Source organism: Anomalospiza imberbis, chromosome Z, assembly GCF_031753505.1.
Source record: "Anomalospiza imberbis isolate Cuckoo-Finch-1a 21T00152 chromosome Z, ASM3175350v1, whole genome shotgun sequence".
Taxonomy (NCBI): Eukaryota; Metazoa; Chordata; class Aves; order Passeriformes; family Viduidae; genus Anomalospiza; species Anomalospiza imberbis.
In genome coordinates, this window is record NC_089721.1 from 16,366,597 (window position 1) to 16,630,168 (window position 263,572).

Consider the following 263,572-nt stretch of genomic DNA (forward strand, 5'->3'; position numbering starts at 1 on the left):
GGTTGGATTCCTTCCATGTTTGCTAATATAATTAAAATATACATTACATTATTGTTCAGAGTTAGGATGTTTTTCCTTTAGGTTAAGACAAGCTACTAACATTTCACATAATAGACTGATAAGAAAATTTTGTTCTTTTAAATAAATTGTACTGTCCTTTGTCATGTTTCTATTGGAAGGAAGATACATATTTTGAATTATTGAATGGGCTGAATACATTAATCATTGGCTTTCAAGGAAAAAAGTCACAATAATGAGCTCAAATAACTGTAATTAAATGGGTTTATTGCTGTGCATGCTCTCCCCAGATCCATATTGTTTTCACAGACAAGACGTCCCATCCTCTGCAACAAAAAAGAACCTACTCAGATCTGAGCTCAGGGTTATATGCAAGATTCTCCCTTTGTGACCTATAAAATAAAACATGTACAAAAGAAAAGGAAAGATACATCAGAATTCTACACTGATTATGCCAGTCATCTTCGCCACCCACACTATGGCTTATTCCACTTTACTGCAGCAGAGAAACATGCTGCATAGCATCATCTATCATCTGACAAGCTATCATCCTCTATTGACTGTTTTTGTATTAATAAGGAGATGAAGGAAATATATTCTTAATAGGGAGTAGGCTTTAACTGTCTGCACACTTTGAGGAGATACTTCTGTCAAAGGAACACATTGAACCTGAACTATTGTTCTCCATGCATTCACAACATCAGTCTCATCTGTGTTTGGTAATGTCTTTCACTGCTGAGCTTTCCTGTCTGGCTGCATAGGCCTTGCAGACAGTTTGCAGCAGCTGATCCAACAATAATGAGATACTGTGTCCAGCTGCTCACTTATTTCTGTTAAAGAGAGCTTTTAACCGTGACTCCACTAAGCCATTTAGTGGAATTGTGTTTTGAGTTTGTCTGCAGTTGTAGTACATCTTGGGAGCTATACACAGAAAGCAGAAAGCTACCCAGTCCAGCAGCACAAAGAATATACCAAACTCATTAATGTGGTTGTACAAAAATCTCACCCACAAGCAGACACTGAATTTGAACTGAAGGTAGAATGAGTCTGGAACTAAATTGAGACTCCTGAGAGTTGCATTTACCTCATTGCTCTGCCATAGACTTCTTGTATCTTCTAGAGCTATGCCAATGCCAGGAAAACACTTGAGGTTTTTAGGCACATGGCAACAAGAGAAATTTGAAGCCTTTTCCTTGAAGTTACTGGACTTTGTCTTTTCTGGCTGGGTGAGTTACTGACAATCACACTGGTAAGCTAAACCCCCAAGAGAAAAAAATCTTCTGAGTAATAGTTTCTAAAGCAGATCAGATAAACCACATCCTAAAAGGAAGCATGAAAGTAAGAAGTCATGTGTGACCAGCTAAAATGAATGTGAGCAACCTGTGTCCTCCCACTTGTACCCAAGTTCTCCATGAACACAAGAGAATGGCACTCCTCTAGCTCAAGATACTGTAAGGATAAACTTGTGAGGAACTGTAAAGCCCTCTGAAACAGTGGTACATGATGAAGGCCCACAGGACTGTTGCCAATGCAAAGTTTGCCCTTAATTTGTGAAGCTGATAGAGTGGTTCTCTGGAAATACTATGACTAAATGCAAATACCTGCTGTCCTGGTACTGAGCTACATGAGTTCCTGCTAAACTTTTTTACTTGAATTTCAACACCACTAAATTATTTCAGCAGAGATCAATTTTCTAGCTTTGCTTCTTCTCAAGTTATTGAAATGTACATAGTCTTTATCAATATTTAGCACTGAGATTTTAAAACTCAGTGAATTCTTTATGCTGTTGCCTGTTCAGTGTCTGTAATGACTTTGAAGGAGGATATTGAGTTGTAATCTTTGGAGGCACCCAAAGTTACCCACAACACTGATTGAAATTTTATTAATATTTTAAGTCAAAAAGCAATGGAGGGCAATAGGGAGAAATCAGACAAGTTGAAATTATTCATTTACACGGGTTTTGAGTGGAGTTTTCTGGGTTTCTTTCATTGTTTCAATACCATGTTCAGGCCAGGTAATTTTCAAAGCAATTACATATTTTGCTTGCTGGTATGTTCTCATTGATCTACAACTTTCCTAAGGAGAGGACATTACCTCCAAAATTATTCTTTTTCTTTTTTTTTCTTTTCTAGTAAATTGCTCTCATAGTTCTATCAGAAGTATCTCAAAAACTGGTTCAGGGCTATTAAAAGGTCACTATCTTTCAGTTGTCATTCTGTTCTGAATATGCTAAGTGACAGTCAACCTTAATTAAATGTGATCAACTGGTGCTGATAGGTCTTCATTCTTAGCTGGGGTCTTCAGCATTTGCAAGAGGCTTAAAAAATGACATTCAGTTACAGTTTGTCAGATCATTTCCGTGGGTGTAAAACTTATGTGGTTAAAAGTGTCTGAGGTTGTCTTAGAACCATCTAAGTCAAAATCATCCATCACAGTATTTATTCTGACCATGTTTTGATGCATCCACAATTTTTTACAATATTCATTTGCTTATAGTAAGTTATTCGGAGGCTTCAAAGGCAGGAATATGTCTGTGTAGCAATGATCTGGTCTTTTCTGTTTGTGAATAAAACCAGAGACAAGGAGACTTAATAATAGCAAGAAACAGCTTCTGCATATGGTGTAGCCCTACAGCACCATAGAACAATACAGAACTATAAGGAAACTCCACTTTCTCTGACAGGGTGCAAGGGAAACATGCTGCACCACATTTCTTTACAGCAAAATCTTTCGTTGAAGTACAGACATGTCTAAATAACACATGGAGATTTGGTTTAGACATCTTTTGAAAGCTGGTTCAGTATCCTTACATCGTAAGATGCAAAAGCAATCACATTTGGTTTGTATTGCCTAGAAGGTCATCAGCCAGAACACAATGGAAGCCACCTGACATTAACACATTCAACCCTGGCCTAGTCAGCCTTAGAAAGAAGTGGAAATACATATCCTGGACCTGGCATGGCCTTAGGAATTATAGGAAAGAATCCCATAATTAAAAACAAGTAATTTTCCAGAAGTCATTTATACCACAATCTTATTAAGTCAGTCTTTACAATCCCACAAATCAGGATTGTGCACATGAACACAAATGTGTAGGTGACTGCTCTTTATTGGGTTTTTTACATAAGGTATGTACTTGCAAAACCAGATTTCATTTGACAGATAAATAATGGAAGTACTGGCCATAGAGTTCTAATGAATTGACAAGCATGTGATACTTCCATATTTTCATCTGATTTCCAGGAAGGCCTTGTCCCATCGTCAGTTCACTGGGTAACCAGATCAAGGAAGAAATGCAATTTAAAATTCTGCTTTAGTTTTCAGAAGGGCTTAACATACATCATTCAGAGATTTGAAATTTAATCTACAATGTTTAAAAAAGCTACTGAGAAATAGTCCCAGCAGAGTATTTATTTATTTAGAAGGGTCATTTAATTATTTTCAATTCTTCAAAGTACAATTGCTTTATTGTCCATCTAAACATGGTAACAACCTATTAGTATAAAAAAGCCCTCAAAACACATCCTCATTTAGGTTGTAATAGCTCCAGCAAACCAAGTTATGCTGCTTTACTACAGCTGAGAACCTGTTCGTCTGTCTCCTAATATTCAAACTCCAGAAACAGATGTTTTCTCTCTGACTCTTACACGTCTCCTCACCCCAGTGCTCTGGGAATTTTTCTTCCCCTTCAGCATTCTCTCCGCACTTAGAGTTTTGGCCAAAACTATTATTGCCAGCAAGGAAAGATGATGAAAAGTGTCTGCTTCTATACTATCTCCTCTTCAATCACTTCTGCATGGAGACAGAAGTGGTGAATGAGAAACAAACTGCTTCTGAGTCAATCACACATGGTGGTGCTGAATGCAGCACAATTGCACATCCAGAGAAAATCCTGCTGTTCCTCTCATTGCAGAACCACCCTCAAAGTCAGTGGGAGTTTGCCAAATGAGCACAGCTATACAAAAAGAGCATAGCCTAAGTATGCAGACATTTCATCATTTCACCTGCAAATCTGTAATTGCACTTTGGATGATTTTCTCACAATCCATGTGCCAGACACACAAAATCCCATCTTTCATTCCACCTTCTGTAACAAGGACTTTTGACTGCCAAGGACACCAGGTCATAGCCTAAAAAATAAAAAGAAAATAGATGCAAGAATAGATTAGGAGGTCAGATGGAAGAACAAAGGCATTTTAGCTTAGAGTCTAGCTGTTAAAATGAACTACAACAAGCACCTGGAATGTATATTCAGGACAGTGTAGGATCCCTGAACTCCAAATGCTGCTTCCCTTGCCCTTGTTTCATAGCCTACTCTGTCCTACATACCCTCATAAAACTCCAGCTTTTCTGCTTGCCTTTCAGAGGCCACAGACTCACACATCAGTACCAGATGAATTGAGCAGGATAGAGTCTTACTGCCTAAGCCAAGCCATCACAGAAGTCTAAGCAAAGTGGCCTACAAGGCTTACAAGAGACCTGGTTTCTCCCAGCGTATTTCCAGGATATGTCTAAGGCCCAGAATCTACCTAAAGAAAAGATTCTCAGAACTCAATTCCACATGTTTCAATAAATTTCCCTGACCCTTTAACCCCAGCACTACAGTCCAGCCTCAGATACTTTTGGGAGAACAAACAGCTTATAAATACTGGACTCTCCTGCCTTTTATTACTGTTATCTGACCTATCTTCTGCACAGACAGGGACTACATAAAGAAACTTAAACAATTTCATTTAAAATTTCCTTCTTCAGATTATTTGTCACCAACAATGGCATGAAAATATGGTCAGGAGGGCAAAAGGTACCTCATATATCAAATTAATTGCAGCAGAAGTAGTTTTCCAAAACTCCAACAATCAAAATATCTTTTGCAGACTCGTAAGTATTGCACCACCAAACTTTTCTGTGAAGCTACATAGATAGAAGAAAATGTGATAAACATTATTTCTGTTTGGAAATATATTTACAAAGGCCTACTAATACAGTATCAAGGCCCTAGCAAGCTTATCTATGAAGAGAACTGGTTTTAAAATTAATAGCATCACAGACAGAAGAAACTAATAGACAGTAAGATAATTTGAAAAATTGTCTGAGCAATATGCCTTCTTCATATACTTTAACTGCTAAGAAAGGAAGTATGGTTTTCAGTGTCTGTGACTGCAATTTCACCCCAGGGTTGTTAGGCCAGATATTCAATGTACCACCTCTAGACCAAATTGCCAGCAACAGGTTGGCTAGTGACAATTACAGGTTGCAAATGCTTTGTTTGCTTTGACAACATGGTTCTGAGCAACCTGAACTTCACGGTGATGGACAAATCCTCACGGTGAACCACTGCAGATGAGAAAAGGTAGCATGTGTTTAATGTTAATGAAACATTAAAAGCAGCTTCATCGCACCAATGTTTCTTCAGAAGAAAACCACATCAGAGTGAAACATGTCAGCAGAACAACAGTGTTTCAGTAAGAGGAAACACAAAACAACTATCAAAGCACACCCTGACAACAGGAAGGAGCCAAGCAGCCACACCATTACAGCTGGGCAGAATACCTGCTGTCTCTCAAGTTTCTTTTCCATGAGCACGGTCTATGCCACTAATCTACACTCAGTTCAGCTGCTGAGCCATTTAATGTAAACTATCTCCTGCTCTTCATGAAAAATCCTTTCACAAGGTAGTTTTTGCCAAAGCCAGATATGACTCCACGACCAACAGAGAGGCAGTGTAAAACTGCATCGTACTGCTAAGGGGCTTTCTGGCAAGTTACTACATATTCTTTGGTTCTGTCCCTTCCCTTGTTCCATTTCTCTCTCCCACTCCAAGCTTTAGGAAAATCTGCACAGCTTGACACTGTTGCACCAGTTGCTTGTTAGGAACTGGATTCACTGTTCTACAGTATCATCAGTCTACCAATGGCAGAAAGGAATACACTGTCTGGAAGCACAGCTACTGTTAAAGTTTGGGTCCTAGATATGGCTTTTGCACATTAATATGGGAGTTGAAGTGAAAAGACTGAAAATACCTTACAATGTATTTTACCATTTTTTATGGATATTACTTACATTAATCCTATGACAAATTAGAGGAGACTCCTGCTGAAATTCACACTTACAACTAGTATGATGAAATAAAATCAGCAAGTTAAATACAATCCTTCTGGGTATCTGAGAAACAGGTATCTGACATTACTGCAATAGATTTATTTAAGGATTTTAATTATGTTAATAAGGTTTGATAACTGGAGACTTTCCCACAAAGGCTCTTAAAGATTTTTCAGATACATGTTGAGATACTTGGAAGCACTAAAAATGCACACACAAACCTGACTTACTGCAAGAAATGTCATTGTGTTGTGCTTGTGTAGTGGACTTTATGGTACTGAAATTTATTTATGGATTCATGATGATGTGCAGTTGAACTATTTTTAACCACAACAATTACAGTGTAATTCCAAAGCCAATTGATACTTTGGAAACTTCCATAGCGAAGTTTAGTGTAAGAATGCTGCTCTAATGTTAGTAACAATTAATATTAACTCCATGTAATTTTTTTCTCCTTGTGCAGTTATTTTAACTCTGCCCTAATATTAGAATTATCAGATTAATTTCAAACCTAGAAAAAGAAATAAATGTTACCTCAACCTAATGTAGTTCACAGGTTGACACTGAATTTTGTCATTAATTTCTGCTCCAATGTTCCTGTTGTTTTCACTGCTTTGGCCAAGAGGAAATGTGAACCAAAACTATTTCTTACTGCAGTGAGGTTATGCCACTTGGCACTGGCAGGATGTTACACCTGCATCCTTGTAACCTAACCCACACAGTATAATTGCATCTGCATTTTATTAACTGTTTGTTCATCTGGTATGCCTGTACCTCCTTGTACCTCCACCTTGCAGACCTCATACAATCACAACCAGAGCACCTTGTGAAGCCAAAAATAAATCGAACACTGCTGCTCTTGTCAAGAGATACCAGTTTCATTGTGAGTTAACAGTAAAGTCAGCCTACCCTTGCTATTATCTTTCCATTTAAGTAAAACATAACACTAACATATGATTTTAAAATCACAGAAGCATTCATCATGCACAAGTCTCTCCTCAGCCCCTTCATGTGTGAGTCAAAGATCTGAAACAGAAAGTGGGATGAAAAAAAACAGAAGAGTACTTTTTGATCTTTGTCATCTGAGCCCACATACTGAAATGATACCTAAATGCAAAATATTCACCTACTGCTAAAAAATACATCTTTGACAATGCAAAGGTCAACCACTCCATCCCTTCTTGGGCTATAGATAGCAATGAGCTGGCCTTTCCTTGCAGAAAATAAGGAATACACAGCTAGAGAGGTGTGTAGCTCTTAACAGCTGTGCTTTGCTGTGCATTTGGAAAGACAAATGGAGTCTTGATATCAGTGGAGGGGCCATCTAAATTACATACTGTTTCCCCAGCACAGGCCAGGTCATGATATTTGAAGTTCAGACCCACTGGAGACAAAATTATTTCAAGCTCAGGCTTTGCACAAAACCAGAGTCACAGTCTCCAAGGCATAGTGAAATTCTGCAAGTGGTGACAGTTTTTTGGAATGAGAGTAAGAAACAGAGACTGCAGAAACAGGTTAAATCTTCTTTGGCTGCTCTCCTGCCATACAATAAATCTAATGATTTCTTAGATGGGTGAGAGATGGGGGAAGAGGTAAATCACATTTGAACAAAGCCAAGAAAATCAGCTAAAATGAATGGGACATTTGCCTGAGTAAAAGCAGCAAGGCTCTTTCTGGGAATAGACTTTACTACTCACCTGCTCAGAATACAATGATTCCAGCTCCAGTTACAGACAGGTGGCCAAACATATTTCTTAGCCTCTTTCTAGTTTCAATGTTCCACAACTGCCAATCCAAAACAAACAAGAAATAAAAAATTGACAGCAGGAAGAAAGAAAAATTTGTTCCCTTCATTTGTTTACAATTTGGCCATTCCCCTGTTCTGAATTGACATAAGGAAAACTTCAAGCTCATTTATTTCACAAGTAAGACAGTGAGTATTTCCAATTTTCAACACCTTTATCAGTGACGCAGAAATCAGACTTAATTGAATGGGTACATACCTGTGAGTTTAAAGCTATTTATTTACATGCCAGTCTTTATGAGTTCATACATGGAAGCACTGTACTTCAGTACCTTCAGATTGCTGACTCATGACTGCAGCAAGTAAGCCCAGCTCTTATCTAGCACCTCAGCTATCATCACATACAATCTTCTTGTTACTAGTAGTGTCACATAACAACAGGCACACATATATGTGTGTAATCAGACTGAAGCCAAATTCTCAAATGTGAACCTATGAGTGTTTTGAATTGAACTCTAAAGACATTGACAGCTAGAGTGATCTTAGCAAAAGACATACATAACCTGTTCTGAATAAAATAATTTAATATAAAATAAAATATGAATAAAATAATTATCTGAATAAAATAATTTAATGAGAGTTCCTCTTACTGATGGAAAAATAATCTGATTGTCATTAGAAAACTGAATCATTTATTCAGTCATCAGCTTTTTTTGTTTTGGAAGCTCTATTACATGCAGCTAATTCTGGATGTCACTAGGTCTGGAAGTTTAGTAAGGTAGAATATGATACAGGGAAGTGTTACATATGTTTTCAGCAGAGTTCTTCTGTCAACCTTTTCCATTTATTTCCATTAAAAAAAAAAATCAGTATCAAATAGTTTGGTAGCCATTTTAGCTAAAAATGGAGAAAGACCAAAAAAAGTAAGCTATCTAGTATTTGCACTTTTCCATCACTGATCCAGCATATTCCTTTTTTATCCAAGCCAGACATGAAATGTGTCTGGAACTGGAATTCAAATCAATGCCTTCAACGGCTTGAAGAGTTCATCCATTCCAGATGTGTGCAGCAGGTCCTACAGTGACAGCAGAGATTCTCAAGGCTCCAGCATGTTTAGCTCTAGAAGAAAGCTACTAAAAATTACTGGGAAAAAAAAACCAGTAGATAATAAGCTGGGGAAAGGGGCAGTATAGTTTGGGGGAGAGAGAGTATGGAAAAAGATCTAGGGAATACTTCTATGAAACCTTTACTGGCAAGCATTCCACTTATATGAAGGAGAATATCTCTGACAAGCCAAGGTCTTTGTAAGTCTAATCTCCTGAAATGTGTATGTTTGCACAGCAGCATCTGAGTTACAGTTTACCCACTAGAATTTTTTAATCTCTCACACGGGATTTTACATTGCCACATCAGTCACCCTAATTTCTTCCACCAGAAATGAGGCTCCTTCTCCAACAGATACAGACCCAAAAACATCCTTGTTCCAAGATGATTCTCGTGACTGAGAAAGACATAGGACAGTTTGACAGAAAGACATATGGTGCAGTTTGTCCACCATCTTTGAGTTAATGGTAACATTTACCCTGCAGATGGTAGGGGAAAATGCAAAAAGTTATTAAGGAAACTCTGTTCCTCATCTTCAGGGCTTGCTCAGTAAATGTATGATGGGAGTACTGTTTCCATTGTCCCTGATGCTGGGCACATTGCACTTGCAAAACAAATCATTGTAATAATTAGCTTCAGAACACCCTGTTATGTCATGTAGGTCAGCAGCAGGTGGTGTGCAACATTTAATACCAAACCAGGACATTCTCATTTTGCATGACCCCTGAGGCACAGAATGTGCTACTATAATCCAAGGTCTGGCATCATTTTTTTTTAACTGAAATTTCTCTGGAGAACAGTTGAATCCATCAGCCTATTTAATTATAGACCTGACTGTTGCAGCAGAAATCATTTCCATAGACCACTGTTGTTAATGTTGTCAATCTTGGGACATACCTTGTGCATTATCAGTGCATTATCAGTGTATATCATACCAACAAACTTTTATCCTGTTCATCTATATACATGAACGCTCACAAAGGTATGTTGGAAAAATCTTCCCAGGGACAATTATAAACACATATACATAAATAGTTTGTTAGATCTTATCAAGTGCTCAAAATCTTCAGACCTGAGATTTATGTGTGTTCCTATGTAACTTTTGAGTGTTTGAGTGTTTTGCCTCCCCTCCAAAAAGACATAAGTGAGAATTTAGAAGGTGTCACCTAAATCACAAACGATGTCACTGCTGTCTTCTAAAAAAGGATATTTCAAAGTCTACTCAATGAAACTGCCACTGTGGTTACTGGCTACTAGATAGCCAAGGCTGATTACTGAAACATTTAACTCAATTTTAAGTGGAGGTAGATCTATTTGATTTGAAAGTTGTATTGAGATCTATAGCTGAAGGAATCTGTATGAGAGTTATGTCCTGCAGCATTTCCATTTTATGTGAAGCAGACATATCACCACCATCTTTCTTGAAACACACAGAAGAATTCACAGTCTGTGAAAAAACAACACATTGGAGGAATTAACTTAGAGTAATCATTGCACCAGCAAGTAGTATGAAGCCTCACTTCTTGCTCCAAAGGTGTGGATGGCTTCATGGTGGTAACACTCCAAAGCTCATTTTGGGTCCTCTCTTGACGTCCTGTATTTAGAAATTCATCACACACAAATCAGTAATACAAAAGAGCACTATTTTTTCTGAGTCCTGAGCCTTTCACATTCTCATTATATTTGCCTCTACACAGTTCAGAGGAGGCTTGAAGGGCCTAATCAATCCTGGGTAGGCTCAAAACACTAGACACACTGGACTAGGTAGAAGCTACATTTCACCAGCTTTTTGAAACCTCCGTGCATTCAGCCGGGTAGAACTGCGAATAGGCTCCACTATATCTTGTTTAATGATTAACATAAAATATGGTGTTTTTTCTCTTTTTTTGCCTTGTTTTTGTCAGAATTTGCTGTAGCAGAATTGTTCCTTTGTGCTCTCCTACTCCAAAACCCCCTTATACAGTAATTAATTCTTTTACTCTCTGGGGTTTATTTTCCCCCAAATGTCTGCCCCACTGACACCTAACCACAGGAAAAGGTTTTTAAAACAAACGCTCTTCGATCACACCACACTAAGCTCATGACAGCACAGTAACGAGAAACAAAAGCCAATACAGGTGTGAGAAATAAGAGTCACCGTTTGTGGTCACTGTCCACATTAGGCTACAAAGACTCCTCAGCACTATGAAAAAAGCCAGATCATTAGTATTTTGAATAATTTAATGCTAGATTTTTATATATAAGAAATTATATTGCTATAGTGTATAGAGCAGAATGCTGAAGACCCATATTTTTGCAATTTTCTCTGTGTTTTAATTTCCTTCTTCAAATTACTCCTCAGAGAGTAGTAATTACAATGAGTCTTAAAAGTTTCAAGGGCAGAATTGAGATATTTATCTCCAATAAATAGAGATATTTACCTCTACAACTAACCTCTCTGGTTTAAAAAAGAATTCAACACTGATAAAGTACTTGTACTCTGTAAATATACACATACACATCCTATGTAAAATTGCAATGACAGTTGTGGAAAACTTACATCAGGCATCTCTTCCATATTCTGTCCTTAGCCTTATCCCCTATCCCAAAATTCAATTGCACAGAAAGCAAAAGTTTCTCCTCTCAGTTGTGGTATTCCTTCTTGCTGAAGATGAGCAGGTAGATTACAGCAATTTTCTCCTGTGTCTAAAATTTTGTGGAGTTAATTAAGAAGGTTAGCAGGAATGACCTCAGATCTGCACAATGGGATTTGTAACACTGTATTCTAACCCTAAAAAGGTCTAACATTACTGAAATGAAACTTTGCACAACGGAAAAAGATGTGTTTCTAATATCTAGATTTTTTATTACTTTTGAAAAATTTTCAAAGACTTTCTGAGTCCCACCAACAAAAATAATTCAAGAAATTTAGGGCAATTAATAGTAATGTTCAATGAATGGTAATACTTCTGAAACTCTGTATATAATTTTCTTCTTTAATGCCGGTAGCTGGTAATACACAATGAGACAGTAACAGATGAAATCATCCCTAACTCATTTCAGGATTCTCTTCTCTTGTAAGTAATTCATCTACCCCAGATTATACTGCTTATCCCTTCAGCTCTATTCACCTACTTCATGTGTACATGAATATGCATAACAGGTATGTTAATATGCAACAGGCATATGTTAACAGGCATTTCTAAGTGTAAATTAAATTTCATTGTGCCATTTTGTTATTTTGCCTGGGTAGTAGTGAATATCACTGACTTTTGATAAGATTTGGCACTCACATGCCTGAGTCAATTCTCAAAATGAGACTCAGGAAGTGCTAATTAGTCAGTACTGTCCCATCAAACTACTCAATTAACAAGTAGGTGGGTGGCATCAAACCTGGTATTCTTAAAGCCTATATTAATTTGTCATCAAGGGAAAAAAACACTGGGATTTATCCCTATACTGTTGCTATTAACTGCTCTGAAACAAGGTTTATTTGCACTGAGGAAAGCAGCGAAAGAAAATACAAATCTATCACACAAACCCCAATTTCTTCTACAAGGGGTGAAATCCAGATTCATAAAGAGAAGTAGCCAGAGCACCAAAACAAATCATCTGTCCAAGACAGAAGACACCAAAATATTAGTCTGATAATTAATGAACTGTCTCACACTCAAATAAGTATGGGAATGCCTGTATAATTTCACAGGTTATATCTTCAGAGTCCCCCTGTTTTCAAATCACTTGGTCACTCATACCCCCTAATGCCCAGTCATTCATAGGATATTTTACATGGTAAATTAATCAACTCCCCCACAGATGAAACCAGCAACAGTGCTAAGAAAAGTTTGACCTTTCCCTACATGCAAGTGCAACAAAACTCCACTATCTCCGCATGCCCTGCACTCTCATGTACCCAACAGTCCATGGAACATATATCCCCTGCCCCTTCCACAGCACAACCCTCTACTGGTTGTAGCATTCTGAAACAGAAAAGGTGAAAGGAAATTAATGTTTTAGGACCACCAGTCTATCAGATGGGGGCCAAAGGAGAGCCAGGTAAAATGCTAGGAGTTAACCACACTGAAAAAGCTGGAATACTGTGTGTTCAGAGGTTGTGAGAACTCTAGAAATAGCTGTAGGCAGGTAGCATTCAGCCACTTTGTATTGTTCTGTAACACTTACTGGAAGAGGCAGATGCACTTGCTTTTCCAGTGCAGATGTAGACCGTACTATTTTATTGTACAGTGTGCCTGAAAATTGGAACATACCTTTCCAGATGCAATTAGTATTTTCCCAGACCTTCACATCACCACTTTCTGTAATGCTATATCCAACCTCCGAGACCACTGGAAGCTAAGCCGAAGGTGAAATTATGACTGAATTAAGAAGTCAGTTGAGAAACATATTTAAATATTGTGGATAACACCAATCCCATCAAAGGATTCAACAGTCATTACATAAAAGCCTCAAAGCATCCTATCTCTGGGTTGAGAAATGAATAACAAATACAGAATATCAAATCATGTTCAAATCATATTGCTCTAACCTGAGAGACTTGAGACATTTTTCCTTCCATAAAACATGGTTTCACTGCTAATGATCATGAACACTTTAACAAAGCTGTTTGAACAAGGCCACCTTAGCAATGGAAGAAGGTCCAAACCTGTACATCTGGAGTTACTGCCTGGGTCACCTGTCAAACCTTACTGACCTCTTGTCCTCTTCTGAATTGGCATTTGGACTAATGTTATGAGCTTGCAATGATGTTTCCTGGATGCTGTCAATAAATCTGTCTGTGAGGGAAGAGCAGTTCTGTGGTGCATACACAGCAGGGCCATTGCTTACAGCATGACACCCCTGGATGTCAGAGTCCTCCTTCAAACCAGGCTCACAGACACTCAACTCCATGATCCCATTCCCTAAACCAGTGCTACAATGTAAAGTGGAAAATAGCTACAAGGTATCTCTGAGTAATATGATCTTAAAAATTACATTAGCATTTCCTTGGATATCAAGGAAAGAGATGGTGCAGCAAAAATAAGGAAAGGGAGAACTGAATCGTGAGGTCTTGAACCAAAATTCAAAGACTCAGATCAGCTCACACAGGACAGGAATTATCTTCATCAATTCCTAGTAATATGCATTTCTTCACAATGGTCACTGAGATGAATGTTCTGATGCAAATTTTCTGTTTGTTCTCTAATTCTTTATATACACTAATGTGGAAATGCAGCATATATTTTTATCAGTAATTCAAGATTAGTGAATAGTTTCTGTCCAATGATTGTGAAATCTGCCCTTCCATGAACAATCTGTGTTACAGAACAATCTTCTTCAAAACCCTGCTGCAATCATGACAAGAAAGGTCTTAAAAAAACATAACTGGAAAATAGAAGTGTTTCTCCTTTATATATTCCAGCTGTTTTACAGCAGGTCTTCAGCTTTGAGAGACATTTTCTGTATGATTTATACAGACAACTTGGCAGAAAGCTAATCACATTTCTTGGATATGTGTCCCTCTAAAATTAGTGCAGACATTTCTGTGGAAAATTGATTGTGTATGCAAGGAAGTAATATTCTGTCCCACAGAGAGACCACACACACTCACTGGTATGTGAGAAGATTCTATTTTCTACAGACTATTCTCAACAGATCCCATTCCTTTATACTAACAGGCTGCACAAAGTATATAATAATTTATTACTATATCTGAGAAGATAAGTATATTTTCATATGGGTTTAGCCAAGACTGACTTTCAAATGGTTTTAGGAAGCACTTACATTTTGGTCACACCACAATGTATTGCAAAGATGTCCACAGCACAATTTAGGAATTGGTTGTAGTCCTGGATCTACAACTCTGAACATATCTGCTGTAACTCAATTTCTACTTGTAAGTTACAGTATAAATCTAGGTTTACATAGAATCCACATGAACCTCATGAGGTTCAGTAAGGCAAAGTTCAAGGTGCTGCTGATGGCTCAGGGCAACCTCCAGTATCAACATAGCCTGGGGGATGAACAGATTGAGAGCAGCCCTGCCCAGAAGGATTTGAGGGCACAGATGGATTAAAAGCTGAACATGAGCTGGAAATGGGCAGTTATAGCCCAGAAAACCAATTGTATCCTGGGCTGCACAAAAACCCTGTGGCCAGCAAATTAAGGGAGGTGATTCTGCTTCTCTGTTCCACTCTGGTGAGATCCCACCTGGAATGCTGTGTCCAGCTCTGAGGCCTTCAACACAAGAAAGACCTGTTGGAATGGGTCCAGAACAGACCCACAAAAGTGGTCAGAGAGCTGGAGCCCTCTTCTCTGAGGACAGGCTGAGAGAGATGTGGTTGTTCAGCCTGAAGGAGGGAAGTAATAAGAACTCTGGGGAGTTCTTATTGCAGCCTTTCAATACTTACAGGGAGCTGATAAGAAAGAGAAGTACAGGTCTTTTAACAGGGCTTGCTGTGATGGGACAAGAGGTAATGGTTTTAAATTAAAGGAGGGGAGATTGACACTAGGTATAAGGAAGAGATTTTTTACAGTGAGAGTGGTGAAGTAGTGCAATAAGTTGCCTGAAGAGGTGGTGGATGCCCCATCACTGAAAACATTCAAGGCCCGGTTAGAGAGGGCTCTCAGCATCTTGATCAAGCCGAAAATGTCCCTCATCATTGCAGGTGGTTTGGACTAGATTATATTTAAATGTCCCATCCCACCCAAATAATTCTATTACTCCATTTGAACAGAACAACACGTACTCATATTCTAAGAGATGTTCCATTATTTAAAAAAAAATGTTTTCCATACATTATTTCATGGAAAGAGTTTATCATCTCATCAAAAAAGAGCACTTACATTCAATTTCTCTGTTGGCTAGGTTGACCTAAGACTATTAAAACAATTGAGTTGTTTATTTTAAGAGTTCTAAAATTTACTGTCTCTCCAATCAGTTGATGGAGGGGAGCGAGAGGAAAGAAAGCACGGTTTCCTATGCTGAAGAATTTCAAGACTAGTTCATTTATTAAGGAAATTAAATGGCTGTTCCAAGAATCAGGTTTCCCAGAATGGTATAAAATCATGGTCTCTTTCCAACATCCAGAGATGTTCAAGAGTACCACTATTACAAAGCATCAGACAACAATCCTAATTAGTCCATCAATGCTGACATCACCTCCTTTTGTTAGAAGTTCAGCTTAATACCCTCACAGAAACTTCTCAATGATATGAATTAAGGATTATAAAATGCTATAAAAAGACATTAGGTATGCATTTCTGAAGCAAGCTTACTCAATAGTTATGGTCAAAAGAGTAATTATGTGAAAACAGCTAATAACATTTTCATATCAACTTTGGAACTGGTGCAATCCAGGGAAGGAAAGAACAGAAGAAATTGTAATCACTGCCTAAAAAGTTCCATCTTAACATTTGAACAGTCACAAGGAGATAGCAGTAAAGCAGAGAAGAAGTTTTGAGTGTCATATTATGGTAATAGATTTTTCTAATGTACGTACCAATGCTTCACACAAGAAGTCAATTTTCTAGTGAAGAGAAGCTTCTTCACTGATGAAAGTGGGTAGTGAAACATAGATTTATGGTTCAAAAAGGCACAGGTACTGCCTAAAAAAGAAAAAAAAAAATGTGTGCCAGTGTTCATTACAAAGAATAAACTGATAAAATGTGCAGCAATAGAAAATAACACTTAAACAGGAAGTGTTCTGAAGTCTTTGTTTCACATGTTAAGCAGATTACTTGTGTTCTTTCAATCTTGACCAAAATCTGATCACCTATTTTCACAACAATATTCTCAGAAAGGTAGTTTTTGGTAACTTTTTGGTAATTTTTTCGTAGCACCTCATTCTGTCTGCGTGACAAAATCAACAGCTACATCCTGAAGAACTGAAGCAGTTATCTTCTTCACACACAGTGCTTGTTAAAGCAAGTGGAAAACTGAGTCATTCATGTTCTTCATACATTTTTCTTACAATATATGCTTTCTCTCAGAGGTAACAAATCCATCTTGGGGGCTTCATTAGTTTAGTTTTGATTTTAGTTTACATAACAGTAGCCTAGAGAAAAAGAAGAAAAGCTAAATCAAATAAATTACAAAAAAGTTACTCCTAACTTTTGTCCAGCAGATATTTCCTAAATGGACCTTCTCGTGTTACTGTTATCCATGTCAATAAGGTAGTATCCTCATAACTGATTCCAAGCCAAAGACAAAGTAAAAAAACACATCAGAAAAGCAAATATCCTGTCTGTGAAGTTGAATATGGCATAACTCACCTATTACTTTTCTGTTTCAGCTCTCCTGTTATTCCTTCCTTCCAAACCTGTTGCAGCAGGACTGCTAGGTAGAGTAGTTTTTGTGATAGAGAGTTTCTTAAGCATCTGAGTTGTTACTGGAAAAACAGTTTTAATGGAAAAAATCATTTTAAATATATGCATAGGAATATATGTTAAGCACTTTTTAGAATAGCGGTGATTGCATAAAAGCAGTATTCAGAAAGCAGATGTGTACACTAAGTGGGACAGTGCAAATACTGACATTTGGAGCAGTCACCCTGCTTTCCTTTTGTCAGTGAGAAAAAGAGATATTTCTACAGCACTATTCATCTTATCCTAAAAGAGATGTCTAAACAAGACCAGATTGATCATTCCCTTTATAAAGAATGCCTGTTTACTACTGCAGCTCATGTCCAGCCTTAGGTTTATTGACTAGTTACAGAAAATCCTGCTTATTAGATAATTAACATCTAATTTCCCAGGATCACACAGGCTTTCACCACTGCTTGTAGAGGCAGCATGCAGAACTTTCTGTTCTAGAAGACAGAAGGACTTCAGACTGTGTAAGTGCCAGAGTTTCCTAGACCTGAGTATGCATTACTAAAAAGGTCTGGTATTCTCCTTAGTAGAAAATAGAATTAAACTTTGTGACCATAATCATAGGAACATATCCAGAACACTTAGGATCATCTTTTATTCGTTTTCTAAATATTTCAATTATTAATCAAGAAGTCAACCGTGTGAAGTTCCCTACATCTTCCAGGAAGCCTTTTGTGAACATGCAGCATGCAAACCCTTCCCCACTTTCCCGTAGCACTACTGGAAGCAGGAGTGAGCACTCTCAAAGCTCATTCGACGTTCCATCAGCTCCCTCTGTTGCTGACGGAGAGAAACAGCCTCCCCTAGAATCATCTCTCCTCCAGACGGACTCAGAGTACTGGAAGTTTGATCTGTGCTCTGAATGGCCCTCCAGCAGATCTCTTCTAAGGTGGGTAGAGTGTGGGTGCCCCCTGGGCGGTGTCCCTTTGTTGATTCATGAAGTCCTAGGCATTTGAGAAGAAACAACCACACAAGGCAAGCTCCTTCTCCCGTGGGTGCACACCAGACCAAATCCAGGCCTCCAGACTGTTCTGCAGTTATGGCTGGGTCTGCAGGAGCTGCACATACCGTAAAGGAGAAGCAGAAGGGAGCAAACGAGAGGCCTCTATGAGCTCTCCTGCCCTTCTGTCAGTTGCTGATAACTTTTCCAGATGTGAAGGTGCTGGTGAAGACCCTATGGCCTCTTGCAGTCCAATGGAACTTAAAACCATACCTGTGTGTCCCACATTGCAACAAAAAAAGGTTAGTCTGCCAAAGACACTTCTTGGCTAAGAATGAGACCCATTTTTCCCTCTTTCCTTTCACCCCACTCAGTCTCAGCTGTGTATACGGCCTGCTGCCCTAAAATGTCTGCACACTGGGAAGGGGAACCATGGGCACAGTTTTCACGACAGCTGCATGCTCCTGTGAGAAAATCACAGAATCAATTAGGTTGGAAAAATCCTCTGAGATCATCAAGTCCAGCATATAACCTAACACCAGCATGTTAACTAGACCAGGACACTAAGTGCCATGCCCAGTCTTTCTTTAAACACCTCCAGGGATAGTGCCTCCACCACCTCCTTGGGCAGCCCATTCCAATGTCTAATCACCCTTTCTGTGAAGAAATTCCTTCTAATGTCCAACTTAAACCTAACGGCTTGAGGCTATTTCCTCTTGTCCTGATACTGGTTGCCTGGAAGAAGAGACCGACCTCCACCTGGCCACAGCCTCCTCTCAGGCGGTTGTAGAGAGTGATAAGGTCTCCCCTGAGCCTCCTTTTCTCCAGAATAAACACCCCCAGATCCCTCAGCTGCTCCTCACAGGACTTGTGCGGCAGACGCATTTCCAGCTCTGTTGCCCTCCTCTGGACTTGCTCCAGTACTTCAGTGTAAATTTCAAAAATGAGAGGATGCTGTCCTGGAGCTTGCTCTGCCTGGGGAGCCTGCGCAGCTGGCTGCAGGTCTGCACTGCCGGACCCCCGGCGGCGGGAGAAGGGAAATAGCGACACTCACCTCGCACAAATTCCCTGCCGCAGGTTCTTTCCGAAATCCCTCCCGGAGGCCATCCTACCTCCACGCGGACGTGTTTCTCTGCGCGCTGACCTGGCCGGCCGTGGCGCTGCCCCGGGGCTCCGCGGCGGCCGCTGCCATCGTGTGTCGGCAGCGCCGCGCTCCCGCCGCACAGAGCGCTTCCACCTGGAGCGCCCTGTCCGCTCCCAGCCTGCCACCTGCACGCGCGACAGGACACCGAAAACCCAGATTAGCCAAGGCTTAATGTCAGCCTGGTTTTAGTTCGCGCTCGTTTTAGTTCTGCCGTGCCTCCGCCTAAGAGCAACAGCCCCGGATGCTGGGTTGAGCACGGCTCCGGCAGGCGATCAAACGCACCAAGAGTGAGCAGACGGAGGAAAACAGTGCAAAACAAACGTTTCTGTTCAGATATGTATAGCTGAATCAACGCTGGCACAGAAGGCCTGTGGCAGGGAAGAAAAAAAAAACCCACATTAAAAAACCAAAACCAAACCAAAACAAAAAACCTACATTTGTGTCACTCATGCACTAAATCACTACATCACTGGCCTTTCGCAGCCCAAGGCACCTTCAGCCACATTGCAATGTAGGTTTAGGGGTCTGGTGGTTCCTGAGAGAGGAACTGGTTTTCTGCCTGGAACCAGGCAGGTTCTCTGATCTCCACCCGTAAAAAAGGACTTAGATCTCTTCTGATTTCTGAACCTTCTTACCACTACTGCAATTACTCACGTCATTATTTTAATGTTATTTTGTACTTTTTAATATTTTAAGGGATACTAAGTAAAGATTAAATTATTCTTTTTATTTGCATTTGTTCAAATTCATTCATACAGCAATTTGTGTCAGAAAACCATAAAACCTGAAAAACTATCACAACTTAAAATGTAAGAGCCCAGACAATATTAAACAACATATTTTGGTTTCCAGACAGATTTTCAACAAGGTTTTACTTGAGAGTAACAAAAGGAGACGCAGTTAATACAATGGGCTTCTGGGTAATTATTAGGTACACCAGTATTATAATATATTAAGTTTTGTTCATTTGTTTTATTTTGTTCTGAAATAATATTAGATGCAAATTGCAAACACTTGAGATGTAGCTTAAACATCAGGATGTTGCATGGATTTTCTGTAACCAAACACATTTGTTCTTGCCTTTAAGGTCAGCATTTGTCACCTGTGCTTGGTTGTTGAGTACAGCTTTGTTCATTTCAGCACAGAAGTCTGTGTGTTTTCTTCCCTGCCATCAAAACACCATGCTCACAGGCCTCACTGCCAGGCAGAGATGAAGCCTAACATGTCCTCATATACAAAAACAGAAATTTCACGGTGTCTCCCAAGCATCTCTCTGTTTTGTAGAACAGTGTGAAACTGTTCCTACAGTCTTGTTAAACAAAATGAATATAGATTTTAGCTACTTAGAGATTATAGAAAGAGTTGAACATACCACTATGATTGTACAAATCAATGATACTGGTAGTAATATTGAACTCACTAAAAAGGAAGAAACAACCAGATTCCAGGTTTTACATTCAGAAAAGCCCCTTTTATTTCAATCCTTTAAAATGCATCATCTAAGTGCAGCAAAAAATCAGGGTGACAAAGAAAACCAACTGAGACAGAAATGACTCTTCAATGGTGGTTTGCACTGGGATGGAAAGAGGTTAAGCAGTGACTCACAAGCAGCAAAACACCACTGGAGCTTGGCTTAGACCTGAGACTTTCAGCTAACTCTTCTCTCATGCAGACCTTCAATCTTACCATCTCAGTACAGCTTGTTGCCAGGTAGCCAGTAGCAATTAAGATAGAAGCCCATTTTCCATTATCATCCCCACTCTCAATGCAAAAAAAAAAAAAAAAAAAAAAAAAAACCACAAACCACATTATATTATCTTCCTTTATGACAGCCTATTACCAAGGAGTTTTTCTCTGCTCCGTGTGCTGAAGAGAATTTTACACAGCTATCTGTGATCCCACAGCAGCTGATAAGATGCAGTGCTGAGTTTGTAAACAGGGTGCTTTCAGCCATCCTGCCTTTTTTCTACCTGAACAGCTGTCCCCCGAAATGCTTCTCCAAGTCTGCCTGATAGCACAGCTGCCTCCTGCAGAGCAGCTCCACTAGAGGCCCGGATGTGCTGGAGCTGCACTACAAACTCACTTTTGTCGCCAGCAGCTCTCACGACAGTGCAGACACACACTGGAGTATCCCACACAGGTCAGTTAGATAGAGCAATCAGCCTCCTTAGGTGATAGTTAGACCCTTTTCATTCATTTCTTCTCCCCCCTTTCATCCCTTTGCCCCGCAAAAAGATCTCGATACTTCACACAAGTGATCAGAAGCCCAGCAGGCACTGTGATATGTAACAGCTCTTTTGCAACAGGGACAAAAATGAGCAGCTTGTTCTTTCCGGTCTGAGCTGAGAGTCTCATGTTTCAGCTCCTCCTCCACATTCCAGGCCTGCCCAGGCTCCTCTCCAAAGATTTCAAAAATGGAGCCTCTCACAACTAGTTATCCTCTGAAATACTCAGTGCACAAAGCCAGGATCTTTGTTGTCTTCCTGTCAATGGTTTTGTGCACCACCATTCTCTGCCTGCTGCAACTCAGGTTTTTTAAACCTAAAATCAAAGATTTTTATTCTTTTGAAGTCAAGGATTCACGAGGAAGAATTATTTCCTTGGAGAAGTACAGAGGGAAAGTAAGTTATTATTTCACTTTTTCTGTCTTGAATCCATACTGACAAAAATGTGTACGTTTCTAGGTAAATAAAAGACTTGGTTATGGGAGTTTTTGGCAGAGATTTCTACTAAATTCCTGTTCTTCATACAGGAAGAACAGGAACCAAGTATTACATCTAGCAAATCAAGAAAAGAAATTATATTATTTAGCACAAGTCAATACAACCTAACAGGCAAATTGATGGATTTTAATCTTAGTTAAGAATGTTGGTTTTGGATTTTGGAAATTTATCTAGTAAATATGATTTTAGTGTATGTCCTAAATATCTGCTTTTTTAAATGCTTATATATAAACAAAGCTGTAAGATGAAGTTTATGAGTTTACTATATTTTTAAAGCAGATTGCCTGAAAGTAAATATCTTCATCTGCTTTCATCTTTATTTGTTTAATGAAATGGTGATCAGAGACATTATGTTTGGCCTTCCAGCAGGAACCATCATGATAATGAGAAATGTCGTTTTAATATTTAATTGTGATCTCTACAACATCTATAGGCTTTTCCTTACTAAACTATATAATAGCTAATAACTAAAAATCTAATAACTAATAACTAAATTATTGTAACTTTATTTTTCTGAAGGCAACTTTGGTTGTAAACGTGGCCAGTTACTGCCAATACACAGACACAAATTACATCGCGCTGCAAAAGCTGCACAGAGAGTTTGGTCCCTCCCACTTCACTGTGCTGGCGTTTCCCTGCAACCAGTTTGGAGAATCAGAGCCTAGTTCAAGCCAGGAAATAGAATCTTTTGCCAAAGGAAACTATGGAGTAACATTCCCTGTTTTCCACAAAATCAAGATCCTAGGATCAGAAGCAGATCCCGCCTTTAAATTTCTAATAGGTAACTGTTTTCTTTTATGTATCAAGATGCCTGTAACCATGGTACTCTCATTGAATCCAGGCTGGATGTTTTTGTCAGGAAACACTGAAGTCTTCATAAACTATGGAGAGAAACAGGCATTTAGCATACAATTACATTTCAATTTGGATTTCAACAATGTGGGCTAAAGAATTGTATCCTGAAAGCATCAGTTTTTCCTCATAAAAACTGCTCATAAAAACAGTCTGCTCTGACCAGCCCAGCTAGAAACATCCTTTTTGTTAGAAATACTAGAGCTAGCGACTCCCACCTACAAAGTCCCATTCCAAAGTATGTGATCTTTATTTTAAAATATACTTTTCTTATGGACAAAAATGTAGTTAGGGGGTCATAAAATTACCACAAAATTTTACATAAACACATGCAGATGAGATTTTTAGCTGGGTCCTATGTCCACCTTTATGTAAGCTGTATTGTACAGCAGGTTTATATGTACTAGATATATATAACCACTGATTTGTATAATTTGTCATTTCATCTTCAGGACCCAGCCTGCAAAATCCTGCATGAATACAGGGAGCATTTACAGACTTAGAACCTCATATTCTCATAAGCAAAATGAAATTCTCTCTCCCTTCAGTTGACCAAAGAGCTCATAGACTCAAAGCCAACTTGAAAAGCCTTTCTGAATTTTCCTGAGCTTTGATCAGGTTTTGAACCATATTGATATGTGAAAGAAAAAAACAGCTTCAACATAACCCATTTCTAACACACCATTTTACCCACAAAATAAAGTAGCAGAGAGCCCAAACCTGTATTCCATCTCCCTGCCTTCAATTTCACTTTCTCATAGTGCCTCTTGTCAGAAAACTATTTCAATACCTAAATTAAATCTTTCCGAGAATTCTTATGTGCTTTATCCCCCATGATACTTCCTATGTACTTGAAAATTGTTTTTATTGAGGAATCCTTTAAGTGGCCACCAGTGTCATTGTAACTGTGTTTGTTCCTACCTCCTCTTAGGCATGCAAGTAAAAACCTCAGGTAACTTTGTTGCTCTGAGTTGCCAGATGTCCAGAGGAATTATTGAAGGTTTTCTCTCAGTTCTTTATAGAAAAGACTAGAGCACAAAGGCACCCGCTCTCTGTGATGAATCTAGACTCTAAATATCAATGCCATCAGTGTTAAACATTGATACCTATAAAGAAAAATGTTTTACTCAAATTTTCTTATTTGACATGCTGTTCACCCACAAGAAGGAGAAAGATCCTTTGGTACTTCAATATTCTGAAATAGTTTTTCTCTTCCTGCATTCCTGTGTTTCAGATTAAATTCCTGTGCATTTTGAATTGAAGTACCTGTTTTATTTATGTTGCTGTTTTGACAATCAGAAGGCTGAACATCATGCTATACCACCCTTTTGTGCCTGTGACTACTAGCAACAGGATGGCAACAACACTGTCCAATAATCTACTGCAAAATTAGTCCATTTGCAGCACAAGTGTGGTGCCAAACTTCAATCCATTGTTTCAAAAAATCAGTTTAGGGTTCAGCACCATTCCCAAGCAAACACTTATTCTCCAGTCAAAATCTACTGGAGCTTTTTGTGAAAGCAGCCTAATTAAGCCATCACCAGTACAACTTCCTGCTCCCATCTCACTTCCCAAAACTGATATAAAACTAGGGATTCCCTGAATAAATATGCAGCCCTTGTATCCTCTTCCCTGGGAAATATAGCATAGCAAAAGTAAGAACTCTTTAACAGTTTCACAGGAAAGGGGGAGCATCACTGACTTCCAGCTTTTCAGATCATTAGCAGCAATCAGTTAATCCATGCTCAGACTATTAGCAAAGAATATGGTGGGATTACTTCCATATAAATAGTCAAAGAATCAATGCGGGGCCTGGAGACAATTCCAGATGTAAGTCACTAAAATCATCTGATTTCATCCTTACAGATTCTTCAAAGAAAGAGCCTCGATGGAATTTCTGGAAGTACCTTGTCAGCCCTGAGGGTAAAGTTCTGAAATTCTGGAGACCCGAAGAACCAATAGAAACTATCAAACCAGAAGTAACATCATTAATCAGGCAGATTATCATGAAGAAAAGAGAAGACCTTTGAAAGGGCCATTCAACACCATGGGTATACAGCCTTTCTCCATTCCTGAGAAATGTTGCTAGAAGCTAAACCGTCAGGTGATCTTGCTACTCTCTAACTTTGGTGTTTGCAATTTGTCTGTTGTTTCTGGATTGGCTCCTGCAGTGGCCTCAAGAACGGCTGAGGTTACTGACACAGAGAGGCACTCACTATTTTGCAGGCAGGGACCACCAATTTGCATAAGGGGTTTATGATTTCTTTTTCTAAATTGCTGACAATAGCTAATTAAAGTTATCACCAACAGGTAGATAGTTAAAAAAAGTTTTATTAATAATTTACTCATATTTACACAGATTTTTCCCCATCTACCAGTAACACAGATATTCCATTTCACACGTAATTGCCCTGTCATGAAACACATGGGACTCAGAGACATCCATAGCAGGGTTTCTAGACACATATGTAACTGAAGATACCAGCTTTGCAATATCTTCTCAAAGAAGACTACTGAATTGCAAAGCTGCCAGTTGCAAAAAAAAAAAAAAAAAAAAAAAAAAAAAAAAAAAAAAAAAAAAAAAAAAAAAAAAAAAAAGTACATAGAATATAAAATTATTAAAAGAAGAAAAAAAATTAAATAAAGTTTCTTGCTGCTTCATATTTTGATTATCTTACATTTGAGTTTTCCAACACATTTAAAGTCTTCAACCTTCCCCATACATTTGTGCTGCAGTACAGTGCCTCAGATGTGAGCTCCTCTTCTACTGGATTCTTTCTCTTCTGACCTGGATGAAGGCAGGGCCTGTGTAAATATTCATGGTTGCTTACAGAAGGATTCAAGGGGCAACAAAAGTCAAGAGCCTGGCACTCTAGCAGACATCTTTCTGAGACAATCCAAAACAATGCTCCCCAGCCACCCCTTTATCTCTCATCTCTAGAATAAAATGTCAGTCTTCAAGTAGATAGAAGGAGATGCAGGCTCATGGCTTAAGCCCCAGTCTTCTCTCCTTTCAATCTCCTCAGTCCTGCATGCAACTGCTAACCCATTTCCAGTTCTGGTCCACTCTTCCATTACAAGCTACCAAGTGTTTTGATTTGTCTGTTTGAATGAAGGGAGATAGAAAACTTGAGTAAGAAACCTCACTCCTGCTGTCCATGCCTTGAAGAAGGGCTGAGATAACAGGAATGAGAAAAACCGGTGTCTCAGTAGGATTTTCTATATGAAAAGGATGGGTAGAATTAGTGCTGCTCTCTTGTAAGACTAACGCTGATTGAAAATACCTAAAGTGCTTCAAAACTTTGTCCAGTAAAGACAGCCACAAAACTGTATAAAAAAGGTGAGAAAATCAAGAGCAAATTTTTAATAGGGTTTTTTTCATTCACTTATTGAATTAACTGAGAATTTGACAAAAAATCTATGAAGATTGAGAGCAATGATACTGATGTGAAAGATTAAACAAAGTCACTCTCAATAATGACAAATATCTTTTTGGAAAGGAATTCAAACTTAATGCATGAAAATTTTATCCACTCAAAATTTCAAAACCCAGTTAAGGACTGTGTAAATGTCTCATTAGGCCAAATGAGCCTGCTGCTGGTGTTTTAGACCAGCCTCTGCACTGTTTGCCGTTGTCCTGCAAGATTCCACATCAAATCTGTCAAGACAGTTCCTGTTTTTATGCTGAGGTCCTGCATTTTATGCCTGTCTCCTCCTGCCTGTACAATGTGAGAACACATAGTGGGACATGTCAGGTGATTTTTGTCACATGTCTCTTTGATGGAGCAGGAAGGGAACTGAAATATGGACCCTCTCCACTCACTGGGAGCAGTCAATGGTCCATGGAATTAAGTGTCAGGACACTGTGTTTTGCCTATAAAAGGTGGATATTTTAACTTGAAAATGTACAAGTCTAAAACATGCATGTCCATTCATGTGAACTACCAAAGCTCCCTGATTTTTGTATCACTGAATAAAAAAGGGTAGGTATAAAGAAATGTTGGGTGCTGTTAGTGGAAGACCAAAAAATATGCCTGTTTTAGTCCTGGTGCTGCCTGAGAGTTATTCAGCATATGGGAAATGTCACCTGGGTCCTTAAAACACTCAAGATAAACAGTGAGGTATGATTTTCTTGTTTGAAAGGGATCAGGAGGGAGGGAAATATGCACACCTTGTTTGTGACTCACTCACTAAAGCTCATATTGTTTTCCAGAGGACACTGTAATCTTGAATATCTTGATGCCAGCATTAAGATCAAGTGTCTTTCCTGGTATTCAGAAATAGCATGTGATATTAGCAAACAAGTGGACAGAATTACTTAACTCACGGCTTCCTGAATCATATTTACTCCAGAGTGCTAGAGAAAGAAGATTTTGTCTGAGAAAACAGTTTTGGAACTTCTCATTCCACTCTTTAGTCACAATACATTACAACCATCTTCTGAAGAAATTTCAGTATAGGTACAATCAGTCCTGATTCTACACAGTTTAAGTTTTTCAAAATTTACTGCTAATTAACATTCTTCCTTAACAAAAACTCGCTGTGTTGGTATTACTTATATATCATGAGACATGACAATTCTTGCAATATTATATTTAGGGCAGATCATTAATAAATGAATCACTTCTTTCTTAAAAGTATGTTACCAGTTATCTGGTAAAAATGAAGAATCTTTCATGACCAAATCTGCACAAACTTGGAAAGGCAAAAAAATAAAATGAAAGTCAGAATACTGTTATAAAAACAAACATTTATCTATAGTCAAAAGCCAAGAAAGTAGTGTGAATGCATGTCTGTATAAATATCCACTTAGTGTTAATTAAAAATATAGCATATAAAAATATAAACTTCAATATTTTAAACAGATTGAAACCTATTTCTTGGATTGTTGAATAATCCCCCACTTTAAGATTAAACTTCCCTCCTATGAGGCTTAACAAAGGTCAATCCATGAGTGTTAAAGTTATTTTATTTCCATTTGAGCATAACCTATTGCATCTTTTATCCTAACCCTTCATTCCCATCTCAAGCTTCCTTTACTCCTTAGGTCTGACATATCCTTATTTTCTCAAACAAATACCATTGAACTGTGAGCTTCTCTTTCCAAAAAGCTGCATGGGAGTGAAAATATTCTAAATCCATTTCAGTCACCAGTAGTATATGTTCCTGTAAATTCAAGTAAAATACTTGTTTGCTTAGACAACACATCAATGTTCCTTCAGTATTTAGTAGTGTAAGAGAAACATGCTCACATAGGGTTCAAACCTGAATCTGTTATTTAATATTTACATAATCCAGTAGGTTGTTTATAAAGCAGTTGGGGTAGCTGCATAACTGGGTGAAATACACCTGCATTTACTTCTATGCTCTCAGTTACACCTTATTTTAAACCCTGCATTCACTCAGTCTGCATAACCTAGTGCATCCTCCTTCAGTCAGGGGAACCAGGCAGTAACTGGACCAGATAGGGACAAGGACATATTTAAACAGCAGTATTTATATTCTTGTCTGGACTGCAATGTGCTAATCTGACAGTGTAGTCAGTTGCTGGTGTGGGAAGAACAGCTAACTAACAATACACTGCCTAATCTCCACACGCAGCAGTGGGATGGCTGTGACTCTGCACACCTTCACCAGCACCGGTGCTCTTTCTCTTCATGGTCCAAGGCAGGTACACAGCAGCACGTAGATACAACAAGTAACAACAAAGAGTGTCTTCAGCACTCTGTAGATGACAAAAGGGCCAAGAGGAAGATAAAATTAACACTGTTGGCTGTGGCAGCAGGGTTGGAAAAGCTCACAGTATAACATGAATCAAAAAGATCAAAGTGCTTCCAGCCTTTATCCTTCCACATATAGTGCTATGTCCTGTGCACACTGTGTGGTTGGTGAGACTATGCACAGTTGTTTTAATGCATTGATGTTAACAAATTAAGTTATCTGGAGAAGCAATGAGAGAGGAAAAACTCTAAAACTGACTTTTTAAATCACATGCAATGGAAAGGTAATTATTTTTCAGCTATAGTATTTAGGAAGTTAGTGAAAGCGACTTAAAGCCATTGAGGACTCTAATTAGTCAATTAAAAGCAAACAAACAAATAAAAACACCTCTCAAAGAAATCACATTGCATTTGCCAAATATTACTATTAAAAAATTAAAGTCAAACTTAAAACGCCTGTGAAGTTTTTAGGTGTGCTGCTTTTGCTTTAAATAAACTCCCAAGAGCTTAAAAGTTTTTTTAAATATTTGAATTATTTACCTGGTTCAGTTATTTTAAAACTTCCTGTTATCTTGGTATCTAAAAGTAGATGAACACCAGAGTCTAAATAAAGAAAAAATTCTTACTGTTGGTAGAATAATGGAAAGATACAAGATACCACTTGTATTTGCCTGCCAGTCAAAGAAAGCAATAATCAGGAGAAACAAAAAGATTTCTTATACAAAAGTAGTAGCCCTCCATTTTGATGACCAAGGTATGTGGGAAGAGAGAGCAGCTGCATGTTAGCTGCTGTCAGAACTTCAAGCAGCCAACATACACTGCCATCCCATCACACACAGTTGCACCACCTGCATAAATTCCTGCATGAATCCCAGCACCTTCTGAAGGAATTGCCTTAAAACAGCAGTGAGTCAGCCCTGCAGCTGGTGACAGTGTAGCAGTGACTGCTGCATTAGGTACAGCAGTCAACTAGCAATACACTGCCTTCCAGACACAGAGTCTTTATGAGGGAGATGCCTCCTGAAATAATACGCCTGGAAATATTCCTTATTTTTTTCCTAAATTCAGCATTACTCACCTGTTTTAAGCTTCATGTTTCATATGTGTATATATACAAGTTCAAACAATATATAGTGTCAAGAGATAAATGTCACAGGTAGGTGTCTGATTCAAAGTAACAGCAATAGTATAAACCCTGTGTGGGTTTATCCTAAGCTGCCCAAAAGGAACTGGATAGTGTTGCAAACAGTTTCTCGTCTCAGCTGTAGGAATACCTGTATATTATGTTACTTCTACTGGTTAATTTGCATAATATACACTTACTCCAGTCCTTTTCTCTGTGGGACATTTGCTTATGGCCGCTATTGCAGCCCTGCCCTTACTCTAGATGAGCCCAGAGTCAAACCCGGAGTAGTCAATTTCATTTTGAAATTAGAATTATCATTGGTTACTACATAGTCCAGTTTACCTGTAGGTTACAAGCCACAGCATACCTCTCTTTACAGCCACCTAATGGAGAACGAACAAAAGTTTCAGGACTGAAGGTTATGAATGTAGTCTAGATAGAGGTAAAATTTTACCTCCAACACCCATTTTTATTGAAAGTCCTTTGAAGTCGCTCTGGAAAGGAGGTACTGAGTTAGACACTTTGTATGAAAGCCAATTAATATTGTATTTGAAGCCTTCACTTTGTTTCTTCAGAATTGGTCTTAAATCACTCAAAATAAATCTTAACTTGATACAAAACGAAACATGAAGCATTTACTTCCTTGAGTGCTGCTGCTGTTCACAGCCCGCAGAAAGTACTGGCTAATTGAGTTCTTCTTGTACTTTAGCAAAAAGGCAGCCACCTCTGAGTTTTCCATGATGCTTTTGAATCAAACAATATGGAGTGCAGCTAGCAGCTGTGAATACATCAGGGACAACAGCCAGCTAACAGGCACTGCCAGACTGTTACATTCTCTTCAGTTTTGGCCATTAGTTCCCCTTCGCCACCAAACCCAAAATTTTGACTCCCAGAGCTCAGTCGTTGCTCACTTCAGCAACATGGCTTTTCTCTAAGGGGTCGCTTACATAAAATACATATGTTGAAGCAACATTCTCAGCATGCTAGGGATTACATTTCTACACTGTCATCTCTAATGGCACACTGCTCATCTCCTGCCTCGGTGTTTTTCAGTATGGTCAGTCTCAAGGACACCTTCACTTCCCACTCCATCAGTTTGCATGTTACAATCTTACCTGGTTTCGTGATTTATGTCAACTGCTTGAGACACAAGCTGCCTGTATTTTACCTATTGATTACTGTTCAGCAATTATTTTTGTGATTAATAAGTTTGCTACCTAGGTTCCTACTGTACTTGTGAGTTTTTTGTTGTGTCCTTTATCATATACCACCCTCTAAATGTAGGTAACTGAGTTTGCAGTGCCAATGAAAAGAGAGTTCTATGAATTTATACAACCCCTTCAACCAGGTCAAGTAACTTTTGCTTTTAAAGAGTAAGCAGTCCCTCTAGTGCAACAGGAGAGAAGCCCAGAGGTGTTTTTGTTTCCTCCTCTGAACAGATGTCAATTGACCAGAACTTGTGTTTTTTGACATTGCAGATGCTATACTTGAGAAAGTGTCATAAAGATTAATAGAAAAGAATAAAAATTACATGTCTTGGGGTTTTGTTCAAAATCATCTATTTTCCGTAGTTTCCTTCCCTCCTTCCTTCCTCACTCCCTCTGTCCCCCAGAAATGCACAGTGGAGCTCTCAGTTTAGTGCGTACAAAGGAGTGCAAATGTCTGTGCCTATCCTTACCTTCGATGCTCTCTGTGGGCTTTCCTTTCTGCTCCACTTCAGGTCTTTTCCAATCCTTCTCTTCGCGTCATGCTTGGGAAAAAACACAGAGACACAACACTTAGCAACCGCGCAGCTCAGTTTATTCACTCTAAATCACCCTCCATCCAGCCTTGCTGCTGGCGAGGCTTCCCTGGGAGCCACGGCCCCGGGGACACGGCAGAGACGCCGAGAAGGACCGGTTCTCCGCAAGACACCGGCAGCCCCTGCACCCCCACGGGAAACTGTTACCAAAGCAAGTTCTCATCCCTCCTGTCGTCCTCCGGGCGGGTTTTTCTGAATTCCGCTCCGTCTCTGCTGGGGCTGACTGAAGCCGCTGCCGCCACCTCAGGAGAGGTACCCTGGAGCAGGATCCCTCCCAGGGGGTCGGCTCCGGGCAGGTGCGTGGAAAGCAGCCCACTCTCACGGCAACCTGTGCGGAGGAAAACTTATAGCCCGGCCAACCCTCGGGCCGCCGGTCCCCGCTGGGAGGCGGTGCCAGCTGCTCCGCCGCCCACCGCACCGTTCCCTGGCGCCGCACGCTGGCCTTTAAGCATCCCGCAGGCGCGCCCACCGAGGCGGGAAGCCCTGTCCCGTCCCGCCGGCGGGACCGGGCTGCGCGGTGGCGGTCCCGGCTGGCGGCAAAGCACCCGGCTCGGCGGGTCCCGCGGCTCCGCGGGCAGGGCGGCGGCGGCGGCCGGTGCCAAAGAGCCCTGGCTCGGCATCGGACACGGGCAGCCCGCCAGACCGACACCCCGGGCGGCCGACACTTCGCCGAGGCCGCTGTGTCACCGCCCCAGCCGTGCCCCCTGGGGCTGCCCCGTGGCCGTGCCACGGTCTGGGGCTGCCATCATTCGGCTCCTTCTCCCTGCCTCGGTAGTGGGGCTAGGGCAACTTCACAGAATCACAGCTTCACAGCTTCACAGAATCACAGAATCAGTTAGGTTGGAAAAGATCTCTGAGATCATCAAGTCCAGCATATAACCTAACACCAGCATGTTAACTAGACCAGGACACTAAGTGCCAAAGCATCCAATCCATTCTTAAACGCCGCCAGGGATGATGACTCCACCACCTCCTTGAGCAGCCCATTCCAATGTCTAATCACCCTTTCTGTGAAGAAATTCCTTCTAATGTCCAACCTAAACCTAATGGCTTGAGGCTATTTCCTCTTGTCCTGATACTGGTTGCCTGGAAGAAGAGACCGACCCCCACCTGGCCACAGCCTCCTTTCAGGCGGTTGTAGAGAGTGATAAGGTCTCCCCTGAGCCTCCTTTTCTCCAAAATAAACCCCTCCAGGTCCCTCAGCTGCTCCTCACAGGATTTGTGCTGCAGGCCCTTCACCAGCTTTGCTGTCATTCTCTGCCTGTCTCTTCAGCAGATGCTACACAAACCCCCTCACCTCTCACATCAGCTGTTCCCCACTGCCATTTCGCCTGCTGTGAGGTGAGGAGCCGGCACAGAGAGCAAGGTGTGGGGGACAGTGCCATTCTGAGGCACCTAATGGGTTGAATGCAGTGCCGTTTTGTCAGACAAAACTGAACAAATGGCATCGCAGCCACACTCTCCTCCAATGCAGGTCCCCAAACCCAAAAGTGAACAAAACCTCACCACTTTGCCACCATCTTACACTACCAAACTCCAAAAATAACCTGCTATCATTTGCTTTTACGTGATAAGCAAAGGGAGAAGTTGCAGGAGAAAGTGTGACGGATCGCTTAATGCCAGCAGATGAGTTGTTTGTGAATGTGTTTTATGAATTTCGCATGCCGGAGGGACAGTACGCATACTTAGGCACTCACTTCATCTGAGAAAACCTGAGCACAAGTTTGATAGGAGAAAGGTGAAACATGTTTTTTTTGAAAGATAGAGTTTAGTTAAATCGAAAGACATAAAAAGAGAAGAGTTACTGGAACATGTAACTTGTCCTTTTTTCAATGTAAATTCATAATCATTCTTTTTCAGTCCTTGTCATAGTGTCAAAATTCGGGGTGACACCACCTAGATTTTCAAGACAGATCCAGGCAGACACACAGCATGTAAAAGAGTACACTTTTCCTATTTCTAGCTTTTGGATGTTAGAAACAGCATTAAAAGTGTTCTTTTCTCAGACTAAGAAACAGAGTACCACATTTTTAAATATGCTGAAAGTATTCTTCACTTTCTTACTGTTTCTGAAAACCAGGAGCGACTTTTCTAAATTTTCTGTTGGAAAATAATTATTTGAATCAATAAAAAAAGAAAATCTGCAAAAAGATTCTCATATAATTTCTTATTTCCTACCTAATTCTATTTTGCAGCTGCACACTTCACATCTGCAGAAAAAAATACCGTGTCAACAAGATGACGAAGGACTATATTTTTATTGATGCATGTGTAGTAAGCAATAACTAAATATCAGTTGACGGAGCTGTTTTGCCAAAACAAAGTAAAATTATTTCAAAAAAACTGTCACCTTATTACCTCCCTTTGTGCTGGTAAGGACACAACTAAGCACACCCAGCATACAAAGCGGCTGGGTCACTCAGCACCTTCTTAATGCTTTCTCTAAAACAAACAGCACACAAGGCACTGCTAGCATAGCTTCACAAAAGATTGCTTGCAATGCTTCATTTGCTCGTTTAACTGAATGTGAGTTTTTTTCCCTACAAGACTTAACGTTTAACGAGCACGGCCAAATATCGTCACCCTGCCTAACAGCAGACTCTGGCATGCGCTGCAAAGCCAGCTCGCTTGAACACTCAATAAATCAGCAACACTCAAGTGAAGTGTATTGAACTGTTACCTATCAGACCAGTGTTTGAGGCTCTTAACAAACCTTTTTCTCACACTGAAAAGTTTCTTTCAGATGAGAAAACCTGTGACCGTGCAGTTTATATGATTGTGGGAGGAAAGAGGTTGCAGTTGAGAAGGTTATGGCTGTAAACTAGAATAAAAGTCAAAAGTCTTTCAAAGTCAACAAGGTTTTGTTCGAGTGACTTAGGATTAATTAATGCTGAGCAAATCAGTAAATATTAAATAATATGACCCGCTGCAACTTGTGTTACAAGCAATGATTCCTACCTGTGAACCTTCAACTCATACATGCACACATGCACCATGAGTGGATTACAATAAAATATCTGGATAAAATTTCTACTGTACACTGATTAGCAATGGGATATATGCCAAGATATTATGTTTGGTAACAGCCTTAATGTAAGTAGCTCTCTAGGTGAAATCAGTGGTAAATAAAAATAAGCAGGAGTGACATGGGGAAGTCTGAACTTCATTGTGTTTGTGGATGAGGATATGTTGGATTGTCAGGAAGGTATTATAACACCAGGGATATCCTTGATACATTCTTCTTCATTTGAAACACATGATATTCCGGAAATTATGTGCTAGATAAGAGCTTTGTTGTCACTTTGAGATTGCAACTGAAATTTAAACAGAGATTTGTTTTAGAAAAGTTGTACACAGCTAGGTGTATCACTTCTATAATGCTTCCAGCATCTCACTGATATGTCTACAATGTGAAATGAAGTAATCTGAGTTAAGTGTCCTTATTTCTTTCTCACCATGGATTCATTTTAGGTTCCTCATTATGGAACCTATACAGCCAACTGCTCAGTTATTTCACTTAAGTACTAGAAACATGGCTAAAATTTTGTAGTTCGCTGCAAAAATATTCCAAAACTGATATGTAAGAAACCATGTAGTTTGTCCTCACTGGCAGCAGATGGTGCTGATATGTTGTGCCTGGTACTTCTTTGAAAGCTGGTATTCAGGTTATCAATACCATGGTAACGTTGCTTTTTCTCATCCACTATTCCTAAGGTCTTTTACTATAAAATTGTTGTCATCATCATGTGTCAGAATTTATCAAGATAAAATACAAGTTTGTAGTTTGAAGGTGAGGTCTAGACATCAGCAGCAATACTCACAACAATTATGCACTGACTGAAACAACATGTTTTAGGAAAAGTTGGATTCATCATATCCAGGCTGCTGGACAAGGACCACTAACATTTTTAGGACCCAAGCATTTAATGATATGAAAGAGAGGGTGTTCCTTGCCAAATGATTGCTGACAAGGTGTGATGGTAGCTTACACCAGGTCCTGGCAAGTAGGGAGATCTAAAGGACTGGTCATAGAACATTGCCTTCAAAGCAATAGATGGCAGATTGTCTCCATGACAAAGAAAGAGAGAAGTGAACAAAACTAATCTTTAGGTAAGTTTTTTGGAAACTTTTGCTTAAATAAAAGCCTGCTTTGAGAAACCTGGCTAGCTAAGGGGCACAGGGACTTAGATATTAAGGGCATATTGGATACTTATCCAGAGATGATGTTGTCACTGCCTGAGACACCCAGGATAAACCAAGAAAGGTGTAACAAATTGTGTTAAGAAAAAGATTACCATTTAACAGTTTGAGGAGTCTGATTAAGATTTACCACCAGTATGAGTTTTGAAATAGGTGGGAAAAATTGTTGAATATACAGAGGTGAAAATTTGTTTTAATTTTACAGTTGCAATCAAGAGAGACTTCTGGGAACCAAGGCCTTCAACTTCCTGCCAGAGCAAAAAATTATGTCCCAGCTTTGTTAAGTGCTCACTGAACAGAGATCCTGAGATATGGGAACAACTTAATTTTTCTTCCTGTATTTCTTCACTGTTCTCTCTAGATTTTCAGCCAGTATACCAGAAAGATCTCAGTCTTGTTGCCTGCTCAGTGCTTAAGTTCTTCTGAGTGGGTTAGAGGAACAGTTCTCACAGCAGTACAGACAAAGCACTGGGCCTTTCTAAGTGGCTGACAGTTGTAGTAGACAGTGGTTCTCACTTATTAAAGGGGGGTTTGACCCTCAAGTATTTCTACCTGCAACAGAAAGCAAAGCAAGAAAGGGGAAGGAAGGAATCAGGAAAGAAATAGGGACTCAATTCATGTGGATGTTCTCATCACATAATTTCACACTGCTGTGAGCAGCTGTTGTTTAGATTCCAGAATGAAATATTGTTGACCAGGTAACTGGAATATTCTGGCAATGAACTCAAAGCTTCCTTCTAGCTGTAAAATGAACTCAAAGCTTCATTTTAGCTGTACAAAGGAGAGATAATTAAGAGGATAAGAGGAGGAAATAGTTCCTGCTTCTTTGCTGAGGCTTACATTAAAACCAACAATTAACATCTCAGTCCAGTACTCTGCTCATTAGAAATCTCCCATTACATTTATCTTTGCCTGCACAGTAAAAGTGATTGCGAACATGAAGGGAGTGAGCTCTAGAAATAACTACCCACTATTATTCTTCAGATGAACCCCAACACTCAAACATTAAGGAAAATTACATCTCCTATGCAAACAAGTGAGAAAAAAAAGAAAAAATCATGTAACTGTTACTTGTGTGCTGCATTCTGTCACAGCAAGAATGCATTATGCGCATAGACTGGCATATAAAAGATTGAAAACTATCTATATACAAATTTTTCTGACTTTTGCTCATTTGTGCCACACTTTTAGCTTTGTATCTAAACCTCTTTTATTTTCAACACTAAATTTAGCAATAGCGATCCTAGTTGGCAAGCATATGAGAGTAGATCAAAGCTCTATTTGGCTCAGGGAGGAATTTGTGTCACCTGTTACTTTCTGGCTTTATTGGTTTAAAAAGAGAGAGGTGGAAATAAAAAATGCCAAGAAAACCAGGGCACCAAGGGATAAGTGCATTTTGATAAATTATGTTCATTTTCATGTAACACACAGTTGACTCCCAGGATTTTCAGTTTTAATGTGACCTTCAGCTTTCATAAAACAATAGTCTATTTCTACATCAGCACACTACAGTAATCTCCTTGTTTTGCTTTTCCATGGACAGATCAAAAGCTGTCCTGCTAAGCCATCCATCCCAGGCCTTTCTGCTGAGTTTCACTCTTCAACATGTTCTCCCTTTTTTTGTGCACACTACTAATTCATTTCAGCACACCTCTGCTACAGTCTAAGTCAAGGCTTCCAACATATGGGATCCTGTACTGGCATTAGAGAGTGCATACAAGGTAAAACTACATTTTGCTTAGCTTTGGATAAACTCCAAGTGAACAAAAGAACCTCTGGGTTCATTGCCAGCTGCCAACAGTGTGGCTAAGTAATATTTCATCCTGGAATCCCGAGAATCTGGATTAATAAACTGCCAAAATAGCACTCAGACATGGTTCTTTCCAAACCTTCTCTAGCAGCTTCTATTGATAGCACAATGCTTGTTTCTATATTACTAATACCAAAATTCTGTATGTTATTGTACAGTTAAATATTGCAAAAAGTAATTACTGCTCTGAATAATTATGAATTGCAACCATATTCAAGGCTTTAGGCACCTGCTGTAGGTGATTCCTCTCATGTTGTCTTGGACACAGGGCAAGGTTTCTAACATTCTTTCCTGGAAAAGGGTAATTAACTATACAGCTTAAAAAGCACTGTCATCTCTCAATGCAAGCATGTTTCACTCAAATAACTGCTGACAGGTCCAGCTTCAACACCTGTGAGTTCCTGAAATTCTGTTGTATCTCCATATGATTTGCCATGGAAATAAGTCCCTGGTTTCACTTCCAAAAACTAATATTTAGGGAATTGTGTCCAACTGTATTTTCAATATAGTTGAATGCACAATCTAAGTTTTCAGTTAAAATGTTTTTTGGGTTTGTTTTTCTGTTTCACTCTTTCAAAACTGATTAATTTACAATCATAAAATCATCAGATCAAAATAGATCTTTACAATCTATAAAATTACAAAGATAATATCCCTCACCTCCCTATTGAGATAAGGACTTCAGCAAACCAAGTGTGCAGTTTTTAGATGACACAGATTAAGTCATACTCTCAGCACTTACAAATTTAATGTTGAAGAAATTTGTACCTTACTCTGTAGGAAATGATCATCTGTTTAAACCCTTCCACTTTTTTAGCTTCTAAAACATTTCCTTGATATTCAGGGTGTAGGCATAGGTCAAATAATCTCTGTCAACCCACAATTTGTAACATCGCTTCCCCGCACAAGAGATGTAAGTCCATTCCAGCTCCTCTCAGAGACACTGTGAGTCTCTAGTCCTGCAAGGACCATGGAAATGCTGGATTCCTGGACCCACTCAAAGGCCCACTGAGACAAAGGAGACTGTGATTTTTGCTTGAAGATACAAATTTTATTGCAAAATTAAAAAGAGAGGAGCACACTATGAGCATACACAAAAACGGAACTATACTAGAGACAATCAGACCAAACAATAATATAATGGTATAGCTTTTTTTCCCATAAATATCTCTGTATCTGTTTTATTAATAACACCTTTCACACAAAGAGGCCAGTATGAGAGATTCAGCTACTGATTTTACCCTCGTCTCTTTCTTTCCTGTTTGTTTTGTTGGTATCCACTTGCTCTGCACTGCACATCCCAGAATATCCTGAAGTATGTGTTGCCCATTGCTCCAATCATGTGAAGGTGTATTTGATAGCTCTAATTAGACTTCTGAAGAATAGTGTATACAAGTGCTGGGTGCCTACCTCTTATCACCTATGCAATCATCCCTAGGGCACCAACCAATTGCAAAGAAAATAGTACAAAGGATTTGCCTAAGAGAAAAAAGACCTTATTTCAGACTATTAGAAAGCTGAACATTGGCATGTCACGAGTTCAGTAGTGATTTTTTAGCACCCTTGACCTCTCACCTTGAAAAATGGTTCAAAATGTCCCAAGGCCAAAACCTGTTGGAAGTCAAACTGAAATATGTTAGCAAAGCTCCTTCATCTTTTTCTGCCAGAGATCCACCTGAGTTAGGGAATTACAAAGACACAAAGTTTTAGTGACAGACAGAGAAAGCCCATTAGAGTAAAATGGTAGGCATGTTTATTCTGCTTTCAAGAGAAAACTCTTTGCAGCCAGTAAGTAAACTGAAAAGTAAACTTCTCAAGCATTCAACATCAGCTGAAGGCTGGTTTTGCCATACACCCGAGTAGGTAAAGGGATCTGCCTGTGAAATTCAGTATTTAGGAGTAAATGGCAGGATGGACATTGTCAGATTTCAATGGATGTGCTCAATAAAACAGCAGTTATGTCCCCACCAACCAGCAAGAAGGAAACGCAGGCTTTCCTAGGTGCTGTGGGGTTTGCAGAATGTATGTTCTAGATCACAAACCCTCAGATCATAGACCCTCTCCATCACGTGACATTAAAGAAGAATGATTTCAGGTGTGGTCCTGAACAACAGCATGCTTTTGAACAAATTAAACAGGAGATCGTTCATTAAGTAGTCCCTGGGCCAGTCAGGACAGGTTAAGATGTGAAAAATGTGCTCTACACTGCAGCCAGACAAAGTGGTCCTTCCTGGAGTCCTGGTGAAATGTATCCAGGAGACTCAGGGATGAACCCTGGAGTTCTTGAGTCAGGGATGCAAAGGATCTGAGGCTTTCTACACTCCAGCTGAAAAAGAGATCCTTGCAGCTTATGATGGGATTTGAGCTGCCTCAGAAGTGATTGGTTCTAAAGCACAGCTTCTTCTGGCATCCTGACTGCCAGTGCTGGACTGGATTTTCAAAGGAAAAGTGCCTTCCATGCATCATGGCTACGTGGAATTAATGGATTGCTCTGACCACACAGCAAGCTCAAATTGGAAAACCCAATCACCCAGGGATCTCAGAAGTCATCACAAACTGGCTTGAAGGTGAAATTTTTGGATTATCATCACCAGAGGAGGAAAAGGTTGCACATGCTGAGGAGGTCCTACACTACAATCAGCTGCCAGAAAATGAAAAGTAATGCGCTCTCTTCACTGATGGTTCCTTATATATTGTAGGGACAAATTGAAAGTGGAAAGGCGCTGTATGAAGTCCTACACTATTGAGGGACAAGGTGGATCCAGTCAGTTCACAAAGCTGAAAGTTGTCCAGCTGGCTTTAGATATCACTGAATGAGAGAGATGGCCAGTGCTCTACCTCTACAGACTTGCCGATGGTGGCAAATGTTCTGTAGGGGTAGCTGGACAATGGAAAAAGACCAATTGGCAGGACAAATGGAAACTCATCTGGGCTGCAGAAGTGTGGCACCTCTGCCCAGGTAGAGAAGTTGGCTGTAAAGTACATCATGGGGGTGCACAATACCCAAGAGTTAGGCTACTGAATAATATAAAAACAATGGAAAGGTGGATCCAGCTGCCAAGGTTGAAGTGTCTCAGTTGGATCTGGACTGGCGTGAGTTATCTGGAAGGGTGAATTATTTCTGCCTCAATGTACCCATGATGCCTCAGGTCACCAGGGAAGAGATGCAACATCCAGATGGGCTTGTGATCAACAGGTGGACTTAACCATGGACACTCTCTCCCTGGTTATCCCAGACTGTAGCAGATTGGTTACCTCACACTACCACAAACACACCAAGGTAAGCTGCCGCCGTGCCTGCCCGGAAGCTCCCTGGCTTCGCCTGCCCAGCAGAGGCACGGTCAGCTGCAGGGACACTCCCCTGTTTCTCGAGGAGAGTCGGGGAGCAGCTAAGACAGAGTGCTGCGCTGTCTGCCTTGTATGGAGGAGAGGCGGCATCCGAGGAGGCAATAAGGGAGTCAATTCGAGGCCAAGGAAAAAGTCTCAGGTTTAATCCAAGCTCCAAGGAGCTCCGAATGCCATTGTATCCGACAGCCGAAAGCCCCCCGAGGCTTTCACAACAGCTCAAATACTGGGGCGGTGACCAGGGGGAAGGGACGCCCACCACCCAATGGGGGGATTTGGGGGAGTGGAAGGTGGAAGCACAAACAGACACACAAACCAATGGGGGAAGTTCAAGGGAGGGACCCCTGTCCCTCGTCCACTCACTCGACGCCCAAGGTGGAAGATTCTGGGAGAGTGGGATGGGGAGCCGAGTGATGGACAGGGTACCAGGGAGGGGACAGGGGAGTGACTGAGCATTTTCAGGGAGATTGGCATTGAGGGAAAGGTGGGAAAGCTCAGGGTGGAAAAACCGGGACAAAATGGGGGGTGAAGGGGCAAATCATTACAGAACTGTTACAGAGATATAAAAACACAATACAACAGTAAGCTTTATGTGTTTACAGTGGAAACAACTAGTGGATGGCCCTTAGGGAAGATGCTTTGGATTAGTCCTGCCTCAAGCAAAGGCAAATACACCCATAGGATTGTTTTTGCTCAAAGAAGTGGATGCACTTGGTGAGTAATGCAGAAGGGTGGAAATATGATGTGTACTTCAAGGAGGTTTGATTTTTGGGGACAACAGTGTGTAATATTGAATTGTATAATATTGGTTGCAGAATGACACTGCCACTGTAATGCCATAACTACCATGGGCAACAAGGATGGACTGCTCCAGATACACCAAGTGTGAGCTGATGCAGCTCATAACTAGCCAACAGCACACAAGCCCTCCTGCTCTCTGTCTTAGGTTGGAAATGGTTGTGTGTATTCTATTCCTATCTGCTAGAGGTGAGGCAGTTATCTTCTGTTAATTGGGCAGTTTTCATTATCTCTTGCACAACCAATCCTCCCTCCGGGACGGGGACGTATCTTCTGTTAATGGGCCATTGATTGTCACTGCATGAGTGACAAAATTACATCATCCCATTGTGAGAAGTTCTGCCCAGAGGGAGGAGCTAAGCATTCCTACCTGAATATAATCAGAGATTTGGAAGTCCAGAGCCACCCTTTTCCACTGGATTCCGAGAGGAGCAGCCCTTTCCCACTAGATTCCCAGAGGAATACCAAGTCCATCTACACCATCACTGCATCTTCAGAGGAAGACTATACCCTTCTACAGGATCACTGCTCCAACAGAGCCACATCTGCCACTCGAGGAGGATTGCAGCCACCATTTAATGGGACTGCTACCAACACCCTGACCCACAGGGTGTCAGGTTGTATTCTGACTCTGTCAATGTTGGTTTGTATTACTGCATTGTTTATTTTTTTTTTTTTTAAATTTTTTTCTTCCCCAATAAAGAACTGTTATTTCTGCTCCCATATCTTTACTTGAGAGCTCCTTAATTTCAAAATTACAACAATTTGGAGGGAGGGGGTTTACATTTTCCATTTCAGTGGAGGCTCCTGCCTTCCTTAGCAGACACCTGTCTTTTCAAATGAAGACACTCTAGAAGATGTCTAGGGATGATAGAACCCACAGTCATGGACTACATGAACTCAACAGACATGTAGGGATAGCCATTGACTACAGAAATCATACCTCTACAAGTACATTTTAATCTCTGTATCTATATAGATAGACATATGTGTGTATACATATACAGATGTATATGCCAGAGCCATGTGGGTGTGCCTGTTTTTATCTGCCAGGTAGGGGGAAATAAGGGATTCTCACATCAAAGAAGGAAAGATCCATGGGTGCCATTTTGGTCTCTAAGAAAGCTGCATGACACCAGGTCTGCTCAGTTAGACTCTGTGAGCATTTTTTTGTGTAATCATCCTCTTTTATACATTGTTGTTAGTATGTATTGTTGCTGTAAATTTTCATCCTCTTATGTAATTTTTGTTTCCAGTAAATTGTTATCTCAACCTGTAGTTCTGCCCTCTCTCTCCCTCCCTCCCTCCCTGTCTGTCTCACTAGTGTGTGGCTGAGGGACTGGAGGACAGAGAGCAGTTGCATGAAGTTTAACTTCCAGCTGGGTTTAAATCATAACCCTCACAGGCAATTGCAACAACAATTTACTGGGTCAAAAAGAGAATAGACTCAAAATCCAAGCTGACTTGTTTTAGCAAGTTCTAATTGTAGCTGCATTATCCACATAAGAAATCTGGAGATTTTACCAAAAATGAATGTTTTTATGTGTTTTACCAGCACATGAAAAACTTCAAGGACTCTTACGGAATTTTTTTTCATACTATTTTATTTAAGATATGAATATGGAACATAAATAGTCATTTGCTATCAGAGTTTGATCAGGTGCCAGGTGTAAGGCAGACTTTAAGACTGATTTTGCTGCAGCTATGAAATAGTTGTGCCAAAGCAAAGTACAGCCTCTTTTGACCTCATTAGCTTTAGCTGTTTGTTGAGGCTTTGCAATGCAAAATGCAAATAATGGCTGCTGACCAGAAGTCAATGTTTAGAAAAGATGAAGAGTGCTGCTGCTGTCATGTAAAAAGACTGAAAAATGCTTGCCTTTTCCTCGAAGTTAGACACAGGGGTATTTTTATTTAGAAAAATATTCAGGAAAACAAGGGAACAAGTGTCAGTGAAGTTCAATCTCTCTCCAACCACTGAAGAGCCAACAGGAGTGGTTTAGTATTGCTGTTATCACATGATAGCTGTGTTAGAGTCTGGTCTCTACATGATCATCAAAAGCCTGAGCCACCTCAGTGCCTGCCTGCCACCACACAGGATCTGTGGCAAACCGGCAGGAAGATCAATTGCATCTTTGTGATGGAATATGAATGGGAGTTGCATGAACCTGTGTGCTTCAAAAATAGTTACCAGAGCAATTAAATGACACAAAATGTTTGCTTGTATTTACATACATCTTGATAATGAACATCAAAGCAAGAACACGTCTATTACTGGCATGTGGAGAGTAGCTCTGATTTGTGAATTGTCAATATTTTCTCTTTATGATCAATTGAACAACCCTGACAATCCCTGCAGGAAAATGCCATGCTGACACTCAGCCTTGGCATCTTTTGAGCAAGGGATGAGTAAAATTGCTGGTAAAAAAGGACTTTCACAAATTCTAGCTATAACAAAAACCTTATGCCATTTCTAAATAACTCCATCCATGTCTCTTCTGCCCTTTCCATCCTTAAAATTACTGACTTAATTAATATGCATATACTTACTAAAAGTTAGCTGTCTTTCTAGAATGTAGTTTTAATCAAGTTGTCCCTTGAGGTCTGGTGTTTTCTTTTAAATAACCTAAATATTTTAAAATAACCTAAAGATTTTACCCAGAAAAAAAAATGTTCCCAGACAAAGCATATATGAAATTGGTGTGCTTGTCTTCAACACATGAACTTGGTAAACCCTCACCCTGGCACCCCCAAATTAAAAGGTATTTTTCTCTTTCACCTCAAAATGTCACAGTTGTCTGCAATTCTGCACCATCACACTTCCACAGCCACATATCTCATGGCTTGGCACCCACAGGGAAGGGAAAGGTGGAGAGTGGTTACTTAACATGAGCAGGTAAAAAGCTCGTGAAACGTTATTGCATCTACTTTACTTTATTTTTGCTGGGGTCTTGGCTAGCTCCCTTCACCAACTGCATGGACAATGCACCACCAGAGAGAGAAAATCACAGAGAGCATAAACCACAAACCAGCACGTTCTTCAGTTCATCACACCTGCATGTCCAGGGGCTCTCTCTGCACAGATCCTCTCCCAGACAATAAGCATAAAATATAAGAACACAAAATAAAGCAAAAATTGGGTATGATGCTTCCTAGAGGCAGACTTCCAGCTTCTCCAAGGTCAACTTCTGACGAAACAAGCATTGAACATGGGCATCAAGGGACCAGGCTTCATTCCCTGTGATCCCATCAACTCCTGCCTGACAGGAGTCCTTCCAATTTAGTGTTGTCAAAACCTGGCTGTTTTAATCTGTGCAAGAACTTTGCCCATTTTTTATGCAGCCCCTGTATGGAAGTGGATGGATAAGTATCAATTCAAAATACACTTTTATAGATTAAAGGAGATGTATATAGTGTACTGCTAGAAATATGTTTATAGCCTAACACCATGACCATGTTGCATAGCAAGCACTTTTTATCAGTGTGTATCTGTGCGTCTGATGACGTGCCTGTGAGTTTTGCTCAGAAACATCTTGTTCTCATTAATCCATTTTCAGCCTTTCTGATTAATAGGTCTTCAAATTAAGTAGATTTAAAAGTCCATTTATGATAATTTTCTACTACTTTTAGATTACTTCTCAAAATTAATCAAGGATTCTCTTACCATAGAAAACTATAAATAAAAGTAATCAGTGGAAATGCCATAGCAGGTTCACTGAAAAAGTGGGTAAAAACATATTTGTAATTCTGAAAAAAACTTGAAGTAGCAGCAAGATCAACAGTACTTACAATCCAAGAGGGTGGTTATTTAATTGTTGCATCCTACAAGAAGCGTACACTTTTAGTGTGTCACTTCATTTCTGAGGTGACACAGAAATTTTTTCATAATATTCTTATGAGCATTACATATTTGTATATATATGCTATCTTTTGCTATTAATTTATTCCCTGCTGAATTCAGTGCAGACAAGAAGGCTTTGTCTCTTCTGGCTGCTGTCAAACCAGAGCTTTCATGCAGGACTTTCACCAAAGTGGCAAAGGTCTTCTGCAAAAATGTAAATGTCTCTGAAGTCATCCCAGGGTTGAGCCCATAGCATCCCAGAAAGGGCTTCAGCACCATTCCTGCTAGGAAAATGTCAGTGCTGCAGACATGAAGGACCTCAGATAGTCAATGACCACTTTTACAGTCTCCTAGCAGCCATACAACTACATGTTGTGCTGGCAACAACAACCACTCTCCTTCCAAATACATCTCTGCTTGCCAAAAGCACAACAGTATGTGCAGGGTTTCAACTCCCTTAGGAAATCCGTTGAGGTGATAATGTGCTGTCATCATTAACCATCATACAGGCCTGTCACAGCTGGACTGCTGTTAATGTGCATGGACCCATGCAAGGATACTGGAAAAGCTGAATGCTGAAAAAGCAGTAACTTCACAAGGAGAAAATCCCTACCCTGGGTGGAGCAGCGTGTCACTTGTGTGCCACAGAAACATAAAAAATATCAGGTAAAGTTTCATGAGTGTTACTAGTGGCTCAGTTTTCAAACTAGTGGGTGAAATGAAATGTTTCTCAGTGAGACTCACAGGAGCATTATCAGACACACAGATACACACTGATAAAAAGTGTTTGGTATGCAACATGGTTATGGTGTTAGGCTATAAACGTATTTCTAGCAGCACACTGTATACACCTCCTTCAATTTGTTATTCTTTACATTTCCCTTTACAGAAGTTAGTACCACTAACAAATGTTAAAAGTAGCATGTTTTATTCTAAAACTTTCTATCTCTATTCTGTCAGAGATGTTTTCTGCTATCTCTGGCTCTAATTAAAGTAAATATGCATACCTGATGCAAAATGAAGTTTACAGTAACTCTGTACAAATAAAATGGCAATTTTAAGCACCATTTAATGATCATAACGAGTACAAATATATACATACAGTTGCACACATGAACGACACAAGTGCACTTTGTAAACATTGTGGGTGTAAAATTCCACGATGGAGCAGCTGCATCGTGTTTAACTACCTGGGACGATCACTCTGCTTTCACACTGGCCAATTCCAGCCACTGTCCTGTCAGCTACACTTGTCTGCTCAGCTGACTAAAAACCTCTGGATAAAATAGGGCAGATCTTCGTTTAATTTCTACTTTCATTAGCAATCTACTGATGGCAAGCTGCCGGGCCAGGAGCCACGGCGGCACGGCGTACGAAGCCTGCGGCGCAGGACCCTCGCTGAGGCACGGTGGCCTCTGCAGCGCTCGTCAGGTCGCTTCTCCGGCAGCGGTGGGGGAAAGGGAGAATACCCCTCTTCCAAAAGAAAACGGGGAGCGTGCCGATGGGTGGGGTGCGCTGCCAGCCTCACGCTGCAGAGGCCCCGCTCCACCCTGCTCGGGACACAGGTGCCCGGAGCCGCGGGGGTCTCAGCGCGGCACCCATCGGAAGCGGTGCCCGCCGGCGGCGGTGCGAAGAGTGAAGGCGTTTCCCTGCGGGAAGGCCAGGGTGCGGATGGCGCCCGCCTCCCCCAGCGCCGCCCGCAGGCTGCCGCCCCCCTCCAGCTCCCTGCCGACCGGGCGCGGGGCGGCGCGGCCGGTGCGCAGCCCGCGGAAGGCGCCGTGCAGGCGCGGGCCCGGCCGCGGCCGCTTGGCTGTGGGGCTGCCTCCCGGGCTTCCCCCCGACCTGTCCCCCGCGCTGCCCCCCAGGCTTCGCAGGGCGGCGCGACACTTCTCCGACACGGCCCGCAGCATGGCGTCCACGCCCTCCGCATCCTCCAGGCCGGTCCCGGCCGGGGCTGCGGCGGCGGCAGCAGCGGCGGGAGGAGGAGGTAAAGGATGAAGAGGAGGAAGAGAAGGAAGAGGAGGAGGGACTGTCCCTTCGGCGCTTTGCGGGAGCATCAGCGTCTGCCGGCGAGAGGGAGCGCGAATTCCGAGGTCTGCACCGCACAGCCCCGTCCTGTTCCGCACCACAGTGCGCTCCACTGCTCCATCCCACACCGCATCGCCCCCTCCCACACCTCAGTGCACTGCCCCGAACCGCACCACGCTGACCCCCCCCCACCCACTGCCCTGCTCCACCCCGCACTGCTTTACCCCACACCACGTACCAATCCACGTTGCCCTGCTCCACACCGTCCACCCCACACCACCCTGTCCTGCACCACACGACTCCCACAACCCCACACTGCACGATCCCGTTCCACATCTCCCCCCCACCCAGGCCCTGTCCCACCCCGTGCTGCCTCACCCTGCACCCTATTCCCCCCTGCTCGCGACGTCACATTGTCCCTCAGGGACGAGATGGGCCGTGGGGCAGCCAGGCCAGATGGTGAGCAGCACTCACGTCAAGGACAGCGGCCAGCTGCCTGGCCTGACTTGCCAGCTCCTTCAGCTGCACGTTGCTCTCCTGCAGTGTCACCAGCTCTTCCTGCCTCTGTGTGAGGGTCTCCTGCAGCTGCAAAGGACAAATGGGGAAAGGGGTGGTTGAGACAGCCACATCGTCCAGGAGCCTGCCCTGCAGTTGCCTCAACAGGATGCAACAGAACACAGCGCAGGCTGGGGAGGGCTTCGGGGTCCCTACCTGGCTGTTTGCTTCCAGGGCATCTCCCAATGCTTTTTGGTGCTGGTCTGCCAGGTCCCTCCAGCATGGCTCAGGGGAAGACAGGTTCTGTGGGGGAACCTGCACCAGTGTGCTGCTCTGCAGCTGCAGAGTGCAGGGGCCAAAAGCCACCTCCTCACCAAGTGAGAAATCATAGTCAGTACAGTCCAGTGTTGGTGGCATTAAGGTGGATACATCTGGAAGGAATAGCCACAAGTGTTAAGTGGAGGTATTAATGTCTGTTCCCCCCAACCCCACCATACCATTCTGGTTCTAAACATCCCTCTGGATATTCCCTCTGGACATGTCCCTCTGAAATGCTTTTACTCTACTGTGAGAGCTGTGCACCCTGAATGTGTTTGGATTTAATTTGTCTCCTGTGGGAGAAAGCTCAGTGACAGCTCAGGTCTCTAAGGAAGTGAGCAGGAATACACTGTCCCATGGTGGGACAAACATGCAGTGAGTGGGCATCCAAAATTCCAAAAGCAAAGCAAAAAAAAAAAGAAGACTGAATGCACCATGACTGCGGATGTGCACACACAGGTACATTTGGCTCAGGTAAGGGAAAATACCAACTTGCCAGGTATAAAATCACCGACAGTATCCCTGAATTCCTGGAAATCAAACTCCGGCTCATCCTGGAAACAGGGACCCTGGCAGGGGTAAAGGAAATGATCCAGTGAGCACGGCCCAGGGCTCAGACCTGCCCACACCACTGCCCACACTGTTTCAACAGTGTCTGCTACCTGTGCTCAGCACCTTATCACAGTTCCAGCACCCCCAGGCACCATCCCCTTGCCACTTGCAACCCATCTGACACATGGGACAAGATGCTGTTCTCTGCTGTGCCCATTTCACAGGTGGGAAACCTGAGGCTAGGGAAGTTGCCAGCATCCATCTGCTGGAGAGAGCTACCCCTTCAGGTGCCAAGTGCAGCCTAGGCTGCTCTGAACAGTAGGTTTACCTGCTGCAGGGTCACAGGGCCAGCTGGGGTGGTGGGAAGGATGGGGGCAGAGGCTGCCAAATCCTGCCAGTTGATGGTGCTGAGCACTGGGGACAGTCAGAGACAAAGGTGAGTTTCACGGGCAGGGGTGGACATAGCGAATGGAGCATGGCAAAACGCACGGCTGGGAAGCAATCTTCGATGTGCATGGCCACGGAATGCAAGGCTGGGAAACAGGGTGCAAAGGCACCAGGGAGGATACCGTGGGGTTCATGGAGAGGGGTTATGGCCGGGGAAACACGGTGGAGGGTAAGATGGGGGTGTCAAGACTGGGGAGCACGGTGGGGGACACTAGAGGGGCGCAGAAGGAGGAACGGGGAAGGGTACACGCCTGGGGGTTAAGGCTGTCCGCCGCAGGCTGACTCACCCAGGGCGGGCGCGGCGGCGGCCGGCGAGGCGCCGCTGCGGCGCGGACGGGGCGGGGGAGCTCGGGGGCTCAGGGCGGCCGGGGGCGTCCACGCCGTGCCTCCGCCGGGCCGGGCCGGCTTCTTGGATAGGCAGACGGGCGGGCCCTGGACTGTGTTGGGGCAGATGTTGCCGAAGGCTCGGCGGCGGCCGCCCTTCTCCATGCTGGCGCCGCGGCCTCGGCCTCGGCCTCGGCTCCAGCTCCGGTGCGGCGGGCGCCCTCCGCCCCACGTCCCGCTCGGCGCCGCCCCGCGAGCAGGGGCGCGGGGGCCACGGCCATGGCGGGGGCTGCCCGCCCGCCTTCACTTCTCCGGGCGCCGAAACCTCCCGCCACCTCCCTGGTCCGCGCCGCCGGCTCCCGCGCCCGCGGAACCTTGCCCCGCGTCTGTGGAGCCTGGGCGGGCCGAGGGGGCGTCCCCGGAGGGAAACTGAAGGATAGGCGCTGCCGGCGCCGCCACCACGGCCGCCCGTCCCCCCAGCAGCTCGGGGCCGCGCTCACCCCCGCGGGTCTCTGCCGGGCAGCGCGGGCGTCAGCGTGGGGGCTGGGCTGGTTTTTATAATGGTGTTTGTTAAATCTCTCTAAGCGGTAGGGTCCGTCTGTGTTGAAAGCCACGGGGGACGGGGGACGGAGAGGGGCGGGTGGGGGGGTGTGTTATGTAGGAGAAAAAAACCTGTCCATGGAATCTTGAATGTACCAATACGCGCCCCGGGAGAGGGTATCCTCGCATCGGCAGAGGGTCTCACCCGCTGCTACGGCATGTCCAGCTGAAATCACCGACGGGGTTGGCGGAGGTTGAGCTGCCCTTTCTTCTCCCGTGGTGGTCTTGTAGGTATTTTTTATAACAGCAGCGTGGACAAGGTTTGCTCGTTCTGCCTCAACACCTGACGGCAGGCAGAACTTGGAGCGCCGCCCGGCGTCCAGGTCCCCCCTGCGCTGAAAGGTGAGCACTCCCTAAGGCAGCTCTAGGCGTCTATGAGGTCTTTTAACACTACTTTTGTGCATAGATACAAATGAAGAAAATGAAATATTTTCCAACACTATGACTGTTTTCTGCCTTAGAATGTGCCAACCTGCTCAGGAGCGTGCATCTGGATTATAGACCTGCTAGAAAACTAAACAAACAATCAAACAAACCCAGCTGTTGTTATTATTCCACACTCTGTTTTCCTACGCTCATGTCAGTGAGTTTTTGTTTTCCCCCCGAGCCATGACCAAGCCAGCGGGTGCCAGTTTGAAACGGGTGAAATAAAACCCCATAGACTGACTACAGAGCAGGTACCTTTTAATTGCAGCACTGGAGGTGAGTGGGATTTCTTCACCTAACTCACCCACCCTCGTCAAGTGCTGTGGTTTATTTATACAGTAAGTATTGCTTAATATTGCCACATCATTATTACATCATCATATATGCACAGGAAGTGATTTACATAATGTTATCTCATGGTTATAAATTGTTCTTCTCTACTGTGCTTGTGCTTCCCCAGTTTAGGTGGTCTTGGAGGTCTTCTTCAATGAAGGCTTTAAGGTGTTCCTCACATCTGAACTTTTCAACTTTGTCTTCAGAGCATGCACAGTTATGGTGTTCCTTGGTCTTTCTGGATCTAACTGGTCTAAATTATTCATTTTGTGGCTAATTTGCTTTACATTTGCTAACTACTAATTAGCACATCCTGCTGCTTCCCAGTATAGCTATACCTGTCTATTTTCGAAACTACTCGTCTATTTTTGAAACTATTCACCTGGGGAGTTTCTGTTTATTTAATCATTAAGCAACTAGTTAACCATATACTGTCTATTACGTTGTATAGAAAGTTATGATTCGGGTTATATTGGTATCTTATAATGCAAGATGTATAAGCATCTGTAACTTTGACTCAAGTTATATAGGTGGTCACAGGGAATTACATTGTTGGGCATTCTTATTTTGTAGGGGATTGAGTTAACTGACAGGGTGAATTCGTTATGTGCCAATGTGTTTCCTCTCCAAGCTGTGTTGGCACACCGTCAGCAAATAAACGTATAGAGGTAACAAGCAGGAAAGAATTTATTCAACATTCAGTTGGTCCTTACAAGGTTATCTTTATGGACCACCCTCCAATTAAATAACACAGTATGTAAGATTCAGTAAATTATTTACATGCTGGACTTAAAAAAATACAGCAAAGGGACAGTGCAGATGACATGACACATAAAATCGTTTGCAAAACGTCATCTAATTTTTAAGCTCCAATAACACTAAGGCTTCGTGGATCAGACTGCACCGACTCTGTGGAGCACAAACGCCGAGCCAGAGACGTCTCCACCACCACCCACTGTCAGCGGTCATCCCCAAGCCAGGGGCACTTCTGGGCCACCTCCGATGGCAGGAGGAGAGACAGGGACCGCCCGTTCAGAGACACCAGGAGCTGAAGCTGGTCCATGCAGTCCCGCAGGAGCTCTTCCGGGTAGCCGCTGATTCGCAGGTCCAGGGGGCTGCGGTGGCGCAGGAGCCGGTCCGCAAGCCCCAGGCTGCTGGCGGCCAGCAGAGAGGGCACGTATTTGGTGAAGGCATAGTCAGCCAGGCTGAGCTCCGCGACGCCCGCCGCCAGGCTCCGGGCGTCCGCCGCCTCCCCCGCGTCGGCCCCCCGAGCCTCCAGCCGCACCTGGCTGAAGTGCTCCAGGAAGAAGCTGACGGTGGGCGCTGCCAGGTCGAAGTCCAGGCGATGCAGGACGATGCACTCCAGATTGCGGAGCTGCTGGCGAGTGAAGGCGTCGCAGCAGAGGGCGAGAAGCTCTTTCACGCTAGGAGGGTGCACCTCCACCTGCAGGTGGGGACAGGAGTGAGGACGCTTCCGCCGGGAAGCAGTGCGACGGAGCTGGCGCGGAGCCCGGCCTGTGCATGGCCCTCTCAGGCTGGCCTCAGCGGACCGCCACCTCTGGTGCCCCGGGGCCGCCCCTACCTGTTTGCAGGCGATGAGCAGGGCTGTTACTCCCAGGAGCTGGAAGCAGTCGGCGGCCACTGGGGTAGTGGCGAGAAAGCGGTCGAGGATGTTGACGGCCAGGCAGAGTGCCTCCAAGGAGAGCCCGAAATGCCGGTGCACGGGTATGAGCCAGCTGACCAGCTTGCAGCGCGCCTCCGCCGTCACCTACGGCACCGGCAGTGGGGATCAGGGGACCCCGGGCTCCCCCGCCCACTCCCCGCCGCCGGCCCCGCCGCCCCCACCTGCGGCTGCCGGGCGAGCGGCTCCCGCGGCTGGAAGCGGCTCTCCAGCCCCTTGCGGGAGCGGTACCAGCTCTCTCCGTAGTCGCGGAAAGCCTGCAGCTCCTGCGCGTTCTCTCCCGCCGCCGCCGCCGTCCCCGTCCCCAGGCGCCGCCGCCGTGCCGGGCGTCGCGGGCAGCCCCCGGGCCCCCGACGCTCCGGAGTGCCGCCGCATCGCCCGCTCGCCGCCGTCACCATGGGGTGGGCGACCGTGCCAGCTCCGCTCCGGTCGCGGCGCTGGCTATTTGAGCGGAGTGGCGGCCGCCAAAGATGTCACCGCCCGCCTCCCGGGCACCCCGCCCCGTCGTCTGGGCACTTAGGGGACCACCGTCTCCAAAACAAAATCCGAGTCACCGAAACGTCTGTCTCTTCTCTGCCGCTTGACCTCGGGCCAGAAGGCTGTGGTGGAGTCACCATGTGATCCTACCACGGCCTCCTCGCTCTTGCGCGGCACAGAGAGCAAACCGGACAGCAGCACCGTAAACCCACGAATGCAGCCAGCTGAAGCCGCTGCATCGATTTTGCCATTACCAACGCAGGCGTCTCTCCAGCCCCTAGCAGCTCAACTCAGAACCTCGCAAACTTTAACAGCTACCTATCGCTGCCCTTAAGTAACACTTCCCGTGCAGGTCACCAGAAACAGCACAGGAGGACAGCAGGGGAGAGCCAGGAATGCTGGAGCTCACAGTGCAATCTGGGTCTCAGTTACACTTTCATCCATGGACTATTTATGTGATGGGACACTATTTTAAACAGCTGAATGCAGGGAAATTAAAACAGTCCTGCACTCCAACCACCCATTTATAGTGTGTTGTAGATGTGGAAAGACCTAGAGAAAGAAAACCTCTTCTGGGTTAAGCACTGGGAAAGATGGCAGTGGGAAACAAGAGCTTCAAGAAGCCAAGGAGGGGATACAGAAGCAAAAGAGTGGAGGAGATGGGAATTCTACAGCATGAATGGCAGGAGCAGGAACTCCTTTCCAAGGTGAGGTCAGAGACCAGGAGAACATGCTACCTTTAATAAAAAGAAAAAAAACCACATTGCAGACCACAGTTGAGATTAAGATCCAGAGATACTGAATGGTCTTGAGTCTGACAAATGCTTTGAGAAAAATAACACAGAGTAGTTATCAGAAGTCTTTATTAAATAAATAGAGCAAAAGAGAAAGTTCATCCACCCAAAAGAGTACAGGCATAAGTTGCTCATGTATACTGCAGAAGCATCTGGGTTTTTTTTTTTAAAGTTTTGTTTTTTTTAAGATAATAGTGCTTATCTGTACACCACAGTGTGACCTCCTAAATTTGTTTTACAGAAAACTGTTGCTCACACAGAAGATCGTGCAATTTCCCAGTTATTACAATATATCCCCTTAATTTATTTCAGTTATTTATTTAGAAGATTACAAAGCACAGCATGCTAGAGAAACACAAAGAGTAACTCTGAATTTCAACATTACCACTTGTAAATGGAAAAAACCTCTTATTCATCACAGTTGAATAAGGGAGAAGAACTCAAACACAATTCACACTTTCCCTAGGATTTAACAATTTAAGACCAACAACTAATTTGAAAAATTCAAATCCAAAAGAAATAGCAGCTTGCTCATTACTAAATTACTGAGATGTTTTTCTACTTTTTGTTTCCAAATGATACAAATAAAACTTCTCAACCAAAACACATTGTCGTGGTTTGACATGGAAGTGATTTTTTTTTTTCTTCAGGAAGTTGGGTCAAACCAATCAGTGGTCAAGTTTGGATATTGGCACCTGAAGTGACCACTGAAGATAGGGATACGCCTCTGAGAACACAGGGGGTTAAAAGCAGGAACTCCCAAGAGCTCGCTCTCTTTGGCTCCGGTCAAGGTGCTGTGCAGATCTCCCCTGCCCAGCCATGGGGCTGGGTGGGGGAGGGGAAGCCATGTGGCCTGGTCGAGGTGAGCCGAGGGGTAGAAGGACTGGAACCGAGCCAGCTCCTGTGGACGGAAGGGTGGAAAGAAGCGGAGATGTCTTTGTCATCCCCCCCCCAGAGAGAAGAGATAGAGAGTCCGGACGGCACCTGTAACTTTGCCGGCGCGGAGGAGAAGGAGGGGGGGGGAAGGCGCCCAGCCTTGGCCTTGGGAGTCAGCTGCTGGGCAGAGATATCAGCCGTCCAGGGAGTCTGAGCTTTTAACCCTTTCCTGAGAAATGAAGGCTTTGTGAAATATTACTCCTCCTTGATCTGAAGTAGAAGAGAGACAGTCTGGGATCCGAGATGATGGAAAAAGAAATTTTCGAGTTGGAAAGAGATGATGGAGTGGCTTGTGGCTGGACTTCTCTTGTTAGCCATAGACTGAACCAAATTCTCCTAACAGAAGCTGCACTTAGGGTGGTGCGTTGGTGTGCCAGGAGACCTGTTTCAGTGATTACCAGCAGAGGAGTAGAGAGAAGGTGTGAAGAAGCCCTCTATCTTCAAGGAAGAAGAAGAGGAGCAGAAGACCTCTATTCTTGGACCCTCAGCCCCAGGGGAAAATGGGGGGGACTGTAGTCCCAAAATGAGAAACTGAACTGTTGTCTCTTTTGGTCCACGGCAAAGCATCCTTAAAAGAGCCCTATGAGCAGTCTGTCCATGCACGGTGGTGAGAGCACTGGGACATGGAAGGAGAGTGTCACCATGGCAAATTTTCTTCGGGCGATTGCCATGTGTGACATGGAAACACAAGGGTGGCAATTGTGTTTCCTGGGGGGGGTCTGTGGCACAGGAGAGACTCCTGTCTCCCTTGAAAGACTGAGTATTCGAATATCTGAAGGGTGGCAACTTGATCAAGATCCTGGGTGGTGTCTCACTGTTGAGTTTGTTTAGGAATTAGGTGGGAGGAGGAGGGGTGTTTTAGAAAGTCTTCATCCAGGATTTAGTGTTTGTAGTTTCTATAGTAGTAGTAGTTTAATAAAGTTCTTTCCTTAGTTACTAAGTTTGGGCCTGCTCTGCTCTGTTCCTGATCACATCTCACAGCAATTATTTTAAAAAGTATATTTTCATGGAGGCGCTGGCATCGTGCCAGTGTCAAACCATGACACTTTTGGTTCCCTGACCGGGAATCGAGTTCTGGGCAAGATAAGATGATGATAAGATGAAGACTGTGAGATGAGATCAAAAAGGAATAAGAGCAAAGCATGTATTAGGTTATAATGTAGAAGTGTGTTAGATGTAATTTTGATATAATTTTAGAAATGTGTGTTCTCAGAGGCGAAGGGTGGAGTGTCGTGGTTTGACATGGAAGTGATTTTTTTTTTTTCTTCAGGAAGTTGGGTCAAACCAATCAGTGGTCAAGTTTACTGAAGGAAAAGGTTAAGGAAAATACTGAAGGAAAAGTTGAGATCTTAAGGTCTAAAATCAAAACTTCCTGTTCAAATGCTTCCTTGCATAAATGTGTTGTAAAAAGCCTCCAGAAGTCACTTCCTGTTTCCTATGAAATCAGGACTACCACTACATTATCCTAATGTATAAAAGAATAACAGATATGATCCCTGTTCCTTCAGAGCTGTTAGCAAACAGCTTTCCTCTTCCAGAACTAGTGTAAGCTAATGTGCATAAGTTGGACAGCAATACCAGCTCCACTATGATAATCTAAATGGATAGGCCCCATATATTCTGCATTTTTATGCATTCAATTTCCTGAGTGCCCTTTCTGTACGTGATTAACCTCTGCTGTATAAATCTTAATTTTTCAGATTAAACAGAAGTTGTCATCTACACTGTGCTTCTCTGTCTGTGAAGACAGCTCCTATTCAGCTGCAATTGTTTAATGGCAAACCCTCCCCACCAATATATTCCTTATTCTTGAAATCTAAGTTGGCAATCTAAAATTGCACTTCATAATTAGAAATACTGTGGATAGGTGGAATGTCAGACCATCTGATTCATTAAGCTATTCAGTTAAGGATTATTCAGTATTACAGAAACAAGAAAGGATCACACAGACATCCAGCCATTGTGAGCAAGCAGGGTAGGAGAGAACTGCCGCTGGAAGTTGCCACTAGGAGCTTCTCTGGTATTTCCTTGAAAAGTGTCAATGTGAATTCTCATCAACAAGAGGAGAAAAAACACATGATCATCTCTTGAAGGGGGCCTGGAAAACTATGCAAAATTTAACATACAAAAAAGGAAAGCAAAATATAGTACAGTTGCAGGAATCGCAAAGATCAGGGTAAAACAGGGAGGAACAAATGTGAAAAGAGGCACATCCTCTGCGGGAGGAGCTGCTAGTCACTACACATCTTGCTGAGCACTCATTCACAGCAGTCCATACTATCATCTTATAGATGCTTATAGAGCATCTTATCAATGTAAATCATACAGAAAAATTAATACTTCTATAAGGTGTAAGGTGTCTTGGTTTAATACTATAAATTAACAGTTAAAAAATCATCATTTAGGAAACCCATAACAAACATTTGCCTTCTGTTTGCATACATGGAATTCCACTCAACTGAGATTCAGGACTGAATCTTCAATCATCAGTACACACTGTACTGATGGTCTGATTAGCATATTAAGTTTAAAAAGAGAAATGGCTGTGAACAATTCCTATTTTGAAAACCTGCTTGCAGTTATCATTCATACAGTCAAGACAAATGGCACCAAATATACGATAAAAGCTAAACATATCCAATGTTCATCTTTAAAATGATAAAAAGAAAGGCTGATCCTATGCAAAATCATGCAGTCTATCCCCATCATGGCTGGTATCAACCACACTAAGAAATTTAAATATTTCCAATTAATGTTGGCTTGTGTATTTCTCCTGCAATTACAGAAGCTCTGATTTGTTACTGATATCTGATTTCAGTTACCACTTTCTGTTTTTATCAGCTCTTTGATGATGTATAAGACCTTGTCATCTAGAAAAGAAAAAAAAATACACAGTGTGTGAAAAAGAGCAAGCTTAAAAACTGATTCTCAAAATGCCAAAAGTTATAAGAGAAGTCTAGCTCTTAGCAACTTAAAATTTTAATGTTTTAGGCTATGCCAGAATCTAAAGCAAAACAAGTGATTACCATCTGGCAAGCAAAAGGACAAACAGTACGTACACAGTACATTATCATAAAATTATTTGATGAACTGCTGATGACCATTTCAGTATTCCACAAAAGAGATTGGGAAGGTTGTGGGTTAATTCCAGATCCATCAGCATACAGGAACTGCCTTTCTTCCACACCTACAATATGCTCCTGAACATCCAGTGTCCAAATTTTAAATTGTGCTCTGCTATCCCTTACTTTTGGGAACCAACATGCCATTGGTTAACCCAGATTTTGAGACAACTTGCATAACACTTTTAAATCATCCATGCCTAGGATTCTCCACACAATCTCAATTCTACTTTGAGATGCTTGCCTCACCATTACTACCACTACCTTGAATGCTGTCACCAGGGATATCTTTAAAACGGCAGTTGTGCAGATCTTGGTACATCTGGGGCAAGCCACATGATATATGCAGGGTTAGTAATGACTTTCTGGACGCCTCTTAATGGAACTTTCCTATCACACATGCTACTGTGTGAGGATGCAGTTTGCTAATGATTCCTCAGTTTTGCTACAAGGTCCATTTAACAAAGAGTAATGCCAGCAATAAGTTACCTTCAAGTGACATTTTGGGATTTTCAAGCTTCTTCTTCAAAACAGACTCAATGAGAACTCTCAGCTGTTTGAAAATCACTGCTATCTTAACAGGAGCCTATAAGGAAAAGACAAATACTTCAGCATCAGACATTTCACACCAAACTATAGATCAAAATATTACCCTACATATAAACAAGAGTTTATAACAAGATTGCTGCAGACACGATGCACATACGTGATTTTTAATGTAATGGTAATCATGATGGATAGTATACTCATTAAATTACTGTGCTTACATTATGCCTCAGCTTTAGGCACCAGCTGTTCACAGTATCAAAGCCTGAAGAACAGCAGTTGAGAAGGTTAACTTAGAATGTATTTCCACACAACCAGCATAAGAGGAAATTATTACTTTACCAATAAGCTGAACAACTAATTGCCATTTTATCCCCCCAAGGTAACAAAGTTCAAATTACATTTACACCTGAAATAAAACAGCTATGCATTTGCCTCTTGGGAGGTCTGTCAGGCCTTCTAACAAGGCAATCACAAGCCTTTTCTAAATCTCACTATGAATTTGGATACCTAAAACTGAACCCTCTCCCAAAAATATTTCATTTTATCCTTTCCTCCCCATTTCAATCTTTATTTAATTTATATGCTGCCTCTGGTACAAAAAGTAGCTGCTAGAGCAGAAACACAAAATGCAAGGTATTTTGCTTAGCATCTCAGTAGAAAAGTAGAAATTCTGAAACACTCTGTAAGATATGATTAGCCCAGCAACTGCACAACTGTAGCTATCCAAGGACCAGAAAAAAAAAATCTTTAACAAATCCACAAGGGACCTGTTTGTTAAAATTCCCTGCTCAGGATTATCAGTGAATTAAATTAGATGACTGCTCACTTGAATCAACAGACAGCAAAAAATTGTTTTGTTGCTTATAGTTGTCTCTGAGAGTGGCACAAGGCCCAGGGCACAGAGGGAGCACAGAAAATTGTAACACGCCGCTGCCTGGATAGCAAAACCCATTGTTTGCCATTTACCAGAATTTACAGAGGATGTTTTCATGACAACTATTTTGTCTGCAAAAATATGCTAGAAAAGTGCTCTCAGTTTTCCAATTTCCAAGTAAAACTTATAATACGTGCAGAAAGGAAAAAAATCTAATCAAGAAAACCAAACATCCCAAACCCAAGTAAGCAGCTGTTTTACAATTTGGAATTTTTTTTTCCCAAACAATTCTGTCTGCACTACAGAACAGTATATACAGTAGTATGCCAAAGATAAACATGTAGTTACAAGATAGTAAAATTATAAGAAAGGGTAATATAAAAACAGTAAACTCCTCTGCTTTTAGTACAAGCTCTAGGAAAAAAAGGCTCAGTCTGCATCCATTTTCAATACCTTTTCTGAAAGAACACTTTCTTCTTGAAGAGAGAGGGAACTGATTTGTTGCACACCATGTATGACAAGTCTATTCTTTTGAGTGTGATTTATTAAGATTTCATTACATGTATATAAAATTTCCCATCATTATCTTAAATTCTCTCCATCTTTCTTCCCTCTTGTTTCCATCTCCCATAGACGGTGGTCTGAATCAAGCTAATATACCAACTATGCAATATGAAAGCTCATGGAATCACAAAAGGTAGTTTAGTTATAACTCCAATGCACCTGAAAATGGATCCAACCATCAACTGTCAGGAGACGCTCGCGATGCTGGACTTCTATATCCCCACCAAAAAGCAAAATGGGAAAGGGGGATATTAAAGTAGTTTCTCTCAAATACACCTTGGCATATCTCACCTACATATAAAAAAAACCACAAACAATTACAAACAGCAACACAAAATCACAAACCACATAACATTCTATAACACTAAATTTAATTGCTACTTCTACAAGCAAGAAACACACTTTTTTCCTTTTTCAAGAAGCAACCAAAACAGGTTATTGTAAACAATCAATAGCTATTTGTCTGCCTTACACCACATAAAATAACTCACTCTAAGTAAGTGACAGACTTATATGCTAGAAGTTAGCTAAAGCCACAGTTATCTTCTTAAAGCTTAAATAGAGACGTAACATTAACCTAGTGTTTTTCATAGAAGCAACATGAAAAGTAGTAACACTACTGAAGCAAAAGGCAGGCAAAGCTCTTTCATTATACATTCTTCTTGGGAACTGTTTTATCAGTTTAGCTATATCCACATATGAACGTGCATAAATGTGGTATACATAAACACACACTCTGCATGAAGTATGGAGCTCAGCATGTACTGCTTCTGGCTTTGGAACATCTTGAAAAAAGACAGAATGGGGTGGAATGAGTTGTAGTGGGAAGAATGGACATAAAAAGAGCGCATATTCATACAAAAGTGGAGGCTTAGTTTGTCCCATTTTTCATGGAATAACTTACCTACCTTAGCTGCTGTCTTGTCATCACACTATGATGTTCTTGAGCATCAGGAAATATTTTCAACTCTCAAAAAATACTATTGCTTTATATGTGCTAAAAAGTCTAATACTTCCTGCTTCTCCACAGTAAATTTGGCCATTAAACTACTGTCAAACTTTTGTTGTACCAGAAGTATAACTAAATACAAACACTTCAATTTAGCAAATAGCTGACAAGATTTTCAATTGAAGGGGAAAGAAGTTAAAAAAACTGCAACTCACTTAGGGAGTTTACTGTCCATTACAGAACTGGCTCTTTTATTTTATTACTGGTGTGTGTCAGTACCAAGTTTCAAAACCCCAGAACAGTAACAAAACAGATTTTGGGAAGTTACTACTACATATTACTGTGTAAAGTGTTATCAAAATCAACAAGACTGTATTTAAAAAAATCAATGATATTATTAAGTTAAATGATGCACAGAAAATGCCTTCCATTTATAGTTACCAGCTTCACCATGAACAGATTTGTTCATGATTTTCAGCTTCACCTTCTTTTTTTCAGCACTCAGTTGACTCACTTCTATGGACTTTAGGACTATTAGATAAGACTTTTTAACATAAAACAATTAGATATTAAATAACATACACTAGTTTGAAGTTTACTAGAGACAGAACTCCACCTTTACACAAACTACAAGCTACATTCACTATCTTCAACTTACCTTCTCCTGGTAAAGCAGCCATCCGTATGTCTGCAAGTCTCGATTTACGGAAGAGGGATGAACTTGAGCTTTACCCTGAGCAGTTTCTACTGTGCAAGCCAGCTTCTCTGTAATATCCACAGACTTTGTATATAGTATTTTTCCTACATTGTCATACAGCCCTGCAGTCAACACAGCTTTAAGAAGAGCTGTTTCACTGAGAGACAGAGATTGTGTGGCTCCATTTCCATCCCATCCACATTGTGTTGAAGGTGCTGTAAACCCTGCTGCTCTGACCACCCTTATGAGTTCTTGCTTCACATCCTGAAATTAGGATAGTATTAGTAAAGTTTAGAATTTAAAAAGTTACATACTCCACTTCAACAGCATGAAATTACACTTCATCTGAATTATTCATGCCCTCCAGGGGAAAGTCCCTTACTAGAATAATCACTTGTATTTTCTGCAGCCACACTGGAATCCTAGCTGTTTCTATGATAAAAACATTATTTATAACAATCTGATATCTGGAATATAGGATTAAACATATGGAAATATATATTCTGCAAATACTGACTCTCTACCTGCAGTTAAAATGAAAAGGTACATTTGCATCAAAAATCCAATTCTGCTTAGAAGTACTCAGTCACCCAAACTTAAAAAGTAAAGATCAACTAAAACTTTTTCTCACCAAAAATAAGAGGCCATTCATGTACATTTGTGGCTCATCTTTCAAATTAATGTTAATAGATATGTTATTTGATATCAAGAATAACATAAATATTTTAATTAATGAAGTTTTGATTCTTTGATGAAAGTAAGGCCTAGCTTCTCCAATGGCAGTGACTACAAAGCTATTTACCAAAGTGTGCATATCCAAAACTCAAATACAGACACAGCTACCTTGATTGAGAGTGTGCATTTCATCAGTCCCTAAATTCCACTTGCTTTTATCTTGTCTAAATAGTAACTGTGATATATCATCTCTTTAAAAGGGAATAACATTTTCAGAGGGAAATTTTAACAAATAACTTATGAGTACAGAGCATAAAGATAAGTTTTACCTCCAGAGTTAACAGTGAAGTCCTATTAAGGAAATTCCTTCTGCAGTAAGTCATTTCAGCACGATACCCCCCTTCCTGTCGGGCCCTTTTCCACCTAAGGAAAAAATAGTGTCTGATACAGCAAGAAACCCATCAAGACCATAACAGCAGAAGAGGCACTAAGTTAAAAAGAAAAATGTGTTTTGGCAAGCATTCTCCACTTTAAAGTAAGTTGTTTTAATGGAGATTAATTCTGCTGGCTTAAGGACACTCAAAAGAACATGTCTGTAATGTAGATTTGACAGATACTAACAAAAATACAAGGTGATTTACTCTCAACTCCCACACATTTCTGTCTTGACAGTCAAAACAAAATTCAGACTTAGTGGTAATACCCTGAAGAGAAAAAAAACCTGTATGTCATTTTATACATTTGTGCTTTATCAAATACAAAATATTCTGGTCAAAATACCACAAACAGCAAACAAAATACTTTGAACACTAGAATAAACTGACACAGTAAACCTCTGTATGTGTCCAGGTATAGTTAAAAGGTGTTGAAGAACAAAACACTAAGCAAACTATCCATTTGTGTTACAGTACTTGGCAATCTATTGTTACTCTGAACAGAAAAAACTTGACATGAATGCAGTTCAAGAGGTATTAAGGATTCTTTACATAACTGCATTTTGTGTTATCTGCTACTAGTTATGAGCATAGGAGAATCATCACTTACCCCAGATAAGCATTGTAGATTGTTATATGGTCTGAAACTGCCATAGCTAAAGATGATTTTGCAAGATCTGCTTCATCTTTTCGACCAATAGGTGTAGTAAATGGGGATTTTTCTGTCATAACAGCAGCTAAAGTTGCCTGCAATTTTTCAGTACACATCACTTAGAACTATTTTGTTATAAGCTTACATGTTCATAAAACAAATAGCCTGAAATTTTCTTTTATCATTATCTTAGAATGATAGGCTTGAGTTGCAAAGGACTTAAAGATCATCTAGTTTCAAGCCCCTGCTTTAGGCAGGGACACCTTCCACTAAACCAGGTTGTTCAAAGCCCCACCCAACCTGGCCTTGAACACTCCTAGCAAGGGGACACCCCCAACATCTCTGGGCAGCCTGTGCCAGTGTCTCACCACCCTCACAGTAAAGAATTTCTTCCTAATATCAAATCAAACCAAATGCTCTTTCAGTTCAAACCCATTCCCTCTTGTCCTGTTACCATATGCCCCTTTAAGAAGTTCCTCTTCAATGCCCTTCAGACACTGAAAAGCTGCAATTAGGTCATGCTGAAGCCTTTTCTCCATGCTGAACAACCCTACTTCTCTCAATCTCCTCAAAGAAGAGGTACTCCAATTCTCTCTGATCATATTAATGATAAACTCTGGACTCACTTCAGCAGGTCCATATCCTTCTTGTGTTGGGGCTACCAGAGTTGGATCCAGCACTACAGGTGGAGTCTCATGAAAGCACCCTCTGCAGAGGGGCAGAATCCCCTCCCTCCCCTGCTGCCCACACTGCGCTGGATGCAGCCCAGGACACGTATGGCTCTCTGGGCTGTGAGTGCCATGGCCAGGGCATGTGCAGCCTCTCATCCACCAGCACCCCCAAGTCCTTCTCCCCAGGGCTGCTCTGGACCTGTTCATCCCCAGCGTGTGCTGGCATCCGGGGCTGTCCTGACCCTGGTGCAGCACCAGCACCTGGCTCCACATCTGCCCACTTCTCCAGGTCCCTTTGGATGACATCCCATCCTTCAGGTGTGTCAACAGCACCAGTCAGCTTGGGGTCATCTGCAAATCTGCTGAGGGGGCACTCGATCCCTTTGTCTTATGTCACTGATGAAGGTATTAAATAACTCTGGCCCCAGTATGGACCTCTGAAGGCACCACTTGTCACTGATGTCCATCAGGACACTGAGCCCTTGACCATGAGCCTCTGATAGGACTGTGCAACCACTTTCTTATCCCTCTAATAGTTCACCCTTTGAATCAATCCCTCTCCAGTTTAGATGGGGGACTACTGTAAAGGATTTGCAGAAGTCCAGATAAACAAGTGTGTAGCCTGTCCCTTGTCCACTGATGTGGTCTCTCCAGCACAGAAGGCCACTGGGTTGGTCAAGCAGGACTTGCCCTTGGTTAAGCTCATGCCGGTGTCTTGAATCACCTTCCTGTCTTCCAAGTGCCACACCATATTTCTAAGAGGATCTGTTCCATGATCTTCCCAGGTACAGACTGAAGCTGACATTTTAGTAGCTCCCAAGGCCCCTCTTTTCTACTTTTTTAAAAGAAGACAGGTACAATGTTTCCCCTTTCCCAGTCACCTGGGACTTCACTTGACTGCCATAAAAGTGGTTGCCATTGATGACTGAGGAAAAAACCTGGAAACCAAGCCTGATTATCCACTGTGGAGAGTACCTAGGAGTTTAGAATCATAGAACCACTGTGAGTTGGAAAAGACCTTAAAGATCATTGAATCCAACCATAAAGAACACTTATATTATTCCCCTCCATGACATCTGGGTGCCCTCACCCTAAAGTAAGCATTTTAACTTGCACCACCTTTTCAAAATACCTCATTACAAGAAATCAGATTAATTGCAAAGAATTAACAATTTCTATACTTTGTAATTTTTTTTCACTTACCACAGGATCCAAGCAGCCAAATATAGCACCAAATATAAGCATTTTGCCAATCTTTACATTAACAGGAAGGGCTGCAAGGTGCTGGCCCAATGGAGTCAGCTTGGGCTCATTTAACTGACAAGCACCAATCTTCCTCAAAAGATTCATTGCATTACCAATTACTTGCTGCTGAGGTGGATCTAATGCTCTGGAAAGAAAATCTTCAGGAGAGCCAAGACTGCATTTCTGTGAAGTAAAGGGACATATATTTAAATATAAAAATTTATTATAAAAAAATTCTCTAACAGATACACAGAAAACTGGAAAGCTGATCTTGCATCAAAAGTTCACATTCCCTCCCCACCAAACAAGCATCTTGCTTCCTGGAAGGCTGACATGCTTCACAATAGGTTAACAAAACTTCATTGTTTGGAAGGGCTTCATATGGCTTAACCACTGTTCAGAGAAGTATGTTACCAGTGATCACTGATGAGCATGGGACTCTCAATCCTGATGGACTGCAGTTCAACCCAGCACTAATTTGCCAGGTTGCTAGTTTTCCCATACACATCCTACTCACTTAAGACACGATGAGAGGTAATGGAATTCCTCCCTTAAACAGAAATCAATTAGGAGGCTATTAACAGAGTTTAAAATTGTCACTCTGAGGCAAACTGGAATCATATAGTACACTACTCTCTGAACAGCATGCTTGTATTTTACAGCAATCAAGTGCTGGGTTACTCCCTGACCTGTATGAGAAGCCCCACTAATTGCATTGGATCAGGTCTGTAGTAACAAACTTTTCAAATACTAGGGTCAATAATTCCAAAACAGGCAATCGTATGAAGGTGTAATTCCTCCAGAGGCATGCATAGCATTTTTAGCTAACAAGGTGTATTGGGCTTGTGTTGCCAGGTTTAGGTAGTAGGGACTGCATGGGTGAGTTTGGTGAGAAGCTGAGAGCAGCTTTCCCTACATCTAGCCAATGCCAGGTAGCTCCAGGGCAGACCCACTGGCCAAGGCTGAGCCAGTCAGTGATGGTGATCATGCCTCCAGAAGTTACTGCACAGAAACAAACTGCAGCCAGAGAGAAGGAGGTAAGAACAACTCTGAAGATACCAAAATCAGTGAAAAAAGTAGGGGAGGAGGTTCTCCAGCTGCTGCAGCCCATGGTGAGGAAGGCTGTCCCCCTGCAGTTCATGGAGGTCTGTGGTGGAGCCCACACTCAAGCAGGTGGATGCCTGAAGGAGGCTGTGACCCTGTGGAAAGCTCACACTGGAGCAAGCTCCTGGCAGGACCTGTTGTGCCATGATGAGAGGAGCCCACACTGCAGCAGGTTTGCTGGCAGAACTTATGACCCTGAGTGGGATCCATGCTGGAGCAGTTAATGAAAAACTGCAACCTGTGGGAAGGATTCACACTGCAGAAGCCTGTAAAGGACTGTATCCAGTGGAAGGGACCCCAAGATGGAGCAGAGGAAGGAGTCCTCCCTTTCTCTGAGGAGGAAGCAGCAGCAGAAATCTGATAAACTGACCAAAACTGCCACTCCCCATCTCCCTGTGCTGATGGAGGATAGGAGGTAGGGAATTGGGAAATAAAGTTAGGCCCAGGAAAGAGGGAGGGGTGGTCTTTACATCTCATTAACCTACTCTAACTTAATTGATTATAAATTCTATTGATTTCCACATATCAAGTCTGTTTTGCCTGGGACAGTAACTGGTGAGTCATCTCTTTGTGTCCTTATCTCTAGCTATGAGCCTTTTGTTATATTTTCTCTCCCATCCACCTGAGGTGGAGAGTAATAGAGGAGCTTTGGGGGCATTCAGCCACGGTCAGCCCACCACACAACGTTAGGAATTCTAAAACCAAAAACCATACCATAATATGAAGGCATAATTCCTCCAAAGGCACACGCAGTATTTCTGGAACAGAATATTCCATGAAGCTTTCAAACCTGCAACATCACAAAATCATTAAAAAAATATATATTCAACTAAATTTTTGAATTAAACTTGTAAATCTGGTTTTTACATGGCCATTCTTTGCAGTTTTTCTCTTGAGGGGCAGGGAAAGGAGTAGCATGGGTAAGCCATTCATACTTTGAATTAAGGTATGTGCTGCAGCTTGGAAAACAAGTTTTAGTCAGAGAGAGAAAGCAGGAAACCCCAATTTTCGAAACAAGTCTGTAAAATCCTTCCAAACTGAAAAGTCTTTTAGGGGGCTAAAAGGCACACTTCATTGGTTATAGCAAGTGACTTTAACCTTAATTCTTTCTCACTGAAAGTCACTTTTGGTTTTCACAGAAGCAGGAAAAAGGTTTTTCCACTGCAGTAACAGAAACTAATTCTCCAGTGCCCCCATCTCATCCATAGAGATTACCTCCTCAGAAGCCTACAGATTTGTCTGATAAAAAATTCAAAGTTTAGATGGTAAGGTTTGCACACATTTGATGTAAGCCAATCAGGCGTTGTAAAAAATTGATGTCCTACAATTCCCTGTGCTGCACTTTTCCATTAATTATGAATATTTAAAATAAACACATTACAGAAATATTAATAATAAAATTAATTTTTGTAAAAAGTGTGAAAGACTACAGTAACACTTTACACATATGATACTCAAATTCTTGTTTTGGTTGAATTTTTCCAGTTTTATCTTTCTGGTTTGCAGTAAATAAAGTGAATTTCAACAAGAATTCTCGGTCTTGCACAGGAAAAAAAAGACTGTATATATGTGATTTACAGAATTCTGCTATGTTTACAATACCTGTCTCTCGTGTACATTCGGAAGCAGAACCCATCCCTAACACGCCCAGCTCTTCCTTGCCGCTGCAGAGCACTAGCTTTACTAACAAAGGTCTCTTCCAGGGAACTCATCTGACTGCTTTCATGATACCTTAAACATTATAAAGCATATTCAGATTTCAGAAATAAAATTTTCATGTACATATAACCTGAACAACAGCATATTGACAATACATCTAATGAGAAATTTTTGAAAATACATTTAGTTTTGAAAACCAAGCATATCTGGGAAGAACAGTATATTATAATACATTAAACACAAGTCACTAGTGAAAGTATAAAAATTGGAAAATGAAAGTTTTTCAGTTTCGTCGCCTTGGCAATTCAGAACCATTCTAACATATTGTGTAGGGATTTTCACATTTAAAGTGAAGAAAAAATAACTTTCAAAAACTGAAACAGCATAAAAACACTTTCTCCATTTTTAAAACAGTACTTAATCATAATTATCCATACATTGTATCTATTATCTACAAACTTCCCTTTTTCTTTTCACCATTTGAAAGTCCAAACATACATCCCAAACCTGTACCCAAAACTGCAAGCTTTTAAATGAGCTCAGCATATTTCTGCATCAGAACTCTAATTAATAAGGATAATTACAGAAAGTATTACTCTAAGGTAATAAGGATACTACAAAATCCTTGCAGCTCTATCCTCCAAATATTCACAGTAACCACAGCGTGACTGATGAAAATCAAACTCTCACCTATTTTCTTTTGTTCTCCCAGTATCAATTACAAAGACAACATCTGGTATTGTGATACCCGTCTCTGCTATATTGGTTGCCAAAACAATCTGGAAAGAGTAACATAACATAAATAGAAGAACTGGAATGTGCAACAGGTTTCAACCTTTAAATCAGTATTAAGGAGTTTAAATCAGTATTAAGGAGTAAGTCTGGTTAAATTTTTTTTTTACCAAGAAATGTCTACTTAAATAATTTGACAAATAATTAAAAGCTATATGACTTAGAAAATGGTCTAGTTTTCCCCAAGGAGAGAAATTAAAAGTTAGAAAATACTTTCACATTCACATTTTGTTTTATAATCCATCAAAATTACTGGTTAGTATCTGCCAAAATTGATCAACATTTAATTACATAGTCTGGCAGTAAATAAAATAGTATTTTTTCAAGATAAAAGCCATAGTTACTGGTTAACAATAGCTAAAATACAGGTAAGTAATAATTAAGGAAGTTCACAGAAAATTTTAGGTTTAAGAATTTGTCCAATACCGTCAAGTTTTTCACAGAACATTATCTTCTACCTATTACAGACCACCAAATGAGAATTGTTTCTTTGCAGAGATGAAATTCTAGGAACACCTAATTGTTGTGTAATTCTGTATGATAACAATTCAGATTTGCACCCACAGAAAATTTCTCTTTTCAGTTGTGAACTTCATAAATATTACCTTTCTAATACCAAGAGGAGGTATTGTAAATGCAGCTGCTTGATCTTGAGTTGAAAGAACAGAATGCAAAGCTATCAACCTATGCCTAGAACAAGAAATTATAATAATAAATACACACTCATCAAATAACATGGAATAAAAAAAGACCAGTATAATGACATCATTTGAAAAAGAATAGACAACTGAAAGAGTAAAACTTTGTATGATTAGGTATGAAAGTCTGCTTGATTGTTTTATTACAACAGCTAGAAAAATAATCTAATTAGTTCATAGGGATGTTCTCCCATTCTGTAAAAATGAAGGAAAAATATTAATACTACAGAACTGCTGGTTACTTTACAATAACAGCCTAGCAATAAAGGGAGCTAGGTGTCTGTAAACCTAAGTTCTTTAAATTGTGCTTTCAAGAAAAGGACCATTACAAATACGTGCAACTTTGAGTAATAGAGGCCTTCAGAGATGAGATAGCCACAGAGACTGGCATTTTCCTTCTCTTCCAGACCTTTACATCTCAGTCCATAAACAAATATCTAGCATTTGACTGCAATTGTTCCTTTTATGCAGTTGTGTTGCTAACTTTTAGTTACCAAAAAAAAAAAAATTTTTTTTAAATTATCTGTCACTACAACCCTAGGCCATTTCTCCTGGTAGATCCAGATGCTCTGGAGCTCTTCTCAGGAAGTAGTCACTTCCATGTAAACAGTAAGCCACAGAAATCTGTATCCCTGGTATGGCAGCTTCCATACCCTAAGAAGTGGAAAAGAAGTAGTCAAGTGCTTTTGATTACATAGATTTGTTGAAGACTAAAATAGAAAGTAATTAAAAAAAAATGTATCATACCATTCGTAAGTATCTGTCATTTTTGCTTGTATAACTTTTAGACTACAGCAATAAAAGTACATTTGTATTATAGCAAAAGTACATTTGCATTGCAGTAAAAGTACATTTGTAGCACAATTAGCTCAGAGGTGTAACTCTCATTTGCCTTTTACAAGAATAGCAAACCTTAACGAATATGTTTGTTGGGTTGTAACTTAGAGTATTAAATTCACAAAAAATATCTGCATTACCTGTCATGCAAGTTAAATCTTCTGTCAGTTGAAATGAGATCATACAGCTGTTGGATATGAGCAAGGCCTGGTAAAAAGATCAGCACAGCACCTTCAATATTCTTGAACTGAGGACTTCTATCTGCAAAATAACAGCACAAGCATATACCTAAAACAAACATGAATTGCAAACCATTTCACATAACAAGAAGAATGAATGCTAGGCCCCATGGTTAATGCTTCTTAGGATCTTTCCTATAAGAATGAAGTCAAGTACTTCATTATTAGTAGAAAGCGGTGGAAAACAGGTCCAAAGGAAACCCCAAGTACATAAACTTCTTAAGAAGTGGACTAGAAGTACCTAAGTATGCAAGCAACTCCAAAATAAGTTCAAGGTTGATCTTGTAAGGGTTCATATATAAGACAGCCTGCTGTGTACGATAGCTATACTTCGCATAGTAAGGAGCCAAATCAATACCAGATCCAGACTGGATTGGGACATACTCCTAAAAAACAAGAGTAAGCAGAAAGAAAAAAAAAATCACACTCTTAGTATTTTAGAACGTAAGAGAGCAGAAGGCGAATTTGCCATTCACTTGAAACAGAGATTGGATAAGAGAAATTTAACTAACTTCCCACCAAAACCTGTGTGAGTTAGATTAAATCACAACCACCTACATAATGTATAGAAGTATCTACAACCATTAAATGACATTCCAGATTTTAAAAAAAGGTAAAAATTAAAGTCTGTCCAAGAGGTAAACAGTCCCCAGGTCCATATCTGACATTCAACTGGTTTCAGTTCAAACTGGGTGTCGTGGTTTGACATGGAAGTGATTTTTTTTCAGGAAGTTGGGTCAAACCAATCAGTGGTCAAGTTTGGATATTGGCACCTGAAGTGACCACTGAAGATAGGGATACGCCTCTGAGACCACAGGGGGTTAAAAGCAAGAACTCCCAAGAGCTCGCTCTCTTTGGTTCCGGTCAGGGTGCTGTGCAGATCTCCCCTGCCCAGCCATGGGGCTGGGTGGGGGAGGGGAAGCCATGAGGCCTGGTCGAGGTGAGCCGAGGGGTAGAAGGACTGGAACCGAGCCAGCTCCTGTGGACGGAAGGGTGGAGAGAAGCAGAGATGCCTTTGTCGTCCCCCCCCCAAGAGGGAAGAGACAGAGAGTCCGGATGGCACCTGTAACTTTGCCGGCGCGGAGGAGAAGGAGGGAGGGGGAAGGCGCCCAGCCTTGGCCTTGGGAATCGGCTGCTGGGCAGAGATATCAGCCGTCCAGGGAGTCTGAGCTTTTAACCCTTTCCTGAAAAACGAAGGCTTTATAAAATATTACTCCTCCTTGATTTGAAGTAGAAGAGAGACAGTCTGGGATCCGAGATGATGGAAAAAGAAATTCTTGAGTTGGAAGGAGATGATGGAGTGGCTTGTGGCTGGACTTCTCTTGTTAGCCATAGACTGAACCAAATTCTCCTAACAGAAGCTGCACTTAGGGGGGTGCGTTGGTGTGCCAGGAGACTTGTTTCAGTGATTACCAGCAGAGGAGTAGAGAGAACAGAGGAGAGTTGGAGAAGGTGTGGAGAAGCCCTCTATCTTCAAGGAAGAAGAAGAGGAGAAGAAGACCTCTGTTCTTGGACCCTCGGCCCCAGGGGAAAATGGGGGGGACTGTAGTCCCAAGATGAGATGCTGAACTGTTGTCTCTTTTGGTCCATGGCAAAGCATCCTTAAAAGAGCCCTGTGAGCAGTCTGTCCATGCACGGTGGTGAGAGCACTGGGACATGGAAAGGAGAGTGTCACCATGGCAGATTTTCTCCGGGCGGTTGCCATGTGTGACATGGAAACACAAGGGTGGCAATTGTGTTTCCTGGGGGGGGTCTGTGGCACAGGAGAGACTCCTGTCTCCCTTGAAAGACTGAGTATTTGAATATCTGAAGGGTGGCAACTTGATCAGGATCCTGGGTGGTGTCTCACTGTTAAGTTTGTTTAGAAATTAGGTAGGAGGAGGAGAGGTGTTTTAGTAAGTCTTCATCCAGGATTTAGTGTTTGTAGTTTTTCTAGTAGTAGTAGTTTAATAAAGTTCTTTCCTTTGTTACTAAGATGGGCCTGCTCTGCTCTGTTCCTGATCACATCTCACAGCAATTATTTAGAAAAGTATATTTTCATGGAGGCGCTGGCATTGCGCCAGTGTCAAACCATAACACTGGGATAACAAGATATATACTCTTCTTTCAAAACTCCTATTTTGGGGTGTAAGAAACTAGTTTCACCTTTTCCCTCTCCCTTACTTCACCCTTCTCAACTAATGCTTGCAAGGAAAATTAAAAATTAATTAGGTGGCAACTCCTGCAGTGTTTTGGAACAGGAAAAAAGAAGAGTTAGCAGGAGAGACATACATCTGATTTTTCTCTAGACATCTTACATACATAGCATAGTATTTCTAAATTAAGTGGCACTATTGTAAACTACTGCATAGTTTCTCAATACACTTAAGGAAGCTTGACACCACATATCCTTCTGTACTGAAGGAAAACAATCAGCAGAGCACACCAGACTATTTTTCAACATATGTATAAGTGTTTGATCGTAGCAAGCTAAATTTTCAGAAGTTTTGCAAAGCAAGTCGGAGCAGACAGGTATCTTCCCAAAATACGTAGTCTAGATGACAGCCTAAGCTGCCAAAGTCAGATGGCACTGATAGAATTTCCCTGTCAAGAGTTTTGATCCAAAAGCATATACAATTGTCACTGCAGAGTACCTAAAGATTTATCATATCCTGTTAAACTAATGAGGGCTATACAGCAATCTCAGGCAAATAATCCCATTTGGCATGCCAAGTTGGAGGATCTTGGGAGTTTTTCAGCTAAGGATAAGGCCTTGTCTCTTCTGTTGTTAAGTTCACTATGTGGGAGAATTCTTTGGGAAAAAAAATAGAAATGGCTTCCCTGCCGCTGCTTATAAAAACAGAGCTGGTAATCTACAAGAGACCTCAATGTCAAATACAGCAAAATCAAGACATCTACATAGGAGTTGGAGCAACAATCAAAAGAGTGAAGCATTCATAAATATTAGTAGGAGTGCCATTGTGTCTGTTTTTTATAAACTGATTATCAAATATTTATTTGATATTCTAAAATTCAACCACAATAAATTCAAAGGAACCAAAATTATTAAATAATAAAAACCCCCAAAGGTTCTAAGACAAATCTAAAAATGCCTGTTTCACCTGGTGCTTTGTAATGCTTCCTCCTTTACCAGTAATATTTATTGTTACTTCCTCCTCCTCCTCCAAGAACTTCTGACAATATTCTGAATCCTTCTCCAGAACATAGCCAGTTGCTTCAATTACATCTTCAACATGGAAAATCTTTAGTGAAAATTCAAAGAAAAAACATGAGGCATGTAAAAAACTAATCAGCAACCTTTTTCATTTTTTAAATCTTGCATAACAAAGTTGAAGAGAGCTTTAATGTTGTTATAAATCTTGCACATTTCAACTTAAACTGTCTTATGATTTTTGAAAACCAAATCTCAGAGCAATCAAGTTTGTTAAGGAGCCTCTCCACCTGATCATGACATAACCTTTACCATAACCTATATAGTACATATAACAAAAACTCATAAGAGTGCAGTGACAAAGTTACAGCGGTGTGAGAAGAATTCTTTAATGCTTTCCTTTCTACCTAAGTTGAACAGAGAAAAAAAGTGTAACTGATGGACTGATTGTAATCAATAAATCCATCGCAAAAAATAATACAGCTATACACTCCAAAGCCCTGAAGCTATTCTATATTTTCATAAAAGAAAATGGACTACAAGCCCTATAAATACTTATTTTAAGATCTGCATTTCTGGTAAAAAAAAAAAAGAGTGATATAGATATATTTCCTAGATACTAACCAGGTAAACACAGTATACATACTTACCAAGTATCTTGCACAATCAAAATAAACATCTACCTACCTCAACTGGGTAGCTCCTCCCTGAGATCCTTAAAATGGGACAGTGTGAGAAATAGCTGGAAAACTTCTCACTGTCTACAGTGGCACTCATTAAAATCAGGTGCAGGTCTGAGCGTTTATGCAAAATCTCTCTCAGGATAACTAGCATCTACCTACCTCAACTGGGTAGCTCCTCCCTGAGATCCTTAAAATGGGACAGTGTGAGAAATAGCTGGAAAACTTCTCACTGTCTACAGTGGCACTCATTAAAATCAGGTGCAGGTCTGAGCGTTTATGCAAAATCTCTCTCAGGATAACTAGCAAGAAATCAGACTGGACACTTCTTTCATGTACCTAGAATTAGAAAAACACATCTATATCAAGAATTTAGTACAGATCAAGGCCCAGAATAACTGTAATTTCTGCAGAATAGTAAAGAACTGATAACCTCATCAACGATAATATGAGATATACTTGACAGGAGACCATCTTCTTGAAGTTTCCGAAGCAGGACACCTGTTGTACAGTACAGCAGTCTGGTGGCTTCTCCTGTTCTTGATTCCATACGAATTTGATATCCACACAGGGAATTCTTAAAAAAAAAAAATTGAAAATACAGAATAACTTAAAATAATATACAAGCTAACAACAGTCAAAATTAAGTGACATTTATGAGCTGTAAAATTCAGACACTGCACAATGCTAATTAAGTAGTATAGTGAATGACCGCCACACTTCCATACAAGTACTTTACTTTTTTAAGAAAGGAAAAAAATCATGAAACTTATCCAGAGTGGCAAAGAGCTGGTAAAATCAGGGTTGTTTTCAGGACTATGACAGTTTCTAAAATACTTTTATCCAGATTACCCTAACAAATACAGCACTTCGGCTTTCTTCAAATAACAAAATAACTTATGCTGGAAAGAGCCTCTCTCAAAGCATGGCCTCACTCAAGGCCAGACTGGATTGCTCAGAGGCTTATTTGGGGGACTTTGCTTCATCCCTAGTGGTAGTGACACAAAAGTCCCTGAGCAATCTGTTCAAATCTTTGACCATTCCAGCTATGAAACACTGTTGCTTTACATCAGCCTCTGAAGACTTTAGAAATCATATATGGATACCTACAGGTTTACAGGTGACAAGAGAAAAATGAAACAACTGACATACCAAGAAGTCCTTTTCAAGAGAAAATAACATCTAATTATTTGGTTGTATAAAAAATAATGTTCTCACATTGTTGTTTTTGTCAACACTCCAGCCCCCTGTATTGGATTAAGACAAGTAAAGGAATTAAGATACTTCTTACTTTTCCTCCCGGTCCTGATTCACAGCCTAGCTCTTCACAAACCCTTGTTGCCAGACTCACTGCTGAGATTCTTCGGGGTTGTGTGCAAACAATGTTGCATTTTTTTGATCCTTCATCTAGCAACAAGTCTTCCAACACATAATGGGGCACCTGGGTACTCTTCCCACTGCCTGTTTCACCAGCAACAACAACTACTCTATGTTTTTTAAGCGTTTCTACAATCGAGTATCTGTGCTTAAACACAGGTAGCTCCTGGCGCTCTTTCAGAAGCCTCTGGTATCTAGAGGAACTCTGCAGCTTCTTGAACAAAATTCTTGAAGGTTCCAAATTATCTGCATCTGAGGTATCAAGGGAGAGACTGCTGAAGTCCTCATCAGAAACCAAGTTTTCCCAGGAATCTTCAGGACCCTCAGATAGTCTTGGCTGGTTTTCAGACTGTAGCTGCTGTTGCTGTTTCAGTTTGTTTAACAATTTAGCAATAAAGGTATCACGTGGTTTGTTGGTTTCTATCTTGCTTTCTTCTTCCTTTTTCTTTTCAATATCCCTCCATTCTAGCCAGACATCTCGGTAGGTAGGAGGCAGCAATTGATGAACTGACTTCCAGTGAAAAAAGCAGAAAAAAATTACATTATATACTACTTAGTAGTATCACTAGTATTTTATGTGTAAACAAACGCAAATGCCAAAAGATTTGACAAAAACCAAGTAGGAAACCATTCTAAATACAGAAACTATGAAAGCAGTAATAGAAATATCAACAATACATCTTTATTTTCAATTAGCTTTCAGTTTTTACAAGACTGAAAGTACAACTTTACCAAAAAAAATCTCTTCTGGATGCTGCAAAGCACATGCACAATTAGATATAAACAAACACACATGTAATGGAAGCAAAGAATTTAATAGGAAATACTACATGAAACTACTTCTGGAACTTAACTATAGACACTATAGCAAAATAACGCAGAGGCAGATTCGAGGCCAAGAACAGTAATACTGCTAAGAAACTTACTTGTCCTTTGGTTAAATGGTAGAGTGCCAAAGTAGCAGCTAGATGTTGTGCTTGCATACTATCTTCTGTTACAATTGTAGGACACATTGCCATTATATCATCTGATGACTTAATAATCCTGACCCTTAATGAAAAATTTCAAAAGTAGTTATCTTAATTTTCTGCAACCGATATAAACAGAAAATACCTGTATGACAAAATTTTCAGCAAGCATTCCTGCAGTGAATTTGTGTTTGTTTTTTTTTTTTTTTTTTCTCTTTACAAACATCTCCATTTTCTTCAAGGCAGAACCATTTATATACATACAGATTGACATTAAGGTTAGGTGCTTTGGAAGAAGGACCCAATGTTCGTGTGCTTGCAACTACTTGGGATAGATCAAGATGACATTCAATGATCTACTAAGATGCAAACATCTGTTTAACAGATAAATAGCTGTCAGAGCAGCAGCCAAATTTCCCATATTCTTAGGGGTGGCAATCTGTTAGTAGTTTTTAGCTTGAGCAAGAAAACAAGCTCTTTTATTTGGTTCCTTTAAGAAGCATTGCTTATTTGTGACTTTGTGTCTGTTTTATTCATACATGGTAATATTCTACTCTACAACACTGTATTTTAGACTGGATTTCTAAAATAAATTTAAAAGTAAGATACTACACTGTTTTACTCATAAATTTATGGTAGCATTGACACAAGGTTTTAACTTCCACTTTGTTTCAAACAATTTTCAGAAGGGTTTTGGTATTCATAAACTTGAATCTTTGATTTAATGTTATTTTGAATAAGAATATCCAACCTAAGTTGTTCAAATCCATCTCACAGGGCTACTTCTGACTAATCTTTCATTCAGCAGTACACAAATAAAAATAAGATTCTAGTGAATGATCCCATAAACCAGGGATAAGGGTTTTTTGTGATTTTGTCTAAACTAAACATCACTTTTGCAGTGCTATCCAGAGTAAGATACCTCCCTGATGGACTAACAAAGAGTTTGGGCTAAACAGACTATATTAATATAAATCTCTATCAACAAGAGAGAATTGACCAGAATTTTTTTCAAATGAACCAAAAGCAAATGTAAACATTACAGGAAATACATACCTACATTTCCAATATTTTCCAACAGGAATTTTTTCGAAAGCAGGATTTGGGCTCTTTGGAAAATTCTTTCTGCACCAGTCAATCAAAAACTGTTTTGGAGATTTACCAGTCCAGCTTCGAGCACTATAATCAAAATTTCTTATATCTAGTGGCTCTCTCTTTTTCACTGCAAGAGCAGAAAAATATATTCTAGAGTCTCCTCTATTTTACAGTCCTTCGAAGTAATTTTTACCTTTTATTCACATGTATTTAACCAGATAGCACCATCTTCTGAAGTGTTTTACAGAAACACAGATATTGATGCTACATCACAGAAACTTCTGCTTTTCCTACAGAAGTATCTGGCAGAAAATTAACGGCAGTATTTTGTTATCTTTGATCACCCAGTAATTTTAGAAGTTTCATTAAAGTTTGGTTATTAGAAAACACTTAAACAGTTTGAAGATTTACAATGAAAATAGTTTAATATATGAGAGTGTGACTGAAACAGCAACTAGCCCTAAAACTGAAAAAAAAATCTAATTTTTAAGACATGATAGCATGACAAAAAAAGCTTTCAATGTAATCTGCTAAAACAAGCACAGATCCTTTAACATCAGCGAGACAGACCCTATGTAGATGACACCTAGCTGGGTGGTAGTGTTGATCTGCTGAAGGACAGGAAGGCTCTGCCGAGGGATCTGGACAGGCTACATCAATGGTGACTGAGGCCGATGGTGTGAGGTTCAACAAGGCCAAGTGCCAGGTCCTGCCCTTGGGTCACAGCAGCCCCAGGCAGCTCCACAGGCTGGGACAGAGTGGCTGGAAAGGACCTGGGGGTGCTGGTGACAGCAGCTGAGCATGAGCCAGGGTGTGCCCAGGTGGCCAAGAAGGCCAATGGCATCCTGGCCTGGATCAGCAATGGTGTGGCCAGCAGGAGCAGGGCAGGGATTGTCCCCCTGTGCTGGGCACTGGTGAGGCCACACCTCCAGTGCTGTGTCCAGCTCTGGGCCCTCACTGCAAGAAAGACACTGGGGAGCTGGAGTGAGTCCAGAGAAGGAGCTGGGGGAGGGGAAGGGTCTGGAGCACAAGTCTTATGAGGAGCAGCTGAGGGAGCTGGGGGTGTCTATCCTGGAGAAAAGGAGGTTCAGGGATGACCTTATCACTCTCTACAACTGCCTGAAAGGAGGCTGTGGCCAGGTGGGGGTCAGTCTCTTCTCCTAGGCAACCAGGGAACATCAAGAGGACCTTGCCTCAATCTGCATCAGGGGAGGCTCAGGCTGGACATAAGCAGGGATTTATTCACAGAAAGGGCTGACAAGCATTGGACTAGGCTACCCAAGGAGGTGGTGGAGTCACCATCCCTGGAGGTGTTTAAGGAACAACTGAACTTTGCACCCAGTGGCATGGTCCAGTGGACACTGTGGTCTTTGGTCAGAGGTTGGACTCAATCTCAGAGGTCTTTTCCAAGCTAAATGGTTCTGTAATAGTCCACCTTCCTTTCCCACAATCAGAGCTTTGTCACTCAGCACTGCAAACCTACAAAACCAAGAAATAATTCTTGAAATTTGTGGTATGATTCAAGCTTGTAGTGAACTACTTCCGACGCACCTTTGTCTTCCTTTGCAGCACCATCAGGTTTTTCAAGCAAACTCAAATTCAAAGTGGTTTCCTGAGGTTGAGGTGAGGAATTTTTTTTCTTTTCATTTTGCTGTTGGTTTGAAATCTTTATAGCTGGATTAAATACTGGATGTTCCTCAAGTGCTGCCATTTCTGTCAGAGAGAGAATATAAACTTATACTCACCAACTGCTTAAAAAACAAGGACATTATTTCATACTGAGTACCCAAAACCAGAACTAGTGAAAATTTACTGACGTCTTAGAATTTGACTGAGAAAGAACAGATTCAGAAAAGTATTCAATTCATAGAGTGGCATAAAAGATAATGAAATTATCTTCAATTCAACCTGATTCCAAGATTTAATTGACTAACAATCATGCAGGCAGGAAAATAAAACACAGGTAAGTTGCATAGCTCTACCTTGCTGAATTCTTCTTATTTTGTCTTGTGCTGCCTTCTGGCCCTGCTTATCTTTGTCTTGCTTGAAGATGCTTGCTTGTTCTTTTGCTTCTGAAAGCTTGGCAGACAGATGTATATACCTCTCATTCTATTTCAAAGAGAATTATTAATTACAAGTCAAATGTGGTATGCTTGTTACTTTCAACGACCTTCATAATAAAGTGTGGGTTTTTTACCTTTTATACCAAGCTTATGCAATTGGGAAACAATGAGTTTTTATTTAGCCAACAGTCAAAACCTCCCAGGATTTGATAGTAACTCACTCAATCTCATGGAAATGTATTTCAAGTTTTTCTTTCCCACATATTCCATTCAACATTTTGAACGCAGTACAAATAACACGGGAAAGGAAAAACAACTTAGAAAAGAAGAAGCTTCAACAGGTTTTCCTTCAGCACCCTGATACATTACTGGTAACATAAAAAAAGTTTTCAATCCCCAATTTGTAACACACAGATCCACCACATGCAGTTGTACCAGACATATAAATTTTCAGAAAGACTTCCATGAAACATTATTCTGTCTTACTGGGTCAAATTTTTCTTCATCTGTCTCTTTCACAGACTCATCCTTCTCTTCATCACTCTGTTGCTCTGCGTACTGCAAAATCCATTTCTTCATATTCAACTCTTTCTCTTTCCTCACGTTTGTTTCCTAAGAAGAGCAATATAAATTATAAGTAATGATAACGTATGTGAAAGCAATACTTTCTTCTGCCAGTACCTAGGAACTACTATTAAGGTTTTATACGTAAAATATACATATATATGAGACAAGAAAAGAATGCTTTCCCAACCAGGGTGAATATCCCACTATAGACCTAAACAGATCTTAACGCTAGAATAACTATAATTACTATAAGGAATGAAATAATTTGCAGGGAATCTTTTTGTTTTCTAGTTTAAGATTAAATATCCATAGAAATTAAAACACTGACAGTACACAGGCAAACTTAAATCCTCATAAATCGTAGAGAGTGCCACATATTCATAAATAGAATAAATCCATTATAGGATAAAATTAGTAAATTAAGCTATAGAATCATAGAATGGCTTGTGTTGGGAGGGACCTTAGAGATCATCTAGTTCCAACCCCCCTGCTATAGGCTGAAACACCTGCTACTAGGCCAGGTTGCTTAGAGCCCCACCCAGCCTGGCCTTGAACACTTCCAGGAATGGGGCATCAGCAGCTTCTCAGGGCAACCTGTTCCAGTGTCTCATTACCCTCAAAGAAAAGAATTTCTTCCTAATACCTAATATCAATCTCATGAGATTCGCTGTGCTTTACTAAAAATATGAACTATGAAGAACCTTCTAGACTCCACAGGAAAAGTACCTTTAAATTACCATTCCACTGAAATTAAAATACAGGTGACAATTATTAATCACACAACATTTTCATAAGCTTTCCACATCAGTCCTGGAAATCAATGCAACTCCTGTATTTTAGAAAGCTTTGTTGTCTCTTCCCCCCCTGACCCAAGTGACTACCAATTAGATTTTCAGATTACCTTAGTTTCAGGGCCATTTTCTTTCTTTTTGTTATCTTCTAAATGAGATGGCATTCCACATTGTGACACAGCAGAACAAAATTTTGCTCTAGGCTTTTGCTGCTGTTCTTCAAATTGCTGGCTAAAACCTTCAGGCAAGGCATCTTCAAAATATAAAAAGAAACAGGTCACAGAAAATATCAATATAATTACAGGAAAATACTTTAAACCGTGTTGGGAACCAACTAGAAGATCACAAACTGAAATAAAAGCTAGGCTTTAGCATTTATATAAGATAGTATGTTTGCTCATTGGACATCCACAGAACTCCAAGTGTAGGAGTAGGAAGACCATAAGACTTCATGCACTAGCATACACCAGAACTAGTCAGCTGTGCATGTAGGAGAGGATCACTGTTGCAACTACAAATCTTAGAGGAACGTTGTATTTAATTATTATTATGAAGTAGTAATGCTACTGCTTAGCAGGTCCTATTTCTCCTCTGTCAAAAACTATTTTCTGTAACCATACTCACCATTAGGAAGGTTTAAACAAAGCCAGTCAAGTGCAGAGTGGAGATCACCCCCATACAAAAGTGTATTTTTCATTGCTTCTTCAATGTGCTCAGTCTTAAAAGAGAATTTTTGTAAAGCCATGTATACATCCTATAAAGAAGAGAGCCAAAAAGCTTAGGATTTAATCTAGCAATCTAATATAGACTTGTAAAGTTCTATTTCCCACATATCAGAAAGCCAGCATTAAAGGGAAATAAACACCAGGCATTAATGTATCCAAAAATGAAGCAGAAAATTCTGTTTTGCAGAATTTATATATTTTTTAAAATATGCACGCATAGGTATCAATAAATCTGTATTCCTGCCTCTCTCTACACAATGTGTTTTCTAGCTAAGTAAAGACATACCCATAATTTTCCAGGTATATGAAGTAAAAAATGTAGGAAACCTAAAACATTCAGATTAAGTATTATTCCTCTATCTTGTCTGAAAGCTCTTGATTTTAGTTCCTGAGTCCAAAAAGATGTGCCTTTCCTAATAAGCAAACTTCTTGATTTCACTGACAAATCATTAATATAACTACTGAAAAGCGTGCTGTATTGGCTTGTACTGCACACAATACAATTGTGTAATACACACAAGTGTAATATGACACTTGATAAAAACTACAAGAGATAAACTGTTCTAAATAAATAATGAAAAATAAGATTTTGAACTCTTACCTGCAGTTTCTTTGCAGTCAGTCGTTTTGAAATAATTCCTTTGTCCTCATTTTGGTTTTTATGGCTATTAATCACATCGATAATCCTTTTCTCCAAATTACCACTTATCATTACCTGTAAAGAAAAAATGAGTTGATACAAGGTAAATTTCGGAAGTTTTTATGACAAGTCAATGCACTTCATGACTCAGGATGTAACAATGCAGAAATCTCTCTGCCATTCAAATTCCAATTTTTCAAGCTTTCTGTAAGTGGCCCAAACATTGCTTACAAAAAGGACACTTTTTCTTCTGCAAGCTATACACTTTCACTTGAAATGGAAGAGTTCATTCCTTATTACCAAGAATGCCTAATTACATTTTAAAGGAAATTTAGTATGTTAAGGGAAATACTGTAAGTAAATTAAAATTTCACCAAAATAAACCAAGACCTTTCTCCTCTGCTCACATAAAATAATTTGAACATCAAGATGCAATCTGTGATATCCTCCTTCCAAAACACCTTTAAAAACAAATTTAGTTTAATAATTCTAATATTTAAAACTTTTCTAAAATATGAACCTATCTTTACTTGCTACTGAGTTTGTTATATAAAATCTATATCCTTTCTCTGACAGGAAGAAAGATCCATATGCACAGCAGAAGCCCAGACTAACTCCTAAAATAGTCTTGCATGCAAAGTATTATTTATTATTAAAAAAAAAAAAGACATTATCCTACCATGGTAGTTTATCCCTATTACTTAAAGGACACTCAAAATCCTGAACAAAATCAAACTCTAAGTGGTCAATTGTCTCATATATTAATGAAGTTTACACGCACAACCTAATACTGAAAAAGAGCTGAAGAAATATTTACTCAGCTAAAGCAGTACTATGAAAATCAAAAGTTGCTTTATGTAAAAAAGATACTTACCTTAAGAACCGACTTATCTAGATTTGCAGCAGCATTGGAATCTGTTGAACCAAAACTGTACATTTTTGGACCTGCAAATTGCAAATAACCAACAATTACACAAAACCCACAGAGAACATTGTTTAACATAGCTAAAGCAGCCCTAACATAACACAGGTTAGTGCAAACTATTACACTAACTTGCCAGAAACTTGCAGGTACTTAACTACAATAATAATCAAGAAAGGCCTTGAACAAGGAATAGTGAAGAGGGCTATGACAAAACATAAAATTCAAAGGATATAATGAGAGGAAATGGGATTGACTGCTCACTCTCTCAACACTGAAAAAGGATTGCCAAATAGGGAAGTAAAAGGTAATTTCAAAACAAAGTAAATGGCAGTCTCAAAACAAGCAAGGCTGTTGAGGATTTTTCATTACAAAGGGCATAGCTATGTAACAGAACCGTTTGCCACTAAAGCTATAGACTATAGATATTTACTGAGGTACAAGGGCAGAGAGAACAACTATGCAGTGAAGAAATCAACTGATATGGGAGAGCACTGAAAAAAGAATTACATGTTTCAGGGAGACCCCAAGCCACAGCTGGTGGTCTGTAAAAATATCCTACAGCGGTATCACCACATGTCTGATCTGTTCTTACCTAATTATGTGCTTTTGTTCCCTACCAAGGACAGGGCACTGGCTTACAGAAGCCTTTGGTCTGCCCTGATCATTCTTAAATAGTTTTCATTTAACAGGTATTTCAAAAACCAAACCCTAATTCACAAAACTATTGTCATTAGAATGATAACACACAGCTTACTGTAGAATTCCATCACTTTCAGAGCACGTAAACTGTGTCTGGTACTGCACAGGCAGAAAGAAACTGAGTGAGCAAGGCCAAAGCTTCCACCAGTCTGTGAGGCTGCATGCTGCTCCAGGAGGCACAGCTACCTCCCAGCAGGTGGGCTGGGCAGCTCATCCCTGCTGGCCTGCCTGTAGAACAGCTCTGGGAGAGCCTGCTTTGAGATCAGACCAGGTTCTGATAACTGCACTTCAGAAAAGGTACAGTCCCCTCTGATCAGGAGATACAAGCAGCTGTCAGCACTCAGGATCTACTCACTAGCACTTACCATGGGCTCTTTAAAATATACCAAATTAGCTTTCACTTACACTGACTGATTTTTCACCACAGTATACAACTGAGAGAGAAGCAGGATATTTTCTGAAGAGGACTGAGCACGATGGTTATGGGAGAAATGGAGGACACAAGAAATACACTTAGTAGAGCCCACACTTGTAAAAGCAGAACACACGCATAGGTTCAGGAGGCTTATATTACCAGATTACAAGACTTTTTCTTAACTAGTGGGAATCTCAGATGCCCTGGCCATTGCATAATTTTGCTTATGTCTGCAATACAAGCTGTTCTAATGTTATATGGTATCTGAGCTACTTCTGGCAAAGCTGGCTTATTGAAAATTGGCATCTCACAGTGTTTCAGAGTAATAGTTTTTCAGACTGCACCCAGAACAGCCATCCCTCATCTTATCTAACACCACAGAAGTGCCTCCAGCCCTGTAACAGGTCTTTCAAACAGAAAAAAAAAATGCCCAAAATAATCCCAAATCCACATTATATTGGTTTTGATAATATACAAAACAAATACATTAGAAGCTCTGGAAAAGTGCCTTCCAAACACTTGCTTCACAGGAACTGCTGATAATCTAGAAACAAGACTTTCTGTAATTAACTCAACACATCGATACTGCCAAGACTTATCTGCTCAGAGACACCCCTGACAGCAGAATCACAGAAGAGCTGCAGTTAGAATGGACCTCTAAAGACCATCCAAACCGGTGCAACAGGATCACCTAGAGCAGGGGACACAGGAATGAATCCAGGTGAGTTCTGCATGTCTCCAGAGAGGGAGACTCTGTGACCTCCCTGGCAGCCTATTCCAGTGCCCTCCAACCGTCTGTGCACAGGAGTTCCTCCTCCCGTTGAGGTGAAACTTGTCGTGTTACAGTTTGTGCCTATTTCTGTTCATTCCGGGCACCATCCTCTTTAAAATATTTATATACGTTTATGTGGGACCCTCTCAGTCTTCTCTGCACTGGCCCAGGTCCCTCAGTCTCTTCTCATGAGAAGCTGCACCATCAGTGGGACCCTCCACTGGACCCTCCGCTCATCGTCTTTCTTGTACGAAGAAACCCACAACTGGACACAGAACACCAGATGTGGCCTCACTACGGCCGAGTAGATGGGGAGGAGCACTCTCTCTTGACCAGCCAGAGGAACAAGGCGGGCTGTAGCCAGGCCCAACCAGATTAGGAGCGGAGCAATTCCAGCTGCCTCTCCCGACGCTGGGAAACACCACCCCAATGGCCGGCCTTTCCTCGTAACGCCGCGGTTCGCGGCAGCCGCACCCTCAGGGGCTCCCTGAGGGCACTGCCTCTCCAGCCGTAGCACCCTCAGCCAGCGCATGGGGGGATGCACAGCGCATCCCCCTCCGGCACGGTCGGCACGGCACGGCCGCTCCCAGGGCTCCGCGGGCCGCGGTACCTTGTTTGACACGCGGCTCCTTGGAGGCGGGCGCTGGTCGCGGTGGGGCGGTCCGGCTGCCCGGCTCCGCGGCCGCGGCTACCCCGGCCTGCGCGGCGCGGGCGCGGGCGCGGGCGGCGGCGGCGGCGGCGGCGGCGTGAGCCGCGCTGCCCGCCCGCTGCTTCTTGTTGCGGCCGCCCATGGCGCCCCTCCCCGCTCTGCGCGCGCGCACATCCGGGCACCGCGCTCGGCGCGCCGCCGCCGCCTCCCATTGGCCAGCGCCCCCAGCGCACGCGCGCGGGCCGCGCGGCCTGTGCCGGCTTTTCGCAGATCGCTTTCAAGGGGGGGAGGGCCACGTGTGCCCTCAGGGGGGGCTACGGAGGGGTTCGGCATCGGGAAGGAGATCCAGACTCGGACAGAAATCGAGACTGACATCGAGCTTGGGCCGTGTGGGCGGCTACCGGTGCCAAGGCCGGTGGGAGCACCCGCCGGGGGGCGGGAGCAGAAGGGCCCTTCTCGCGCGAACTGCGCGGCCCGCGCGGGCCGTTGTGGGAGCGCGGCGGCTAAGATGGCGGAGGCCTTTGGGGATGAGCTCTTCAGCGTGTTCGAGGAAGACGCGGCCGCCGCTGCTTCTGACACCAAGAAGAGCAAAGCGGGCCCCGCCGAGGGTACCAGAAGGCCGGGGTAAGGGCGCAGAGCCGGGCTGGGGCAGTAGTACCGGGCTGCTCTGGCGGCGGGGTGACGGCTGGAACGCTGGCCCCGGCTTTTTCCGCTGTGTTTAAGCTGCTGAACCTCCCCGGGACTTCGGGAATGTCTGTTAGTATCTGAAGGTAGGGTACTAAGAGGATGCAGCCATGCTCCTCTTGGTTGTGCCGAGCAATTGGACAAGAGCCAACAGGCCGAAACTGATGCACAGGAAGTTTCACCTGAGCATGAGAAAGAACTTCTTAGGTGCGTGGTTGACTGTGCACTGGAACAAATTGCACAGAGTTTGTGGAATCTCCCTTCCTGGACGTATATAAGTCCTAACTGGATCCAGTCCTGTGTAATGTGCTTTAGGACGGTCCTGTTTGAGCAGGGAGGTTGGACCAGATGGGCCGCTGTGGTCACTTCCAGCCTGACCCAATTCTGTGACCAACTCTTCCAGGATCCCTGGCTCTGTGATCAGCTGGGGAGTGTGGGGACCTGGTGGCCAGCTTATCTGGGTACTGGTTTTAAATCCTACGGCAGTTTTTGTGGGTCAGGTTACCTGGGTTGTTCCCCAAGTGCAGTGGGATCACAGTTGCCCTTAAAGTTTTCTTTCTTGCAAATGCATAAATTAATAAGGAAAAAATTAAATTTCTTGTGTGTTTATGTTGCAGAAAACGAGTGGAAGAAAAACCTTCAGTACCAGCAGCAATAGTCAAGCCAAAAAGGGAAGTTGAGATTGATAGTACTGAAAATGTCATTTTGGGAAAAAAACCAAAATTGGAAGATGTTTTATCAGAAGATGTTAAGTAAGTGCTTAGCTTAATGTATAAGGTAGTCCTAGCAAGCCACCTTGATTAGTTATGTGCTATTTGGGAACAGTTGATATAAAGGAGTTTTGCAGTGTTTTCCTGTAAAGGTGAATTTGCACAAGTTTGATTTTCCATTATCTGCTTAAATGAGAAAGTGCTGCCAGTGCAGCCTCGGCAGCAATGAAAGCTGGGAATATTTAAAATGATGCTGTACACCTGTAGGCCTTTGCTGTAGAAAATGTTAATGAATTTGTAGTTACTCATTTGAGTCAGTGACTTGTGGTCAAAGCCATTGTGTTGATTTCACACAGAGCAGGAGATGAGCTGGAAGCACATGGAAGGAGGCAGGCTTGCTGTGTACCATGACTTTGAAAGACGTAGTTGGCTTGGGGTACAGGAAAAACAAATTGGCAATAAGACAAGACTTTTGAGGCATGTAAGGCGGTAACTGCATTATCATTCAGTCTTTCATATAACTTTCATGAAATTCAGCATCAGATTTCTGTGAAAAGTTCTTGAGAAGACTTCTCAAAACACTGGTAAGGGTAAGTGCATAGAAGCAAAACAGAACCAGAGCCAACGTTTTAAGTGATTTTCTGTGTTAGTGGTATCACTAGAATGTATACATCAGAAATAAACAGTTTCATGCAACGGGACTCCAGTCTCTTCTTGTGACCATGAGAGAAGGAACTGATGAAGAAAAGAGGGGCTTTATCCTCAAGCAGGTGCTTGGGATGCTTCAAGGTGTTCTTACTCTGTGTTGACTAGTAGTAGGAGTACAAGTCTTGAATTTTGTTTTATTTTATCTTGAAAAAAGTCCTCATTTAATCGTAAAACTGCATGTGAGTAAATGTGACCCAGGTGGTGTTTTGTGGTGCAATTTTTGATCAATAGCTAAAGTAGATTTATATGGTAGCAAAATTTAGTAGACTACTACTACAGGTATTAGTCATGGTTATAACCTCTGCAGCCTGTTCATGCCAAGACTGCACATTGGTTTTTTTAGTATTGCAGTTAAAGCACAGGTGAAATTCAACATGTTCACTTTTATAAAAACAGGATATTTTCATACTTTCTGGCAATCCTAACTCATATTTTTTTAGTCTGATAGATCTGATGCCTCAAGTGAAGGTGCAGTCTGTGGAAACTGTTGAAGGTTGTACACATGAGGTGAGTGCAGTGAAAAAGCATATGAAGAAATATAGACTTGTTACACCCAATTGTGTGTATTATTGCCAGTATAACAGTATTCTTTATTCTTCTTGCAATTATTATATCACAGAATCAAAGAATTTTTTTAGGTTGGAAAAGGCCTTAGAGATCATTGAGTCAAACCATTAACTCAGCACTGCCAATTCCTCCCCTAAACCTTGTCCCCAAGTGCCACATTTACACATCTCTTAAGTGGCTTTAGTGATGATAACCACTTTCCTGGACAGCCTGGTCCAATGCTTGACAACTCTTTTCTAATGTCCAATCTTGCTATTCACAGTTTAAGGTAATTTCATATTCTCCTTTTGCTTGTTACGTTGGAGAAAAAACCACCCCCCACCTGTGGATGCCTACATTGCTAGTTAAGAGTTGTTGTGGCCCAGCAGGACACAGGGGCAGGACCTAGTACCTGACCTTTCTGAATTTGACACCATTGGTCTTTGCACGTTGATCCAGTCTGTCCCGATCCCTCTGCAAAGCTTTTCTGCACTCTAGCAGATACAGTATTTCATACTATATTTAAGATTGTGAAGAGTTTGAAGTCTATCTGACACGGAGCATGCACAAAATGCACTTGAAATATTAGTAGGGTATCTTACCAGAAGGAGTTTCAATCATACTTACAATAAAATGAGTGATTGTGAAAAACTTGATGGTAATGTTGATAGGTTTCTATATTTGTAAGGTACCAAGAACATTTGAGGAGAAAAACCTACTGGTTGGTAAAACAGGTTTCTCTTCTGTCATGGTTTGATGCTGGCGCAATGCCAGTGCACCCATGAAAATATATTTTTCTCAAGTGAGTGCTGTGAGATGCAACCAGAAACACAGCAGAGCAGGCTCGAGCTTAGAATTTAAAAAAAAAAACCAAAAAAAAAAAAAAAAAAAAAAAAAAAAACAACCAAAAAACTTTATTGACCTACAGCTATAATAAAAGAAACACATAGAATTCAGAATGAAAACCTTCCAAAACATTCCTCCTCCCCCCACCCAATTTCCAACAAAACACAGTGAGACAAAACCCTGGATTCACTATTAAGTTACTACCCCTCAGATAATCAAGTCTCAGTCCATCAAGGGAGAGAGGAGTCTCTCTTGTACCATAGTCTCCCCCAGGAAACACAATTGTAACTTCTTGTGTTTCCATGTTACACATGGCACTGCCTGGAGAAAATCTGCCCTTGTGACATTCTCCTTCCATGTACAGTGCTCTCACCACTGACCATGGACCAGAATTGCTCATAGGGTTCCTTTAAGGATGCTTTGCTGAAGACCAAAGAACAACAGTTTCTAATTTTGGGACAGCAGTCCCTGCCATTTCCTCCTCCCCTGGGGTCGAGGGTCTTGAGAACAGAGATCTTCTTCATCCCTGAAGACAGAGGGCATCACCACACCCTCCTCAACTTTTCCCTGTTCACTTCAGTCCTGCGCATGGCGTCACTCACAGAAGCAGGCCACTCTCTTAGCTCAAGTCATGGCATCCCCCTGAAAATAGTCTCTGTTGCAGGAGAAATTGGTTCAGTCTATGGCTATACAAGACAAGTCCAGCCAAAAGGCACTCCATCATCTCCTCCCACCTAGGGTTTCTTCTTCTAACATCTCAGTTCCCAGGCTGTCTCTTTTTTCAGATCAAGGAGGATTAATGTTTCACAAAGCTTTCATTGTCCAAGAAGGGGTTAAAAGTCTCGGGCTCCCAAAGCCCATACTGCTGGCACATGATATCAAATTTCCAGGTGTTTTAGCACAGGCTCTCTCTCTCTCCCTCTGGTTGAGGGGAACAAAGACATCTCCACCCTTCCATCCACAGGAGCAGGAGCAGGAGCTGGCCGGTGTGGCTTCTGCTGCCCCACCCAGTCTGTGGCTAGGCAGGGGAGATCTGAACCCTTCACCGACCTGAACAAAAGAGAGAATTCCCTTGGGCATTCTCTGCTTTTAACCCCGTGTTCTCAGAGGCGTGTCCAATGTCTTCAGTGGTTTCATCAGGTTCCCGTATTCAAATCGGACCACTGATTGATTTGACCCCAACTTCCTGAGAAAACTCACTTCCTTGTCAAACCAGGACATCTTTGTAGTGTGATCAGTGCATAGAAGTATTCTGCTATTCTGGTTCAAGAATGAAAGACTTTCTTCTAAAGCTGATTACTGTTGAAAAATACATTTTGGTAAAAATGAAAAATTACATTTTTTATATGCAAAGTAATAAAAAGTACCCATTTTCAAATTTTGTTGATAGACATAAATACAAATTAAAATATGAAAAATACAAACTATTAATGCTTTCTTAAATTAATGTTTTCTTGAATCATTCTGCATCCATGTAAGACTATCAGAAAGTTTGTGTGAGAATCAAATATGTAAATTTTAACCTTCCTTTTACTGTTACAGTCTTTTTATCTTCTGTGCTGTTTTCCAGAAGTAGTTCAAGTTAATTAGGGTCACATTCAAGGGCTCTGTATCATCAGACTTCAGTAATGAGGGAACTGTATATACAGTTGCTGATCAGGGTTCTAAAGCTTGTTAGTGTACAGTTTTTCTTATTTTGAGATGGCTGTTAAAGGTTTGCCTTTCAGTTACTTAATAACTGAAGAGAGCTTATGTATTCAAAGTGAATAAATACTTGATATTGGCCAGGAATGGGAATGTTACCATTAGTTAGTATAAATACAGTGTATTTGGAAAGAGAATATTATTCATGTGCGCTCAGTAATTACTTCAAATGTCCACTGTCCAGAACACATGATTGTGTCTTGTCTGAAAAGCTAGTGTTTCAAGGCAGGTGAAGCAGTAATGTCTCACACAAGACAGCAGGGATATCAGAGAAGTGAGAGAAGCAGCGGTGCTGAGGCAGGAGAATATAAAGATTGATTGAAAAGCTCTTGAGAGGAAGGAATGAACCCTTGACAGATGAGCTTGTAGAAACAGGATAACAGAATTTCATATTGGTTTTCATACACTTCACATTGCCAGAAATGTCACTGCCATGGACACAGAAATCTGCAACTGTTTTTTTTTAAATATCTTTTATAGGTTGCGCTTCCAGCAAATGAAGAATTCACAGGTCTGAAGCCAAGAACTGGAAAAGCTGCAAAAGTATGTGCAGATTCCATTTATTTTTCTTTTTGTGCATGCTTTACATAGTAAGTGAGAGTAGAGGGGAAAATTATGTACTGTGCCAATAAGGTTTGTAAAAAATGGTCTGTCATAAATAAAATTGATGTTCCTATATTTAAAATTTGGTAGAAAAAAATTATGTGGTTGAATAAGGTGGATAGGCTGTTATGATGTCCATTCTTTATGTAACATCAGGCAGGGGTAGCATTCTAGTTCTCTTCCTAAGCTGGTAAATGAGTGAAAATTCAGTCATCAGGACAAGATTTTCATATGCTATGGCAACAAGACATAAGCAAAAATTTTAGGTATGATATGAGATAAAAATACTTAAATACAAAGTCATTGCATAATAGTGGGTTAAGATCAGCAGAAATTCTAAGTGTCTGCAGGATTTAAGTTCTGCCTCTAATTTTCATACTAGGTCAGTCAGAAGAGTAGAGAGATGTTAGTCTGTCTTAAATTTCTGCAATGTTTTTGCTTTTTTCTTTCTAGGAATATCCATTTATTCTTGATGCCTTCCAGAGAGAAGCTATTCTTTGTGTAGATAATAACCAGTCTGTGTTGGTGTCAGCTCACACATCAGCTGGTAAAACTGTTTGTGCTGAGTAAGTACTTTTCTAACAGGCTCTAATGAAAGAACAGTGTGATGTCCCTTCTGTCACTTTCTTGAACCATCAGCAGCGGTTGTATCCCAATTTCTTGATACACCATTCAGTCCATCATTGTTAGAATTGAATTGGCTACTCTTGAATATAAAAGTTACATCTTTTGTCATTTAGTGGGTAATAAAAAACTTAATTTGTGTTTAAGCTTAGTTTTTATTTTTGAACTGTCAGGGTATTACTGTATAGATTGAAATGGAAGTTTCTTCAATACAGATTTCTGTAAATCTTGAAAAAATACCTTTGTTTTCTAGCCCCTGGCTAGAAGAAGTAAGGACTTTCTTCTATGGTTTTTTTGCTTTGTTAGAAGCAGTGGTTTGATATAGTCAGCAACTTCACTGTCAGGGTTTGGTTCAGACCTGAAATGAGAAGTGAAATGTACATGGATATATTAGAGCATGGGTTCAGATAATAATAGTTTTGTTGTGACACAGTTACAGTTTTTTAATTAGACTACATGTACTCTTGTTTTCATAGAAATAAACTGACTTGGTGTTTTAAGATTTTTCACTCTGCAGAGATGCATATGTAGTTGCAGTGAACTTAATAATCTGGATAGGAAATGCTAGATGTATTAGAGCATGGATTCAAATGCTGCATATCATTCTCTTGGTGCTCTGAATTGCACAGTTTATTTTGTTCTTATACAAAGTAATATGCTTTGCCTTGCTGACAGCTGTTAGTATGGATATTGCAGCAGTTAATATGGATATTGTTTGAATACAGGTATGCAATTGCCCTGGCTTTGAGGGAAAAGCAACGCGTGATATTTACAAGTCCAATTAAAGCTTTGAGTAATCAGAAGTACCGTGAGATGTATGAAGAATTTCAGGATGTTGGTTTGATGACTGGGGATGTCACCATTAATCCTACAGCTTCTTGTTTGGTAATGACAACTGAGGTAAGACAGGCATTCATTCTTGATCGGTGTTTTCTTCTACCCTTTTTGATTGGGGAGGTCTAATTTTAAAATACTAAAGTGGCCTAGTTAGGATTGAAAATGTTCTAAAGTTCATTATGACTCATTTGAATGTTTTAACTTTTTGTTATTTAAAAAGTTAGGTAAATCTCTGTGAATTTATGCTTTTGAACAGAAGTCAGGAACTTCTGATTTTAATGTGGAGAAAGTCAGAATTTAATTTCCTGAGTGCTCAAGACACTTGAGGATTATGTAGATGTGAATTGCTGAAAAGTCAGATTTCCTAGATCCCGTGGTCAGTATTTTGTTCTAGAAAGGCAAAATAGGGAGAGCAAAATCATTGAAGGATTGCTGAGTTGTTCACAGTAGGTGCTAGTACTCCCGGAATACCTAGCTTTTCACCTTTGGTAACAAAGTATTGTTTACAGAGCTTTGTCATATTTCTGTTGTAGAAATGCAGCCATGAATTGAAATTTTCCTGTTTTGCCTTTACCTCAAAGGAACAGGCATAATTTTGGTAGGGAAATATTAAAGAGATGGAATGATTTGATTTCTGACAAAAGCATTCCTCTTAATCACAGAGAGATTATCTATTAGGATGAGGTAAAAAGAGGTCTTGGCAGAAGTAGATCTGTAGAGCTGTAACAATTACATGACAGTGGAAGCTTGGAGAAATTTATTGTCTCATTCTTTCATGTTCCTTTCAGAGAAACCAGTTTTTCCTCAGGTAGTGAGATTGTTAAATTGGAATGAACTTGGAAAGCATCTTGAAACCTATCTTTAAATGCTTTTTTGTTTTTTGCAAAATATTATTTCATATATCCATGTAAAAGTGAATAAAAAATTCTGGCAGTTTCTTACTGATGTCCATGTAATATGACTGTTGTTATTTCATGTGAAGGGACTCAACTTTTACTTCCTTTTCTAGATCTTGAGAAGTATGCTTTACAGAGGTTCTGAGGTTATGCGTGAAGTTGCATGGGTTATTTTTGATGAAATTCACTACATGAGAGATACAGGTATCCTATATGTACTATTTTTCTTTTCAAATCTTTGTATTTTTTCCCCAAGAAAATTTCTTTTTCTTTTGAAGAATTAAGTCTAATTTTCTCTTGTAAAATCTGTCATCTTTTTGTAGAAATAATTCATAATTTGTTTCCTACTGAATTATTAATTATATAATTATATGTTGTAGTTTAATTATATAATTATATGTTGCAGTTTGTATTTTCTTCACCAAAGCAGAAGCTACTTTGATGCATTTGATATACCCCACTGTGTAGAGAAGATTTATTTTTTGTCTTACTTTGTTTTTAAGCATGCTGTTCTTTGGCTTCAGGATTGAGAAAAATACTTTGATCACATAAATTTCCCATTTGCTTTTCCATTTTCAGAACGCGGTGTGGTTTGGGAAGAGACTATTATTTTGCTTCCTGATAATGTACATTATGTGTTCCTTTCTGCAACTATTCCAAACGCCCGTCAGTTTGCTGAATGGATCTGCCATCTTCACAAACAGGTAATGTTTCCAATATGCTGTACCTCTGTGCTTTTTGTCTTGTGGCATAATACTGTCTGCTTAGTTGATAACTGGGCCTCTGATTGTCTTTTTAGTCATTTTATTGCTTATAGGTGATAGTATAGATCACTCCTGGCTTCTCTAGCGGTATTTCTACTTTTGCACGTATACTGGCTGTTGCTTCTGAATGGCAACATTAGAACTGTTTCTTAATGTTCATTTTCCACAATTATTTAGGCACCTGCCTGATTTCAGCAAACATTATGAATTATGAAATAAGGTAAACATACAGTAATTTTCTGAGGGCTGATAGACAAGAGGTTATTAGGTGAATTTGGCTGAGGAGCTCTGTAAAAGGCCATGTAAAAATCAAAAGCAAGTCTTAAATCCATGGGAAATACTATATATGCTTGCAAGCAAGTGAGAGAAGTGTTATTTAAGAAATCTATCCTGTCCTGTAACCTTTAGATTTTAAATTCTGTTCTGTTTTTTCTAAGACGTGCATTTACAGCAAAGACTTTTTGAATTAGAACTGGGGAATTTATCAGAGTGGTCCAATTTAAAAAATATTCTGGAGATTGATTCTTATGTTGTTTGTAATGAAGGGAGTATAATATAAAAAATGTCTATTTAAGTTTGGCACAAAACCTTGACTTCGTGTTGCAGACCGTTAGATTGTGGGGTTTTTAAATTCAGATTTATGTAATATTTAATGTTTTAAAGGAAGTGGTTATTTTTTTTCCTAAACAAGCTTTCTTAATGCATCAAAACCTTAAATGCTCATGAAAGTCTACTGTGAGTCTTTTTTAGGTGTTTCAATAATGCTTCAGGCTTTTTCTCCAAAATACAAATTAACATGTTTTCCTTTAATTTTTAGAAGATGTTCATATTTCAAGTCTGTCTAGTAATGCTGAAAGAAATACTGGCTATCTTTACTTTTTGGGTTCATGAGAAAAGACTTTTTGTAGCCAACTTGTGTTATAAAACATTTGCAAACTTTCATTTTCTTAAGCAATGTCATTAGCACAAAATCCATATCCAAGAAAGAAAATTTGTTATCTTAGTTTCTGAAAGCCTTACTTTCTGGTTTTCAGGAGGTTGTATTTTAATACTAATGTATTGGATTTTTCATCATGTAAGTGGTATTACAATGCAATTATGAAATATTTATGTGAATTCTTTCTTTATAGCCTTGCCATGTGATTTACACTGACTATCGACCCACTCCACTGCAGCACTACATATTTCCAGCAGGAGGAGATGGACTCCATCTGGTTGTTGATGAAAATGTAAGGAATGCTCAGTTTGCCTGAAAGTTTGTTTTCTTCACTTAACAGTCAAAAGCTTGAGCTCTTGCAAAATTTGGATAGGCTGCATAAACGATGTTTTTGTTAAAATTGAGTACAAGTGAGTAATGGTGATCTCTGAATTGCTTTTAAATTTTGGAGTCTTACACAAGAAATTGGTTTTATTATCTAATGTCATGCAATGAGCAGAGTAATACTTCCCTGAGATGTCTTAAGTGCCCACATCCTTGTTTGTTTTCTAAAATGCATGCTGCTTTCTGTAAATCTGCAAAGTAGTTGAAGTTTCTTGTACTGTTTCTCACTCCAAAGAAACATACATAGTGGCATATAAATTTGACTTTAGTCAAGGGACAAAATATTTTTTTTCTTCAGGTGTTTTGAACTAAAAACTTCATTATCATTAGCTCACTCAGCAGTTACTAATGCCATTAACAGTAGTGCTGCACTGGAAGATACGCCTTCATTGGGCAGTATAGTTTTGTGTGGACATTCCTAAAAGTCAGTTTTAGTAATGTGTCGTTCAGCAGGTCTGGCATAGCGGGTAGTGTGCTGGATAGAACAATGAGCACTAATTTTAGAGACACACCAGTGCAGTTCTGAGCTGTGACACTGACTTAGTAAACTCTTTTGATAGCTTATGCATAGTTTTTGTCCTTTTACCTGTATATATGTGGGGTAATGGTACTGGCTGTGCAAAACACTAAGTATTTTTAAGTGGGCTATTCACAAAGTAACTAACTATTTACAAAGTCTGTGTTTTACATCTAGGGAGATTTCAGAGAAGATAATTTTAATACAGCGATGCAAGTGCTTAGAGATGCAGGAGACTTAGCAAAAGGGGACCAGAAAGGCAGGAAAGGAGGAACAAAAGGTGAGTTTGACCCCATTCTGAGGTAAATTTTGGTATGAATTTTTTTCAAAGTTCTATGCAAGTTGTGCTTGTGTCTCAATTACTCCATAAGATACTTTTTGTTGTAAAGTTTAATTTAAATTAATGTAATCTTTCTGAAGGTCCTTCAAACGTTTTTAAGATTGTGAAGATGATCATGGAAAGGAATTTCCAACCTGTGATTATTTTCAGCTTCAGTAAGAAAGACTGTGAAGCCTATGCACTTCAGATGACAAAATTAGATTTCAATACAGGTACAGATAAATCGAATTCTATTCACAGATTCATTTTGATGTGAAATACTAGTTTTCCTGTTGAACATTTTGTGTAAAACCAAAAGGAAAATACATACAGCTTTTTTCATTTACTATTCTGGTACCTCAAGCTGTATTCAGTAGGAAGGTATTGGTGCACAGAGTACTTGGTTATCGCAGTGTTGAACTGGTCATTGATTTTAAACTATTTCTTGCTCCAGTATGCTGTTCATTGTAATAATAACACAAGAATTCCTAGAAAATTCTGTCTGTACTGGGAGAACACTGATCATAAAAAAGTATTTCCCAAAATTTTCATGTTACATTCATTAGAAAAATAATATACTCGCAAAATCCAAACAACTGTATAACAAACCACTAGACTGTTCTTTCTCTACAATGCAATCCAGTTTTCTTTATTTCCTTCTTTCCCTTGCTTCTCCAAGTAAAAACCAAAAGCTAAACAAAGATATTTTTTTATTTTGGCTATGACCAAGATTTGGAAATAATTTTATGCACATTACTTCTTGGAAATCTGAAGAGTTTTAACAAAAATATGGAATTTGTTGTAAACCAATGTACTGTTTCATGTTTTTGAGCTGTTTAAGGTTCTTGACTGCTTATTTGCTCCAATCTTTGCACATTTTGGTTTGGTGTGGCAGAATAATGCCGGTATTTCCATCAGAAAATGTAAAGATATGTGTAAATGCAGAAGTACATTTTCATGTTTTCTTCAGAAGGACACCTTTGAATGTATATTCTTGATATTTGTACTACTTAGTGGTAAGGGTTTAAGAGTTAACAGGAAAGAGCGTCTTTATCCATGCAGACAGGTAGTAGTAGGTAGAAGAGGAACAGGGGAGGTTTTAGAAACAGACAGGGAGCACATAAGACTGATAAATCCCAAGCTTGAAAGTGGCTGATGTTTGGACTGTTCTGAAAGGTTTGTTCTAGTTTTCTTTTTCCTGATCGTCTGCTTCTGGTTACCATCTGTCTCCTCTAGGCTTATTGAAGTCTTGATTGCCTGACCAAGTGTGGGTGGTTTTGTGTAGACCTCACAGTATTCCACTCTATTTTTATTGTACACTTTTGTAAATGTTAGAATGTGGTGCCACTTTAGTTACATTTGGTTTTAGCCTTCTGCATTTTGTAATAACTTACTAATTGCCTTCTTAGATGAAGAAAAAAAAATGGTTGAAGAAGTCTTCAATAATGCAATTGATTGTCTCTCAGATGAAGACAAAAAGCTTCCTCAGGTGAGTGGAGATTGAAATGAGTTCTTTTGAATAGAGTTGAATTGCTGCTGTCCTGTTTTCTGCAACTTCTGAAGTTGTGGGTGTTCTGTAGAGGGTACAGAAATTATAAAACTGGATAATCTCATTTGTCTCCCCAGGTTTTAGTATCTCCTGCATTGCTTTTTGTCATTATGAAAGAGCTGATAAGGATTCCTTCCAGTTGGAATTCCAGCATAATATTTATCAGAATTAACAGTGGAGTTCCTGCCTCTCATGAGAGTTTATAAAGAGGTAGACCTGGGTTAAAAAGTCTGGAAATAGTTCAACTGGGAGTGCAGTATGCACTTACCAGTTATTGATTGCTGAGGCTTTCAAACAGTTGCATTGCATTGATGTATCTGCAGTCTAATTTATTGTATAATGCCTAAGCATAGTGATGTTTTCCCATCTTTACAGTGCAAAAATAGAAGCTTCTAAGCAGGATATTACAAGATTGAAGGGGTAGTTATTTTATTTTAAACTGGGGAATAGTGAATTATATGAACACTAAGGGCAGTGTTGAAGCCTTCCGTACAACTTTTAGTAACAAAAGCTAAAATTTGTTTGATGGTCTTTTGTATGTTTCTTCCCAGGTTGAACATGTGCTTCCCCTTCTGAAGCGAGGAATTGGTATTCATCATGGTGGTTTGCTTCCTATCTTGAAAGAAACCATAGAAATCCTTTTCTCAGAGGGCCTAATAAAGGTATTTTTCAAGTCCATCTGTAGTTTGTTGTGAATATGTGGGTGGTAACCCTGAAAATCCAATTATGCCTTAGCTCAGGGTGTATGCTAGTATTACAATGGAGATTTACACAATTACAGCTGTAGTTTTAAGTGTTCCAGATTTTATTTATAAGTATTTAAACTTTCAGTGTCTAATTTAAATATTTTCTTCAACTATTTTATGTTGCATCTTTCTCCTCTAAATTACTGTTGAGATTTACCAAGCTGATTGTTGGTTGTACTAAGGACAAATACTCAGAAAAATGTAACCTTAGGTGAAAGTTGTGGTGGTTTTTTTGGATAGTTAACTTCTGTTTTCTTCTTGCAAACTTGAATATTGAAAATAATTACTATTATTGATTAATATAATTTGCACTCCTTTATGTTTTCTTTTGGAGTTTTTCACATGGACCCATCTATTTAGTTTTTTTGCTTTCCCAGGAGAAATAAGGAAAGGCAAAAAGATGGTTTTGGTCCAGTGTTTAAGTATTGAATATGCTTGTGTTCCCTGTATTGACTGCACAGATATAGTAAAATCCAGAGAGGTTTTGTCTATCAATCTCTGACTATTTTTGTGTTTGCTTGAGATCCTCTTTTTTTGCTTGCTTAACTTCAGTCTGTTTATTTAGGCCTTATTTGCAACAGAGACATTTGCTATGGGAATTAATATGCCAGCCAGAACTGTGCTGTTTACAAGTGCCAGTAAATTTGATGGAAAAGATTTCCGATGGGTAAGTGATAGAGAGGATCTGTAGAATAATTGAATTATTTAAACCTTAATTAGGATTAAATTTACTCTTAATGTGTTCATCTCAATGTAATAGAAAACACTTTTTCTTTCAAAAATCTTTGTGTCTCATCCATTTATAGTTAATACACAGATTTCAGAAGACAAGGTTCTTCAGATTATCCATGAGATTGTTTAATAGATACATTAAAAGGGAATCAAATACAGGTTAGCAGCAGACATTGGATTAGACTAGGACTTCTGCACAGCTTTTCCAAAACTGATATGCAGATATTTTATTCTGTATCAGAGAACGCTGAAGAATTAATGGATTTCATGTCCTATCATAATGAACACTAATTTTGACAGACCCATGAAAAGAGGTAATTGACCTTGGAAGAGTATTTTTTTCTTACAGCAGGATTTTTTGCATAATTTTAAAATTTTAGACATTAAAACTAGGTATGTGATTTATTTAAAATAAACATGAGGCCTTGCAAGTCATCACAGCAAAGCTTTATACGAGCCAAGGATCATCTTTCAAATGTGATTGTTGTGAACAGGAGAAGTGACTTGACCTATGCAAGTTATGAAGTAAACATTTCTTCAAAGTTAGTTTGGGCTGTTATTCATTTTGATTATCTGTAAGATACATATAAGAATGGGTTTGCTTTGAGATAGAAGAAATGTGAAATTATTTAGCACAGTTTGCTTAAGTAGTTTTTAAATTCTGACCTAAAGTGAAACGTGGGGAGTTGTTGAGAATGCAGTTCCACAGATGACAAAACCCTTGTTTTATAACTTGCTGAGACATAGATAACTAGTTGTAGCTGCCTGTTGTCCATGTCCCAGTTGTTTATAAACTCTTCCATTTCACAGTTAGGAGGTATAAAAATAATCCTTTTGCAAGTATCAGTATATTAATGTTAATCTTGAATAATCTGAATGAAATGATGCATTATTTGAAGATGATTGAGATGCATTATCAGTATGTTGAAGATCTATTGTATCTTCACCATGGTCAGCAACCTTCCATTATAAAAGACATTAGTAAAATGGTTTTTGTGCTTATTAAAATTATGCCCCACAATACGGAGCTATAAGAGCATTAATTAGCTTTTACTGCTGACTTACATTGTTCATAGTTATGGATTTATATTGTTGTTTCATCGTAAGTATGACTAATAAAGTCAATCTGTGATAACTCTTTGATAACTTAGATAACTCTTTGCTAATTTTTGTACATCATGTCACTTACTGTACATTTTTAATTAGCACAGTAGGAGTTCTTGCTATTTTCTTGATGTTTGTTAATTTATTTTTCTCATTTTATTGTAGATATCCTCAGGTGAATACATTCAAATGTCAGGTCGTGCAGGACGCCGAGGTATGGATGACAGAGGAATAGTAATTCTTATGGTGGATGAAAAAATGAGTCCAACAATTGGCAAGCAGCTTTTGAAGGTAGGAGAGACATTATTTTGTTTCTGTTCTCCCAGAAGATTATGTTCACTTGAGTAATGTTATATGGAAAATTATTCACCTTAGACAAAAAGATCATGCAGGTAGAAGATGACAACTCCTGAAAGTAGCTTTTAGTGAATTTTCATAGGAGTTTCTATTGTGAAACAAACTCAGAAGGCTAATATCATCCTTATTTGTACAAAAGTAGTATCATACTTCTTTGTATAAAAGGGCTATCAGACAGGACAAGTAAAACTCTGAGCTGTTTTTCTAGTGATAGCACTACTACTGTAGTATTCTGTTTCTTGCTGACTGCCATCAGTTTAAGAGTTATGGTGAACTAGGAAAAGGTTTCAGCTTTCACAAGAGTTACTAAATTACTGGTTCTGTGATGAAATAAAATTTTGTTAGTGGACTATCAGTGTGATAGATGAAACTGAAAAGGTCATGCAAAAATGAGGTACATAGAATAAAGAAGAGTGAAGTGGCTGTAGGTATGCGAAAATCAGCTATGGAGAAATTGAGTTCTTGCAGAAAATATTGAAGTTTGGAAATTGAGAGGTTGAAAAAATCACTCATGGTTGAGATGGGCATTAAATTACAGGACTTCCCCTAACTGTAATGGGAGTAGTTACAGATTATCACACTAACACTCTCTTGCTTTATAATCTGAATATGAAGTACTGTACTCATTACACTTCTATTTAAATTCCAGAAAGAAGTATCTGTTGTGTGAGTTGCCTGTCTTAGGCTGCTTACATTAATTGTGCAGACATGCTAAAATTGAAAACTTGGGAAGTTACATTGCTCTCCATTTAGGAGCTTGTAGCTTTGGTGCAAGTAGCAGGTCATTTGTGTTAAAACAGCATTTACAGTATTACTAGACTTAGTATAAATTGTGGAAATCATCTCAAGTCAGCAACAAGTTATGTTAACAAAAGGCATGTAGTTGTTGCCAAAAAAAAAAGGAGATGCCAGTGTTTTTTTTCAGGCAAATTAAGAACAAGGGGAAAAGTACCTATGTGGCTGCTGTTAATTATGTAAATGAGGATTGTTTGTTGTGTGTCTTGATCTGTCAGTGTTGTTAATCCATATTATAGTATATCTGGTAATATGTACATTACGTGTACCTTTTATACATCAAGAAGGTAGTATTTACCTCCTTTAAGTCAGAATTTTCATGAATGCTGTATTATGGCTAACTACCCAGAAATCAGTAAAATAAATTTCAGAAATATTCATGGTATGATAGCATTAGGTTTTGTGTTAATTTCTTAGTCTTTATTTGATGTGTGTTTTGTCAGTGGAATGTACATATATTTATTTCTTCACGTGCACTTTTAATTCATTTGTACCTTTCTGAGATGTATGAAGACTAAGTTTTTTAACTGGGTTTTTGTCAGTTTTTAAGACTGTTGAAGAAAACAGACATAATTTTGTGTCATACTTACTTTTAGCTGAAAAATAAAGAGGCTATACAAAATGAGAGAAGCAAAAGAGAATCTTTATAAATAATATTTAGAAAAAATCCCCAAAAAGGCTAATTTATATGAAATAATTGTTAATAGCTTAAGAAAAAAATATATTTCAAGTATTTATCTTCATACTTTTAAGAGATTATAAGCTCACCCATTCAGAAGTGGGTTTTTTTTAAAGTTTGAAGATTCAGTAGTTTGAGAACTATAGAACTTGATCTGAATGAATTAAGACAGAAGAAGAAAATCACTTACTTTCCTTTTGGTATTACCTCTGCAGTTTTTGTCTAGACTTTAAGGAAATAGTAAAGAATATTTCCTTCATTGAAACTACAAGACCTTTGATTTTTCCCCCTTTTGAATTGCAAGGAAATAAATGGGAAAAATAATGGTGTTTGCTTCCTATGTTAGATCTTGCTACTTCTCCACTGATCTAAATGAATTCATATCTTTCATTAATTTTTGACACTACCTATGAGCAAAGATTGACTTTCAGAATTTTCTGAAAAAGATTCGAAGTGGCTAAAATGAAGATATTGATGTTTCTGTAGTTTCTGTAACTATTTAGCCAATTGCTATAAAGGCAGTAAAAGTAACCTTTTATGAAAGGAGCAGTACAGCACAAAAAAACCCCTTATTGTTTTCGTTCTTAAATACAAAGCATCTAGATGAAATTCCATGTCAAACAGTCCAACAAAATCAATACAGATTAAAAGTTACATAATATACATAATATTTACAAATCATAGTCATCATTAAGTATGTCTCAGTTAGATTTTCCTTACTGTTGGTATTTGTTCGTAGTAAGATCTTGGTCGTGCCTAGTGGTAGTATTCTGTTTTCAGGATAAGCTAGATTTCTGGAAAAACTCCAGAAGAAATAAATTAGCCTTCTTGAAAATGATAGAACATTCACATAGAACATTTTTGTCATAGCTCTTCAACCCTATTGGGGGGGGGTGTCTGATCCAAACCATTTCCTGAACACTAGAGCAAAACATCTAGTAATCCTGTTGTCAGCTGCCTCCTGCTGTGGTCGGTGAAGTGAGAGCTTTGAGTGTATTGGTACCAGCAGCATTGCTGCAGCTGTGCTACTTGGCTATGGCACTGTTCATTGCGACATTGTGTACAGTACTCCAGACTTACATTCAGCATTCCATTCTTAGACGGAGTTCTTACAAGGGACCTTTGTAAATATTTCTTAAACTCAGTAATGTACATTTGTCTTCTGCAGTGTAATTAGGTTTCTTTGTTTATCATTAGCATATACTTGTTGACCACTGAATAGTTAGTAAACTGGTGAGTTGCATGAATCTGTAAACTCCAATGCTTACAAGACTATTGGGGCAGCTTTTTGAAGATGGTAAGTTGTAACTGTACATTTGCATGATGCTAAGAAGTATTCAATTGGAAATTTTTTTTTGTTTCCTTTCTTAAAATCTATTTTTCCTTACCTAAAAGCTGTTTAGGTAGGAGGTTACTGTGTTGGTTTAGGTAGGAAGTGTAGAGCTTTTTCTTGATGCTAGATAGCCTTTGAAATCAGTGCAGCATCTCTCCAGTTGGAACTTGGCCATGCTACAAGGATGCATTCCTACAGAGAGAGTTCAGTTACTCAACAGTGGTAATTTGTTATGTCTCTAAAAGACAAAAATCTTGAGCATAAGATTCTAACATAATCTCTAATTATGTTACTGGAATGGATGATTGTACTCTGAAAAGGTGGTATGTAAGTAGGTTTTTGAACTTTGAATTTGAGCCTATCAGTGCACTGCATCTATTTCATCACAGGAGGAGACAGACGGACTGAAAAATTCAAAGAAAACTTAGAATCATCAAGGTTGCAAGAGACCTTAAGATCTCCAAGTCCAACTGTCAACCCAGCATTTACCAGTAGCAAGCCCTAAACCATATTAACCAGTGCCAGATCCAGATACCTCTAAAACACCTCCAGAGATGGTGACTCCCCCATCTCCGTGGGCAACGTGTTCCAGTGCCTGACCAGCCTAACAGTGAAAAAATTGTTTCTAATATCTAATCTGAATGTCCCCTGTCTCAGTTTAAAGCCATTTCCTCTTGTCCTCTCAATGCAGGGATAGTTGAAGATACTGGACCCCTCCTTACTAACAGCCTCCTTTCAGGCAGTTGTAGAGGGCAGTGAGGATTCCCCTGAACCTCCACTTCTCGAGGATAAGCACCCTCAACTCCCTCAGCTGTTTCTTGTAATACATGATCTCTAGGTGCTTCATGAGCCTTGTTGTCCCTCTCTGGACATGGTCCAGCACTTTGAAATCCTTTTTGAGATAAGGGGCTCAGAACTGAGCACAGGACTCTGAGGTGAGACCTCATCAATGCCAATCCTTTCCCCAGCATTTGTCTGCCAAGGTAAAAAATACTTTAATTTGCTTTCTTGTCTTTTGTCTATGGATCATAAAGTGCCCCAGTGCCAAGCTGTAGGAGATACTCTACTAGCTACATCTAGTTCCTTGGCAGGGCCTTCATTTTATAGAGCTGGCTGTTTTGTCCTTATTTGGCCTGTATGCTGCTGTATTAGAAGTCTCATTGAATTTTATTTTAATTCTTAAATTGTTTTATTGTACCAGGCAAATGAGCTCAACAGAAATTCAGACAGTTCAATAGCTTTCTCTGCAAACATCAGCTTAGCATGCCATCTTAATCATGCTATGGTACTTTGGTTTGACTCAGAAGTTACTTCTAGGAGGGGAAAATGCCTCAGGGGTTGAGAAATATACCAAATGTTACATCAGGAGAGAAATACTTCACCTGGAGGTAGGCACAAATACTTGTTGGAAAAGACATTGCAAAATCTAAAGTAATAGATTGTCACTATAGATAGTGATTTGAGGACAGTAAAATATTTTTCTAAGGTTGTGAATAGATGAGAATCACAATGAAACACTTATTTTGGATACTTTATAAAATGTATTTAGATAAAAAATAATTTTAATGTTAAGTAATTGTTTTTACTGTAAACTGCCAGCCTTTTCTTATCCTTATAAAGCATGCATTGCAGGAATTTTCCAGGCTTTGATTCAGGAAGGTACTTAACTTATAATTTTAATATAAAATCACCTTAAAGTCAATAAGATTCTAGCATGAAATCACAGAGATCAGGGAAATGTATAATCAAACACCTTTGTGAACAGGATCACAATTTTGTATATAATTATACAAGCCAGCAGATGGAAGAGAACAGCAAGTAGCTGTTCTTGCTGATGTTTGCAACCAAAATGTAGGAAAATGGGGTGCATCAAATGGTGTGTAAAATGGTTTGTTATTCTTGAAACTTTACCTCAGCATTTTCAAGAGCCTGTTAGGAATAAGCTAATAGGTTTTATTTATTAATTGTGGTTGCTGCTTTAATACCACAAAAATACTTCAAGTTTTGTTAGTTCAGTCTGTGGAAAGCAGTTTTCCTCCAGATTTTTGGAAAATTTACTTTAGTAAACTCATCACTACGAATGTGAATGTATTTTGGCTAAGCTAGATTTTTTTTCTTTGCCTTTGTATTCTTAAAATGAAAAGGGTAGGTTTGAGATAAACAGATGACAAGGTACTTTTTCAAATTTAATATGATATTAACATTTTACAGAAGTAGGTAGTCTTTGCTAGGGTACACTTTTCCTTAAGTTAAAACATACTGCACATTTACTGAAATTGTAAAGTGTCATAAAATAAATATGTCGCTGTCCTGATACCTATAGTGGCAATTCTGTTGAGGATGTCAGCTAGTTTCTTCTTGAAGAGAGAGATACCATTTGCTTTTTCCAAAAATAGGGAGAAGACCAGAACTTGGGAGTTACTATCCTGAACTGAACTAATGATGGCTAACAACAGTAGCCTACTGTGTTAGAGAGGGTAAAAGGACTGAAAATTTCCATCATTTAAAACGAACTTGAGAAGGTGGTATTTGGAGGCGAGAGAAACAGAGTTACATTGTTTTCCTTTTAAGCTTCTTGTTGCAACTGTAGCATTTGTTGAATCCCAGCCTGAGGTATTTTCACCAGAAAAGCCTGCTGGAGCAGTATTTTGCCACCCACAGTGGCTTCTGTTTGTCCTGGTGTAATTGGTTTTGGGGTAAAGCAGTGAGCCAGATTGGTAATAAATTTGTGCTTAAAATAGCTGTTTACCATTGTCTGTTAAAAACAAACTCACAGAAGAGTTTTTTATTGATTTTTGCAGTTGTGCTAATGTAGTTCAGGGTAATTCTGCTATCAGTGTAAATGTATAGGGTTTTCTTTCTATTTCTGAGAGAGACTTGAGTATTTGTGTGGTTTTTTTATTACTGATATATAGAAAAAAGCATGTTGCTGTTTCATAAGAGGTGTTTCTGTGTCTTACAGACATATCAAACAGTCACTTTCATTTCTATTTAATAAGGGTTTTAATAGAAATTTGTGACGATGACTGTTACAGACATGTAAGTCTACCTGTTTTCCTGTTAAGACTTTAAAAAGGGAAAGATCTTCTAGTTATTACCAGTTTGTCTGGTTCTTTGCTCTTTTTGTAAAGTGTTCTGTTATTTCCTTTCTGGAAACTCATTGATTCAGTTTATTTCTGAAAACGTTGATAAGCAAATGAAACTGTCACTGGACCAAAATGGTATAAATTATGTCCTATATAATATCTAATTTCATCATTATGAAAGATACTTTATTGTTGCTTTGCAAATTAATTCATTTCAGACAGTGTTTGCCATTTGATGTTCCTATGATAGGCTGGGGAGCAAGAAAGTTATGTGAAGAACTTGTTCCTCTCTCTTCATGGGAACAGATTTGTAAATATTTTTCTCCTGCTGTAAGAGATAACAGAGGGAGTAACTCTTACCAAATGTATGTCTTGCTCAACACTACATGCCATTATGCAGCAATGACAGCACTCACATCTCTAGTTAGACAGGGCTTCCAAGTCTTAACAGTAAAAAAAAAAGGAAAAAATACTGTTTGTATCAATTCCATACACTAATCTTCTTCATTGCAATCTTTATATTTTTCTAGTTTATGTGGGCAAGAAGTTGTTATACAGTAAACATGGAATCCCTTGTTGGATTGTTTGGTTGTGTTAAGAGGATTCGCTCTGAAATTATTTGCAGTTAAACAGGGAACACTGTATAGCAGCTATAGTTTTCAGGTTCTTGTACTTTTTTTAGCTTTTGGCTAAATTATTTCTGTAGTGAATTGTTTATGATTACATTCCTGATTTTTAACATTATCAGCTTAATCCAGTCATTCTTTTGCATACATCTAGTAACCCAAATCTCAGAAAACTTGACAGGGTGCTTATGTTAAGTTAGCTTAACATTTTATGAGAAGTGGTTGCAAGGGCAAAGGGGATCATTAATTTCTGAGAACTTTAGTTGATATATGCAGACTGTTCTCATGTATCCAGGCAATTGTCATCCAGAGGGATGGAAAAGCTTGCGAAGTTACTCTGCTGTCCAAAAACTATTCAGAAAAAAAATTTATGCTGCAGTCTTATTAAATTTCACAGAATCACAGAATAATGAGGTTGGAGGAGACCTCTAAGATCATCAAGTCCAACCTATGCCCTAACACCTCAATTAGATTATAGCACCAAGTGCCATGTTCAGTCTTTTTTTAAACACATCCAGAGATGGTGATTCCACCACCTCCCTGGGAAGACAATCCCAGTACTTTATTATTCTTTCGGTGAAAATTTTTTTCCTAATATCCAATCTGTACCTTCCCTGACGTAGCCTGAGACTGTGTCCTCTTGTTCTGTCAGTTACTACCTGTTGAAAGAGACCAACCCCCACCTGTCTACAACCTCCCTTCAGGGAGCTGTAGAGAGCAATAAGGTCACCTCTAAGCCTTCTCTTCTCCAGGCTAAACCCAGGAACCCCAGTTCCTTCAAACATTCCTCACAGGGTTTGTGTTCCAAGCCCCTCACTAACCTTGTTGCCCTCCTCTGGATGCGCTCAAGCATCTCAATGTCCTTCCTGAACTGAGGGGCCAGAACTGGATACAGCACTCAAGATGCGGTCTCACCAGCGCCCGAGTAAAGGGGAAGAATGACCTCCCTACTCCTGCTGGTCACACAATTCCTAATGCAGGGGGCACAATTCCTAATGCAGGCATTAGGCATTTTTGAGGTGAGGGGGACTGTCCTCACCTCAAAGGAATGAGAGGTAGCATTACTTGCAGAAAAGGAGGCTGGAGAACTGGAATGGTAATTCTTCAACAGCAATAAGTTATGGAGACAGTGCATGTTTGAAAGTGACTTCTTGATGCCTGTTCAAGGCAGTCTTTCTTAACGGCTCTTTTTGCAGCTCTGATAAAGTCAGGCTTTTACTTGATCTTCTGAATTGAGTGGTTGTGGTTCTTCCTTTCTCTAATACGGAGCTTTTTCTATGGAGACAAAGGTGCTTTCTCCGAGACAGAGAGATGTTGAGGCAGATGATGGCGTAGCCTAGCTTGTTGAAGAGAAGGTTGATGTATTTTGACAGGAGGTCCTCTGGTAGAGGATGAACTAAGTGCTTCACAGCATTTTTAATCAATCTGGGAGCCAGTGGCAAAAGGGTTGAGCAGAAAAAGGGTTTTCAAGAGGAGATAACCATCATGGAGAAAATGTAAGTTGAAACTGATTTATGTCTTATTATATCTTGGCAATAAGCAAAATCCAGCATAGTTGAACACTTTATACTGTGAAGATTCTTTAAAAGTAAGTTAAGAAGGAAAAGCCTACCTTTTCCATTTTCCTATCAGTAATATATCTCATCTTCCCTCCCCTCCTGTTACTAGCTTCTCTTCACCTTACGTATCTGACAGGTGACTTCAGGTAAGCACTAATTGTCTCTCCAGCAATCATGGCTGTCTTTAGTATTTGCCATAAAAGGCTGATGGGCTACTCATGCCTTGAGTGTACTTAGTGTAAAGAAAACTGTATTTTCGTATAAGGTTTTCTAGTGCAGCTGCAAAATCTGGACGTGGACTGATCTAGTAGACAAAGGCATACTGGTGATTGCTCCCTGTTGAATGTGAGTCTACTGATAGCTTAGGGTAATAGGTAAATGCTAATGCATGCTGCAGAACTTGCTGGCTGTGCTGAAGGTGTAATACAGTAGAGCTACAATAGAGCATATTTCATTTGAAGAAGTAGCAGTTTCAGTTTTCAGATAAAATAAGCTTCTCAGAACTCTTGATTTCAAATGTTTTGCTTAGAGAACACTGGGAAGACAGAAGTTTCTGAAACTTGGAGGAAGATGTGTTTATGAGATAACAGAACAGGAAAAATTCACCATTTTTGTCAAAACAAGATACGTATTTTAACTGCTATGTCTTAATAGAATGATCATATTTTCAAATGGTAAAATGCTGATCATGTGTTTAAAATAAAAATAAAAATTACCACATCAGCAACTGGCTCAAACATTGCCTTTCAAGTAAGTGTGCTTATGTAATCTCTGAAATAGCTGGGTTTTTTGGTTTGTTTTTAAATCACTTCTTCAGAGCTGAAATCTGTTGATTTTTTAAAAAGGTATCTAAAGTGAATCTGCAGGAATTGTTTGGTTTTTCTTGACATGTTCTGTGTATATATTGTAATTGTATGAAGTTCATTGTTTTCTCACTTAATCATCACATTTAGGTGGGAGAGTGACATGGTTCTATTCTTTGAAATAGTTTATAAATCTTGCAAGCACATGGTGAAGGTTTTCCCTCCAAGATGTCAGGAATGGAAAGAGGATTTGTTTCATTGTGTGATCAGAGCTGTTACGCAGCAGCTTCTTGCCAGATCTCTAGTGCTTGTAGCCAGCTGGTGAGTGTATTCCAGCTTCTTTAGCTGATGCCTGACTAGAGCAGTGGACATTGCAGTAGGAAAGAATCTGACCACTCTTAGCTGACACTGGCATAATTGCTGGGCTGTTCTTTAGTTAATGCCATTCTTTAAATAGCCTTTTTTTGTTATAGAGAGGCAAGCTTTTTAGGGAGTGATAATTTCTCTTTCCTAGAATAAATAATATATTTAGAAAAATAGACAGGAGGTTGGTACATACATAATCCTTTTATCAGGTATATAAAAAAAGCTATGCTACGTAGCTTTTGGTATGCTACATAGCTTTTGGTTGGTTAACATCAGCAACAGAAGTTCTGTCATCTTTATTTGATATATCAAATCAGAGGCATCTGTAGAAACTTGAGCACCGCAGCTCAACTGTTGATGTAATTAGTGAGACATTTCAGTTAGTAAAAATCCATCTGTGGTGATTTCAGAACTAACAGTATTATTTTAAATACACATTTCATGGTCTAATTTAAGAGGTACTTCTGCTCTGAGATGCATCACTTTAGGTGAAAACATAGATGTGTAATTATGATCCACTCAGAGATGTAATCTAGAATTACTGAATGAGTGGCCATGGGAAGGAAAGCATTAGAACATGATTTATCCAAAACTTGTTTTACATGTGTTTGTGCTGGTACTTTCAGAGTATAAACATATGCTGAAGGCTTTTCTGTAACAGTTGTGTTCTTTTCTGAGACAAAATAATGAGGCAGTGAGTAGGATTCTAACATTTGTAAGGTAATCTCATAAAGCTCTGTCTCACTTAAAACAAATGGGGTTACAGTGTTCTTAAATCTTGTACATGTGAAGGACTTCTGGATTCAAACTGCCTCTTACTCTGATATCATTGCATAAATGGATGTAGGATCTGAATTCCTGACAATGCCTTTAAAATTGAAAGAAAAGTGTGTGCATTGTGGTATTGTCATTTAAAGTCTAGTACACTTAGCTTGATCTGGAAGACCACTGGATTTGAATTTCACTATTTGCATATATAAATAAATAATCAGTTTTTTTAATAGCCAGTGATTTTTTAAATTACGTATGACAAGGAAATATCTGCTAATAGAGAAAAGCAAATAAATTAGTTGCAATAAGATGTAATTAGGTTTAGGTAAAACAATGTTTGAGCTTAAAAAAGGTGCCTAGTTGCATGCTTTCTAGTGTTAGGCTTCTAAAATCTGATCAAATATGTGGAACTTTAACAATCATTTAGTTGCATGAAAAATATATCTTGAGACATCCTTGCTTTCCTGTTACATTTTAGTTGTTATTTAAAATGTTTAATCATAACTAAATTTACTCACAGACCTTGTTGAAATGACAATTTTGTTCAGTAATTCTCTTACATTTCATATATACTTTATTTGAAGAGAATGAGAGGTACAAGACCATTGTGAACTGTTGCCCATTTTCTTTTATTACACTTCCAGATTAGATTTCACTTGCCATTTAATTCTTTGTTGTTTGTGGATGGCTTCAGACATCTAGTACAATTTTTAGCAGACCTTGCTATTTTTCTATCTTTGCCTTTTTTACATTTCTTGTAAGTCCAGCCCTCTTTAAGTCTTTTGGAAATTTTGTTTTGCAAAACACCGAAATTACACTTGTTTTCTGTTTAGGAATTCACAAGAGTTTAATTTTTAAAAATCCCTTAAACACTTAATTATGTTATATTGTTGGAGGTGAGTGTATTGTCATAAGCATTTCAGGAATCAAGGAGGTATGATAATCCAGGTACTTGTTAACACCTTCAGAGAGCTCTGAAATATTTGTGAGATCTGTCTTGGTTTCATAAAAAGCCTATTTAATGTTGCTGTTCTTCTGTATTCTGTCTAGCTGTCTGGTGCTTCTGTTTTCTACTGCTTTAGTTGCACACAAGTTTTAATTTTCTACTTCATAATCCCTGAATTTCCCTTGTATCCTTTCTGAAGGACTATCCTGCTCCTTTGATACTAGTGCTACTTGGATGAAAGGTTATGCACTGGAGTTGAGCAGTTCTGTACTTCCAAAGTGTTGGATCGCTGTCATCTGATTTCAGAGATTTGGTGTATCCAGGCGGCCTTCTGTGCTGATATTTAAGTGAGAGACAGTTTCTCAGGCTTGCCCTTGCTTGCAGAGGCTGTATCTTGAGCTGTTCTGGATCTTCTTTGGACACTGTTCAAGTGTTTTGTTTGTTCTTTGAATAACTGGTTGTTTTAGTCCATATAAATTAAATGTTTGCTCCTTTATGATAACAAGGTTGTCCTCTTGGGTAGAACATAGTAACAGCCAATGATGAATCAGACCAAAGATGCATTTACTTAGTCCAGTACTCCTTTTTGACAGAGGACGGTAGTAGACATTCTTAAAAAGTAAAAATGGATAAAGAAGGTAATGGTTCCCTATAATGCTTTGTCAGCATCTTTTATTCTTAGGTTAATCAAAATACCTGTACATACCACATTGTAAAAAAAAAAAAAAAAAAAAAAATTCCCAGAATCCCACAATGGTGGGGGTTGTAAAGGACCTGTGGAGGTCATCTTTTCCAAAACCATGGCTCTATCAGGGTCATCTAGAGCAGGGTGCCCAGGACCATATACAGAGGACAAGCTACCTGCAAGTTATGTTAAGTTTATAATGAGACATAATTCAAGTTAAAGAATTAGCAGATTGCCTATTTTTGTACAAAATTCACTAGATACCAATGTAATCAGTATGTCTTATGACTTGCAAATAATTTTTTTTCCAGTGTTAAAATAATGGATTGCTTTAAATAGCAAAGTACCTATTATTTTAAAGTTAACATGATGGAATCCAAAGTGTAAACTGCAGGAAACATCTAATTATTTTACCTGGACATTTAATTCAAATATAGTGTATAATATCCTAGCTGTGATAAGTATCTATACAGTATAATTACTTGTACATGTTAAGCATAATAAAATTGTTTAGGATTTTATGCAATATGTAATCTAAATTTAAGACAAGTTTTGCAATTCATCAGAGCAGCTCCTCATATGAAATACTGCATCATGATTTATCCAATGTGTTCTTATATGCCACAATTAATATTTTTTTCAAATGAAAAATGTTCTTGTATCTTTTTCAGGGTTCAGCTGATCCTTTAAACAGTGCTTTCCACCTGACATACAACATGGTACTGAACTTACTTCGAGTAGAGGAAATTAACCCAGAATACATGTTAGAAAAATCGTTTTATCAATTCCAACATTACAGAACTATTCCAGAAATAGTGGAAAGTAAGTATTGCTGCATGTTTTCATGTGAGTAGGTATGGGTAAGGTTGGGTATTTTTATTACGCATTATTTATTATGTTCATAGGAGTTTTTACCTGTGCGTTTTTTGTCTTCCCTGCCAGCAGTTGCCACTGCACCATTTCTTGCCATGTTACAGTTTCAGTAATTTCCTTTTGTTCTTATGACCTATACTTATATGCACTGTCCGTTTATGAAGAGAGCTTTTCTCTGTGAGTCAGACAAGAGTGATTGTCACATTGCTAAACTATAGGATGGGAAGAAGGAAAAACAATTTAAAACTTCCTATGGTCATTTGAGATGCGGGGAAGAAAAATCTTAGGGAAGAAAGTCTCTCACCTTTTCATATCTCAGTACAAGCTGTAAAAATAAGTTAAGTGCCCTGCATTCAGAGTAGTGTAGGTAAGAAATGCTTAATTATAATACAGAGAAAAATTCAGAGATATCTGGGTCTTTAATTGCACTCCACTGAGTAAGCTAAGTACATTTTGACCCATGATCTTTGAATTGTGAGTTTTCATGAGCCGAAGTCAGTGTCTGGAAATTTCAGCCAGTGTTTGAGTGAGGCCTCTTTCAAAACTTAATGCAGGAGAATCTTAAGAACATGAGGGGTAGTTACGATTATTGAGCAGTTTATCTGTTCATTTGTTAATTGAATGTTAAGAGAGGAAGTGTGTATGTGCATGTAGCTTTGATAGCCATGCAGAGGGCGGGTTTCAGTTACCTTTCTGTTAGTTTGCAGGTGTAGTAGTAGTTAAATATAGTATTTATTTCCTTCCTTTATTTCCCTGTTCCAGTTGGCATGCCTAGATCTTTATCCTGTCATTCCAGCATTGATGTTTAAATAGAAAAATGAAGAACATTTTACATAGTTCTTGGACAGTTTCAGTTTAGGCACCATACTGGGCATTAGAATTTTGTAATCCCTTCAGCTGCAATTAAAAACACAAAGGAAAGAATTGGCTACTTAGACTAAGGAAGAAAGTATGCCATGAATATGAATAGATAGCTTTTTTTTTTTTTAATTGGCAGGTAAAATAAGGAGCACTTCCCTGAGTTGTCTCTCAAGTCCCAGTGAAGTGGGATTTCCAGGCCACTTATGAGCCTTCAAAAAACAGCATGCAAGAGGATGAGTTGGTAGAGAGGGGAAAAAGATATTTTTTATAATCTGTTCTTTGTTTTTTTTGCTGGTGATAATACCAGAATAAGAGAATGAATCATACTGTTTAGAATAAAAACTGATCTGCTTAAATAATGTATAAAAATATAGGAGGAAGAAAATACTGATTTTCAACTGATAAATCAGAACCTAAAACAAGTTAGGAGGAACATCTAACAACTCCCCTCTTGCTGAAACTCATCTTTTTAGAAGATATCTGTGAGCAATCTTATTTTTTGTAGGAGGAGATAAAAAGCAGTGGTAGACACTGTAGTGGTAGACATTTCTACAAAATCATTGCAAGTTTTAATGTGGCTTCTGTGCAAACCTAGATCAGTTATTCCTGGATAATTATGTATCAGCCTTTACCAGTTTGTCAAGATTGTTTATTTTAAGAAAATAATAATAATAATTAAATACTGGTATTTAATTCAGTGGGCAAATTTTCAGATTTCTAGCTTTCCAGAGAATGGGTTATTATAAGTAAAAAATTAGTACTAAAAGCGGTCACAAAATATTAGTCATGGAGATCTGAAAGTGAAACACTGATTCCTCAATTTGTGTGAAGCTGTTAATTTTCATGAGATTTTACTTTTCATTATAGGAGTCAATAATTTGGAAGCACAGTACAATAAAATTGTAATTCCCAATGAAGAAAATGTGGTGATATACTACAGAATCCGCCAGCAGCTTGCAAAACTGGGTAAAGATATTGAAGAGTATATTCACAAACCAAAGTACTGCTTGCCCTTTCTACAGCCAGGAAGACTGGTAAAGGTAACTTGATTTTTCTTTTGTTTTGTTTTTAATTTCTGCCTATTTGTGAAATCTGCAAGGTTCATTTTTGTCTGCCAGTTTACCATCTTGGAAAATTACATGCGTCACACTAAGCACCAATTTTGACTTGTGTTTCTTTGCTGAGTATTCAGTAATGCATTAAAATAAATACTGTTCTCATGATAATAGTCCACGGCTGCTGTTGTAAATATCAAAAATACAAAATATTGTGCTTGCTAGGATGTTATATATATTACATTATAGCATCTTGTAATATTTCTAGGTGAAGAATGAAGGTGATGACTACGGATGGGGAGTGGTCGTTAATTTCTCTAAGAAATCAAATGTTAAGGTAAAATACACATTCTCTCCATTACCAAAATATATACCTGACTGTTTTTTTCTGAAAATAAGAGAAAACTCCTATTTCTTTATAGTTCTCAAAGGCAAAAAAATTTCTTTTACCCCAAATTTACAAAAGCTGTGAGCTTCCTGAAATGAAAGTGTAAAGAAATAAAGGTATAGAAGATGGAGAAAACTCCGAGTCTTGTGTTCAGTATTTAACTTTTAACGTATTTGTGGAGGAACTGCTTGCTTTTACATAGCAATGAAAATGTTTCAAACTAAGCTGTTTCTGAGGCTTTGCCAGTGCTAATTTAAGTTGTTCATGAGAAAGATACTGTATTGTTTTCTCTCAGAAAATCTATAGAAGCCCTAAGTGGGCTTCAGTGGGAGACTGACTTTTAGCTCTGTGAAGAAGGTTATCTTAAACTGGCAAATTGTGCTTTGAGTCGTAAGTTAGGATGTGAGACGTGGAATCGCTTGTCCTCTGAGACGTTTCCATAGTGTTGGAAAATTAAAATACAAAGAGAGCAAAACAACAGAAATGGATCTGAGGACATTTGGAAGAAAACACAGAGGGTAGTGATGCAATGGAAGCCAGACTTCCAGAAATGCATTTTCATAGATGGCCTCTGTGTAATGCTTAGATGATGTGTTGGTCTCCCTTTTAGAAATGTTTTGACCCACTACTCTGCTCTGTAAATGAAAACCTAAGTTACAACTATATTTTTCTTGTGATAGCATTTTGGCTGTAATTTTAGCAGAGCATTGGTTTTATTTGCTAGGTCTAAATTAAGAGTTATGTCTGTTAAGTCTGGTGCCACCTGATTATTGTGGCATCTTTTGATGCTTTCCTAATATATATTTATTAAAGTGGAAATGAGAAAAATGTGTTAATACAGAACTTACTAAAAGAGATTTTGTTTTGTTTTCCATCTTCCTTCTGAAAGTCACATTTCTTTCTTTTTTCAAGTTGAAAAACTGGGCTGTTACTACTGTTCCTTAAATCTTTGGTTGTAGATTGGTTTTCTCACAGCGACACTCAAGTAATAAACCAGATTGTCCCCTAGTCCCAGCTTTCTCTGTAAAATTGCCAACTTCTGTGTCACTTAGAGGCATTTCTTCTATCTGTGTCATATTTTATTCACATATATATTTGCCTTCCCTATCTGGCCTGTCTCACTATTGTATAAACCTTTGGGCTTGAATATTAGCTTTGAAATTATGGTCTGTTTTGCCAGAGATGGATGTGGCTCCAGCAGCACTTTTTTCATTAAGTTGTTCTAGCAGCTGGGTTGAATTTTTCCTTCTGAGTGTGTGGAAAGAATGACAGTAGGTGCTGGAAATTAAGGAACAAACTTAAAGCTATGTAACTTTTAAAGTCAGTATGAAAAGACTAGTTTCTATGAGCAGAGGCAAAACCAATTACTTGAAGAAGTCATTGTTTACCCATTTTATTGTCTATTCAATGCATTTTTGTCCTGAGACATAGATGTCACTCCCCATTACTGTTTAAAGTATACAAGTATACTTATTTAGTACTGGAAAGATACTACTTATGCTGTATTTTTAAACCTTCACCCACTTCTAAGTGGAAGAGTTCTTCGGGTTTACTTCTAGGAATTATGTTGAATTACTAGTTCAGTTGTAAACTTTTCTTTGCTATGTCATAGTTTCTAAATACTTTTTCTAATGAGAAATCTATGCAATTAATAATGAATTTTGGGTTATAGTATGTATTTCACATAATACTTCTTATTCTTTGCACTGTGAAAGCAAATGCATGAGTCATGTAAATTATGTTTATTATTAATTATATGTAGATCCTTTTCCACCATAATTAAACAAATCAGTGTTCCATGAAACTGTCAATGCAAATAGCACTTTACTGTTGTTCAGAATAGAATTTATCTGAAGCAGGGATGCTTGCTATATATTTCACATTATAGTAGGCAGCAAAATAATTGTGTCCTTTGGAATTCATAAAAAACCCAAATATTTTTGAGAGAGAAATTTTATTTCCACTGGATTGTGCCAGCAGTAAACTAATGATACTGTTGTGCTGCTGATAGTTAGTATTATTTGATCCCTGATTCTAGACATGAAATTTTAGTCTCTTAAAAATTATTGATACCAAAATTTGAAATGCTGCAATTCCATCTTCTCTGTTCAGATTATTATAATCCTTATATATTTATAATGTTTACTACATATGCATCTCTTTTAGTGCTGTGTTGTGGTCATTGAATTTTCAGTAAGTTTGATATTACTAATCTGGAACACAGAATTTGTTATTTATCATTCTTGGTTCCTGGGCACGATCATCTTTCTTATTTTGGTTTGTTTCCAGACACTTGAAGTAAGAGATGTTTCAGGGCAAATCTAAAATCCTAAGAATTCAACTAATTCTGTAGTACTATGCCCAGAAGGGCTTAATTTTGTCCTTGAAGCATGTGAATTGATGCACCATGAATTAAAGAATCATTTGAACTTCATATGACAGAGAAGTGGCTAACAAGTGTTTTAAGGGTTCTAGTCTCCTTTTATTCTTGCATATAGAAACATGTCCATTTCTGTTCCAGGGTGTAGTGATTTTTAGTACCTGTCTGTTGTAGGAAACCCATGGAACACATTAAAAAAGCAGTTGTAGATTGAGTCACATCTAGTTAGCATTTTCTAAAAGGTCTTGGTGTATGTAAACTTAAAGAGAGTAATATTAGCAGCAGATGTTAATGATTCTTATACTCCTGCTTTATTACTAAGTTTACAATACAATCACAGGTAGAAATATTTTTTCCTCTCATAATTTTCTAGACATCTCCAATTCTAGTATTTCTGTAGCACACTTGTGCAGCTATGAGTTGAGTCTCTACTTCATTCAAGTCAGCATTGTGCCTTCCCTAGCTTTGGCTGGATATTGATCTGGTACATGTGGGTATTTTAAAATCCTAATTCAGAGAGTGGCAGTGAGTGCATTCTGCAAATGCAGGATATAATGCAGAAGAACAGTTTCTTCCTCAGTAAGTAATTGGAATTTCTTGAAGAAATAATTTAGCTTGTACAACAGGATAAACTTGTTTTTCTATTTAGTTTATGATGGCACTTTGTCATAGCACTTCTGAGAATCTCTTAAAAAAGCTAGTTGGCATGCAGTGAAATAAAATAATATGTTGTAGATTTGTAATGAAAAATATGGCCCAGTAAAAATGAACTGAGTTAAGAAGGGATTTTGAAAATAATGTTTTCTTTTTCTCTTTTATTTGGAATCAGAAAGCTTACACATGGTATTTTAAAAGATGATGTTCTGCCTTTTGTGTTAGGCCTATAACTTAGTTCTGTTCAAAGTCCTAAAAATACTTGTTTGTAGTAGGAGTGTATTTGAGCAGCCCTCATGCATATTGTTCCAAATAACTATTGCCAGTGTTTTTTAAAGCAGTGTGTAAAAAAGGTTATGGCCTTGTGAACAGTAGTCTTTAATCACCACACCTACATGTTTGTGTTCTTTAAATGAATGCCAGATGTTATGGGTGCAGTTTGGGTTGTGTAAAGATGCAGTCTGCAAGATGCAGCTTTCTGCTTGCCACAGATACAACCTGTTATGCTTGAAAGATTTTTCTGTGGTCTTTGTTGTGGATGAAAACTTGAACCCGCAAGCCTGCAAATGAAAGAGATCCCCTAAATTTTGTTGGTTTTTTTTTTTCAAATGCAAAGTTCAGTACTGCTAGCATGATGCAAATATGCATTACAGTTTTAAAACATATTGACTTAATTCGAACGAGTTACATGTAGAAGAAAATGTAGATGCAGCTGAAGCTTCAAGCAGGTTTTAGGCTACTCTGGCAAGGGAGGATGGGGGAGGGTAATTTTTTTCAAGTGCATTTTTGTGTGGGAGGGATCTTCCAATCAGTTCACCAGAATGTTGATTTTCAGAATGTACTGCAACACTGAGCTGGTACTCTGTGAGAGACATAGCTCATTTCTACCTTTAACGTTGGAGAAATCATATGTTTTTTTCATTCATTCCTGCTTGTATTTTAAAATAAATACTACAGACCTGCTCTTCTTCTGTACCCTCAGCAGCCAAATTCTGGTGAACTGGACCCACTGTATGTAGTTGAAGTGCTCCTGCACTGCAGCAAAGACAGTTTGAAAAATTCTGCTACTGAGTCTGCAAAACCAGCCAGACCTGATGAGAGAGGAGAGATGCAGGTTTGTTACAAGTGTTTATTCTCAGTAGTTCCTTATAAAGTTTCCCAAATCTTCATTTCCAAACCATTTGCAAACTGTGGTAAAAGAGGAACTGTTGTATTTAAGGAAGAGAAAGAATCTGTACACCTAACTCTGCCTTCTTAATAAATTGATGTGTTTTTAGTAGTACTCTTTGACAGATGTTTTTTTTAGCAGTATCTTGTCTCTGGGAACAGAATTCCTTTTTACTTTTGAAAATTATTACGGCTGGAAAAGATTTTCAATATGATTTAGTCCAACCCTTGAACACCAGCTTATCACTTACACATAGCACAAAGTGCTACATCCAGTTGTTTCTTGAACCCTTCCAGGGATTGTGACTCCACCACCTCTCTGGACAACTTTGCAAAACTCTCTCATTCTAAAATTAAATTGAAATTTCTTTTAGTGAAAATACTTGCATTATTTAAGATTTTAAATTTGAAACCCTGTATTAAGACAAACAGTTACAATTTTCAGATTAAAGGCAGTGTGATTTGTCTGCAGATTTGGTGTCAGAAACTCCATTTAAACCTTGGAGTTAAATGCAGTAGTGATTCATCATGGCGTCATGATGGTTTTCATACTTAGGAAGATGTATTTTCTGTCTTGATGTTCTATGTTGGTAGCATTCTTAGTTAAGTATATGACAATAATTTGTCTGGTCTGGATCAGAAGAGGTATTCCAGCAGGCGAGACAAAAGGTAATAGAAAAGCTGTTGGTTTGTTTTCAGTTGTAGTTTTTCTCCAGATGTAACTGCATTCCAAATTTTCCCATTTGGACAATTAGTCTTCTTCTTTATGAATACTTTAGGTCATTAGCAGCATTTTCCTGCTTTCTGATATTCCTTTACCCACTGCTATGTCCTTGAGCACAAAGTTTTCTTTTCCCTTGAAAATGTTTTGCTATGGACCATTAATAAGAGGTATGTTTTTATTTATGAGTTACTACACTCTCTTTGATAGGTTGTTCCTGTTTTGGTGCATCTTGTCTCAGCTATCAGCAGTGTCCGACTCTACATACCAAAAGACCTGAGGCCTATTGATAACAGGCAAAGTGTGTTAAAATCTGTACAAGTAAGTTCCACTAGGCTGTGTAAGTACTCTGCTCTGCTAAGTGAGGAACTCTTAAACCCAAGGAAACTTGTTCTAAAAAAATTTGCGTAAAGTTTTATCACATCTTCAGCCTTATTCTTTAAAGGGTTTGGAAGCCACAACGTCTGTCAGTTGTTTCTCCTTGTCAAGTAATTTTAAACTGATTTTGAAAACTACTGAAACATCACATATCTTACATTACAGCCTCCTGTGTCTCTATAGTTATGCCAGCTTATTTTACTGTTACTTATCTTTAAAAAAATCTTTTTTCATCATTTTAGGAAGTACAGAAACGGTTTCCTGATGGAGTGCCCTTACTAGACCCTATTGATGACATGGGCATCAAAGACCAAGGGTTGAAAAAAGTAATCCAAAAAATAGAGGCATTTGAGCATAGGATGTATTCACATCCTCTTCACAATGATCCAAACTTGGAAACCATATACAAACTTTGTGAAAAAAAAGCACAGGTAAAGATACAAATCAAATTATTTTGTGTTTAGCTGCAGAGGGGGGAGGGGGTTTGTCTTCTTACTTGCTGTTCTTTTTATTTGCAAAGCCCAAATCAACTCTTTTAAAGTTACTGAATCTCACTAACAAAATGGCTGAGTTGGTAGTATGCCCTTCCTTGGTACAGATGCAAAGTATGTCTGAAAAGAAAACTTCAGAGTAAATTTTCAGGAATTAGAAGGTTACAGTGGTCTTTTTCGCTGACTGGACATAGCACAATGCAGTGTAGGAAGTCTTCATAGATAGTCTTAATTGATAATTGATAATTTTCAATATATTTGTACAAACCTAAGTTGAATTGATGGAGCTTGTTAGCTTGAGGAGTGTACCGGAGAAATAATTGTGCTGCTGCTTCCTGAGCTGACTCTCAGCCTGGAAGCAATGCAGTTACTTATTTTGTACAGAGTTGTACCCTCTTAGACTGAAATCGGTTGTGCATAAAACTGGTTCTCATGTTTCTCTGCTGTTTGAGAAAACAGGTTCTCCAGGAGCCACTTCACAGAAGTGAGGTGGTTCTGGTATGGGCAGCACAGAGTTACATGTGGTAAGACCTGATGGACCGAGCAGCTTTTCGTGAGGATGTCTGCTGTAAGGATGTAGATGCTGACTGTGATGAACTGCAAGCCACTGGAGAAGTTCTAATAGCAGAAAATAATGCCTTTGGCTTACATTTCATTGAGTAATTGGTTAGCTGAGACTTAGTATAGGTCTCAGAAGATGAGCACTCATTTATTGTGGGCTGGTTTGGTTTGTTTCCCACTGTGGGTAAATAGCTTCACTTCCCAGGCTTACCAGAGATTTCAGTAGGTAAATGCAGCTGATTTTTTTTACTATTATTACTATTATTATTAAATTTGTTTTAAACCTTCCTCTTAGAATACTTAGGCAAGTCAACTAGTTAAGTAGTATGTTTATATACCATTGTTCTAAGGCCTTTATGTAAATTAAACAATCTATTAAACATCTATTAAACAAGCAGGTGTAATTCCTGTCATTCTGCCCCCCCAGATTGCTATGGATATTAAAGTGGCAAAGCGAGAATTGAAGAAAGCCAGAACTGTCCTGCAAATGGATGAGCTCAAATGCCGCAAGCGTGTTTTGAGAAGACTGGGGTTTGCCACATCGTCAGATGTTATTGAGATGAAAGGACGGGTTGCTTGTGAAATCAGCAGGTAACTGGTTTCTGTGCAAACTGTTCACTGTTGTGTATATACACTTTATTGTCCTTGCTAAAATTAGTACATTATGTTTATATTTTAAAGTTTTGAGACCATTAGAAAAAGGGCTCTTTAGAGACTATATTCTATGTAATAAAGATAATATACTGATTCAAGCAGTGTAAGTAAAGTAGCAACTTAAGGACAAAATGCAATAGATTTTAAATTAAAATGTAGACATGAAAATGCCAAAATAATGGCTATTTTTGTGCCTGGCTTAGGTAATAGCATGTTTTCATTTAATGTTGCATATTGTATGAGAAGATTTCTGTGTTTGACATTCAACCAGGACTGTTGGTACAGTCACTCACAAATTAGTGTAGCAGTGATTGTCAGCAGTTACCAAGACACTGACAGGTTTACAGTAGAGCAAAATTGCTTCTATAGGAATCTGTGAAGTGATGCATTTTAATGTAATACATTTATCAGGTACATATATATTGAATAAGGTGAAAAAATCATGAATCGGATGTTAATATCTTACAGTGTAACTCAGATTTTGGTAGGATTTTATATTCTTAAGTTACAGTGACTGCTGTACTCCTTGTCTTACAGGTAAGTTTGAAAGCTGCTACCGATATTTGTTTGATAACTAATTGCCTTGCAAAATCTGATAGCAAGTGGGGAAGCTGAATCTGAGTTTTAACTACTTTCTGACTGTCTGGAACTGTTTGAGTTACACATCTCTTTAAAAAAAAATCATACGTTGTTTTTACCCCATCCTATGCATTTTTTTATTAACTCTAAAAATAGAGGTGTTTTATCAAAATAAATATGGATTTTGTATCTGCATCATGCAGTTACTTTTATAATTCATTATTAAGTCTTTATTCTTCAAGTAAGTTGAAGCAAGTTTGTTCCTTACTTCAGTATTTTGGAAATATCCAGTTGATTCTTTTCTAAGCAGCAACAATACTAGTTTTAGTCCTTTTCATAAGTTACCTCACTTCCTGGTTCTTTCTGATCTCTTGATATTCTGTCTGATAGAAATTGACTAAATCAACTATTCATACTAATTCATATGATCTGTCAGGAGAGTTTTATTTTAGTCCAGTAAGTGCTTTTAGTTTCTTTGAAATACTGTTGCAGTCTCTTATTAATTAGCATTCTTCTTAAAAAGCTAATATATTTGTGTGTGTGTGTATTTGGTGTCCCCAACAGTAAAATTAAGATGCTGTTTTTTTAACCCATATCCAGTTGCTTCACAAGACAGATTAATAGTTCTTCATTTAAAAATTACATATCAGTAAGTCTTTCCCCTAAGCATCATTCTCTTTATTTTAGTGCTGATGAGCTACTCCTGACAGAAATGATGTTCAATGGTCTCTTCAATGATTTGTCTGCAGAACAGGCAACTGCACTACTTAGCTGTTTCGTGTTTCAAGAGAATGTGAGTTACTTCTTCAATTCAAGAATTCTAGACATTCCTGTCTTCTAACGGTACTGTTTTTAATTCAGTTGCAGAAATTGATCATAACAGTATAAGCCATTGCACATTTTTGATCGCTTCCTAAGGTGTTTGACATGAACTCCGATTGAATTTAGCAAAAACATTTCGACTTCAATGCTAAAGTTTCTTTCCTCATGAGAGACACTCCAAAGTTGTGTCTTTGGACACAGTCTTCCTCTTGCAATGAAGCAGTATCAAGAGATTCTCAGCATATGTGCTGCTATTAATACACACACATACGTTCATATAATTGAAAATATAGAATTATTATCTCAAGAAGATACTCAACAATACACTCTACGCTCTGGGGTGAGCATGTATTTAACCCTCAGACATGTCTGTGTTGTTACATGGTCAGTGTCCTTGAGCTTTGATGGAAATGGCAGTACCACATGGAATTGACACCAGAAAGGCTGTTAAAATCAGACCACATGTTTTTAAAAGCAAAAACATTGGCATTTAATACCGGATGTTATTGTTTTCCCACCTGCAAACTGTATACAAGATTAGTATTGCCCCAGAAAATTAGTAAAAATAAACTTCCATATGAAATATCTTTGCAAGTAGGTAGCAAGATGTATCACTCATGTTGATTCTAAGTATGGAAAAAACCACTAGCAGCACATGCTAATGCATTTCATTTCTTAGAAGAAGGGAAACCAAGGTAAGCCATTGTTAATTAGAATGTTGGGATTCACTCAACAATAGTATTTGAATCTAAACAGCTAGGGCATAAAGATGTTCCTATATTTTGAAAAGCCATATTTTCATATATTGCCACTGATGCTTAAGTTATTAAAAACATTTTGTATTCTTAAAGAAAAGCTTTTAACTGTTGAAGTAGTTAATGGCAGTTCATTTGTCAGTTCAAAACTATGATACAGCCAAATAGAGGGAATTCTGTAAGTATCTAGAAAGCAGGTGCTGCTTTTCATAATGTTGGTATGCTATACAGAAAGATTTTGTTTTCTGATCTAGCTTGAGGAACAGACATTTGGGGAATTCAGTAATTTTAGTGTTTGGCAACATGTTTGAGAATTTATTGGAGTAAAGTAGGGTATCACACATTGAACTTCTGGTTTTGCATTTAATTTGGTATAGAGCAAATGTGTGGGAGCACTTGAGATTGTTTAATGTCTTCTTTTCCAGTCCAGTGAAATGCCAAAACTGACTGAGCAGCTGGCAGGACCACTTCGGCAAATGCAGGTAATTAGAAATCTGTCTGAGCTCAGGGTTAATGAGGTTAACATGAGCAAAGCTCATGACTAATGTATAATAAGTGTACGGTAAAGACCTAATTTTGGATCATCAGTGAATTCAAGTGGCACTGCGTGTGATTTTGCAATGTGTAATTAATAATACGTTATATGGTTTGCAAGAAATCTTTATGCTAATTTAGGACATGCCTCTAAAAGTTTTATAAGCTTGATTGCTACACTGTAGATTCTTAGTGTAGGCAGACTTCATATAAACAGTGGTTTACTTTCTGATTCTGAGTAATTTCACACTAAAAAGAAAACCACATCCTGTAATGCAGTACCTAATATTGTGCATGTCTTTTTGTCAGTTAAATTCTTATTCTCGTTAAGTATATTATAAATAAAAAATATTTTATTTTAAAGGAGTGTGCAAAAAGAATCGCCAAGGTGTCAGCAGAAGCAAAACTGGAAACTGATGAAGAAAATTACTTGAATTCTTTCAGACCCAACCTAATGGATGTTGTGTATACATGGGCAAATGGAGCTAACTTTGCTCACATCTGCAAAATGACAGATGTCTTTGAAGGTAGGCTAATCAGTTGTTCTTTAGAAGGTATGAGTTGGTGATTCTACAACAGGGAATGGTAATACTGAACAACCTTACCATAAACTCAGATGTATTCAAGCATCTGTGTGGCCAAAATCAAGTGGGGGAAAATTTGTTTACTGTATATTTTAATTTATACTTACACACTGTTGATGATTTAGAATCTAAGATTTTTTAAAGGGATATCTCTGTCTTCTAAAAACTTTCTATAAAACTCAGAAATTCTAAGCATTACAAGAGGTAATGCTTGCTTTTTTTAGTTAAAGGGAAAAAAAACATGTTCCAAATGCTTGTCATCAGGAAGTACAGCTCTTTATAGTTAAGTTTTGTCCTCAATATAGTTGAGTTTTTTATTTTTTTCATATAACCAGTTCTTCCTGCTGACTTAATGATGACAGAAGTGAGAAGTGGTAACCAAGTCTCTCTTTTGAATAGTTTTGCACAGCAGTGCAATGGAGATAGTTGCAAAGCCTGGATATTACATGTCAGCTGGATTAATTTGGTTCCTAAAACTTGAGTACTAGAAACTGCCCCTTGAGGAAGAATACTTTGTTTTCAAAGTATGATGATTTACAGCCCTTGTATTTTGTAAAAACAAACCATCCAAAGGGGTTGTCAAGCAAGAATGGTCAACACTAAAGGTCAAAACAGAATGAAAAACCAGCCTGTTGGAAGTTGTGAAGAGTACCACTCTTAGAAGTCTGTTGGAAGTTGTGAAGAGCACCACTCTTAGAAGTCTTCCTTTTTGAAGTTGTTACTGTCACTGCTGCCCCTCTCAGATGCTGTCTTCTTCTTCGCAAAGAAGATGATTTCTTTGCAGATTCCCATATAACAAGGGAATTCATGCACATAATTCGTGCATGTAATCCAATGCATAGACCTAGGAACTTTCTAAAGAATGCTGCTTTTGAGCCACACAAATCCTGGCAGTCTGCTTCTGCAGTCAGCAGATTCCTCCTATTTCAATGAGTATCTGAGCCTTCCATTTGCTATGGAGACACCCCGAGTATGAGGAACATTAAAGCACCTAGCTTATGTTTTACATTGACACTTTAATGTTCAGAATACACTGGGCAGTGACATTTTCCATTTACCATATTTGTACTAAGACAGTTGGCTTTGTTCTACTCAGTAGTGCCAGCTTCCTCAAAATTAGATCTTAGTGGCCTATTTTGAGGTCATCTCTTGTAACAGGGGTCAATGCACGATTCTTACCTTAACTTTCAGTAGGCTGGTTTTCTGTGCTTTATCCAAAAGGAAGGGCAGTACTTCAGGCATCCATTGTTGGTTATGTGTACCTTAAATGGATTGTGGTGTTCCTAAATCCCAAAGTAGTTTACCTTGGTTATCCAAGTAACTGTAGTGATTTCAAAGAAAATCAAAATACAAAATAAGCCTGAGTGTTCCATGTGTGTTGGCCACAAAGTGGAGTAGCATTGATTTGCTAATGAAAATACCTTGTCTTTAAGCTGAAATGTGTGTTGGGAAGAAATAAAAATAAGAGCAGCTTTTTAAAGCCATTAGGAAAGAGTGCTAAACTGAGTTAAGTATCCTGTCTGTTAACTGCAGACCAACTCCTGCTTCATGGAAGTATAAACAATTAATTTCAAAATTGCAGTTTTCTTTTTATGGCACAAAAAGTATGTCAGCAACAAGCCCAGCTACGCTGCCTGCAAACGAGTACTCCCTGGAATGGCTGTCAAGGTCTCGGCCTTGTAAGTGGAGACGAGCAAGATCTTTGACAGCTGAGCCAGGGCCTGCCACAGTGCAGCACAGCCGTGCTCAGCGCAGCTGCTCTCAGGTCACTTGTGTTGGTGTGTGCTCTGTGCTCAGTAGGCTATGGGTGGGTTTTTCCATCTCGTGTCATTGCAACAGGTTTTACAAACTGCTGCTCTTACACAAACTCTTCTCACTGTAGAAACTGACATAGCCTAGTGAGGCCCTATGAATGCTTTTTAGAAGGGAAGCATTACTTTATCATGTCTCACTTTCCCAAGAGCTTTGAGCAATGTTCTTATCGTATTGATTTTTTTTCCCCAGATACTATGCCTTAAGGGCGTAATAGAAAGGTTGTAGAGACCAAACCCCCTCCAGTGAGCAGAGGCATCTTCCTCTAAATTTGGTAGCTCAGAGCCCCATCCAACCTGACCTTGAATGTTTCCATGAATTGAAAGGTCACAATAAGGTCTCCCTGGAGCCTTCTCTTCTCTAGGCTGAACAACCCCAACTCTCTCAGCCTGTCCTCAAAGGAGACCTGTTCCATCTCTGATCATCTTGGTGGCCCTCCTCTGGACTCGCTCCAACAGGTTGATGTCCTTCCTGTGCTGGGGACCCCAGAGCTGGATGCAGCACTGCAGGTGGGGTCTCATGAGAGCAGAGGGGCAGAATCACCTCTCTTGCCCTGCTGGCCACACTGCTTTGGATATAATTGGCTTTCTGGGCTGCAAGTGCACACTGATGGGTCATATAGAGCCTGTCATCCAGCAGCACCCCCAAATCCCTCAGCAGGGCAGCTCTCAAGCCCTTCATCCCATATTTACCCAATAACAGTTATTTTGCCTACAGTAATTTTGACGGAGATGCTGCTGGAGGAAATAACCAAACAGGATACTGTTTGCTTGTGGCCAGAGGAGCAGAAGCATTTAGCATTGTTTTGTGAAATTTGTAGCAGTGACTTGGGCTGAGCTGTGAGGAAAGTTCAAAGAGGAGATAAATGCATAATAAATCACAAGTGGGTGTTAGGTTGCAGTGTAGGAGCTGTGGCAAGATGCTTGTGTACATTATTGTAACCATGCAATGGTGTGGTAGAGTGGTCCATGGACTCTTGAGTAGCTCAGGAGTAGTAATATAGATCACTTACTGTTTTACTGCCTTTGCCAACAAATGAACTAAGGCTTATAAAAAACAATCCCAAAGTAAACCTGTGGTAGTTCTTGAAGGGTAGTTCTTGAAGCAGCTCCTAATGCTCTATGGTTTTTGAGGAATTCTTAACAAGTAGTTGAAATTAAAAAATCAGCTAGGAATTACTCAACAGCCCAGAAAGTAGTGTGATTAGGTATTAGTTAGAGACTGTAAAGACAGTAGAAAGGACAAGCATTTGGAAACAGCTTCAAGGAAATGCCTCACAGAGAAACTTACTGTGCAAACAGAAACTAAGTTTAAGACATTTGACTTCTAGATAAATTGAACAGAGTTGTAGAAGTAACTATTACTTTGAGTAATTCAGGACCAGTTACATGATGTGGCACAAAGTTGTCCCTTGCTCTTTCATACAGGTAGCATAATTCGTTGCATGAGGCGTCTAGAAGAACTGCTTCGGCAGATGTGCCAGGCTGCAAAAGCCATTGGGAACACAGAACTGGAAAATAAGTTTGCAGAGGGTATGTATTTCACTTTCACAGTACATTAAGCAGTTTTAGAAGGAAAAGTGATGGGAGACGGGGCTGCACAGGTAGTGAGGACTGAAGGTGAATAGTTTTGTAATGTGAACTTCTCATGTTTACATCATAGTAAAACAGCACCTTTATTACAAAGTTCAGCTTAGAGGGTGGCTAAAAATGGATGTACAATGACTGCCATTTAATAACCTGTAACATGCTTATAACTGTTCTTTAAATAGTGGTTGTGTCAGTTAAGACTCTCATATATTAATATTTTTTTCCTTCCTAATAGGGATTACAAAAATCAAGAGAGATATTGTGTTTGCTGCAAGCCTTTACCTGTAACAGCAGATGTCTTCCAGAAACTATACTGACATGATGGAAAAAATTCATCAGTGTCACATGTGGCTTCCATATCAAGTAATTCCTTTTAATAGTGTTTACTTAAACCACAGTTGATTCAACAAGGCATGTACAAACAGCAGTGTATGTAATATAACTTGTTACAGTTTTCAATAAAAATTTACAGTTGTAATAGCTTTCTTTTAAGCAAGAGCTTGAACCAACAGAAATTTAAAGTTTAGGTGTACAGTAACTGTGGTAGATGTTACTATATACAAGTTAAGTGAGCATCCAAGAGCAGCAGCAGTCCCTTATAGGCAATTACTTATATTACAGAGTTAGACTTCTGAAATTGTTTTCTTTCAGAGCAATGTAGGTAATGTGGGTCATTCTTCATGGTTGATGATTGCTGCCAAAGTGATTTCCATTTGTTGGAGTCTCATGTAGGGTTGTATGGGAATCTTCTTTTGGTTGAAATGTACATCCTCTCACTTTGAAGAAGTCTGACACATACACAACCTAAGTGAAAAAATTAGTGTTGTGTTAATCAGTGTTAAATTATTCCTGCACTCAAAAGTCTTTGAAACAAGGGCTCTGCAGCAGGCAAATCCTATGATCAAAACTAATAAAAAGCTTAATCAATTTAGAAGATTAGAAAATGGCAGGGAAGTCTTGTACAAAATTCAGAAATATGTTCTTTCAATAGCTTTTTCACCTTGCCATTGACCATTTAGCCACTGATGGTTTAAGCCAAATTTAAGGCTTGTGCTAACTGACTGCCTTACCAGGCACTGCTTCATTACAACAGCCTTAGTTTGAACAGCTCTAAATGAAGGAGCAAAATGTGCTTTTTGAGGGCCCACAATGCAAATTTAGTTTTTTTTTTTTTTTCTGTAGTTTAGTTAGAACAGGAGAGGTGGTGCTTTAGCTGGACTGACTCAGCAGCTGTAAGGCCAGCTCTACCTATGTAGTCCTTTCCTGCAGTCCTTTAAACATACCACCTCACTTCTTCACAGCTAGGAGAAGTCTCCCTCACTACAAGACAGGTGGTTGATCCAATTCTGCAGCTTGCTGTCTTCCACAGCTCGTTTCATCAAGTCCCATAGCAGATGTGCTGGGCACAGTGCTGCATGGAGTGCAATAAATGAGAGCCTCATATGTTCCCTTCCTTTCCTGTATTGTGTCTTCCCCTCCCACTGCGGAACACTGTCCATGGCAGAAGAAACAATCTCCCACCACACTGGAAGCTGTCTGATGATCCAGCAAGCACACTGCTTTAGCCACAGACCAAGGGAGCTTCACCATCCACTGAATGCCAGATTGCCTCAGTTCAATTTAATGATCTATTTGCAGTTGCTGTGCCGCTATGCTCTAACCTCAGCTTGCTGTTTTTAGAGAGGAACCCATCAGTTCTTTCAGATAAGAGTCTGAGGGGATGGCTGGTGCTAGTGTATATTTTTAAAAATAACTTCCTGACCTTTCAACTCCACTCATTGTAATGCTACTTTCTGTTCTTTCTTGTATTACCAAGCACCTTCTGAATCATCCAACATCCTTGACTAACCTTGTTTTCCTAATAAAAATGTCCTCACCTCTTCGATCTCTGATGATTCTTACTCTCTCTACTCTGTTTCTTAGAAAAAAGAGATTGGACAAAGATGAGGGGTCAGATTATACCAACATGTAGCCATTTAGTAACAGCTAATGCAGCCTGTACGATTTCCCAGAGCTGCTCCAAGATTTGGTTATTGATTGCAACTAGTAGACAGCTTTGTCTTGAACCCTTCTGACCTGAGAAAGCTGACAAAGCATTTATTGTGGAGGTGGGTCTTCCCAGCTAAGCCTCAGTTCTTGGTAATGGAATCCTTCAGTATGACCTCAGTTTGCTCCCATTGCTCCACAAGTCCTAATCTATCTATGGATGAATTAGCCATGGCACTCTGGTGACATCCAGTACAGTTGTTGTCACTAAGTCAACTGGGCCTGCTGTGACAGGTTTAGGCAAGTGTCTGTTTCCTGGGATAGCTTTATACTCATCAGTACAGCTAAGCTTCACAGGTTCCTTGTTGTGAACACATTTTTAGTACTAGGAATGCACACAAGAAATGGTGAAGGGTTTTCTTTTCCTGTCAGACTGAAAATACACACTGTGTAAGGTGGCAAAGGCAGACACTTCAGTGCTCTCCTTATTCTTCAAGGCCTTTTCCCCCGTTTACTTTATAAAACATACTTTATACTATGTTCTCTGCTATTGTACTTGAGATTTCAAATTTGGCTAGAAGCAAAAAGCATGATTTATATAGAGAGGCCTACATGGATTGCAGTTACCATTTCCATCTTAGTTATTTGAAAAGCTGTTGAGCAGAGACAATTTCATGTTGTCCGATGGCTAAAACTACCACTTATCCCATTGAGCCAGAGCCTGCCTCACTCCCCAAGGTATTATTGCTACACCCAGTTCAAGGAGCTGATTCCCTGTTTCAGCAATTTCTGAAGCATTAGAAATACAGGTTTGCTTTCCTGTGAACAGAGCCTGCAATTCTAAGGTGCTGTTCTTAAAAGCAGCATTCACACACACCCACGCCCTCAGAAATTACTTACAATGAGCACAGCTACCACTGCGCCCTGCATAAGTCCTGTTAAGACATCACTCCAGTGATGCTTGTAGTCAGAAACACGTGAGAGGCCCACGTAGATAGATGCAGCAATAAGACCAAACTGTATAGTAGGACGTACAAGTCTTGCCCAGTCTCCTTTCATTCTTGCCTGAAGATAAAGCTGAAAGAAAAATTTGTTACAAAATGCAGAAACATAGATGCAGTAAAATTGTGTTGGGTCTTTTCAAAGAGTTGATTGAAATTTTATTGAAATAATATTCACAGCTGTTCTAGGTGCTACAGGTATACTCTTAAGGCTGCCAAGGCAGGGTTTGATAGTTTTGGACTTCAGTTTATAAATAGCACCATCATATTGTTCTATTGGTACCAATATGACAAATGAGTATTTTCAGGATAAAGGCCCTGGTAATACTAGAGCTACTTAAGGCTTTAAAAGAATCCAGGGGAAGTCAAACTAGTATTTTACTCCTGCATGAACTACAGGTAAGCCTTATACAAAATAATTTATATTTACTATACATAGAGCTGACAAGTTTTTTAACTTAATTCTCCATTCCAGTCACCTTTAGTATGATCAGTGTTAAGCACAGCATTGCAGCTGCAGCTAAGTATCAGAACTAACTTGACGTAATGATAGCATTTCTCAGTTGTCACTGGTATACTTCACTGAGCTGTGTTCCTCACCCTTTTCAGCTGCATGTTAACCATGCTACCACTCTGGTGGATATTTGAAGTTCCCATGTGAGTTCCCCATAGCTCTGCTTTTGCTGTGCATATCTATGTTTTTGATGTATTATCTGCATTTTGTAGTATTTATTACTTTCCTAATTTCTAATTAGGAATATTTTGGATTAGATTTCTCATCTAATCCAAGACCCTGCCTTTGTTTCTTCTCTGGTCTGTCTAGGATCTGGCTGTCTACATCTGTCTAACTCTATAGTTTCTCCAAATATATTCTGTAAACATAACCAAATTTATTCTGAATCTTAATCCTATCACCAAAGAAAGCACCATAGTTACTGTATTCACTGAGAAAACAATACATTTGGAAGTTGAATTTAACATTTCAAGTACATCTTCTCAGAGACACCTAGAAACTTCAGGGCAAAGACAAAACCTTAGCTGACAGCCTTGAGAAATGTAAAAACTAATACCCAGGCAGCACACCAAACTCCTGGTAAAGCCCTCCACTGCTGACTTCAAAAGCTATGGCTAACTTTGAGAAGCAGTACATTCACAATATAAATACAGGCACAGAGAAGACACTGTAGATGCAGAGGTGATACTTTCCAAAGTTAAACATTTGGGGAATGTTTCTCTTAGTAACTTACATCATAATTTTGGCATGCTGACATTTTCAGCTATAAATGGAGCATCAAAAACATCAACCCCATCCATAAAAAGTTTTCTTTAATAGCAAGGTCAGGGTAGAATCAGACTCTAAAGAAGCTACACCTAAGCCTAAACTGAAGAATAATTTTTCCCCTTCAAATTGGTGGGCACTGCATATTTCTCTGGGCCTCAAACTTACCACTAGGGAAAATACCATTTAGCCACTTCAAAAATTACCTGTCACACAAAGTTCTTTTAATAAAAGGTGTTTTAATGGACTTACAGTGATAGTACTTCTGGATTTACCAACAGTAGACCAGAACACTACGAAGTTCCTAATGGAGCAGAGGAAGGTGCAAGGAGCATATGCTGGTAGCCTATAGAGTCGGCTGATTATTTAATACTGGCTGTTCTTTGCTCTTTCCGTGTTCCTACTAAATTTTCCTGAAGGCAGTTAAAATACCTTGCTGCAATGAAGTTTTTTTTCCATATAAACATTTTTGGAAGTTTGGCAAAGGCTGTATAGCCATAGTAGGGAAAAAAAAAAGGGTTATGCAACCCTTTTGCAGATACGTGAGAAAACAGGCTTACTTATGAACACAAAAAGAAAATGGGGCAAGGCATGCAAATGCCAATTTGGAAGGATGCCAGCTCAGTGCACTGAATGATCAATAAAGCAGTCTTTGCCCTTATGCAGCATGTATTCAAATTCTTTCTGCTTGACAAAGCATCAGACAAGAAATTTGGATTTGACATTGTCCTAGGGTGACGTTATGATGCTCGTATCCCCAGTTGTGTGTTCTGTTTATGCTGGATACTACAGTCTGTGTCTTCAAGATCGGCTCTGAGAGTGAAGGCAGGGAGAAGAAGCACAGAGTTTGTTATCAGCCTGCACTCACTCCTCCACACTCGACCCTGCGACTGTGTTGTCTGGGCACTGACGGAGCAGAACAGAGCCCTCCTTTGCTTTTAGTTAGTTTAGCTAGCTGAGGCAGTGGAGTTTTCCCTGGACTGATTTTCTCTTTCCCTTTTCTTGGAGCTGTTCGAACCTGCTCCAGAGCTTGCACTTTGTGGCCTACGGGGGCCTGTTCTGGGCAGCAGCCTTTCCCAGTGCCAGAGGGCCTGATAACAGAGAGATCACCTACAGGAGAGACTTTCTGAATTTGTCATATCTTCAGAGCAGCAAATGAGTTTTGTCATCTGGTATTGTTCATTTTGTGTGCTGGGGAATACTTTGCCTGTTAAATAAACAGGTTTTTTGCACTTCTCTCTGAGGAAATTTTTCCCTGGGGGGAGGAGCTTTCTGGGGGGGGCCCTTATGGAGGTTTTCTCCCAGATTTGCCCTAAATCAGGACAGACATCTATGTGAAAGCTTGATTTCTGTGCTTTGAGAGTAATCTCCCATCACAGAGAAGATCTGGAGCTGTTCTATCAGCTGCAGAGCACAAGCACTTAGCTATAGACTTTAAAAATTCTAGGTGATTCTTCACACCATCAGCTCCTCTATCAGTACAGGAAGTGGCCAAAGGCCTTCTTGCACCTTTTACTAACAAACAGATTTACAGTGTTCTAAAACTAGGTGTGAGAAGGGTGAGAAATGATACCACAGGTAAGTGTTAGGCTGACTGATCACTCCTGTGTTTAATTTCAGAAACAGCAGCTGCTTACAATTGGGTTTGGGTTGTTTGTTTTTGGTTTTTTTTTTGTTTTTTTTTTTTTTTTGGCTAAGTTGAAAGTAATTGCTTATTAACCAGGTGCTGCAATAGCAAATGCCATGTTATTTTTAAACAGGTAACTTCAAACTGATGCTACTTTTAACAGGCTCAGAGTTGTGCTACTCTGTCACGCTTCTTCCTGCTACTGTGACTTGCTCTTAGAAGGACAACAGCAACATGTCTGCCTGCAACACGCCATCAGGTCCATGCAGGAAAATACAGCAGCCAAGGAGAGGAGGAGCTTTTGCCGATAATTCATTAAACATAAATCAAGGTTAATACTGGAAATATTCCCAACTTTCCTTTATATAGTATTAGCCCTTATGTAGCATTACATGCACAATATGGAGATGTCCTAGCCCCACGCTGCATTAACTCTTGCTACTATTTTGACCCTGTTGACTAACATGGCTTCATGCTATTTACAAAACATCCTTTATGGCATACCTGAGGTTCCTTTACTCCTCTTTGAAGACATAGGATGGCCTTAGAGAAAGAAACAAGAAGCAAATCCCTGTCTCCCCACCCAAGCCTCTTTTCTAGAAAGGAGTAAGTGTATAAGTGAAACTTGTGATCTCTAGAACCACAGGAACTTTAGGAAATCTCATCTGGCTAATACTACTGAAATGCCTCCTACCAGCCATTTCACATATTGCTGAGAACAAATTTGTGAGCCTATGAACACAGCAGGAGCATCCCAAGCTGCTGTGGTAGAGACACGCTCCTATCAGCATTTTCACCATGCCGGCTTCCCTCCACTCTGTTCTGAGCATTCTGCTCCTTCAGCAGTTGTCATTTAGCTATGCTTTATGGCTCTCCACTCCCCCATCCTGCTGCTTCTTGTGTTTGCATAGTTCATTCCTTTTAAAGTGCAAAGATATGGGATTAAATAATCTTCAGGTTTTTACCCCTACTAGTTTACTCCATAATGAAAATATGTCCTCTATGCCACACATCCTGAACACAAATTTCTTCTTAATCTATGGTCTAGTACTTCATTTCTAAAAATACATACAAGCAATGAAGAGAAACTCACAGCTACTTTGTGGCTTCTTGCAAGAAGCCACAGACATGAATGGAAGGGTCTCTGCAACTGGAGAATTATTTGCTACTCCACATTTCTAGCATGGCTTTTTAGCATTCTCTCTTTCACAAGAGCAGTATTAATTTACATAAATGCATGCCTACCTAATTTGGAAGTACAGTGACTTGTGTTTCCTAGATGAACTTCTGGAGGTGTAACCATGTGACTTCACAAGGAAACTTCCTAACAGCTAATATAATACTTCTCCACTTTAACAGCACAAAATTCTTTTATATCTACCAAAACCTACTCAGTACACCAACCAAGATCATATTTCAGATATTTAGTTTTAATACCTAAAATTCCTTGGTTATTTTTCATTCAATACCTTCTCTTATTTTTTCCAAAATCCAATTATACAGAAATTCTGCACTGCAAAATAACTTTGCCTATTAAGGTATGGGGAAATCCTCCTGCACTTGTTCAAGAATGGAAGTCAAAAGGAAGAAATCTGGAGAGGGGAGGGATTGTGGTGGTGCTCCCCCACCAAGTAACAGTACTACTTGTACCAATTGATTTGTTCGGATACTTTTCAAAAATAGATTTTCTCCTGATACCCAATAATTGCATTTCCTACAGGGATCCTGTCCTAAAGAACAGAAGGCACACCTTCCCTTTAGAGTTACACTTGTTTTCACTCTTATTTCTGTCTCTCCAACCCTAATGGACTCACAGCATCATTAACTTAGAGCGGAACAGTGAGAAAACAGTTTCCAAGAGAGAAAATTCCCCTGTGACATAGAGAAATGAGAACACTTCTCAGTTTGTCTAAGGAAGACTCTGGAGACAAAACAGGTGCAGAAAGTCAGTTATTTTAAAATAAATCTCTACTTTGAGAGACCTTCGTAGTTGATACAAGTTTGAGAAGTAAGCAAGTAAATGGCATTTACTTTACTTAGCATTTACTATTAGTCATGTCTGTCTTTGGTTTATAGTATCTGCCTGAGCAGTACGGAAGAGCCCCATGGCATTGCTGTTCTAGGAGGCACAAAATACTGCTGTGGTTACAGTTAGTATTTGGATCCATTATTGGCTACCGTTAGGAAAGCTCATACTTCAAAGCAAGTCTGCTGACCCAAAAAGTCCCAAGAGCCACAAACCATAGGGGTTCTTCCCAAACCAAGAAGCTCTGATTTAGGAATGCTTAAGCACACTCAAGTCCATGTACACAAGTATGTGGTTTGCTTTGGGATTTCAGAGGTGGAGGGAGTAGATATGGAGCTACTGTGGATAGGTGGTTTCGCTAATGAGGCAGGGGTGGAAAGAAGTGAAAGCACAGGAGGCACCAGTGTTTCGAAGTCTTCAGAAAAACAGCCTTTGCATAACTAATATGAAAAGAAGGGGCAAAGCTTTTCAGGAGGCCTGGAATTAGGCATTAACAGCTGAGAATCCAGGCACATTTGTAAAATAGGAAAATTTCATTTCTACAGATATCCCAAGGACATCCTTACAAGAGACAACACCCCCTCGTCTAAGACTGTGAAGTCTTCCATTAGGAAGCTGGGCAGATGCATGGAGTGCCAAAGTAACTATTCACCCTTCATCAGTAAATACACACTGTGGCCTTTCCTTGAGGAGAGGACAGTGCAGTAGTCACAGTACTACACACTTGCAGCAGACTGTTTGCATCTGATAAAAAAAATAAAAGCCCGTATTAAAATATGATCCTCCAAGAGAATAGACAGTTCAGGCTAGATTCTTGCATAATGTTATAAAGCAACTGAAACTAAACATTTAGACAGATACACAGTGATAAGTGATACATATAAGTGATATGCCATCCCTGTTCTAGTCCTGTTAAGCAATCCAGACCTCTTCCCTGCTCAGACTAGGCAACAGCAGAGAGAAAGGCTCCCTTCAGATTTTTTCAAAGCTTTCTCCTACATCTATAAATGTTTGCAGAATAGCTCTTCCCTTTCTGCTTGTTATGGGAAACTTGAGAGATGCCTTCAAATAAAAGCTAGTTTGTATAAATGCTGTTACTCAAATAGCTTTGTGTAAGAGTAGTTCATCATATTTCAGTTAGTACAAACTCTGGAATTCAAGGAAATATAAGAAATCCAGTAAACAGTTTAAAAATTGCAGTTCTGAGCACAAAAGAGCCACAATATGTGTGTCATATACAATCTTACATTTATGCAAATATTACATGGAAGTGCAGCAGCTTATTTTGTACCTGGAAGCACTGCATCTATGAATAAACACAGAGCTATAGTCATCAGCCAACAAGACACTGCCTGCAAACCAGAAATATGGATAATGTATCTCCCATGTACTTTTAAACACAGCAGGCTCACATCCAAACAGAAAACTGTATTATAAAAGGAATACAGAGCCATAGAAGAATTCATGAGTCACTCATGAGCTGGGCTTCTCCAAAAGAAAAAAAAATTAAAGGAATAAAAAAAAAAAGGCAACTTAGACTTTGATGCCTGTCAACACATTTTGCCTTTTTAATGAAATCACCTCCTTTTCATAAATACATATTTATGATCCCAGATAAATCTTCATTATTTTACATCCTTTAGTTTTATTTTGATTGGGCAGAAAATAAAAAAGAATGAAAAAATAGTTCAGAATTAGTTCTTCCCCTTCCAGTGAGGGAAAAGGACACAGGTCTGCAGTGCCTTCAGTGTGTGGCTATGCCTGAGCTGCTGTTCAAAGGGACGGTATATCCCTATTACTCTGACCGTATCTGTCTTCCCTGTGTCAGCTCTGATGTCTGAACAGCCCTACAGGGACTGATCTATGGGAGAACTAAACTGGGGGAAATGGCTGAACTAGGGAGAAAAGACAGAGTTATGTACCAGTCGGCTCTTTAAGATAGCTCCATCCTGTTGTCAAAGGCAATTGATGTGCAAGAGCTGCCTCCTAAGCAATGGGCATAAAGTCCTGTTACTAGTAACAGCTCAGCTTTCAATTCAATATCATCACTATAATCATATCTGTTCTAAACAAATACTACTTGTCCAGTGGGCAATGGGTTTTTGGGTTTTAATCTTCCAGCTTCAATTTGGCTGTACATTGCCAAAATAATTTCACGTTGACATAATTTTTACCTTAGAGCAGGATAAACAGTAACATTTTATTCTGTTACAAATTGAAATACAACACTTACCTCTTTTCTGATAGAAAAAAAAACCCTTGAAGTTAGTATTTTAACATTTACTAGAAGAACTAAAGCACTGCAATGTATTGCTTTCAGCTCAGTCCTAGAGAAGCCAGTTCACAATACTGGCATTATTACTATTGGCCCTATCTTCCAAGCAAACCACAGAGAAATCAGGGGTTTTTGTTTGCTTACCATAAAAAGTCTAAATAGCAATATTAAAAGAATACTAGGAACACATACAGGTAGACGCACAAGTGCTTCCATACTTGAGCCTTGCAGCATGACCAGTTACCCTTTATTTTTTCATCTGCTGAAAGTAAGGTACTTGATACTGCACAGCTACAGCCAAACAAAGCATTTTCAGTAACACATGTCTTTTCATTAGTTATAGAAGACTAGTCCTCAACTTTTATGTGGGCAGGAACACAATAAAAGCAGCTCTGTAGCTCTAGTCAAAAGCATTTGCAAAAGTGAAGAAATAGGTGCTGTGCAAACAGACATGCCTAAAATACTATGTGGCAGACTATTTTGAGTACTGTTTCACTCAATCTCCCATCCCAACACAAACAATTAAAATTAGAGTTTGAGAGCAGAGGCTGACTGGCACATTTGGGAGCATGAGTACCAAAAGCAGCCTAAAGCCTATTTTCACTTGTGTTTATCCTATGATCTCTCTGCAATACAAGGCTGTCAGTCCCAGCACTAAAACACCATTTACCCTCCTGATCTCATCTATAATTCCATGTGACCTTGGATATATACAATGTTCCCAACGACTTGTAGGAGAGCCACTCAAGTTACATCCTGCAAGATTCATCACCCCTTTTTGTCCCAAGTCTAAGCAGCACAAACAGGTTGCCATCCCCAGAATAGCAGTGCCTCTTGGCTAGGTTTGTGCAGCCCTATTCTTCATCCTGGGATAGGTGCCGACCGGGAAGTGCCCAGGCCAGCTACAGCCAAAACTGATTCTGTTACAGAAACATAATCCCCAGGGCCACACCCATTTCTGCCAACTGTTCTCACTACCAATGGCAGCATGCATTTAGCATTTTAAGTTAAAATAACTTTTTTAACATACTTACCTTGAAAAGCTGAAGCAAAAACTGCCTGCAACATCTCCCCCTCTAGGGCCAAGGTGCTAGTTTGGTCACATGGACACTGGTAGAAGAGGTGTTCCACTGCACTTGCTCCCCCATTCTCCAAACCAGGATAAAATAGTTTTGGTACAGGAGAGACCATGCCAGCTGTTTAATTATGAAAAAAAGGAGCTGCATGGGGAGAGGACAACACAGATAATTTGGGATCCATCACCTGTTATTAGGTCACTGGATTCCCACATACTGTTGCGGTCAAACTCCATGTAGCTTGCACACAAAGCTGCTGTCGGCAGAAGCTCTTATCCTGGAGATAACAGCTCTGCTTGGATCCAAACTAACCCATATAGCTCTGCCAAATGAGTCTCAAAATACATTCTCCACCATAGCTTTCTAGACTGACAGTCTGCAAGCAGTTTTTTTTCTGGGGTTTCATTCATTTTTTGTTAGGAAATATAAGAAACTGTAACTTTAACCTGGAAGTGGGCTGAAAACCCAAGCTTTAAATTTGTCTACCTAGACTCAACAGCTTTTTTACAGGTGCAATGACCTCTGTGCTGTGAGAGCAACAAATGATGTATACTGCTGCTTATTTAAACAGATGGATAATATAAACTATTTAACATTTCCATACAACAAAGAGTTAAGATAGAGAATTTGATGACCAATACAGTGAGTGGTGTTTCCATGCGTGCCCCCTGCTATGAGATGGGGACATGCAGCATAAGATTATGTTCAAAACTGCAGTTTTTTTCTCCTGATACTGGCAAAGTCATACAGTAAGGACTCAGATAATTTTGGCAATCTCCTGTAAGCAGAAGAAAGGAATACTCCTCAGCATAATTCAGACTCTTGAAGAAATCCAAATGGTTGCCAAGTCAAAAATGTCATAGAATCATAGAATTGTTTAGGTTGGAAAAGAGCCTTGAGATCATTTGAGTTCAACTGTTAACTCAGCACTGCCAAGTCCACCACTCATTTATGTCCCCAGGTATCACATCCACACATCTTTTAACTACCTCCATGGATGGCAATTCCACCACTTCCCTGGAAGTAACCTTGTCCAATATTTGACAACCCTTTCCAAGAAGAAATTTTCCCAATATTCAATCTAAACCTCCCTTGGCACAACTTGAGGTCATTTATTCTCGTCCTATTGCTGGCTGCCTAGGACCCCCACCTGGCTACAACCTCCTTTCAGGCAGTTGTAAAGAGTCGTAAGGTCACCCCTGAGCCTCCTTTTCTCCAGGCTGAACCCTCAGCTCCCTCAGATGCTCCTCTGAGGACTGGTTCTTTACAGAGTCATGGATTCACCTGACACAGCACAGGCATTCAGCAGCTAACTTTTAAGAGCATGCTTTCTGCAGTACACATACACACACAGAGCAGACTCCTCCAGCCGCTCCAGAAAGCGGCATGCTAGTGTCTGGTTATGATTAACACAGCCTCTGAGTAATGCCACATGCTATCAGCCTGTCCTGCTGGTGACTCAGCCTGTGGCTGCAGAACGTGTGCAGGGCACAGATGAAGCCAGCATCAGAGATCAGAAAACGAACAAGCCATCAAGTGCTGCAGGTTTGGCTTAAAGCCAGCAGCAGCAGTCTACCTTGCCACACAGACAAGTGTGTGTCTTTTCCTCACCTTCCTGCATTAGCTGTCTTTTTGAAGACATCTGAACTCGATTTGGTTTCTTGTATGCACTAAGGCTGTGTTAATCGGCAAGACAAAAACATACTGCACAGGAGCCAGATGTCCCTACAACAGCCTCATAACAGTTTCTAGTTGAATAACCTTACTATCAGACAGAAGGAAGTAGAAGTCTAATCTCCACAAAGCCTCTTGTTTTTACTGGGCAATATAGCTCAGCCAAAGACAAAAAATGGGTGCAGAAACAGGCAGGGCTCTGGAAACTCATTGACTAATTAGTGAAAAACAAACTGATCTCCAGTGAATCACTTCTGTTCAAATGTCATCTTAGAAGAGTTAAAGGCATTTGTACCCCTCTAGTTTAAGGATGCTACTAAGCAAAGCCATGTTTTGCAGTTACTACATAACTGGGTGAACACAAGGACAGCTCTGAGTACAGCAAGTGTCTGAACCAGGACAGACACAAGGACAGGATTTATGGTATTTTGAAGTAGCTTGCATAGGAAGGGTTTGATTTGCACTGCCTTGCCCCCTGCCCATGTGGGAGGTTGCCAAGAATCAAACTCATACACAGAAAGCCCCAAGACAGCTAAGGTTCACCATTTCCTCTTCAAGAACTTTCCAGACAAGCTCTTTTGCATGGATTCAAAAGAATATGCCACAGGCATTCCAGAAAGCATTATTCAAGCCACATTAAGTTAGTAACTTCAAAATAAAGAACTCTTTACTTTCTTGCCAAAGGCTGAATTTTTTCCAAGCCTAGTAGGTTAACCAAACAAGGTTTCAAATCCAGGCTGTTCAAGACATCTTCTACTGTCTTGTAGGCATCTAGAGAGTTGTATGATCTAATGTGGCCCATTACCTTCAATCAATGAGTTGAGAATTCCTCTGAGCCACCACTGTTTACCCAGGCTGCAGCAGAACATGCCTTACACACATGGGACAGAGGTAAAAGCTCAGACGGCTTCAGATCCATGACAGCTGTAATCCTGTCAGTATGAATTATAAACAATACATATTGCTACACACCTACCAAGGTTTTTTTTATCTCCAGGTTTGTCCTTCTGTGAGATTTAAGATAACAACATTATCTTGTTGTTTAACAAAACCATGTAAGATGTTGGATGAGAAGGGTCAGACTGAGCCCAGAGGGGCAAGTCAGTATTAGGGTGCTCTCTGTATAGCAGTAATTGCTTCACTGTACTATGGAAAAAAACCTGCATGACAGATCAAAACCAAATATCAAGCTTCTGAGATAGCCTTATTTTAAAATAAAGCTTAAAAACTACCTACACCATACTGAAGAGCCACCCCTTCTGTGTGTAGATGTAGGGGTTTTTGTTTAGTTTGAACAATTGGTTCACTCACAGTGGATGTTACACTATTGTCATGAGAGAGTGAAAAAATTAAAATGTAACAAAGACAAAAAAAGCAAATTGAATCTGAGGTCTGTAAAAATCGTGGAGTGTACATATTTAGTTAGCAACTTATGTCCAGGACTAGAGTTTAATTTCACAACTACATTAACAACAAAATTCCATAAAATTGTAAATGCCTTCTGTGTTATCACTTAGCAGGGGGAAAACAACAAAATCAGTCATGTTATAAACCTTACCCTAAGGTAATTTGAAGATAATTTGTCGTAATTGACTAGGACAATTTCAATTAAAACACAGTAATCCCCAAATGAAGCATTTCTAAATTGATCTTATCACTAATATTTCCTGTCCCTTTTCTTTCCTCACTGTTCCCTCTCTGTCCCTAAAAAATACAGAAAAATGAAAAGTAATTTGAAAATTCAATTTGATCTGCTGTTTTGTGCTTATGGGCCCAGCCACACTTGATCGGTGTTTAAGGGTCTTGTTTGCTTTATTTTAAAATAGGCTTTGCACATCTCATTAAATCAGACATGTTTCATTATAGATTTTTATAAGGCTTATAAATTTAAAAGTATTATAAGCCTTATAAGTTTTATAAGGTTTATAGTACTTTAAATATAACTGAATTTAAGTAGCATCTTCTTACACACTTGTCACTGGGTTCATTTTAGATACGACACACAAGCCAAGTACTGTATTAAGTATTCTTAGGCATATTGAACATCATTCTACTTCTTGTCCCAGTATCACCTCCCTTACAGCTCCTATTGAGAAGTCTAACTGTACTACACAAGCATCCTACAAAAGCAGTGTCCCTTGTGCAAAGCAGCCAAGTAAGAATTCAGTACTGGGTAGCTAGCAGACCTTTTGTTATCACTTAGATGGAAAGAGCATACTTACTGCTACGAAGAGCATGCAGTACATGGAGAATGAAGAATGGCCAGAATAAAATGATAGTCTGGAAAAGAAAAGATCAGAAATCATCAATTTTCTTTTACAACATTCAGTCTGCAGTGATACTAATCCATATTATACAAGTAAAATGCAAACATGTCCATACTACTCTTCAAAGAGTACAGACTTCACTACTCAGCAGTTATCCTCTTCCAGAGTTAAGCTGATCTCCACATCAGGCAGTAAGTACTATACTTTTGACTGAAGTTTGAACAGCAAGGGAACACATCTTCAAAGACAGTAATCAAGTGTCCTTTAATAGTTCAGCTTGACAAATGCCAGAATACTTTAAATATAATTACTTCTTATCTTATAGTTACAGTATATGTATGAATACAAATTACATTAATCACCCCAAAACAATTACTTGCATTTAGTCGCCATCAAGAGGCAGTAGTTAAATACTCCTATCTAGTAGTTTATATTACATTTGTACAACTCTGTGAAATGTATGATTCACACAGACCCTCATCAATGATTTTATCATTGAAAGGTAGGGAGAAAGGCAGGAATGCAGTTTATTAGCCAGTCAACTGCAAAAGATGACACTTCATCTAATATTTGTAGAAATGATTTGTACTTGGCGATTTAATTGAGAGTGCCAACATTGCCTTCAGCTCCCAAAGGCTTTTACCAGGTCCAGGCTGAAGGGACCTGACAGTTGACACTGACAATCCAGGATTCCTTTGGCCAGGTCTTCCCCTGCACAGCTGGTTTTGTGAGGAGCCACGGATGTAAAATAAACACCATCCACCTTTTCAAGAAAAGAAGGCAAAATGGAAAGACATTTCTAATTTAGTCTTAAGCAGGGAGATGAAAGATCTGTACTTAGCACTACTTTTTTCCATTTTATGCACAGAGCCTTGTAATGGTGCTGCTTCACAGGCCACCAGCCAGGTTTCAGCCAGCCTTCCGTGCAATTTAACTACACAACAAGAGCACTCCCCCCGCAGCAGTTTGGCATACAAAAACATGGCCAGCTTAATAAAGTTTCATAGCTCTGCAGACTGACCTCTACCATATCCACCAGGTCCCTTGTTTTGGTGCTTCTGCCAGGCAGAGAACCCAAGGCCAAGGCAATTCCTGGTCAAAGGAAACACTTAAACTCTTTGGACTAGGAGTAACAAAGGCAGCTCTGACATGCAGCAAGATAATGAGGTTAAAGATGCCCTGCTCAAATACCACAAAGAAGGCAATGAAACTGTCTTGTACACAAGTGAAACTGCAAAACTTCCTGAATTAGTTGGCACATATAACGTTTAGAAACTGCGTCAGAAAAAGTCTACATAGGTTTACTCCAGAGGTTTTAGAGCTTCTGGTTTATGGTTGATTTAAAACACTGGCAGTAGCTTTTGGTTTCAGAGGCACTAAATAAGCAGTCTGAAATAAGAAGACTTCTGTTTCACCAACTGATATTTTCCAATTAGCTTCTTAAGAAGAAAAACTTTGACAGTGTACTAGCTTCAGATGTTTAAAGTTCAAAACCATTAAGATTACACTGTAGCTAGACAACCCTTTTCCACTCTTGTACTCAACACTTAATATTTCTGGGCAAGAGTCCACTATGAAAACCAAGACAACAAGCATTTTGAAGAGCCCTGTCCTTCAAACATGTCATCTGAGAATGCAAAGCACGCTGTTCTACAGAAGGTACAGAATAAGGAATTCTTGGCTCCTATTGGCAGTATTTTATCCAATAGCTCTGGGGCTATTCCATAAAAATAGAATGGCCATAAAGTTATATTTCCTGCAATTATTGAAGGCAACCTGTTGCCAGCTGAAGGAATTTAGAAGACTAGTAAGTGATAAAAGGAAAAAATACCATTCTTTAAGTTTATTTTGGAATTCCTATACCCTTTTAAAAGTGTTCTTGACTACTGGTCCTTTTTGTTTCAGGAATGTATTAGCCTAAGGTACATTAAGAATGCCTTGTCCCAGGTTGAAGATTATAAACTTTGAACACATTCTTATCAGGCATAGATAAATATGCTGTACATGACTGAAAATATTGTGCTTAGCACATGAAGTATTGCCAGAAATACAACTGGGACAAGTACTGATCCAACTTGCACATTGTGCAATCCCAGTGAAATTTCTTTGGCAATACTGCTGTCTCTTTAAAAAACAAACATTAAAAAAAAAATCTTAAAATCCTTTCAAAACATTAATATTGACAATGAAAAATTTCCCAACAAGTCATCAGCACATAAATAATGTCTTCCCAAAGCCTGGAGAATGTCATATCTATCAGACCAGCCAAACACTTGGCTTCTTTGTGATCCTATTGCAAGTACTGGTTTGCCATGAGCCAGCAGTAAAAGGGTATAGTCAACTCTCCAAATCCCTGACTTTCACCAGTGAAAGGAAGGCTAACCTGTCCCAACAGAATTCACATATCAGATTTCAAAATACCCTTTTCAAAATAGTATTAGAACAATATCCAGTGAAACTGAAGTATCAGAAATAGAGCTGGCAAGTGTAGTCTTGATCTGATTGTTTCCAAAATGGCCAATTCTGACATCAAAAAAGTTTTTCAGAGGTCCATGTCTTTCACTCCATCAATACCTACCTCACAGATCTCTTCCTACATCAGAAATAGCACTTCATTTTTAACAGGAAAAAAGCATAAGCTTTAATTACTTCCACTTGGACAATATATTATTCCCAAGTTAGAAGAATGCCTTAAAGTAGTAACATAAAGCCAGTTTCAGGTCTCAGTAGAGGTTTAAAGTATACTCCTGGTTTCCAATGTACACAGTAGAGCTGGACATCATAAAAAGGTCTTAAAACAAGGTAATTTTAGGGCTGTTTTGCTTTCTTGAAACTTAGCTTTGTCATGAATTTCACATGGTTTCCAATAAAGATAAAGACAATAAAAGAAGTAAAGACACAGTAGTTCTTAAAAAGGTTACCATAAGATTGACTACAATTTATCACTATGGCTCATTACTGAATGTCTGCATTTTTAAAGAATACCTGGAAAAATAATCCAAGTACAAACAATTCCTACAAGAAGCATATCAGCTGAATGACTTCGTTATTTTAGCCAGGATTTCTAAGCCCAGATAAGCAAGACTAAGAGAGATTGCCTTGGAGAACTTGACACTGACAACCTTCTATAACTTTCCACGCACAAGGCCAGCTTAGCCCAGGGAGCAGAGCCAGCTCAACAGGTTATGTTTCTTCAATTAGTAAAAAATTGAACATAGTATACAGCACATAAAAGGATAATTTTTCTTGGACTGTGACTTACAAGAAAATGCATGTTTTAAGTAGTAAGTTCTGTTTGGCATTATTTTGTAAAGTACATGGCTTCTTAAGTGAATTACTGCACACTGGAACTCAGTAAACACGCTTGATGTCTTGTCTTCATTTAATATCTTTGCATGAACTCCTGAATGCACAGAAGCTTTAAGACAAATGCAGGAATCTGACAGGGAAATTAACAGCCTTGGGAAAGACAAGGCTAGATAACAGCTATATACATATGGTACAGTGGAGCATTAAATGGTGAGAAACTAAAGTAAATGACAGTAGAAAGATATATTCCACAAGAAAGGGCATCCTGTGGTGCTTCAATAAACCTGTCAGAGGTGAATGATAAGGAAATCTTCCTATGTAACTACAGAATTATGAAATGAACCCTTGGAGAAAAACAGAAGGCTCAGCAAAACATTATTCACACTCCCATATCAAAGCAAATAAATACACCCAGCTGGATTAGCCAGCATGTCCTTTCCATCTTCAAGTTCCCTGGATTCTCCCAGTCTGACGCAAAGCTTCCACTGACATTTGTGTTACCCATTCCATGATCTGGAAGGGAGTAAATGCCAGAGTGCTGCAGCTCAGCATGCCTGTGTTGAGTAAGCCAGTGCTTGTGACAAGCCAGCCACATGCTTGTCAGTGAAATATTCCTAGTATTTCAGTGCCATGATTTAAAGTCCTAGTTCTACACTTAAACACCACATTCCTTAAAGTCAATTTTCTCTGCATTCAACAATCAACTTGTTCTCCCAAGATCCACTGTTTCCTCATGTGCTGGACTTGCACCACTACAACTTACAAGATCAGTGTGGCCTGGGAGTTTTGAGGACTCTGAAATTAAGCACTTTTGTCATTACTGCAAAGAAAAGTTGAAATAAATACAAAAGCAGTTCACCTACTGAACAATATCAGGAACTACTCATAACCGCATGTCCCCAATTTCTCCACTTTCTTCCTGGTCTGCCAGTAATTATACCCACACTTGAGTACAAAGCTATACATTTACACATAGGAAAACACTGCCAGAGTATTTCCAATTCAGTAGTCTTCATCTGGAAAATTTTATTGACAGTTTTTTCAACAGGAGACCTAACATTTAATAGCAAGTATCTTGCACAATTCCATAATCATATCTGGGGTGAAGGGTGGATCCACTCAGCTCTGTTTTATGCAGTGGCAGATAGTGAGGAAACTGCCAATGTAATGTAATGACATGTAATACATATGATTTGACACCATGACCATGTTTTTGCAGACTTCCCACTTTCTTCCTTTTATAGTCTATCACACACAATTAAATTTCCCTGTTTATCCTACTGACATAAACCCAATCTAACAGGTTCTAAGAAGAGAGAGGTATTTACCAATTTCTAACCACTATCCTAAAGACAAGCCTTTGAAACAAACACTGCTGATTCTGCAAGAAACAAGGGTATAAAGCAACTTTTCCTCAAGCTCAGCATCAACATGAAGTAGTTTTAATCAGGAGTAGAGTACTGCAAGGGTTGTCTTAAGTGCTAGATTGACCAGATTCCAAAGCTGCTTAAAAGCTTCTGCTGGCATGATTTGATGGGGGTTTGTTTCTTTACTCTCTGGGAATTGAAGAAATTAACTGATGATACATTCAGGCATGCAGATACTCTGTAAATTTTATTTGAACAAAAATATTACACAGGGATGGAATAAACTAACAGAGCAAGGACTACCTAAGCTATCTATTTTGCATCTGACAGTAGAAGTTTATATCAGCAGCTACCAGGAGAATAAACTTGATTGTAAAATAACAGGTAATAAATAAAAATTCATACTGTTTTTTTTCCTTTTAAAGTAAGCAGCAGTAAATCTGCCCATGGAACTTCTAATTTTTTTTTTTTAGCAAGGGAGCAAGAAGTTACCAAATCCTGTCATTCATGCCACACAAAAACATGTACATTTTGAGCTTTTTTTTTGCAACAAAATTCCATGCTGCAATTTCCTCACACACATTGCAAAGCCATTAAAAAAAAACAAGTTATCTTTCAACAGTTCTGATTTTATCATTCCATTTAACTCAACACTGCACAAAATGAAAGTTTAACTTTCCACTGCATTTCCAGGTAGCCTCCTCCAATAGGGAAGAAAATAAAAATTAGGACTTTGTTTACTTCTCTTCGTAGTAATTCCAGCTCAGGAAAAGACTAAAAGTGAAAATGGCTGCAAGGGGTACTCAAGCCAACATTTCTAAAAACTAGTACTTTGCTCTCACATGCACTAGATCACACCTGCATCACATTTATTATGTCTGCATAACTTACCCACGTAATATGTTTTTGATTTGCAGTAGTGTTATTTTACATAAAGGGAATGAAGATAGAAAATTAGAATCTCTATTAAATCAGGAATTTATGTGCTATTCCTTCTTTAAGGAACTGCTTTGGGTAAGAAGTGCTTGACAAGTATGCAGAAAACATCCTTCAGCAGATTCTTGTAATCTTCAAAGGGGAAAAAGAAAGGAGGCAGTGGGAGAACTGTTAAGGGGATACCTGTACCTGCAGTACTATGTGGTTGATACAGTTAAACACACCCCAAGTTTTATCTTATAAGACTTCTTCCTCCTGTTACCTTATATCTAAGTTTTGCAAACCATTGAAATTCTGTGAATGAGAAGATGCTGCATCTACCTGCTTGGTTGGTCACAGCTAGCTCCCAAATAATTTTCAGGATGCACCAAACACGGGTACATATTTTGATTTCAAATCACCTTAAGCATGATAAGCTACTGAAACAGATTTCAAGCCCAGCTTTGTCTGAAAACCATTAAAGGGGGAAGTGTTCTAGTTTCAGTCACGAAAATGAATGTTACCTTATCACTACTCAAAAGGTCCAATTCACACAAAGGCAAAGGAGATGTAAGCTCAGAAACAAGATCCAGATTGCAGAACTGCATCTCATTTGATTAGAGCATGTTCACTTTTCAGATTCAATTCTCCCTACCACTAGTCCTTTTGCAAAGGCAGCTCCTTTTGCTCCCAGATCAAGTACAGCCCCATTTCAACATCCACTGCCAGCCTAGAAGCTTCTAAGGCTTAAATATTTAAAGGCTTTTACTCAATACCAGGGCTCATTTTTCCTTCCATGTAAAATGATGTGTAGTTGCCCTGACTAAGCTCCACTTCTCAAATGTGATCAATAATTTCACGGGGTCTGTAAGTGTTCCCAAACCAGCCACTTTAGATCTTGAATAGTAATGGCATAAGGGTGAAAGCAGTGCTTAAGGAGAAAGCCGCACTATCTGAATAGTAGTACATGTGTGGACTTCTATTCCTTACAAATGCCTTGGTATCCAAGCTGCTTCAGTTGTTTTTTGTGGGATTTTTTTCCATGTACAATTTCAGAAGAGAAAAATAGTAAATTAGCCTCTGATGAAAACTCCTATACATAGAAATTTCAGTACTGTAGAGCACTTCACAGGCTGAAAGCTCCATACAAGAAATAATCAGTGCTATATACAACATACCAGTATGCCCCTAGTAAACACATAGTAAGTCTCTGGCACATCAAATTTCTGATTCATGATGCTGATGGAAACTGCCAGATGAGAAGTAATACATTTAGTTATGCTTGAATCATTAAATGCAGTTTGGATTTCAACAAAGCTTTAAGAAGTTTCAAAACAGAATATTGGTACATTTTATAAAAGCCAAGTAATTTTAATGCAAAATAATACTTCACTGTAGAAATCCTCCCAGTACTGACAGGCAGAGAGACAGATAAGGAGAGGGACAGACAGGTTATTTAATAGAGATGGGTTAACTTCAAGTGAATGTTCAGATTCTTGACTTAAGTTTAAAAATTCCAGAGTAAACCAGTTGCTATCTAATGCAACATGGGAAAACAAAAGCATTTATTTAAATAGAAGTAAATAAAGCATAAGCCTTGGAAGTTTTGCAAAGTTTGTTTTTGAGCTTGTAGTTATTTTTTTGTTTTAACACAGTTACAGTTTTGAAGGGATACATAGAACAAACAACATAGGAGTTTCATAAGTTTGGTTGAACTTCAAACAAAATTATATGGGTTAGTCCCATACCAGCTGTCTGGCAGGGGTGCCCTGCTTCTGGGAACCGCCCAGTGAATTAACTGCACTCACAGCTCATGCAGGGCTACAACCAGACAAGGAGCTATGAAGAAAGCTGACAAATTCCTGACAAATTATTGGTAAAGGGCACCACTTTGGCAATTGTGTTGAAATAAATTATCAACGTCAAAACAGTCAGCTCTAATTTCCTAAAAACTTCCTTTGAAGATCACATTTTGAATTTGCAATGGCAGACTATGCACAGCTTGTTTTGAGCACAGTCAGCATAGGAGCAATACATCAACTGAAGCAGGGAACTATTTTTTCCTTTAGACATCTGAGTTGTAATATGAGTCTGTACATTAGTAATACAATTATAATTATGAACCTTGACAGCTGCATTATCTGTTACCACAAACAGAAAACTGACAGACTGAAATTAGAGAGCTACAAATACCTGAACTTAAGTTTAACTTCAAAGGAAGTGTTTCACACACATACACATCCTTGCTAGCTGTGCAAGTATGTTTTTGAGGGCCAACAAAGCTCGGACTGCACAGTGTCTCTGAAGCAGCAGCCTTCTACAATATGGTGTAATATTTACCACTTCAGGTTCAAAGGTTTAATTTCTATGCATGTGCTTAGTGAGCTGACAAATAAATCTAGGAAGGGCAGCTTCCTGGACAGATTTCTGGATCTGCTTTGTCAGGAGTATTGCTCCCAACCCAGAATTCTGAACTTTTAGGTCCCACTGCAACATCCATACTCAGCAAAAGGAGCTAAAAAAGTAATATCTAGCAAAAATATCTAGAAGTTAGTTATTGCATTAATGTGACAAACCTACACTGCTCAGCTAAAATGCAGTAAGTACTGCTTTCAAGAAAAATTTGTAGTAAATTCAGAAAGGCTAAGCAGGTAGATAAAGAAGGACAATTATATATAGGGAAAAAATATTACACTGTACAAGAATTTGTACTGAGGAGAATTAGTTTGACCAGTGTTAAAGCAACAAGATACAACAAACTGTACTGCAAACTGCAACCAAATTTAGCATCATTAGAAGAGAAGGCCATTATCAATCTGTGTAAATATGTTGGCATTCAGTTCATTTTCTGAATATTCATACCATGCTCTGTTCCTCCTTCATATTCACCTGTCCCATTAAGGGAAAAGGAGGATTTTTGAGAACAATAAATAATGATTTTGTTCTAACTTCATTCTAAAGCTCTGAAATATTAAAGCATGTTCTCCAAATTGGTTAACATGACTCAAACTTCAGATACAAAAGGCCTTAACAACAAATTCTTATAATATATACTAGAGAAGATAATTACAGCAACCACTTTAAGTACATCCACTGTCAGTACTCATTTGCAGATCACCAGCCCTACTGCTATGTATTCAGAAACAGAATTTAAGCAAAACAAGGTATGTATGCACACAAGCACTGCATGCACACACTTAACTGCTCAGTTAGAAACTTGCGATCATACCTAAAACTGTTTGCTTAAAGGGTTAGTCTTCCCAAAGACTGTTTAGACATTTTGACATCCTTCACTAGAAGATATCTGGACTTTTACTTCCCATATCCAGTTTGCCTGGATGTATTGACTAAGGAAGAATGTGTTATGCTTACAGCCTCCCATCTGCTGCTGTTCCATGTCTAAGAGCAGGATACTTAAGCCCATTACACTCCTGGAATAAAAAAGGCTGCTTCGTTTATGCGATGAGTATAGATCCCTGCTAAGTGTGTATAATTGTCCCACTTTCTCTATTTTAAAGGCCATAGAATAATTGGGGGTGAGATGTTTGCTACATGCATCTTCTTGCCCTAATGAATACTGCCGCCTCCACTTTCAGAAACAGAAACCTGAACTGTCTCCTTGTACAACACTGAAATTGCATTGTTATGGAAGTAGTATCAACATATCAATTCCAAAATGTGAAATAAGTTTTGGAATTGCATTTTTGAAGCCTAAGTTTTATTATATTTTTTAAAAACCCCAAAAACTGGACTCAGCAATTACCCAGGTTTGATATTCAATCCAGATTTTTCAGTTGCAGTCCAAAAGGACAGTAAAATTCCATCACAAGGGGACATCTGGCTTTTATAATATCCAGATCTTATATATGAATGTAACAAAAAGCCCTCATATCTGCATCTCAAAAGAAGAACCAAAACAAGCCAGCAATACCTCAAGAGCAGGTATTTTAAGAGACAGGAAGGCCTCCAAATCTACACCTTAAATGAGAGCTGAATAAATAAGCTTCAGAGTAGAAGTTAGTGAATTGAAGGTTTCAAGAAATTAAACCATATGTTGACCCTTTTCCTTTTAACTCACCATAAGATACAGCTGGAGAGGCATAAAAACAAAATGCAAATGCATTAAAAAAGGTCAGCAATCAGAAATATATTTTCCAGACTCCCAGGTCTTCATGCTTAGTAGCAAAGTTCAGCAAGGAGAGGTAGTATCCAGCCACAGAAGATCTTACCATGATTAGTAAAAAGCGAGACAAGCCCATGAATCCATGAGACACACATCCAGTGGTGCTGAAGAAGGCAGATGATGCCATGATGAGGCTGTCTAGATACCCCTAAAAAGCCATGTGAAGGAGCCAGCGTGTCCCTCAGATGGTTAAAAAAATGCATGAATATTCACAGGGCTTTGTCAAAACACAACTACCTCCACATTAAGGAAATATTTAACCCATTCTTGCCAACCACTGTAACAAGATCTCCAGAGTCTTCAAGATGATGTGGATATTATAATAATGGGGGGAAGGTAACTCAAAAGATAAACTCAAAAGGGTAGAAAATGATCTTTTAGGAGAAACAAGAGAAGCCAGCATATTTATTTTCTGGAATAACTTAATCCTTTTCATTTTGACATTTTATAAAGTTTTTTTTTTAAATAGCTTTCACTGTCAAACAGGACATATGGCAACCTGTTTGGGAAATATGCCTTCACTAACAATAACCAAGGGAGAAGACATCATGTGTCCTATGTACCTACTTCTCCTTGAGAAATCAGGGTATTTTGCCAATCCACTCAAGGCCAGGCAAAGGAATGCAGTGGGAAGCCAAAAGAAAAGGAAGTGGAGTAAAAATGGAAGTTGCAGAAGCCAAAGACATTAGTAAACACTGCTCACTCACACCATCACTTTATCAGGGTTATAGCCTGGCACACCTACCTATTTTACCGAGCCCTGCTTTGCCTATTTGAAAGGGGAAACGGCCAACTGACTAGTCATTATCTTTATAGGTGCTAAGGAAAGTACCCCAAAGGCAATTCAGCAGCACTAAAGTATATACCAGTACACTAAAAGTGACATGCTAATTGCAAGCACCAGTGACAACACAACACCATGACTTTGATCTCTCTCCATTTGTAGACACTAAAACTTGTGCTTCTGTATCAAATTTAATTTTCTGTAATTAAAACAAGCCAGGTCAGGTATCTTTATTGAGTTACTGCTCTTAATATTTATTTAGAGGGAATACTACAAGGCTCTACACAAACCAGCTGACACCAAACCTAGCAACATCCCCATAAAAGCTTGAGATGGCACTTCTATACAAGTCATTCACCCCAGGAAAGTGCCATGCAGTAGCTCATTGCAAGCTTCTGTGTCTAGCTTAAATTAAATGCCAAACACTGCCTGAGGAATGGATTGCCTTACAAAGAGGCACAGAAAAAAGCACATGTTAATATTTAACTAGACTTTTTTTATATAACCAGTGATTGTCATGTGTATTTTAGAGATCTTTAAGTGCTACAAACTTGGATGTATATGTGCCCACTCTTACATACATCTTTCAACAAATATGAACCAGATTTACTAAGCACACCGTGTGATCCTCTGATTACTGCTGCTGGCTCAGCAAAGCAAAGTGTGCACATACCATAAAAGTTGTCAAGAAGAGCCTAAGGTCTTTAAACCTGAAAAGGACTGCTTTCAGCATGATGCATAGCAAACAAGATGCTGCAGTCCGCAAAAACAGTTTTATTAACCTCAGGTTAGAAAAGTGAAAATGTTATAACTAATGAAGTAGTTAGTTAAATAATGAAGCAGTAGAAGTGGCTTTTGCTATTATGTATTGGCTTTGCAAATTATTATTAACGACTTTGATATAGTACAGTTTGTAATCACATTTAACTGCTTTTGATATAGTATAATTTGTCAGTTTTGGCCAATGCTCTGGCCCCTTTGTAGCTTGTATTCTCAGAACATCATTTATAGATGATATTTTAGTTTGTGAACAGTATGATGAACATATATTATAGTTTTAGCTTTCACAAAATGTTAACTTTTACAGAAGTAGCTGCAGCTGTGAAATAACTAAGGCTTCTATTTTTGTAACTAACTGACAATAATGAGAATAATTCAGATATATTTGTAAAATAGCTAATGTTGATTGAAAGTACTTGTGAAATAACTAAAACTGCCTGCATGGTCAGGTAACATTCAAGGAATGGATGTGATAAGGATTTCTGCCACTGACCATTTGACTATCAATAACTGTTGCCTGCTGAAAACATGAAATGGAGGCCATGGTGAGGAAGTGACACATGACTCTCAAAAAGACAATACACATTACTGCACGTACTCTAAAAAACAAGTCAAGGGTTGAACAAGCTAAAGAATTCCCAGAACATGTAAATAAGTTCAAAGAAATATTTGAATATGTATCATTTTTATGAATATGTATTTGACCAATACAATGGGACAGGTATATAAGAAGAGTTGTTACAATTAACTGGTGTGCCTCTAGCTACAGTTATGCACCCAGCACTGTTTAGTGTCCCTTTTATCCCTTATTAGACCTTTAAAAATTATTTAAAGAGTGAGGCTCATTTCTCACAGAAACCTTACTGAAACTAACCGTAACTCACGGGCACTTTACTCTTTCAGACAACCAATCCTAAATTCATTGGTTTATATTCCTGACAGGGCAAGCATGTATTGTAACACTTATTACCACTGGAAAATAAAAATTAATTACTGTTTCTCATGCCCCCATGTTATAACATAGTAGACATATGCAAAGAGTTGGAATCATCAGATTTACATGAAACAGTACTGGAACATAATATGCGATCTATTTGCCTAAAACATTCTCAGCCTCCAACTATAAAACTTACGCGCTTCCAGAAACACAGGTTGTTTTCTTGAGGTTAGTCTTCCAGAAGTTCCTGCAAGTGGTGTTTTGAACCCACTCTGAACCAAACGTACACATCCCAGCACTATAAAGAACTTACACAGCTACAGCTTATTCCTTAATCTTCATGTGGGAAAAAATCAACTACTTCAAATGTTTCTTTTTCCAGTTTTACTGTTAAGGAGGAAATGGAGGCATAGATTGATTACCTAAGTTCTGTACCATTTCCAAAGTATACTTTAGAAGCTTCCATCTTACACCCATCTGTTCAACACACACACACTTAACACTATTTTAGAAAAAGGAGTCTAATCTACCCGGGGATGCTCCATACTGAAATTTTATACTTTTGATTAGTAAAAAAATGTAAGAAAAAATGAGAAGGGAGGAGATAGCCAATCACAAAATACAATATGAATAATGGAAGCACACAAGGGATTTTTACACTGTTCTCATTGTTTCAATGAAATAATAAAATATTAGATTTATCTTTTTGACTGTACAATCAAGCATGAACCTGTAAAAATATTCAAATGCAACCTCAAGTTTTACTACTATAGAGGAATAATAAGTTCAATTCAGAACATGATTTTACATGCAACACTATGACTGTCCTGTTTTCATTCTTCTTTTACATTTCTACCTACCTATTTAATCTATGCAAATGAAAGTAGATGGTACTAGGTGTGCCACTAATAATTTTGTCAACTGATATAGAAATTACTCTGGGTTACAGCTTGAGAGACTACTGACCTCTTCCAGCTTCTTGTAAAAAACTCCCTGCAATCCACCTCTCTCCTCTTAGTGGGCTATTAACTGAAAGGTTAATGCCCTTGGGCACTTGGCCTCTGTGTGGGCCTAAGATCATCAGAAATCCTGGAAGATTTACTGGATCACTGCATCCAGGTCATACACATCTACAGGACAATATCCCACTTTAAGCTATCCTACCCTTCTCTGACCACTTGCTAACTTCTTCTTTACAGATTCCTGTGCATGCAAAAGCCTCATCTGATAGCAGAAGCCCCACAAGCAAGTACATGCTCAAGTGAGCACTTCAAGGCAAGCTGTGACTGAACAGGAGAGCCCCCTCTATTATCACTCTGTTGCAGCAGCCACAGAAAAGGAGGACATGTCAGTAGTAGGAAATACAAACCTAATAGCTGATCAGTTAAGAGATGACAAAAAAAGTCTTGCTTCCAATATAGAAGTCTGAGATTTCAAAACACAGGGAAGAATACAAGGCAAGCAATCACTATGCCATTGCTCCACCATTCTCTTCTCATACACAAAAAACCTATTTGGTTTTTAGATGGTATACAGAACTTCTGGAAAAAGAGATCTCTGTAAAGGTAATGTCACTCAAGCCATCCAAATTATTCTGAACATACTTCTAACATTTCAAGTAGCACTCAAACACTGAGTTTATAGCACTGAAGTTTGAAGTGTCAGAGGCTTTATTCTTGTTTACACAGTATCTTGCTGCAATTGAACTGGCAGGTAAGTATTCAAGATTAAAAAATTCTTAATAATGAGAAAAATTGATAGAGTGATTTTAATAATCCTGCATATATTTAAATGGATGCACAGTTTTTATTTGCTTTCATGCCACAGCTAAAACATTTCCTTTGCTATTCTACATCCAATTTCTAAGGCAGATTTCAAATTCTTCTCTTTGTTGGGATGCAAACATTTTTGAAACAAATAAAAGCCAATTGACATGGAAAAAAAAAGACAATCTCCCATAAGCAGAAACAAATACACAATTAGGCGTTCATCCATACATCAATATAACAAGCTTTCACAAACTGGAAAAAAACCCCAGGGTCTAGACAGGGTTTAATGTTTAAAATTCATTACAATATATTTATTCTAGGAGAAGCACAAAAACTGCAGCAGCATTACCAAACTCATTGCCCCACGTTAACAAATATGTTATACAACCAAGTATACAAGGTTAGTCAGACTCACCTTCCCTCATTGATTTTTGCTTTGTCCCCGTGGCAAGTGAAGTTCTCAATGTAGCCCAGGCTGCAGTTTATCCGTGTCCAGTCGGGCTGACACACAGCAATGAAGTGAGGACGCAGTCTACCTATGGAGTACTTGGCAATGTCTGTCAATGACTGGCTAGCAGCTGCCCCAAATATGAAGGTCCCAATGGCTTTGTAAATAGTGGCTATGTAGTTATTTCTGACAAACGAATTTGAGTGCAAATTATTATAAAAAACTGAGAGAGTCTCTCCTACGATTATCTGAAAAAGAAATAAGGAGAACAAATTAAAGATAGTAGCATTAAATAAAAAGTATTATGCTATTTTTTTTAATACTCACACATATGGTTTCAGAAACTATTTTTTTATAAACATTAAGCTGCAAATTTAAGTTTTCCAAGAGTCAGCAGTAACCATGTCCAAACATTATAAACACTTTCACACAGAAGACAAACACCCTTTTACTTTACCCTACCTTATGTTGAACTTAATAATATAATTTTCAGAATACTTATTAAAACAAAGCCTTCTCGGAATAACATTTAACCTTATTACTTGGTATGGTACTAATTAGAAACATTTTCTCCTGCAAAACTTCATTTTACATTACATCTTCTTCAACTAATTTCTACTGAGTAAAAATTTTCAAAGCTTGTTAGGTTTTTCATGAAACCAGAAATTGTTCTGAAGGGTTGAGACTTTATATCCAGATCTGAAAGGCCAGATGTTTCAACCAAGAAATTTCCTATTCCTCATGGAAATTAAATCCTTTGGGGATAAACGAAAACTAATGAGGGTAGGGAAAGACAGGTATTACTAAGGTCTTTCCAAGGACTTTTCACCCTACATGTCCAAGATACATGTATCAAGTGCTGGCAAGAAAGCAGACCTAATTTTGTTGTCTTGCAACTTCATCCTTTGCAGAAAGTAAATTTTTCCTTATGCCAAATATAGAACTGCACTCCAGATAATTTGGATGTTGAACCAGTTGGTCCCATTCTGTACAGAAAGGATCAGTTAATACAGATGCGTGGAGGACTGGATGTATATATGTAAAGTTACCTTGAAAAATCATGTAAAAATTAAAATTATGGCTCTGTTACTTGAGATGCTGGGTCCTGGATCCCAGCAAAGCAGAGCTTTGGTGAATGAAGCCATCACTTAGACACTGCCACCCAGACACACGGAGTGACAGCTTGTCAGAGGCTTTGCCCAAGAAGGCAAACAGACAATAGTGCCAGATGGGTGACAACGAAGCTTTACACCCTCCACCGTACCCAAACATGGACTGAAGTAGAGAAATACCAGAACATGGACTAAAGCTGAGAAAGTTTTCAGTAAAGTATATAGACACCTAACCCAGAAAGTAACCTCTTAAGGAAGATGTCTGAGCACAAATAGCCATGACAGGTGAATAATGAATCCCTTTCAAATAACGTTGCTGCAAAACCTGCAAGGTCACTTATCTCAGGTACCAAAAAATTAGCTGATGTCAGTGCAATTACTACACTGGACAGACATCAAAGAATATTCATCTTCAATAATCTGACTAAGCATTGAGTAAAGGACACCAGTCTTTGCTTTTACTGTCTGACTATGAAGTAATCTTGACAGAAAAGCCTGATTTCACAACTAAAAGATATTCCCTGATATTGCAAAAGAAACTTAAGTTAGCTAAATATTCATATGGGCTCAAATGGAGATTGGATTGATTCAAAGGGAATACATTCATTACAAAAACTAAATTTTAGTGGGGCCTTTTTTGACTCAGGAGGTCCCTGAGCTGCAAATGGCTGGTAGCCAAGTACTGAGGGCAATACATCAATCTTCCCATGCTGTATTCTGTTCTTCCTCACTCAGCTGTTTTAGCTGCTCTAGAAATGAAATAAGCTATATGGGCTTCAATTGTGACCAAGCATTGATGCTCTCAGGTAATACTGACTACCCAAAGGTAGTAATAGGATGAGAAAAAAAAATATTCTTATCTTAAAGGCAGGAGCTTTAGCATAAGCCGCTTGCCAGTTAACAAACACACAAACCCCTCCCCCTACCCCAAAATTTCATCTGCTTCAGATGCATTACTGTAGGTTTTTGAAGCAGCTTTTCCAAGAAAGAGGGAAACCAGGCAAGTCACAGCTTCAATTCTCAGAACATATTTCTACATTTGCAAAAAAAAAAAAAATTCCACCCAAAAGCAAATATGAGCTGAAAGTTGACCTTTATGCTGGAACCTTGATAAAAATCCATGCAGTCCCTATGCAAGGCAGAGTTAGATTATACAATATCCCTCCTGACTGAAACTCATTAGCCCAGAGAAACAGCTGGTCAATACTGAGGATTACCTTTAGCCGTGCCTTTTCATTTTTGGATCCTAAATATACTTGGATAAATATTTATATGCCTAAAAATCTTATTTGGCATAAGAAAGTTTTAACTCTGTTCGAAGTGTGGCTCTGATGAGTTTGGATGCCACCCAACAGAATCATCAGTGGAGACTGAAGCTTTTTAGCACATCTGGACAGGGATCTTGAGGCTCCTGTAGGAATTGCAGTGTAGTCCCAGCAGACTTAGGACATGAAATGGGAAACTGAAGAGGTCCAACTGTCCCCTCTGCTCATGAGGACACATCCCAGCTATTTTTTGCCCCAGCACTGGTATTCTTCCTAGAGCCATTTGCACTCCATGTAGTCAAGGAAAGCTGCTGTTATCTGCCAGGCTAAGGAATTTCACAAGCTGATCCTGGCTCAGACAAGCCACAAGAGGTGGCAACAGACAGTGTAATAGCAGGACCTCAACTTTTGTCCATACATAGTAAGATATTAGGTTAGCTCAGCTGACAACATATAATTAAATATTAGGGATAGAACATCCCTATATGCTTGAAACAGTTCAGCTGAGCTTGGAGCTGTGGTCAGAGAGAGATCCCAAATTAGTAGTCACAGAGACAATCTGTCCAGCTCACAAATCTGGTGTGAAGAGGAGAAAAAAAGAAAAGTAGCCTGTTTTCAGCCAGGTTAGGTGCAGTATGAAAGCAAGCCCCTGCATTATTTAAATACAAATGGGCCCAGAGTTTTATCCTGACCTTCAGGGAAATATCCAGGGAAAAACTCCACACTTATTTATTCTTTTTATTCTATTTATGCTTTTGATAACATCTGACTGGAAGCCATAATCTTTCTTTTAAATAGGCTAGTATCTGTTGTTGCACACACAGAAGTATTCCCAAAGATTTTGTGGCAGATAAAAAATACTGACTTAATAGGTCATGCACAATGATATTCTGAAAGTAGCAGGTCCTGAAATAAAGACTTGTGAGTCACAACACATTAGTGTTATTTTCAACAAATATGGTAAGAAATTTTTATCTCTCAGATTATGGAATTAAGCCACCATAGTTCTAAGGTATTTTTCTGTTCTGTAATTCTAGCTGTTTGACTTCACTTAAAGAAAACCTTTTAGTTATTCTTGCCAGACCACCATTTCTACTGCTTTAGCACCTGGCCTAAGGACATTATTTTAAGGCTGAGAAATCTTAGAGAATAGTTTTGTAAACCTGTATTAACAGATTACCCCTCCTCCCTCTTCCCCGCCCCCACTAAAATCAAAAGCAATGAAGAAAAGTTTAACTTACAACAATTACACTGAAAGGAATAATTATTCCTGCTAACAATTTATAAGAAATGGTGTCGTCTTTGTATGGATACCGGATGGATTCATCACTACAGAAAACGCCTCTCTGGAAGGGGGTACGTCGTGAACTGAGAATTGCAAAAGGCAAGCCAGCTGGCAAAAAGGAATACAAAATACATTACAAAACCAAAACAAACTGGCAATGATCATACCCCCACATTTCCAAAGAGAAGTGCATAAAGAGGAATGGGCATGCAGGAAGTTAGACGTTTATGCACTTCCCTTGGCCAATGACTACTGCCTTGACTTTGTAGCTTCCAGGAAGGATTGCTGAATGAAGGAAAGCAAGGCAAGATTTCTCTCATCTTCATGTTTGTGGCACTTCAAGTGTGGAAGAATGCCAAAACCATGACTGAGTAAATAGTTCAGTGACAACCACTGAGGTGCTCAATCTGCTGCTACCAGCACAATTATCAAATTTTTCTTTATGTTCCAGCGAGCAACAGTTGCACCTGCACACCTTCTCTGGACAGCTTTCCAAGTCAGAAGAGCATATATTGCATTTCATGAAAGCAGAAAAGGAGGCGTTTTTGAGGGAGTGCAAGTGCAGAGGGAATTTTTGGGAATATGGAGAAAAGGAGATTACACACGCATGAGATTCCCTCACTTCCTCACACACTGGATATCTTCCTAGAAGGACCTACAGCCTCAAGGCATGGAGATTTTATTCCCACCTCTTCCACCAAAGAGGATGCCTTTGGCTTAATCTAACACCTACAGGACACAATACTATGCTGCACAATGCTGCACACTATTGCATGTCAAGGTACCCACAACACAAACCAAAATTAGTCACTTGAAAAGCAAAGGCTTTTTCAAAAAACTCAAAATAGGATGCAAATTACCATAACCTGTTAGAATCCCATTTCTAAATCCTGTTCTTCCATCGTTAACACACATACAACATCTGCATAAGCTGTTTTGTGTACAGGATCTCTTGGAAAGAAATGGCTGTATGGAAAACAAGCAGTGGAGGACTACAAGGAATGTTTAATTAAAAAATAATCTTCTTTAGCTTAGGCATGTAGAACCCATAAAAGCCCTTGACTTTATCCTCAAAATTCAGCTGTTGCACATAAAACGCTTATCACTTTAAAGTTACACAACAAAAATTATCTGGAGGCAACGCTCCCATCCAACATTAAGGGATCAGAAAGATAAAACCAGTCTCCATCCTTCCTTCCCAGCAGAAATAAATGTTGTTGTAGTCCCAGTTCTCTCCTCAAGACCTCTGTGCCAAGACATAGCTTACCTCTCCCTTTCCAGATACACAGCTAGCCCCATAATGAGCATGTGCAAATAAAACTAAAGATGTAAAGAGCAGGAGAAGTGAACAAAAAAAGATACTAAGCATCAAGAGAACTGTTAGGGAAGAGACCTAGCATCCTTTCCAATCCTCTTCCCCTCCAGCCATGAAGTCCTCTAAATGAAGCCTGACTTCTGGGACCATCACAAGTGATTTAACTGGGATTTTACTAACCATTTGCTATCAGTTTTGTTCTGCACACCATAAAGTGCTTAAAAGAATACTTCAGCTTGAAAACAAAAGAGCAAATAACAAACTAATGGCTCAAAAGGTGATCATTTCCCTGAAGTGAACTCTGGTGAATGACACAACCTTTATCAGGCAGTTGTATCTAGGTCTATCATGTGGGCCCAAGCATTCCAGCTAAGCCTTTTGCAAAGAACCAGGTACCCTCTGTACCGCTGCTGTCATGAAACCAATAGCACGCAAAACCTCCCCTCCAAAAATGCTAGAAAAAGACCACTGTCATTGTCAAGAGGGGTTGTTTCCAATTCCATGCCATCAGGACTAAACTGACACAGCTCTGGAAGTCATCCAAGCACACCAACAAAGCAGGACGACAGCAGAACGGGCTAAGAGCCAAGCCAGAGCCTCACCAAAACACTGCACCATTCAGATACCAGCCAGCACAGAGCCTGGGAGCTGGACTCTGCAATACAGTGCCAAACCACAGCCTTTCCTACTAGGAAAAAATTCCTCTCCCTTTCTCTTAACAGGAAGAAGATCAGTGTTTTGAAAAACACTGTGGATTATTTTTTCCCTCCCCTTGAGTTGGTTTTGGGATAGATATCACAATACACCATCAGTTGTTCAGTATTTAGCTGACTTGGGTCAGGGTTGAGGCAGAAGCACGTGCAGCCATGGTGAGGGAAGGTGACTTGTCAACATAATGCTGTGGTGTTTCCAACACCATTTTTCCTACAAAATACATATGGAATGAAAATTTCAAAATTTGCCCTGCACACATATTAACACCAACATTCCAGACTGAGTATTTGAGAGAAATGCATTGATTGGACCTCCAAATGTAGAGAATTAAGCATATACTGATAGGAATTTCTTAATTATTTTCATGGTTACTTCTTTAGCGTTGGTAGTTTTGAATATCACGGTAAAGCAGTTGTTCACAAAATTAAGTTCAGCCCAAAAAAACCTTATCACAGCTTCAGCACACTGCCACAGACACCTGTGTTTACAGTTAGATAGTGTCACTGACATCAAATCACTAGCTCTGCATCACCCATTTTAAAGACCTGCTCTGTGAATAACTGTGTCATGGTACCTTACTCCTCATTTCCTTCAACCCACACCTGGATGTTTCAGCTTCTCAAGGTGAGAGACGGAAAATATTCAGAATGATGGGGTTATTTGGGGGGGAGCTTTTTTAAATGTAAATTTACATCTACTAAATCAGAAATAAAAAGGTGTGTGGATCACAGAAATGAAGTCCCTCATGCAGTGAAGATCTGTGTTCTTCCATGCTGAGTGAAGCTGCTTGAAATGTGCGTGCTCATTCTTCAGCAATATGGAGATTATGATGTAATTAGCCTGTAATTGCACCTTCCTGTATCCAGATCATGGAAACAAAATACCAAACAACTCCAGGTTTGTTTTTGTTTTGTAAGCAAGTATGAACAGCTAAAATAAAACTATTGTCTTCTTTTTCATAATTTCTTTCCGCCTCCTTTACTTTGAGTCTTAAAAGTTCTGGGTATCTATGTGGCAGCCATTAAGTAACCATTAATTGGAAGAGGTATGCACTGAAATATATAGTAAACATAACAAGTCTTTCTTCAGTTTCCCCCAGCTGCACAACAGATTCAAGAAGTAGTTCCACCAGTCATTTATCTTATTGCTGCTCTCAGCACCTTTCAGTATTAAAATTATACATGCTCCATGAAAGCTTGAGAGAAAAGTTTTAATTTCTAAAAATCAAATTACAGTAAAACTGATCACATTAACTTAACACTGTTAAACTGTAAACTGAAGTCAAAGAATTACAGCATCTGTAATTTACCTCTGGCTCAATTCACGGCAGTCATTAGCCTGAAAAACCATGCCAGTAGGGGCTTTTGATATCTTTTGGATTAAAGTATCCTCCAATGTCAATACCTACTCCCTCAGAACATGCTCCATAGAGCAGGTTTAATTTACTTACTTTACTTTTTTTTTAAATTTTTTTTTACTTTACTTTTAATTTACTTACTTTACTTACTTTATTTTCTTTTTAACATGCATGGATTGACTTCACTATTATTAACTGATGGGAGAGAGCAGAAAAGTAGAAGTCAAACCAGAGGGGCATCAGGTGTTTCTGGCATGTGAAACCAGTAAGAGAACCATCTCACAATACTGAGGGTTCTGTTCTGTTTACAATAAATCATCAGAGTCTGCTTTTGTGGGTTTTCAAGGTGTTTTCATTCCTAAAATCAAATCAAAATTATTTGAAATACATAGCTTAAGTATTTTCTGCAGTGGAAGTTTCCCTTTAAGACAATAAAGGGACAGGAAAAAATAGTTTAGCTTTTTCATTCCTGCAAGCAGAACAACTGTCATTAAGTGACAAAGAGGAAAATCTTCTTACCATACCAAGTAAAACAGTGGCGGTTCCCTATTGTTGGGATAGACATGTAACTTTTTTTATCCTGACAGATATCAATTTCAGAGGACAGGGCTAAGTTTTTGCATCATGGTGCCAATTTCCTAAGCATGGAAGCTCCTGGTACAGGTGGACAGGATATGACTGAAGATACCATACGATACTTGTCTTTATAACGGTACCACCATCACTAGTGTCAATGTCTTTACAGAGATACAACTGAGGAAAAAAATGTTTACTGTAGTATAGGAAATGCTGGACTTTGACAGTGGATTTATTCACATAAACGTCTAAAGCATTTTCTCAAGAAAAAGTAGCAAAGATTCAACAGCAGATCACTGTAAGAAGAAATCCTGTTCATCTGCCACAGTCACGTTGCTACATTCAGTTAAAAGAAAGGTCCTACAATATCCTACAAATACCCATTGCGCTCAATTTTCTCTGAAAGCAGAAGAAATTTGGGAGTTTAAGTACTCCTTTTATGTAAGAAGTGGAAACAGAGGAGCAGTAAAGGCTCTCTACTGAATACTTCTCATATGACAATTCCAAAAAGCTTCCCTGATGTACACTTCATCTTCTAAGCTAGCTGTAATAGAGTGAAGAAATTGTCTAAAGGGAAAATGACAACATGTATGAGAGGAGGAATTATACAGCTGGGAAGAGGTTACCTGTAGGGTAATCTCAAGGATAAAGCAAACAAGCTGGTGTTATGCAGTGCATATGCATTCTTAATGAATAACTAGCAGATGTACTGCTGACAGGGCTGGCAATTCTTTGATACAGTGGAAGATCAAGGCCAGCCAGTTCTGCCTGCAAAACAGCCCTTAAAGACTGAGGCAAGAGAACATATGGAGATTTGTGCAGTAATGAGTTCAGAGTCATGCATTTGGAGGTTAAACAACTCTGACTTGGGAGCTTGTCAGTTCAAACTAGCAGGGGGAAAATAATGTACTTCTTGTGGTTGTTGTATATCAGTATAATAGCGTGACCATTAACATTGAGTCTTTTCAAAGGCATTAACACTTCTAACCCATTTGACAAGAAATTTCCTCTGAATACTATTCAGTCAGAATTGGCAAATGCATTTATGTGTTTGGTTTTAATTCATCTTTCTTAAGTGCAGACAGAGAAGGACTGCTAGGATACATTCCTTACTACCTCAAAAACAAGAGTTTGGTTTTGCAAAGTTCAACAGAGTCTAAGGGCTGTAAATCAGCCAACCACATATACAGTAGATATTTTAAAAAATGCAATACTGATCCAACAAGCAACCAAGAATTAAGGAACTACAAACACAATCAGTAATAAAGGTATAGGGAGAAATGCAGGATCTGAAATGTTTCACTCAGAATACATGGAGTAGAAACACAAGTAGCTTAACTGATAAGACTACATATTTTAAACAATTACTATACCCTTGTCCAAAAGTGTGACTCATACAGTATAATGGATTAGATTTCCTCATAAGGTGGAGTGATTTCTGACTGATTATGTTAGGTTTTTTCCCATAAATATCCTGTAACACAGGTCTATTTCTGTCCAAATTTCTAGTCTTGGTTAGGATTCTTCACTCGGCATGAAGTTGTTCTCTCTACTAAAGCTGGACACATTACCAGCCTGAAGAGAACATCAGATGGTACACCTCCCTCGAGTCATCCTTCCCACTCTCCTCAGGACAGATATCACTTGGCATTCATCCATGCTGTATTTCACCACCTATGTTACTGCCATCTTTTGTATTTGTTGCTCTGAGTTCCCTACTTTGCTGCCTCACTGCACACGCTCTCTCTCCTCCAGGGCATTTATGACTACACTGAACAGGGCAGACTCTCAGAGAGCTCTACCTGACATCTTCTTTCCTTGCAAAGGACAAGGAGCACTTACTCCTACTGCTCACTTCTCACTGTCAGGTGAATTATTTGTTCATTTCAGGATTCTTTTTCCAATCTCACAACTATTTAGTTTCTTAATATTTGGTTGAAGTAAACATTTGAATATACATGTCTAAACAATGAGATTTTCTTAAAAAAAAAAAAATACTGCTTTGGCCTGAGTTCTCCGTCTTCCTCATTTATCACAGGGATTAGGATAAGAATAGATGTGACTGACACCAGGAAACAGTGAGTATGTTTCTGACAAAGTGGCTTTCAACATCTGTGCTTAAGTAGTGGGTAGTAATAATCTTTCTCCAGAGTTCTGAAACAAAACAAAATTTAAAAGATTCTGTTGTCTTCTCTCCCAGCACCTGAAAAAAAAAGTGCCACCACTTTTGTGCTGTTATCTACTGCCAACTTCACTGCTGTAGCTTTAAACTAGAAGTGATACCTAGACTTATTTTTTAAAAAGCTTAAGTAATATTTTGAGGTTTAAATCTCCTTACACCAGAAGTTCAGATACAAAGCAGAAGTTAACATTTTCCCCAAATAAGCTGTAGACATTTCATTACTAATTCCACCAGCAATAACATCTATGGTATTCATGACAACATTAGAAATACTGCCTGGAAAAACACATGTTCTGTGAAAGCTTAGTTAAAACTTTTGAGCTGATATTACTGCTCACATTCTGTGAAGGTTGGGTAGGGTGTCTTTGCAGACTAAATTAAGTCTTTGGCTTCTCCTCAGTATAAGAACAGGGCTACTTTCCATTTCTCATAGGAGTTTTAGAGTTCAGGAGAGCACCTACCAAGAAATGAACCATCACTCCACAGATCACTAAGTTCAGTGGTTCCATTTTTTGACATTCAGCTTTCTCCTGAAAAGGTGGGTAAAATCCTCTCTTTGTATGAGCATTTCCCTGCACTAGGCAGAAGAGAAAGAGGTACAATAATGTGAGCCAGATGAAGGGAAACAGACAAGGCAGCACAACAAAGAACACTCTCTGCCTTACTTTCCCTGTTGCTTGTCTCTGGTTCCTAGTCAAGTTGCTTCCCTTTTTTGACACCCCCTCCAGTCTCTGGCCTCAGTCCTAAATGTCAACAGTACAATATTAGTACCTGTGTATCAGACCTAAGAGAAAGAAAAATCTATGCCACAGTTGTTTGGGTTTGGGTTTTATCCTTAAATTACAAGACTTAGGTAAGTTGCAACTCCCTCTACCTACATTTCTCCATATTCCCTTTTACCCTTTTGTATACTCTTCTTAATAATACTTTAAAACACCCTCTATACCAGTGTGACTGCTTGGCTTTCCCATAGCTGTGACCAAGCTTCACTCAGCACTTTAAAAGCCCTTGTCTGGAGTTCCTCCCACTGTCAAAATGCCAACTGTCTTACTCAGACACTATATGCATTCTCCATCACTGTACTAAGAAATGTACCTGAAGGGCTGAGGAAAGTACAAGTCCACAGGGCTAACAAGCAAGTTGCTACAGTTTATTTACTTAGAATACAGCTGCATTTAGTAAGAGTGATTTGTAAAAATAACAGAGGCAAATGGTGCTCCTCAGATCTTTTCCCACCTGATTTCAAGCCCACCAGAACATCCACACCACAGACACATCAAAAAGTGAAGCCAAAAGCTGGATGCTGCTACTTCTCAACATTTGGCCCCACAGCACTGATCTCAGCCAGGAATTACTCATCAATTCAACAACTCAAAGTGCATTACCCTGACATTAAAACTTTACAGAGTAAAACAATGGATTATTATTACTATGTTGGCTTTAAAAAGAACCAAAAAATTAGCAGTTTATTCCTCAGAATAAGGTTGGGTTCAGAGATAATGCTCATCTTAGTAGTACAGGTTGAACAGTCAGTATCAAGTAGAACTCATGACAGATTATGAAGTTCAACAGCATTGCCCTAAAAAGTTTCCAATGCCATAAAGACAACAAAAAGCACAATGAAGATAAAACATGAGCACCTTTTCAAGAAGTTTACCAGGTCTTGCAGAAGAGGCAGTCTTGCTCAGAGTGTAATAAAACCTCTTACAAGTAATCTGAAACTTAAGAGTCAAGTTGAAGTCCACTCTAGTGTCAAACAACAGTTTTAATTTCAATTAGTTGCAAAACTAACAACAGTGGGTCATAAAGCTTTGACACTGCTGAAAAAGTGAAAAGCACATCTACTAATCAACAGTCTTCAAAAGGTTTCACTAATCCCCTGATTTATTAATCTCTATTGCTGCAGTAACTACATTTGTCCATGAAGACATACAAAATTAGCTCAGTAAGTGCTTATATTGGTCAATCTAATAAAAGTTTCCTTTCAAAATGAATCCCTTTCATAAACAGCATAAAAGATCAGTTTCTTTTGCCATAAAAGAAATCAGTAAATTGCCTCCAAAGTAGGAGGGAAAGTTTCAGTCAAAACATTACTACACATGCTGTAAGCAGACATTCTCAAAAACATTAAGCCTAATGCCTAAAATGTTAAAGCTGGCACAGGAGCAAAGCTACATAGATCCCTTTTGGGAAGTCATCATGATACAGAGGACATTTTGCCACATCAAACCTAGGAATGTTTTGATTCAGCCTTTTTTTGTTATTATTTAAACTACTTAGAAATCAATGTAACCTAACTACCCATATATCTTTTGATTGGGTTCAAGGTGGAGAAATTAGGTCCTACAGGCCCCATCATGTTCCCTTCTCTCAAAGAAGGTCCAAAGAGCAGTGCTTATCCCACAGAAGTGACTTAACCAAAACTCTTTTTTACTAACTAACAATTCCCTATAAGGAACATCAGTATTTGCATTACTTGTTTTGGTAGCAACAAGTTGTGGAGAACTACTTTGTCTCCCAGAAATTCAGTGCAGGCCTTTGGCTGAGTTAGAAGTTCTGAACTCTTCTCTCTACATCAGTCTATCATATAATAGAAACCTACCAGTGGCTTGTGAGCCTTCAGCTCTGGGACAGAAATGTCAAGCAAAGCCTTGGCAGGGAATAGACAGAAATCCTAGAACAGGGAGCAGACAAAATTCAAAAACTCCCAGGTTGTTCTGTTGCTCTGGTGAGAAGGATGTTTTTTTTCAGAGAGGTTTTCCTTACTCTGCGCTTCTCCCTCCCCCCATGTCACCTACCCCTGGAGCAAGCTGCATGAGTGTCACTAAAGGCAGCAGTCTGAAGAAACAAGATGACTGGAGGAGAAAAAAAAATCAGTTTGGACATGAAGTTACCAGAAAAGCCAAACTGAGCAGGACACCTACAAATAGACATGGTTGGAACCTCACTGAAAGAGAAAAGATATTGACATTAATTTGTCATTTACACTTGAAAAAGTTGGTCTCATGCAGACAACTGAAGACCAAAAATGCCAGACCAAGTACATTTCCAAATGTTCCTAGAGCTGCAAGCCACGGACAATGCCTAGTCATGGCTTTTAAATTACACAGAATTACTATATAAATATATCTAAAAGACTTGGTAAGATAGAAGTATCAGAAAGATCTTCTGGGGTTCCTTAAATGTCAGATCTAATGAATGTGTGCTGTTCTAGACACTGGCCTAAGCCATCTAGAGAGATGCAGTCTTCTAGACTAATACCAAGACTTGTTTGACCCTCAGTCTCAAAAGATTCTAAGACAAAAATTGTGGTTCCCATCCAGACAAAGAACAATTTGGAAAATTGAGAAGTATCTTATTAAGAAGTGGCACTTGGAAAAGAATAAACATTAATTTCTCAGACATTTTATTTCCTGATAAAAGGTGGCAATGGCAACAGAAAGGGCTCAGGCTACAAATAGAATTATGATTCATAAGAGTATTTTTTTATTTTTTAAGATTCCTGAGTTTCTAGCACATCTTGTAAATCTTCATAAAATGTCATAAAAACAAATTCATGTTCATGCAACCTAGTTTCTTTTATGTACAAGAGACTTAATAAATATAATTAATAATATTAATAAAATATCTATGTATGTTCGGGGTTTTTTGGGGTTGAATTTTTTTCTCTTTGAAGTTATTTTATATTCCATTACAGGCCTACCCCAACAAAACCTTTTAGTATAATAATTATTATTATACAGCAAGATATTCAGACCATTTCTTATTACATTCTGAAGACAAGCAGGCCCATCATGCAACAAGGGCATATGCCTAAAAAGAGTCCTACCACTTAGGAATGAGTATCATGTTTCATGTAGTCTGATTAGAGAAGAAAAGTCTGTACAAAAGTGTAATTTATAAACTCTAGATGATTTTTTTGTCATCAATTCCTTCATTGAGGATTCTGTCCCTTTCAGTAAAGTCTCATGTCAGGACAACAATTTTCACTAGATGTGGGATAATCAGAGTTATTGCCCAAAAGTCTTTCATGAGTGAGTTGTGTTCCTGTTGAGGGTATTGAATCTGGAACACACTACTTCCAAAAACTTAAACTGCCTTGGAAAAAGTCTCAAGCCTCCAGTGAGTCAGACCAAAACAAAAAATATTCTGAATTCAGATTCCCAGACTGATCAACTTTTCCTGTCCATTTTGAATAAAGGCAATCTTGAAGAGAGAAACCATTCAACTGGAACCCTCTTCCAATTTAGAGAGTGGTAATATTCCATGTCTCACACTCCCTAGCTGTACAGCTTACTCTAGCCCTTAGTTTTCAGCAGCTATGTAAAAATTTTCACCTCTTGCATGAGACTAAAGAGCTCTCTACATCTGAAACTGAGATTAAGATAGCGAGGTTAACATGTTAACTACACAGAACAGTTGCTTGAAGGTTTGGAAAACATTCAGACTGAAAAGCAAATGACCTGGTTAGACTGTACAGTAACAACTGTAAATGTCCTAGTGGTTGTTCCAATTATAAACTCCAGCCTCCTGCACAAAGACAAGCAATGAAAATCCACTGTGTAACTCCTATAAAAGTATAATAGCAGAAAAATAGCAGAATAGACTGGAATTACTGACATCTCATTGTAAGTTGTAACTTTCACTACAAAGGTATCTAAAATTATAATAGTCCATACCACTCTTTAAATGTGTAGACTTTCATGTGCATTACCTCTAAGTCAGACGTTTCTCCTTGGCTTTAGAGCCAGGAAAAAACACACCTTCCACTGACTTTATACTACAGCAACACCTTCAAATCTAAAAATGAACGATAATAAAAAAACCAAGCAATTTAACAGATTATTGAACTGCAGCTAGAACATTTCTTTAAAAGTCTGAAAGTGCACAGTGCTGCAATTGTTAGTTCACCTGTACCCATATCAACCAAGGTATACAGGAAAATACCTGTATTGGAAAATAAATTTTCCCAAAGGTGTGCTGAAGATATGTCGAAGTGACAAACATTCCTTAAAAGTGAAACTATACTAGTGATTACTTGTTGTGTCAACCTCCTATTTATTGCACAGGTCTGATGGAAGTTTTAATGAATAAGCACTAATGGGAAAACCAGAGTAATGCATGTAGAAGTTCTGCATGCTCATTTGTTTTAAATTACTGTCTTCCATCCTTAAATCACTTCATATACTTCTTACTGATTAATTCATCTTATACATTTATCAGGTAATAAAATATCATCTTTCACATGGCTTGATCAAGTACTGAAGGGACAAATAAGATGTAGCTTCAGCTTCAAGATTATTCTGCACTGTTAAATTTTGATTCTCCAAATCAGCTCAAACCTTACTAAAAACTGGGATACAAGCAGGCTTAAAATATTGTTAGAAAAACCTACTGAAGAATTAAATTGTTCCTTGTCAAAATCATGCGATCTTTAAAACACTGAGCCTCTTTTCTACAAGCAATTAGATTTTCAGTCTCTGTATCCCATTTTATCCCATTCTTCAACGAGTAATCACATTACTTTCAAGCTCAGAAAAAGCTTCTGAGTCAAAATTAGGCTTATTTTTGTAGAAAGTACATGGTAGCAACAGTCACCAGTTATAGGTGTGTGCACTGCATTACAATGCCAAGTTTTAACATCACAAGTGTTTAAATTAGCAGACTAACCCATTCTGAACAAGAGATGTAATCATTCCATAACATTTTGGAAGACATTTTTCCTTTCTAGTGATAAAAGCTTAGTCTAAATACAATTTTTTCTGCTCCTAAAACAAATTAAATTAGAAGATAGAGATGAGTTCCAGATTTTCTGTGCAAACATTATCAACAGCACCTTTAACATGCATATAACTATATACATGGGATTTTGCCTATATAGACTTGTCTTCAACTCATTTACAGTGCTAAGCTCTTGGAAGGCATACATTTTACTCCCATCACCAAAGCTCCCTATATATTAGCTACTTACAGAGAAAATGGGCAGGGTGAACCCCACTGTGTAGAGGACAGTGGATGTGATGGTACTGTCATGGAACGGATACTTGATGCTGTCATCATTACAGAAAAAGCCTCTCTGATACGGTTTTATTTTGGCCAAGTTTAGAACACCAAGGGGTAAGCCAGCTGTTGGGGGAAGGAAAACAAAAAACAAAAACAAGAAATACATGTGGTTAAATCAAAAAAAAAAAAACGTTTCTAATCATGCATGGAGGAAGCTATCAAACATGCATAACTCAAATTTCCTAAGTATCATGCAATTCACACACTTACCAAATTCTGTTTATAGACATTTCTCTTTCAGAACACTACCTCAGAAGGGCTCTGAGGTTACCCATCAGGTACAGATGTTAAAAAAAATACAAAGTTCCAAGTCTTCCATCCATAAGGTCAGTTGCCACAAAACCACACTGAACCAAGATTACATTCAAGAAAAAGCCTTTGCCCCTCACATGACTAAACAGTTATTAAGGGCAGGCAGCCTTTAGTCCCTCCTCCCTCTTCCACTACCCCATGACCTCAGCTTGTATCTGATTTTCCAGCCTTGTTCTATACACTATAATGTGGTCAGTGTTTACAGATAAGACAAAGAATAAACACAGGTTTTGTCATGGTTAGGGAGTTCAAAATTTCATGCAAGTAGTTTTCATGCAGGTAATGGGAACAAAAGAACTGCAGGGACACTAATGGACACTTTGAATGGATTGCATCTCCAGGTAATGAGATTATATCTTGAGATTGCATTTACACAGCTTTTGTACACTTTGGAAGATTTCTGCATGAAAATATACAAGTTATTAATATTGCAGCCGAGACCTGGGTACATATTATAGCTCTTTGAATTTACACACTGTGATGTATTACCAATTCCCTCTTTCACAAATTAACTTGCATTATACTGATAGTCATGCAAGAGAAGCCATCAAAACTTCTGATAATTATATTCAGGTCTAACTTATTTCTGATAAGAACCATGTGCCATGTAATGCACATTTGCAGGAGCAATAACATCAGGAAATCAAACTTTTTATTTTACTTCCTCATAAAATCTAAGGTTGGAAAGGACCTCCTAGATCATTAAGTCCAGCTTTTAACCAAATAACACCATGCCCACTTTCTCCCTTTCTTTTGATCAACTGAGTAAGCAATAAACTGAAGTGGGTAAATTACATAATGCTAAATCCCCAAACAAAAAGTAAATTTTGTTTTAAAACATGGTAAAAATGGGCAAATAACTATTTTCCCCAAAATCCATAAAATAAGCAATTCTGCAAATAGACATTCTATATGTAAGTTAGAGGGTGAGTGCCATTACTGAAACAGAAAAGACTACTCAGTATATAAACAACCTGCTGTATTGAGAACAAAAAACATCTCAAAGAAGTTAACATGATGAGTGATTCATTTGATTTCTGGTGATATGTGTTGACTGCCAGGTAAGTAGCTCAAAGGTGATTAAAGTACACTTATTGCTATATACTTCATTAGAAGAAAAGACATCAAGAGTGAAACTGTAGGAATAGAGGATAAATCCGGGCCCCTTCTTTGGGCTGCTGAGTTGCAGTGCAAAGGTTTCTGAAGTGCATATTGAAACTGTACATGGTTGTAGCACCCCAGCTTTCAACTCCTCTTCCTCACAAGGAAGGAGATGCGGAGTATTTTAAATCCTCTTATGGAGCAGAGGGAAATTTTTTTCACAAATCATCTGAAACATGAAAACTGTCCACATTACTGATGCTTACCATCCCATATAGAAAAAGTGAACCAAAATACAAATGGCATTAAGCTTATTCAACTTCAAGCACAAAGTTTTTCATTATGTAGCATGGTATACCATTGAATCAACTATTATCTCAAAGGTCTCTTTCCTTCCTTCTGCTTTAATGACTGAGAAAGGAGAGGAAGCTTGACCACACACAAGTGGCAGACAGAAGCGGATGAAACAGAATTCCAGCCCTTCAAATATGAAGGGAGCTACACTGAAGAACTCAGAAAGTTCACTCTGACCACACGAATTGCTGTATGTCTGCATGCCTGGAGCAAAGTTTCAGCTCCCCTCAAGGCCATGGCAAGATTCCACTAGCATAACACAGAGTCCATGCTTCCTGTCTTTACCTCTGCTGTTGCATACCGAGCAGGATGATGGAGTGGTAATCCCATTACCTGTTTGATACAATCATATCTTCTCAAATAGGTCACCTGATTTTCACATATGGAAATACCACATGCTCATGATTAACTTAAGCAGCAGCTTGTGTTTTGCATAAGTGGACTACTTCACAGACATAAATATCTGTCTTCCACAAAAAGCTGCTACAATCTAATATCAAGAACTATAACACATAATGAACTTTTGACCTGGGAAGGGGGGGAAATGAAAAGCAGCAAATAAAAGGGTCAGATGAGAACAGTTTCAAAGTGACTACAAAACTCATCTGTATCACCTACATTAAAAGAATATAAAAAAACCCCAAAGTTGGTTACACATCTTACACAAACTGCCCATTTCCATTTTTTTTTATTACTGTTACATTCTTACTGCAATCTAAATGATGCACTGTTTTCCAACAGTGGACTAGGACTATAAGATTTTGTGAAGTGGTATTCAGTTGATCATTAACCTATCCCAAACAGTGGCAACATTTTTTCTGTTGCTCATTTTACAGGGAGAGAAGACAACACATAGTACATGTAAGCAAACAGTCCTGAACTTTTAATTGTAGGCAGAAAAAAACCCCACCACTAATGAACAAACCAGTCCAGTACTGCCATCAGAGGTGCCAAGCATCTCCATGACCTTTAAGCAGGCTGAACTTATGAGGAATGTACTTATGTTCAGTCGCATTAGCTTCTACAAACTGGAGCAAAGAGTGACCAGGATCTCATGCAAGATCACCAGGATAAAAGGCAATCCTGTAGATTGTAGAGCAGTTCTCATGCCTTACCCTCTGCTCAGTATACCTTCTTTTCCTTTATACCTAGCTAGTACCAGCAGTAACCTCAAAGTGCTCTTCTGAACCAGGTAGCTTTATACCTTAAGGGCTCATAATGGCTTAGTTGTTATTCACACCCTATAAAGCATGACCTTCAGCTGTAAAAAGACTATTACTTGAAGTCACCATCATTCAGACTGGAACATATTAGAATTGGATTTCATCTACTCTCTGGTAAAAATTGTGCAGTTTATCTTGTCAAGAACTAGTGACTAACAGACTCCATGCTGTTTTGCTACGTAGTAAGAAACAGACAGCAGTCCTCTGACCTTTCTCTCCCCTCTAATTATAAAGAGAAAACAACCTGGTCACTCCAGTGCTGTGTAACTTAAGAAAGAAGAAAGGACAGACTTCTGCAATGCTCACACAAATAGACTCTAGCTGATCCATAGACAAGGCTGGATGGGGCTTGGAGCTACCTAGTCAAGTGGAAGGTGTTCCTGCCCATGGCAGGCATATTGGAATGAGATAATCTTTAAGACCACCTCCACACAAAATATCCTATGATTTTATAACCCTCAAAGCTACAGATGTAGTAACAAAGTTGAACAGGAAAAGAGACTCCAAAGATTTGAAGCCTTTGCCTATGAAAGGTAAACAAGTTTCATACACATGAATAAGAAAAAAAAAAAACATAGTAAAGAGGGAGACAAAGGTGAGAACAAAGCTTGAATTACTCAGCAGGGATCGCAGGGATGGGAACAGCCTCTAAGTTTTGGGCTAGAACGGTAAGAATAGGACAATACACATTTGTACAGTTACATGGGGTATGCTGAGTTCACAAGGAGTTTCCAACTCTAATTTGTAGGTCCAAGCCAGTTGCAGTGTAGTTTCCGCTGACAACCTACAGAAATTCACGGTAATATACATAGCCTCCAGGAACTATTTGATCACATCTGACTGGATGACATAGCATGACAAATGCCTGTAAGAAGGGAAGGAAGGGAGGTCCAGGCTAGGAGAATAGGGAGGAAGTCCGTGTGAGAATGGTCCTCCGCCCACAGAAAAAGAATGTTAAAAATAAAATACCACTACCCAAGGGGAGAAAGAGATTTTTTTTTCCCAAAGGAAATCTGCTTAATCAAAAAATATTGATTTACTATTTTTTTAGTGGGCTTTTTTAAGAGTAAACAAAAATGAATTAAATTTCACAGTTTATCCTACAAATGAAAGTGATGAGTACCAATTCATCATCTTTACAATGTGTGTAACACTGCACTACTCTTCTCATCTGTGGCATTTATCACACTTGTAATTTTAGAGTTTGGTGCTTAAGCTTGGAGTCAGATTCTGAAGACTTCCAGGTGTCCATATAGCTTTGGCAGCAAGCTGCCTGTTCTTCTTAAAAAGGAGAAAAGCATTTAGAGCCCAATTAGTGTATTTTACAACAGTTGCCATAAATATTTAAGATCAGCAAAGAATATTATTGTTTTATGTCTAAAAGGAAAGAAATTCTTAAAGTTTTACCACTTCAGCGATACTGTACTGCCTACCTCTCAACCAGATGCAGCACTCACAAAATTTGGCTCAGCCTTCAAGAGCAACCCAAGACAACCTAGACTGTCCTGTCCTTCTCCCACCTCTGGCCATCCCCCACCCCCCTTCTTGCCTTGGCATTAGTTTTCACATCCACGTGTCCAAAAAGACAAGCCCATGACCACACAACACTGTTTTTTCAGAGCCAATTGCTCATCTGGCCAACTGTATTACTCTAAGAGCTGGCTTAAAGGATAGAGTGAGAACATGTAGCCAAGGGTGTGGAATAAAGGACAAGGACAGACTGGGACAGATCAGCTTCAACACCTTATGAAACTGCATCTTGATCAGTGGTGCATTCTTCCCCACAATATTAAAGAGTACAAAGGAATGCACTGTATTTTGTAAACACAGGTTAATTAACCCATTTGGCCTCCTTATCTGTGCAAGTAACTGAATCTCTACTTGAGGTCCTGTGCAGTCAAACTCACACTGAATTGCTGTTTCAAGGCCTCCAAGGCAATATTACTCTGTACTCCTATCCAGTCCTCAATCAGGAAGTTTTCTTCAACAAAGCAAATTAATATCTAGAAATGGGAGAAAGGCAGTTACCCCTAAGGGATACTATGGCAAATGAGAACATTCTAGCTTGATTATTAACCAAAGTGTTTTCTTCATACTGCAAAGAACTCACAACTAAGTGTTAATTAGGAGACCCTGTACTGGACTAACATGAGACTGAGAAGAGTTTTTATGTTTCTCTACACTTACTCTGAAGAATATGATCAGTACATTCTGCACTTGATATACTGACAAAGTCAGCTTCAGGTTTTGTAAAGAAATTCACAGTTTATAGTTTAGTTAGAGAGTGTCAAAAAACAATTCTAGCTGTACCAGAGAAACCACAAAACACATCAAATTATATCCTCAAAACAGATGAGCTACTTTTTACAGCTTACATTCTTATTAGACAGATGATACTGTAAATAACCCCACAGAGTCATTTCAAGCTAAACCTATACAGCTCTCAATTGCTACAGAGAGCAAGAGAGAATTTAAGTTCTCCTACTCTTACACATGTATTTTTGCTTTTATTTTCTGACAGGACAACCATGTTGTCTTCACTCTTCATTTTTCAGTGTACAACTATGTGAGGAAGTAGGCAAGAGATTTAAAGAAACTCAGGTCAACTTCATGCTTCTGGAGAGAGTTTGGAAACATCTGTAAAAGGTACTGCTCTCTGCAGAAAAGGAGACAGGCTGAAATTCCTCTTCTATGAACAGTCAAGAGAAGGAATCAACACCTTTTAAAACAGGAGGTTCTGGAAATACAAAAAACTACCAAGAGGAAGAAGAAATTAAAATAATGAGAAAACATTTATACTTTTGATAACTAGAGGTAAGGAGTGTACAAGAGAAAAATCAGTGCACTATCTATTTGCAGTAGCTGAGACAGGGTAGCCCACAACTTACCTCCTAGCCACTTTAAAGAACTTTATCTTACTTTTCTACACTAAGGAATGTGAAGTATTTCTAATACCAGCACACTGATTGTTCTGATAATGCCAGAAGCTGTGATAGGCTTCAGTAAACAGGATACATGTGTTTAAAAGCCTGAACAACATTCTAATCTCGCCTACAATTCTACTTGCAACTTTATGCTATGTACATTTTTATTTGTCCTTTGATCTATGACTTGGCCAGCAGAGAAGCCAGATCAGCAATTGAGCAAGTGCCTTGCCACTTTTTGTTATGCCAGGCAAGGGTGATGGAGGCAGGAAGCAAAGGAAACCTTCCTCTGAGTTTGAACAGCCTCAACACAAGCAATTTCTAGTCCAGTCATTTACTAAGACAGAACTACATTATATTCCAATTTCTCTGCATTCAGCAGAGTCTACTGCATGTGAGCACTAGTTCAGTTATCTATAGTCCAAATCAATTAGAACAGGTCAAAACTCTTGTTTAAAAATATTAGCATGGACAAGTGTATTCTCCCTTATATCTACATTTCAATTTTTAAAATTGACTTTTATAAGCATTAAAAAAGGTTGCTCTAAAACCTATGCAACTGTCTCTCCTGTGAGCACTTAGAGAAGTGCAAATGCAAATTAAAAAATGCAGAAACAAGACAGTAATATACTCTATCCTGCTCTATTACTTAGCAAAACACACACCTGGACAAGTGAGCCAACTGCAGGTTGCAAGCAAAGACTGTGCCCTGGGCTCTGCTCTGGACAGGGGGAAGAGGAGGCTGAAGCTGGCCCGGGGATGGACACACACCTGGAAGTCATTAGCAGTTCATCCAGTTGGCTGAGGCCAATTGCCCCATTACTGACAGACCTGAAAACATTAAAGACTCCCCAGACTAACAGCTAAAAGACACTGTAGGGGCAGAGGCAGAGAGGGACTAGAACAGGAGAGGTCAGCAGCTTTTTGCACTGCAGTGCTGTTCAAGGGGTTAGTTATGGAAAGAATCCAGCTGGCTGTAGCCAGAGTAAAGGTGACTTCTCCCACTATAACCCCTCCTGTGTAGGGGAAATGAAATATTTCCTCACTGCTTGCATTACGTGCTCAGCATCAAATTCAGTTAAAGGCTTTGATGGTACTGTATGGAGAATTAAAAACAATGTACATGCCCCTAAAGATGTAGATCTCCGCATACAATCTACCTAAATCACAGACCTTACAGACCAGGACAGCAACACAAAGAAAAGGAACTGTCAAGGTCAGCTGGTCCGCAAGACAGGGAAGGATTTTTTTTTTTAACGTAGGTGACACCAACTCTGAATGCCATTCAACACTACTTCTCTTTTAAACACCAGAAGTTGTAACTATTTTCCCATTTTCATCTTTGTTTTGTGGGAGTGCACAACAGGAGGCTTTCAGAGTATTTCAGCTATAACTACACACCCTAACTTGAAATACCATTCAGTCTCTAGAAATATAATAGGCAATTAGTTGTCAGGAACGTAAAAGCTGATTTTCCAATGAATCCTAGAAGCATAACAGTATTTTATTTAAACAGTCTTTAACAAAGTCAGCAGTGCTACAGAGGGACTCAGAATTTCCATGACATTGTACACCCTGTCATACACAACAACGTCACTTTAAACTGCACACACTGCTGCATGCCATCATGTCTAAGAGACCAGAACTTCATTTTCATGTGAGACTGAAGTCTGTAGTGTCTAATGGTACACTGTAAGAACAAACTCTATAAAAAGCTCAATCTAAACAGATTTTAAAGGGAAAAGAGACCATACCCCATATTTTCTTGAGCTATCAGAGCAGTTTGTTTTGTAATGATTCAGGAGGCTGCCTGAAAACGTCCATTACTTCAGAATCTGGAAAAAAATATTTATACAACATTGCTCTTCACACTTGAGTACAATGAATAATGCCACAGCATAGAAAGTTTTACATTACATATAATAGCCCAGGTGCTGCTTTCCATTTGTAGTAGAAGTTACCAGCATTAGATTTGTGATCTCAGTTTCTATGTATTAAGGTATATAATTTTCTAGTGTTGATGATTGGACTCTTACATTTAAAGAAGAGATGGGAAGAATGAACAGAGTCTGCATGCAGAAATAATGACCTGACTTCCATTCCCAGGATCTCCACTAGTGTTAGACCTAGCCATCACACTGGCTTGGAGTATTGTAGCTGAATACTAGTGCTGCACTGTAGGCTTACCTAAGAACATAAAATTGAAGCCCAGTTTCCACAAGTCAGCAAAAACTACAAAAACTCACTCAATGGAACACCAAGGAAAGCAGACACAAAGTAAAATAATGACAAAGATGATCTTTGGAATTTAATAGAGAATAGTTTCTGACTATTTGACAGGCTCGATCTCACTGTCTGCCCTCTGTACCCCTTAAGGGCTATTAGCTTGCTCCATATGAGAAGTTTTCCCTGGTTATAATTAGCAGTTTATTCTCTCAGGTCTCTCCACCATCAGCTTCCAAACCACCCTTCAGCTTAAGATAAGCACAGTTCACTGCCCTTCCATGCTTCAAAACAAGGCAAATTCAGACATATCCATTTTCCTTACCATCCCAGTACTCCAGTTTGAGAAAATATTGCACCTATTGCTTAGTTTCAGTGACTTAGTAACCTAAGACTTCTTGGTAATAACAGAACTAAGTTAAATGGACAAAAATGCACTAATATTAATTTGAGGCAAAAATGCCCCTGTATTCTAAAAGATGCAGAAGTCACCTGAGGTGCTGAAATTTGATACGTAATTCCTTCTACACTAAGGCAGAAACTGAGCATAATTCCTGTTTGGTAGTTTTCTCCTTTCCTAGGAAAGGGATCACAAAACATTGTGACCCTTCTTCCAAACCAGGGATGGCTAAGTAACAAACTGAAGCTACCTTATGAGACTCAAGGAAACCCCACACAGCTCCTCTGAAACTTGCTTATTTAGCAGAGGTAGAAAGAGGAGAGGAGGCACTAAAATCTAGGCTATGTCTAGAAAATCTGTCGTGTACTCAGCAGCACCACAGAAATAACAGTGTACTGATATGGTTCATCCATACCTTTTGTTTCATTTAGCAGCATCTGGTGGATAGACATTCCAAGATGGGTGTCCTGATCTGACACACCTGTATTTTCTAATCTAAAATTTTTAAAATCCTTCATTTTCCTATTGCCAAATATCAAGACACCACATGAATGAGAGATGCCAAAATTGAGCTGAAGTACAATACAAGTAAAACTGAAGTGCCTTCCCAAACTTCTGAGTCAGACCTCTTCTTGGTCACAGCTTCTTAAAGATGAATTAGTAAAGTCTATAACAGAGCAAAAGCAGCCTGTTCTTGTACTGGTCAATTCCTCTAACTCAATGTGGAACAAAAAGAGTGTTTGATAAGTGCACTAGAAAGTTTAAACATTATCTTTCTAGATCACAATTTGTTAAAGAAGTTTATTTGGGTCAATTTTTGTCTTACATACAAATAAACAGTCTTGATTTTAACAGCTCTGACTGTATGAGGAGGATGAATGGACTAGAGAATATGGTAAAAGTAGAGCCAAAAACACAACTCGGGTTTATCAATAGATAGTTTTGGTTCTGTACCTTTGAGATCAGTCTCATAACTTGAAAAAGGAAAACTTGTCACAGAAAGTGGGTCAAGTCCTTTGTAGTCAATTGTTAAACAAGAAGAGACAGGCATCAGATCCTTAATATAAGTAGGACAATTTTTTTAGTTTTAAAATTGCAGGATTGAACTATTCTGGCTGGTAAATTGATTGTAAGTCTACTCACTGACAGGACTGAGAAATTTGTTGTTACAGCTGAAGTGACTATCTGTTTTAGTGGAAGATGTCCCTATCCATGACAGGGGGCTGGAACTATATGTCTTCAAGGTCCATTCCAACACATTCTATCATTCCATGACTAGTGTTTCCAGATGTAGTGGCAATAATATGGATTAAAAAAAAAAAAAAACCAAACCAAAAAAACCCAAACAAAACCAAAAGAGCTTCAGAAAGGATCCTAAGGAAATCTGGCTTCTTCAAAATAGCTTTAAATTATTTTAATTCTTGTCATAAAACTAGCTGTTTGCTAGTCATCCATTATCTAAATTTCTAGTGTCTGTAGGTTTTTCAGTTGTTTTCAATCAACTATTTTACCTGAATAAAACCTAAGAATTATGAGCTTCTTTTGCACGACAGGGGATAAGGAAGAGAAGCACCCCCACCAAATCAAGCAGATAGAGCAATAAATAAACTCATTTTAAAGCCATATTTCTCTGGGTGGCATGTCTTGCCAATAGGTTTCTATGCAATTCTGTTCAGCACTTTTTTCTCTTTTCCTCCATCCAAGGTGAGTTTGTTTTAGTTCTCCTGGACTAATTCTGGAAAGAGGATTATCAGTTGTGGGGGATAGTAAATCCGAGTCAGTTGGCATACTACAAGGCTCAAGTTCTCTTCTCATTGGGCACTTCCAAGAGTCAGGTCACCTCTTTGTGCTACCTGTCTTCCACTGCTGCAACACGGTCACAGATAGAGGATTACCACAGCTTAATCCCCTCATCAGCATCTAGCCAGCAACAGTGCGCCTACATAAAACTATGCAGTAGCAGGCAACCAGTAATCAGCTCTTTATTTCTCCTACCAGGGCTGTGATTGTGCAGCCTTCAGACCAAGCTGCTTTCAGCCAGTATCAATTCATACTGCCTAACCCTTTAAAACCAGGAGGCATGTTACATCAGCTCAGTACAGCATAAACAAATACTCAAGAGGTATAGAGGGGAGGCAGGAATTCTTCAGCTATGAGAGATAAGCTATTTTATATTTTAATTTTAGTGTGATACTTAATTTTCTACATAAAATGTCAGAAGCCCCTCCTTGCAAAGGTCACCACCCTCATGTAAGAAAGCTGCAAGAGCCCTTCTGACTGTTTAAGGCTAAGGAAAAAAAATCACCAGGACTCAAGCAGCTGGTAAGGAACCAAAGAGCTGATAAGCATCTTGCTCTACTGTGTCAAGAGAAAATAATATAGTCCTGAGTTCACGATTGGGCTCTTGGAAAGGCACTAGAAGGTGAACTAGGATTCACCCATTGCTGTAAAAAAGTAAATGCAAGAACTGCTGGTTTTGTGTCAGAAGTTATTGCAAGATACAATACAGCAAAAGCTGGCAGAACATGAATCAGACTGATGACTTTGAATAGTGTTCATTAACTAATTGATCTCTTACCTAAAGTTTTTCTGCAGGCTTCTGATCAAGAGGGAGAAAGTCTCTGATAAAGCATCTTTCTTTATGTTGCAGAAAATAAAAAATTACTGTTGCAAAGAAGAAAGAATTAGGAGAGGAAAGATTTTCCCAGTTTCAGGTAACGAGTATGTTTCCAATTAACTGAGAGTGTCAACAAGTACCAGGTCATGGTACCTGGTGGATAGTGTCACTGAAAGCAAACTGCTCTTTCACATGTACTTGTTACAGCTTTACAATGTATTCATGCACTAGGAAAAGCAGTTAGAACCCACATGATGTGGAAAATAAGAACGGTGACACATATGTCAGTGAGTCACAAATAATATCGGAGGAGGTTTTATTTGAACTAGGGCAATCAGGAAGTGCTAACCCACATAGAAGGAACCTTCCCTGACTGCACAGCAATACCTTAATTGTCACCGAGACTGCAGCCTTCAGCGGCAGCGTGAGTAAACACTCCCAAGAGAGAAGAACAGCAATGAATGCAAAATACTGGGCAGGGTGGTCCAGCCATCTCACCCCCACAGGTCACACCCTGCAAAAGCAAACTCGCTGTGTCCTGTACACTCGCATCTGCTGTTTAGCATGTTGTCATGTATCACAAAACATTGCAGAAGTCTTTAAACAGCAAGCTGAAAGCAATGTGAGTGTTTACTATTTCTGGATTCAGTTCACATGTCCTTCTGTTTGGAAGGACTAAGTTCTTCTCTTACTCAGAAGTAGTTTCATGAAATAAAATAATCATCATCATAATGCATAAATAAGACTGACATAGTCTCATCTTCCCCACAGTCAGAGGGTAGGACAAGGAGAGGAAGAAAAAAGATTAAGTGTCACACCTTTAAATAAATCTACCTAAATCACAGACACACACACACAAAAATCACAGGATAGCTCTTTTTTCCCCTTCCCTTTCTTTTGGAGAACTAATGCTGGGAAAGTTGAAACCACACCAAAATGGTTTGACTAAACCAGGAGTGAGTAAGTCAGACACACAAACATAACTATATTCCACAGCAGTTTTAAGTTTAAGTAATTATTTATTTCCAATATATTGCAGAAAAGTGAATAGAGCACCAAGGGTTTAATTCTTTAGAAGGCTTCAGTTTTTCTAATCTTGGGTTGGATATATTCTTGCATTACACCAGCAATCCCTTATTGACAAGTACACTCCCCAGTTACTAATTATTATAAGTAATAAGCTTGTCAGCAATTGCATAGTCAGACAAGGGACTAAAGAAATACAGTTGTGTTGTATTGCACCCCGGCGCTCAAGTTAGGCATGAATTCCAACATGTACAGACCAGATGAAAGTCATCCCAGAGTTGTGACAGCAAGTGTGTTCCTTATCGCTTAGCTCACCTCTGCAGAGCTTCCTTAAATCTTTGTCTTTGTGAGAGTCTGATCTAACGATAAATGTATTTAGCAGTTCTTCCACTGATTGCAGGAATATTGTTATGTGTTTCCCAACTTTGTTCTTTAAGTGTTGTTTACCTGCCTTAATGAAAAAGGAACCTGATCTGCAATCAAACAAACAATAGACCTGTAAGAGTGACACAGAGTGTATATATGTGTATATATATAGTGCCTAATGAAAACACCAGTTGCAAGCTAACTAATTAAGCTGATCTAATAAGCTGTCACTTTTTGCATGACAGTTTGGAAGTGTAATAAACCATAAGAACCAAGCCTCAGTATACCTGTGAAAAATGGTTTTACTACTGTCTAGAATGCCGACCTCTGCCAATCTCCATCCTATATAAAATGTCTATCAGAAAACCTAGGAGAGTCAAGTAACAGAAGTATGAGCAAGAAAGAAATCCCACAGTCCAAGCCACTCATGCTTTCCAGTGCCAGAAGCAGCTGAGCACTGTCCACTGGAGAGTGGGTAGTAAGGGAGGTGCTGCCTGCTGCACTGCAGAGCTGCATGCAGACATGCAGCACACACACACACCCAGCACTGCAGATCAGCATATATGGAATGCAGATACAGCCTCCTCGCACTATTTGAGGACAGATACTGCAGAAACCTGCAGCTTTTGCTTTTTTTAGATTGCAGAATACAAAGCTAATTTAATGCCGAAATACCAGTGTTATTTTTAGAATAAGAGAATTATCATGCTGGTAAGAGCGAAGGAGTTATTTTCTCAGGGCACCAAAGACAGCTTTCCCTGAATTCTCTCTCCTTTAGTGGATAAAAAGGCAGATGAGGGAGAGATCTTTCTTAAGGACAATTAAAAGAAACTTAGATGCAAGTTTCAGGCAACTAAATTGGGCTAATTTTAAAGAAGTTTTTACTGCCTACTATTTTTCCCCTCTCCCCACCTCCTCTTCTTTGATGTCTTTCTTATTCTCTTACCTCGGCTCCATCTTAAGCATGTCACATCTTTCAATAAATCTACCTAAATCACAGACACACACACAAAAATCACAGGACAGCTCTTTTTTCCCTTCCCTTTCTTTTGGAGAACTAATGCTGGGAAAGTTGAAACCACACCAAAATGGCTTGACTAAACCAGGAGCAAGTAAGTCAGACACACAGTCAGAATCATGCACTTCCACTGCAGTGAGTTCATGGGTATGTCAGATCACTGCAACTTCAAGCGGTATGCTTGGATATCACTTGGGCTTCAAGTCCAACATTACTGAGACAATTAAATTCATTCTTCTTCCGCATCTGCACTTACTTTGGAAAAGGTATAAACAGGAAAAAAGAGAAGAAAAAAGAAAAGCTCTATATTAAGCGACAAGAGTTACCTTGGGGATTCTGAGGATCCTACTGGTACCCCTTTTTGTGGTAGCATGGGCTACCACAGCAAGACTGAGGGTTCAGTGCTCAAGTGAAACTGGTCTTCCTAGTTTTTAAACCATCAGTTCTGTTAGAGGCCTTGTAGTCTCTGCAGTGGAGATACTAGCTATAATTTATCCATACGGGCAAGTCGCTTTATCTGGGCAGTTACCTCTGTCATTTGAGCAGATACCAAAGTGCAAGGGCAGGGGGGTGGGCAGGGGAAAAAGTGAGAGTTAAAGTCCACAATCAACAGGAACTATTTTTTTTAACAGTAAAAAAATTAAACAGCCCACTGGACACAGGTAAGACCTATGTTCTTCTAAGGGCCTGTCTCAGCCACATGAGAGTCAGGCAGAAGAAGAGAACTTGGTCCGACATCCAGTATCTTTCCCATTCTGCAAATGGAAAATCTTTTTATCTCAGCTGGAGTTTCACTGAAACCTGTAACTCAATGTATTTAAAGTTGCAGGTGTCAGGGAACTTCATATTATGCACTGCCTGCATTTTTCAGACTTTTCAGGAAGTAAACAAGCCCAAGGGAAAATAAGTCTGGCAACCTTCCAGCACACTGAGGCACCAGATAAGTGCATCTGTGATCCAAATGCTACACAGGGTGAGGGGGAGAGAAGGGAAAGGTGTGTAAACTGATATTACACTGCAGGGCAAGGTCAAGAACCTACCTTCCCACGTAATGACTTGGGACAGGGAAACCCTCATCCTTTCAGGTGGATGGCCATCAAGTTATATGCTTCTGCAGTCTTACTTTCAATACATTTTGCTTTCCTTGATTACTCAAGATTACTTACAATATACCCATATGCTCAATGCAGAACATTTGCATATACATAGTGCAAAATTTTTGTCTAACTATAAAGATTTTGTAATGACAATTATCCAGACAGACAAAACTGCTTCACTTACCATAAAGACAGCATGAAAGTTTAAGCCTCACAAATGCACGGTTTGATAAAACTCCCCATCTTAATAAAGACTGCTCACAGTGGATAACATGGATCCACTATCATTTTGCAAAAGCTCTCTCTCCTGCAACATTACCTCAGAGCAATGTATCATTCATTGTAATTTTGCTTTTTAATGGCATTTAGCTACAAGGTACCATTGCTATTTGAAGCACCCAGCAAGAGAAAAATGTCATTATGTTTATACTGATGCTACAAACATCATCCAAAAAATTCAGCCAAGCAGAAAATCATGAGCTAGGCCTGAACACTATCCACTGAGCATGACAAGAAAGCGCTTAGATTACTGAAGTACTGACATTATTTGCTTAAGAAGCAAACATCCAAAATCAGCACTTCCTAAGACCAAGAAGTACATCTCCAGAGAGTAAAGACACTTCCCAGGCTCCCAATACTGAGAGGTGCCACTTTATGAAGTGAAATTGCCCCTTTCCTGATCAGTAACTGACATCACTGCTCTTTACACTGTCTCATTACGTAAAAGGAGACTTAATGCAAATTGGCAGGACATAAAATCGTTTCAATAGAGACTGAAATAGAATAAAGCAACACTGGGAAGCTAGTATTTGGGCTGGCCGGGACGAGCATTGCAGCGCTGTGGCAGTGTGCTGTGGCTGTGTCGGTTCAAACGCTGGCCATCACCGAGGCACCGCTCCTGCCCCGACACCCGCCTCTCCCTGCTGCACACGGACACGAGGGTGCAGACACCGCACTCTAATGAATACCTCACTTCGCTTCCAGCCTACAGCTACAGCGGTGGTTCGGTGACACCGACACCGCATTCGGCTCAGCCTTACAGAGAATCCCTGCCCTGCTGCCAAGCACCGTCGTGCCTCTGCAGCACCCTGGATGGATGAGCCGTGTTTCCGTGCTAACGGCCCCTTCCAGGACAGCTTCCCGACCCACCCTGGGATGTGTTTCCAGGGTGCAGGTATCTACCAGACAGCTACCTCTCCAGCACTGGCTTTTGCCACAACCGGTTTTCATCCGACAGAGGTGGTTAGGGAAGGAAGAATAAGGACATCAGAGAGAAGAGGGAGCTTCAGATGTCAGTGGATAAGCTGCAGCAGCTCCCTCCCCCGGGGCTTTCCCTTCCCCTCCCGGCCCACGGCAGCGACCAGATCCCCCCGTGCGGGCGCGGAGCGGGAGGCGAGGGAGGGGGCGAGGGGCGGCAGGCACGGCGGGGGCAGCGGGCCGGCAGGAGCCCCGCTCCGGGTGGTGCCGGCGCGGCGGGGAGGGGGAGGCGAGCATGCGATCAGCGCGGTGCCGTGCGGTGGGAGCGCGGCGCCCCGGGGACGGCTCTCCCCTCTCCTCCGCGGCCCCCCGACCTACCCAGCAGCACGCAGAGCACGTCCAGCGCCACGAAGGGCAGCCGCGTCCTGTCAAACATGCTGGCGGCGCCCGGCGGCAGGCGCGGTGACAGCCTCGGCCCGAGGGGCGGGAGCGCGGCGGAGGCGGCAAGGAGGGGCTCCAGGCGAGGCGCGCCGAGGGAACGGCCCCCCCCGCGCTCCGGGCACTGCCGAGCAGCCGCCACCACCCGCACTGCGCTACTGCCGCCGCCGCGGCCCCCGCGCAACCTTTAAGGCCGGGCACGGACGGCGAGGCAGGGCGGGAAGGGCGGGCGGCGGCGGCGCCTCGGACCGCCCTCAGTGACGCCCCGCCCGCCGCCGCCGCCGCGGCCCCGGCCCCGGCCCCGGCCTTCGCCCTCGCCGCCAATCGCGCCGCGCTACGCCCCGCGCCGCACCGGAGCCGCGCAGCGCCCCGGCACCGAGCGCGGCCCGGCCGAGGCTGAGCCGCGACCTCACCTGCCGGTGGCTGGGATCTGGAAGCGAGAGGGCCGGTCCTCCGCGGAGAACACACGGAGATACTACTATTATTGTTGTTGTTGTTATTACACAAGGAAAAAGCTGTTTCTACCTCTGGAATTGCAGAATCCTCTGGGTTGGAAGGGGGTCATCTGGTCCAACCTCCCTTCTCAAGCACCGTGGACAGCCTGGCTCCTTCCTCTTGACACCCACCCCTTTTAGATATTTACACGCATTGATGAGTTCCCCTCTCGGTTGTCTCTCAAGGCTGAACAGGCTCAGTTCTCAGTCTTTCCGCGCGAGAGAGATGCTCCAGTTCCTTAATCACCTCTGTTGCCCTCTGCTGGACCTGTTCCAGGAGCTCCATGTTTCGGTTGTGCTGAGCAGCCTGGAACTGGACAGACTACTCCAGATGGGGCCTCATCAGGACTGAGTAGATGAGTAGAGGGGCTGCTGGAAGAGTGCTGGAAAATTGAAAAAAAAAAAAAATTACAAAACAGCTGGAAGCAGAGTTTCAGCCCAACCCAACCCAAAGGCAAACTTTTTCCATGTTAAAACCTTTTATTTGGAAAGAAGACACTAACACTAAGAAAATGTTTTCTGCATAGCCACATTTTTATTTTAGCAACATTGACGACAAACCCAACGATTTTATTCACTAGTGTTAGGGCTGTTGGGCACAAACATGTAGCTCCTGCTACAGAGCACATGTGTGTTTTGTTTAAGGCAATTGCAGGTGGGATGAGTGGCACTTCCCACAGAAGACCAGACAAGCTTTTCAGCCATTTCTTATATATTGCACTTCCTAATTCTGTAAACAGCTTCACTTTGTACAGTATCCTAACAGCTGAATAACAGGTTTGGGGGATCAACAAGAGACAAATTCTTGAGGTAGAAGTGCCTCAGTGAATATGTTGTATCTTCAACTGTGCTGCCTAAAAAGGCACATAAAGTAGCTCCACATAGAATATATATGGAAACTCTACATAGGAGCCTATACAGGAGATCCCATTTTTATCTCAATGCCTAAGCATCATCCCAGCTACATGTCAAAATGGACAGTTCTAGAGATTAAAACTACCTTTGATTTCTTTAAGTGCAGTGTAAATTAAAGAGCATATTTTCTGGTGCAACTGTGCTGGGATGGTTTCATGGATGTAGAAATTCCTGTTGTCTTAAAATGCATTAAGTAATGGAACAAATTGGAGCACAACCTGGCAATGAGGAGAACTGGGCTTATCTTTATGAGAACTGCTGCTGAAAGAAAAGTGTGCAATCTGCTCTGCTCTTCTCAAAGCAGGGAATTGTTCACGAGGCCTTAAGTCAGGAGTAGATAACATCCCCAAAATTGCAAGATGGTTAGAAAACCCAGAGGACAAGCAATGCAAACATTTCGCACACAATTGCCATAATTGCTTTCTTCAACCCAAAAGCATCAGGCTAATCTTGTTCAGGCTAAGCTGCAAACAGCCCCCTTGGTCCACACCCCTATGCAGTAAATTAGAGACCTGAGAGATTGCACTAATTGAAATGGATCTCTTCCCAGAAGAATGTGAGCAAGATAGCGATTACACTTAAAAACACCTGGAAATTGGGTTGCAGCACAGCATTCACTGACAGAAATTAATCACGCTTTATTGTCTTGCAGTTTCTACATCTCTGTTTCACCCTTGAGATCTAGCTTCCCTGAGGGAAGAGGCATCTCTGCAACCTTCTACCAGAATTCAGGAAAGAAAGCAGTCACTGGTTCCTCTCCAAATTTTCCATTGCACAAGGGATATGAGCCTTGCTGTTGCAACCCTATTCTCACCACTTGGCTTGCTAGGTGTTGGAAAACCCCAGCTGAGCACTGTTTGGGGGTTTGGGTAGCAATGCACAGTTCCAGGCTTTCAGAAGGCTTTTCCAGGCCTTGTTATACATGCAGGTATTAACCATGGAAGCATGCCAACCCAAGCACTTCCAGCCTTAAGTACTACTCAGATTAGCAAAACCCTACATTTACACGAGGGCTATGTTAGCGTAAGTACTGGCATCTTCAGATATGTTGTTATTCCATACAAAAAGGATGTTTTGGTGTAAACTGAAGAGAGGAAAAAACCAAAGCCTGCATTCTTTAGTACCTTTAACAAATAAAAGGGTGTCTGCAGTAGCAACAAAGCCCAGGGTGGCAGAAAGGGTAAACTGATGCCATTTGATTAGAGAGCATTTGGAGCAGTATATTCCAGAGGGGATGGATGTTGGTTGATTATAAACACAAACAGAAATCATGTTCAGCATTAGTTGGAGGTTCTGGGTTTTTAACTATACAACACAAATACCAGAGCTTCTAAGTTTCAGTTTCTCCTGATACTGTGAAAGCTTTATAGTGTCTGTCAGCTTAATGGCATTTTTTATTGCGTAGGCTTTGCTTGGTAGCTGTCCCTCGCAGCAAAGTGCTAACTACTGCCACTGCTCTTAGCCGCTATAGTGACCCAGTGAGATCAAGTCAGAGCCACTCATATGCTTAACCAAATGCTAAAGAACAATTTTGGATGCAAGCAAAAACGAAGGCAACAGACAAAGCTCATAATTTATATTGTCTCATATCCCTTAATAAGATTTACATGTTAAGTTAGTCTTAATATTACTCTCTAGAATTTAGACTCTTAAAAATATCTTCCCCTCTCTTCTCTTTAATACGGTTATTTAGTTGGTTTGTTTGCTTGTTTTTAAAATGGTATCTTTTTATTTGTTTAACAGAAGGCAGTGAGCAGCAGCAAATACCAAGACCAAGTTAAAGCCCTGTTAATGTCTTTGTTTTCTTCTGTTTCTTCTACAAATTGTGATCTTCAGTGTTTCAACCAATCTTAGAAGTTTTGTGTGTACAAGCATTAAACTCTCAGGAAGTTTATCATCAGTCTCTAGTGGTACTTGTGTGATAATTGATTAGTACTGACCCAACAGGACTCTTAACTGCAATTAACATTCATATGGATCAGCAGCTTTAGTAAATGACGGGACTTTCCCAGGCTTGTTTCTCTGTAGCTTGTCTGGGGTGCGAGTCAATAGCTCTGAATGAGCTGTTGCCACTCAAGAAAGGGATGAGAGGGTCACAGTGGATAGTTCTGGGAAGTCATCTTCTGAGTGCTGAGGGAGAGAACACCACTCCAACCATAGCACTCGGAATGCTATTAGGAAGGAGAGCAATCTGACAAATCTCATTATGACACATTCCTGAATGCCAGAAACCCCACATCAAAATGGGAAAGTAGAAGCAGAGAAAGCACAAATTAAAGCAGAAAAGAAAGCATGTTTAGAACTTGTATACAACAGTTCCAATGCAGCAAAACATTTAAACAGAGAGGAAAAGTCTTTATAAAGTACAGGTATAGAAAATCATGAAATATGTAGAGAAGGTTAAATGGGTAACAAGCATTCAGTACTTTGTATCAGCTAAGAACTAGGGAAAACTTATACAAGATGTCAGACCACAGGGCTTTTTACATCAGAATATTGTGTAATGTTTTGCCTTGGGATGCTGTGGGGCACAAATAGGTGAATTTATAAAGGATAGGTCAACAGTTAAACAGTGGATCATGGCAGTTTCAGAAACATCCCTTTTCTGATTTCCCACATTTAGAAAGAACTGCTGGGAAACAATCATTCCATAGCGCCTGTTTCTTAAACTCCCCCATAACATCTGCTCCTGGGCACTGCTGCACAGTTTTTGGCTGGATGGACTTGAACTGAGTCAGGTCTTCATATGTTCAAAGCCAGTCTGTGTGCACAGTGTAACACTGTAAAATGCATTAGTAAGAGCAGAGATTTAAAAGTTCAGACATATTTGTAATGTTCCATCAGTTTCAGACTCTGCAACATTTGTGTGGCTATTTTGAATTTATTTGCCAAAACCCCTCTCATGGAGCAAGGAGAACAAGGAGAAGAGTTTGCAAGATAGACTCCCTGAATTTATCATTCAGGACACAGGATTTACCTCTAACAAAATTACATACTCTGCTATAGGATAGTAGAGACCTGAACTCTTGAGTCAGCTGAAACCCCTTGCACAGAATATTTCAGGAAACAGAACTTAGATTTCACCAAAATATCTTAGACTCATACCTCTTCTTTTGTTTGGTCTGGCCATTTAGTTGTTTTCTTTCTTTTGCTTTTAGGTCTCATGTTTGTTTTGTTTTTAATAAAGGAACAGTGAGCAATAAAGAACACTTATATTTCTAATAAACGAAGTATGAGGGCTTTCCTGTCTTCTCTCTTTTAATTCTTGTTATTTTAAATACAGATGACACTTGTTTGGGTACTTCATCCTCACACATCTCTCTTGAACTATTCCCCAGAAGGTCCTGCTGTCAAGCTGACTTGAGGTTGTCACCTACAGGCAAGTTCAGATATGTGAAGGGCTCTGCTCCCCCAGTTTTAGGTCAAAGCTGTACACCATCCCCACAAGAGATCTGTTTTAGTAGAAAATACAAGTTATTTCTAAGATTAGCCACAGAAATAAGGAATCAAGCAGACCTCACCAGGCAACATAATAACATATTTAATATTCATGCCCATGTAATGAGCAAAAATGAATTAAACCCCAAGTATATAATTTTGTTTATATTTTACGGTGTGTATCATACAGCCTTAGAGGATCATACAGCATATTCTAGAGAAAACACTTCAGGCTATGTCTACCCAAGTTAATTAAGTGGGGCCAACTCACACTAAACAGGTCATGATGGTACTGTTTTTATGTTAGCTCAGAAATGGTGTTGTTCAGAACTAACTATCACAGGCTGGGAAGCATTCCTCATGGCACTTTTGCATGCAGACATGCTATTTTGATAGGAAGAAAAAGCAGCTGTGTGGCCATCAGCTATGCTCTACCAGTTGGCCTTAGGGCTAAGAAACTCTCCTGGTTTGCTCTTTATTGGATTTCATTATTTATTTCAATTACTCCTATTGCTCTGAAGCAGTAGGAGACTCTGAAAGGAATAATCTTTCAAGGGCACTCAAAAAATGTTCGTGTCTGAGTGAAACTTTTATTAAAAAGGTCTTATGACTATTGCAAATTGGAGTGATTTAGAGGCTGCAGAATTTGTGTCCTCTGGCTTCTGATTTCCCTTTTCTTCCCTTCTTGATCATGCTTTCCTGTCAAAACAGTTAGTGAAACAGAGGTAACTCTGGCAGCAGCCATACATCTCAAGAGATGAACTTCAACAGGCTAAGCAATTGCACAGGAAGAATTTGCCACTGATGTATTAGAGGCAACCAGTTTTCACCCATCACACACCTTAAAGTGGTAATTGAGCTTCCTGCGCCTGGTTCTGTGCATGTTTGGGTACCCACATATCCATTTCAACAGAGAGAAGATAAGCTTGGGGGAATATGTGTGTCCCTGAAGCTCTGTCAAGGTGTGCTTCACTGGCGGATCAAATCTGTGTGTTCGGACTGCAGCAGATAAGAAGTCTGTTCCCACTACTTCTCCCTGCTTGGCAGCAGCAGTCCCACCCCTGACCTGACACCCTGTGCTTTAAACAGGCAGCAAACTGCATAGAAACCATTGCCAGGCAGCAGCTCCCAGTCCTATAGCACTTGAGGATGACCTGGATTACCAGCAGAAGTACCACTAGAAGTACAGCATGGGAGCACACATAAGCAGAGAGACCCAAAAAGAGGTAGATCTAGGTTTTTTCCTGGCCCAATGCTTGTGCTGCTGCTGCTAGGAGGATGAGCCACCTGACTGCTGCCCTTCAGCGCTACATATCTTCATTTATGTTAGCATTCAGATCAGCAGTGATCCCTTACCATACACATCTCCTAACACAGTGGGTTGAGCCACTACAATACTCCAAAGTCATATTCATCCACAATTCACTCTGAAGCTAAGGCCAAGCCAAAATACCCAGAATTGCTATGGAAATTTGTCTGTAGCAGACCTTTTGCAACACTATTAGTCACAGTGCTATGCTGTAACAGTTATCAAGGCTGCTTTTGTTTCCTCTCCACTCTAGATTTTCTTTTCTAGTGTCTAGATCTGAAGAAATTGATTCACAAGTTTATAGAATTTAATTGTTTTTTCAAGAAATTATAACTGTATTAAATAAAATTAAACCTTGGACATATCTCCTTTACTGATATAGTTACAATAGCCTAGCCACGTAAGTGATGGCAACTAGAAAAGCTAAAACTCTAAATTATGAGGGGGCTTTGAAAGTGAAATAACTATGGACAAATTGTCACCAGAACCTAAAACTGGAAGAATGAAGTAAAAAGGAAACCTGCTTCAGTACAGATTGCAGTGCATATTTATTTATTGTACATCTGAATTATTTCTCATAGAGCATGATCAGAGCCAGTTTCTGCACAAAACACAATTAAGAATGGAGGAGAAATGATCAACAGATGATTGCAACATTAATTATGTAGAATTCTTCCTCAAAGCATTATGTGAGAATTTGGGTCCTAATACAATCATTATCTAATGGAAGCTTTTGCTTCTCCATCTTCTATAAAATAGTATTTGATTCCTTGAAATAGTCATCAGAGTTGAACACAAAGAGCCATAGCTGGAGCTGCTCCAACAGACAGAGTGTTCAGTTATTGAAACCTTACACTTCCTCTTAGTTTGCATTCTACACCCTGAGCAGGAAACGTGGGATTTCACTTTGCTGTCTTGTCTTTCTAGATGGATTCACCCTCATGCCAATAGCAGATCCAATGCCTTAAAGCACAAGGCAATGTCTCCTCTAATCTACTGCCAGAGCACAGAATGCCCAGATTATAATTAAGCCCTGACCACTTGGTATTTATTTTCATTACACTAATACTGTGAGGTCCCAGTTGTGTTATGTGCTGTGCACGTTCACAGCCACTACCTGAAAGACCTCACAGAACAGGGTGGGAGAAAGAATTATTTCCCACAGCAGCAAAAAGAGCCTTAATTTTGTTGCTGTTCTCCTTGAGGCATTAACCCTAAGAAAGAAGATGAATAAACCTGTCTCAAATGAGTCATCTGTACAGAAGAAAGCATAAAAATATTCTCTTATCTCCTGTTTTATCTTTCCCTTCCACATTGCTGCTTCTTTCCCAACCAGAATAATAACAACATAAGAGTGAAGTCAGCCTCGGGCAAGGACGTTGTAGTGTCTGGAGCACCAGAAGCAGTGGAAGTAGGCAGGAGTCTCACTCAATGTGCTCTGGCTCCTGTAGTCAGAGCAGCACTTGGCAAAGGTGAGGAGAAGGATTATATCTGTCAGAATAACTTTTATGGGACCCAACTCTTCCAGGAATTGTTTAAATCCACATAATGCTTCTGAGTGTTAATGCCTGTATAGGGACGTTTGGATTAGCAGATAAATGTGCAAGAACACGTTTCCAGACATCTGCCTTGTGATTGCATATCTGAGCAGTTTGCTGAAACTTGGTCTAAGGTCCATGAGGTCCTTGGGCTCCTGAAATGATTTCCAAGGTTTGTAATAAATTGTGCTGCTGAAGTGTACCATGGTTAAGCAATTCTTGCATGATAGAAACAATATGTGGCGCACTGCACTAAAACCAATCTATGTTATTTTAACTTTCCAGCCTTCAAAAGCTTTCTGAAGGGAACACAGACATACAGAAGAATTTTATATGTATAGACGCTATGAAAAAAAGAAGAAAACTTTTGTGATGATGCCCCCAAATTATCACCCTCCCAGTACAAGACAAGTGGATGATATAATGCTGATCATCCTGCATTGTATTAATAAGAAGTGAGGAATAACAGTGTCGTTTTTAAGGTAAAGGCAGTCTCTAGATTTCTACAGAGCCCTGGCTGAGTTGCTTACATTCCTCCAGCTAGGTGCATGATTTTTTAGCCATGTCAAAGGAGGGAGGACTCAGAGGGGGCAATGCCACAGGTTTAAATGGTGGTGATGCCTCGGAAGGAGGGGTTCATCATCAGGCACAAAAGGCATTGCAGTATTGTTGAGTTTCCCTTCCTGGACTGCAGGATTGCGTCAGAGTCTGAGTCAACAAAGAAATAGTGTGGGCTTTCAGGATCTTGGGCTTGAATGGGAATGCAAGCCATGAGCTAATATACACCATGTGTGTCTTTCCCTTCTTTCAGGCAGGGAAAACAGTAGCCCAACACTGTAGGTAGGTATTGTAAAGATAAATGTCACAGAAATGTCACAGATACTACTGTCATGGGTATAGATTCAAGGCACAGACTCAGCTTGTTCCGTTCTCTAACAATATTATTGTTGTTATTATTAAAATTATTAAATTCACAAATAATAATCTATTATCAGGCTACACACATAATGTACATACTTTGTATGACTAAAGCAATTAAGACACACAAAAAGACCTAGAATTTGTTAAAAATAGGCAAATGGGGAGTATCCCATCCCAGACTCAGCAGCTGGCAGAGGGTATGTGCTGCAGTCATTTACTGTGAAATTGAACTTTGTTTTGCTTAAGAGTCCACGAAGCTTGTGATAAATTAACTTATGCTGGAGCAGCCACAGCAGGCTGGCAGAAGTACTCAGGACTGAGCATGATTTTTATTGCTCAGTTACCTGTACTCTTAAAAAAATTTCGTAACCATGAATTGATATAAATGCTGTGTTGTGTTTTACACTGTGTTTCTCAGCTTAATAAAATGTAAGAGGAAAGCTATAGGAAGAAGTGGGAACTCAATTTCCCAAATCTCCCATCTCTCCCATTCGAGTCCTTTTACTGATGGACTGCTGGACATGGGCAGGACCTGTCTGCTTCCTGGCTGTGATTCAACGGACAGTTAAGCAAGGAACAGCTCTGGCTATTCCTGCTCAACTACATCATTAAGAGACAAAGACTGGAGAAGCCCAGTTTTTTTTGTGCATCTCCCTTGTTTTCACCTGTGAGGTAGGCTCTGAGCACTCTCATGACCCCAGGGATGACTGCAGACACTGGAGGGCTGGGTCCCAGACATTGTGAATACACCAAAGTGCTGATATCTAAAAGGCCAGTTAGGCATTGAAGACTTTGTGAGTAAGACACAGCACTGACACCATCACAGACTGTCGGTCTTCATCTGAGAGCCTTCCTAAGTGTTACTTACTCATCTTTGCTGAGACTTGTTTGCTCAAAAGCTCAATCCAATACAACACATGTAATTGTTTGCAAGATGGGAACCTTTCCATTTATCTGCAGTCTGCTTTGAGGACAACCACATTGATTTTTCTTGCACTTTTATAATTTGGAATATACTGTATTTAAATGGGGGTTGGGGGAAGGTAAGGAGAGGAAGTGGAGAAAGAGAGAATAACTGTGTGCATAAGTGCATGTCTGTATCAGAGTAAATAAACATATTTTAATGGGTTGATAAGAGAAGGATAATTCAGTTTGGTGCTAGATTTTAATGTAAGAAAAAACTGTGAAATGTTGCCAAGATTATGGCATTGGTTAGAGAGAGGAACCTTCTGCCATCAGTGCAGTTCAGAGACCTGCTTGAATCCTAAGGCTCCAGAGACAGATTTACAATTCTGGAGATAGAAACAACTGTCAGTGGGAGAAGAGAAAGGAAGCAAAGGAAATGCAGAGGCATCTCCTGGCATGCTTAGTGCATGCAGAGCTCATATGTGATTTTATCAGCATTGGTGCGTGGTCTTGCAAGAAACATTTTGAAATGGAAGAGGGAAGGACTACTGTACACACAATGGTGTCGAGTGAGAAGTGGGGGAGCTTCATCTGAAAGGATCAGAGAAGTCAGTCAGTGCAAGAGCAGAGGTGAAAGGCTCACTGGGTAGCTTTAATTTAGAAGGAAATTAGTGCAAATTACAAAAGTGTTTTAAAAATGTTTTATGGGGGAAGAAAATACCGGATTGTATTCTGTTCTTTTGTAAACAGGAGGAAAGGTGACCAAAATGGATTAGAGTATCCCAATATGAAGATCCTGGATAAACTAACTCAGCTTCAGCCCTTCAGGCTTTCTCAAATGACATGACAGGATATCTAGCACAAAAACATGCTGAGAAAGGTTCAGATTACAGATACACAGTGACTCATGCACTTCCAAAACAGTGTTATAACACGCTGCTGTCCAAGTTTCCTGCTGTATTACATGTAATGCACATTCAGTGGTGCTGCTGGCACACTTCCCTCTGAGTCAGTATAGAACCACTGCCCTGATTCAGAGTTAGGTGACCACTGTGCAGCCAGTGCTTTTTTCTTTGCACACAGATGTGAAACAAATGTCCCAATTTCTTGCAGTCCTCAGGATCCTTTTACAGATGGTAGAGTCTAATTAATCACTGACACAGTGACCGTGTACGAAGATGGACACCTACCTTCTACATTTCTGTGCCCTTCAATCTGATTACAACAATTTTCATTTGGATTAACATTCATCTGTGGGAAGAAGTTAGGGAAAGAGAATGGGAAGTAGGAAGGGAACATTACTTCATAGTTTTTCTTTGTTTCAGTACCTAATGCAATAGTATTGTGTCTTAATGCTACATGTCCTTTCCCATGGACCCTCCTTGCACTTTGTGTTTGACAAACTCTTATGAAGCACAGGAAACCATGTGGAGAGGTGAGAAGGAAAGAATGGTAAGTACTGGCCTTAACCATACTGATATGAAGGGATTCAGTGATGCCAGAGAACAATACAACTTGTCTACTCCACAAAGCCTGGAGTAATCCTCCTCCATGGTGATTTCCTTCTGTTCTCATTTTTCTATTCTGGGTCTTACTGTGAATTCTTACTGCTGAAGAGAGGCCTTTCAGACTTTGAGAAATCTTGACCTATGTAGGCAGCTTGTAAATGAACTAGAAGAAAGGGTAATAATAATGAACCATTAACAATTTTGAAAATGCAAAAAATAAGAACCCTGAGTATTGTATTAGGGGTCTTCTCTAATATTTAGATGTCATCAAAAATAAAAAGCAAAAGCTGTGTTTTGCTTTTCTTTCCTTTTAATGTACTGGTGGACCCCCTTGAACAAATGACATCACAAGGCTTTTTGTCCTTTCCTAGTAAAACTTTTGCCCTCAGTAAATGGCACTGTTTCATACCATGCAGAAATCTGGAAATAAAAAATTATATCCTAAGGGCAATTTATTTGAATTGATAGTCTGGCTTGAGTCAAGTTTGAATTTCTCCCAGAGCACTTTACCTGTCTCCTGAAAAAGAATGAATTTTTCAAGGTTAGGTGTTGCCTATTGTATGCTTGAAAACCACCTTTGTAGATTTGCATTGAGGAAAGATGGTATTTGAATCTGGTGGAATGCTTTACATATTCATATTGCCTGAAGGTTGGAAACTTTTTATCACGAGAGGAGTAGCAGAGATGACAGCAAAGATACTGTTCAGTCAATGGAAATGAGATAAAAGCAATTGTGGAGGCCCAAATTTTCTTCAAAATGCTTCCCCACTGCCCCCATCCCGTCTTTTTTTTTTTTTTTTTTTGGCATGTGAAAGTCTGGATCTCTTTTGTGGAGATGTACTGATCTGCAGGGTATGTTGTACTGGATCCCAAGGACAGCTCTAATAAATACGATTTGATCCCAGAATGGACTTCAGATATAAATATGGAAAACAATTTTTTATGGCTATAAAGAGAGAAGAGTCACATGCCATGTCCTTGCAGCTCTGACTAAAGTAACTCCCTACAGCATTTCCTACAGTATTTTCTTTTCTCCAGCATTCTTACTGGCTAGGTCAGAATTCATTTTTTAGCAATGATGGTTTCCACAGATCTATCTTACCCTTGGAGATACAACTCTCCCTCCATGAACCTATACTGGATGGCAGGGCAGTAAAAATTAGGCAGAGTACTGAAGAGGAACCTAAATCTGTTGTCTTTTTTAACCTAGAGTTAAGAAGTCCAAGAGAACCAGATGATAATCTGCTTTAGTCTTGTCTTGAATAATCCAGATAATTTCTTACAACCATTCTTTTTTTTGGCAATGGCCTTTCTATAACACCACCCTTAAAAATCTAGTATTAATCAGACAGGCTAAGTTGCAAATAGAGATACCTGAAAGATGAAGAAAGGACATGGGGGCTTTTATACTAGTGCTTGTTTTCAGTTTCTGCAGAAACAAGATCCATAAGGTTTATTGATGTCTGGAGATCTCTGGGTGTGTGCAGCTATACTCTGATGCACACAATTATTGGAAAAATTGCTGTTGCAACCTTGGAAAAGATTACTTTTCTTCACAATTACAATTAATTTAAACAACTGCAAGACACAAACCTAAGATCACAGCTGACAACACAGCAAATAATTAGGGATGCTCTTCCTTGTGGGATATATTCATGATCATATTAGTTATGCACTCACATTACTTAAGACTATTTGTGTACTCCATTACATGACATTAAAAAAACCCAAACAGACAAATAACAAAAGAGAGAATAATGCAACATGCAAATACCTTGGAAAAGAAAATAAATAAAAGCTGTAGAATAAAGAGTGCTATAAAAAGTGATAAAACTGTTGCCAGACACCTTGTAGCCTTTTGCACAGATTTACAATTGTGTTTGATCCTCCTTCTTTGGTTTCTCATGGGACCCTTGTCCAGCTTTGTCTTTATTATGAGACTGACATCAGTCAGCTGGTTTGTAGCCAGTTGCACTAATAATAAGCTGGCAGGGAGCTCAGAAATTACTAGAACTATTTGGTCATCTTGAAACTGAAAATCAAGGACTACTCCAAAACTCTTGAAGGCAAAAACCCCCACTCTTAAATGTCTTTTGTATAATAATTGTTTCACAGCAAAAAAGTCTACAAAGTTCAAATTGTTTCAATTTATTTAGTGCTATGTTGGCCTTAAAAGTTGTAAGGAGTTCCAGCCAACAGAATCCATCTCCTCCAAGAGGGATTCATTTAATATTAGCAAATAAAAATACAAATTGTTGAGGATCCAAACCTTTAAGGCTGTAGAAATAATTTATTAAGGAGAATGACTTTTTGTACCAGATTGCCTACAGGATTCTGCGTAACATACTCCATTTGTCCCTTAAGGTTAATAGTCTAATGTAGAACCATTAACAGAGTGGGTAGGCTTTTGCATCCGCTACATGAGCACAGTGTGTGATGTATCTGACTGCCCCACTTGCGGGTTTTTTAAGAAATTCAGCTCTCTTTTGCTGAGGTCATTCACTTACAGCTTTACAGTTCCAACCTCACTCCACAGGAGTATGTAGTGACTGGCTGACTGCTTTTGAACATCTGGCTGACAAGAGCTTGCTGAAATTTAGGAGTATCTTACTAATGTTCTTGTGAAGATGGAAACACTGATACAATGTTTTTCTCTGTCTTTACACCTCTAGGTTTTTGGGTGGAACTGCGCATATCCTGGGGTAGCTTTTGCTAGCATGCTATCTTTCTATTCATTTTCTATTATTTCTGTGAGCTCTGTAAGGCATTTTATCTCCTTTGGAAGTCTCCAAAGTAAGAACAGCAAAGCAGTCCACACAGCTACACTAATTTTAGTGAAGATTTTCTATTTGGCAGCTGGAAGGCACCCCCTCAGGTGTGAGTGTCTGGAAGCTAGATACAGCCTGGAGCAGCCATGGCTGTACCTGTGTTATGTCCAACTCAATCCACCCACAATGCTCCCACCCCTCTACTGGCAGTGGGAAATGCCCCTCTGGCATTTGCTCAGGCCAGGACACAAAATGAGCTCCATATCCCTAGAGCTAGAATCAGGAGGTTTCACTGTTCCTGAAAGCCAGGCTGCCAAGCTGACTGCCATCACCGATTCATCCTCTTGCTGGACTGGACATCAAGGTGACCACAGGAAGTAACTGATCACAGCCCAGCAAACTTCATGACCAAAGAGTACCTCCGGGGTTCAAGCAACAGTGGGTCAGTGCATGTTATTGTGCATGCTGTGTGTCAGTGGTGCCCCCTCCAAAACAGGTCAGCACCAGAATGTCTTTAGACTTCCAACAGAGATTCACTCTTTCTACTTGAGATGTGCAGGTCAGTGGCTGCTCTGAGAGCCCTGATGGACTACACAACTGTCCATTCACCTGCTGAAGAACTGTCATCAGGACTGCCAGAACAGGAACAGCTGGCAGTGAGGATAAGCAAATGTATATTAGTAAGTCTGAAATGCACTGTGATATAATGAACAAGTGATGGGGCTGACAGAGAAGGAAATGACAAAAAATGGAGTTCTGAGTCTTCCATGACTTCACATATCCTTTGGCTAAACATTTTAAAATAAACGTGGTCAAAAAATTCACAGCTTCTCTCCAGCTGTCTGTTGGCTTGAGGTTTGTGGCTCTAGTCAGTAATGAAGGTAGTGAATTGCATGGAAACTCACACAGCATGTAGAAGAGGGAAGATCTTTTAAAGCTCTGTGACCATTCCTTACAAGTGTTTTTAAAGAGGACAGAGTGCCCTTAATGGGTTTTTTCTTGCCCAGAAATACATAACAACATCTACACACAATAGATTATTCACCAAATTTAGCAGTTAACCTTGGTGCATACTTTCCGTGTGCTTCAAGTGCTATAAAATGCTCCACAGAGAAATGCTACTGACAAATAACTAACATGCAAAGAACAAGTACATAGGGGCCCACAATGCAACAACACACAAATCCCAGAGTCTGAGTAATTTTTTGCCCAAGGAGTCAAAACAACAAACCAAGATCCACCCTGGAATGACATAGCGTGCTGGGGGTACTTCAGAGGTGTATTCCTGTATGAGTTATCACTACATGAAAAAAAAACAAAACCAAACTAAACAGCAACCTCACTCCCACCCTCCCCCACCCAAAAAAGGAAAAAAAAAAAAAAAAAAGAAGAAAAAAAAAGAAAAAAAAAGAAAGAAAAGGAAAAAAGGCACTTCCCACTCATCCACTTATGTCCCATGTTTTACTTTGGAGCTCACCATTTCAGTGAGTTTTAAAAAAAGTAAATTTATTATTTCACACTCAACAATACAACATGCAAACTGTGATGCAGGTCCAGCTGCATCTGAGTAACAGCTGCTGAAGTATACCCAGATCCTTGCATGGAAAGCCGAGTCCTGCTGTTTCTCATGGAATCTTCCCTTAACTGCCAAAATGTTTTCAAAAGCAACTTCTCCAAGGGCTGAACCAGCGCCCACTGAAAGCAAAGGGAAAGATTCCTATTGATGGCAAGCATCCCAAGTAAGCCAGAAGTCTAGATTGCCCTTGCCAGAAAATTGTTTATGTGCATTTTGATGACTTCTCTTTTTGTAGTCGTAGTTTTTGTAGTTTCATATGGATCTTACCATATGATTCTTTTCCAGAAACTTCACATACTGGATAAAGGGAGGTTGATGTGTTTCTATCCCTGATTCAACAGAGAACATAATTTTATCAGATTAATTTTTATGAGACCTGCTTTAGTCAGGGTCCACAGGGAAGCCTATGCAATATTTAAACATTCTGCTGTCCAATGGCCTGATTTTTCCTGTATAAACACATGGGATGAAGGTAAAAGACTCAGTCATGTGTTAAAGAAAACGATGTGGTGCCCTCACAATAAAACCATAGAAGCCAGGTTTTTCACAAGCTTACTCTGTGGTTGAAATTTACTTGCAGTTTGTCTTCAGAGGTAAGTATAGACATTCCAGTGCAGACTGGGATTGTGGAACAAAATGGGACAGTCTCCTAAGCTCTCAGGGAAGGTGTGGAAGGTTGTGGTCACTTACATTCTCCTTTGATACCACTAAATGGCAATTTATTACCAAGGTGCAAATCAGGTGAATAAACCTGCCTGAAAGGGGTTCATTGGGGCATGAATTATCTATGAAAACAGGAAAGGAATGAAAAAAAAGGCACCTTTAGGTAAGAGCTTTTTTCTGGAGAAGCTGAAGTCCATCACTTACTGCAATTGCTACAATGTGGTAGCTGGCTGCCTACAAAAAGTTGTATAAACACATGCACTCAGAGAGCAAAAACTGTCCCCTTCTGTTATCCTTTAACTAAACTTATTTTCTTCTGTCGGAGTAAAAGCAGGAAAAGTTCATGCAGTTGCAACTCATATGTTCCATATTTTTATAGACCAAGGTTGTTTTAGGCCCAATCAGTTCGTTTAAAAAAATGCAACACCCTCCTGCCACTGCAGTAATAGCAAATTTTGTTGCATCTTTGATACCAGGAGTAATTATTCAGAAAAGAAATCACAATTAGCAGGAGTCTGGCCATAGAGTTTACCCCTAACTTTGCACTCTTTCGGTACACAGTGTATCAAGAGGACAAACAAGAAGACACTTGAACCTGAGCCAACCCTGTAAAAATAGGGAGCTAGTGGCATCATAAACGCTGGAATTATTTCAAAGGCTTAATAAATCTAGTCTTAGGAACACCAGTCAAGAGTAATCTGCTCACGGCAAGTTTCACAGAGGCAGGATATGATCTTTTGTCTATTGTTGTGAATCTGGCTGTACCCTAAATAGCAGCTATATTTCCATAACAGAGGACTTTATTCATGCAAATCCTCCCCCTCAGGCCCAAGGATGGCAGACAGGGTAGGTGGGATTCAGCCTTCCCTTAGTGAAGAGTGTTACACATCTATAGAAGAAATGCAGAGCAACCATGAGCTCTTTCAAATTCCAAACACACAAAACCAGCACAAAGTGTTCCTGGAAATCATCTTCATTGTCTCTGCCACTCTGTACCAGCCAAATTCCTTAAACTCTTAGGCTGGAAGGTGAAGGTATGTACAAGGGTTTACTTAGGCTAACTTGGGCTCTTATTATTATAAAGAGAAAAAAAAAGTAAAAAAAAAAAAAAAAAGTATTAATTGAAGAGAGAAATAAAAAACCAGCAAACAGTCTTTCCTCTCTTCCCATGACAGGCCTGTAATTTGAATCCTCTGTGGTAATTTTGTAAATCAACTTCTTTTGCTCTAAGAGAAGAAGCCAGATGGGCAGTGGGGCAATATCTCTCTTTGGTATGGCATTTGGTATCTAGCCTGGTACTCAAATGTGTGGGCATTTCCCCTCCCCTCCTATTGCAGCTGAATGACTTTGCTGTGTTGATTTGAAAAGACCTGACTAATCTCAACTTCCTCTAACAGTTTAATGAAATGTCAGAAGTTAACAATGTTCACAGAATTGAAAAAAGGCCATTCAAACTATTATGAAAGGAAACACATGGACAGCAGTTTTTAAACAGTTTTTGGGCTATTGGAAATAATTCAATGAGCTTTAGCCAAGCTGCAGTACAAGCATATTGAGATGTGACCAAAAAAAACCTGCATTTTTAATCTATACTGTTTAATCTGTTTCAGGATTACAAAAAGGAAGTATATAAGAAAAGCCATAATTATGTACATTAAAAAAAATAGAGACCCTTCCTGCCCCTCTTGGATCATTTGGTGTTTGAAATACAAACCACAGAGCAATGGTTATGTGGCACTGGTTCCACCATCTGAAATTACAGCAGGCAGAGGTAACAATGATCTGGCAAGTTAAGTCCTGCTCCTTTCCAAAAGAAGTTTAATGGTGTTCTCAAGTGCAAAGGAACTGAACACACTGATCATGGTCCCAATTTTGTAGTATACCAACTCAGAGGAAAAAGCTTGCTGTACTCCCCCATTAAGCACAGTACAACCAGCTAATCCAAACATATCAGTGCTTTGTCTATCACTAGTATTTTACTTCCTATTAAGAAGTTATTAAAAAATCTACTAAAATAGCATATTTTTCTTTTCTGAAGACAGCTCCCAGATTTTGTCAACTGCCCACAGGAATTAATTTTTGCTTCCAGCTAACGGAAAGAGAGACACTGTTTTGTTGGTAGCAGTACCAGTTACTGCCAAGCACTAATCCATCTCCTCTTATTAATTTTTCCTCAGGTTGGTATCTTCATATCTGTTATAAAGATGACAGATGTTTAGTGCAGTTGTCCTCTGAAGCACAACATCCTGAAAGGCAAAAACATGCTTTCCTGAGGCTACCATCTCTCTCACCTCTCTCACTACCATTTTACTGTAGAACCTGGAGATTGCAGCATCAGTCTGGCTCCTGTACACAGGAGTCTCTAGGACTTCCCATAGTGCAGACTGTACATCCTAGCTTTGACTGTGTCAGTATTCCAGGAAGTCTCTCCTTCCCACCACAGCTCCAGCTGTGATGTAACTCAGTTATACTGCTGCTGCCTTTCAGCCTTCCAGACATCCATGGATGGATGGATGGATATAAACTTTGTGTAATAAACTCTACAAAATAGTTTAATCAGCCTTAGGGCTGACTACATATCCTTGCACGCTCATTAACACTTGCCCAGAGTCCAGCACGCAAAGCTGGGAGATCCCAGGTTAGAGCAGTAATAGGGAACCAACTGGTTTGGCAACCTTCGGACTCTCAAGCAACTCCCTACAGAAAAAAAAGGCTCCATGAGCATGTAAAAGAAGACAACCCATGCACAGAAGCCTGGTGGAGACAGGAGCAGGTTCGGCAGACAAGCTATCAACATGACTAAGAGTTCAGTGTTGCAACCAAATGCTGTTATCTTCATGTATTTTTACACCAGGCACTGGAAAGGCTGACCCTCTATGAAAACAGGCAATGTTACATAAAATACCTTTCCCGAGACCCTCTGTTCACATGACACAATGTTTGAATCCCAAATGATCATATTTGCTGCACATGTCTTTTGAGCTACATAATTTAATACATTAGCATTACATTGCCAATCCAGACAGAAGGGGAAAAAATATTTGTAGGAACAGATGCAGCTATGAGAGACTGGAAGAACAAAGGAAAAACTGAGAGCCAGTAAACATAGAAGAAATTATGAAGACCGCTAGAAGCTGAAAGGAAGAATCCGGGCCACAATAACATTACAAAATTATGCTAGGCTATTACAGAGAAGGCCATGAGATTAGTGCAAGCATATAGGAAAGACAGTTCTTTCTTGTGTCCTAAGAGAAGACAGACTTATAAGCCATAGCATCTGTCCTTGTCTTTAGAAAATAATTCTGTTCGTCATAACCCTCCCACTGAAAAACTAATCCCTTGGCATCAGTGCTCAAAGTGTGTAATAACCTACAGACGTGTCCACAAATTCACCACATAGGCATGTCCACAACTGCTCTTGGAGCTTCCTGGGAATTCCCCTGGCTACTTATGCTTTGGCAATGTTTGAAGGTCATGCTGGGTTAATGCCTTATGTATCCAGAGATCTGGATTTTAGCATGATGGTATCAGCACAGAGGATTGACTGCAGCTGCTCAAACATCATGCGGCAAAAATTTCAGTTAGCATCACTGAGTTATCACATAAAACGGAGGGCTGGATTGTCAGAGCACAATGAGTTAGGGATGGTGCCAAACAAGGAACCTGGTACTGTTAGGAAGAAAACCTTAGATTCTTAGTCAATGCCCAAAGCCAGAAGTGTTTCACCTCACAGCTTACTTCAGCAAAGTTCAAGTGTAAAGACATAATTCAGTATTTCCAGCAGAAATTATTTTTCTTCTGTGAGAAGGTAATAAATGACATCTCACAATACACCACTGGGTCAATATATTACATTCTTTGCTTTGCTACACTACATGACGATATCCTGGAACACAGAATCTAAAGAAGTGAAATTAGCTGGCCATTACTGCAGATGAAGTGTGTGTTTGTAAACAACTACATTTTGTACTTGCACAAAAAAAGACACTGCAATCTACCTCTGGTGTTTTAGGGCATTTAAGTTTCCATTAAATTCTAAGGTATTATTTAACTCAGGATGCTGACAAAGAAGAGAATCCCTGAAAATGCCAATCTACTTAGAAACTCCTGACTTGCTTCTTATGCTTGTGAAAATCTCAACTGCATGTAGTAAAATTAAAAAATACTTTCTTATAAGAAAGTGTGCTTCAGGAGATGACAGTGTAATGAAATATTTGCTATCACTCTAATTCTTACCAGTTTGTAATTCAAATCAAATGTTTTACAGGCTGGTATAAATAAACAGTGCAGCAAGAATCTCTCTCTCTAACACAGAGCTAAAACAGTTTTCTATAAATGTTCTGAATAATTTCCTTCTAAATTTTAACTCACGTATAGTACATTGCATAACTGAAAAAAGAGATAGATACAAAATGTAATGAGGACACTTCACTAAGAATTCTGCCTTTCTTAGGAATTTCTTTTGACTGCTTGATCCTAACAGAATTTAATTCTGCTAAAATCAATGGGTGTTTTACTATCAGCTTCAATGACAAGGATATAAATAATGGAATCATATTCAAATGGAACATGGAAGGATGTAATAAAATTAATTACCTGCACTCAGCAGGGTTTGTACCTAAATTAAGCACTGAACCTATAATAAGAGCTTCATGTGAATAAGCCAACAATGTTAGGAAATCTGTATCATTTGTCCTTTCCTTTTGGTTTTCAAGTACTTCTCTTGTAAGAGTCTACACAGGAGAAAATGACCAGGATGGAGCAGATATCTCTCTCTAATACAGAAGAGATGATGGATGTATTCTCCAACTCTGATTTAAAGGCACAAAAAGTTTCACAAGAAATGAACAACTGGAAATAATCATTGTATTCTGCAGATAGTATTCCAAATCCTTATAATCTTGTATTTCATACATATCAAAGGATATTTAGGAAAGTGAGTCCTAAACTGTCCTTTACACAGTTTGAGGAGCCCAAGTAAAACAAGTAGATTTACATTTTCACAAAAAAAAAAAAAAATCACATAATTTTCCAGAGAAGCATGGTAATAACCTAGGTTATGTTTTTCACTGTCTTTCTGATGAAAATATGAACTCTTACCCTACAATGTAATTATCTTTCCCAACTCCTACTTCACAAACATTGCACCACTCCGACTTTTTTCTTCTTTTACTTACTTTGGAATTTAGTATTGCTCAGAGCTCTCTTTCAATTATTCTACATCTATTGATTATTTTAATGCACTGAAATCCTGCACAAAGAGGAGCTTCTACTCTCTCTCCAACCACAAAAATGACATTCCACTAGTGTCTGGCAACTTAATTACTGCATGTTTTGGGTTAAGACACAGAGTTACAGCAGGTAGATGAAGGTGTCTATGTGCTTATGCATGTACACCCTCTTAAGTCGCAAAGAAGAATTTAAAAAAAAACAACTCCACAACAAAATCTTCCCAGATTCTTCCAGCTTTTGTTAAAAATTATTTAGAACTTAAATTGTTTCACTTCATCCACGATTCTGAAGACTGCTGGCTTTGTCACATCCAAAATGTCTAGAGTAACATATGTAGTGGGGAAGTGAGAGACCACCAGAGGAAGACCCTACAAGGGCAGGCCTGTGATTAATAAATGCTGTGTACACCATACATCCATAAAAACCACATGTAACTCATGACAAGACAACTTCACAGCACATAATAGCCCAGTAACAGAGTTGAACTGAGGTCAAGCCTGGAATACTGATTTTAATTGTCTTCTTCTATTTTTTTTTATCCTCCTGGCTTTTTTGTATTGTAAGATCACAAATAAGTTGTGTACATATTGGTTCTGAATAAGACACTGAAACATGAGTTTATTGTTTCTCGTTGTTGGAATTTCCTAGAGGAAAAATATTGCCAAAACAATTTAATAGTGTATTCAAAATTAAGAGCGCATTTTGACCCAAGTGACTATAAATTAACCTAAAAAAAAAAAAAAGAAGTAAGACAATAAATTCTTCATTTTCCAAACAAATCAGGAAAATTACTGCAAAAAAAGAGCATTTCAAAGAGTCACTGAACAATACTGAGAAAGCATATCTGCTAATCAAGGTAAGGACAGTTCATTTGGAGGAAAGACTTCCATAGCTTGAGGCTGGAATCTTTGTGTTTGGAGAAATGTGCTGTAAAATATTAGAATATTTGAGCATCGTTAATTTTTGATGTACCTTCAACAAAACAAGGAGAACTGTATCAATCAAATGCGAACCATTTCACTTCTCTTAAGACTCTTAAGATATCTCTTGTGATATCAGAGAGGCAAGACCTGTTTCCTGTAAAGCACTTGAATGATGTGTTTTGAATTTGTTTCAAAGGTGAAGCTTTTCTCAAGATCCTCCCATTGAGGATGGGTCCTCATGCCTCACAGTGTTGCTCAAGGCGGTTGCCAAATATCACAGTACCAATTGTGACAACCACTGGATAAAGGGGAGTTTTCACAATAGGAATTGTGCAATCAGATTAGCCAGTCCAAGGAGGATTATAAAGATGTGAATAATCAGTGCTGGCCAAGTCAGTTGCCCAGCACGGTGCAGGGAGATCATGTAGATGAGTGATGGATACATGAACACAAAGGCCAGACCACATGTTGCTCCAGAGTATCTGAGGAAAGAGAGGGAAGAGGGGAAGAAAAAAAGAAAAAGAAGAATGAATGCTTTGCATTTATTCTTATTTCTTGTTGTCATTTCCCCCTGCCAAACCAATGAACAATCTGGATGAATACTATCTGCAATCGCTAAACATCAAGTTCTGTTCCTTACTGATCTCTACCTCCTTCACTAGCACTTAATTACCACTCTGTGTTGTTCAGCCCCTTGCTTGTACCTGCACTCTGACATGGCTCTGTCCTTTCAGTCACACCCTGTGATGCTGTTGGGGACCAAATCCCTTACTTAAGATTTGATGTTTCTACTTTCTTTGGGGAAATCTGTCAACATGCAATAGAAAGAGACTGGACAGTCCATCCTCTGTTACACATCGTTTACTGTCAGAACTGCAAACTTCATTGCACCGCAGCCATCTGAGAACACATATTAAAGCATTTAAATATAGAAATGTTCCTGAATCTGCAATTCTTATTTTAATTTATTTAATGAGCTTCTAGCAAATCATTCTTCAGACCTAAAAGGAACAACATGCCCTTCTGGTGACATGATCAACCTCAGCAAGGGAAACATTTAACTGTTCTTTTTCTAACCTATCCCTTGCTTACAAAAATGTTCTCATTATTTCACCTAGTAAGCAGCCAAATATTATTAAGTAACAACATATTTTGTTTCATATGTTTGAACATTCCTTTCCAAGGAACCATCAGTCTAACTTGCAAGCACACAAGTTAGACTGTATAAAGACAATTTGTCTGCTGGAAATCCACTGTTCAATGTGTTTGGTTACTATGCACAATATTAGAAGAGATAAGCACCAGTTTGCAAACAGAGGCATGTATTACACAATGTTTAACCAAATTAGGTATCAGGAAGAAATTCTCTCCTGTCAGGGTGCTGAGACATCGTAACAGGTTGCCCAGGAAAGCTGTGGATGTCCTGTCCCTGGAAATGTTCAAGGCTGGGTAGGATGGGACTCTGAGCAACCTGGTCTAGCGGAAGGTGTTCCTTGCCCATGGCAGGAGGTTGGAACTAGATGATCTTCAAGGTCCCTTCCAACCTTAAAGTCCATTCTTTCATTCTAAGAGTCTATGATGACAATTAACTTGACCATCTCTACTACTGGAATACAAAAATATTTACTACAAGGAGAGACAAAAGAAAAAGAGGAAATGGGAAAAACCCTCAAAGATCAGCCACTGAGCAAAAGTAAGTTATTTTGCTACTTTGGTCAGACATAAACCTGTCATTCTGGTTTTATTATTGCAGATTTCTGTATTTTCAAACACCTCCCTCTCCTGGTTGCTTTAGGAGAGATGCAAACCAAGAATAAATGACAATGCATATAAATATGTTGACACCAAACACAGTAAAGTAAGACTTCTAATTAATTCCTCTAATATTTTCTAACTATAGAAATCTTAACTTTTCATCAACATCATAAATTTAAGATCTCATTCAGAGGCACAACTTTGATGCCACTTTTCCTTTTAAAGTTTCTTTTTTCTTGGATTTTTATTACGGACCTTCAATCCAGGTTCAAATGGTCTTAATACAAAATAGAAATTTGGGAGAAGAACACAATAACAAAGCACCATATTTTTCTTCCGGCACCATATTCTTTTATGAGTAGTGTTGCAAGGTCCTAAGATACAGCTCCAGTAAAACTCAACCACCTCAGACACAGAGGCACAATAACAGATGTCAGAACTTTGCCAGTTGATTGTTTACACACCGAATCATTATTTACAACTTAAGAAGGCATAAGCTTCACAAAATATAAAGGTACAATTATTAACACTCCTTTTCAATATCAAGACACAAACGTAGGAATACTACAGGGAAGGTCACTGCAAACAACACTCACCTTATGATACCTCCTATATTTGGATAAAATCTTGCCATTGCTACTCCAGCTCCTACAATGGCTAGGTTCAAGATAAGCACATGGAAAAGGCTACAGGAAAGTGAGGAAATAGTGTTAAAATCTGTTATATTTATTACAAAATACCACCACTGTCCTTCATTTACTCTAACATTTAACTGGTACATGGATGGTGTTTTCATTTGCATGACTCATTCTATTAAAGCTAATTAATTTCACAGCAAACATGTCATCTACTGAATATTCAGAGTGCCAATTTCTAAATATCTAGTATTTTGATTCAAAATATTCTTAAGGAATAAGAATGTGTAATTTGGCAATTCTTACAAAAAACATCATATGTGGTACTCAGCACTCAAGTATTTCAGATGGATATTCAAATACCAAAGAAACAATACTGAAAAACTTAATTCCTACAAGAAAGAATTAGCTTGTTTGCAGAATGATCTGAATTGCTCAAAGTGAAGTAATGGAAACCAGAAGAAAGGCAAAGATGCCTTTCTTTCAAATGGAAAACATTACAAACACTATTAAAATTTGAACTCTCCTGCATTTTGATAGAGGACAAACATTTAAAATGTTGGGTGTCTTATAGTATATGAACTGTAATGAACTTCCTTGTTCCTGCCCTATTTATGCTGAATTTTTTTGCTGAATTTGTTTTTACAAATAATTTCCTGTTGTCTTCCTTTTGCATTAAGGATGAGAAAAATGTAGATTTTCTGTTCTGTAAAAACAGCTTTTACTGCATCAGACAAATTCAGGGCAGTTACGCAAAAAACTGAGACTCAGGAAAGTATCACTTTTCTTTCGGGAATATGAAATGTTGGCATATTTTAGCATAAGGTAAAGTCAGGAAATAGAATAAAAACCTGTGATATTTTGGTCACACAGCTGTTTCTATGAAGGGAAAAAAGAATTCTCACAGAGGAAACATACATACACTTAGAGGTTTTGTTTATTTTTCTGGAGGATATGATTTCCTAAAATATACAAAACCTGTAAGCCAACACTAATTTTTTCTTCACTGTAGAAAGTATGTGTATTATGGAGGATGCAACTAATTAACAAACTTTTTAAAAGTGACAGCTTCCATGGCTATGGCTGAAAGGCTGCCTGCCAGTTTCCAGGTTAGTGAGAAAGATAAAAGACATAGAATAGTCTCATTAAAGTTCAGGGAAATTAAGGCAATTAAAACACAAAGGAATAATTTAAGCTATGGACTATTTTTAACCTTCAATCTTTAAAATTTATTTCAAAAAGACAAAAAAATATCTTCAATTTTGTACATGACATTTTAACAGAGGTACAAGATGGGTACCTTAGAGATTGACAATTGCAGTGAGACTACAGCAGCTGTATAAGTTTAAAAAAACCTTAACTGGATATAAATCTGGTAAGATGCTGTGAACAAAAAATAAAATCCCAAGAATCAGACTTCTTAGGGACCAAATATGTACACCTTCTCTAATACTGCTAAGCCAGTTAACTAACCTGTTCACAAAAAAGTGTCTGCCATTAAAAACTACTTTCTCTCTCCCTACACGTGGCAGATCGCAAATCTTACTATCACAAACTGAAGCAGACAGTTTATGGACACAGAAAATGACAGCACTTCTTCCATTCTCTTTTTGCTGAGATTATTTTTTAGCTAGAGGGACTAAAACCAGTGCAAGCTCACTAATTCAAAAATGTTCTGAAAATTTGTGTCAGTTCAGAGTATTTTAGCAGAAAACCTGAAAAATCTCTGAAGTATTTTATTCTGGCATGCTTTGATGATGTGATATTATTGTTCAAAGATGTTGTTTAAAAATTACTTCTAGATTCTTTTAAATTTTGAAAGCAAATAAGGGTGTCTGTATCTTTGGTGTGAAATGAAACATTTTTCAATTTCTTGATTTGGGAAAGGATTACTGGGTTGAGGCGGGGGACAATATGTTCTGGCTCAATTGAAAGCAATGTTTCTCAAGTGCTGAAGTCTCCAAAGCAATTCAGTACTTGTAGAGTAGTGCTTTGTAGTTTTCATTGTCAAAATTAATCAGATTCCTCAAGAACAATACCAAAATCAGAAGGTCTGAAAAGGCTTTGCACCTATCTGTTTTAGTGCGAAGGATTACACTGCATTCCTCCCCTGGAAAGTCCATGCTCCTTTCTTTACCTTTTGAAACAGCCTGAGTTGTAACCATGACAGTGGACAACAGGTATTTAACTTGCAAACCCTTTCTTTTTCCTAGGCAGATAGTCACAGCTCAGCTCATCTCCAGGACAGGGAAAAAGTCTCAATCTTCATGGAGAGAAAGGCATTACCATTTAGGAAAAGAACCTACCCTTCTGAATAAAGTAAAATCTGATAGCTAGGGCTACAAGTAGCTACGTTATTCGAGACAGTACTTTTCTTAAGACTCTAGAGTTCTATGCAGGTGTGTTCCAGACAGGACAAGCATTTCTCATAGCCCATGACATTTTAGTAAGTTCTGAACTGTTCAGATTTAGCCTGACACTGGCTTACAGTAAAATTAATGCTCATCACACATTGCAGGAGGACAGTCAGGAAAACAGCATTTGCAGGCAGGGGAAATAAAAACACCACTGTTTATTACAGTTATACAAAGAAAAGTATTTACAGGACATTAGAGATTAGAAAAGATTTGACCTGTTTGTGCTTAATCACCCTGGTCACACACAAGTGTTTTCTAAGTAGTCTAACTTCCCCATGGTCAATGGCAGCAGAGTTGGGTGGCCCATGCTGGGCCTGGACTGTCTGCCTGAGCAGCCTGGTCAGGGCTACTGCTCTGAGGCACAGGTTGGGTTGCCTGAAAGAGGCTGTAATTCACAAAGGAAGCACAACCATGACAAGTCTTTTATATTATGTCCTCAGTCTCCATACTCTCAGCTGGGCAGATGAAGATTCTAGCTCTTTTCTATAAAGGGAATCACTGCTCACCTGCAAAAATCCGGCAATCCCACAAAAATGGTAATGGAAAGGAGAAGAAAAAAGATTAGAAGAAAATGCAAGCTTTCCCCTATGTCTTGCTTTTTTCTCCTGGCAAGGTTAACCTTTCAGATTGACAGAGTGGAGAAACAACCTTGTATGCCAGAAGATCATTAAACTTGCTCCATCAAGTTCTCTCCCATAGAAGTGGTAGCTACACTTAAGTCACTGAACAGCAGTGACAATATATATCTAATTAACTTTGGCATCCTCAAAGTTAAGAAACATGTCAAAAACAGTGAAACCAAACCCTAGCACAGGGGAAATTTAAAGACAGAAACTGATTTTAAATCCCCTCAAGTTTTAAGTTCTTTCAGAAGTTTGAGACTCAGCATGGAGTCACAGGATGAACATACACGATAAGGGAAACTGGCAAACAAGGAAAGAAGAAAATCAGGATCACCCAAGTAAGAATTTTTGAGAAGTTTCTGTATCTAAAAATGCATTTTCTTCCTGGAAATCTCACTCAAGTGACATTGGTCAAAAGACAATGAATCACAACCTTTAAGGGAAGCTAGGCAGAAGCTAGATGAAGAGCAGGCAAGCAAACATGCATGCAAACAGAAGAAATGTATTTCATTGCATCAGAAGACATACATCTTCTGGGAGACAGACAGTGGGAGTAATTGCAGGTCTGCTGGGCTACCACGGAGTAAAGGGATGACAATCATTAGGGAAAGCTAAATGATTTTTGTCTATCTATTATTTAACCTCTCAGAACAGGAAAGATGTTAAAAAGTTTTAAAAAATCATCAGATGACTGTTTAAAGCAGTTTAAAGCTTTTTATACACACCATATAATTAATCAAGGGAATCTCTGTCACAAATATTACTGTAGCACAGAGCCAGTAACAATAATAAAAAATTGGCTTTCTGTACATAGAAGAAGATCCAGAGTCAAGCAAGAAACAGCAGATAAAGCACATGCATCTGGCCCTAAATCAGCTGTTAAATGACACCATTACAAACATGTCTCATTTTAGAAAAGAAAGCAATTACCCAATCCACAAAATTTTGGCCTTCCTTAACAACACCGAGGAGAGCAGAGAGAATGAACAGTTCCTTGGGTTTTGTCCCAGTACATCACTTTCCCTGTTGTAATCTGTATACTAGCATACATTTTGCAAAATAAAAGAAGGAATTATGACATCTTCTCTCAATTCTAAATCTTTTGTAGGAAGTAGAGAAGGCTGAAGTATTTGTGGATTGAGTGCACCCTCAGCACCAAGCCGTGTATGATGCTGGAGGGAAGGGATGCCATCCAAAGATGCCACACAGGTTGGGCAGAGAAGTGATTGAGAGGAGCCCTGTGGGGGAGGACTTGGGGGTGGTGGCTGATGAAAAACTCACCATGAGCCAGCAGTGAGTGCTCCCAGCCCAGAAAGCCATGGGAATCCTTGGTTGCATCTAAAGCAGCTTTGGCCAGCAGATTGAGAGAGGGGTTCTACCCCTCTGCTCTGCTGAGACCCCACTGGAGCACTGCATCCAGCTCTGGGGTCCCCAGCACAATGACAAGGAGTTGTTCAAACAAGTCCAGAGAAGGGCCAAGAGGTTGGTAAGAGGGCTGGAGCACCCCTGCTATGAGGATAGGCTGAGCAAGTTGGGGCTGTTCAGCCTGGAGAAGAGAGGATTGTGTGGAGACCTCACAGACACCTTCCAGTATCTGAAGGGGCCTACAGGGAAGCTGGAGAAGGATTCAATGACAGGAACTGGAGTGACAGGACAAGGAGGAACGGGTACACACTGAAAGAGAGAGACTTAGGTTAAATATATGGAAGAAACTCTACTGTGAGGGTGATGATACACAGGAACACAAACCTACTGGCCACCTGACCTTTTAGGCAGATAGATTCATATGCTCCTTTTATCTGCCATATCATACCTACTTATTAAAAACAGTTATTTAGTGAGTAAAACTGCATTACATACAAGGTTGCCTAAGAAAGCTGTGGATGCTCCACCTCTGGAAGTGTACAAGGCCAGTTTGGATGGGGGTCTGAGCAACCTGGTCTAGACAAAGCTGTCCCTGCCAATGGCAGTGGGGCTGGGAATACATGATCTTCAAGTTTCTTTCCAATCCAAACCACTCTATGATTCTATGTGATGATGCCTGTAAGAAACTACTGTGTCTAGCATGTCTATGCATGTATTTGATTTTAAGATAGGCAGAGACACAGGTCACTGATATATGTACATAAGAACAAGGGGAATCCTCTTTCTCATTTCCTTTCAGATAAGCAAGCTCCCACTGTTCAGTTTATGTCTATTGGGAAACCTGGGAAAAGAAAAGTTACATATTGTCTGTTTAAGCTTTTAAATTTGGAGAGGCTGAGCTGCTTTATCACTCAAGACTATGGATTAGTAGGATACACCATAGGTACCCAGCAAAGAGTTGTTAATAGAAAAATAGCACTACAGAGTATCTAGAAAGCACGAGACAAAAGAGATGAGAATCAAGTCTTCAGACAATAAAAGCTCACTTGAAGATGAGTATATACTTTCTCATTATCATCCAGTTATAATCCATGGTTTACCAGAAAAAAATAAGATATTAACGATGATGTTGCTTTTGGTAGAATTTGCCTCTGATTAGATCAAAAATCTAGACTATAAATTGCAAAACAGCAAACTAATATCTTGGTCCTTTATTATAACCAGTGTCAGATAAAGAAAAAGGGGTAAAACCCAGAGAATGAAATTGGTCTGAGCGATACAAACACACCCAGGAGATAAAAACTAACTGGCAGCCCTGTAAACATGTGTGAGATCAAGCAATTTGCTATAATTTCCATCCATACAGAATTCTAAGTACTCCATTTATTAACTTAATGGGTTTCTTTTAACTCCATCCACAGCACCAGCAGGCATCCATACCTGCAAGTAACTGCTGATGTGAAGAAGCCTGGCTTTTAAAATCAGTGAGCTTCCATGTGAAGCATCCAACAGCTTAAAAATGAAGATAGGAAAATTTCTAATGGAGACTTGCACCAAAGGAGAAGGTGTTTCTGTTAGACTTTGTTGTTTTTGCTGGTTTTATTTGGACAATTATAGTCAGAAGGCAAATTGGTAATATTTCTCTCAGCTGTAAAGAAAATTTAATCTAAGAAATGATTAAATCTAAGAAATCTAAGAAAAGATATGTGGTTTAACACACAGAATCACAGGATTAAATGAGGCTAGGTTGCCAACAGAGATCCTGCTCTTTGCCTCCTTTTTCATGCTTTGGGTTCACTACTCACACAAAAATTTTCTCCAGGCATGTGACTCAGGATATTCTCCTCCATATATTCACTTTATACAGATATCTAAGAGGTAAAGCATGAATCTCTGCAGATCAATCAGATATTGCCCTTAGCCCTGAAAGAACTCAACTACATTCAACTATAAGTAGAGTGCTCATTTTCCAACACAAAAAGCTACAGAACTTGGTATTTCCAAGTAGATTGTTCAGAGTGAATCAACAGGCTCTCCAGTAAGATATCAGTCTATGTCAGTAAGAGCAACAGCTTCATATTTGCAAAACATTTACTGACAAAAGCAGCTCTGGGGAAAATAAAAAATACTAAAGTTTTTCCTAGAGAGGTGATAAAGTGCCACTAAAGGAGATTTGTCAGCTTAGGTGACTAGTGAGAACCAGTCGTGAAGACACATTTCACATCCATTTTACTATCCTCCCAGAGACATGTCCTGTGCTTGCTACCAGCCTTCAGCAAGTCCTCACTGCATAGAAAAAAACAAGGGCTGACCTTGAAAATGCAGAGAAGCCAGAGTCAGGGTAATTCAGTGATTTCTGTGCTGTATTTGAGACACCTGGGATGCTAGAGAGTGAGAGACAATCCATTATGCTACAGCCAATATACTACCTTATCACTATAGGTTGGAGTGACTTATATGGCTTCCTAGAAACCATTTTTGACTTCTCAGAAGCTTTAAATACTTCACTATAAGGAGTCTTAAAAAAAAGTAAATTTAAAAATGAATGAAGCTACCCACAGGACATCCTGGAGACGAGAATCAAACTAGCATCTGCATCACCAAATTCGTCATACTATGAAGGCTTAAAACAGCAAGCTGGAATTAACCTGAGAAGAGACTGGCATAAAGCTGTAGGTTCTAGGAGAGCCCATGAGAGAAATTAAACCATTCTGGTCAGAGAGTAACTAGAGGGAGTAGATAGGAAAAGGCAGATCCACATTATATAAAGGACAAGACTATTTCCCAGTGGCTGTGAAATCCATCTTTAGCACTTAAATAAATGGCCTTGTTTCCAACAGTAACTTGCAGCAGTTCCTAAAAATCCCAATGTTGAACTGTATACAATTCCAAGTCAAAAAAAACAGGCACTTATTTCACTGCCTAATTTTAGGCATTCAGTTTCTAGAACCTATTTCAGGACTCAGAAGAAACCTGAAACTTGGAACAACATCTCTGCAGACCTGAACTGCTGATGCCACAGAGGAAATACACATTCCTTCCTGAGATTTTTTTTTCCCTTTCCTCCATCAATAGTAATTCACAATACAAAATAAGAAACTAGGAGATAAATGGCAACTTCTCAGCTGCAACAAATTCAGTACTCCAGTACTCCAAATATAAATGTCCTAGGTTTTATTTAAGAAACCAAACTAAAACTGAAATCTGCATCAGCTCTTCCCTGGAGTACAGACACTGTACAAATGCAAGGGTGTGGCTCATCGCTGAAATTAGCATGTGAAAAGCTATTTTTATAAGCATAGCAGCAGCCCAGATAGCACAACTGACAACTCACTTAGCTATTAGCTCTGTTTAAAAACAGATGGATGATTACTAATCACACACAATCACAACAAAGATGGCATGCTGAAAGGTTAGTATCTGCAGTATATATGCTTTCCACAGCTTAAGGATTGCTTGATTAAATGCTCCTGGACTAAACTTTTTTTTTTCCTGTACAACGTTTCTTTTGTCATATAATTGCATAACCCAAAGGGATGGTGTTGACAAAATTACTATTTATTGATAAAATGAAGTGCTAAAGTAAAAGAACCCCCCCTTATTCTGCTCTGGCAAACTGTAACAGTTCTGATTTGCAGGTGTGCCTGTTCTACAAACAGAGAGTAGATGTGTGTGACCACCACAGAGAGGTGTGCCTGACTCTACAAACTCTGTGAAACTAGCTTATGAAATGAACCTAATCTACAAAGAAAATCCACAAAAACCTAGCCAAATTTCTGACAACAGAAAGCCAGTTAATCAGAGTGTGCCAAACTACTGTCAAGAAAAGACTTCTTACCTTGGGTAAGCATTTCCAAAAAACTGTCTTAACAGTTGAACTCGTGCCAGATATCCCAACAGTGGGTATACAGTCATCATTTGGAACAGCAGGAATATTCTTGCAACAAATGACATGATGTCATCACTGGGAAAGTTATCTAGAAAATTCTAAACATATAAGTAATGTTACATATCAATGGTGGCTTGTTTACATATGTATGTTGGATTTTAATATCTATGTGCCAGAAAGAATGGGACAAAATCCAAACAACTACAATTGTTAAATGAACTCCATAACATGAAAACCCCTCTCCCTCTTTTACAATTGCCTGGCCACCAAATAACAACCAATTTTTGAATATTACTAAGCTGATGTCAGTGTTAATGTTAGTATTACATAACGAATTGCTTTCTGATCTTCTGAACATCCCCAAACAATCCAGGCTGTGGAAAAGCCACCTGACCTTTTAGGCAGATGGATTCATATGCTCTTTTATCTATCATATCATATCATATCATATCATATCATACCTACTTATGAAAAACAGTTACTTAGTGAGTAAAACTGCATTACATACAAATGAGGAAGGGATCATACACTACTAGTGGGACCATCTGAAAAAGTATTCTAAGACTTAAACATCATAGAAATATACAAACAGCTTCGTAAGTACCTGAGATAGCTACAGAAAATAAATGGGAAGAAAATCACTCATTATCTGGTATTTAACAGTGGATTTCATCCTGTGAAATTATTTCAGGTGGTTAAAAAATAATTTCATGGTTTAACAGTGGTACCAGTTCTAACTAGTCCACAGTCAGAGGAAGCCTTTAAATGCTGCCTTATTGCTAACTATTATGCCAGGGCTATAGAACACCTGGCATAAAATGGATCCCCCACTGATAACTGCTATCTCTGAAGCAATTTAGGGTGTGGAATTCAGATTTGCCCAGAAACAGATAAGAGTTTTTAGCCTTCACAGGGTATTTCATGTGGTGCTATTATCTGAAGAACTTTGCTGGCAAGGCTCACCGGAGTGTCAGACTCCAGAGTGTCAGACTTCAAACGTAATTGCAGTGAGGACTCCTATCTAAACAAGCTTGATTTCACATTCTATTTCTTCTGGAATCCAAATGAGTCACTGTACACACTTCTTGGGATTAAAGAAGCTAAAGAAATGAAAAGCTCAGTTGTTCACTTGTTAATTTTGGTCCTTCATCACTTTCACAGAGTATTTATTAAATGTTTGTTTTTCACCAAAATATTATTATTTATGAATATAAATGAGATAACACAAGCATTACTCATCTGCTTGTGGTAGTGCCCACAAGGTTTCCCACCAATTGACCACAGTCAAGTGCAGATGCACCTGCCAGGGTGAATCATGAAAGCAAGGAGCAGTAGCTGGAGGTTTTTAGTGCATATTTATTAAAAGGTTAAGGACAAATATGGTATTTTGGTATGTATTAGGAAGAGCATTGCCAGCAGGTTGAGGTAGGTGATCCTGCCCCTCTACTCAGCCCTGGTGCGGCACATCTGGAGTGCTGTGTCCAGTTCTGGGCTTCTCAATACAACAGACATGGAGCTTCTGGAGCAGGTCCAGCTCAGGGCTGCAAAGATGATCAAAGGACTGGAGCATCTCTCTTACAAGGAAAGGCTGAGGGAGCTGGGCCTGTTCCTGTTGCACCTCATCAAGGTACATAGGTATCTGAAAGGAGGGTGCCATGAAGATGGATCTGGCTCTTCTTAGTGGTGCCAAGCAATAGGACAAGAGGCAATGGGCAGAAACTGATGCACAGAAAGTCCTCCCTGAACGTGAGGAAGAACTTCTTCACAGTATGAGTGACTGTGTACTGGAACAGATTGTCCACATAGGTTCTGGAGTCTCCCTTACTGAAGGTATTCCAGAAACATCTGGATGCAATCCTGTGCCATATGCTCTGGGATGGTTCTGCTTGAGCAGGGAGATTGGACCAGATGACCCACTTGGTCCTCCCCAAAAAACACATTTTGTGATTCCATGAAATACACACTGCAGTAAAATATCTCACCTGTTCAATACATTCTTTGGATAATGGTGGAGAAGGAAAAGATGCAAAAATTATCACTCCAACATACAGGTATGTTAGTCCAACCAGGAAGTATGCAATAGAGAGGTCTCTCACCTGAGGAAAAACAGTATTTTTATTTTGGCAAGCACTTACACACAAAACCAGATTAAATAAAAACTTCATAAGAAGATTTCTATTTCATGTATTACTGTCACTTTTATATGCATTACTTTCTTATATTTACTAATATCACTTGTACATTTTTATTTTTACTTCCTACTACTTGGATGGAGACTTCAGACCTGGTTCTGATTAGATCAGAAAGCTGCAAGGATATATCCCAAAGCAGAGCTAGACATGTATTATTTATCTTTCAACATACAAAAAAGGCACCATGAATGAGATATGCCAATAGATGTAGCATGTTTATTCCTGATGCATAAGCACACACTAGTTATTAAAACAAACAAGAAATCCCTTCTACTTTCTTACATTCACCTACTCCTACTAAGACCCTTGGAACACAGACACACCTGTCTGAGAGAGAAAGCCCAGAAAGCCCTATGTTAAATTTCTTGTCATGAATAAAATCTTGCAATCATAGACATCAGCCTACCCAACTGCAGATGTAATACAAAGGAATTTAATCAAAGGTTTTAAGGAAAGTGTTTTGAAGCTAGGGTCAGAAATCCACACTTAACTACACTATATACACTTAAGTATGGATTTAAACCTAAACTTCAATGTTCAGTTCTGAGAATTTTGGCTATCTTTTTAAGATATATAATATATACCAATATTTTCCACTACACAAAAATAATCACACATTTATTACAGGAAAGTAACTGGCAAAACTAATTAAGTATTTTATGAAACTAGAGAATCCACATATACATCAGACTGATCTCACAGCAATGTACTTGCTGAGTTATTCTTCTACATAAATTCTTTCCTTTGGAAATAAAGAGGGAGACAATTTGTTTCTAGTTATAAGCTAACTAAATTCTTTGTAAGCTTATGTTACAGTACAAAACACTCATCACCTTACAGCAAACCATTTTTCAGCTGCTGTTAATCATCAGCTTCTTTAAGGATTACTAATAATGTTTCAATACATGACCTTATTTTCCTAAGACTAAAAAGTAAGTCTTACTAGCTCAAGCACAGCACCAAATTATTAGGATTATACTGGTTTCCAGACCAGGGTGATAATTATCACCTCCAGCCAGCTCACTGAGCACAAGCAAAGATTCCTCATATCTGTGCATGGAAATGTTTCCCTAAGTGCTTCTTCACACTATCTTTTTGACAGAAGAAGCATATACTACACCACCCCAGACTATGCCAAGGTCAAGGCAATCCCCAAGGAAAGTATAAAATACTAGATTATGGGTTTTGAGAGAAATTCAGATGGTAGCTAGTTTTTGGTGAAAGATGTGGAATCTCCTATTAATTTCCCAGTGTTTTTGGGATAGAAGATTGCTGTCTGATGAGGAATAGTATTTGCCTCTTAGAGGCTGATGGGAAAAAGGCATCAGTGTTATCGGAACATGTTCCACGGTGGCCTTCAAGCTCCCAGAAGCCGCACATTTCTAGCTGCAACCTCTTCCTCCTGCTGACCAGTTAAATACACAAGGAAGATGATTCCCTAGACTTCACTCTCCTCATACTGGCCATTGAATGAGGTCTATCAACTTTCGTCAGAATCTGAGCAGTAGCCTTTTCTTTAAATTATATGCAGAATTTCTCCTCATGACATGAGATGCTGTACAGGTTTTTATATAACATCTACATCTTCATAAGCACTAGTGCCCACCCACCATAAGAACTAATTTTAAGAATATTAAATATGAGCACTCAAATTTCTTACAGGTATTTATCAGTAACTTCCATTAACTGCAGGACTCAGAGACACAGTAAGGCGGTGTGATACAGGGAGATACAGACTCTCATCTCTTGAGGACAGGACTTGGACAATTTTTCAAAACACATCCAAGACCTTCTTAATGCACACCATCTGCCAAAACCTGCTGTAAATCTGGTATTTTAGGTGTAGTCCTAATGCATAAAAACAGAACAGTAACTCACAGCTGTTATTTGTACTCTACCTACACATACATTCTAAAACAACTGTAAAATTATTTTTGCTGTGACGAGTGCATGCAGTTGTGAGGGCAAGAAATCTGAAATAAAATTCTTACTGCTTCCTTTGGAGATGAAAAATGGTAGAGAGGTGGTGTGCTATTATCTCCAACAGGTACTTGTACCAGTTCTAACCAGTTCATGTTTCCGAGTTCTTAAGGGTGTATGCTTTAATCTGCACTGAAACTAAGTGCTGAGATAATTTTGATAATTTATTTTCATAGCATGTAACACAACAGACTGTTTTCTCCAGGTGCTGTCACCATACAAAGAGTACACGGATTTTGATTTGAATAAACTACTAAAAACAAAATAGACAACTTGAAAATCTGGATTATTTTTTTCCTCAAATATCCATCAGCTCCCTTCCAAATACATTCTGCTGCATATAAGATGGTTACCTTTGTACAACAACATGTGTTTACATAACAGGAACATATTTTGATTAATGTTCATTATTCCTCAAGAGACCTGGGGTCACTCCCTAAAAATCTTGACAGTACTGTTTAGACAGCATAATTCCAGATAAAATCAAAGGACACATGGGGAGAGATAAAAGCATTATTTTAAGTAAGAGCAATAACTACACTTTTTTATTTTAAATTTGATACTTGAGGCATTTACATTCCAAGTGGACATTGCTATAGTGAAAACTGCCTAAGCATAAGAATATAGCAATTCTTACTGCCACAGTTTAAGAATCAAACTTGTAGAAAAAACAATGTTGGAAGAAGGAAGTATTTGCAGAATCACAGTGGAAGTCTCAAAATTAGTATCTAAGGTAACATGCATGTCACAGTCCATAAGGATCACAGCCTGACACCTGCCAAACCCTTCTCAAATACACCTGAAGTAACGGGCAGATTTTCAGGCAGAGGTTGGAGAGCATATGTTAGCTGCAGTTACTGCTGACAGGGAGTTCTCCCGGCCAGATCCACAGAACAAAGTGTTAGAAGTGCCACTGGAAGAAAATTGGGTGATCAAGGCTTCAGTCAAGTAGAATGAAGGAAGAAATCAGCCTCCTAACAAAAGGATGAGTCTGATAAATCAGGTGGAGCTAACAAAGACAACCCTGGAAGTACAAGCCATTGTATCACACCCACAGATGAGTCAGTACTCAGGTACTGGCCACACCCGCAGCAAGGGATTTGACGTTCGCACAGAGAAGGCTCTGTGGGTCTACTGACATTTCTGACATGTGGTGCTGCAAAGAACAGGCTACTTCCAGACCTTGATTTGACTATTGAATGCCATGGAGAAAATAGTTCACTTCCTTCCTCAGTACCAGTGAAAGCTTTGTGGATCTGCTTCTTGGATGGAGAAGCATGTATCAGTGCTTAGTAATGATTACCACATTTGAAATATCTTTCAATCATCCCATTTCAGATTAGTCTCTTCTCGAGAGAGATGCTGTCTCCGTAATATCTCAACAGGACTTTGATCTATATAATAAAAATAGACTTCACCTGTTCGTGCATCAAGGGCAAGAAGTAACATTTAATTGGGTGACAAAAAAAAGTACTTCACCAGGATGGAGGATGCTGTGCATAATTTTGGCTGGAAAGAGAAACCAGTGGTATGGCACCATCATTGGAAGCTCACTCTGTTTACAGGGTATAATACTGCAGAAAGTAAGTACCATTTACAGCTCCATGTCTTCTGCAGTTAATACCTAGATAAAAAACATCTCCCCACTCACAGCCTTTCTCCCAGGTACATCCACAGACAACTGTTAAGAGACAGCATTACTGTATTCATGCCTGTAGATCATGGTGGGCTTGTGTAGCATCTGTTGTGTTGCTCAGCGAAACTGATCACAAACATGCATCAGGCAAAAAACAACCAACCAAAACCCACACTTAAACTCCTTTTTGTGGGTGAGTTGCATTTCCTATGCAATTTGTTTTTGAACCACTTGACTGAGCACTGTACAAAAACTTATGCTGAGAAATACAAGGAGGCAGCAGCAGTGGGAGATGGGACCCTGAAGCTCAGTTCTGAACTGCAGACTAAAAACCTGCTCACGGGGCTTCTCCAGGCTGTGCTGCTGACATGTGGCTTACTCTGGTGCACTGCTCTTCTCTTTTCACACCCACACCACTGTACGGGAATAGCGGCCAGAGCAATCCTCCCCCATGTGTGCTTTAGCTTTGGGCTGTGATGCATGCCTGTGACCAGAATGGAAGCTGCTATTGTTTTGAATTTCTGACTCCATAAAAGGAATGTTATTGTTTGTCTTACTTTTTTCCACCTCCCCAAAGAGTTGTTCTCTGACCTCTAGTTTCAGTAAGTTTTGCTCAAGACTAAAACAGTGCTTTTCCAGCTTGCCAAGTTCTGTGCCTTTTGACAGAACACTGACGGAAGTGCCATGTTAACAGGTCCATCAATAAAACAGTGAAGCTTTTATCCATGAAGTTTTATCAGTATTACCCCATCAGATACTGAGAGAAGAAAGCATCTTGTAAATATATGGGAAAAACCCCCCATGACTTATGACACAGGACAAGACCCCAATACATATGGAAATCTCCCACTTAGCCCAGCAGCTTAGTGACATAATCACAAAACAGCTCTTCAAGAGCATAGGTACTTAATTAACATTTGCAAAGCACTTTTGTAAAGTGACCTAGGTGAAAGGCTCCCGTACAGGTACAAAGAGGAAAAGAAATCTCCAACCAAATAAAACTACTACAAGAATTATACAGAAATTTGTTTTCCCATTAAAAATCTTTCCTGCCATAATTCAAAGCTGTCCTTTCTGAGCAATTTGAACATTGTTCTGGAATGCAGAGTTTTGTCAAGGGCTTGAGATCCATATTAGGGCTGACTTGGAAATTCACCTTAAGCTCCAAGGAGGGTACTAGAAAATCTGATTCAAATGCAGGCAGCAGTTTCTTCCTCCTTCACACAGGAAAAGCAAGCTGGATAACACTCCAGGTGCTGCTCTTTGCATCTGAATACTTGCTCTGATGTATACGGAGGGGGAAAATACACAGGAAAACCTTGAAGATGGAATGAGGGTATTAGGCCTCCTCTACATATGGAGCTGATTGTTGGAGATCTATCCTTTAGAATTTGAAAGTCACAGTTTAAGAGAAATCTTGCCCTACTCCACATCATAAGATTTTCTTAAGGAAATCGAGAAAAAGCTAATTTACCTTTCTTTGTCCAGGCCTCTAGCTGTTAAACTAATTTCTGAGAAGCCCATAAACCCCCAAAAGCATTCCTGGAGGAGAATTCATACCTCCTTTGCAGATATATCATTCACAAGTTGGTCTTGATTCACAGGTAAAAGGAAGTAAATATGCAGACTTCTAAAGCCTAAGAGGTCCTCGCATTGCATTGGTACATAATCTGCACTTCACAAACAGTCAAATAATCAAATCTGATATATTTTATCTGATGTGCTGTATAGGCATCTGGCTCTTAGTGACGCTGATTCAGTAGGGGGAACAAGATGACATCCAGAGGTTCCTTACAACCTCAAGCAGTCTGGCATTCTAGATTTCATTGCAGTTTTTCATACAGCTAGTATTTACAAATCTTTTTATATTATTGCACATACCCTTACAGCTAACATTTTAATGAAACTGGACAAGAATCCTTGGAAGTAGGGAGGAAAAAATAAAATAATTAAAAAAACTAGAGTAAATGTTGCTCTCAGACTCTGTGTATTGTGTTTACTCCATTTGGTATTTTGTAATGGGAAGATATTAACAAAGAATGCAGTTCCATTTGGAGGAGAAGTACTTAACTTTTTCAAGGGCAAAGCACCATCCAAACACTATCTATTACAAAGCCTCCTGATCCAAGCTTCAACTTGCAGGATTTCCTAAATTTTACCAAGTTTCTCTACAGACTTTGACTAGGATTGTGAGACAAAACTACTGAAGCAACTATGAGAAAAGGTATTACCCCAAAACTACTGTTCAGGATTCTGCTAAAATCAGTCACATACCAAACATTTTCCACCATTTTTCATTCTAAAATCGGTCAGTTTTCATTGCGTCCTACAACATTGTCAAGTCATCTGCCTCTTGTGTGCAATTTGGCAGTTTAATACCAGATTGTAAATTTGGGGAATTCCTCAGGGCTTTTATGTAAATGAATTTGCAATTTAACTGTTACTCCCTCATAGCAAGGAAAAGAACATGCAATTGTTTTCTTATCAAATCACAGGAAAAAATACTGTTTTCTGGCAATCTAGATATAAATGAGCAAAGTCTTGTGAAGTTACTTACATTGTTTTCTTGATTCCTGTTATTCTGAAGAAGTGTGATGACACAATTGTGAATGAAGAAGGCAAGTGTTAGAACCCCTGTGAGCTGAGGGAACAGAATTCTAAACTCTAAACAAGGGGGAAAAAAGTGTTTTAAAATTACTTCTTTGAAACAAGCAGTGACAACATGCAGATGACATATGGAGGCTCTGGAGGGTTCTGGCAAACTCATGAACCTCCACCTTGAAATGGGACAATCTATCTCATACCTGACCATAGCCAATGCAGATATTTAATCAGGAAGTACAAGATGGATGAAGACAGTAGTTACTATAGAATACATTTCCAGCAAGGCTTCTCTGAGAGACTCCAACCATCAGTGATTACTAGGTTAATTTAAGATTGGCACAAACAAGGTTTTCCGCTCCTCAACATTTTAACAGAAAATAATTTGTGAAATTGGAATTGACAGCAGTGAGACTGTATACCTATGGGTTCCTGAAGAGGGAGATGGAGGGAAGGAATAATTTACCCTGTGAACACCTCTAGTTATTAAGAAGTCATTTATGCTACCAGAAGAAAAATTACATTTGTAGATATTTAGGAGGTTCTGCTTACAAGCCAGGGTATAAAGAAAGGTAGAGCAATTTCTTATCATGCTTCACAGCATGTATGAAAAAAAATTCCTTCTTGTCTCCATGGTAAGAGCATTATTCTGCTTCTTTTAATACTCAAAAGATGTTTGCAAGATGGTGGTTCTTGAAGTGCTGCAAATAATCTAGGAATTCACCAATTCAGTAACATCATTAAAGCACCATCCATTAGTAAATAATGGATTTACTCTTTAGAGTGCTAACAGCAATTAGAGAACCCTAAGATAGCTCAGCTTCTGAAAAGCATCCAGAAGTATAGCACATCATTCTTCAGAGGTTCACAAACCCTTACAGAACAAACCACAGAGAGCTCCATGCAAACATATTTAAAAGAGACTTCTGTGAAGTGCTATGAAGTTAGGAAAGTAAACACACTCCAGGCAACTAATGGAGGGCTTATCCAAACTGAAAGAATAAGCTTTCCCTAGAGCTGGTTTCACTGTACCTTCAATACCTAATTAGCATTATGTGCTACTGAGAGAATTGAGAGTGCAAGCAAATTCTAGTCTCAACTTCTAGGCTCGTTTTCCATCCACTACTTCAGTCTCAATAATAAAAAGCAAAACCACAGTTTCAGAATCTCTTGGTAGCTGTATTTGTATGCTTTAGCTACCTGCTTTATCTATCTCCTTGCAGTACTAGGAGTTTTTGCCAAATTAATCAAACTACTGGGTGCTCTACTTCTCAATGGCCTGCAGCATGTGTGTCACTACAACTCATTTTTCTCATTTGTTTCTAAGAACAGAAGAAGTGATACTATTCTAATGTACAGGACACTGGAGCTAACTGGTCATAAAATTTTGCTTATTGTAAAGGATGGGGAAAAACCAACTAGGACCTAACCCTCGTTCTCTTATTCCAAGTTTCTTAAAAAAGAAACTTGATCCTTTTAGGCTAGCTGTTCAAGCAATACCAAATGCCACTTGTTTATGACTATGGCATCTCACAGAGTAACTTGTTACGGTAATTTGGAAAGAACAAACAGCCATCCAAAAACTTTCAAGAAAATAAAACATACTGATGGGTACTGATGGGATAAAACCAGCTACTGGATGTTTGAAAGAGAAGAGCTACTAAGATTATGGCCTAGAACTTCAGATAGACTGGGAAGTACAGGAAAACTGTACTTGCAAATTATGGTGAATGAGCTATTTCATTTAAGCAAGACAGTGTGTGGGGAACTTAACACTGAACAGTCTGTCTACAGTATGTCACTTCCAATTGCTACTGAAACAGGCATGATCTGAAACTGGTGCAACTAGAACTTAAAATAACATAAGTGAAACAGGACTATAGCAAGCTCTCTGTCACAAGATATATGTTGAACGTTACTCTGACAGGCAATCCTTCTCTTCCCCACTGTTGATACGGTCTGTTAACTAAGGAACACCACTGGGAAAGGGATTCCTTGCCACTTGGTCCAGAGGGATCTTTCCTCTACTTACAATATCAGACAGCATTTCCTCTGTTTATATCTCAGAGGTGTTAAAAGGTAAATGAGAAAAAAAAATATCTTAAACTCAACAGATATATATGTCACCACTGCATTTTAATTATCTTACCTGGTACAAAAAATTCATTCTCTGTAAACCAGTTGAATTCTAAGTGTATTCCCAGATGAGCAGCCTTTACTGTAACCAGAAAAACTAAGTAGACAACTGAAACTGTACCTGGAAAAAACAAGAGCCAAACAAATACCATGATATAGTACAAAGTATTTATGCAGAGTTTAATTTCTCCTCCATCCATCTAGTTACTAGCAGTCAAACAGTTATGGTTGGTATTCATTCCTAGACTAGGTCTAAACTTCTTTAATTCTCTTGTAGGTCAGAGAGAAAAAATTATGTGCACGCACACAATGTAAACTTCCAGCAAGTTTAATAACTTCCAGGTGCTGGTGACAGCAGAGGAAGTACCCTGCAATCCCTGTTGCTGGGCAGGTAGGTCTTTAGGCACAAACAGACCAGTTCCAGCTTCCACTGCCAGGATTTCAATCTAAGTAGAGCTTGATCATAGCACTCCAGCTATTACAATGTTCATCTAGTATTGACTTTTTGAACCAAAAAACTCAATGGAAAGTGAAATTACTGCACATGTTAAGTTGATAATGACACTTCAATGCTACTGATTAAAACATTGTGTTAATTGTAACTTTGGATAATCTTTATTATAATACTGGATTAGCATTGGATTTCATTGGTTAAGAGGAATCCAGCAGGCACCTGCACAGCTTAAGAACTACAAATGAGATCACAGATGGGTATAATGCTTTGCTGTGTATACCTGTGGAATGGAGGATATATGGTCTTGTGTCAGATCATTTGAAAGAGATAAGAGCAGAATAGTAACTACCTAAAGATTGAAGGAAACTGTACAACAATAATTAATGCTACTACAATGAACCTCATGGCAAGTAATGCTGCTAGTGAGCAGAGAACAGGCTGTAAGTAAGTGAAGACAAAAACCCACCATTTTAACCCAGAAAGGTTAAAAATAAACAGCAGGAATCATCATTTGATTACACAGAGCACAGTCAAGAAATTAGGAAAATAAAAGGTTCTGTATGTGAAGATCAACTAAAATACTCTGTAGTTTCCTCATGACTTCTGTTTCCATGGGTATCAAAATAAGTAAAACTCTACTGAAATAAATTTCATCATCTCAAAATTGCCTTCCATTTTTTCTTGTCCTATAAACTTCAAGGTTTACAAAAATTAAGGCAATTTTGAACAGCTTCTGAATTACATAATAATCTACTAAAGCAATGAGTAATTAATATTCTGGTTTTAAAAATTTTTTTCTACATAAAACCCACACCTTTTGCACAGAAGCAATATCAAGTACCCAAATTCCTGTGTGGTATTTTAATTTAGTGGTTTCAGCAAGAGCAGATCCAAGCTCTGATAAAATGTCACTATGGAACAGATGAACAAACTAGATCTTCAAATCCCTGTCCTCTACCTCCTTTACAACACATATCCAACTTTTTCAACCTCTGATCTACATCTAGTTTTCTCTTTCTCTTAATTGTGGGCTTCAGTGCTACCCCTCAGACATCTTCTACTCCCTGAACTGTGACCAGCTCCACCCATCATGCATATGCTTTACTCACTTTACCAGCCCCACCCACCTTGGCCTTCTACCTCAAGACATGTAAGGAGGAAATCACAATTGTTTCCTCTGCAGAACAGAAGAATCCACAATACTGGAAGTTGTGACAAAGAAAAGCAGCAGGTCATACTGACTAAGTGATGTTGTGATTAATTAATCACCTGATTGGCAGAAAATTACTTCAGATCAGAAGCAACTGCTGCTTTGAAATGTTTACCAGAGGAGGAAGAATATGCCTCACTATGCCAAGGTAATATGTATCAAATGCTGCACAGTAGTATGTATAAAACCATTTGGGAAAATCTATTGTAGATGTAATGGAATTTGTTTCACAAGATTATCAAGCAAGAAAAAGGAAGACAAATGAATTTCCTATTACCTGTAAGATTCAAGAAAAGCGGCAGAAAAAGCCCTTGGGGTTAATAAACCAACCAACAACCCACTTTGGGGCACAATATGGGCTGTGACCAAAATACTGGAAGAGTGGCTGGAAAGTTGTGCAATGGGAAAGGATCTGGAGGTGCTGATTGACAGAAGCTAAACATGGGCTGACAATGTGCTGACAGGTGGCCAAGAAGGCCACTGGCATCCTGGCCTGAATCAGCGATAGTGTGGCCAGCAGGATCAGGGCAGGGATTGTCCCCCATGTACCCAGCACTGATGAGGCTGCCCCTGTGACATGAATACTGCCAGTTTTGGGCCCCTCAAGGCAAGAAGGACATTGAGATGCTGGAAGCATCTAGGGAAAGGAAATGAAGCTAACAAAGGGTCAGGAGCACACGTTCTATGAGAAGCAGCTGAGGGAGCTGGGGGTGTTTGGTCTGGAGCAAAGAAGGCTCAGGGGTGACCTTATCACTCTCTACAACTGCCTGAGAGGAGGCTGTGGCCAGGTGAGGCTTGGTCTCTTCTACCAGGCAACCAGTGACAGGATGAGAGGACATGGCCTCAAGCTGTGACAAGGAATGTTCAAATTTGGAAAATGTTCTTCTCAGAAAGGGTTGTCAAGCTTTGGAACAGGCTGTCCAGAGAAATGATTGAGTCACCATCCCTAGATGCATTAAACAATGTGCAGATATAGCACTTATGGACATGGTTCAGTGGTGGACTTGACAGTGTTGGGCTAACAGTTGAACTCAATAACCTTACAGACTTTTCCAACCTAAAAGATTTAATGATTCTACTCGCTGGAGTAGTTTTCACCGTCTTCTATACACTTCAGTCACAGGGAACCAATGCTTTAATAGTATTTGTTACCTACCTAGGACATTAAACTTCGCAAAGAAGGATGGAGACTTCAGATTTAGCAGCGGTAGAAGAACTGCAATCAGGTAAAATGGTACTGTTTCTGATTTGTCCCACCATTCCTCAAAGAGTTCAAAGCCTGTTCTGTTGCCAGAAGAGAACATCACACTCCTGTTCTGTGATGGGTGATCACTAGCAGCACTTGGACAAATGACTGGAAGAAAGGAAAAGAAAAATATCCTCAGATAAAAAGGGTTTTACTTGCACAGAATATTGACAGCCAAGAGCCCACAATTGCTGGTGTGTCTTACCTACTGAGGACTGCTCAAGTGCAGTGCTCAGTATCTCAGTTCCTGACTTTTGTTTGTTTTTTAAATCAGGAATTCATTCCACTGCTAGGCACCTCGCACTCTAATCCAACAGTGGTACAGTTCTCCCAGCTGAGCACAACAAAGATGATAATTTATCTGAAGCCCAAGTTGTGACACAGGATCATCCTTCAAAATCACATACCTATGATGAGGCCTGTTCAGTGCCCATGTGCACCTGCTGGAATCAAGTCATAGCAACGCTCCCCTGCGTCTGGCTGCATATTTAGCATCCTAATCTGTCCCTGCACACTTCAGTAAGATCATATCAACCAAAATCCAAGTGCACTGAAGAGCCTGAATTACTGTAAATTGCTCTAAAAACAAACTAAGGATTACAAGAAAGCTACTGTAACAACCGGCAGGTTGAAAACACATACACTGAACAAAAACACTCTTATCATCTTTGTGCCACGACAGGGACAAGTACATCACTGCCAGACAACACAACACAACAAATTTAGGATGTGCTCCAGTAACACTGCTAAGAGGGAATATCATACTCCTCTTACATGGAGGTTGATCAATTGGCAGCACCTGAAGAAGTGATTGGAAAAAAAAATCAACGAAAAAGACCCTCTGAGGAATACATACCTAGGAAGCTTTGTGTTGAAATATAAAACATTGTTCTCATAGTGTCTTATTTAAAATCTTGGCATCCCACAAGAGTCAATAGCCACTATCCTACACTGTCTCCATTCCTGTTGTCAAAAAGGCAAAGGCATACAAAGCATTCTGACAAATTTCTTGCTTAAAAGTGGATTGTTTCACAAACCTTGAAAAATGCTTTTGTTCTTACTGATCTCTTTGGTAGCCCTGAATGTCCTGTCAAGAGTCACTTGAACATCTGACAGCCCTTAATTTTGTGTAGCAGCTGCTTTAAATCTTCTAGTTGGTGGAGGATAGTGTGGAATATTGTCTACTTTGCCTCCAAGTCATACCCCCTGCTGCATAAGCATGGGAGAGAACAGTAGAAGCAGGAGAGAACACAAAATGATGCCTAGCTGGTAAGGACTGTTAGAGGAGCAGGATTCAACACTAGCTCAAATCCAAATCAATTGGTTTTCAGAATTATTTCTCAACTCCTTTGCCTGACTCCAACATATGTTCTCCAGAAATACAGCTGCAGCTAGTGTTACACACAGCTGCCCAGCTGGTAGTGGTATGTTTCCTCATTCCTCATACACTCAGGATAGACAGCTTTCCTAAGAGGGCAGTATGGATTCAGTCACTATGACAGAGGCAGAAAAGATTCAGGGGTTGACAATGCCTGCCTTGCTTTGCTCCTGCCTTCATTCTACATTGTTCTGCCTACTTAAGAACTTGGAACAGATCTACATTCATACTTGACTGCAGTTTCTTCCCTTAGTTGTGAAGTTGTGTTGTCACACTCTCCAAAAAGCACAAGCAGAGGTGCAAGTAGCCTGACACTTGTTTCTTTTTTGTATTCAGTATCAAAAAAACTGTTCTTACATAATTAAAAAAAAAAAATTATCGTGCTGCAGAACTTGTGAGTAGTAAAGTTGCCCCCATCAAGATTTTTAACAGTAAGCAGAACTCAGGCACCTCAAATTTAGGGTGTGAAAGTTAAAATTCCTTAAGGCAATTCCTCATTGTGCAACTACTGTTAAAAAGTTAACAGTCAAGCTTTTAAGGAGGATGTATTAGGGCATACAGAAACTTGTAACTGGTTCTTTAATACTTATTCTCACCTCCACTTTTTAAACTTATTTTTCACTTCCCCAGTTATTCAGATCTCCAAGTGTGTGGTTATTTGTGGAAGTACAAATCCCAGAGAGAAAGTAACAGTCTATTAAAAAACACATAGTTACAACTTATGATATATACTTTATAACCGGTATGTGGTTAGGCACTGAAACATGCTAATTTGCATTTAAACCCCCACCCAAAACTGGTAACACAAATACTCTAAGTGCTTCTTACCTTTGTTACTTCCATTGGTGCCAGGAACAATATCTGTTACATTAATGTCATGAACAAAGTCTGCAAAGAAGAAAATCTCACTATCAGTGTCCCATGCCTGCTATTAGGCTTTCATCTGTTGACTTGACTGAAATTAAGTAAGAAAATATTTTGGAAAATTTTATCAGAGGAACAACACAGCAGCTTTCACTCACCCCCAGACCCAAGTGGAAATTTACTAACTACTGCAGAAGTGTTTTAAAGTAGCTCTACACTGTATTACTTTCTTAGAAGCCCTGGCCATTTATAAATTTCCAAAGACTCCCCACTCCCACGATTCTTATTCCACAAGCACACTTCCACTACTCCCAGCTACTTGGTAGTGTTGAACAGTAGGCCAGTAAGGAGATGCATCTTAAATCCAGCCTCTTTTGGGACAGAAAAAAGGGCATGCAAAAATACCCCTAGTCCAGACAGTATTATACAGAACAAGCTTCCCTTACTCATTTTCTAATATTTTCTTTTTCAGAAGAGGCTCTGTGGGATGCTTTCATGCTTCCATGGGAAACTCTGGAAAAAGGTTAAAGCCTCACTGTCATACAGGCATCTCTAGTAGTGTTTTATTTCCAGTACACTCCTGTGCTACTTTACTGGTATACCACACCAGTTATTTCCAAGTTTCTGCAGCCTTAGCTTTACAAAGATATTGGATAGCATTTTCATTATATTTATATATTATGTGTATATATACACAGAGAAAATGCTTCATCAGCTTTGAAACCGAATTAGTGTATCACTGGTTAAATTTTGCTTCTGTTGCATGTGGGCATGTTATGCACAGAAAATCAACTGGGGCAGTTGGCTTCAGATTTTTTAAATGCAATTAAAAGCAGCTTGTTTCTCATAAAGAAAGGAAAAAGTCCTGTGGGAAGAAAACTGTTTCCTCTTTCTTTATTTTGATTTATGACACCCTGAATCACAAATAAGTTTCTCATACTTACTTCTACTAGTTCAGAGTATACAACAATCAGAAGATTTAACTAAAATCAAATTTTGTGTTCTTAATTTAAAAAAAGTACCTAGTGTGGAGCCATTAAAATTAATAGTTCTTACAGAATTAAAGACCTTTAAATTTGTTATAGATGTCACCTTCTGTTTCTTCTGTATTCAAAAAGAAGTTTAGGACTAGCAATTTCATTTGTGGATTTTGTTTTTCCCATAAAACAGAAAGTGAACAAGACCATGCAATACCATGTTAAAGACATCATATTGCACTCAGCTAACAATTCTTGCATTCTTTGTGTACTACAGATTTCTAGACTACCTTCCCACAGAAAATCAATTTTCCCCCACCTAAACTGTATGTGCAGATGTTTTAAGAAGTCATCAGAATGTATTATAATTAAACGAAGTATAAGCTGCTGCTGAATACTTAGAATGCTTACTGAATTCCTGCTTAGAATACTTAGAAACATGTGGCTGGAAGATGCCACTGTGTCAAACCTACATCCTATTATGCATTTTATCACCTAGGAATTAAGTATGAAAATTAGGACAAGAAGCTAGTGATTGTTATTCTTAGACCGAACAACTTAAATAAGAACTCCAAACAAAAATAGGTAAGGGATAAAGTAACATGCCAGTTCCATGGAAAAGCAAGACTTTTTCCCAAAAATAAGACCTTTTCACCATTTTAAATTTAATTTATGCCATTTATAATAATAATGCCATTTATTAGAACTGGCATTATTTAATTTAGAGTAATTTAAGATTAAAGTGTTAAACTTTTTTAAGAAACCTTAAAGTCTAAAATGAAATGTCTGTAACAGCATATAAATTAGGTCAGCTATAAAATTAAAAGTCATTAACCAATATAGTAAAGTATATCCTATAGGAATGGTGGGAATTCTAATAAACACTGTTTAACAGGCTTAGCTGTCTGTGCTGTTATTTGCCTCTGAGATAACCTTCCAAACCATATTTTAAATCTTAGTCAACCTACTCAACACTATGAATCAGATTTTCAAAGTTCTCAATTCCGTCACCCATTCCCACAACTCTACATTAATTACATGCACAAATGCTTGTGTGCCTGTGCATGTACCAGGGTAAAAAAACTCAATGTGTTTTCTTTTGTAGCAATGCACACTAAGATTCCTAGCACACTAAGAATCATTTTTACTGCAATAGAGCTCATTGCTTCCTCATGGATGCTTGCAAAAACTTCCTATATGGCAATATTTTAAGTTTGTTTGTTGAAATCTATAATGGAACTATGTTTTTTTATTATCCTGAATAATTTCAACAGTCTAGCTGTTATATGGCTGTTCAAACAGATACACCAATACAAACAAAGGGGGAGTGAAAGTAGAGTGGAAACAAGCAGCCAGGTTTAGGTTGTTTAAACTATACCAAGAAAACTACACTTTGAGAGAGAAATTGAAAAAGTGGCTTTGAAAACACATAGGACTTGCCCATAACACCACACACAGTTACTTCTTCTCAACTGATTTTTTCATGCAATGTAGCAGGAAAATCAACATTACATAAAATGGACAATCTTTTTTCGGTAAAAGGCAGTCTTGATCTTTATAAAGGATTGCTGTAAAACTTAAACAAAAATGTATACTTACTGTATATAAATTTTCCTGTGTTGAACAGAAAGTTGGACATAAGTACCCAATAAACAATCATGGCTCCAACAAGTGATACCATAGAAAATAAGAGGCTTGACCATTGACCAAAGGATCCAAAGTAATACTTGCAAACATCTGGGAATTCCCAGTTTGAGGTATCTGTTAAAGCTGAAAAAGACATAAAATCCAAAAATATATCTAAACAAAATGTTACATTAGAGTCAATAGAACTATTCAAGACAAAATGTGGGGCTTTTTAAGAATGCTCTGACACACATTCACAGTGCTTTCAAGGACTAAGAAAAGTGCCAGTAACTTTAAAATATGGCACTCATTAAGTGTTTGAATGAAGAAGCATAAAGTAGACACTTTTATTGTGGCCATACTACTACTTTTGAATAGTTATAGAAGCACTGAAATAAGACATGGCAAAAACGCCACCATGCATTTACAGCTAAAGCCTTTTGCAGAAGTTATGGCAAAGTAGGCCAGACCATTAACTATTCCTTAACCTATTCCTCATGCCCAGAAATTAGTTCAGTCACAAACTGACAAAGGTCTTAATGGCCTTTATTTGAGCAAGTGAGATATTAGTTTATGCACAAAAGCACCAACCAAAGAAGAGCCCCAATGTGAGTTTTGAACAATAAAAGTGCATTCTAATTAGAGCTGCTGTCAATGACTGCTGCAGCCGCTGATAGTTAGAGGGCTTTCAACACAGAATACACACAAGTATTAGGGTAATACAGACATACAACACAAGGGGATACAGCTACAGCCCATGCTGTTCCACTGTGCAAGTTGATCAGAAGTGTAGAGATCTGGACAGTGCTTAAGGCAAAAAGATGCCTCTAACTCCCAAAGTCCCCAAAAACTTAATAAGTGAACATCTGAAACCCTGCTTACAAAGAGTTTGTGTTTGGCTATAATATTTAGGTCCCAAGAAACTGAAGGAATATCTAATAAGGGAAGACAGAATTTAGCACACAAAGCTTAGACACAGACTACAAAAATAGAGATATTCAAAGAACAGCTTTTATTTGCAGGTCAGGTCTAACATATAGTAAAGACATGCACAAATAGAATCTAATACATATTGGTATTTCACACTTAAAGTATTTGCATGATGAAGCTTTGGATTTCTTACATATCATTTGCCGTGATTTCACAACTCTGTAACAGCAATAAAGAGTCAAAACGCCCATCATTAAGATGAGAATAATTCCAGAAGTGAAGCCTGCCTGTTAAGAGGGAGAAATACAGTTAATTTTATTTACTATTATACTATAAAAAAAGAAGAGTAGGCCATGTTGCCAAAAACATGTTCATATGCATACATTTTTCATAGTTTACCTGTTTTATTCCCCATGGGATACTTAATATGGATGTACCCATCATAGTATTCCATATCATAAATCTAGGAAGAAAAAATCCAGTGAATATTTAAAAAACCATTCTTACTTCAAATTGTTGTCTTAGTTAACAACAGTTATGTTGTTAATATAGAACATACAATAATCATGCATTTTGTGGCTATGATATGGGAAGCTGTTTAACATACATTGTCACCAGACTGGAGTTTTTACCGTAGCCATCTGTGCAACTGTCGACTTTAAAAGCAGTTCCTAATGGACTGTACACGTAGATTTCATCAGGAGCTGGGAGGACATGATCAGGAGCAATCTAACATGGATAAAAAAAAAGACTTATTAGTAACATCAATGTAACTTAACTAATTGTCCCAAACACGGCAAATCAACTACTGTAAGTCACAGGAAATTACAATTTATTAAAAAACAAACATCAAACAAAAACAAAAGGACAGAGAGAAGTTTGTACTATGCTAATTCTCTTCCATTTCTAGCTAGCTAGCTAGAAAAATGCATTTTTCTTCTGCAAAATGTGTGTAAACACACTATGAAGAGATCATGGTAGTGCAGCAGTTCAATTACTGCAGCTGACCACTGCTTTAATCTCATAGGTGGGAGAAATCTGGGCAGCCCGGATCACTGTTATAAAATGAATGTTGTCTGTATATTTTCTTTTAATGGTGAAGGCATTGCACAAGAAGTAAATAACAGCTTGTGATAAAACAAAACCTTTCTAAGGCACTCAGCTACTTCAATGCTTGATTCAAAGCAAGCTGCAGAACAATTCTCCCCCAACCTTTATTTCTGCTGCTTATATAAATCCAGGCTGTCTAAGACCCAACATGCCAGAGGCCATCCAGTTAATGAGGCCCTGTCTTTGCCTTACCAATGCCCTGTTTGCAGGGGATGTGAGCCTGCTATAGTAATGAATCCGCTTATTCATTGCTGAAGCTTCATCAGTGACTCTTTGCATGTCATCATTCACACCGACTATGTTTGTGGGCTCCACGTGAAATGGTCTAAAGGAGGAGGAAAAAAGGCAAGAATGGAAAACCCTTAAAACCATTGAACAAAAGATTTAATATACAACTCAGAAATATTCAGGATGGTTTTGTCATTCATTGACACAAGGCAAATGAAAAAATATCCATCAATGCCACTGAGGGAAGCTGCCACCTGTGAAAGAACTGTGAGTTTATAACCATATTAAAATGGCCTCCAGGCCAGATTCTGCGGAGCAACTTAACATCAGACCTAATATCCAGCTGTTAATTTTCAACAATGAATCACACACAGAAATACATGCTAAAGAGCTTGGGCAAGCTTATTAGTGCTTTTAACTGGTGTTGCCAGAACTAGTGATGTGGAACAGAGGTAGAAACAGAAAGCATGAAAATGCAGAAGCAGAAAGCAGAGAAAGAGGAATGAGAGGTGGCAGTGAGGACCATCTATGAAAAGATTAGGAACTACTAATCTATCTGAAAACACCATACGGAATTGTGTTTAGTGGGGAAGGAACCAAATCCAAGACCATGTGCTCATACTATCTTTAAGTCAAGGCAATGGGGAATGGACTTTGTCTCCCCTTCTTCTACTCCACCTGAGTTAGACTGCAGGCATGGTCATGGCTGCTTAAGGAGAAAACAGGAACACCACATGCCCTTCATTTTCTCTGTACACACAGAGGTACAGAGCAAGCACAGTGAAAGCTGCTCCTGAAGTTACATCACCATACAAATGCAGCTTCATGCAAGGAGCACTACCAGACAAATGTGTCTGAATCATGATATTGCCGAGATTTTTTTTCTGACTCAAGTCTCATTTACTTCCATATAGGCATATTATGCTCTTGCTTAAAAACAACATTGACTCCTAGCACTGAGAGGCTAATTTCTCAAACGAGACAGAGGATGCTGGTGTCTTCTAAGCCTTAATAAATCAGCTTTTTTTTTTTCCTTTCAGCAGTGCTTTTAATTTCTAAAACTACCACAACAGCTTTCTGATCTTCCTCTTCCTGGCTGATGTTTAAATCACTCAAACCCATAGAAGCAGAGATCACAATTAGCTTCCAACTACTAACAACAGAAACAAGGTCAGCAATAAAGTCATGCCATTTATTCTGTAATACTAGCAAAATCTGTTTGAATTTACTGTTTTTCAATACCCATTTATGTTTCAGACTACAAAGGAATCTGGGCAACCCCTCCAACCCCAGCTCTCAATAACATCCATAAAAAAGTTCCCATTCTTTTTCCCAATGAATCATTTACGCATTTGTACTATGACACTACATGTTATCTGTAAGGAAGATAAGAAATACCATTCTGAAGTTCTTTGCTCTGTCTTTTAAGAGAGGAAGATAGGTTCCTATTCCTGTGTGCTTAAGGGCAGACAGTAGGTGGGAGTATCTATGAAAGTAAGAAAACCTGACTCACAAAAGGGGAAAATAGAGAACACAAAGTTCAATCTCTACAAATTCATTCTTTCTTTTATCTTAAACTTAATTAATTTTTACATATTCCTTCATTATGGAAAAAAAAGGCCTAGATTTGCTAAGTTGTTTCCTACATACTGAAATGAAAATGAATACTTCTAAATTTTTAAAACATTCTCAATTGACTCTTCTTTCTATGATTATGACATAATGGGGGAAATATGTGTTTTATGCGTGCACTTTTGTGGTGTTCTTGTAAGAAATTTAGAAAGATATCTCAATTTAAAAGAAATAAATTTTAAGCAATAGCTTTACTACTCAAAACACAGGCACATGGGGCTAACTCACTCCACATGTAGGTAATACACAAAAATACTCATGCACTGTCAGTTCCAAAGGACTTTACTTGTTTCAGCTTAAAATTTATTAGGTTGAGAAAATCACTGGACACAGCTAAAAAATTTCATTACAAGACCTGTAAAATAAAGACTGTAGTCATGAAAACAGGAAAAGTAACTTGTTTAAACTTGTTTAAATGCCACCCCACCCCAGTCAACTCTGCTATTTTCTTTTTGGATTGCTGACATGCACTATATTTAGAACACTTATAAGTATGTGTTTTGCTAATTATACAGCAGCTGCATAGTGTGAAGACCTTCCTCTCCTTCTTCATCTCCTTTTAATATTATTAGTACATCCCCATAAACTTCCACTGCAACTGTGGAAAGGTTACAGTGAGACAAAGTCCACATTTTGATTCAAAGTGAGTAGATGTGTGACAAAGATTTCTTTCAAAATGGTGTCCAACAATTGCTAGCATGGATGCCAAAGAAAATTCTTCCAGAGTGTAAGACAGTCAGGTATTATTTTTTAAAGCGATGCAGGTGAAAGCCAAGGATGATTTTAAAATTGAAGTAACAGAAAACATGCATACAACATCCTATTTTATGGGGAAAGCAGTGCTGTCAATGACCAAATAGATATAAAGAAAATAAATTATGTGTAGTAAAAATTATCTGTATCTGTAGGTGAGAAACTGTTAAAAGAAAGACATTTCATCTCCTTCAGTATTATCAACAGAATCTGGATTAAACATGCAACTTATGGTCTAGCACAAAACAAAAGGGCATGATCCAAAATCTAATCTATGGCTGAGGAAAAGAAAATAAAATTAAGCAATCCCTAAGAAATTGTATATACCTATTGCTTCTGCTTTCTGACTAGAGGAGTGTGTATGTTTATTGTTGCCAGTACTTGGGCTACTTCCCCTCTTGATCCCTGCTACTGTACATCTGTTGAGAATGAAAATTATGTAAAGCAGCAGTTAATTTGATTTCTTCCAGGGTACCACTGCACCACTAGCCCTGCTGAGCAAGTGAATCCTGAAACATACTGACCACCAATCAATTTTATGATATTTGTAGATCTCTTTGGAAACATCAATCTGACTTAGAAGCTGTGTGAGCAGGCTGGGAGGCCTGCTACTTACCTACCCTGATCTCCACTAGGAGAAGGTAGCATCCTGTTCAGGATCAAGGTTAAGGTATTGCTCCCAGCAATACCCATACCAAAGACTGGTTGTAGGCCATATTCAAATGGGGGTCTGAGAAGCTCTCTCAGGGACTCAAAGAAGTTCTAAAATACTGAGATTTTCAAAGCCCAAAGCAGGAAGGATATAATTTGGGATATATTTTGAAAAACTCTATTTAGGGACTTTATATCTAGCAGGCAAGCACTAGCAAGTATCAGCAAGCACATGCAAATATTAGCAGCTACAACTACAGCTGCATTCCCATAAAAAAATCTGATTTATACAGGCAATTATATCCTATCTCTCACATGGCAAAATACTTATGAAAAGAACGATGGACAATGTGATCAGGGGGAGGGGGAGAGATTATATGACTGTGATTATGATGTGAAACAATGCAGACAATTCCCATGCACTGAGATAAACTGTAACAGCCCTTGAATTTCATACACACTAAAAGACATAATTACAATTACTGTTTGAGCAGCTAGCCTGAAAAACAGCGCTCTTTTACCAGGGCAAACACAACACTAAAACAGAGCTGTTTTCCATAGGACCATGAGAATGGACAACTTAGGACGTCCATATCTTCCATACATTACACCCGGCAGGTGTATTTCAGAAACCCTTCCCAGAAAACCAGTGGCTACACTCATCTTTTCTTGCTCACACAGAGTGTTAATAATAATTCTCTAGAGCTGGTCCAGGAAAAGGAAGAGGAGCGCTTCTGTCAAAACTTCCTCACATTTTTAACTAAAGTAGCAATTTTGCAAGCAAAAAAATGAAAAGAGATGCTCATGATTAACATTGTCCCCTTGTGATAAGCAAAGTTCAAGTGTTGGATTTGGAGGGCTAGAGGGAACAGCATAACAAGAACACTAGTCAACTATGTAAAGTTTTCATAATGGTGCTACATTCATCTTATGTAATTATCAGCAATGTACTGTATCTTGTAGGGCAATGAAGGACTAAGACTAATACATACTTCAAGAACTTTCAGACTAAATAACACTGCTTTTCAAGTGCCTTTGCTGAAGTATTTTTAAACATCAAACAACTGGTTCTAGAGATCTGATCAAAAACATGGTAAGTATTGAGCTATTACAGTATAATAGAGTTTTTTTGTACCATGATGTCTTTTAGCTCTACATGGCAATATTAATGACTTTAGACAAGCTTTTCATTTTTAAACAAATATGAAAAAACCTTCTTTACAGGGTGCTTGACAATTTCTTTCCTCCTAACAGACCACAAGAAGCCACTTTAGCTTAATGCAAAGATTTCCTTGATACCCCGCATCAATCATTTACTTTTTAGGGATGCAATCAGATAATTACAGAGAAATAAAGCTAAAAAATTTATACTGCTTTATTGTCTTACTGAGTTACCAAATTATTACAGGAATGCTGTAAATGGCACAAGACAAACTAAGGAGTAACACTGATTCACTGTATTGGAAATTAAAGAAAGGAGAAGAAGTAATAACAATAGGTAGCTATTTCATAATTGGCAACTACCTATCTGGATAGGAGCACCAGGCACTGGAACAGGCCCTCCAGGGAACTGGCCATGGTACCAAACCTGTCAGAGTTCAAGAAGCATTTGGACAACAGTGTCAGGTACATGATCTGGTTCTTGGGGTTGTCTTGCGGAAGGCCTGGAGTTGGACATGAGTATCCTTGTGGGCCTGTTACAACTTAGGATCATCTATGATTACAGATATCAGACTTCTCTTAAGGAAATCTATACAAAAGAATTCCACAAGTGACTTGGTTTTTACTTTCTAAGATGTCTGAATTTACTGAAATATTAAACAGTGTGCTTACAGATATTTTGTAAGATCTTCATTATCTTCGCAATACACTTTACCTAATTTTTTTCTGCATTTATATCACCATTACAGTAATTACAGCATGATCACACAAGTTTCTTAAAATGTTGGATGCAGAACATTTTTAAGTATAATGTCATTGCTTGCACATTTTAACAAATTAGGCATCATAAGCTTTACCACGCCACACTTCAATCACTATTCCTCTTGCCTGTCAAAGACAAAAGCTATTTTACTTGTCAATTACCAAGAAATATGAAGGTTCTTAATTAAGGTCACAATTGTTTCCAATTATTAAGTAGCAATACTAGGAATTCACAAAAATGTTGGCAAAATAGAAAAACAGAGAAACAGGGAAAGCAAGCAATGGTGTCAAATGATCACGTAGGTGTGGAGTGGTAAAGGCATAATGAATGCAGAAAGGATAGATTTGCACAGGTTGCCGACCTTCTCCTAAGTTAAAAGAACTCTGAAAATAAAAGGAATCAACTACTTTTGCATTAAAAAGGCTTCTCTGACTGCCACCTACAGACACTGTTTAATTTACAGCTGTTTCACTTACCGATGCCTCCTACATTCTGAGAACCTGTGTGACTTTAAAAAGAATAGGAAAAAAAGGCAGAAGACTTGATCCCTCTTTAGCAGGAGGTATTGTCAAGCTTTTTCATATGCAAAAGAACCAGCACAAAACATCAATTGCTTCTTTGAAGGTTCATCTTGACTGACAACTGCATTATCTGTTGACAATGAACAGTTTGAAGAAAACAAGAAACGCCCTCTTTTCCATACAATAATCACCAATAAGCCACTGCAGCAACGATATTCTAGCTTTTTTAAGGAGCTACAAAATGGGAAAAACACATCGAATACGGTGAAGAGAGAGGGCAATAACATTCTCTTTAAAAGGATTAAAAGTGGCTTTATACTTCCCTCAAATTAGCAAAACAATACTACACAAAGTAATTTACAACTCTAAAAAACAATTAGCTTATTGTTCTTATGTAAACACTGAAAAGCATTCCTTTCAAAAATCCCAAATTCTCCAAGCTGTTAAGAAAACCAAATAACTATGCAAATTGCTCAAATTTCAAACAACCCAAACAAAAGTATAGAACAGCACTAAGACAGACAAACAGTAATTACTACAAATCACACACAACACTTGAAGAGCTATCTCAATCAAAGCAAAGTTACCAAGCACTCGGATCCAGTTTCTGAATACCAAGTTAAAAAACAGGAACAAAGTAAGAGCAAAAACACACTGCATTGTACTACGGCATTTTCACTGTTGGATACTTTAATGCCTAACAGTTCTCCTTCCCAGGAGCCACTATTCCCTGAAGGTTTAATGAAGAAGTCCTTCAAACTGTCCATTTGCTCTGACCATGACTGACACAGACTCCAATGGCCTCTTCTTCCTTATTTCTTCTTTTAAAAGTGTGGGGGCTGCCTGTTCTAGTACAGAAGTGGAGTTCAAACTTGTTTGACCTCTCTATTATTTCCAGGCCTTTCTGATATCCCAGGCCTCATGACTTTCATCCCTGTGCCTCTGCATACCTGGAAGGCAAAAAGGCTAGGTGGTAGAAAAAGGGAGAAAGAATTCAAGAGAGGAGCAGTAAGGACATTTAGGCAGATCTGCAGAACTGGAGGCGGTGAATGTGGGCACACAATCCAAGTACACACTTCTGCTTTTAGGCAGGGAACCAAACACCACAGGCTATGACTTTTTATGAAGTTGAGTCTCCAGAAATCACAGGGAAAAAACCCAATCACACAATATGGAAACAATACCTAACTTCACTTAGAAAAGTGGGTCTTAGCATTTAGGTGTTTCAAAAAAACTCTTATTGCTACTGCATCACCACAACACCTGAAACCCACTGCTCCTCAAACAGAACACATACTTCCTTCAAAACAAGTTGCTCCTGAAAATCATACATACAAATTAGCAGTCTTCTTATGACAGGAAGGGATCAGATACTCCACAAAAAAAGAAAGATTTCATTTACATTCATTCACAGATGCCTTTGCCACCTGCAAGTACTCTACCTTTTCCTAGCCTTTATAAACACAATTCTGTTTGTTTCTAGACCTGTACTCCCTTTGTTCCCCTGGATTCACTCAGACCCTTATCCTCCTTCCTTTACTGGCAGAGAAGAGGATGTACACAGGCTCTCAGCTTTCCAAAGCTGAAGGCTGATACCATCAAAGCACTATCCTCAAGAACTCTTTTTCTTTGGTGAAGCGGCCTCTGACAACAGGATTTTGTATGCAACAGTGCCATCTTCGGTTCCTTCAGGAAAACTGCTTTACTGAAATATCACGGATGCAAATAGGAAAAAATAAACCATAAATTGGTCCAAGAAGTGCTACGGTGCTATTCCTTCATCTAAAAATGGAAAGCTGATGCCTTCACCTAGTATGAGGAGGGCAGGTCCCACTCTGATCTCAGTTTTGGTTCCACGACCAGCCCACAAAAATCTTAACTGCAGCAGAGGAAGTCTCTCATTCCAAACCCCTTTGTGGAGATGTTGAACTCTAACATGTTAAAACATGTAAAATAACGACTTAGCTAGAGGGATTATTTTTAAGGCACAGTAATAAGGCTGGACTGACGAATTTTTCACATTTGCTTACTCTTAGAAAGCACTACACTTTTTTTCTTAAATGGCAGTAAATGTCACTCAGCTCAGCATCACCCGCAGAATGCATACAGCACTACAGCACCATCTACATATACTGATAGCAACATCGGGCAAACTTGCTTGCATAGTCTCAACATTCCCCTTAGTTGTTCTAAAAAAAAAAAAAAATTATGCTCCACTCTACACACACTCTGAAGAGCACTTTAAAAGCCTCATGATGAGTTCTTAATAGAGAGCTCTCCCTGAAATGATGGCAATAGAAAAACCTTATCCTAATAAACAAAACATAATAAGAACATCTGTTCACCTGGTGTTTGGAAATAAAATACTATCATATAGTGACAACTGTTTGTACAGAGATCCTGGCTTCTACTTTTTAATCTTCTGTCCTTGTAGGGTTCTGCTGTCAAAAGCAAAGAATAAATAGCTCTTTCCCTTAGAGTAATTCTGTAATTTATCTTTCCTCATACCTTTTGCACTTACAGTCTTCTGGATTAAACTGTATATTCATGATTCCATAATTGCTTTCATCACCTCCCACAGGAACCAAGATAGGTTTGGTATCCTCTTCCATATTTGGTGAGTATGTCTCCTTTTAGATTCTGTCAGTTACTCTAGCCTGAAAAAAAGGAAAAAAGGAAATGAGTTCACTGAGTTAAGCAAAACTATGTCCCTGCTATGAATTTAACTTTAGTCCTGCAGTTTCACAAGTTCCTGGGCTGAAAAACACCAGCAAAAAACTTCAATATGCCACTTGAGAATTCTCATTCCATAATGCAAACATCATGAGGCATGTACGGTGGGGACAGTAGTTTTTTAAAACACTCCATCCAGCCCTTAATCTCTTTTAGCACCACAACAAGGCAGTACAAATTAAATATAAATTTCTTAATGAGCTGTATTTCTAATGTGTAATGGTACTGTTATCAGTTATAAGAGCCTACTGTTTCACAAAATTACTTCAAACTTTGCAGCAGACACATATGCAGTTTATTCCAGTTCCAGTATATTTCCCATAATAAGGATCAGATTATTGCGGCCTACTGTGTCCAGGTCTTTTGAATAAAAAGTAATAAATGGTTTAGTAATGCATTAATAACTATTATATGCATTTAGACCACTCCTGGCCAAAGAGTGGGGAGAAGATCACTTTTAAACGAATGGATTTCTACTCAGATTTAATTACAGGCCTCACATGGAACTTTCTGTGGTCTTGTGTACAGCTGAACAAACATAATGGCTTAACAGCACTCATTTCTGCTATCTCCTGAAGAATTCCTCAGGCAGGACTCCTTCAAACAAGAATGTCAGAAGCCAGGACACTTTAAAACAACAAAGGTAGAAGTATCGGGTTTTCCATCATTTCAGAATGCTTTAAAATGTTAAGCTGATGGAAAGACAGATGACATCCAGAGTTGCCACAAGACAAGGAAGGGTAGTGCTGGCTGTTTGAAACCTGGACTGTCAGTGAAGAAGACAGAAAGAGTAAGGTGTGCATCATCCTTATGCACACTCATGGAAATACACCATAAAGGCCCAATCTCAGAAATCACACCAAACCAAGTTAATCAGACATAGTTCTATCCCTTCCTAGACTCATATTGTCAATCCCCTTCCATTAGCTTATCCTGCTAATACCTCTGGAAAAAAATCAAATCAAATCAAATCAAACAAAACAAAGAATTTGAAGGAGAGGATGAAAAATGAAAGTTACTGGTTTTCAACCAGATCTACTCTCCTGGCTAGAAAAAACTGCTGAAGGATGCATGGGAAAACACTGATGGATAATGTGGCAGGAACTGCAGAAGCATTAAGACTGGCTCAACCTGCCAAGGACGTGCTTTTTACAAGATAGACACAGGTAACAGCTCTCTGCTCTCAAGGGGAAGGGATCAGTAAAGGATCCAGTTTATGAAAATTGTACTCAAAGTTCAAGTCCTGCTTTGACAGCTCAATGGCATTTATGTGATCCCATACTGAACTGGACAAGGAGGACTGACACAGAAGAAAATTAGCCATTCTTTATTTTGCTTTAAACCCATATCAGTGTTGAGTTTGGGGCTTGTTATCCATATGCTTGCATGCCTACGCAAGGGAGGGAATAGTGCCATAGAAGCTATTTCATGTTGCAGCACTGACAGATTCCTCCTAGTTTCAACATCCACGACAAGAGATTTGAACAGTCACTAAGTTTGAAGGCATGATTTTAAGTTTAAAGTAATGACTGTATCTTGGTCACTTTAGCTCTTTGAGAGGATACAATATGCAAGTGGTAATAATCAAGGCAATCTAAGAGACTTATTGGCACTTGCTGACAGCATACTTTCTCCTACACTTAATGTTTGCTGTTACACTCCCTAAAAGGCAGTATTCCTCCACCTTTTTCAGATCCTTTCCAAGGGCCCCTCTTACCACCCTTAACTTACTGCTTTCTCTTGCCACTCCAGCCTTCTAAAAAACATCAGCTTTGATTCTTTACCCTGAAGTCCTTCTTATCCACAATACCCCTTCTGGTTCTTTGGCCCCAGCTAAACATGCTCTCATCCTTCTCAGCTCCTCTGGTGATGCTTAGTGAATGGACTTCTGCTCCTCATGTTCTTTCTATATTCTCCTATACACTGTCAAAATTGTTTTCCCAACCCACCTTTACTAAGCACTACTTACAAAGAGTCCACACCAATATTTTTACTTCTTTTCACATAACATGCTGTTCCTCTCCAAACTCTGCTTACAGATACCCTTTTACACACTTCCTTTTCTACTGCCTCCTCTTATTTTTCTACAGCTCTAGGCTTTCTGCTTTCTCCCTACTGATGCCCTTCCAGTTAAAATTTATCCTGGTACACATCAGCTTCCTACAACAAAAACACAGGCCCTGGAGATTTCACACACTGCTAGAGACATGCACCCAGTCCTCTGCTACTCCAATTAAAATATGCTATTACCTTATTTTAGTCTATTCTAGTCTTTCTCAATGGAACATCCTGTGTTCATTTTGTGAACACAAATGTCAAACATGATCCCCTTCACTTGTTCTGCATTTTTCATCTCTCTTAAGAATTTAAATCAGACTTCAGATCTAGCCATAAAAATGCATATAAAAATTTAATTTCCTAATGCCTGAATTGAAAATTGAAATAAATTCAAATCCCAAACAGCCAGTGGTTTTAGCCAGAATCTTCCATAAGAACACAGTATAGACATCCCTTCCTTCCACAAGCCATGGTTTTCGAGACAGATTAAGCAGACATCAAATGCAGATCCCTTCCTTAAAACCTGTTAAAACTCGTACGTTACAAGTCAGCCTGGTAAGTGCTGACAACAGGGATCACCAGTTTGATTTCTTCTGCACTACTGCTCTAAAGAAACAACCCAGATTTTATAGTATTCAATGAAGAAAAATAATCATTCCAAAATATATCACACTTTAAGTTTGGCTTGACAGCATTATTTGAGGCTTGGTGAGCTGGCGCTCACTTGACTCATTAGGGTCAATTAGAAGCCGGGTCTGCAAAGACAGCATTTTTTAAGTACCTGTTTTTGATAACAATTGAGTTCATGACCAGCAAACTGGCTACTCTACAAACAGATGCAGCTATGACACATGTAAAGGCTGGAGCTGGAGCCAGTATAAAGGACAACTGTAAGCACAAAAGCAAAATGAAGAAGAAATAACCAGGTTAATCTCTCTTTTATCTATGCCTATAAAACATTCTATTGTTCTGCAAGCTGAAGCACTACATCAGAAGGGCAGCAAAAGGAAACAAGTGGGAGGAGAATTTAATAATACAGGTTTCCTGTTGCTGGTCATGAACTGTGAAGCAACACCTAAGTCTATGCAAGTTATTTTTCCTCAGTCTCATTCTAGGGTACACTCCACATGACTTTTAGATGGTAATCTTAAAACGACTGGACCTTCATTAATCCTCATTGGCTCAACCCTATGAGCTTCTGCTTTCACTATCTTCAGATTCTCTCAACATGGTTTCAAAGTCTAAAAAGCATGAAGAAGACAAGGATATGGTAAATTTAGAAACCTCACTGTAGCCTGTGATCTAATAATGTTAGCACTGGATAGCAAAACCATATTAGTTGGCTTCCATTGTGAATTTAACAACAGCAGTTTATGGCTCAGTTATACATGTATGATGAAGCTTTAAGACAAGAGAGTTCATTCAGAGTTACAGCCCAGGCCATGCAAGAGAGCTAGCACATATGTTTACCCCGGCAGGAACAAAACTGTGTTCAGTTAGTCAATCATCCCAACCGTCTCAGAAGCATGGACTGTGCTTAGCTGGTACTTATCAGAGAACTTCCCAGAGTGGGCAGGAGGAGAAAGGCTGAAAGGATCACTACTCCACAGCCTCCACCATGCCATCATGGTGCTGTACAAACAGCAGCTGGAGCACTGAGAGCTCTTTATACTTCATTTCTTATTAAAAGTCACTCTTTCTAAAGAGCACCTCACACTCTTGATTTTAATACCAGAATCTGCTAATCAAAGTATTTAGTTCAAACAAGGAAATTATTTTTTAAAAGTGCCACTTGGAGTAATCCGGTCTTCTCTTAAATTCTGAGCAGGATGAATACAGTTCAAGGCATAATACTCAAGTAAGCTGCAGGCTGTGCACATGAGAAATAAGCACAGTCTACACTGAAAGATGAGAACTTCAACACAGGACAGCAGAGTTCCTCAGCTCCTAGGTGAATCCTCAGTCAGAAGGGACTGAAGGATGCTATACTGGTCATGAAAGTAGCAGCATACATTAAGAGCTCCTTAAAACGGGGATAGCATGCCGCCTCTTGTGGCACCTTACATACACCTCAGCTTGTCCATACTCTTCTACAACTGCATTGGTTAAAGGCGATTAAAACTGTGTAAGCAACATAAGTTAGCAACTTTTTGAGGAAAAAAAACCCTTTTGAATATACAAGCTGAACCTCTGCTGAACTTTCGTGTAGCTCTGACTGAACGAAGAGATACATGGTCAATGCCAAATAATAAATCTAAGTAAAATTAAAAAGAAATAGCATGTTCAACTAGATTTGTCTTGGACGGATAAAGCTTGTATAATTTATATATTTGTGGGCACTGCAGATAAACACAGAAACGAAACACTATCACCTTAAGCTAAGTTACATTTTGAGCACGATTTTTGTTTTTAACTTAACGGGCTCTCCCTCAGGCCCTTGAAAACCGACGTAAACATTTCCCTGCTTCACGGACCGCCCGAAAAGCTTCCATGCTGTTCCTATACCTCCGGCCCCGCTCTGACGATCTGCCCGTCTTCCCACGAACACGGCGTGGCCGCTCAGTGCCCGCGGCCGCTCAGTGCCCGCGGCCGCTCATGCCTGCGGCCGGAGCGGCTCCTGCCCGGCCCCTCCGCCCCGCAGGTCGCGCCCCCGAGCCGGGCCGGCGGAGGAGGGCGCGGAGGAGGACGCGAAAGAGGACGAGGAGGAGGACACGGCGGCGCCGCCTCCCCTCGCTCCGGAGCCGCCCCGAGATCCCCAGCGGCCGCTCCCGCCGAGCTGCGCCGCCCGGGCGCCGCCGCCGCCTCGCCTGATGCGGCTCCTGTACCTGCGGCTCGGCCCCGGCGACGCGGCGCTCCCGCCGCGGCCACAGGAAGCGCGGCGGCGGCTCCGGGCGTGCCAGGAGCTCCGAGCGTGCCGGGCCGCGTAGTTCCTGGAGCGGCTGCGCCGAGGAAGCCGTCCAGGCGCTGCGGAGCGCAGGACTACGATTCCCAGGAAGCGGCGGGGCGATGTACTCGGGCTGCCAGGCGAGGGCCTTACCGTGGAGACATGCGTGAGCCGAGTGCCGGGAAGAAAAGATTTGCACTTGTTGGTGTTGGCTGATGAGATGCCGCTAATCATCATCATCATCATCATCATCATCGTGAAAAATGCATATTTTATGATTGGCTTTTCGCAAATATTAAATTGAATACTATATGTATTATGTTATATTGATTAGAAGTGCTGTATTAACATTTTAATAGTTTGGTAAATGTAGTTTTGTAGTTAAAATAGAACCTATGTATGTGGGGGTTTTTTTACTAGCTGAAGCAAGAGATGAGATAATGAAGAAACTCTTCACACAGAGATGCCAGTGATGGGGGCCCATAAAGAATTACTGCCTCCTCATCGGAAAAGACAAACATTCTTCCACCTTCTCTCCGTCTCTATGGAACCACCAGGATTAAGGGGAAGAAGTTGACAAAAACCAGAAAAGTTCTTAATTTGCAAGGAATTTATGCATCATGTATGAGATGTATGAATATGCAACAGGCTACTGCTTTTAAAGGTTATTCCTTTGTTCACAAGGTATGCTTATCGGGCTTAAGTGCCCGAGAGCATCTGGACGGACGTCGGTAATTCTTTGTTTTTTATTGTCTTGTATTGCGGTGTGTCTCCTCCCTCCCAAAGGTAAAGCCCTCTCTCCTGTCCCCCGCCCCCAGTGCCAGGAGCCCAGGCTGTGAGACAAGGTGTGGAATGATTGATAGATTGGTAGATTCAAAAGATACTCCCTGCCCCCTGTGGCCATTGGTCAGCTCAGGTGTCTCTTCTCCCCCGGGACCCCTCCCTCTCAGCTGGTTTGTGGCTACCTGTCCCTGGCCCTCCCCCTACCCCCGCGTTAAAAGGACACTCCAGGCAGGTGGCGGGCCCTTCTGTTGGAGCTGTGACGGGATTCAGAACTTTGTAGCTGGAATAAACACTCTGGATCGAACCCTCTGGCAGAAGTGACTCCTTCCTTCACCATCGCCTAAAGTCTATCCACTGAGGAATACCGTCCGCTGGGGCTTCTGGCAAGCTTGCAGTCGCCTGCAGCCTCTGGGTGAGCTGCCGCCTTTTGGATTCAGCAGCAGGACAAGTCTGGGCAGGTCTCCATCGGAATATTGGGAACCCCAATAGTCTTGTAATTGTCCTAACTCTAAATTTTCATTACTCTAATTGTATTACTATTTTTATAACTATTTTATTATTATTATTAAACTTTTAAAATTTTAAAAACCGAGTGATTGGCGTTTTTCACAATCATCCAAACAAAACAAACAAACCCCACAAAAAACCAAACCAAAACAAAATAAAACAACAAAACCCAACAACAACAACAAAACCCCCACACTCATTTGCTTGCATGTTTTTATGGTCAGTATAGTGACAAAATCCATACATGACCCTTGCTGAAACAAACCGTGCTGGTCTTCACGTGAATGGCTATGGAGTGATGTGTCCAGGGCCTCCTGACTGCTCAGCGAGGTGTTTCATACTGAGCAGAGCACACTAGGCAGACTAAACAATAGGGACAGTATGCCTGACAAAACATTTTAGAAATTCACTATTTTTAATCCTGTTTTTGCTTTTTGGAGGTCCCCTTCCCTTCCCTTCCCTTCCCTCTCTCTTCCCTTCCCTCTCTCTTCCCTTCCCTTCCCTTCCCTTCCCTTCCCTTCCCTTCCCTTCCCTTCCCTTCCCTTCCCTTCCCTTCCCTTCCCTTCCCTTCCCTTCCCTTCCCTTCCCTTCCCTTCCCTTCCCTTCCCTTCCCTTCCCTTCCCTTCCCTTCCCTTCCCTTCCCTTCCCTTCCCTCTCTCTTTCTTTCTCTCCTCCTTAAGTTGAGATAATCCTTGTCATAGCTGAAACTATGGTTAATCTAAGAATCTAGGGGTATTTATAGGTCATGCTTAGGAAAACTGCTGAATTGCAAGGAAGACAGAGAGCTTCCCCATGTGTCAATATTACAAGACGGCCTACACACAAAACACCCCCTGTACTTCCTGTTCAAGTTAAGTCTAAAACATAATCTACAGCTAGCAGCAGGACTGCAGGACTGTTCTGCAAGAAAATTGCTGTGTAATTGAATTTCAGACTGCTGACGGAAATGAGGCAGCAGAGACTTAACACTACTAATCGTCCTGAAATCCTGCTGCACACAAGCTCATTGAGACCAAAACTCTGACTTCTGTACCCAGGAATTTCATCATCATCTTTAGCCTCTGAAGCACTCTTAGAATCCAAGTGTACATTGTGGGCTTTGGCCATTAGAAGATTTTGGTCGATGAGTCAAGAAGTCTGCCCAGCTCCTATAACAGGAACTTGAAATGCAATGCTAAACACCATGTGCTGGTGCAATGAAAGTAAATTAAATCCACAAAAGTAGATGTGTGTGAAGAACTGTTTATTTCACCTTGCAAGCTTCTAGTCTCACTCTTGCAGGCCTGTCTTCTATGTCCTACACTGTGAAAGATTTGTCTAAGTTAATACTATAGCAGGTAGATGATCTGTATCTCATTGCATTCTTGGTCAACCACTACAGTTCTTGAGTTATGCTTCGGGAAAGTATTTTATTGTACGAACTATAAGCCTGGCGGAAGTAGATTCCTCCTGCTCCCTTAATGAAATCTACTGCCAGAGCTGACTTCCCAAAAGGCTGTTCAGTCTCTGTCCTGCAGTGTTTGTGTTCTGGCTTTCTCTTTTGATGACACATTACCTCCTGGGCAAAGAGTGTCTCTTCCTACATGCTTGGACAAGGCCTAGAAAAATGGGAGCCTAAACTAATTTTGAAGCTCTTGACAAATCTGTAAGACAAAGGGAAATTTCCATCTCATGCTATGTTGAATCTTGTTTTTACTGCCTCAAGGCATACTTTACTCTGCACTTGCAGTTATAATATGCACAAATTCATAAAATGGAGGCATTATGGAACATTATAGTAGATAAATTAATAACCTTCTCCACTGATGAAACAGAGCATGGTCACATAGCTAACAAACTTGGAGGGGTGTTGCACTTTGTTAGAGAAAACTTCAGGTTTCTTTCTGAAAGGTACTGATAATACATCAGGATAGCATTTAAGACACAGAAAGTATGCTATGCTCAAAATCTTGTTTGTTGACAAAGAGAAAGTATACCTCCTATTTAAGTAAGGCAATAATTTGTTGAAAGTATAACCAAAATTCTTAATGTCAGATCATTATTAGTCCAGCACTGTTACACAAAAAGAAAGAATAATGGGGTTTATGCACATATTTGCTTCCTTCCCCTGTTCTTGGTGCTATGGTCACCCTTCTGCAGCTGCTCTGGACCAGGAGGTTGCTGGTTTCATTCTTGGGCAGTGGTGAGAGGAAAGGACATTATAGCAGGTTATTGGCATCTGGAGCTCATCTCTGAGAGGAATATGATGTTTACATTGCTGATTTCTTCTTCCTTACTTTAAGGGGTTGCACTCACAATTGGGGCAAATTCTTACAAGTTTTTGTAAAATACTTCTGTATCTTTTTCCGGTTAGCTGCAACTCCATATTGTGTTTGAATGTAATACATAAGATGCTGTTTACATATGTTGGATAATACTTGGTTCTGGTTTTGCTCAAGCAGATGACTCTGCTTGAGTAGGGCTGGTTGGATAAAATTACCTTGAGGGTAGTCTGTAAACATCTTGTGCAACTTGTACGCTGCCACCATAGTTTACATTGAATTGCTAGCAGCTGTAGTGGGGGAAAATATTTTGCTCTCCAAATAATCCTCTGAGTTGAAGAAATTGGTTACCATTACCATGGAATTTCTTGTCATTCACAAAATGTCGTAGTTTTGCTTCTCCTAGTGTAGTGGAGAGTAATCTGGAGGTAGTAGAGAGTGTCCTACAAAGAATCAAAGGAATGAAAGGAATAAGGAAAGAAAATAACTATCCAAGTCTATCTACTAGTTAGAGGCTGTGACATCTGGTTGTAGTTAAATTAACTGAGATCACCCACCAGGGATTACAGAACTGCTACTATGACTGCATTCATAGTAGCTCCCCATGTCTACTATTAAAAGTATTAACTTAAACTGTATGGAGAGCTGAACATGAAGTTACACTGCAAAGCTGAGGGAATGGTAACCTGTTCCTGGAAAGTAGAAGGAACAATTTGAAAGCTTACAGTTTGGCTTAGATGTGTCAAGACTAGCACACCTGCCACTAACCATAAATTTATCAGGAGTACAGATGCACTGCTCTTTTTCTTTCTGGCCATCCAAAACATAGCTCCAGTGCGATACAAACAAGCGATTTTGGCTCATGAAGCAACTTACTCTGCTTCCTTGTTTAGGCAAAAAGTAAAATGGTTACCACAGTGGGTGAAATTTTACTCATAAGCCTCACTGCTAGTTTCAGATGCTGCTTTGGTAACTTGTGAACAGCTTAACACACTTCACACAGAGATGCTCCCACTGCAGATTCTTCATCCTTGGACATTATGTGTCTGACTGAACACTTACTAAAAGCTAGTAATTCCCAGCACTATACACAATGTACACACACATACATAAAATCTAGAGGTGCAGATTTAACCTCACTGTGAAACAGAGAAGCTGGTTATGTCTCTTACCCACTTTC

General features: G+C 39.4%; 8 protein-coding genes and 3 long non-coding RNA genes across 16 annotated transcripts; 3 read left to right on the forward strand and 8 right to left on the reverse strand.

The window, feature by feature from the left end:
• Positions 1 to 321: 321 nt before the first annotated feature.
• On the reverse strand, positions 322 to 8,414 carry CDC20B (cell division cycle 20B). The gene is given in 7 exon segments (XM_068176427.1): positions 322 to 410; positions 3,202 to 3,313; positions 4,023 to 4,148; positions 5,134 to 5,297; positions 5,300 to 5,352; positions 7,815 to 7,839; positions 7,842 to 8,414. Coding segments are annotated over 7 exon segments (759 nt in total). The 5' UTR covers positions 8,032 to 8,414.
• Positions 8,415 to 15,933: 7,519 nt separating this feature from the next.
• On the reverse strand, positions 15,934 to 21,766 carry LOC137464524 (uncharacterized). Its single transcript, XR_010994270.1, has 3 exons — positions 21,649 to 21,766; positions 17,216 to 17,331; positions 15,934 to 16,998 (listed from the first exon to the last, which is right to left on the reverse strand). It is a non-coding gene; the product is annotated as an uncharacterized lncRNA (long non-coding RNA).
• GPX8 (glutathione peroxidase 8 (putative)) lies at positions 21,586 to 25,235 on the forward strand. Of its 2 annotated transcripts, XM_068175907.1 has the most exons (3): positions 21,615 to 22,019; positions 22,641 to 22,902; positions 24,840 to 25,216. In XM_068175907.1, the coding sequence occupies exons 1-3, from the start codon at positions 21,813 to 21,815 to the stop codon at positions 25,001 to 25,003; spliced, it is 633 nt and encodes a 210-aa protein (XP_068032008.1). In that variant the 5' UTR covers positions 21,615 to 21,812; the 3' UTR covers positions 25,004 to 25,216. The 2 variants fall into 2 exon arrangements, with proteins under 2 accessions (XP_068032009.1, XP_068032008.1); XM_068175908.1 differs by lacking the exon at positions 22,641 to 22,902 and having other exon boundaries at positions 21,586 to 22,019; positions 24,840 to 25,235.
• Positions 25,236 to 27,706: 2,471 nt separating this feature from the next.
• Positions 27,707 to 32,006, reverse strand: LOC137464595 (uncharacterized). The gene is made up of 2 exons (XR_010994297.1): positions 31,498 to 32,006; positions 27,707 to 28,139 (listed from the first exon to the last, which is right to left on the reverse strand). It is a non-coding gene; the product is annotated as an uncharacterized lncRNA (long non-coding RNA).
• Positions 32,007 to 47,197: 15,191 nt separating this feature from the next.
• Positions 47,198 to 48,566, reverse strand: MCIDAS (multiciliate differentiation and DNA synthesis associated cell cycle protein). Its single transcript, XM_068176428.1, has 3 exons — positions 48,351 to 48,566; positions 48,110 to 48,224; positions 47,198 to 47,751 (listed from the first exon to the last, which is right to left on the reverse strand). Exons 1-3 carry the CDS (start codon positions 48,549 to 48,551, stop codon positions 47,198 to 47,200), a joined length of 870 nt encoding a protein of 289 aa, XP_068032529.1. The 5' UTR covers positions 48,552 to 48,566.
• Positions 48,567 to 51,810: 3,244 nt separating this feature from the next.
• Positions 51,811 to 53,310, reverse strand: CCNO (cyclin O). Its single transcript, XM_068175896.1, has 3 exons — positions 52,980 to 53,310; positions 52,717 to 52,902; positions 51,811 to 52,578 (listed from the first exon to the last, which is right to left on the reverse strand). Exons 1-3 carry the CDS (start codon positions 53,211 to 53,213, stop codon positions 52,093 to 52,095), a joined length of 906 nt encoding a protein of 301 aa, XP_068031997.1. The 5' UTR covers positions 53,214 to 53,310; the 3' UTR covers positions 51,811 to 52,092.
• Positions 53,311 to 57,243: 3,933 nt separating this feature from the next.
• On the reverse strand, positions 57,244 to 86,442 carry DHX29 (DExH-box helicase 29). The gene is made up of 27 exons (XM_068176736.1): positions 86,262 to 86,442; positions 83,715 to 83,785; positions 82,802 to 82,915; positions 82,100 to 82,229; positions 81,581 to 81,728; positions 80,604 to 80,724; positions 80,037 to 80,163; positions 79,606 to 79,767; positions 78,016 to 78,181; positions 76,918 to 77,041; positions 75,906 to 76,502; positions 75,048 to 75,191; positions 74,777 to 74,953; positions 73,885 to 74,025; positions 71,025 to 71,169; positions 70,685 to 70,805; positions 69,615 to 69,699; positions 68,908 to 68,996; positions 68,161 to 68,289; positions 67,273 to 67,348; positions 65,413 to 65,637; positions 63,497 to 63,633; positions 62,782 to 62,875; positions 61,739 to 62,041; positions 60,291 to 60,422; positions 58,634 to 58,730; positions 57,244 to 57,892 (listed from the first exon to the last, which is right to left on the reverse strand). Exons 1-27 carry the CDS (start codon positions 86,440 to 86,442, stop codon positions 57,837 to 57,839), a joined length of 4,092 nt encoding a protein of 1,363 aa, XP_068032837.1. The 3' UTR covers positions 57,244 to 57,836.
• A 206-nt stretch (positions 86,443 to 86,648) lies between these two features.
• On the forward strand, positions 86,649 to 130,852 carry MTREX (Mtr4 exosome RNA helicase). Its single transcript, XM_068176082.1, has 27 exons — positions 86,649 to 86,924; positions 87,602 to 87,736; positions 88,843 to 88,909; positions 91,979 to 92,041; positions 92,555 to 92,667; positions 93,451 to 93,625; positions 94,572 to 94,662; positions 95,038 to 95,162; positions 96,353 to 96,451; positions 97,238 to 97,340; positions 97,481 to 97,612; positions 98,789 to 98,868; positions 99,480 to 99,590; positions 100,240 to 100,341; positions 101,676 to 101,801; positions 114,188 to 114,338; positions 116,118 to 116,290; positions 116,574 to 116,642; positions 120,713 to 120,841; positions 121,826 to 121,936; positions 122,236 to 122,424; positions 123,473 to 123,636; positions 124,966 to 125,071; positions 126,281 to 126,337; positions 126,754 to 126,916; positions 130,213 to 130,317; positions 130,610 to 130,852. The coding sequence occupies exons 1-27, from the start codon at positions 86,809 to 86,811 to the stop codon at positions 130,660 to 130,662; spliced, it is 3,108 nt and encodes a 1,035-aa protein (XP_068032183.1). The 5' UTR covers positions 86,649 to 86,808; the 3' UTR covers positions 130,663 to 130,852.
• Positions 130,727 to 192,376, reverse strand: PLPP1 (phospholipid phosphatase 1). The gene is made up of 6 exons (XM_068176084.1): positions 192,183 to 192,376; positions 163,696 to 163,847; positions 160,045 to 160,325; positions 145,541 to 145,598; positions 133,261 to 133,437; positions 130,727 to 131,178 (listed from the first exon to the last, which is right to left on the reverse strand). Exons 1-6 carry the CDS (start codon positions 192,238 to 192,240, stop codon positions 131,053 to 131,055), a joined length of 852 nt encoding a protein of 283 aa, XP_068032185.1. The 5' UTR covers positions 192,241 to 192,376; the 3' UTR covers positions 130,727 to 131,052.
• A 737-nt stretch (positions 192,377 to 193,113) lies between these two features.
• LOC137464454 (uncharacterized) lies at positions 193,114 to 195,551 on the forward strand. The gene is made up of 2 exons (XR_010994241.1): positions 193,114 to 194,207; positions 194,304 to 195,551. It is a non-coding gene; the product is annotated as an uncharacterized lncRNA (long non-coding RNA).
• Positions 195,552 to 214,101: 18,550 nt separating this feature from the next.
• SLC38A9 (solute carrier family 38 member 9) lies at positions 214,102 to 259,045 on the reverse strand. 5 transcript variants are annotated; one of them, XM_068176989.1, is made up of 15 exons: positions 258,995 to 259,045; positions 253,675 to 253,823; positions 245,650 to 245,782; positions 244,955 to 245,076; positions 244,747 to 244,810; positions 244,541 to 244,634; positions 243,391 to 243,561; positions 240,779 to 240,838; positions 238,483 to 238,680; positions 235,676 to 235,783; positions 233,483 to 233,589; positions 227,100 to 227,213; positions 225,067 to 225,215; positions 216,785 to 216,874; positions 214,102 to 214,915 (listed from the first exon to the last, which is right to left on the reverse strand). In XM_068176989.1, exons 2-15 carry the CDS (start codon positions 253,776 to 253,778, stop codon positions 214,750 to 214,752), a joined length of 1,680 nt encoding a protein of 559 aa, XP_068033090.1. In that variant the 5' UTR covers positions 253,779 to 253,823; positions 258,995 to 259,045; the 3' UTR covers positions 214,102 to 214,749. The 5 variants fall into 5 exon arrangements, with proteins under 5 accessions (XP_068033090.1, XP_068033089.1, XP_068033091.1 ...); XM_068176988.1 differs by lacking the exon at positions 258,995 to 259,045 and adding an exon at positions 258,783 to 258,941; XM_068176990.1 differs by lacking the exon at positions 258,995 to 259,045 and adding an exon at positions 258,311 to 258,333.
• Positions 259,046 to 263,572: the final 4,527 nt, after the last annotated feature.

Coding starts and splice junctions, on each gene's coding strand:
- GPX8 (XM_068175907.1), top strand. CDS start 21,813: ATGGAGCCTCTCACAACTAGTTATCCTCTGAAATACTCAGTGCACAAA. Junction 22,020..22,640: donor TGGAGAAGTACAGAGGGAAA/GTAAGTTATTAT, acceptor ATTTTTCTGAAG/GCAACTTTGGTTGTAAACGT. Junction 22,903..24,839: donor CGCCTTTAAATTTCTAATAG/GTAACTGTTTTC, acceptor TCATCCTTACAG/ATTCTTCAAAGAAAGAGCCT.
- MCIDAS (XM_068176428.1), bottom strand. CDS start 48,551: ATGCCACCAACACTGGACTGTACTGACTATGATTTCTCACTTGGTGAG. Junction 48,225..48,350: donor CCCTGGAAGCAAACAGCCAG/GTAGGGACCCCG, acceptor TGTCCTTTGCAG/CTGCAGGAGACCCTCACACA. Junction 47,752..48,109: donor GGCCGCTGTCCTTGACGTGA/GTGCTGCTCACC, acceptor GGGATGGAGCAG/TGGAGCGCACTGTGGTGCGG.
- CCNO (XM_068175896.1), bottom strand. CDS start 53,213: ATGGTGACGGCGGCGAGCGGGCGATGCGGCGGCACTCCGGAGCGTCGG. Junction 52,903..52,979: donor CGCTCGCCCGGCAGCCGCAG/GTGGGGGCGGCG, acceptor CCGGTGCCGTAG/GTGACGGCGGAGGCGCGCTG. Junction 52,579..52,716: donor TGCTCATCGCCTGCAAACAG/GTAGGGGCGGCC, acceptor CCCCACCTGCAG/GTGGAGGTGCACCCTCCTAG.
- DHX29 (XM_068176736.1), bottom strand. CDS start 86,442: ATGGGCGGCCGCAACAAGAAGCAGCGGGCGGGCAGCGCGGCTCACGCC. Junction 80,725..81,580: donor GGCCCTGAAACTAAGGTAAT/CTGAAAATCTAA, acceptor TTCTTAGGAAAC/AAACGTGAGGAAAGAGAAAG. Junction 67,349..68,160: donor CGAATGTACACGAGAGACAG/GTATTGTAAACA, acceptor GTGATGTTGCAG/GTTTGAAAGCTTCATGGAAT.
- MTREX (XM_068176082.1), top strand. CDS start 86,809: ATGGCGGAGGCCTTTGGGGATGAGCTCTTCAGCGTGTTCGAGGAAGAC. Junction 97,613..98,788: donor AAAATTAGATTTCAATACAG/GTACAGATAAAT, acceptor TTGCCTTCTTAG/ATGAAGAAAAAAAAATGGTT. Junction 100,342..101,675: donor ATGGAAAAGATTTCCGATGG/GTAAGTGATAGA, acceptor ATTTTATTGTAG/ATATCCTCAGGTGAATACAT.
- PLPP1 (XM_068176084.1), bottom strand. CDS start 192,240: ATGTTTGACAGGACGCGGCTGCCCTTCGTGGCGCTGGACGTGCTCTGC. Junction 163,848..192,182: donor CGTGCTCTGCGTGCTGCTGG/GTAGGTCGGGGG, acceptor CCTTTTTGCCAG/CTGGCTTGCCTTTTGCAATT. Junction 145,599..160,044: donor GCAAAAATCAATGAGGGAAG/GTGAGTCTGACT, acceptor TTTCTTTTCCAG/ACTATCATTTTATTCTGGCC.
- SLC38A9 (XM_068176989.1), bottom strand. CDS start 253,778: ATGGAAGAGGATACCAAACCTATCTTGGTTCCTGTGGGAGGTGATGAA. Junction 243,562..244,540: donor GAAATCACGGCAAATGATAT/GTAAGAAATCCA, acceptor TGTCTTTTTCAG/CTTTAACAGATACCTCAAAC. Junction 225,216..227,099: donor CCAAAGAATGTATTGAACAG/GTGAGATATTTT, acceptor TTATATGTTTAG/AATTTTCTAGATAACTTTCC.